At 42.5% G+C, this 288,358-nt stretch overlaps 3 protein-coding genes and 2 non-coding genes across 10 annotated transcripts in view; 3 read left to right on the forward strand and 2 right to left on the reverse strand.

Moving 5' to 3' along the window:
- The first annotated feature begins 17,201 nt into the window (after positions 1-17,201).
- LOC145351787 (transcription factor 7-like 2) lies at positions 17,202-235,784 on the forward strand. Of its 5 annotated transcripts, none has more exons than XM_080201425.1 (13): positions 17,202-17,396; positions 17,561-17,627; positions 17,802-17,914; positions 168,275-168,407; positions 180,234-180,324; positions 184,386-184,472; positions 186,768-186,890; positions 195,264-195,426; positions 200,932-201,039; positions 201,194-201,256; positions 206,039-206,087; positions 211,677-211,749; positions 231,961-235,784. In XM_080201425.1, the coding sequence occupies exons 1-13, from the start codon at positions 17,202-17,204 to the stop codon at positions 232,268-232,270; spliced, it is 1,575 nt and encodes a 524-aa protein (XP_080057551.1). In that variant the 3' UTR covers positions 232,271-235,784. The 5 variants fall into 5 exon arrangements, with proteins under 5 accessions (XP_080057551.1, XP_080057547.1, XP_080057549.1 ...); XM_080201421.1 differs by lacking the exon at positions 201,194-201,256 and adding an exon at positions 212,353-212,425 and having other exon boundaries at positions 231,961-232,072; XM_080201423.1 differs by lacking the exons at positions 201,194-201,256; positions 211,677-211,749 and adding an exon at positions 212,353-212,425 and having other exon boundaries at positions 231,961-232,072.
- LOC145352025 (U1 spliceosomal RNA) lies at positions 140,954-141,109 on the forward strand. Its single transcript, XR_013888488.1, has one exon. It is a non-coding gene; the product is annotated as a U1 spliceosomal RNA (small nuclear RNA).
- LOC145352042 (U2 spliceosomal RNA) lies at positions 183,328-183,519 on the forward strand. The gene has a single exon (XR_013888500.1). It is a non-coding gene; the product is annotated as a U2 spliceosomal RNA (small nuclear RNA).
- An 18,152-nt stretch (positions 235,785-253,936) lies between the features above and the next one.
- Positions 253,937-265,258, reverse strand: LOC145351792 (S-phase kinase-associated protein 1). 2 transcript variants are annotated; one of them, XM_080201433.1, is made up of 6 exons: positions 265,159-265,258; positions 261,695-261,791; positions 260,824-260,897; positions 257,619-257,762; positions 255,743-255,883; positions 253,937-255,086 (listed from the first exon to the last, which is right to left on the reverse strand). In XM_080201433.1, the coding sequence occupies exons 2-6, from the start codon at positions 261,789-261,791 to the stop codon at positions 255,051-255,053; spliced, it is 492 nt and encodes a 163-aa protein (XP_080057559.1). In that variant the 5' UTR covers positions 265,159-265,258; the 3' UTR covers positions 253,937-255,050. The 2 variants fall into 2 exon arrangements, with proteins under 2 accessions (XP_080057559.1, XP_080057558.1); XM_080201432.1 differs by lacking the exon at positions 265,159-265,258 and adding an exon at positions 265,058-265,152.
- Positions 265,259-279,064: 13,806 nt separating this feature from the next.
- The window catches only part of LOC145351789 (serine/threonine-protein phosphatase 2A catalytic subunit alpha isoform), a 23,178-nt gene continuing 13,884 nt past the window's right edge, over positions 279,065-288,358 (reverse strand). The window contains exons 3-7 of the mRNA XM_080201426.1: positions 284,390-284,563; positions 283,668-283,757; positions 283,420-283,581; positions 280,795-280,913; positions 279,065-279,907 (exon numbers count right to left, since the gene is read on the reverse strand). Coding sequence (XP_080057552.1) covers positions 279,835-279,907; positions 280,795-280,913; positions 283,420-283,581; positions 283,668-283,757; positions 284,390-284,563 — 618 coding nt within the window. The 3' untranslated portion in view covers positions 279,065-279,834. The remainder of the gene's footprint in view (positions 279,908-280,794; positions 280,914-283,419; positions 283,582-283,667; positions 283,758-284,389; positions 284,564-288,358) is intronic.

Genomic DNA, 288,358 nt, shown 5'->3' on the forward strand with positions numbered 1-288,358 from the left:
GCCAGCATGAACATAATGGGTCAAATGGTCTTCCCCTGTGCTGCAATGACTCAAAAAAATTAATAAGAGAAATTACAAAATTAAATTATCAATAAATATATTGAGAAATAGTAAAGCATTCTAATGGTACATAAATGACAAAAAGTTTTTTTATTAATGTCATAAGCCAGCTTTCATTTTCACTGCAGTGAAGTTACTGTGAAAGTCCCCTAGTCACAATATTCTGGCACCTGTTTGGGTACACTGAGGGAGGATTTAGCATGGCCGATGCACCACTCTTTTGGATTGTGGGAGGAAACCAGAGTACCCAGAGGAAACCTATGCAGACATGGGAAGAACGGGCAGACTCTGCACAGACAGTGACCCAAGCCAGGAATCAAACCCAGGTCCCTGGCATTGAGTCAGCAGTGCTAACCATTGTGCCACTGTGCCAGCCCAAAAGAAAAACAGGACAGTGGTAAAGCCACCAAGAGGCGCACAATAAACTCATGGGTAATGATTGCCTAATGACCAAAATATTTAGTAATTACTTTGCCTCAGTATTTAGCAGAGAAACTAACATGACAGTATTTGCATTAAAAGTGACCAAAAAAATGAAAATAAAAAGGTAGATAATTAATAATCCAATTAAACTTAAAGAGGATTAAATCCCTGGTGTGAATATTTACGTTTGTACATATTTAAAGGATTTAGATAAAGGGAACAGTGCGAGTGGATCGGTGGGCAGCCAATGTGATTCCTATATTTAAAAAGGAAAAAGAACAAATCCAAGGAGCTGGAGATCAATTTACCTACTGGCAGCTTCAAGAAGGAAGATGGAATTCTTACACAAAAATTTAACAGAAAACATTCCAAAATTGGAAATCGGATAAAGCATCATCAGCATGGATTTCAAAATGGAAGGATATGCTTGACCAGCTGGAAGAATGGTTAGTTTGGCAGATTCAGCAGATATGATGTATTTGGACTTGGAAAAGACCTTAGATAAGGGACCACAAAGTAGGCTCGTGACGAGGTTCAGGAAATGTGGACTCAGGTGATGAAGCAGCAGAATGAATGGCAAGCTGGCTACTACACAGAAGATGGAAAGTACTATTTAAATGTAGTTACTTGGATTGGTAAATGGTGAGAAATGGTGATTTGCAGGCCTCAGTGCTGAGACCACTTTTATTCACCATTTACATAAAGGATTTGGACTTGGGTTTGGGAACTACAATTTCAGTATTTTCAACTACACCAATTTGAGGGTATAGTTAGTACTGAGAAGAAATAAAGAACAAAAGAACAAAGAACAAAACAGCCCGAGAAACAGGCCCTTCGTCCCAACAAGCCCACGCTGCCATTTTAACACCACCAGTCCGCCCCTCCATCCATGACCCTTATCTATTGTTTTATGGCCATCCACATTGAAGGAAACTAATTTAGGGACAATTTATTACTGCCAATCTGCCTAATAGCACATCTTTGGGGTGTGGGTGGAAACCAGAGCACCTGGAGAAAACCCACGCAAGCACGGGGAGGATGCGCAAACTCCCACAGACACTGGCCCAAATCCATGTGTCTGCACAGCAAACAGTGATAGTCGCTGAGCTGTCGTCTTGCCCAGCATCTGGTCCAGTTTAAGCACACACTAACGACATGAAGCACTAGGCCAATCTCGAACAACCAAGAGAAGCCCAAGTACGACCCATCGCGTGTATGCCCCTCGTTGGGCAACAAGGCGGACCGACTTAAAACCTGTGAATGAAAAGAGAAAAAACATTATTATCATACCATATCCATTTACCTTACCAGGGATGCCCCAATGCTAATGAACCTTATTTAAAACAATCTCCTGTATCCACCCATCTCCAACCCACTCATGTGCCTGTCTAAGTTACTCTTTAAGGACTCTAGCGTGTTTGCCTCCACCACCTTACTTGGCAGAGCATTCCATACCCCCACTACCCTCTGTGTGAAAAACCTCCCTCTAATATCTGTGTTATACCTCTCCCCCCTCACCTTAAGCCCATGGCCCCTTATACTATGTGTCTCTACCATAGGAAATAGCTTACCTCTGTTTACTCTATCTATACCCTTCATAATCTTATATACCGCTATTAGATCCCCCCTCAGTTGCCGTCTTTCAAGGGAAAAGAGCCCCAATTTCTTCAATCTTTCCTCATAACCCAGTCCTTCCATACTAGGCAACATCCTGGCAAACCTCCTCTGCACTCTCTCCAGAGTCTCCACGTCCTTCCGGTAGTAAGGCGACCAGAACTGGACGCAGTACTCCAAATGCGGCCTAACCAACGTTCTATACAACTGCAACATTAGACTCCAGCTCTTATATTCTATGCCCTTCCTATAAAGGCTAACATACCATAGGCTTTCTTCACAACCTTCCCCACTTGTACTGCCACCTTCAAAGACTTGTGCACTTGCACCCCCAGGTCTCGCTGCGATTCTATACTCCTTATGGGCTTACCCTTAATCATATAACTCCCCCCCACATTATTCCGGCCAAAATGCATCACCTCACGTTTATCCGGATTAAACTCCATTTCCCATGTATCTGCCCAATATAGTGAAAAGTCTGACAACACCAGGTTTTAGTCCAACCTATTTATTTGATAATATACTCACAAGCTTTCGGGGTTAGCCCCTTCGTCAGGTGAATGGAGAGTTCTGGCCTCAGACAGAGCATGTCTGTGCTTTATATGCTCTGTCTGAGGCCAGAACTCTCCATTCACCTGACGAAGGGGCTAACCCCGAAAGCTTGTGAGTATATTATCAAATAAATCGGTTGGACTAAAACCTGGTGTTGTCAGACTTTTCACTGTGTTTACGCCAGTCCAACGCCGGCATACCCACATCTGCCCAATATACCAGCCTATCTATATCCCGCTGTATTGCCAGACACTGCTCCTCACTGCCTGCTAATCCAGCCATCTTGGTGTCATCAGCAAATTTGCTGATCACACCACTTACTCCCTCTTCCAAGTCATTTATATACACTACAAAGAGAAGAGGTCCCAGTACTGAGCCCTGCGGCACCCCACTAGTGACAGACCTCCAGCTAGAAAAGGACCCCTCCACTACTACGCTCTGTCTCCTCTTTGCAAGCCAGTTCTCAACCCATCTAGATACCTGGCCACGTATCCCATGAGCCTTAATCTTTTCTACCAACCTACCATGAGGGACTTTGTCAAACGCCTTACTGAAATCCATATAGACGACACCAACGGCTCGTCCTTCGTCGACCGTTTTTGTCACCTCCTCAAAAAATTCTACCAGATTCGTAAGGCAAGACTTCCCCTTTACAAAGCCATGCTGCGTATCCTTAATCAGATCGCCACGCTCTAAGTGCTCATACATCCTATCCCTACGAATCCTTTCCATCAACTTGCCTACCACTGAAGTCAAACTCACCGGCCTATAGTTACCCGGGTTATCCCTCCTACCCTTTTTAAACAACGGTACCACGTTCGCTATCCTCCAGTCCTCTGGGACCTCACCTGTGTCCAAAGAAGAGACAAAGATTTGCGTCAGAGGCCCAGCAATCTCGTCCCTTGCCTTCCTAAGCAGCCTAGGATAAATGTCATCGGGCCCCGGAGATTTATCAGTTTTAATGGTACCTAAAAGCCCTAACACTTTTTCCCTTGTAATCGATAGATCCTTCAATTGGTCTACTGCTCCCTCGATGACCATACCAGACATCAAGCCCCTCTCCTTCGTGAATACCGACGCAAAGTATTCATTCAGGATCTCCCCCATTCCCTCAGACTCCAAGCACAATTCCCCTCGTCTGTCCCTGAGAGGACCGATTTTACCCCTAGCCACCCTTTTGCTCCTAACGTAGGAGTAAAACGCCTTTGGATTTTCCTTAATCCTACCTGCCAAAGCCATCTCATGCCCCCTTTTTGCCCTCCTAACTCCCCTTTTGAGATCCCTCCTACTCTCTCTGTACTCCTCCAACGCTCTCTCCGTTCCCACCTGCTTAGACCTGATGTACGCCTCTCATTTCTTCTTAACCAGGTCTTCTATATCTCTAGTAATCCACGGCTCTCTAATCCTACCTTTCCCATCCTTCCTCCTAACCGGCACATGCCTTTCCTGCACACATTGCAGTTTTCCCTTGAAAGACACCCACATGCCTAACGTGGATTTGCCCTCCAACAGCCTATCCCAGTCTGTATCCCTAAGCTCCTGCCTAATCCGGCTGTATCTAGCCTTCCCCCAATTTAGCACCCTCCCCTTAGGACAGCACGCATCTTTTTCCATTCGTATCCTAAAGCAGACAGAGTTGTGGTCACTATTAGTCACCTACCGCAACCTCAACCACCTGAGCCGGTTCATTGCCCAGAACTAAATCCAGTATAGCCCCCTCTCTAGTCGGGCTATCTACATACTGCTACATACTGCTGCAAGGATCCTTCCAATACACATCTTACGAATTCCTACCCATCTGAACCCCCAGCTCTAGGCACCTTCCAATCCACCCCAGGGAGATTAAAATCTCCCACTACAACAACCCTATTCTTCCTACACTTGTCCAAAATGTCTCTACATATACCCTCTTCCACCGCCTGCGGGCTGTTGGGCGGCCTGTAGTATACTCCTAGCATAGTAATGGCTCCCTTCCTATTCCTCAACTCCACCCACAGAGACTCAATTTCCAACCCCTCCATGTTAACCTCCCTCTGCACCGCTGCGATCTGCTCCCTAACTAAGAGCGCCACTCCCCCTCCTCTTTCTGACCCGCCCCTATCACACCTAAAACACTTATACCCAGGAATATTTAGCTGCCAGTCCTGCCCTTCCTTTAACCACGTCTCCGTCACTGCCACCACATCTAAATTCCTCGCGAACATCAAGGCCTTAAGTTCATCCGTCTTACCCGTCACACTCCTCGCATTAAAACAGATGCACTGAAGACCCCCAGGTCCACTCGGATCCTCATTCTCCTGGGAGATTTTCCTCTCATCTAGACTTACCCTGTCACCCAACTCACTCCCACTCCCAGTGCCTGAGCTGTCTGTCTCCTTCCCACCCCCCCTCCATATTAGTTTAAACCCTGCCGAAACACTCCAGCTAAAATATGTGTACCCTTCCCATTTAAATGTTCCCCATCTCACTTGTACAAGTGCCCTTCCCTCACAAAGACTTCCCAATGGTCTACAAAACTAAAACCCTCAAATACAGGCAGACATGAATAAACTTGCAGAATGAGCATCCCAAGTGGTAAATGAACTTCAGTATAGATAAATATGAGGTGGTGCATGAGGTTTGAGCAATTGCAAAGTCTGAGGCCCTTGTGCTTCTGCCCTCTGAGTCCCCTTACCTGTCTCACTTGCAACCACACTCTTCTGTCCCTGACAGAAACCAGAAGGCCCTGTCCTAAGAGGTATTACTACCTCTTGATACAAAGAATCCAGATAACTTTCCCCCTCCCTGATGCATTGCGGTGTCTGTCATTCAACCTCCAGTTCATGAACTCTGAACCGAAGCTGCTCAAACTTCATACACTTACTGCAGATGTGTTTGCCTTGGACCAAACTAGATTCCAGGAGTTCCTGCATGCTGCAGCTGTAATACATCATCTGTCCTGCCATCGCTAATTTGTCCAATTAAATATTTAATTATTTTACTCAATTATACATTTTACTTTTGCTTTTACATATCTTAACCTTATCACCAGTTGCTAGACTATTCTGAACCTTCAGAGTAGACTAAACTTATAAGATACTCACCAATAACTAGCTTCTTCTCATGTAGCAGAGTAAGACCACTTCCTGAAGGCTGAGAAAGCGAGAAAAGTAAACAAAGAGCATCTTTTTCCCTTCCTTCCCTAACTTACTTAATTACCCAACTCCCAGCACCAATGCCAAGTCACAACTCTTGTAGTGAGCCTTACCTAAAGCACTACCTTTCCCTTATGCACCAAATTCCCACTTTGAACCAAATTCCCAAATATCCTCACACATTCTTTGTCTCAATCAGTAAGTGCTCAGATCTGCTCGTAAACAAAATGCAAAGACACAAGTAGGAGTGAAGAATATTGTCAGGAATGAAAATGGAGATCATACAAAGCAACAAAAGAACTTCAGGAAAATAATAAGGCCAAAGGAATGGGTGGAAAATAATATGTGATTGGTATCAAGTACAATAGTAAGAAAGGAACAAGTACTACAAAAGAGATATAAGGGGATATAGCATTAAAAGCAAATAACTGTGGATGCTGGAATCTGAAATGAAAAGAGAAAATGCTGGAAAATCTCAGCAGGTCTGGCAGCATCGTAAGGAGAGAGAAAAGCTGACATTTCAAATCCAGATGACCCTTTGTCAAATCAGCTTTGACAAAGTGTCATGTGGACTCGAAACAGCAGTTCTTTTCTCTCCTTACAGATCCTGCCAGACCTACTGAGATTTTCCAGCATTTTCCCTTTTGGTTTGGGATTAAAAAACAGATGTTGCTGTGGTAGTGGATAAGGATGTGATTAAAAAGAGAGAAATAAATACATTATGAATAATACACTGGTACCCAGTGAGTAAAAACAAATGGGTCTTTTTCAAAATCACAGGCAGTGACCAGGAGTTCTCTGTTTCCTGTCTGCTACCCAATTCATAATCTATGCCAATATGTTATCCCCAAACCCATGTACTTTAATTTTGCACATTAACTTTTTATGTCAGACATAAACAAATGCTTTCATAAATCCAAATACACCACATCCACTGATTCCCTGTGTCTATTCTGCCGGTTACATCCACTAGCAACCTTGGTTTGGCAAATACAATTTCCCTTTTATGAATCAAAATGTTTATTTTGTCCAATCCCATTGATACTTTCTGAGTGTCCTGTTATTGTACCCGTTATAATATACTTTAACATTCATCCTATTACTGATGCTAGGGTAACTATACGGATCAGTGCTTCAACCCCAGCTACTCACAATATACATCAGTGATTTGGATGAGGGAACCAAAAGTAATATTTCCAAGTTTACTGACGGTATGAAACTTGGGAATGTGAATGATGAGGAGTACATTTTAGAGGCTTCAAGGTGATTTAAATAAGTTGTATGAATTTGCAGAAAACTGGCAGATGTGGTACAACATGGATAAATGTGAAGTTATTCACTTATTTGGGAAAAACTGAATGGCACAGTATTATTTAAATAGTGATAGATTGGGGAATGTTGACAGACAAAGAGACCTAGGTGTTCTTGTACACCAATCACTGAAAGCAAGATACAGCAAGCAGCTAAGAATGCAAATGGTGTGTTGGCCTTCAATGTAAAAAGACAAGCACAGGAGCAAGACATCTTAGTAAAACTGTACAGACCTTGGTGAGATCACACCCGGAGAACTGTGTGCAGTTCTGGTCCACTTACCTAAGAAAGGGTATACTTTCCATGGAGGGAGTGCAGCAAATGTTCACCAGACTGATTCCTGGGGTGCTAGGATTGTCATAAGAGGACAGTTTGGGTTGACTAGGTCTGTATTCACTGGAATTTAGAAGAACAAGAGGAGATCTGATTGAATAGTGTAACATGTTGTTTCCTCTGGCCTGGGGGGGGATTCTAGCATGAGGGGTCACAGCCTCAGGATATGAGGTAGGCCATTTAGGACTAAGATGAGAAGAAACTTCTTCACTTAGAGGGTGGTGAATCTGTAGAATTCTTCATCACTGAAGCCTGTGGAGAACAAGTCACTGAATATATTTAAGAAGGAAATAAATAGATTTCCAGCCTCTAAAGGTGTCAAGGGTTATTGGGAATGTGCCGGAGTGTGGTGTTTAGAGGATCAGCCATGGTCATTTTGAATGATGGAGCAGACCCAATGGGCTGAATGGCATGGTGGCACAGTGGTTAGCACTGCTGCCTGCCAGCACCAGGGATCTGAGTTTGATTCCCAGCTTGGATCACAGTCTGTGCAGAGTCTACGTGTTCTCACTGTGTCCATGTGGGTTTCCTCCGGGTGTTCTGGTTTCCTCCCACAATCTAAAAGATGTGCTTGTTAGGTGCATTGGCCATGCTAAATTCTCCCTCAGTGCACTTGAACAGGTGCTGGAGTATGATGATAAGGGGATTTTCACAGTAACTTCATTACAGTGTTAACGTAAGCCTACTTGTGACACTAATAAATAAACTTTATTTTCTATGTTTCCACAGGCATACTCTTTTGAGGGGGAATCATTGAACAGTGATTAGGGGAGACTTTTCCTATCCCAGTTCCAGTCACATTGTGCTTAATTATAGTATTTCTACCAGGCTATCTTTCAAGTTTAAATCTGACAATTAAAAATAAATTTAGCACATCCTTTGTGTGATAATTTCAAACAATTACTTACAATTAAGCTACTTAATGTGTCTGAGGGCTTTTTTTTCTTTATATAATCGTTCCTACTTTTCACTGTTGCTTGCTGTGTCCCCAGCCCCATCTCCTTCATACCCAAATTCCCTATTGGAATTACCATTCCCAGGTGCCAGTCACCTTCCTTCACTTCATCCATTTCAATGGCACAGTGACACAGTAGTTAGCACTGCTGCCTCACAGGGGACCTAGGTTCAATACCTGGCTTGGGTCACTGTCTGCATGGAGTCTGCACGTTCTCCCTGTGTCTGCATGGGTTTCCTCCAGATGCTCCAGTTTCCACCCAAATAGGTGCCGGAGTGTGGTGACTCGAGGATTTTCATGGTACTTTCATTTCATTTTTAATGTGTAATGTAATTTTTAATGTAATAAACTAAAACTATCTATTCGCTGTTGACTGCATTTAGATAGTAAATGTCCAGCAGGCTCTTTGACCACAGAGACACCGTAATAGAGCTCAGTGCTATCCTCCCGTGACATTCCCTGAGGCAAACTTCCTGCTGGGGTCACTGGATTGTCAGCAGGAAGATCTGGCTGGTGATCCCCTTCCTAAAATGGGAAGCTGGAGCTAACTGCAGTGCTCCTACCTCTGCCCAGCTGGCATCAGATAACTTGGCAAAGACCAGTGATCAAATGTGTGATCAGCTCACTGTATAAAGTCATCAGAGGAACTGCTAGCTTCATTTTTTTTAAGATCCTTGATGTTTTAATGTCAGCAGTAACTCTTGCATTTCAAACAAGCTGCCCAAGGTATTAAAATAATCCTGGTTAATTGAAAACTTATATTAAGTTGATCTTTCTCTACACCCAAGCTGTGACTGTAACATTACATTCTGCACCCTCTCCTTCCTTCGCTATGAACAGTGTGCTTTGTCTGTATGGTGTGCAAGATACAATACTTAAAGTTTGTCTAATAGTCACAAGTAGGCTTACATTAACACTGTAATGAAGTTACTGTGAAAATCCCCTAGTCACCACACTACGGCATGTGTTCATATACACTGGGGGAGAATTGAGCACAGCCAATACACATAACCAGCAAACCTTTTGGACTGTGGGAGGAAACTCACATAGACACTGGGAGAACATGCAAACTCCACACAGTGACCCAAGCCTGGAATTGAACCTAGGTCCCTGACGTTGTGAGACAGCAGTGCTAACCACTGTGCCACCATAGTGCCCTTTTTTCATTGTGTACTAATACATGTGACAATAATAAATCAAATCAAATTTAAAACAAAACAAGCTACAGCTGCTGTTGGGCTGTTAAAGTAATATCGAGGATAAAGCTTCCTCAACCTCCTTTAAAATAAACAGTTTCATACGTTTAAATCACTGTCACGCTAGGATAGTTTGCAATGCCACCGGCAGCACCTCACTAATGCAGATAATCTAACTACGGCTGCATCTGAGAGTTTACACTTTTCGGGGACAATTTCCCCAGATTATACTCAGTGCAGCATTACAATAGGAAGCCTGTTAGCCTGCATGCAAAGGCCTTGTTTGCAAACAGCCCTGAGGGCTTTAATTCCTTATCACTGTGTCTGGCAGTGCTGAATTGTTAACGATCCACCCATTCTGCAACGTAAGCAATGCAATCTCACATCACAACCATGCACAGCTACACAAACATACGAGGAAATGAACTTTATGCTGGGGAGGGGGGGGGGCACCCCCGACTTTTCCGGTCACGTGGAGACTTGGCATTTCCAAATATGGTCACATAAAGGCCACCGAGCCGCCAGATCAAAGGGAGCCGCCGTCTGCAGCTTTCCAATCCCATCCTTGTGGTTCAGAACATGACAACAACCCAATGGTTTTCTCACGCCGCACGCAATCCCCCTCTCCTCCGCAGTCCCTATACATTCCGTGCTAAATGCAGCAGCACAATCGGCTCCTTTATTCCCGGTGAAAAACTCTGCAATTAGATTCCCGCAACTCCGCATATTTGGGAAGGGGGTGGAGAAGGGGCGGGGGGGGCGGTGCTGGGGGGGGAACTCGGGCAGGAAAGGCGTGAACTGTCGGCTACATCAAAGGGATCTCAGCCCGTGTATTAATGAGACCCTTTGTTTCCTGGCTGCGATGCAACAGGTTCTCTCACATTTGCCAGTGAGGGACTGCTTTATTTTCCCTTCTGTTCGTTGTGGGAGGGCTGGAAATCTTTTAGCTCCTGGGTCATGCAAGAAAAATAATGATCTACAATGGAATCAGTGTCGCACACACAGAAATGTCTGTAAATGCACAAACCCAGTCGTAACGTTAACTTTATCTGTTTCCCACTAATTCACACTATACTATAGATGACTTATTTTGCAAAATGTCACGGTACTTTTACCCTTCATTTGGTACCTATACACCAAACAATACTTCCTTTCTGCCTGGTTCCGATTCCACGTACAGAAAGGACTGATTCAAACACACGCCAGCCATTGACTTATAAGTCATGTAAAGGAAACTTTTATTTCTGATACTATGTATGTAGATTGAAGCAAACTTTTGATAAATCCGGGATCTATTTTTTTTAAAAATCTTTGCTGGTATCAAAAGGACAATTGTTTGATTCTTCCAGTCGCCCTGAGCTCGACTAAAGGCGACTTCATATTTCCAGAGCTTGGGGTTTGGAGACACTAAACAGAAAGTCTTAGTGTGCACTGCCTGACGCCACGTCTGTGATTTCTGGGAGAAATAAATAAAATGTAATGCAGCGTGTGTTTAAACCTTCTCCTCTGTATCCTACCTCAGGGATTTTCACAGTAACTTCATTGCAGAGTTAATTTGAAGATTTTGATGATCTGATTTATTATTGTCACATGTATTAGCACAAGTGTTTGTTTCATGCGTGCTATGCAAAGCATACCGTTCATAGAGAAGGAAACGAGAGAGTGCAGAATGTAATGTTACAGTGTAGGGTGCAGAGAAAGATCAACTTAATGCAAGGTAAGTCCATTCAAAAGTCTTACCGCAGCAGGGAATAAGCTGTTCTTGAGTCGGTTGGTACCTGACCTCAGACTTTTGTATCTTTTTCCCAACGGAAGAAGGCGGAAGAGAGAATGTGTGTGGAGTCCTTAATTATGCTGGCTGCTTTGCCGAGGCAGTGGAAAGTCAGTGGCTGGGAGACTGGTTTGCGTGATGGATTGGCCTACATTCACGACCTTTTGTAGTTCCTTGCGGTCTTGGGCAGAGCAGGAGTTATACCAAGCTGTGATACAACCAGAAAAATGCTTTCTATGGTGCATCTGTAAAAGTTGGTGAGAGTCATAGCTGACATACCAAATTTCCTTAGTCTTCTCAGAAAGTAGAGGCATCGGTGGGCTTTCTTAACTATAGTCTCAGCTTGGGGGGACCAGGACAGTTGTTGGTGATCTGGATGCCTAAAAATTTGAAGCTCTCGGCCCTTTTTACTTCGTCTCCGTTGATGTAGACCGGGGCATGTTCTCCTTTATGCTTCCTGAAATCGATGACAATCTCATTTGTTTTGTTAACATTAAGGGAGAGATTATTGTTGCCGCATCAGTTCACCAGATTCTGTCTCTCATTCCTATACTCCGTAAGCCTACTCGTGATACTAATAACTAAACTTAATATTTATCCCTCAGCCATTCCCACTATATTAGATTATCTGGCCATTTATCACATTGTTTGCGAGATCATGCAATGTGTGAGTTGGTTGTAGATTTACCTGTGTTAGAAAACCAATTATTTCTCAAAAAGTAAAAGCAAATTTAAATTGGAATCTGAAACCAAAAGAGAAAATGCTGGGAAACTTGTTTGACAAAGGGTCATCTGGACTTGAAACTCCAACTCTTTTCTCTCCTTACAGATGCTGCCAGACCTGCTGAGATTTTCCAGCATTTTCTCTTTTGGTTTCTCAACAAGTACTTCATTGGCCAAATTTGGAATTTCCTGACGTAGTGAAAGATGTACACCAATGCAAGTTCTTTCTTTAAAACTTAGTAAGCCTTGATGATGGAAGAATCAGCTAAATTTTTTTTACTTGCAAATCACTGTACTCTGAAAAAACAAATGACAGTTTTGTGTTTCTGTTTCTATATATGTGAATATGTGAGAATATAAAGATGAACATTGTGTGTGTGCATATCTAAACTTATCGGTGTAAATATGTGAAAGTTATATGTGTGAATATATAAGGGACCTGATTTAGTTGACTCTGGTTAAGAAATCTAGAAGTTCTCACTCAAGATAAGGGGCTGAACATTTAGGATTGAGATGAGGAGAAATTTCTTCATTCAAAAGGTTGTGAAGATTTGGAATTCTATATTTCAGAGGTTTGTGGATCTCCTCCTTTGAACAGTTCTGTGTCTATAGAAATGTGTGGTATGTGTAAATTAGTATATTTGTGGATTTCTATCTATATTTTGATATGACTTTGTCAGTTGTATGTCAGAATGTGTATGTACAAGAAAGTATCTGCAGATAATCATACATGAATGTGAATGTGTCAGTGGTGTGAATATGTGTGTGTGTTTATGCTTACGATTGTGAATGTACATAATGTAATGTGCTTATGTAATGCAGCACCCTGGGATATGTTGTGAGAAGAAGCACCATATAAGTGCCGGTGAAGTATATTAAGTGTACGGTAGCACTGTGGCACGGTGGTTAGCACTGCTGCCTCAGAGTATCCGGGTTTGATTCCTGACATGGATCACTGTCTGTGTGGAGTTTGCACATTCTCCCCATGTCTGTATGGGTTTCTTCCAGGTGCTCCAGTTTCCTTCCACTGTCCAAAGATGTGCGGGTCAGGTTGATTGGCCATGCTAAATTGCCATTTAGTGTCAGGGGTACTAGCAGGGTAAATAGGTGAGGCTTCGGGGATAGGGCTGGGTGGGACTGTGATCGGTGCAGACTCGTTGGGCCAAATGACCTTCTCCTGCACTGTAGGTATTCTGTGAAATGTGGAAGTAAATATATGTATGCATATATTGAATGTATCAATGCAATTATGCATTTATGCGTGAACATGGATGTCTGTGATTACATGAATATCTCTGCGTGGGCGTGTCTGTGGCATTGATCTGTTTGTGACAGAATGTGTCTTCTGACATTTTGTTTCGTGGAATTCACTGTAAAAGTGTCAATTGTGCGTCAAAGGGCATGTTTAAATGTATGCAGTGTTTGCAAATGCTTTTTTAAATGCTGGAACAGAAATTCAGCAAGTTCAAGGGGGCTGGCAAAGACTGACTGCTGCTCTACTTTATTTTAAAATTAATTTTATCAACAACAAAGAGTTTGCTGATTGCGTGACATTTCAGCTGGGGCAACAGTGAGATTATCATCATGGAGGGAGAATGTGTCTGTGAACTGGGGCCCTTGAAGGCTATAGTGCTTTCATAGGTAAAGTTGGAAAACTGCCTCCTTGATGTGGGGAGTGAGGGGACTGGTAGGGAAGTTTTTGGGGAAGTAATTGGGGCTCGACACCTCTCAAAAATAGACGAATGCCAACGTCACCTCTTTATTTCCAATTTTTATTAATTTAAACATCTATCAGTTATGCAGTAAAAAAATTTAGAATTAACCAGAATACACTTTATTTATTGTAATAATTCAAATTTTTCAAAGGGACATACTCCCAAAGCTTCTATAATGTGCATGTTCAGAGGAGCAGGAGCAATATTTGAATATTTTTATTTGAGTTGATCTATTATTGTCACATATATTAGTATACAGTGAAAAGTGTTGTTTCTAGCACACCATAAAGACAAACATAGCGTTCATAGAGAAGGAAATGAGAGAGTGCAGGATGTAATGTAACAGTCAAAGCGAGGATGTAGAGAAAGATCAACTTAATGCGAGGTAGGCCCATTCAGAAGTCTGATGGCAGCAGGGAAGAAGTTGTTCTTGAGTTTGTTGGTACGTGCCCTCAGACTTTTGTAACTTTTTTCAACGGAAGAAAATGGAAGAGAGAATGCGTGGGGTCCTTAATTGTGCTGACTGCTTTTCCAAGGCAGCGGGAAGTACAGACAGTGTCAATGTGTGGGAGGCTGGTTTGAGTGATGGACTGTGCTTCGTTCACAACACTTTGTAGTTTCTTGGATGGTCTTGGATGGAGTAGGAGACATACCAAGCTGTGATACAGCTTGGTATGGCTCCTTTTCTACCTTTTCTCTCTATCGCCCTGGAACATGTGTGCAATATATCTGAGTGTGTGAACATTTGTTGCTCAATGTGAATATGGCTTTGGTCAACATCAGCATTAATGTCCTTTTTCATTTGATTTCACCTTTGTTGAAGCACCTTAGAATGCATTTCTGCATTTAAAGTGCTATATTTATCCAAGTTGTTGCTTGTGATTAATACTGTGGTGCATGATCCATCCTTAACTTTTTCATTTCTGCATGGCCTTTAACATTTTGATTATTCCATTCTTTCTACTACCCTTCCTCCATAGTTCATCTCTGTGGTAGTACCCTCTTGTGGTTCCAATCTTACATGCTTCAATGTAGTCAGCACATCTACAGCCCTTCCTCCTCCCATTTCTGCATGTTACCTCTAGCATGTCCAAAGTTCCAGCTTTGTTATCTTTCTCTTCCCCATATTGACAGTGCCATTGTGAAACATTATCCATGACCATGTATGACACTGAGATTTGCCTTCCCGAAATCACAAATGTGACTTAAACATTTCAACATCAAGTTATAAATGAGCAAAGGATTTCTCAAGTTTAATACAGGGGGAGACCATAAAAGCTTTGTTTTCCACTAGACCTTCTGAAGCCCCCTATTTAACTGTTTTCTTTGACTCTATCCAACAGTGCACAATCTTAGTGTTCTCTTTGACTTTGACCAGAGGGTGAAACCCACATTCAACTACCAATAAGAATACTAGTTCCACTTTAGTAACATCATTTATCCCTGTTCCCATTTCACTACAGACACTTTAATTTATGCCTTCATTAGCCTGGGCTTAACTGCTCCCATGTTCTCTTCCCCATCCTGTCAAGCCACATCATATACAAACTCCAAATTGTCTATAAACTTCCACTAATGGTGTATTCCATACTAAGTGTTGGACACCCCAATCCCACAGTCTCACAAAGATCTATACTAACTCACTGTATGATGAACACTAATTTTAAAATCACAGAATTACAGAATTGTTATGGCACAGAAGGAGGCCATTTGATCCATTTTAAAATTATTATTTTAGGTTACACACCCTTCTGATTTCTTACCTGATCCTACGTTGGCAACTTCCTGCAGCTCCCACACTCTGCTTTTGCAAAGTTGGCCTTCTGTGCTTCCCTGCCTCGCTGCTCTGCCATGTGTGGCAAAATCAAAATCAAAACCCTGCACTTCATTTTTTTTCTTCAGCTCCTCCCCCCCCCCTTTTCCACCTCGTTCTATGTTCAAAAACATACTTAAAATCGAACTAGTTGAACAAATTCTTCTCACAGCTACTGCTCTGTTTTAATGCACCCTTTTTGTGAAATATTCCACAATATGGAAGGTCCTTCCTAGGAGCAAGTTGTGTGTCAGTGCAGGAGTGGAAGTTTGATTGTTAATGTATCTGTACATTCCTGGTTGTTTGGCTTCATTTGTGTCTGTAAATAGCTGTATTTATGTGGCTGTATCTGTGGCTGTGTATGTCTGCATACATGTCTGTGTGTCTGTATTTGTACATGTGTGTCTGTCTATCTGTGGCTATGTATCTGTATATGTGTGTGTCTGCATTTGTGCATATTTGTGTCCGGATTTAAGTTTGTGACTGTGCATGTCTGTGTACGTTTGAGAGTATTTGTGCATATTTGTGTCTGTATTTAAATTTGTGACTGTATTTGTGCCTGCGTATGTCTGCACGTGTGTCTATACATTTGTACATGTGCATCTGTATTTAAGTTTGTGTCCAGGTTTGTGCCTGCATGTAGTATGGAATTGTGTGTCTGTGTGTATATCTGTGCATATCTGCATGTAACTGAGTATGTAGCCCACTAAGTGTGCTGATAAATGTACGTGTGTGAAGATATTTCTGATGTTCCCATTGTGTGTGTACCTGTGTCTGTATCCTTGAGTATTCCGTGAGACAGACAGCCTTTCGCACTTGAACCAAACTTACATTATACTTGGTCCATTTTAACCCATACCTCTCCCCTCACCCCCGCAAAAAAAACTGTTAAATCTTCCAATTTAACAATTCTAAACGGACACGTTAAAGAATTTGCATAATTTAGAGAAAAAAAAAGTTAGTTGATCTGTTGATCAAACTGAACTGGGTTCAGAAAACCGTAAGGGAGGCACGTTCCCTTTGATGAACACGAGTGGAGAGAATGTATGGTAAATAGTTATTTGTTAGGGAAGGCTGGGGTTGGATTCTTCTCTCCACGCATATTAATATCGGATTTTAAAACAGCTGCCTGGAAAGATGTTTTTTTTAAAGTGAGGAGGGGGGGAGCTGATTGCAAGGGCATGGACTTATTGGAAAAATAATAATGATTTTAAAAGTGTTTCGTTGATGAAACAATTGAATCCCCCTCCCGTCAATAAGGCTGTCAATCAAAAGGCGGTACGCTTTGATGTTGAGCCGTCGCCTTGGTCCTAAAACACAAACTGCTTCAGATCTTTTTTTCTCTCTCTGCAGCCGTACTTTCACTGAGATCTTTTCTCTCTCTCTCTCTCTCCTGCTCCAACTGACTGCAACTTTATATTGCATTAATTGGGTAGCATACAGCAAGCGGCGCAAGTCCTGGTCAATAACTTTGGATAGTGCGAAGTGAAGGAGTGGAGAGGTTTAAGGGGGGTGAAGTAGGGAGGGGGTGGGGTGACTTGGGGGGGTGGGGTGGGGGGGCAAGAGGAGGGAAGAGAGGGGGGGTGATATCCTAAGGAAAAATGCCGCAGCTGAACAGCGGTGGAGGGGATGATCTGGGGGCCAACGACGAAATGATTTCCTTCAAGGACGAAGGGGAACAGGAGGAGAAAATCTCCGAGAACACTCTCACAGAGAGGGACTTAGCAGACGTGAAGTCATCGTTAGTTAACGAGTCGGAGACTAACCAGAACGTGAATCCTGCATCCGACCCAGGGGTGAGTGCTAGAGTTTGATCTTTGCTCCAATCCATGAATTTGCAGTCTATTAAGAAATACACACACACGTGTGCCTATAACACAGTCATTCTCATCTCATACATATTCTTCTTTTACATGATTACCCCCCCCCCCCAACTCCCCTCCCCAACTCCTCGAAACAGGCGATTAGACGCTCACAGGACAATCAAAGAATTTACCAGGACAAATCCAGAGGTCACATCGATGACGGTAGGGGCTTGCTTGCATTTGTTTCTTTTTGTTGTTGCTGTATATAGACCCACCATCCTTTGATTCATTCATCCACTTTATTCGCCAGTCGTTTTACAACAAAAGTTTGTGAATGTCAATAACAAGCCATTAAAACTTTTTTTTCCCTCCTCTCCCTCTGGCTCTCTCATGCAGTTATAAAGCAGCGTCAAGATGGTGGTACTTTCAAAGGGACTGCCTACTCGGGGTATCCCCACTTTCTGATGCTCCAAGACCCCTACCTGCCCAATGGATCCCTCTCTCCATCTGTAAGTCCTTGTCACGCTGTGCATTGTTGCAGGAATTGTACATCCCTCGCTTATTATTTCAGGCTTATTTTTCTTGGGAGGCGGGGAGGGGAAGAATTAGTGATTATTGCAGGAAATAAATGTTCATCACCAACCAGTCATCGGCTCACTCACAAAAGCAGCTAATTTCAATGTCTGCGTTGAGGTGGGAAGGGTCTTTTTTTTGACCTGCTGATCGTTTAAACGTCTCCTTGTTTGCTCCAAAACCTTGCTGAGACTCAGGGAATCTTTCCTAGTCAAGTTGTTTGATTCTACACGCTGCAAACCAGTCAGAATAGGATAAATGTATCTCTTGTGGTTGCCGCCTGGTGAAGGGTAGTCATCATTTGCTGGGTTGGTGTTTGCTCATTTGGACAGTGTGAGTAAACAAATACTGGAGGGCTGTCAGCTACAAGTGGTCAATTCGTAGTTGTGGTGTCTGGGGCGGGAGGGGGAGGAAGAGGGAGAGGAAATGACAATTAATTTTTGGGGTCGATCCCTTGCTCCTAATCCTTAATTGTTTTAAAGACAACATCACAATAGTTTCGATTTTCTCAAAAGTTGCTAAGCCTTCTTCTGCAACAGGCCGAACACTTGTTCGAGAACAAGTGATGGAATAAGTTCTTGTTTCAGTTTATTTATTAGTGTCACAAGTAAACTGCAGTGAAGTTACTGTGAAAATAAAGAAGAGGTCATTCAGAGAAAAAAAACCCGCAATACATTCACAACAGTTGGAAACTTGAAAAAAAAACAAATGAGGAAGGCGGGGAGGGGGCTGTGTAATTTCTTATTTTGTTCCATCACTTTCCTGGTGTAAAGTGAAACTTGCTCATGCCTGAAAATAAACAATGTTCCTCTTCTGTTGATTTTAGAGTATTGTAAACAATGAGACTTCTGAATAATTGTTTCCCAATATCGAACCTCAGTGGTATTTAAACACATTTCAAAAGTAGAGAAGGTAAACCGAATTTTTTTTGAAGTGATATCCTTTTATTAATAAAACAAATCCTACGTACAATAAGAATGTGGCACAGAAAGAAATAGTAGAAATCATCGCCACTCAGCTCAAGCGGCTGTTAAGATGTTCTTGACTGAAATTATTTGCATTTCAAAGTCATGTCCCATCAGGCTGCTCTCTTGATGTGTCAACATTTAAATCAAGGAATCCGCATTTTTCTGAGTAATTCAGTACAAGAGACTAAAGTACTTGGAAGTTGACAAAAACGTCAGTGTCTGGAAAGGAAGCCGTTTTTTGAAGAATAACAAAATAAGTCAGTTTTTTTTAAAAAAAGATAAAAACACATTACACATACGTGTGTGCATGATCACTAGGTGAGGCAAGACCTTTTATAAAGTGTCGTAGAGCCCTGTCTGACTTTTTTTTGCCCACCGAATCATCTCATTGATAGAAAGGATTATGAAGCCTGCACACCATCAAGCTGCAAACACTTGTGGGAGACACAGCTTTTGTGCTATAATCTTGCATGACAAGAACAGGTACCAGCAGCTGCCCATTTTCCTTTATATACATATATAAAAAAACAAAAACCTTTGCTTATCTGATATCAGATAAATGTCCTCTTGAGCATTTCCATCCAGAAGCTCAAACCTTTGACAATGTGTTGTTGTGCTTTGTGTCTCGTACTGTTGTTGTGCAATGTGGTTTGAGTGGTCGTTTTTTCTCTCTCTCTCTCTTACTGTGGAACCAAATGGAAATCTTTTCAGTCAAGATAGATTTGCTTGAGGGCTGGTGGGGCAGTGAGCAGGTGGGGTGGGGGGTGATATCAGATCAGACAGAAGCTTTCTTGTTGGCTTAGTAATATAACACAGGCACCGTTGGGGGAAAAAAAAGGCAATACTGTTTAATAAACTGCTTACGGTCTCAGAGCTTCTATGACTTGGGCACCCTGCTCAATCTGCATAGACTGACAGGCACGAGATGTCAGAAATGTTATTCCTGAGGTAGTCTCATTGCCAGTGCTCCTTCTTCGAATCAAATAATTAAAAAAAATCAAATAGTTAAACAAAGAAATGTGAATAATTTGCCTTCTTTGTTTGGCTTATTTCTGTTTTGTGTTTTGGTAAATATTTTGGTGTGAACAGTGAACACTGGAGATACAGTCATGGGAACTTGTTTTTAGATGAGATATTAAGTTCGATAGAGCAAAAAAAGTTGGGTTACTGTTAGTAGGCACAGGCACAAGTTTAACTTTCCATGTCTCGGTTATGCACGGTTAATATTATTCCCTCACACCATCAGCCCCAGAAGCTTCACAAAGCAAATTTCCGCAGAAATAACACAATTTAAGAAAAAAAAGTCCCCAGAGCTAAAGAATAAAAAGGGGTGTTACAATTTTTTGTGTAACTTTTTGTTCTCAACCCATAGAGTTCCGGTCATGCTTTATGTTTGGGTTGTGATTCTATTGCTGGAAGCAGTGACAAGGTAAATAAGAATGGCAGAGTCCTCTGTTTGAATCTTGAAAATTACACCAAAACAAAGCAATTGATCACGCCAATCTGTGAATCTTGAATCAGGATTGACTAGAAACCTGTCTTTGGATCCAGCTCTTAGTTCATGGCTAAATATAAATGAAAAGTGAGTGCTATCTTCAAAATAAACCTTGGGGGGAAAGGTTGAATAGAGTTGTCATTACAGTTTGGTCCAACAATGTGCTGATCCAGTTGAAAACCTTTTTGCTACTGTATAAATGACCATCTGAGGTGACCCCAGAATTCCCTGCGAATACTAGCCTTCTAAGGATTAAAATGATCCCCAATGGGGTGAGAAACTGTCTCAAGATACAGTCTTTACATGAAGGAAAATACCATTTGAAACAAGGCAAAACTATCATAGCTCATATGCCTGTTCACAAAATATAAAACAGATATGGTTATCCACCTATGTGAGAACTAGTTTACCAAACTTAATTTATACAGATTGAGTACAATTAAAGTTGTATTTCAAATCTGTTGCGTGTTATTAATTAGTAACTTGCAATCACAGTATGCTTTTAAATTCATTTAGCAAATAACAGTTACTGTTGGACAGCAGAAAGGAAAGCAATGATCACACCCTTGGGTCTTATATAGTTCTTTGCTTCATTGCAACATTTGTTAAATATTTTGATACTGAGGTTAAGGAAGGTGGTGGGCGGGGGGGTGGTTAGCTCAGTTGGTTAGGTGGCTAGTATATAGTTAAGAATAACATCAACAGCACGGGTTTGATTCCCATTTCGGCTGAGGTAGAGTTGGCACCTGTCTCCTCACCCTGCCCCTGAGAGTGGAAAGCAATGATCATACTCCACATGGCATGGCTTAGAATCATAGAATCCCTGCTGTGCAAAAAGAGGCCATTCTGTCCATCGAGTCTGCATTGACCATAATCCCACCTATTCCCGAGTCTGCAGCGACAACAATCTCACCCCTATTCCTGTAACCACACATATTTACCCTGCCAATCCCCTAACACTAGGGTCAATTTACATGACCAATCAACCTAACGCACACATCTTTGGACTGTGGGAGGAAACTGGAGGAAATCCACATAGGCATGGGGAGAATTGCAAACTCCGCAAGACAGTGACTGACCCGAGGCCAGATTTGAACCCGGGTCCCTGATGGTGTGAGGCAGCAGTGCTAACCACTGTGCCACCCCTTAGCTCGAGAAAGAATGTGAGATGTCGCTATAATTCACTTGTAAAGCTACTATTTTGTTCCCTGTTAGGACAAGTTGACAATACATTTTTTTGTAGTTTCAGATGACAGTTCCTATGAATTAAATCTAAAGAGGTCAAACTTGAAACCATTCTCTTGTCCTCAATGCAGACCTAAAGCAGTTTTGTCCAGACTGATGAAAGTGGCCTAGTAGCCACTTATAGACAAGGCTCCATCAGTATCTTGCCTCCCATAAGCATACTGATACTTGTTCTTTTACAACAAATTGAACAATGTTCAAAATATATTTATTAGACATGATTTAAAATGTATACAGTTATTTAATATAATTGTACTAATACATCCACCACTGACAAAAACTGACAAGGAAATGGATCAGGATGAAGGATCAGCAGATAATGACCCAAAGACCTGCCTTTAGACAGAGCACACATGAATGAATGAGTGAATATACTGAGGTACGCCACGCAGACTTTTTTCTTTTGGCATTTGGTGTTTGAGACAGTTTGATTCATTCCTAATGGATGTGAACTCCCAGCACAAAGTAGGGTGAGTTTGTGCAAATTGACACTAAATTGTCAATATCACTGAAAGGGGAGGTAAGGATAACTGGTGCAACTGAATCATTGCACTGGTCTAGCAGAGATTGTTTTTATTAAGATTGAGGTGAAGGCCTCTTTTTTTCTACAAAGAACGTTGAGCTTTAGATGCATGATGTAACTGGCCTAGGGATACATGTTGCTGGGTGAAAATAAACAGAAAAAGATTTTTTTTTCCAGCGCTGAAGTATTTTTGCCAACTATTCACCAAAAAAACCTAAGATTTTACCCATTAATAATTCACTGCCATAAGTAAATGGTGGGGTACTGGTGAGTTGTTGACGGTGATTTTTACTCCTTGCATAAGTCTTCTCTGCTGCTTGTCACCTCAGATTGAGGGCCGACAGATCCTAGTTCCTGACATTTAAACTGGACAACTATGCAAATAGGCAGAAGGATGCATAGGAACAATCCAAAGTGTTCCCCTTGGAGTGCCGCTATCACCCTCGCTCCCCCGTCTCCCCAACGTCTTTCCAAAGAAGGTCAGCCTCAAACTGGGCTTTAGGCCCTATCTGTCTATGGAGTGTCTACAACTGCTGACTGGTCCAGACTTCCCAAAATTCAGCAAGCTTGGATACTAACATGGCCCATAACTAAGTCCTGAGGTGGGAGGTGAGCATTGGATGGCAGAGATCTGCAATGTTAATGTAAACACAGGATCAGTGCACCTACTTTGCCTGAATCCACATTAATATACTTGGAAAACTTGCCGCTTCTTCTGTAGCCTCTGGCTGTCCCTTTAAGGGCCACTGGCTGTGACACCATTGACCTGAACAAACTGAGCTAAGCATGTGCAGAACATGTTCCACCTGGGTTTTTGTCCAATTTTACATCGGGACCTGATTAAATATTTATGTGCCATGTGATGCGTTTCAGGAAAGCATCCTGGGCAAATGAAATGTATTCAATCCAATACTAGAGAACTTAGTCTGATTTTGCTACGTTTCTCTGTAAAACTAATAAAACCAGGCTCAGTTTCCCCTCCAATATGTTTACAGCAGCACAACATTGGCATTGTGAAGTTGATTTGATAATCTTGTGCGACTACTGTCAGGAGCTTGGCATCTATTTTGAAAGGTAGCTAAAAACTACATGGTTTCACTAGATCTTTTCCTTCCTAACTAAAAATAAAATTGCCTGATCTTTGTTTCATGAAGGCATTGAAAATCAAACTGAGTAGAGGATTTGTGCTTGGCACAAAATTGGGACTGGGAATTTTGAGTGCAGTTGAGGTTAGTTTATTTTGTTAGACAAATTAGCTAAGTATGGTGGAAATAGTTTAAATGAAGTATTGACCGCTTTGCATCTTGTGTGAGCACTTTGACCTGCCTGGACTTACCCTATGTTATAGAGATGAAGACTGCCTGGCAGTTCATTGGGACAACTACACTGTGAGTGAGTGATTGAGCTTGGGATATCTATGTAGTAACCAATGACTCCTATACCATATGTGAATATGTTTATCACTAAATTGCTTTACTTTGTAAAGTAATTTTCTATCAACTCACCAAGGCTCCTTCAACAGCACCTTCTAAATCCACAACTTCTATCACATAGAAGGACAAGGGCAGCAGATGCATAGAACGCCATCACCTGCCAGTTTCCCTCCAAGCCACGACCCTCCCTGACTTGGAACTATATTGCTGTTCCTTCATTAAGGCTGGGTCAAAATCCTGGAACATTGTCCCTAACAGCAGTGTGGGTGTTCCTACAACAGATGGACTGCAGTCGTCCAAGAAGGTGGCTGGCCACCATCCTCTCAAGGGCAATTAAGCGTGGGCAATAAATGGTAGCCTAACTAACGATGCCCTGAATGAATAAAAAATCACAAATCCCTATCCACTGCAACAAAAACAGCAGTGATGACTGTTTAAACATTTAAAAAGCTTGCCTCCCCCATAGCATATCAGAGCATAATATGGTCCAATTATGTGAACCTGAAATGCTTTTAACAACTGTATACTGCAAGAAATCTGTTCCACATCACCTTTTCTTCTTTCATAGGATGGGGTTGTCTCCTATCCCTAGCTGTCCTTGAACTGGATGGCTTACTGGCCTATTTCAGAGGTCAGTTCAAGAGTCAAACACATTGCTATGGCTCTGGAATCATGTAAACTGGGTAAGGATTTCCTTCCCTAAAGGAGATTAGTAAACCAGATGGTTTTTCCCAACAATCAATAACAGTCACCATGGTTACCATTACTTTACCTTCCAAATATTTAATTGAATTTGAATTCCGCCAGCTGCCATAGAGGGATTTGAGCCTATGTCCCCAAAGCAATAGCCTGGGCCTAAGTGACTTCACCATTAAACCCATCACCTCATTGCCACTTTCTTCCCCCACCCCCACTCCAAGCTAAAGAGATTGAAGCACATCTATCTCATCAATCTAGAGAAGCATGTGTTATAAAGTGTACTCTGAGAAAAGTGAGGTGTTAATAAACAATATTTTTACACAAGTACTAAGTAAACCGTTCCAAGAAATGCCCTGCAATGAACCCCAGTATACTATAACAGTGCCCATGCTTCAGAAGTACTTCACTGGCAGTAAAGCACTTTGAAATATTCAGTGGGTGTGAAAACCACTATATAGATTGAAGGCTTCTCTTTTTTCAGTCTTTTTAATGTTTTTGGGGGGGAAGAGGAATATCAGCCACAGTTCCTGTTCTTAACGTTGTTCAGCCGCTGTGGCCAGAGAGAGAACAAGTGCATGCATTGGGTGTGGAGCTTTCCACAGCTAGCTGACCTGTCTAAACTCACTGCCTAGGCTCATGTAGAAGATTGCCAGCTTTAATGTGGAATTGGTGGTTTGCCAGTGTTTGTGCGCTTACATATAAGCAGGAGTAAGTGTCTTGTGCCTCCTTTATATTTTTTTGGGGAGGGTCCTCTCCAGCACCTCTATGTCTTTTGTATAAAACTGCCACCAGAACTACGCACTGTGATCCAAGTATAATTTAACCAAGGCTCAATACAAAATTAGAACAACTTCTCTACTTTCCAATTCCAACACTATAGAAGTAAAACTGAATCTTGGTTTGCTTTTTTTTAATGGCCTTGTTAACCTGTCACTACTTCCTGAGATTTGTGTATTCATACTCGTAGATCTACTTACTGGTCTACCCCATTTAGATTCTTCTTTTCTAACTAATATGCAACCTCCTTATTTTTCTTGCCAAAATGTAAATACCTCACATTTATCTATAATTACATGCCCGCTCTGTAAGTTTGCTAAATACCTTCTTGTAATTTGATGCCCTCCTCCTCAGTATTGACTATCCACCTCAATTTAGAGCCATGGGCAATTTAGAAATTGTACTTTTTTTTCTGAAGTCTAAATTGTTGTTATAAAATATGAACAACAGTCATCCCAGCATTAATCCTTTTGTGACTGCATTTACTTGGTAGAGAGATTCTTCCTGCTTAGAAAGGATAGCAGAACTAGAGGGCACAGCCTCAAAATAAGGGGGGGGGGGTAGTTTAGAACAGAGTTGAGGAGGAACTTCTTCACTCAAAGGGTGGTGAACCTCTGGAATTCTCTGCCCATTGAAGTGGTGGAGGCTACCTCGCTGAATATATTTAAGTCACGGGTAGATAGATTTCTGATAGACAAGGGAATTAAGGGTTATGGGGAGAAAGCGGGAAAGTGGAGCTGATCCACTTCAGATCAGCCATGGTCTTATTGAATGGCAGGGCAGGCTCGAAGGGCTAGACGGCCTACTCCTGCTCCTATTTCTTATGTTCTTATGTTCTGTCTCTCCTACTCTGAACGGCTTCCCTTGACAACTAGTCTCCACTTTCAGTTGAGGCCAGTCAACTATCCATTCTTCTACTTGTCCTCTAACTCTGCATCATCTGACCTTATTAATTAGTATTAGGTGTGCCACTTTATCTACGACCTTTTAGAAATTGAGGTAATTTATATCTACCACATTATCTTTGTCTCCTCTTTCTGTTGTCTCTTCAAAGAAATCCACAAGGCTGGTCAAGCAAAACATTCATCAAAACATGGAAACTAAAAGCAGGAGAAGGCCATTTGCCCCTTCAAACCTGCTTCACTATCCATTTTGATCATAGCTGATCATCAATTTCAATATCCTGATCCCCCCATACCTCTTGTTCACTTTAGCCCCAAAAGCTAAGTCTAATTTCTTCTTGAAATCAGATGTTTTGGCCTTAACTACTTTCTGTGATAGTGAATTCCACACATTCGCCACTCTCTAGATGAAGAAATTTCTCCTCACCTCAGTTCCAAAAGGTTTACCCCTTATCCTCAAACTATGACCACTAGTTTTGGACTCCCCTACCACTGGGAGTATTCTTTCTGAATCTACTTTGTCTAACTCTGTTAGAATTTTATAAGTTTCTATGAGGCCCCCTCTCATTCTTCTAAACTCCAATGAATATAATCTGAACAACGTAAGTCTCTCCTCATATGAGAGACCTGTTATTCCCAGGAATCAGCCTGGTAAAACTTCGCTGTACTATCTCTGCAGCAAGGACATCCTTCCTCAGATAAGGACATCAAGACTGCACACAATTCCCTTTTGAATTCCACGCTAATTATTCATCATTATATTTTTGGTGGAAAGACTCAGCCGGTGTGACATCTGTCAAAAGGGGAACAGAATTAATGTTTCCAGTTCATATGACTTTTCTTCAACTCTGATGAAGAGTCAGATAGCCTCAAGGTTAACTCTGTTTTGACCCTGCACAGATGCTGTCAGATCTGCTGAGTCTTTCCAGCATTCCTGTTTTTATTTCAGATTTCCAGCATCTGCAATATTTTGCTTTCATTATATTTTTGGTATGGAAATTATCTACCGGTTCCCCTTTAGAAGGAATTTCATATTTTTTTCCTACAAAGTGAAGTTAAAATGACTGATCTATGATTCCTTAATGCTCTGGCATTATATCTTTTTCTAATAAATTTTTATGCTTCTGTAATAGTATCCCTCCTATCTTTTCTCAAGAATCTTTTGAGATGTGTAGATTCTTTTAAAATCCACCTGAACCAGGAGTTATATCCTTTTTGTGTTTGAGCACTTTATTTTTTATGTTTCTGATTTCTACATTAAATGTCTCCTTGGTAGATACTAAAGGATAGTATTTAACATTTTTTGCCATTTCCCAATCAATGCCTATTATTTTATCCTTTCCATTTTTTAGTTGCCCTACCCCCATCTTGACTATGTTTTATTATTTATGAGCTTGCAGAATATTTTACTCTTATGTTCCCAGATAATTTAACTCCATGGTTTCTATTTGCCTTCTGAATTGTTTTTGTCTTCTTTCCTAATAACTTGTTAAGGTAATTAGCCATTGTCCACATTAAAGAGAGACGATTAGTTACATGTAGCTCAAGTGAGACCACTTTACAAGTGTGAGACAAAGTGAAGAAGCGGACCTTCATGAGCTAACATAGCTAGTATGGGGATTGAACCTGCCAGCATCATTCAGCATCATATTCTAGCTATCTAGCCAACTAATTCCTCACAGTATTTTAGTATTCTCCCTCATAATGCTCTTCCTTGCTATTCATGTATTTAACGTAGGCTGCTTTTCCTACCTTCAATTCTTTCATTATGTCTTTACTCAGCCATGGTGCCTCATCATGTGCCAGCAGCATGTTGGTACAGTGGTTAGTACTACTGCCTCACAGCGCTAGGGACCCAGGTTCAATTCTGACCTCGGTTCACTGTCTGTGTCGTCAGGGGGATGAGTAATATAAATATGGGTGAGTTACAGGGATAGAGCTTGGGTAGGATTACTGCTGGTGCAGGCTCAATGGGCCAAATGGCCTCCTTCTACTCTGTAGGGATTCCATCATTCTATTCAATGATCATTATTTAGTTTGTTTTTTTAGTGCAATATATATTTCTGGACTCTGTTGAACATCTTATTTGAGTATTTCCCATTACTTATGATTTTTGTTTATCGATATTGTTTTTTTTCAATTTCCACTCAGCCTCTCAAAATAGTATTTTCTCTAATATATTACCCCAGGCCTTATTATGCTTAGAGTTTAATGTGGATAAGTGTGAGGTTATCCATTTTGACTGAGAAAAAGGAAAGCAAATTATTATCTAAATGGAAAGCAGATTCAAAAAGCGTCCAGGCAGAGGGATCTGAGTATCTTTGTTCAAGAATTGCAGACCATCAGTATGCAGAAACAGCATGTAATAAAAAAGGCAAATGGAATGTTAGCATTTATAGCAAAAGGACTGCAGCATAAAAGTAGAGAAGTGTTGTTACAATTGTAAAGGGTATTGGTGAGACCACATCTGGAGCATTGTGTCCAGTTTTGGTCTCCCTATTTGAGGAAGAATGTGATGGCATTGGAGGCGGTTCAGAGGAGGTTCACCAGATTGATTCCAGGGATGAAAGAGTTGATGTGTGAGGGAAGATTAAACGTAATACTCGCTGGAGTTTAAAAGGATGAGAGGGGATCTGATTGAGGTATATAAAATACTAACAGGGATTGATAAAGCAAGCATAGACCAAATGTTTCCCCTTGTGGGGCAATCTGGAACAGGAGGGCACAGGTAAAAGTTGCGAGGCAGTAGATTTAAAACTGAGATGAGGAGGAACTACTTCTCGCAGAGGGTGGTGAACTTGTGAAACTCGCTGCCCCATAGCGCGGTGGAGCCTGAATCATTGGTTTCAAGAAGGAGATTGGTATTTTTCAGGTTAAAGGGATATGGGGAACAGGTAGGGAGGTAAATTTGAGACCAGGAAGAGAACAGTCTGATTGAATGGGAGAGCAGGCTCAAAGGGCTGAATTACCTACGCTCCTTCTCAGTTACTGTCTTAATGTGTATTGTTATGGTCACTATTGCCTGAATGTTTCCCTTTGTTTCTTCTCTTAATTATTCTGGATCACTACCCAATGTAAGATGCAATAGTCAATTCACCCTTGTTGAATCTTTTATACTCTGTAAGCATTGTGCCAACCCTTATCTCCTTTATCCCCCTACCTGCCTGTTTTGGCCAATTATTTTTGAAATTACCCATAATTAGTTTTTGATGTTCTTTGTTTATAGCCTTCCCTAATTTATTAGCCTATTGCTTCCTCTTTCTCCCTGCCATGGTTAGTTAATCTGTGAACTACTCTGGTTATTGTGGTTGATCCTTTATTATCTTTTATCTCTACCCACATGGATTTAATACTATCTTACTAATGGCTGCCTTATCTTTTGCTACTGCCAATATTTTGAGTGCCCTTAACATTCTCAGTTTTCTTGGAGGAAAAGTCTCTGATTTTAACACTCAAAAAAAATGCAATGCTGAATTCCATCCTTGCTGATTCCTTCCTTATGAGACAGAGTGTAAAGAATCACCATAATGTTAGACACGGAGCTGAAACGACAAAGCTCTTTGGCGCACAACTTTGTGGAAGGACTGCCAGTTACTGTGTAATTTATTCCTTGGAGATGAAACAGAACTGCTGTTTCTGAACTGGAAGCAGGTACCATGCAAATGGATTTAGAATAATCCGTTTCTAATGACCTGAGCTAATTTACTGATAAAACATTGAGTAGAATATTGCAAGGTAAAGCTCCGAGGATTTGAAAATAAATACCTCCCCTATTTATAAAAACATAGATCTGGACTGCCGCCTACATGAAACAGAATTTTGATCAAACGGGCGTGCACTTGTTCTGAAAGCGTGTGAAATCGTGCAAGATATTGGGCACACACCCTGATGTCATCACGCTCATGCACAACATTCTAGTCGGCAGGCTTGTGTAGGAGCCTGAAGCATAGCAATGAAGAGGCCAATGGAACCTATTAAGGAGGCAATTGGTGATTTTACGTGACCCGTCCAGCTTTACAGTTAGCAGCCGGGCCAATCGGCTGCTTTCGGCATGTTTTTAACAACAAACATGTTCGAGGGTGCAATAAAACATCTGGGATGATGTAAAATGAAAGAAGACGGGGCGGGGGGTGGTGTAGTTTTCCTGTCCCGCCTGCCATGGGGATTGTAGCAGCTGGGTGGGACACAGACCATGTAACGGCCCATTGGTCTTGGGTGGGATTTTCCGGTCTAGGGACGAATGCAGCTGAAAAGTCCCACACAATGTTTGGGGGCTGAAGCCCTATCAAGTCTGTGTCAGGTGCTTGAATTTGCAGTATGGACACGGTTTACAGTATTTCTTTGAGCTCATTTCATTTATACGGTACTGCAGCTCCCTGAAGCAGCTCCGCAACAGCTTTCAGCCTTCATGGAACTTGCTGTAAATGCCCGCCCTCACCCTCACTTCAGTCAGCACCCACTCTCTTCACCTTTCCCGGCAGTGCTGAGCATTTCTCAACATGCATTGGGCTGTCAGAGTGCAATTGCCGTCGTGTCCAATTGCAGCTGGAAGCACATATCGAGTCCACTCCAGGTCTATCAATTGTATGCTTCTGGAATGCAAAGTTCAGGTCATAATGGAAGAGAAATTGGTTCCAACATGTCAGATGTTTGAGCACAAAACAGACATTGGCCGGGGGGGGGGGTGCGGAAATTTCCAGGCGCAGCCTTATCTGCCTAAAGCAGCCATCAGGCCCTTTCAAGATCCTAATCAGGTGTCCAATGCCATTTTAAGGATATAGAGTAAATTTTGGTGCAGAAGCCAATCCACAGTCCAGCTAATAGCAACACATGGGCACTAAGCCAGGGAAAACAATATCCAAACTGGCCAGCAGAGCCGCTGTACCAATACTGTGGAGTGAAGCACAGGCAAGATCAATGCCTTGCAAGTTCTGTCCAATGCTTCCAATGCAATAGGGTTGGACACAATGGCAACTGTGGAGGGCAAAACCTCTGAATGGCACAAAAGGCCCAAAGATTATCAAAACCCCAAACCTTGATGCCAAGTTATGCAAAAATTGGGCATTTGGAAATAAGTCCCAGTGCCCAAATCGGAGCAAACATTAGACTTCCATCGTTGGCCACGCATTTTCAGTCATTGCCAATTTCATGTTGGTTCCAGGCAACAAACCGATTTCTCTCCCAATGCTTTCTTAAATTGTCATAACTGTCAGGATTCACTGCTCTTAGCAATACAACCAGAGTTTGAGGAAGCCAGGGAGCCGAGGCTGAAGTCTAGAACTCATTACTGATGTTTATAGCGGATGAATGTTTTATGAATTTTTCAGAAAGGCAGTGGGATTGTGTTAGATTTATTCCTTCCTCAGTCAACCTACCTGAAAATCAATTGGAGCATTCACATCACTGTTTCTGGCTGAGAACAGTTAACTGAGCACAGTTAAATATTGAATATGGGACCTTCTTTGATCTGAATGACCCCACATCACACCATCTAATGCATCTATCGACTGCTCTTTGGTGGGAGGTTTTTCAATACTTTAATGGGATGCAGGCATCATTGCAGGGTCAGCAGTTGTTGCCCTTGAGAAGTTGGTGATGAGATGCCTTTTTGTACTATTGCAGTCCATATGGTGTTGATACACTCACAGTGCTGTGAAAAAGGGAGTTCCAGAATTTTAATCCAGTGACAGTGAATGAATGGCAATATAATTCCAAGTCAGGATGATGTATGGCTTGGATGGGAACCTGAGAGTGGTGGTGTTCCCATGCATTTGCTGCCCATATCGTTCTTGGTGGTAGATGTCGGAAAGTGTTGCCAAAGAATTCTTGGTGATTTGATGCTGTGTGTCTTGTATGTGGTGACATTGCTGCCACTGTGGGTCTGTGGTGGAGAGAGTGAATGCTTAGGTTAAATTTTATTCCATCTACCAGGGATATACACTAAATTCTAGTTGTTATTATCTAGAAGCACTTTTTATTGGAGTACTGTTGACATAAATTGCTACTAAGACATGCTTAAGTTCTGTGTAATTTGCTTCTTTGGTGGACACATGAGTACAAGGCAAGTAAAATTCATCGGGATCTCCATCAGTCTTCCCAGTTTAGGATCAGTGGGTTTCCATGGTGATAATGGAGACATAGTTATGTTGGGGGTTCACTGATTCTGGAGTTTCCAAAGACTCTGCGTAAAAGGGGGAACATCCATCCACCAAAGAAGAGCCAGGGATTGGAGCAATGTCAGGGAACATTTCAGGACTTGCAGGTCCCTAACCTGGCCTGGATGGAAACTCAATGTAGTGATGACTGTTCAAATGTAGAATGAGTGGCACAGTGACACAGTGGTTATCACCGCTGCTTCACAATGCCGGAGACCCGGGTTCAATTATGGCCTTGGATGACTGTGTGGAATTTGTACGTTCTCCCCATGTCTGTATGGATTCCCTCCAGGTGCTCCAATTTCCTCTCACACTCCAAAAATGTGCAGGTTAGGTTGATTGGTCATGTTAAATTGATCCTTAGTGTCAGTGGGATTAGCAAGGTAAATAACGTGGGGTTACGGGGAATAGAGCTGGGTGGAATTGCTGTTGGTGCAGGCTCGGTGAGCTGAATGGCCTCCTTCTGCACAGCAGGGATTCTGTAATTCTATATAACAGCACAAGAATGTATCTAGTGGCCTCTGGGTCTGGTGAGTGACTTGGCCTCCCAAAAAAGATTTCAGAAAATAAAATCTTCAACCAGCTCCCTCACTCGAGGCTCAATGCGAGCAGTCCTTTGTTCAGGCCACAATCAAGCATTTCTACCAAGTCCTAATCAGGTGTCCAATGCCAAGGTGGCCCTTATGCCCACCTGCGAGATGCCCTCCAATTGATTGTGAAAACTTCTTTTAGTTCATTTGTGGGACATGGTTGTCACTGGCTGGCCAGCATTTATTGCCCATCCCTTGTTGTTCGAGGGCAGTTGAGAATCAACCACATTGCTGTGGCTCTGGAGTCACATGTAGGCCAGACTAGGTAAGGACGGCAGATTTCCTTCCCTAAAGGGACATAAGTGAACCAGATGGGTTTTTCCGACAATCAGCGATGGTTCCATGGCCACTATTAGATTTTGAATTGCAGGTGTTTTGTACTGAATTCAAACTCCACCCTCCGCTGTGGTAGGATTCAAACCTGGGTCCCCAGAACCTTAGCTGAGTTTCTGGACTAATAGACTGCAATAATACCACTAGGCCATCGCCTTCCCTAAGAGTCTTTTACAAAGGTCGGTGCTGGAAGGCACAATCCTGGCACAACCGCAAGGTTCATTGTCTGTGTAATCTCAGGAGCCGAGAACTTCTGTTGCAGGGTATATCCCACCTTCTAAGGAGAAAGCAACTAAGATATACCACAGACAGTCGATTACTGTTTGTTGAATTGCAAGGCTTGGCTTGTGCTAGTGAAAGAACTGATTCCACTTTGCTTCACAACAGAGCTACCACTCTAGCTTCAATTACACTTTAATATAGATTAGAAACATATTAAATCTGCAAACAATTACACTCTTATTTCTTCAAGCGGTGAACTCCATTAAAGGCTCACATTGTGAAACATTATGTTTTAGCCCAGTGGAAGCACAGATTTCCCCTGTCAAATCTGCAAACTGTTCTGAAGGAGTTCGGCCAGCCGAACATCAACGCAGGCAAACTGCTGTTAACATCAACAGCAACCATCTTAATTTCCTTGCAATTAGGATTTTAGTAGTTACAGGGCACAAGTTTCTCCAACTCTGTAATCTACCAAGACTTGAAAGAAATTGTGGGGCAGAATCTCTGTGGAGTTCCCAAATCAGTTCCTGTGATTTTGGTGAACGATCAGTGGAATCCCCCCACCAGGACAACAGTGTAATCGGTCATTTAGCACCATTTCTTTGGGAACTCTGCTGATTTTCCACACAGGTTACAGCAGACGATTAGGATAACCCATGCAAGAATTCCAGTCACATATATTATTAAGTTGCGGCGTAGATTTCTCTAGATTTGCCGATTGTAAAGAAACTGTTCGTGCAGTCTTACTTGCATGCTTCAGAGTCGTAGTGAACAGAGGAAATATTTTTTCCAAATATTTACACATTTAACTGTCACTTAAATATAAAGTAATTCTCCATTTAAAGCAATGACTAATGCCTTGCTAATACCTTATTAGCAAGCTGAAAGGTATTACACTCAAGTACCAAACACTGCTCAACTATTATCTACACATATATACATGCATGTTAATTTAAGAAAACTAACAAAAACTTAAAAGTTTAAGTTCATTTATTTGTGTTGCAAGAAGGCTTACATTAGCGCTACAATAAAGTTACTGTGAAAATCCCTTAGTCGCCACACTCCTGTGCCTGTTCAGTTACACCTTGACTCACCTGATGAAGGAGCAGCACTCTGAAAGCACTTGAGGCCAAATAAACCAGTTGGACTTTAACCTGGTGCTGTGAGACTTCTTACTGTGCCCACCCCAGTCCAATTCTGGCATCTCCATATCGTTCAGTTACACTGAGGGAGAATTTAGCATGGCCAGTGCACCTAACCAGTACATCTTTCGGACTGCTGGAGGAAACCGAAGCACCCAGAGGAAACCCACGCAGACACAGGGAGAATGTGCAGACTCTGCCCAGACAATCACCCAAAGCTGGAATCAAACCAGGGTCCCTGGTGCCGTGGGGCAGAAGTGCTAACCACTGAGCCACCATGCCATTCTCGGCGGCAGACTGAAAGGCCGGAATTTTACCTGGGGCAGGCATGGCTCGCAGAATGGAATTCTCCGTTGGTCTCGGGCAGGATTTTACAAGCCTCACCTGAACGAGGTCGTAAAAAAACCGGCCATAGTCTCCGAAAGCTGACAACTCATATAGGCCAGGGTATATAACTACATTGATAAGCCATAGGCTCATCAGAAACCTAAGTTTCTGGTTGATCCAGCATTTGTAAAGATTGGTGTCAAAATTGTGAGATATCATTTGTGAAATATATTAGCACTCTGTCAATAAATTTAGCTGTTCAGTTATTTTACAATTGTTTAGTAATTGTCCTAGTGACACAATTATCATCACTGTTCCTGGTTGTCCCTCTCACTTGAAACATCTGCTGCTCTGGGAGATGGAGGTGGAAGCAAGATTTCCCAGGCTAATTTTATGGGACTAGGAACTCAAGCCTATGGTGTGTGGTGGAACTTTATTCTTCTGGAATACAACAGCGTTAGTTACGGTGTGGTGGTAAGGGAGGGTAGGGAAGAAAATGCCAGCGTGGCTGTAGTAATGAGCAAATGTGCCAGTATGAACTGAAAGGAGGAGGGACAGCAGCTTGACTTCAGGGAGGGAACAGTGCAAGCATAAGCTGGGAGAAGGTGAAAGGACCATGGGTTCCAGTACGAGGTGAAGGGAGCAGAAGGAAAAGGAATGCATATTGACAGTAGAGGAAGTAAAGAGATGAGCTTCAGCTTTAGCGGGAGCAAAGCAAGAGTAGTGTCATTGTGAATTTAGGGAGTGAAGGAGGTGGGACATTAGTTGGTATCATGAATTGAAGAGAAAGGTGAGAAGATCTTTAACTGGGAGGAAAGGGAATAAACAGACAGTGGGAGGGAATTTGATATCTATTTTCCTTCATGGATGTGTTGCCCATCCTCAATTGCCTTGAATTTAACATTTCAGAAAACAGTTCAGAGTCAACCACATTGCAGTGGGGCTTGAAGTCACATGCAGGCCAGACAAATGGACTGGACATCAGTGGACATAAATCAATAGCTGATTTATGGCCTCTCTCTAGTCCAGGGCAACCAAAGTTAATTATAGCACAGTATCAGTTGTGCTTGCTGAGAGTAGTGTACTGAAGTTGGGATATGGGGTCTGTATATCCTTGATGTGCAACCACGCAGTACATTTATGAAGTGGTCCAAGCATGAGTTTATACACGTAGCAGAGTTATTATGCTACATAACTAAGTTATGTTCACATTTATTCAATAAATTAACCATTAAGAGGGTTTCTCTGTGCCTGTATAACTAATGGCATTATAGCAAACTAATTTAATAGGCATGGCATATTTTCTCCCTATTTTTCCAGTTTGTACTGTTGTAGATCTCGGACAGAGTCTCCGTAGCACTTCAGCCATGTAAAATATTGCCACATGTGCAGTATCTTTTCTTGCTGCACTCATTTCATGGCATTGTAAGCGTTTCTGTGTTTTTTTAAGGTTGTACCAGAGGAACAGATCACCATAAAAAATCATTTTTGGATTCCAAAAAAAATGCACAAAACATTCAGATCAAACGTGCAAAGAAGCAAGTGAATGTTTATTTCAACAAATGTAGTAAATGCTTTGATTTATGACACAGCACACAGATCCAGAGAGGGGTGCCTCACTAACTCTGTCAAACCTTGGTAGGGGAAAAGAGTATAAGTGAATTGAGGCCATTCAGTGGTGTGGTTTTTCATCTAAAGACCCCGAACTATATGAGAACCATCTTTTCCGATGTTCAAGGAAAGCTAGAATCTCATGTGTGGAGTGAAAGCAATTGTAACGGAGATAATGTTATCTGATTTTGTTTTTTTTCTTTGTTTGGAGGGTTCGACAAGCTGAACATGACAGTGTGGTTGAGATGGGGAGCCTGCATCGAGTTTTGAGAATGCCTGTAACCACAGGAACACCTGGTGTGTGTTTCTCAGCCATCTCAGTAACCAGAAGTTGAAGCCAAGCACCCAAATTTAACCCTTTAATACAAGGGAGGCAACTTTTCTCTCTTGCAATGTGAAGTTTTTAAAGAAATGTCTTTGTTGTTTTTAAAAGCTGCCCTCCAATGTTCTCCTTCATAGAATCCCTACAGTGTAGAAGGAGGCCACTTGGTAATTCTTCACATTTGAACCAAGGGAATGAGAGGTGGGAATCGTTTTACCAAAGGAGAATCACATAGCAGCCACTATTCCTTAGAATCACACACATGCCACCCCCAGGAGAGAACACTGTATAATAATTAGGAGTTAGAACTCTGACTGACACTTCCTTAACATTGTACTCATCAAGGGACAACATATCGTGTTAGCATTGGACCTTTCCAGATCATATTTATATTAGATTAGTTGTAGGACTAAGATTGCACTATGCTGCTTTTTATTTATTCTGGGGCAACTTATCATGGTCAATCCACCTAACATGCACATCTTTGGACTGTGGGAGGAAAACGGAACATTCGGAGGAAACCCAAAACAGACACACGGTGAACGTGCAAATTCCACACAGAAAGTGACCTGAGCCAGGAATCAAACCTGGGTCCCTAGCGCCGTGAGGCAGCAGTGCTTATTGACCATCATTAGTTGCCCTTCAGAAGTTGGTGGTCGGCCATCTTCTTTAAGATACTCCAACTATGGTGTTGGTTCAAGTCTTCAAAGGTTGTGACCTAAGATGTTGAGTGACATGGCGGAAAGTTTGGAGGCGATGGTGATCCACGTTGCTGCTGCCCTTGTTTTTTTATATAGTAGAGGCCATGGGTTGGAAGGTGCCGTCAAAGAATCTTTGGCAGTTTGCTACAGTGCATTCTGTCGATGTTACACATTGCATTCACGACACTCTGCTGACAGAGGGAATGGATATAAAGTATTTAATGGTTCGAATGCGTTGTTCTGTCCTGAATGATGGACTTGAGTGTTGTTGAATCTGTGTTGCCCCGGGCAAGTGAGTATTCCATCACATTCCTTACTTGCATTCTGTAGTTGGTGGCAAGTCTTTAGACATTCAGGTGGTACGCCACTTGGGGCAGAATACTCAACCTGTGACTTGCTCTAGCAGACTAGGCTTTAGTGTGGCTGAACCAGAAGTGTCTGGTCAATGGTAACTCATGGGATGTTGGCTGTGACTGATTTAGTGATGGCAATGCCATTGAATGTCAAAGAGAGGTCGTTGGAAACGGCCGTTGCTGGCACTTATAGGACACGAATGGTAATGGCACTCATCAGCTCAAGTCTTAATGTTCTTCATGATTTTCTGTATGTGGGCACGGGTTGTTTCATTGTGTGAGGAATAATGAATGAAACTGAGCATTGTGCAATACTAGTAATTAACTCCACTTCGGATCTTATGATGGTTGGAAGGTTATTGATGAAGCAGCTGAAGATGGTTGTGTGCTGACCTAGGGAACTCTTGCAGCAACATTTTGGGAGTGAGATGATTGGTCTCCATCAAACAATCTTCCTTTGTGCTGGGTATGATTTCAATCAGTGGGCAATTTTCCCACAGTTCCCAATGACTTCAGTTTTACTTGGGCCCTTAATGCCACACTCACTCAAATGTGGCCTCAATGCCAAGAGCAGCTTCACCTTTGGAATCCAGCTGTTTCTTCTATAGTTGGATCAAGACTGTAATGAGGTCTGGAGCCAACTGGTCCTGGTGGAGTCAAAGCTAAGCATCAGTGAGCACGTTATTGCTGTACAGCCTCCACTTAATAGTACTGTTGACAACTCCTTCCTTCACTTTGCTGATGACTGAATGTCAACTGATGGATAGGCAATTGGTTGGATTGGATTTGTCCTCCTTTCTCATAGACTATACCAGGATAATTTTCTACTTGGAGCAGTGCTGGACCTGTTTGGCTGGAGTTGCAGCATAGTTCCTTAGCAAAGCAGCTGGCATGTTGCCCAGACCTGTAGCCTTCACTGTATCAGTGAACTTAATTATTTAGAGAGAATCATATTGTCTGAAGAATGGCATCTACAGTGGTGGTACCACTGGAGGAGGCCGGGAAGAACCACCTGCACTATACTGCTAGTTGAAAAACATGGATTAAATGCAGTACACAGCTCCCCATATCCTGCCTCATTATTTGCTTTGAGTCTCTTTATTTATTATTAAAGGAAATTTTTGCAGAAAGTGTCCAGAGAGGCTCATTTCTTGAAACAGCCATGAACAGCCCAATCGAAACCTTCATTTTGGACCCACCCAGTTGTTTGGTGGGAAAGGTCACACTCCAGCAGGCCCGATAAAAGTTAAAGTTTATTTATTTGTTATAAGTATGGCTTACATTAACACTGCAATGAAGTTATTGTGAAATTCCCCTAGTCGCTGCACTCCTGTGCCTGTTCGGGTCAATGCACTTAATTGGCACATCTTTCAGACTGTGGGAGGAAACCAGAGTACCCGGGGGAAACCCATGCGGACATGGGGAGAACATGCAAACTCCACACAGACAGTGACCCAAGCCAGGAATTGAACCCAGGTCCCTCGTGCTGTGAGGCAGCAATGCTAGTCACTGTGCCACCATGCCGCCCCGTGCCATGATGGAGACACTTTTCATGTTCCTCCTGTGCCTGGACAGTAGCGCATGAAGACACAGCAAAAGTCTGCTCGAGTTGGCCTGTTCTAAAGCCTCCCGTGTTTCCAGGGTTTGCATTTGAGCAATCATTCTGCGAGGCCTTTTCCCCAGTGTGCAGCCTTGCTGAATGGGCATACATCAAGAATCAGGACTATAACACCATCTAGCGAGGTTCCAGGCAGGGAGCAAAGCCCTACAAAATGAGTTCCATTCTGTATTGGAAACCATCTGAGCGTGGAGCTGTTTGTGTATTTATTGCTGTGTGTGGTGTATCAAGAGAAACATGAAAGGGAAAAGCTCAGCCTTAGAGACAGGCTTCTCCAGAATGGTTATGTTAATAGAGACTGGAAATAGTCTCTGCATTTTAAATATGTTAAAACTAGCCACATCAAGTATTTTAAATTGGCTTTGAACATTGGATTTTTTTTTGCTTCGCTATTATGATGCATATTTGATGACTATTTCTAAAGGGTGGATGGGAGTGCTTCTGTTGCTGCTAAGGATCATCAGAGCTCAGCGTACCCAGCATGAGGGCATGCTTTGAATGCTGGGTTTCAAACCTTTTTGGGTATTTTTCCGTATGAATTTGAGAGTCAGTGATCAGATATTTTACTGACGATCCACATTGATGGATTTAAAAATGTGGCTCTCTTCACCTTCTACAATACACGGCCCTTCCTCATTTACAGAGAGGGCTTACCTTATTTAACCGTGACCCCAATTTCCCCCTCGGAGAGCTAGACACTCTACTTTGGCTTGAGGGCAGTTGGGGAGAGGTGGAAAAATCAGATAATTTGTTCAATATAAAGGGCGGAGTTTTCCTGTTCACCACGGGCATCGTATTGGGTGGGGTGGACCATACATGTCAACCTCGGACAGGGATCTCTGGCCTTGGGGTGAGTGCGGCTGGAAAATCCCATCCAAAGTTGCCATATTCTTAGATGACCATAGGCTGCTCTTCCCTTTGAGAGGGAGAGCTGACTGACTGGGAGTGATTTAACCAGATGATCACGACACCTCAGGCGAGGTTGAGTAGGCAGGGCCTTTATGAATAACCTCAGCTGATACGGAAATTGAACCTCTGCTGTTGGCATTGCTCTGCATTATGAACCAGTCAATTGAGCTAACTGACTCCCCATGATTTATATCTGTGCACAGTGGTTAGCCCTACTGCCTCACAGCTCCAGGTTCAATTCCAGCCTTGGGTGACTCTCAGCGTGGAGTTTGCACACACTCCCTGTGTGCGCGTGGGTTTCCTCCGCGTGCTCTGGTTTGGTCCAACAGATAAAAGATGTGCAGGTTAGGTGGGTTGACCATGCTAAATTGCCCCTTAGTGTCCCAAGATATGTTAATAAGGTGGATTAGCCACTGTAAATGCCTGGGGTTACAGGGCTAGGATGTGGGAAAGGGCCTGGTTAAGGAGCCCTTTCAGAGAGAGAGTCTGTGCTGACTTGATGGAGCGAATGGCTTTATCTCCAGCGATTCTATGATATACCAAACTGCCCTATAAGAAGCGACTATGTGCAGACAGCGGAGGCTGGAAATGGAAAAGTTAAAGAAAGCATAAAAGTTATTCAACATGACGTAGTGTTCTCGGAAACCAGAGCAGACAAATTTAAAAGTTAAAACAAATTTTATCTTTAATTGAAAGGTTGTGGGCAAAGGCAAAAGAATCAGTTTTATTTGTAAGATTCATATCTGCATATTACAAGACACTCCAAATCACAACCTTAATAATTCTCCCCTTAAGTTGTCCATTCATTCCTGTGCTGCACAGTTCTGTTACGTTTGAAGAATGCATCTTTTGTCATTGCTATCATTTCTCTAAATTCTTAATAGCAATCGACTTCATCTGGCAAGAAGCTCCCCAGGCACTGAACTTGTATTACTTTCCCGCTATCACTTCCTCCAATCTTCATAACCTTTGTACTTTTCGCATGAATTTTAGTTCCCTCAGCTGTCTACACTTAATTTATTCTGTGTACCCAATGAATCCAAGCAGCCTACCAGTGGACTCAGGGGTTAGGGGTCATTGGGCACTATGTAGCAATAGAGCGAGCCCACTCCACCCCCTCCCCACTCCCTCACCATCTCCAAACCTCACTTCAATGGGGCCTGTCTGATGGGCCTCCAGTCTCTGCTGACCCCACTTACATAGAAACATAAAAGGTGGAAGCAGGAGTAGGCCATTCGGTTCTTTGAGTCTGCTCCACCATTCATTTTGATCATGGCTGATCATCAAGTTTAATATCCTGATCCCACCTTCCCCCCCATATTCCTTTAGCCCCGAGAGCTTTAACTAATTTCTTCTTGAAATCTCACAATGATTTGGTCTCCACAGATTCATCACTCTCTGGGTGAAGAAATTTCTCCTCACCTCAGACCTAAAATGTTTGCACCTTATCTTCAAACTGTGATCCCTGGTTCTGGACTCCCTCACTATCGGAAACATTTTTTTCTGAATCTACCCTGTTTAATCCTGTTAGAATTTTGTCAGTTTCTATAAGATCCCCTCTCGCTTTTCTAAATTCCAGTGAATAAAATCCTAACCGACTCAGTCTCCTTGTATGACAAACCTGCCATTCTCAGAACTAACCTGGTAAACCTTCGCTGCACTCCCTCTATAGCAAGGACATCCTTCCTCAAATAAGGACACTTCCTCAGGTGGTTTGATAGCTGCAATCCCACAGTAAGCTTCAAACAATACAAAATCTGATATTGAATTGTAAGCTATTTTGTGAAAATGGTACCTTACTCATGAGATCTGTTATTGGTCGACGTTTTGCATAGAATTTTATCTGTGCTGCAAACTGCACATTGTTGATAAGTAGCAAAAACCCTCAATCTCAACAATTGCAGAATAGAGGAACACCATGGACACAATTTTATGGCCCCCACTCCTAGGTTTTTGAGGTGACCATTAAATTTTTCAGAAGACCTTCCCACCAGGTTCACACCTGCCCTGACCTCTGTTCAACTTTACACTTGGACAGGAGAAACGTAGGCTGGGCCACTCACCTTTACCTCAATTGAGGCCCTTAAGTGGGCCAATTATTGACAACCTAAGGGCCATTTCCCATCCTGACTCAATTTTCAGCTTTAGCTCGTTCTGGCACACTTTGACAAAGAAGGTTTAAAATTTGATAGTTATTGCTTAGTGGTGGCACTCACCTCTCAGAAGATTAAGTTTTTGAGCCCCACTCTGGGACTTGGTCTCAACTGACACAGCAGTATGCTCCTGTAGGAGCTGCTGCCATTTACATAAGGCATTAAATCAAGTTGCCTCATTCCCTCTGGTGAATGTAAAAGATCCCAGTGTACTAATTGAAGAAGAGCCGAGGCATTCCTCTGACATCGTTGCTGTCCTGGTCAACATTTGTACTTGAATTAATATCACTAATAGAGATTAATTGGTGATTTATGTTGCTACAGAACCTTGTAATGTGTTAATTGATTGCCACATTTCCGCCTAATACAACAATGATCATACTTTACAAGTGCTTTATTCGTTGTGAAACAGTTTAGGAGGACCTGAGATCATGAAAGGCGCTATATAAATGCAAAACTTTCAGCAGTTTGATGTTTTACTAAAATGAGAGAACAGCTCTATTTTAACCTTTAGTCAGAAGATATCCCAGGGACATAACAGAGTTGTTTCTGAGTTACAATACTTACTCTGTGTGGTATCATTTATTCCAGCTTTTATTTACTGTGTGTTCTATATTTTCACAGGAGGGAAGCTGTTTACTTGTATAAAGAGATGTATCTGTGCAGACGTGTTTGTGTAGAGCTTGTTAATGAGCAGAAAATGTTGATTCAGTAAAAGGCAGGATATTTGAAAGGAAAGGAAATTTGTTAAGAGTACAAATTGCCTAAAGTCAATATTTTACCTTAAACATGTAATGCGATTTTACCAGGTTTGAGCGTAAAATAAGTGGAACCTGGAGCTGTTTCTACTCTTGATGGATTTGTATGTTGACAACAAGCAATGATGCTTGGTATTTAAACATTTACAATTTTCAATCCAGCAATGCTGACCTAGCCCTAATGGCTAAATTTTATCTGATAAGTCATCAAGTTATTTCATATTCACAGGATCTGCAAATAATTTCTGTCAAAGCTTGGATGGTTACTTGAAATTTTGTTCTTTTTATCTCAAAGTCAGCAAGAGTGTAGCCCCAGTCAATTGCTTTAAAAAGATAAAAAATAGCTTTGCTATCCGTAGCTGTGTGGCCTAAGACTGTGTTCTCAACCACCTTACATTTCACGCCTATTCAATTGGCGTATAGAACAAAACTTAGAGAAGAAGCATGCTCAAAACTGATGTGGAGTTCCCAAAGGTAGGGGGAGACCTGTCTTGGTGCATTTTTTTGGAGGGGAGCTCCAGGAAAAGGTCTTATTTAGTCAAAAACCCCTCAACTTCAACTGGACTGGCCCATGTGCATCTTAGCATTGGATATTAAACTGTGAAATAACTTAATTGTTAATGCTTTTTCTTTGTTCCTTCATTGTAATCCATTCTGAGCAGACAAATGTAGATGTGCCCCACAAAGTTATTCTTCAGCCATGGCCCAAATAAGATGAAAAAAATACAAAGAAAATTTTCAAGCCATTCACCAGTAATCTGGAGGATTCATCCAGAATTCATTACTCCTCTAAGGTGAATGGAACAGTGGTTGCCACAATCACTGGGCTGACAGCCAGCTGGTCTAAACCCATGAAGCAATATGCCCCTCAGATGGCATGACTAATGCAGATTAATTAGGCTAGCATGGTTCCATAATAGTTGGCTTTGACACTTGTATACCAAAACACCAAATACAATTTTCCTTTGGTCAGAACCGATTGACCTTTTAGGAATCAATGTAAAATTTTGTCCCACTTTGAAACAGGACAAAATATTCCAAGAATCTTGAGTCATCTATGCTTAGAAACTTCAGTGAATCTTTACCTTGGTATATATTTTAATTACCACCTCCAATTTTCTCCTCATTTCTTGAATATAGATGATGTCAGAAGATTGGAAATTGTCAGTCTATTTGTCTGACATCCAGGAATGGATGACTAAAGATTTCCTCTCAACTAAATATTGGGAAGATCAAAGCCATTGTCTTCAGTCCCTGTCACAAACTTTATTCTCTAGCCCTTAACTCTATCTGTCTCCCTGGAAACTGTCTGATACTGAACCAGACTATTTGCAACCTTGGTCTCATATAAGAACTAGAAGCAGGAATAGGCAATTCAGCCTCTTGATTCTGCTCTGCCATTCAATTTGATGATATCTTGGCCTCAACTCCACTTTAGCCATAACCGTTCAACCCATTACTAATTAAAAATCTTTCTGTCTCCTTTTTAGGTTTACCCAATGTCCTGGCATCCACCACAATCTGGGGTAGTGAATTCCATCGTTTCACAACCCTTTGAAAGAAGTACTTTCTCCTCATCTCTGTTTTAAATCTGCTATGTCTTATCCTAAAACTATGACCTCCTTCTAGATTGCTTCACCAAAAGGAAGCATCTGCTCTGTCTATTTTGTCAATACCTTTTATCATCTTATTTGCCTCAATTAAATCTCCTCATTCTTCTAAACTCTAGAGAGTATAGGCCTAAACTGCTCAATCTCTGTTCATAAGACCAACCCCTCCTCTCTGGAATCAACCTCATGAGCCTCCTCTGAACTGCCGCTAATGCCTCAAAACCCTTCATTCTGCTACATTTCTTTGTCATTCCAAGACTCCTTTCCGCCCCCAAAACATCAGCCAACTGCACCCCTTCCTCAGCTCATCTGCTGATGAAACCTTCGCCTATGGCTTTGTAACTTCTTATTTAACATTTACAACACACTCCCTCCTGACTGGTGTCTCACATTCTTCTCCGTAAATCTGAGATCACCCAAAACTCTGCCGCCGGGATCATAACTCCCAGCAAGCCCCTTTCACCCATCACCTCTGCGCTTGCTGATCTTCTGGCTAAGTCATGTAAGTAATGCCTTGATTTTGAAATTCTCACCCCTTGTTTGCAAATCCCTCTTTGCCTTTGCCCCTCCAATTCCTGTAATCTTCCCCAGCCCCACAAACCTCTTGAGATTTCTGAACTTCTCCACATCTGACCCTTTGAACATCCCCAATTGTAATTGCTGCACTGTTGGTCACCATGGCCTCATCTACATAGGCTCAAAGCTTGGAATTCTCTCCATCTCTCTCTTCTCCTTTAAGACACTGCTTAAAAGATAGCTCTTTGACCAAACTTTCAGGGTTGGATTTTTTGGCTGCGTTCGCCCCAGGGCTAGAAAACTCCACCCAAAGTCAATGGACCTTTGCGTGGTCCATGTCCCATCCACGATTCCCGTGGCGGATGAGATGGGAAAATTCCCCCCTTGATATTTGTCCTAACTTCTCCTTCTATGGCTGGCTGTTACATTTTATTTGACAATGCTCCAGTGAAGCTCTTTAAACTGTTTCGTAACGTTAAAGGTGCTATATAAATGCAAGTTGTTGTTGCGCTAGTGCACAGATTCATGGGTACTGGCCTCCTCAGGTGTCTCACAAAAATTCCCAGTTTCGCCTGTCATTTGAATGTGGAAAATATCAAAGCCAATTCCCTCATTTATGTAGTCATAGCTACAGAAGTGCCCTTTCCAGAGTGGACCACTGGATACTGACTTAGCACCAAGAATCCTCACTGAGGACTGTTGTCTTTGCTGTACAGGCCAAGATCAATCAGTAATTCAGGCCAGGTGCCAAAGCAGAAATCTTTTTGTCTTTGTGGTTTAGTACCAGCATATGGTACATTCACCATTCATATCACTTGCTCTTTTGTTTCTTTTTAAGTTATTTTAGCTTGCCCTTTGACTGAAAGACATTGGCAGTTGTAATCTGACCTATCTGGTCTCATGGATTTACAGTAAAACATTTATGTTTCATTAAAAAAGTCACTTAATTTGACGTAATATTTTTATCCCTGTGAGTTAGGGATTCTGCTGGGTTAAATTTCAAGTGTACCATTAATGTGGGAGGCCACCCTCCCATAACAAATTAATTACCATGGAGAGCTTCTTCTGCCAATTGCCTCAGTTTGCAGCCCTTTAAGGAGCTCTTAAAATTAACATTGTTTTAGACACAAGGGCACTAACAGGCACCTCTCAACAGTGTTTAAAGTTTTACTTTACTAACACACAGTCTAAAACATACAGCAATGCAGCCAGTAAATGGGCCCTACAGTTTATTGAAATCATTTTGTTATTTAAAATCAGATTGCTCACGAGATATTAACAAATGTTCATTGTCAACTGGGTTAATAAAATTGTGCTAGATCACCAGTCCAAAGATGTGTGGGTTAGGTTGATTGGCCATGCTAAATTGACCCTAGTGTCAGGGGATTAGTAAGGTAAATATGAGGGGTCATAGGAATAGGACCTGGGTGGGATTGTGGTCGGTGCAGACTCAATGGGCTGAATGGCCACCTTCTGCACTGTAGGAATTCTGCGAATCTACCACTGGAATATTTTTACTGCAAGTGGAAAATGAACAATTACCATCTTAAACGTTGCCTTATTCTGCTGGTTTATGAAATTACGAAACTAGTGCCTGAACTGTACGTCAGAAAACCAGCACAATTTTGAGCGCACTATGCTCCTGAATTGTCAAATTGCACCCAAAATGTAAACTCCACCCTATGTTTAAATGTGTTTACAAACAATCTTTTTGATCACGCATTTCAGCCCGAATACGTCGCTGACATTGGCACTCTGCCTGAAAACTTGGTCTAAAGGAACTGACAAGATCACAGCTTCAACTGAGGCCATAATAAGAATGGGTTATGACCTCGGCTTAGCCAATAGCCCAGAGCCTAATGTAGCAAGATGGATTCCTATTTATGAAGTAACCAACAGCTGCCTTCGTGATAGATTCCTAGAATAGTATCATGTGGTGTAAAGACTAACCCCCAGTTGCCTATAGCTTTATAGGTGTATATACATACACCTATAAATATATAAGACTAGTTATTGTGAACCTGCTGCTCAGGACGGCTAAAGCTTGTCTATGTAAGTGGTCTTGATTTGAAATGTAGCTTCTGGCGTCTCTTTCAAGATATAATTAACTAAGAATGTAAATATCTATGTGTCCCTGAACAAGCTCATTGCCTCCAGTAAACAGACAACTTTTTCTGCATCTTATGTTATTTTCTATACAGTTCTCTGCATGCCAATGAGTAAAACATGAAAAATGTTCGGGAAAGGGTTAAATTGCTGTGGTGGTGTTTTGTAAAAATATCTATTTAGTGTGCCCCAAATTCTTGGATCAAACACTAAATGCTTTGAATGGAACCTGAAAAGCCACTGTAGAATCTGGGAAACTGAAACAAGAAATGAAGGATGCCCAAGTCTCTTTCTCTTCTGCCATTTGTTCAACGTTTTCCATTTAATTTCTCTGTCTTTTATACATTTCTCCCTTAGGGATACACTGGAGCTCATCATCATTTCCAGACAATATAGGCTGTTGTGGGGACAGAGCCTGACATTGGTCTGCTAATGGAGAGAGAGCACAAGAAGGTTTACGTCTTCATTTGCCAATAGTCAAGCTCATTGGTTTCACATACTGCCTAGTCTCAAATTTGATTTGATTTATTATAGTCACAGGTATTGGTATACAGTGCAAAGTATTGTTTCTTGGGTGCTATACAGACAAAGCATATGGTACATAGAGAAGGAAAGGAGAGAGTGCAGAATGTAGTGTTATAGTCATAGCAAAGATGTAGAGAAAGATCAACTTAATGCAAAGTTGGTCCATTCAAAGGTCTGATGGCAGCAGGGAAGAAGCTGTTCTTGAATTGATTAGTATGTGAACTCATCTTGATGCTTTTCTCCAACGGAAGAAGGTGAAAGAGAGTATGTCTAGGTTGCATGGGGTTCTTGATTATGCTGGCTGCTTTTCCGGGGCAGCGGGCAAAGTAACAGAGTCAATGGATGGGAGGCTGTTTGCCATGATGGACTGGGCTTCGTTCACAACCCTTTGTAGTTCAGTGTGGTCTTGGACAGAGCAGGAACCATACTGGGCTGTGATACATCCAGAAAGGAAGCTATGATACAACCAGAAAGGAGATTGTAGAATGGAACAAAAAAAAAACTGCTGCAAGTAAAAGGTTAACTTGTGAGATACTACAGCCAGAAAACTGACACAGATTTAAATTGTTCATTCCTGAGAGCTGATTTGAATCAATTTGAAATCACAACTGCTTTAAAGGATGTATTTCACTCAATGGAGTGGAGCTTATGTAAAGAGGGCGAGGAATTTGAGAGGTATATAGTCGACAGAAATCGAATCAAAGGTCTTAGAATGGCATTTCAGCTGTTTTACTGAAGAAAAACCCAGGGTAAGCCAAAGATCATGACAGTTATGTTTTTGCTGGCGGCAAGACACCATTACATCACATTTATGCACAGAAGCCAGAAGCTTTCTTAATAATTGACTGTGCCTCTTTAAAAAAGCTGTAATGGGAAGATTTTTGTGAAATTGGGATACATGATAGGTTGGTTCCATTTTACTTAACTGTGCAAGTGAAAGCATTTGCACGCCAGTTAGATTTGAGTCCCAGAATTAAAATGCGCAAGACCATGTATTGAAGTTTCCAAGAATTAAGTTAAAAACAAAAATAAATTTACCGACATCATGTAATGTTACGGCTAGTCTAGCCACAGTGTATGCTGCTCCCCATGACATTCAGTGAAGTAAAATCGAAGAATGGATTTCAAGCAATGTGTTATGTGGCAAATCAATCTTTGAAAGCAATTTTCTTTGTTTTACTCTAAAGTACTCATCAAAAGCAAACCTTCTTGTATCTCTGTTGAATTACTGAGGTGCAGTATAGAAATTTGTTATCTTTAGAAGTGCCATGTTGCAAAACTAGCTCTTCACTCTCCAGCCTGACAACAGTCTATTGTTGGGTCCAAACCCATGTCCTTGTCAGAAAATATAAACAAATTCTCTAGTTTTAAATTAGTATGATTAAATGGCTGTGTATTCTTGAAAAGTATAAATCCCCATGATATCCAAAGTCCCCTGGTAGACAGGAGACCATTCATCCAACTGTACTGAGGCTGGTTCTTTGAAAAAATCCTACCTCGCTGCTTTTTGTCAGTAACCCTGCCCTCACAGTGAGGTCCTCATTTTTAAGTGTCCCCCCCCCCAACAATCCCTGCAAACATGCTGGTAAATCACCTCTATACTCTTTCTCAGCTCGTCCCATTTTTCATTTTTCCTGACATGCCCATAGCACTCCAGTTGAGGTCAACTTGGTTATTGTTAAGATCTAACATGATCCCTTTGCTCTTATATCCTATTCATTTATTTATAAACCCAAGAAACCAATGTACGCATTTTAACTACCACATCAACTTATCCTACCACCTTTAAGGGTCTGTTATATATGGACATCAAGGTCCCTCTGCACATTTACACTTTTCTAAAGAATGTCGTTTATATTGCGGCAATATTTTAAACAATTCCCAATATTAGCAGTACATTCCATCAATGGACTTTCTCAAGCAATTACAATGAATACAGCAATTAGCAGAGTATGGACTGCAAAGTCTAATACTATAATGGATATTCCATTTTTGACCCCATCACAGAGTTTCCATATTGTGTGGCATTAGAATCCTACAGATTTGTTGCAAGCATTTCAGTAAAGTGCAATGAAGGCTATTGTAGTATAAGGGTCTAGTGCATATAGGATTAATGTCAGATGGCATACAGTGATGTAAGGGAGGACATGATCTGGACCCAGAGTCAGTCGCATGTTAGATAGAGCTGTGTGTACCAGCAAGCTCCTAGCTTGCTCCCTTTATTGTTTATTTCTAAATAGTTCTAAGAGTCAATAAAGACCTATAGATAACCTACAAAAGATGACAAAGACTCCTTCAGACCTACTGAACTGGAACCAACACCCTTTATGTGATGTATTTGCTTTGTTGCTTTGTCAATTTTAATCTTTTTCATTTTATTTTTTCGATACTTGATTTTTCCATTGTTTGTATCTTTTGCTACCTCTGTAAATCAAGGGTCCGTTTCTCAGTGATGGTGGCAGATCTTACAGTTTAGCTGCTGTGAAACCTACCCCTTATCTATAGTAATTATAAAGCTGTTTAAGGATTCCTATTGTTAGGGATGAAATTTGAGGATTTTGACCCAGTGGCAGTGAATGAATGGCAATATATTTCCAACTCAGGATAGTGTGTGACCTGGAAGAGAACTTGTTGACGTGCTGTTCCCATGCATCTATTGTCCTTGGCTTCTAGAATAATAGAATCATACAATGCAGAAGGAGGCCATTCAGCCCATTGAGTCTGCACCGACCACAATCCCACCCAGGCCCTATCCCCATGCATTTACCCTAGCTAGTCCCCCTGACACTAAGGGGCAATTTAGCACGATCAATTCACCTAACTCACACATCTTTGGACTGTGGGGGGAAACTGGAGCACCAAGGGGAAGCCCACATAGATACAGTGAGAATGTGCAAACTCTACACAGACTTTGATCGAACATGGGAATCGAACCTGGGTCACTGGCGCTGTGAGGTAGCAGTGCTAATCACTGTGCTACCGTGCCACCCATTTCTAGGTGGCAGAGGTCGCAGGTTTGGAAGTTGCTGTTGAAGGAGGCTTGGTGAGTTGCTGCAGTGCACCTTGTAGATGTCACACACTGCTCCTCTGTACGTCAGTGGTGGAAGGAGTGTATGTTGAAGGTGGTGGATGGGGTGCCAAACAAGTGTGCTACTTTGTCCTGGATGGTGTTAGCCTGTTGTTGGAACTGAATTCATCCAGGTAGGTGCAGAGTATTTTAACACAGTCCTGACCTGCACCTTGTAGGTAGTGGACTGATTTAGGGGCATCAGAAGTGAGTTACTCTTTGCAGAATTCCTATCCTTTGACCCACTCTTGTAGCCACATTATTTATATTATGACCTCTCCATTGATTTGTCTGTCTGGGCTCATGGTCAGGAGACATACACAAAGAAAGGCTATTTTCAATCAATGAAGGGCAGCCACCGCCCCTATAAATACATTTCATTGTGTGTCATTGCCCCCAGGAGGGGAGAGGAGAACAGCATGATGGAGACAGTGGCAAAAATGAAAGACAAGGACCCATTGAAAAGCAAAAGAGAAAGCAGTGTAGTCCGTCAATTTGCTATAGCAACATCCTGTTATGACAACACGAAGTGTATGTAGTGAAGGAACAATTTGTGTATTCATGTTTTAGTCATCCAGGGTTATCTGAATTTTCCATATTGCACATTCAAGAAGGGAACCCGCCCACGTAGCTCAGGGAAATGTAGAAATCGCATGTCATCAGGATGAAAGAGCTGGGGATGAAACACAAAATGACAATGATAGATACCAAGTTTAGTCATTCTTATTAGTGTTATCAGTACGTACATTAAAGATGAGATGTGAATTTTTTTTAAAGAAGAATCAACCTTTCTGTTCAAGTAACTAACAGCAGCTCTTGACCTTGGTACCAGTTATTCAAACATTTCAAATGTGAACAAAATGCCAAACTCCAGTTGTTAAAATACAACTTTATGATCCATGTATAAGATATCACGACTGTCACTGGAGCTCACCAGAATATTGTTTTAAGTACCCTGCTTTGTGTTCCACTTAATTCCACCAATGAGAGCAGTCAGATGAGGAGATGAAAGGACGTTGGACCCTTAGAGGATGAGAGGGGGGACTTAGTGGTAGGGGATGGGGAAATGGCTGAGGCCTTGAATAACTTTTTTGTTTCGGTCTTCACGGAGGAGGACGTGAATAATTTGCCGGGTGTTAGCGATGGAAAGATGGTGGGACAGGAGGGTCTCAATGACATTACTGTTACTAGAGAGGCGGTGCTCGACAGACTGGAAGGACTAATTGTGGACAAGTCCCCAGGACCGGATGGAATGCATCCAAGGGTTCTGAAAGAAATGGCGGAGGTGATAGTGGATGCCTTGGTGGTTATTTTCCAAACGTCGCTGGATTCCGGGGAAGTGCCGGAAGATTGGAAAACGGCTAATGTTACACCGTTGTTTAAGAAGGGTGGCAGGCAAAAGGCAGGGAATTATAGGCCAGTTAGTTTAACGTCTGTTGTAGGTAAAATGTTAGAATCCGTCATCAAGGAGGAAATAGCGAGGCATCTTGAGGGGAATTGCTTGATAGAGCAGACGCAGCATGGTTTCGTTAAGGGGAAGTCGTGTCTGACAAATTTATTGGAGTTCTATGAGGATGTGTCTAAGGCGGTGGATAGAGGAGAGCCGGTGGATGTGGTCTTTCTTGATTTTCAGAAGGCGTTTGACAAGGTACCTCACAAGAGGTTATTGCAGAAGGTCAGGGGGCATGGAGTTGGGGTAGGGTGTTAGCGTGGATAGAGGATTGGCTGTCAAATAGGAGGCAGAGAGTGGGGGTCAATGGGTGCTATTCGGATTGGCGGATGGTGACTAGTGGGGTGCCCCAGGGGTCGGTGCTGGGGCCTCAGCTATTTACCATTTATATAGATGATCTGGAGGAGGGAACTGAGTGTATGGTGTCGAAATTTGCTGATGACACCAAGATTGGTGGAACGGCAAATTGCGCGAATGGTGTGGAGAGTCTACAGAAGGATCTAGATAGGCTGGGCGAATGGGCCAGGAACTGGCAAATGGAATTTAATGTTGGCAAGTGTGAGGTGGTCCACTTTGGTAGGAAGAATGGTAGGAAGGACTATTACTTACGTGGCGAAAAACTGCAGCAGGCGACGGTGCAGAGGGACCTCGGGGTCCTTGCGCATGAGTCGCAAAAACCCAGCCTGCAGGTGCAGCAGGTGGTCAGGAAGGCAAATGGGATGCTGGCCTTCATAGCGAGGGGGATTGAATATAAAAGTAGGGAGGTCTTGCTGCGGCTGTATAGGGCACTGGTGAGGCCGCAGCTGGAGTACTGTGTGCAGTTTTAGTCGCCACACTTACGCAAGGATATTTTGGCCTTGGAGGGAGTGCAGAGGAGGTTTACTAGGCTGATGCTGGAGTTGAGGGGGTTGAGCTATGAGGAGAGGCTGAATAAACTTGGCTTGTACTTGTTAGAGTTTAGAAGAATGAGGGGAGATCTCATTGAGACATATAAGATGATGAATGGGATGGATAGGATAGAGGTGGAGAGACTCTTCCTGCTCAGAAAGGACAGTAGGACTAGGGGGCACAGCCTCAAGATAAAGGGGGGTGGTTTAGAACAGAGTTGAGGAGGAACTTCTTCACTCAAAGGGTGGTGAATCTCTGGAATTCTCTGCCCGTTGAAGTGGTGGAGGCTACCTCGCTAAATATTTTTAAGACGCGGGTTGATGGGTTTTTGATAAGAGAGGGGATTAAGGGTTATGGGGAGAGGGCAGGAAAGTGGAACTGAGCCACGACAGATCAGCCATGATCTTATTGAATGGCGGGGCAGGCTCGAAGGGCTAGATGGCCTACCCCTGCTCCTATTTCTTATGTTCTTATGAGAAGGGACAAAGATTGGAAGCTGCAGAGAGGGAAAGGGACTTATGAGATAGGCAAGCACAAGCCAAAATAGGACAAGTAATATTGAAGAGTCCAGCATAGTGAGGAAATAACAAAGTGACTAGGCCAAACTAGCTCTGCACAGTGATCACAGCGGCATACATATAAGCCAATATATCCATTCCACTAACTTTGATCTCAAATGCTGATGTAATTTTCTATATCTACGATGTTGTAATAGGCCATTAAATTAGTTCCTGTCTACTTAGTTATTATTACCTAAGTGAATGGTAGCAACATTTTGAGAGGTTTCTTGTGACTGGATAAACTCCGGAGATGTAAAAACTCCTCTCACTAATTTTCTTCTTCTTCTTCTTCTCCCATTTTACTTGGGGTTATCACAATGATGAATGATCTTCCTTCTCCAATTCTCAGTGTCAGTCACCTGTTCCTCACCTAATCCCACTTTGTTTAAGTCTTCCACTAACATATCTTTCCATCTGGTCTTAGACCTTCCCCTTTCCCTTCCAATGATATCACTTGCCTCACCACATGTCCTTTCTCTCTGTGCAACACTTGATCATATCTCTTTGATCTCAGTCTTCCCACAAAACTTCACTGACCCCCTGATGCACAGGTTCCTGAATTTGTCATTATTCCCCACATACATGTCTCATATTCTAAAGTTAAAGTTTATTTATTAGTCACAAGTAAGGCTTACATTAACACTACAATGAATGAACTGTGAAATTCTCCTGGTCGCCGCACTCTGGCGCCTGTTCGGGTCAGTGCTCCTAACCAGCACGTCTTTCAGACTGTGGGAGGAAACCGGAGCATCCGGAGGAAACTCACACAGACATGAGGAGAACATGCAAATTCCACACAGACAGTGACCCAAGCCAGGAAGTGAACCTGGGTCCCTGGAGCTGTGAGGCAGCAGTGCTAACCACTGTGCCGCGCCATTCTGCATCTCATCTAGTCATTATTCCCAAGACCAATCTCACAGCTGCCTTGTAGACTTTCTCCTTTGCTTTCAGCGATACCTTTCTATCACACAGCTGTCCACTGCACTTCTTTCAGTTACTTCACCAGAGCTTAATTAAGCCATTGCTTCACCTCTATTCCCATACTTCCATCTTCTTCCACCACTTCTGCCAGTACTTGCAACTGTTCACTTTCTCCAAGCCTGAACCGATCACCTTCCCACCCAAACTCCGATCCTCCTCCCCTTTCGACTCAAACTCATTGTCCATAAATTAGCTATTTGGACTACCGGCCTTTATATCCCTGCCTTCTGGTGTGTTTCTCCAGTTCTTTAGATACTCGGTTGTGTTCTCATCATCCCCACCACAGAGCACGATGTCATTTCATCCTCTCGGCAACCCTCTCAATTAAATAAAAATATACTTTCGGGAAACCGTAAATAAAAATAGCTCAGCCAGCTTTCCAAGTGCTTAAACGATGATATGTTTTACCAATTTCCTGTCCTCCTGTTCTACTTCTGAAGCGATAGCTGAAGGGAGAAAATTGGACTGCTGGCAGACACACCCCACTACTTAGCAAAGTGGCTATTCCTCACGTATGGGTTTCCATAGTGAGTGGTGGCAGGCCGTTCAAATGTGCAGGCTGGGCATGGGCCTAGCTGGAGTGTTACAGACAAGCTTGATCCCATCCACATCTCGCATCCACTGCAGAGATCACAAAATGGTGATCAGCAGCTCTATCACCGGCCGAATTTTCTGCTCCCATATTCAGTGGCACTTCTACTAATTAAGTGGCGCTGAGACCAGCTAGTTCAGCACAAAACTAACATGTCTTTGGTGTTGCATCCTTACAACATTGTCCTCCATTATTATCTTTTATTCTTTCATGGGATGTGGGCGTCACTGGCAAGCCCAGCATTGTTGCTTATCCCTAATTACTGTTGTAAAGGTGCTGGTGAGCTCTCTTCTTGAACTGCTGCAGTGCATCTGCTGCAGGTACTCCCATAGTTTTGTTAGGAAGGAGTTCTAGGGTTTTGACCCAGTGATAATGAAGGGACAGCAATAAATTCCATGCTGGGATGTACCTTGGAAGGGAATTTGAAGGCGATGGTGTTCCCATGTGTCCTTCTAGATGGTAGGGGTTATGGGATTGAAACGTACTATCAAAGGACCATGGTGATTTGCTACATGCATCTTGTATATAGCTTACATTGTTGCCATGTATAGTGGTAGAAGGAGTGAATGTTGAAGGTAGCAAATAGGGTGTTGATCAAGCAGACTGCTTGGCCCTGGATGGTGTCAAGCTTCTTGAGTGTTTTTGGAGCTGTATTCTGACTCGTGCCTTGTAGATGCTGGACAGGCTTTGGGAAGTCTGTCAATTGCACGCTGCTTCTGTTTTTTGGCACGCAAGTAGTTCTGTGTTGTAGTTTCATGAAATTTACAACTCATTTTTAGATATACCTGGTGCAGCCCCTGGCATACCTTCCTGCACTCTTCGTTGAACCAGTGTTGACCCCTTGCCTTGTTGGTACTGATAGAGTGAGGGATATGACGTGCAATGAGTTTACAGATTGTAGATGGATACAATTCTCCTGCAGCTGAGAGTGCACAGTGCTCCAGTTTTGAACTGCTAGATCTGTTCTGAATCTATCCCATTTAATACAGTGGTTATGCCACACAATGTGATGGGGGGTACACTCAGTGTGAAGATGGGACTTCATCTGCACAAGGACCCCACCCAGAGTAAATTATGTGCCCTTGTCGCCCTCAATGCTTCCTCCAAGTGCTGTTCAACATGGAGGAGCACTGATTATCAGTGTGGTGTGACAGAGGGTTTCTTTGTCTGTGTTTGACCTGATGTCATGAGACTTCATAGAATCCAGAGTCAGTGTTGAGAACTCCCCAGGTAGCAAATCCCAGCTATGTACTATTGCACTGTCACTTCTGTTAGATCTGCCCTGTCAGTGTGACAAAATAAACCCAGGATGTTGGATACTTCTCACTGATCCTACGAGCCCTAATTTTATGTCGTAACTTCTTGTGTGGCATCTTTTTGAATGTTTTTTGAGAATCTAGGTGCAATAAATTCACTGATTTTTTTTCCCAATCTGCCATACTAGTTACAGCTTCAATAAACTCTTTGTCAAGCATTATTTCCCTTTCATAAATCTGATTTGACTCTTTACTGTATTATGATTTTCTATATCCCCTGTTCCAGTCTGTTGAATTCTATTTAGACAAAGAAGTAATCTGGGCCTTCTGCACTAAGACCTAGATAATATTCAGTCTTGGGAATGATAAATGGGAAGATACGTTCATACTGCACAAGGCAGAAATGACCATCTCCAAAAAGAGTCTTACCGCCTCTTCTTGGCAACCAACAATATTCCAATGTTGAATTTCCCCACTATCAATATCCTGGGGGCTACCGTTGACCAGTAAAATAGCTGGACCAGGCACATAAATATTATGGCGACAAGAGCAGATCAAAAGCTGGGCGTTTTGTGAGAAGTAACCACCTTTTGACTCCCGAGGCCATCTACAAGGCACAAGTCAAAAGTGTGATGGAATACTCCCCACTTGCCTGGATGAGTGCAGCTCCAACAACACCCAAGAAGCTCAACACCATACAGGAGAAAGCAGCCTACTCGATTGGCACCCACATGCACCATCTTAAACATTCATTGCCTCCAGCACTGGGACACCATGGTTGCAGTGTGTACTAACTACAAGATGCACAGCAGCAACTTACCAGGGTTCCTCAGACAGCATCTTCCAAACCCATAACTTCTACCACCTGGAAGATCAAGAGCAACAAGCATATGGAAACACCATCACCTGCAGATTTCTCTCAAAGCCACACACCATCAGAATTATATCACATTTCTTCAGTGTCAGAGAACCATAATACTGAAACTCTCTAACTCCACTGTGTGTGCACCTACGCCACTTAGACTGCAGCCTTGCAAGACGGTGACTCACCACCACCTTCTCAGGTACAATTAAGAATGGGCAACAAACGCTGGCCTTACCAGTGAATGGAATTTAAAAAACTGAGGTATAATAATATTTCACTTCATCTGCAACACATATGCGGTCTGAATCTCGTACCGCTGCCACGGAGACCACACTTATGTAAACAGGTCTAAAATGAGTAACCCTGACCAAGCAGCTGGTTGAATGATGAGCAGTTTGCTCGTGTTTTGACTAGTTGACTGAAAACTCGGAACGCTCGGTCGAAGAGAGCGTATCCGCCAATGTTTTTTTTCTGGCACTCATTTCACATCTCTGAACAATCAAAGCTCCTTTCACCCAAGCTGTTACCTCCTGCTCCTCAATTAGGGGATTCACTGAAAGCCAGAGCAGTATGCATTAATAAGAAAAATGGCTTGTTTTCTATCAGATCCACAGAAACACATGGATAAAGGCAGAGTACTGCGGATGCTGGAATCTGAAACAAAAGCAGAAAATGCTGGAAAATCTCAGCAGGTCTGACAGCATCTGGGGGGAAAATAGAGCCAATGTTGCAAGTCTGGGTCATCCAAACTGGAAACATTGGCTCTATTCTCTCTCCACAGATGCCGCCAGACCTGCTGAGATTTTCCAGCATTTTCTGTTTTTGTTTCAGATTCCAATATTTTGTTTTTATCATATCAACATCTGTCTCTAAACAGAAGGTTAAAAAAAAAACTAGTCAAAATTACAATAGTGGGTGTTTGGGATAATTGCACATCCAAGTTGCTTGGAACAAAGTGATTCCTGAACTGTTAGGACCTTAAAAATATCATCTGATGGGAGAAAACAGGTAGGTTTTAAAGTTAGGTGGATATCTTGGAATTTTGCTCAATATATCCTTCAAGATCGTTGTAGAGAAAATTTCTTTGGGAGATGAAACGAGTTGAAGAGAGTCGATTATTAAGTATATCATGCAAAGTGAATAGGAAGAACAATCTTAATAAACCAAATGGTCTTTTTAAGTTTATCTTGTGTCCATGGAAGATTGGCCCATGCGGGTTGTCAGTTGAGGATCATGAATGGCAGAAAAATCTCATGTTCTGTGTCCATTGCAGCTGAATCTAATACTTTTTTCCCCTCATTTTTACCCCATCCTTAAACCAAATTAAAATTGAATCCAATTCCAGGTCCCCACAAGAGTGGCAAACAAGATCCAAGCTGACAGGATGAGGCACTGCACCCCATCTTGGGCATGACCTGACGCTTGATCCTATCCAAAAGACTGAGCTGGATTTGAAAAATGCGACAGGCGACGCGTTGGTTAAACCTCATCAGCTACCCTGATCATTGATGCTGCCTCAGCCTGGGTGAACCAGCTGCATGATCATAGTCTCATCCCTTCTGTCCTTAACCAATAAATGTACTTCAAAAAAAGGGGTTCCTGGATAACCTTCAGGAATAGGATATTTCTCCATGATTTCTCCACCCTTATCCCCTGGTCCACTGGGGCTAACTGTGGTATCTGCACTGTCCTCCTGAACAAGTTTAGACAACAGAAGGCACAGACCAAGAATTAAAACTAGGCTCTTGCAAAAGAGAAAATGCTGGAAAATCTCTGCAGATCTGGCAGCATCTGTTAGTAGAGGAAAGAGCTGATGTTTCGAGTCCAGATGACTTTGTCAAAGCTAAAAGGCATAGAAAGTGGGAGATATTTATACTGTAGAGTGAGGGAATGAAAGATGAGTCATAGCCACAAAAACGAGGGCAAAGGTTGCCACTGGCAGCCTGTAGAGAGAATAAAGGGTGTGAATGGTCAAATGGCAGAGGAGCTGAAATCAGAGGGTAAACTGTGACAGATGAAGATGTGGGGGGAGGGGGGGGAGAAGGGTGGGAGAGAGGTAAAATTGAGAAAAAAAGGTGAGAAAAGGTAAGGAAAAGAGGGGATTAAACGGGGGGCAGGGGAAGAATGGGGGAGGAAAGAAAAATGAAGACAATAAAGGAATGAAAGTTAGAGAATGGTTAAAAATAAATAAAATTAAAACAAAGGGGTCAAAGAGGGTTAGAGCTAATCATCGGAAGTTGTTGAGTATGATGTTGAGACCAGAAGGCTGGAACATGCCTAGCCGGAAAATGAGGTGCTGCTCCTCCAGTTTGCTTTGAGCTTCACTGGAGTATCCAGCATCCACAGTAATTTGCTTTTATTTTAGCTAGGTCTTTCACTGGTTTATATGTTCCTATACCATATACTGCATTTCCACGCAGTGCTAAGTTCCATTCCCATTTGGAATATTTAATGAGTAGAGTTTTTGCTGCATCACCTTTTGAGGTACAAATTGTAGCCTGCTGTGTTTATGATTCAAAATCCTTCACTTATGTGGTTACAAAGTGTGTTTGTTTTTCTAGCCAACAGGAACAGTGTGTTTTACCAACAGGGTAACATGACTACTGTAGTTTCACTGATCCCTGAGGTTTGAGGCTGAAGATCCTCATATGTCAATGAGTTTTAGCCATCCGAACCTTAAACCTAAAAATTTTTTTAATTGCAGTTATTAATAATTATTCGATTGGTTAACTGAGGTTCTTCCTGAATTCATTCATGGAGTGATGCGGTGGGAATACCAGTTTCCTTGTATATCAAAGAAAAAAATACATCACTGATGTCTAGAAAAATGAAGGATCTTATGCAATATTCAGCTAACCTGGCTGGTTAGGTTAGCTAAAATACAATATTTAAAGGTTAGTTTATAAAATATTCAGCTAAAACTGACTTGACTTTGCTGGATGGAAACTGTAGGGGGAGCTTTGCTGTGCGATCAACCTTCCTCTTATTGCTTGATGCCAAAGCTGGAAAAATGATCAGTTCTGTAATCCTGAAATTCTCCACCAAAATTACCAAAAAGAGTCACAAGGAAATAAAAAGAAAAAAAAAAGCAAATGCTGTTGAGAATATACTTTACCTCAAATATACAAAAGGTTTACATTATAGAGGGTACACACAATTTTTAATTGATATGTCTGGGGCCAGAGTTTTTCCAAACTTTGCCCGCGGCTGCGATTCTCTGGTTCCGCTGCAGTGAATGCAGTTTTGGCTGAGCGCCCAATTCTCCGTTTTCCTTGGCAGTTGTGGCGGGGCGAACATCCATCAACATAATTAAAAAGCTTTGCAAAAGTTATGTGTTACAATATAAATGGGCCCATAGTATAGAAAAATCGCAACACCCCATCTACCACGTTATCCGTTAAAGTAACATCGGCAAGTAAGAAAAGCTGGTTGAGACTTTGGATGGGATTTTATGACCTCACTTACCTCGATACCATAAAATTGCACCTAAGGTTGACGGACATTTCCAATGTACCGCCCATCGCCCGCTCCAATTCCGCGGCAAGTGGGGCAGTAAAAATTCTAGCCTCTATCACTTTCTCACCTAACTCCTATATATTTCTGCAAAAAATATTTTTAGAACATGATAAACAGTGTATAACTGTTGAGTAAGCTCACCCTACACCCTGCTTTATTCCCAGAGCTCCTTTTCTCCTTGTTCTTTACCCCTGCATCAGATTTAAATCTGCAAATGTTGCTCGTATCCCCTTGCAGAAGTAACTTTTGTTTCCTTTTGCCTTTCCGGCTACTTCTCCCATAAGGGGCGAGATTCTCTGGCCTCCCAGCTACCTGCTTCCCGCCAGCAGGAGATGGCGTGTTGTTTGCTAGCAGCCGGGTTCTCTCGTCTCGCCATTCTCAAAGGGAATTCCCACCGGCGTCACCTCATGCCGTGGGAAACCCGCGGGCAGGGGGTGAGCTGCCGACAGGACCAGGGAATCCCGCCAGCGTGAACTGCCGGAGATTTCCAGCCATGATCTTTGACCCAGCTGGACATGTAAGCTCTTGCTGGGATATCCAACTACCCTCGCTTGCTGTGAGTAACGTTGCCAGAGATCAGCTAGAGTTCTAGCCGGGTCATACTCGAGTAAATATGTTCGGAAGCAATATTCGACTCATGACTAATTTTAGGAAAAGATTAGGAAATTGAGAAACTGCAACCCCATTCTATCTGACTTTTGTCCATTGCTCTCTCTGTTTTCTTCTGTTATCACATTCATCTTTCTCTCTCTCTCTTACTCACTGTTTCTGAGGCACTACTCGGTTGGTTAAAGATGACAGGTGATGTAGTACACGGCATTGTTTAATATGTGCTTTTTCATGTTTTTGTTTCCAGTGAGGTTAACCTTCTCTGAACAGCAATACAATAAAAGCCCCACCCTCACGTCTAGGTAACAAGGTTGCAGAATCCTGATGCTCTTGAATTTTTCCACCTTGCATCTTGTGGTCTGACCATGGTAAGGTCATAAAAACCACTTTGTTCTTTTAATACATGCAAACCACTCAACTCCCCACTGAGGGAGGGAGAACCTTGGTATCGAGTCAGTAGAGCTGCTCACAAAAAATATGAGGTTTGTGTCTCTAAGCCATAGATGTTTATTTGTATCAGTGCAAACAAAAAGCCAAAGTCTCGAGGAGAATAGGGAGACAAGTTTGAAACTCTTGACCCATGTTCTCTAGAGTCACTCTAAAGATATTCAGAAGAGGGATGTTAGTCGACAGCACCAATGCTTTTCTGAAATTAATTGAGTCCGTCGACTCTTAAAGTTACTTGGGTAGCTGACTGTTTAGAACAGGAAAGCAAAATTCTGTGGAGGCTGGAAATCCGAAATAGAAACAAAAAAAAGTGCTGGAAATACACAGCGTATTCGGCAACATCTGTGGAGAGAGAAACAGATCCTGCCTGCCCTGTGATTGGAAAATCCCACCCGAGGTCAGCGAATCTTTGGCTTATCCATCATATTTAGCCTCCCGTGCCCGCGATGATTTCTGCGGTGGACGGGACTGGAAGAGTTAGGCCAATGTTTCAGGTTCATGATCCTTCATCAGAACCTAATAGTGTTCCTGTTGAGGTCAGTTTTATGCTGGGTTTTTCCATTTGTACGCCAAGTTGTGGAGGGAATGAACTAATACGATGCCAGTTTCAAACTAAAGAACTGACTGCTCTCTAATTCCTATGTAGTACAATGACCGATCAGTTTTAAACCTAGCGAACATCATTCATCTTTTGCTGCGATCGGATGGATGATTTGGATTATCGAGATTGCAATACTTCAAGGTATCTTTTAGGCCCTTTCGATAGTAGTGCCGGAATTTTCCAGCCCCATTCTGGCAACTTCCCCCTGTGGCGGATACAACAAGCCGTTCAGAAGTCCATTCACTGTGGCAGGAAACTTCTGGCCTAAGAGTCAATAGGCTGATTTTAATGTACCTCACTGAGTTAGGGTGGTGTTTGGGAGGGGTTCAAATCAGGCTGAGTTCAATAACCAGCCAGAGACTGCACTGTTACCACTTGACCACACCTTATCTTCATTGGCTTTGAAGTCACTGCTAGCAAGCGAGGCTCATATTTAAATTTAAAAACCCCGTGGCCCCAGTGGTGTCATTGGTGCTGCAGTGTTATTTTTATGATAGCTCAGAGGAAGGGTTGTCTGGTATTAACAAGAGAAAGCTGGCAGGATGTTGTTAAGTAGCTCGAAGAGGCCAAGCCAAGTATGAATATTTAAAATCTTCTGTCAGAATCCTCGGGAGCCAGGAAGTAATCCTCGGGTCTTTCTTGCCCTTCCCAGCTTTCTCCTTCCCCACCGTGATTGTGTGAGAAGGGGAATGAGGGGATCCTTCAGGCCTCCTGCCTGTCATATTAATTAAAGCTGGAACAGTGTGGGAGGCTTACAGTAGCTGGGTGGGTGCAATATGGGCTGGGCGACTTCATTAAGTGAGAGGCAGAATGTCACTTTCCCAATGGCGGGGTCAAATTAGAGATTAAATGTCAGCGATGTGTTTGTGGCAGCTCAAGCCTCATGCTGTCCCGTGGCACGTCCCTACTTGTAATACATTTGCATTCCATGAATACTCATTAAATTAGAACTTGTTAAAAATTACATTCTACCTTCAAGATTAGCTCAGCGGTGAGAAGCCTGTAGCACCTGCTTCACCTATTTAAAGTTGACAACAGTTGGCTTTGAGCAGTTATGTCTGAGGTCAGGGGTTTCCTTGTGAAACTGCGATGCAGGCAATTGGGACTTAGGAGTGAAAAAAGAGGTGGCATGGACAAGTTGGGCCTGTTTCCATGCTGTAAACCTCTATGACAAGGGAGGGGAGCAGGAGGATGGTAGAGAGGCTCGGGACCAACAAGGATGACTGAAGTATGAAAGTGCGTGTGTGGAGTGGGGTTGGGGACATGGATGAGAGGATGGTGGTTAAGTCTGATGTCTTGGCTGCGGTCAGTCAAGATAAGAAAATGAGGGGCCTAAAGAGTGCAGTCAGAATGTCCACATGTGGGTCCATCTTGGGGTATCATCTGGCAGAGTCTTCACAGCACTCTGAATTCACCCATGACATTTCAGTTACCTCCACTGAGAGCGACCTCAGAAAATGTCCTTTACAATGTATAAAAGGGAGGGCCAAGTGAGCATACAGGCTCCACCAGGCCCCACAAAGAGACCAGTACAACACTGGTGACTAACATGAACATTCAATAAAGAGGGAACAAAAGCTCAACACAGTTACCGCACAAATTCCCCTGTAACCATCAGCGTGTGTGCCAACCATGAGGCATGCTGGTACATTTAGCTCTCTGTCTAAGCCAGTCTCAACAAATAACAATGAAGCGCACTTAAATAAAGTCAATTATTTACAAGCAAAATTTAAATTTGAAAACAAAAACCCATGCCACCTTTGTCCGCTCAGTGAATCCAGTGCTGAGAATTGAGCAGGAAAATGATGGCTGTAATCCGGAGCCTCCCTGCTTGCCCAAGAGCTTGTTTCATAGCCCGCTCTTACCTACATCTCTGTCAGCTGACAGCAGTGGGCGTCACCACTGAAAAGCTTTCCCCGGCTGTGTGACCGCAGGTATCTCTTTTGCAAACTGCCCACACTTTACATTTCAATTGGGATCCCGTGGAATCGGCAAATATCAAGAGAGTGGCTGCTGGGAACAGTGCGCCACAGTTGAAATCCTACAAAGTTGCCAGCCAGCAAAACTTGTAAACCCTCCACCGTCAGGACTCTGTGTGCTGTTTGACCTCTCCCACCGGGGAGTTTGAAGGTTTGAGGGTTGAGTGAGGAGGGGAGGGGGCATGTAAAGTCCACCCGCCCATCCCAATCTCACAGAAATGATGCAAGGTGACGCAAGCAAGGCATCGTTCACCTTCCAGTTGGTCGGAAGCTCTTCTGCCCAAGGAAGGGGTAGAAGTCTGATGGTTGAGCAATTGATGGAGCTCTCACCATTACAGTTCTGTGACACAGCTGTTGGAATCATGGCGGGGGGGGGGCTTCTCCCTAAAATTTAGCTGGGGAGGGCAGGCAGGGACTGTGGAGTTCCATAAAGTGACTGGGATAAAACTTGGCCAGTGAAATTATCAATGCCACCAGTACTAAAATTAAAATATTTGGTTAGAACACCATTATATGTATTGCCCACAAGCTCAGCTCATATCGACAATATTTTCGCTTGCAGTTTTTCACTCACTTCACCACTCCCAGCCCTACCTAGTCCACTCCATTTGCATCACCGCAAAAGGCAAGAGGGAGAGAATGAAACAGCTGTCAAAGGGCTCATCATGTTACAGTACCGGGGACAAGGTCATCAAAAAATGGGATACGGATTCCTAACTCCACTGAGTACCCAGTCTCAGTGACATTACTATAGGGAGGCCAGCCACTTCCCCACAGAGGGGCCCAATGGAAAGGAGAGCAATAAGAAATCAAAGCAAATAACCATGGATGCTGGAATCTGAAACCAAAAGAGAAAATGCTGGAAAATCTCAGCAGATCTGGCAGCATAGAATCCTACAGTGCATTCGGCTTATTGAGTCTACACCAACCACAATCCCACCCAGGCTCTATCTCCATAATCCCATGCATTTATCCTTGCTAGTCCCCCTGGCACTAAGGGGCAATTTAGCATGGCCAATCCACCTAACTCACACATCCTTGGACTGTGGGATGAAACAATGTGCCACAGTGCAATGCAGGTGGAGAAGGTGGTCAAGAAGGCGTATGGCATGCTTGCCTTCATCGGCCGGGATATCGAGTTTAAAAATTGGCAAGTCATGTTGCCGCTGTATAGAACCTTAGTTAGGTCGCACTTGGAATATAGTGTTCAATTCTGGTCGCCACACCACCAGAAGGACGTGGAGGCTTTGGAGAGAGTACAGAAAAGATTTACCAGGATTTTGCCTGGCATGGAGGGCATTAGCTATGAGGAGTGGTTGGAGAAACTTGGTTTGTTCTCACTGGAGTGAGGCTGAGGGGAGACCTGATAGAAGTCTACAAGATTATGAGGCAGATTTTTTTACACAGAGAGTAGTGGGTGCCTGGAACCTGTTGCCGGGAGAGGTAGTGGAAGTGGATACGGTAGTGAATTTTAAGGGGGATCTTGACAAGTACATGAATGAGATGGGAATAGAGGGATATGGTCCCTGGAAGCGTTGGAGGTTTTAGTTATGTCGGGCAGCATGGTCAGTGCAAGCTTGGAGGGCTGAAGGGCCTGTTCCTGTGTTGTAATTTTCTTTGTTCTTTGAAACTGGAGCACCCGGACGAAACCCATGCAGACACAGGGAGGCTGAACAAACTCCACACTGACAGTGACCCAGCGCGAATTGGACGTGGTTTCCTGGCACTGTGAGGCAGCAGTGCTAACCACTGTGCCACCTTGCTGCCCTACATATGTAAGAAGAGTAAAGAGCTGATGTTTCGAGTTCAGATGGCCCTTTGTCAAGGAGAGCAAATTGTCCCTTCAATCTCCCCTCATATAACCTACTAAACATAATCAAACCACACTGTCAGAGCTCTGAGAGTAGGTTGACCCAAATCCCAGAAAGGAGAATAAGCAAAAGATGGTTGAAAGAATACCCTTAAGAGTAAATGAGTGAGCAATCAAACATTGCAATTTTTATCCTTTTTTCCCCTATCAATCTACTTTTGGGAGAGAGGGAAGGGGCAATATGAAAAAAGCCAGTTTGTGATCTATTGTCGCATAGGAATTCTGAAGTTCCCCTGATTCATGCTGTAGCTTATATGTTTGTAGAATGAGAGGTCAAACATTGTGGTAGAAGCCATAAGAATCTGCTGGAGCCGGGCGGTTTGAAAACAACCCAAGCAATCAAGAGTTCGGCAGCATTCCCCCTTTAATAGAAGCTAGTAATGAAATTCATGATATGTGCATCAAGTGAAGTCCAAGACCGGGACATCTGTGTGACAGAAACCACCCACAGTCTGATTCTGATGGGACTAGGATGGGGAGTGTCTAGTGAGGTTGGGGGAAGGGGGGAGCGGTTAAAGAGATGACTTTGTAGTTTTAGAATGAGTTTAGTTTTTCATGGGTTTAAATTAAGGCTTTACTAAATTATAGCCCTCAAAGAGAAGCCCACGGAGGCATATTTAAAGAGTAGTTCACTGGTTACCAGTCTACAGTGAGTGTTGGTAGTGTGCCCATGTGAAGGGTATTAAATATATAATTTATTTCTTACCAGCCTTATGTGAGTACTGTGGGTGTTCCTGCATCAAAGGATGAGGATGTGTAGTATATATAATTTGTTTCATTCATGGATGGAGCATTATGTATGCAATTTACTTTCGGCCAGCCTGCAGCTAGTGTACTATGTTACGATAAGTTACACTCAAACCCTGTAAATGAGCATACAGCTCCTAAAATCAACATTATTTTTATCATTGCAAGCAGAATAGGAGACCAAGCATTTTATCAATATTCATATTGCCAGTATAGTTTTGATTTTTTTTAAGACAAGTGTTATGGTCATTAAAAATAAATCCTGTGAGAATGCGTTGCATTTTGATGGCGGGCTCTCTAGTTCATAGTTCAGAATTATTTTTAAGGAGATTATAAAGGGCTTCAGACACATCCCTGTTCAAGGCAAAACAAGGCAGTCAATTCATTGGGTCACTAGATCCATAACCCAGAGGCACGTTTTCAGCTGGCTGGCTGGCTTGAACCTTCACTCAGACATTTAGAGCTTCTGTTTCTAATTTTCACCTCTCCCGAAGCAAATGATTTAAGTTAGGGGACAGCCATCCTGTACCTTGAGGGAACGTATGCCTTCCTGTTGCAGTCTAGACAAACATTACAAGCTGACTGTATAATTGTTGTGGGAGGGGAAGTTACAGACAAGCCCTGTCCTGTCCTCATCTAATATCCCATACATACACACACTTTCCAGTCAGGCTCCTGGACAGCAGTCAGGAACAGCCAGCAATCAGACCGTGAACCTCCATGACCGGTGTGGTTGATTTCCACATTGGGAACAAAGGGGGCGATTCTCCCAAAAGTGCTGAATTGGTGGGAAAACTTCGAGTTCACGACTGTTTTTCTAGTGCAGCTTCTCACTCGAATCTCCCCCACTCTGAGCACTGCAGAGGTCACAATTGGGAATCTCATTAAAAACCTGGGGGGGCGGGGGTGGAGTTTGACAGTTCTGGAACTCTGCGCGTGCGCAGTGGTCCCGATCTGTCTGTCTCCCCATTTGCTGGCCAGCTCAATTGCTGGCCAGCCCGGGACTCCCCGTAGTGCTGCCCCTCCAGCACCTCCACCCACAGCCCAATTGCGGGCCCCCACAACAATTCCTGGACCAGCCCTGACCCCACCCTGCCCTGGAGCGTCCCAAAGTCCAGCCCAGCCCCCCCCAACAGAGGCAATCCCCCCAGTCCTCCTCACCCAGCAGAACCCCCCTCCCCCTTCTCCCCACTGACCCCCAGCCAGGAGGCAGGCCCCCCCCGCACCCCCACCGGCCCCAATCACTGGCCTCTGACCAGCCCGGATCGATCCCAATACAGAGTGGCAATGGGACCCCTCCGCCCCCAGTGATCGCCCCTAGGCTCTGCCTACAATAGGCCCCTCTCCCTCCATACTGCCCGATGGGCAGTGCCAAGGTGCCTCCTGGGCATGGGCACTTTGTCCCTTGGGTAGTGCCAGGGGGCACAGGCTGACACTGCCAGGGTGCCCATGCCCGGGGGGACGGGGGGACACCACCCCCCAGACGCCTGACCTCCTGGGAGGCCCTGATTGCCACTCCTTCATTCCAGTGGGGTTTCCTGCTTGTTCCCCGAGATTAAGTACTCCTGGCAGGGTGGGAGATTCTATTGGGCCCGGCAAGTTCCTGATAATCACATGCAAAATATATTACATAGAACAGAGAACACCACAGCACAAACAGGCCCTTCGGCCCACAAGTTATGCTGATCATATCCCTACCTACCAGGCCTATCTATAACCCTCAATCCCATTAAATCCCATGTACTCATCCAGAAGTCTCTTAAAAGACCCCAACGAGTTCGCCTCCACCACCACCCGCTCTGAGAATCAGAGGCTATTTTAATACATTGAAACAATACATTTTAATACATTTTTAATGCATTAAAAAAAGATTCAAATGACTTACCTCTCTTCTCGCCGGTTTCGAGCGTGGTCCGGACTCCGACTGTTCTCCAGCTCTGGGAGGTGCGCGTGCATTCCCGGCGCATGTGCAAATCCTGGAAAACGACACGATTCTCACAACTGGACCTGCCAGAAAAATTGCAGGTCACGATGGGAGAATCGGGCCTAAAGTTACCAGGTGAACAACTGGGGAATTGTGTGTGTGTTTCCTCTTTATTTGTGAAATTGACATTTCCAACTTGGTGTTAACGGAAACTGACATTGTGTCAGTGGAGGTGGGAGAGCTAGTCCTTAGTCAAGAGGATCCAGGTGAGTTATGTCGCAGTGAAGTAATTTCGCACCTTCATTTGGGAACTTGCTAAATACTCATTATGCAGACATTTAAAAATAACTAAATGCTTTCAGACTTGTGTAAGTATTGTACTTTCACGGGCCGCTTGAATTGGCATAGATTGCCATTACCCAGGTTTCAGGGGGTGGGTGGAATAAACCCTCATCATCGCGTTGGCACAGTGGTCAGCACTGCTGCCTCACAGCGCCAGGGACCCAGGTTCAATTCCCGGCTTGGGTCACCGGCTGTGTGGAGTTTGCATGTTCTTCCTGTGTATGCGTGGCTTTCCTCCGGGTGCTTTCCGGTTTCCTCCCGCATTCCAAAAATGCGCGCGTTAGGTGGATTGGCCGTGCTAAATTGCCCGTTAGTGTCAGGGGGACTGGCTCGAGTAAATGCATGGGGTTATGGAGCTGGATAGAATTGTGGTCAGTGCAGACTCGATGGGCTGAATGTCCTTCTTCTGCACTGTAGGATTCTAGTGAAATCATATCTGCTGTAGACCCTCACGCAGCCAAACACAAACCCAAACAAATTATATACATGTCTCTTTAACAAAGACATTTTCAAGCAGTGAAGTCTCTTGTTTAACGTCTTCTTCCCTTTAGTTATTTGTTTTTGCATAAACCCCCCTCTCATGTTGACCATTGTGTCAAAGGTGATGGGATCTGAACAGATGTGACAGAATCACACATCAGAATCATCTCCAGCACCACCCCCCCCCCCCCCACCCCCACCTCGCCTTTCCCTCCCCCCGTAAGCGAGGTCCCTTTTGTACAGTTGCACAGTGAGTGGCTGCCTCAGCACTGGTTGTGGAAGTCTGCTATCAGGCCTTGATCTCCAAGCAAGCTGCCTCCTCACTGTGGCAAACAGGTCGCTGTAGACAACACGAAAATGGAGAGCGCAGCCTTTGCAAGCTGGAGCTGCTGAGCAAGTACAGTTATGTGAGGTTAAACTATGCTGTGGTTTACCAATGGAAAATGCAGAGACAGTATTTTTTGTGTGTGTTTTTTTTTCACCTGAACAACATCTGCACTGAATTAACTGCTGAGGGAGGTGGGGAAGTGTGAGGAACCACGGAGAGGGCCAGCTAGCTGGTGGAATGGCAAGGTGTCTGATTGAACCCTACAGCGCTGAGTGCAGTAGCAAATGTTGTTTTTCTCTCTCTCCCCCTTGTTGAGCAGAAGCCATCACCCAGCAATAGGTCACGTTTGCATCTGCAACCACATACTTACAATCTAGAAAACTGAAAACATTGTAGCTGACCACAAGACAAATCAGTAGGCATTGTCTCCCATAAGCTGTGGGTGGTTTGACTGTCCTTCCACTCCCAGCTGCTGAAAACATATTAGGGTCGAAACTCTAAAACTGACTGCAGGTGTGCCTCTGCTGTAAGTGTTGAGGGTGACATGGACAATGGCGCAAAACTGTCCTGCTGGGACCCATTCTGAGAACTTGGGAAAATTCCCACGTGGACAGATCCTTTCCTGGCTTTCACCCCTTTCCCTCACCACAATACAAAAAGCAGGGAAGTATTGCTGAGGCTTTATAAGGTTCTGGTGACATCATGTTTAAAATATTGCAAGCAGCTTTGGGCCCCGTGTCTAAGGAAGGATGTGCTGCCTTGGAGAGGGTCCAAAGGAAGTTCACGAGAATGATCCCAGGAGTGTAAAGCTTGGCGTATGAGGAGCGTTTGAGAAATCTGGGTCTGTACTCGATGGAGTTTAGAAGGATGGGGGATCTCATTGAAACTTACAGAATATTGAATGGCCTGGATAGAGTGGATGTGGCAAGGAATAATACTGTCTCTATTAATAGGAGAGACTTGGATCCAAGGACACGGCCTCAGAGTAAAAGGGAAACCTTTTAGAACCAAGATGATGAGGAATTTCTACAGCCAGAGGGTAATGAATTGGTGAAATTCTTTGCTACAGAAGGCTGTGGAGGCCAGTCATTGAGTGCATTTAAGACAGAGATAGAAATGTTCTTGATTGGTAAAGGGATCAAAGTTTACATGGGAAAAAGCGAGAGAATCGCGTTGAGAAACCTATTGGTCACGATTGAATGGTGGAGCAGATTTGATGGGCCGAATGGCCTAATCCTGCTCCTATATCTTATGATCTTTTGGCACATTATAGAGACGTGGCCAGGAGAGTTCCTGAGCTTTCTTAACAGATTCCAAACCAGTTCATATCCTAATACTCACTGAGAACAAGTTTAGCATCTGTTGGGCCTTCAAAGGATTACAAAGTATAGATCCTGGAGGTCTGGACCAGAGGTTTAAGGAACTGTTTAATGCAGTTCTTTGGGGCTATGTTGTGTCAATGATTGCACTTTGACCTTCACATTTACTATTCTTATCTTGCGGTGTTCCTTTTATAATGGGAATTCCTCGGCTGCTTTGTAAAAGCTTGCACTTAATTTAGAGCTGCTACAATTTTCAGAGCAGGCTATTCCCAGTCACCTGACTCCCTACTTCCTGCTAGTCCCAATTTAAGGATTTAATGCAATCGAGGCCCAGTGGGAACTGCATCATGAAGTGTGAGTATGCAGTCTCATTCCCGCAGTTTAGTTTTAACCAGAGTTTTAAACCTGTTGCTCTGAAGACCTAGATATCTTTCCATAGATAGCAAATCTCCAAGTCAGCTATACGAGCTTCACAGGTCTGGTAGAATCCTAATGTTCGGGCAGGCCTGGAAATAGGTCACCTACTCTCCATTGTCTGGGGTTGATGTGTGACACTGTACAGCCCAAGAGGAAAGAAAATAAAACATCTTAAAAGAATGGACCTTATACACCAATTTGTACCCAGAAAATTAACAAAAAAACCAGGAGAGTTAGACCTTGGTCAACTCACACCTTCCAGCTAAACAGATACCAGACTGTCAGAATTCATTGTGGTGGTGAATGGGTCCAAAATATTTATGTGTTCAATGTACCAAAGTTCACAGATTCTTTGTTTAAAATTGGATCATTTGATCTAAATTGGAACAGTCTCATTCTGTCCCATATGACAGAATTCCTGACATGCCAGAATATATCTTGGCAATAGTTGCTGTGTGTTAGATGAGAACAATTAGAATGCCTCCGCGACCATAGAAAGTAAGAAAGTCATTCATGATTTCAAGTGATATTCGCACAAATATACTCAAGAGCTTAGGCCTATTGTAGTTTAAGATCAGCCGAGACTGCCGGAATAAACTGGGGCCCTGTAACCTGTTCGGCTCAGTACCACATCAGATGGTGTCTTTATCCGTTAAGCTATCCAGGGAGCTGAGCCAGGTAGTTTATATTAGTCATTTAGATGGTTCAGACACAGATACCTCTTTTCCTTTCCTGTGCAGTACATTTCCATTCTCAAGTAAGCTATTGGGAGAGGAAGAAACTGCCCGGGGGTTGTTGGGGGGGGGCGGGGTTGGTGGGGGTCGCGCAGGTGGCTGCTTCTCAACAAGGTAAAGAGGAATGGTCGAATTGGGAAGAATTGGAGGGCATATCAACCTAGGTGCTGTGCACAATGCCACATTAGCTGGTTGTATAGCAGCATGAAGAAGGGGGTTTTTCAACGCGATTCTCCTGCTTTTTCCCATGTAAACTTTGATCCCTTTACCAATCAAGAACATTTCTATCTCTGTCTTAAATGCACTCAATGACCAGCCTGTTGTTTCGGGTAGAGCATGTGAGAACAGGTTTGAGGAGCAGGTTGGGTAGAGAATATACTGGGGTCAAGTGTACTGCATCAATATTCTGAGATGACACATTTTTTCAAACTTCAGCAGAAACATAATGACTTCATTGTGGGTGATAGATTTTTCTGTTTACTGGTAAAGAGGAGCTGGGAATCATTTTGTCATGATGATAGCATAAGCAATGTGATTTACATCATCATACTGTGTCATTACAAATGAACAAAATAAAGTTTGACTCAATATTTTAGTTTTTTTAAGACAGCTTCTCTTTCCTGTCTCAACCTTGCCTTCCATTCCCCTCCTCTGCTCTACAGATACTGATTCGCATGCAAGTCAAGGTTCACAGATACTGATTCCCACATAGCCTCACTGAGCCATCGGTCTTCATGACAGAAACGATGGGCGTGGCCCACTCAGTGACCACTGGTTTTGTAACACAACTACTATTGTTGTGGGACATTTCAATAGGCAATTTCTATTCCCCAATTCTTCACCAAAATAGTAACACAACTACTATTGTTGTGGGACATTTCAATAGGCAATTTCTATTCCCCAATTCTTCACCAAAATGACCTTGACAGCAGTGTCAGTGAGATTTTTTGGGGGTTCCCCTAATTTCACCACTGTAACCTTGGTGGAAGATCAGTAGAAATCCCATTAACACATGTGTTTGGGTTTTTCACTGATCTTCCGCCAAAGTTACACAAGACAATCAGAAAAAACCCCTAGGAATTTCGGGGCATAACTGCTAACAAGCTACAATGGAGCCTTAATCCATCCCCAAATATCTTAGCTTCCAGCAGAAGTTAGATTGCCGAATATCGTTTGGGAAGCCAGAACCCTAACCAATTTCACCTCCTTAACTCTACAGCTCTAAAGCAGTTGTAGAAGCTCTTTGACACTCTGATACCAACTCACTCAGCAGAGAGCAGAGAGATTTCCTGGTTTTTGTGACTTAACTACTTTCTGAATAGATTTGTAAAATGGCTGGAGAAACGCTACTTCAACATTAAAAAATGCAGCAAATACTATAACTGGTAGGAGGGGGGACTCTCATTTGAAGGACCTAGTGGTGGTCATCACTTAGCCATCGTAAAGCTTGCATTCAGGGCCTAGAACCTTTTGATGAAGACAACGGAATTTTTAAGATTATTTAGCTGAGTAACTTTAATTGTTGTCAGTCAACATACAGTAGCACAGGCACGACACGGTGGCACAGTGGTTAGCACTGCTGCCTCACAGCGCCAGGAATCCAGATTCAATTCCGGCCTCAGGTCACTGTCTGTGTGGAGTTTGCACATTCTCCCTGTGCCTGCATGGGTTTCCTCCGGGTGCCCTGGTTTTCTCCCACAGTCGAAAGATGTGTGAGTTGGGTTGATTGGCCATCCTAAATTGACCCTTACTGTCAGGGGGATCAGAAGGGTAAATACAGAGATAGGGCCAGGGTAGGAATGTTGTCAGTGCAGGCTCAATGGGCTGAACGGCCTCCTCCTGCACTGTAGATGCTTTTAGTTGTAAATTTGAAGCTCCAGGTTCTCAAAAAAAGGATAATGTAATTATCCATTTATTTATTTCATCGTCAAGCACATAACAGTGTTTGAGAAAATAAGTGGGTTGAGGAGTATTGATCTTTTTAACTGGAAATGGATCAAGTCGATGTTTAATTGTGAAACCGCTTTGATGACTGAGGCACGGTGCAGAGTGCGGAGGTAGACCTGAGTTACAACACAGTGTCGGTCTCTAAGGCCAGGTAAGTGTTTAATGGTATTTGCGGTTAGACATCACAAGTGGGTGAGTCATTGATATATGTTGGTCTTCAGCAATTGAAACAAAACAGAAAAACTGAGGAAGCAAGAGAAAGGGGGGAAAAAATCAATTCCTTCCATCAAGCCAGGCAGCTTTCTCAAAATAAAGAGGCTTCTTCAATAGAGAATGGTATGAAAGGGAAATATGTGATGTAGCTATTATAGCAGAGAGGAGGTCAGCAAAAGCACAGCTGTTAGCCAGCTTTATTTGTGCTGATAACTTTTGAAAATGGCCAGTAGCACCTCTACAAGGACCTTTTCTTACTGAGTGCCTGTCCCCATACTTGCCTGTAACTAGCCAGATGAGTTGTATTGCAAAAAATAATTGACTGACTCTGCCTTATGTTCCTCCTAACTAAAGCCTTTTGTAAAGTGGACATAGTCTCCCCTTGTTTTCTTTTGTAAAGTGGGGCAGCACGGTGGTGCAGTGGTTTGCACCGTGCCAGGGACCCAGGTTCGATTCCCAACTAGGTCACTGTCTGGGTAGAGTTTGCATGTTCCCTCCATGTCTGCGTGGGTTTCCTCCAGGTGCTCTGGTTTCCCTCACAGTAACTTCATTGCAGTGTTAAATGTTAGCCTTACTCATGACTAATAAATAAACTTTAAACTTTGATGGCGATACAATAACGTATGGAGGGAAAAGAAACTGGGGTGGATGGGAAGAGCAAAAAGGTCTGGTCAGATGCTAATCATTTTCACTGTAATAAAATGCTTTGATGCAGTTTGTGCCATTGATTATGTGTTTGTAAACACATCAAAACAGGGCAGAGCAACAAATTACACGTCAATGCAGGCAGCACTTTAAAAGGGAAAAATACAGGTTGGTGCTAGGGGTGCTTCAAGAGGGACAAGAAGTCATTCGCAGAGGTTTTCACAGGTTGAGTACACTGAATCCTGTTTGCTTCACACCATTCTGACCGCACTGAACATTTGGTGGAACTCTTGAGGTGAGGACTGCTATAGTGTTGCCGAAGATCTATTGGGAGCGGTTGCCGCGGACATGTGTTACAATTGAATTGTCAGCTCTATCAAAGCACAGTTGTTGGTGTCACAAGTAGGAATTATGTGAAATGTGATTCCCAACTTTAGGTGGCGGATTTGTTTAGAAAACTCTGAACCTCTGAACACAAGACCCCAGTCCCTCCAGACCTCTTCCTCACGATCTTGTTTTGTTGAATGTGCTCAGTCAGCAGATATCCAATACAATGGCCTTTCCTGAACATTTGAGTTCTGTGATGGTACTTAACCTCATGTTGCATAAAAAAATGTTTTTCTTCTTGCCACGTTCTTTTACCAACCACCTTAAATCTCTGTTATCTGGTTATCAACCCTTCTGCCGCTAGAAACTCTTAGTTACTGTATCAAAATGCTTGTTGATTCTGTAAACCTCTATCCATTTTCCTGTTAACCTTCCCTGCTGTAACAAAAACATCTTCATTTTCTCTCATCTCTCTGAGAAACCGATGTCTTTCATTCTGGTCCCATCCTAATAAATTGGATGGGATTCTCCGGCCTCCCAGCTGCATGATTCCTGCCAATGGGAGGTGACCTGTTGTTTGTTAGTGGCGGATTCTCTGGTCCCGCCACTGTCAATGGGAATCTCAATCACTTCACCCCACGCCAACGGGAAACCTGCGAGCGGGGGTATATTATGGCCAGGCCTGGAGAATTACCGCTGGCGTGAAGGGTCGGAGAATTCTGGCAATCATGTCTACACCCTCTCTAGGGCCTTGATATCCTTCCTAAAATCTGGCACCCAGAATTAGTTACAATGCTCTTGCTGAGGTCTTACGAAGGATGAGCATAATCTCCTTGCTTTTGTGTTTTGATTCTGTTTCTAAAGTCAAAGATCCCAGATGCTTTTGTGACAGGCCTCTCAACTTGTGCTCCTACCATCAAAGTCTGGTGTGCATACATCCCCGCTGGTCTCTCTGCTCCTGCACCTGCTTTCAAATTGTAAAGCCTCACTTCATTCTTCTTACCAAAATGCATTTCTTTTCACTTTTCTGCATTAAGTCCCATTACGCTGACAGTGAACATGCACGCAGTTGTATGTGGCATCTCCACTAGTGCTATTTAAAGGACCAACAATCCAACTGGCAGATGAGGCGCTTAGAACATAATTCTGCTGTGACGGCTCCTTTGGAAATTTGGTAATGTGTTTTTGGAGGTCTTTTGATGAATTTCCATTCCGATTTCAATTCTTTTCCTGCTCCTAATGGTGACCCAGGCAGGCTTTTGTCAGTTTCCATAGCTGGTAATTCCTGGAACAGGACGCAATGGGCTTGTGGCTTGAGGGTGCCCCTCCACATCAAGCGTGGTTGACCAGGAGTCTCTCCTGCTCTCACCGCCAGCCACTGGCGTGTTGGAAGGATTTTGCAGGTTGACACACTCAACCTGTTAGACCTTCCTTGACTATTAAGTCCTGGGGTGGGATTTGAACCCGCAGCTTCTGGCGGGGGCGTTACCCATTACGCCACAAGAGCTCCTCTTGGTGAACTTGGTGCACCCTTTCAAAGGGGGCACAGGATTCGGTGACCTGTTCACAGCAAGTCTGCAGGAGATATGGGGACCGCAGTTGTCTCTGTTGTTCCACCGTGTAACTGAAAAATGGGCAGAGGTTGTAGAGAAGGGAAGCTCTGGCCTGAAGATTGGCTCCTGGGTTGGGAGTGCAGAGAAGGGACATTTCCTGGCTCTGAAAACCTGACCCAGGAGAAAGGGGCCTGGAAGTTGGGATTTTCATTCCCATAGTTGTGAAGACTGCTGGTTATAGAGGTGGGCCCTGTGCTCAAGCGCTTTGTTGAATTTATTCTAAAACATAACAAAACTATAAACAGCCTCTCCCCTCACACCTCTTCACAGCCCGCACACTCTCCAGTCCCCTTCATTTCACGCACCACATGCCCACACTCATGTCATTGCATGCTGCGTCATACCCTATCCCACCCACTGCTTTTCTAATCTACTCCTATGAACATCCCTTATGTCAGTGCTATGTCTCCTCATATGCCAACACGTTCACCCGTTGAAACTCATTGGCCCCTATGCTAACTTAGTGCCAACTCATGCCAACTCATTCTCCCATCCAACAGCCCTTGATCTTCCCCCTTCCTTGCCAACCCACCTAGTATCCACTATGGGCAAGCATTAGGGACCATGCTGACATAAAATATATTGTACCTATTAAAAAAAACACTGAAATTACTTCAACTTAATTCTTATAAAAGCAAGCATTTCCATTCCATAACCACTTGCCGCTGTTAATCAAATTTCTCACTTCAGAGGTACACCATTGTTATGATGTTAGGCTGTAAATCTAGTCCTGCAGCTCAAATCCTTTCATGATAACCTTCAGACTTATGCCAGCAGGTGTGATGAAATATGAAGCACATTTTTAAAACTCTACCCTTTATAAAAAATTAAAACCCAGCAGAATTATATCTCTCGACGGCTTTGACAGTTCCAGTGAGCCTTGACAATTCCTTGACAGCTTTGACAGTTCTTTGACAGCTTGGACAATTCCAACGAACTTCTGCACCTCTTGCACACAATCGTGTATTCTTTTAACAATTCCAAAGGGCACCTAACCTCTCTCAAAGGATGCCTGACTTCTCCCAACAGGTACATAACCTCTGCAAAAGACACCCTGCCTATCCAAATGAATCTACCAGATTCAGATTCGCACACTTAGGGTTTCAGGCATCTACCTTACCAAAATCTTATTCTGAGTGATAGCAGCTGCTGAAGTATTTGGACAGCTGCCTCACTGAACCAGGAACACGTTATTTAGAACCCATTGCCATTTCCTGTTCTCCTCCACCCCTGTGAAAACGACAAAGGCCAGGTTCAGGGATGGAATTTGCAGATTCGGGTCCCTGCTGGGATTTTCCCACAGGTGAAGAGGGTCTCTGCCAGCATAAAATTTCAGGCCACTATGTCCAACTAATTAACTAATTCCTAATACTCTGTACTACAAAGGATAGAGTAAATAGATTGTTAGTACAGTTGTGAATGGTACAATACAAAATATCACATATAATACATATTTATTCATTTATGAATGTCGCAAGTAGACTTACATTAACGCCAAAATGAAGTTACCATGAAAATCCCCTAGTCGCCACACTCCAGCATCTGTTCGGGTACAATAAAAGAGAATTTAGCATGCCATTGCACCTAACCAGCACATTTTTCAGACTGTGGGTGGAAACAGGAGTGCCCGGAGGAAATGCACACAGACACGGGGAGAATGTGCAGACTCCACACAGACAGTGACTCAAGCCAGGAATTGAACCCAAGTCCCTGGCATTGTGAGACAGCAATGTATGCATATCTATGTATAATGTAGGATATATTGAAATGTAAAAGAAAACCTCAAGGCTTTTTACTCCTATGTGAGAAATAAAAGAATGACCAGGGTGAGGTTAGGGCCAGTCAAGGATAGCAGTGGGAACTTGTGCATGGAGTCAGAAGAGATAGGTGAGGCGTTGAATGAGTACTTTTCTTCAGTGTTCACTAAGGAGAGGGACCATGTTTTTGAGGATGAGTGAGCGATACAGGCTGATAGGATGGAGGAGGTAGATGTTCTGAGGGAAGATGTATTAGCTATTTTGAAAAACCTGAGGGTGGATAAGTCCCCTGGGCCAAATGGGATACATCCTAGGATACTTTGGGAGGAAAGGGATGAGATTGCGAAGCCTCTGGCTATGATCTTTGGGTCCTCACTGTCCATGGGGATAGTGCCAGAGGACTGGAGAGTGGCAAATGTTGTTCGGCTTTTCAAGAAAGGAAATAGGAGTGACCCTGGTAATTATAGGCCAGTTAGCCTTACTTCAGTGGTTGGTAAGTTAATTGAAAGGGTCCTGAGAGATAGGATTTATGACCATTTGGAAAGATTCAGTTTAATCCAGGGTAGTCAGCACGGCTTTGTGAGGGATAAGTCCTGCCTCACAAATTTGATTGAATTCTTTGACAAGGTAACTAATTGTGTGGACGAAGGTTGAGCAGTTAATGTCGTATACATGGATTTTAATAAGGCGTTTGATACGGTTCCCCATGGTAGGCTCATGAAGAAGATAAGGATGTGTGGGATGGAAGGAAATCTGGCCGATTGGATAAGTAACTGGCTGTATCATAGAAGACAGAGGGCAGTGGTGGAAGGGAAATTTTCAGACTGGAGGCCAGTTACCAGCAGTGTACCACAGGGGTCAGTGCTAGGTCCTCTGCTATTTGTGATTTTTATCAATGACTTGGAAGAAGGGGCTGAAGGGTGGGTTAGTAAATTTGCTGATGACACCAAGATTAGTGGAGTAGTGGTTGAGGTGGAGGGCTCTTGCAAGCTGCAAGGAGACATTCGTAGGATGCAGAGCTGGGCTGAAAAGTGACAAATGAAGTTTAACCCTGATAAATGTGAGGTGATTCATTTTGGTAGGGCAAACTTAAATGCAGATTACAGGGTCAATGGCAAGATTCTAAGGAATGTAGAGGAACTGAGAGATCTTGGGGTTCATATCCACAGATCTCTGAAGGTTGCCACTCAAGTGGATAGAGCCATGAAGAAGGCTTATAGTATGTTAGCGTTTATTAACAGGGGGTTTGAGTTTAAGAGCCGAGGGGTTATGCTGCAACTATACCGGACGTTGGTGAGACCACATTTGGAATATTGTGTTCAGTTCTGGTCACCTCACTATAAGAAGGATGTGGAAGTATTGGAGTGCAGGGGAGATTTACCAGGATGCTGCCTGGTTTGGAGGGTAGGTCTTATGTGGAAAGGTTGAGGGAGCTGGGGCTTTTCTCTTTGGAGCGGAGAAGGATGAGAGGCCACTTAATAGAAGTTTATAAGATGATGAGGGGGATAGATAGAGTGGACGTGCAGAAACTATTTCCTTGGGTGGATGTAGCTGTTACTAGGGGGCATAACTATAAGGTTCATGGTGGGAGATATAGGAGGGATGTCTGAGGTAGATTCTTTACTCAGAGAGTGGTTAGGGTGTGGAATAGACTGCCTGCTGTGATAGTGGAGTCGGACACTTTAGGAACTTTCAAGCGGTTATTGGATAGGAACATGGAGCACACCAAAGTGATAGGGAGGGGATAGCTTGAACTTGGGATTGGACATAGCTCGGCACAACATTGAGGGCCGAAGGGCCTGTACTGTGTGGAAATGTTCTATGATCGATGTACTGTTGGGCGGAAAATGAGCAGTACAGTCCGAAATTTTATGCTAGTAGAGACCCCCTCCAGCTGTGGTTAGATGCATTGGCCATGCTAAATTCTCTCTGTGTACCTGAACAGGCACTGGTGTGTGGCGACTAGGGGATTTTCACATTAACTTCATTACATTGTTAATGTAAGCCTACTTGTGATAAATAAACATCATCATTTTCTATCCCAGTTTGCTGTCAATCCTCACACACGACTGTTTAAAGACTGCATATTTTCATTCACACCATTTAAAAAAAATCTCTTTTCAGCTACAACCAAGTTAAAAAGAAATGTTTTATGTTGAGTCAGGCATGTGATATGGTGAGCTTAGCGAACATTTCGAAGTATGATTATACCAATGCAGGATGCAAATGGCATGGAGTCAATTTAATTTGGCTCTTTTCCTGATTAAGTCTTTTCATCCAGTCTGAAAATGTATTAACTCTTCCATCCGAACATCATTTCATTAAGAATAGAAGGTAAACCATCAGTCACCTGTAAAAATGGAATCTGATTGATGGGTAAATGTGTGAAAAAGCGATCATCTTTTTCCGACTGCAGTTATATTGTGAAGAATTCGAGGCACAGCACGCAAAAGACAAATTATTAATTAATTTAAATTCAAAATAACTTCAAGTGCTGAGAGGCTAAAAAGATCCCAGGGAAATGAAGTAGCAAATGATCCTTGACTTTGCATTAAAGCGCTGATAGGTTCGTATCTCATCCTCAATATTAGAAATGTATTCCACTGTGCTTTTCTTCAATAAAATTATTCTTGCAGAGAATATTTCAGCCTGTAATTAATACTTCAAAGGTAATGGTCTTAAATAAGAATGTTTTCATCAAATCCTCCTGCATTCACTCCTCACTGAAATTATAATGAGTCGTTTTTGAAACAAAATAAACTGAAATTTACAGATTGAAGTTGTATCTGTTCAGCTTTTAGATAATGATTCCCTTAAACAGTAAAATATAATTTAATAAGCTTGAACTAAAATTATGTATCTTCCTTTTGGTACTGCTCTTAATTAAGTTATTAGCAGCAAGCATTGTTCATTTATTATAAATTGTAAAACAAATATATTTAGAAATGAAAAAATTGAGACTAATGCTTAAAAGGATAATCATGATAGAGTTTATTTTAGTTTTTTGGTGCATAAAATGAAAAGATCATGGAATTGTTTCATATTAGCCTGAGTTAATTTTCTCCTCATATTTAAAGATAATTAAAATCCTGTTCTAGGAGGTAGCGTGGCTATTGCCAGTAGCTGATGATAAGACATAAGACTGCCATCAAGGATCATATTTCCGAATAGTGAACGCACCCACAACTTTTATTCATACAAAGTAATTAACTGCGCAGTTGAAGTTCTGCAAAGTGGGAAACCGTGGAAATGAGATGTCAAACTGGTCGAAAACCAATCAAATTTTTCAAAGGTTGAGATTAAGGTGTAATGTTTCCCTTGTTACATCTGACTCTCAAATACAGTTAGATGAATTTACCACACTTCAATTTGGTCTTGAAGAAGTAAAGCAGGACTGTCAATATGATTCTGAATGCATGTGAGCAAAATGGGAACATGACAACCACAAAATGGCATGCTCAGAGGTCGTGGTGGGTTTGGTTTGATAGCCTCCAAAAATAGATGTGGGTGATGCGCAGTTAACCCTTGCCCTGTCAATGTAATGGCAATTTCATATAATGTTCTAATTTGAATGATTGGTTCATGTGGCTATTCATTAGATGCACATAGGTCAAAAATGCCAAAATCTTAATTTACTTACAACACTGTAAAACATAGTTCATACAAGGACCTGAAGATTGTGATGTGTTTGATTGGGAATGCAGTATATAATCATCAAACAGTTCTTGCTTTTATTTGCTTTGTTTTATTCATTGGATGTGGGTGTCACTGGCTGGTCCAGCATTTGTTGCCCATCCCTAATTGAACTGAGTAATTTGCTATTTCAAAGGGCATTTTAAAAGTCAACCATGTTGCTGTGGATCTGGAGTCACTTGTAGGGGGTTGAGGATGGAACCAGATGGGTTTTTATGGTAGTTAGACTTTTAATTTCAGATTTTTATTGAGCCCAAATTTCACCATCTGCCATGGTGGGATTCAGAGCCAGGTCCCCAGGGCATTACCCTATGTCTCTAGATTACTAGTCCAGTGACAATGCCACTATTCCACTGTGTCGCCATACCATTACTCCACTGCTTACTACAATGGCCAGCATTTTACTGTCAGTGGCAAGAAAATGGATCTTCTAGTCATTTTATGAACCACATTTTATGGTCAGTTGAGCATGTTTTAAGTGGTGTTCGGAAGTCATGATTTTGATCCCTTTGTAGATGTCTGTAGTGAACCAAGTGTATGGTTAACATTGGCCGCACACATCAGTTATTCAAGTGAGCAGGCTACATGAACTTTCATTATATTTGAATGGGCAAGGATTAATTGTGCATTGCGATCCCCGCATCCGTTTTCAGAGGATATCAAATTTAACCCACTATTAGTCCTGAGCGTGTCCGATTTACTGCTTACATTCACTCCAACCGCTAAATATGGGCCAAAATGCCAGGTTTCTCTCACTACCATTTAAATGCAGAGCAGTTGCCATGGCATTGTAACCTGGAGGCTTTGCTGTCATGGTCAGCGTATTGTTCCTTTGGTTTTTTTTTGAGCCGACAATTGAATTGGATTGTAGTTTCCAGATTGTTTTAATTTGTTGATATTGCTGGCTGAGTCTGTGTTTCTATTTCCCCTTCACTTAAAGAAATGCTTCAATCTGTGGATCAGACTCATGTCGGCCAATCTGTTTCTATTCCCGACTTTTTGTTTTGATGCTGTGTATTCTTAGAAGTGTTTTTTTTAATCTTGTTCCAGATTAGCCTTCTTCGAAGATAGTTTGAAAGCTAGACAGGTAATTGGCAGACAGATTGACAAGGAGATTGAAAGAAAGTGCAGTGTGTGTGTGTGTGTGTGTGTGTCTTACTTGGGAATCAGCAGATAGACCCTAGTAGTGTTTTCTGGTCCCATCCAAGAAAAAAAAACCTTTATTTGAACAGTGCCTTATCATTATCTCAAAGAACTCTTCCAAGATGCTTCATATATAATAAGCTAGTTTGAAGTATAGTCAATGCTGCCAGATGGGAGGAACATGACAGCCATTTCCTGTAGAATGAGCACCACGGAAATAGAGGATCAGTTCATCTGATTCCAACAGCTCTGATTGAGCCCAGGAATGTTCGTCTGAACGCTGGTAGAACTCTTACTCTTCTTCACAGTGTGCAGAGAGAGAGAGTCTTTAATCCCCTTATATCTACCTGAACCACTGAGACAAATGAGACATCAGTTTAAGATTTCAATAGTCACTCCAGCAATGCAGACCTCCTTCAGTATTGTCATCTGGTGGCACGGCAGCACAGTGGTTAGCGCTGCTGCTTCACAGCTCCAGAGACGTGGGTTCGATCGCTGGCTTGGGTCACTGTCTGTGTAGAGTTTGCACATTCTCCTCGTGTCTGCGTGGGTTTCCTCCGGGCGCTCCGGTTTCCTCCCACAGTCTAAAGATGTGCAGGTTAGGTTGATTGGCCATGTTAAAATTGCATGTCCCGAGATGCGTAGGTTAGAGGGATTAGTGGGTAAAATATGTAGGGATATGGAGGGGTAGGGCCTGGGTGGGATTGTGGTCAGTGCAGACTTGATGGGCCAAATGGCCTCTTTCTGTACTGTAGGGTTGCTGTGATAGATTTTGACCTCAAACTCTTCGCAAGGGACTCAAACCCACCACATCACGATACGGGCAAAATACCACGGATGGCAGAATCTGAGACAGAAACAGAAAATTCTGGAGAAACTCAATAGGCCTAACAGCATCTGTGGAGAGAAAATAGAGCCAAGGTTCTTTCTTTTCCACTTCTGAAATTTCACTCTCCATCTTATTTCCAAACACCACTACCACCACACCGCCCCCCTCCCTCCAAAGCGCCCACACACCTTCTCAGGGCTTACTGCTACATTCCTGAGGTAATCCCCTAACAACTTGTACCTTTGTTCTGCTATTCACATATTCCAATCACACTTTCACCAGCTTTCTCAACCTTCACCATCACCATTTGCATTCCCTTTTTCCAATTACAGCCTCCCTCCCTCACTCTCATTGTATAAACCTTGTCTGATTTTCTTTGCCTTCAGCTCTGATAAAGGGTTGTCCTGACTGGAAATGTGGCTCGGTTCTCTCTCCATAGATGCTGTCAGATTTCTGAGATTTCCCAGCATTTTCTGCTTTTTGTCCCACCACATTGTGACATTCCCATCTCTCCACATGCTTGTTTCTGACAGTCGTGTGACACAGTAAGTTAGCTCCCCAGTGTGGAATGACAGGATGCACATCCTTACCAGTGTTTATCCCTGTGCACTGAATTCCTGATCAAATACATGTCAGCAAAGGAGGAAAACCAGAAAGATTAGGTTCTTCCCCAAATGGTCGAAGGGGAAACCTTAAGAACAGACTCTTTCATTCACTTTCTCTCAGCCTTTTCACGGCTTTGACAGAGAACGGGGTATGGGTTGAATTAGTAACTCCCTTTGTCAAGGAAAGAGACCAGGGCCAAGGAAAAACTTTAAAAAAGTACTGTACGTACAATAAATATTAAAGTAAAAGTGATTTTTATTTCTGTGTTATTGCATAATTATTGCTGTTCACAATTGCTGTTATGAAAATGTAGAATATAGAATTAATGAAAAAAAAGTGCTTAGCTCAGATAGAAAGCAAGGGCATGCTGTGAGCAGTTACGCTTCCTTTCCTTTCCCGTAACCCATTTCCTTTCTCGTTAGTCAAGTTAAGCTTGCTATAAACACATTCTTAAAACAAATATATCTGGAGCAATAATTTTGCAGTGATTAGACTGCAGTAATCTCATTGTCTTGACCAATACACTTTAACAGCCTTCCACTAGCTCAACAAAAGCTACAGCCAGCAATTTTGTGGAAGAGATGATTCCGATCGAATAAATGCTTTGGCATTAGTCCAGAGCATTGAACCAGCTTGCAGGAAAGACTGTCGAGTTCTCAATGTTGTAGGCATTACCATCATCCTGTTATCAGCATCATAACTTCTTGTTAGATTATCTCCGAATCGCACACCGTGGTTAACTCCAAAACTGGGAAATCATTCTCTTTTCAAGCTGCTTTGTGCCAGGTGTGAGAAAATACATATCTTGAAATAGAAATATGCATTACCCTCCTAATAATGCAACATAAGTGAGTCTATCTGCAAGAAATACCATTTGGCAATCAGTTTTTTTTAAGTCATGAAGAGATATGCATCGTGTTAAGCATAGATATGTTTTGTCATCATTTACATCTATATATCATGTCTTTCCTCTTGCTGTTATTTGCCATTTACTCTATTGTATAAGTCCTTGGAAAAAGTATTAAAAATTATTTATAGATACCAGTATATTGTAGCATATTGAATGATATGTTATATATTACATGTATTGTATATTATAGTTATATATATTCTCGTTATATATATTCTATATAAGTTATATATTCTATATAATATATGTATCATTCAATATTCTACAACATACTGTTATCTAGAAATAATTTTTAATGCTTTTTCCAAGAACTTCGTAACCCAGTAGAATTATGTTATTTTAAATGAAAAAAAACATACGATACTTTACAACACCCGCAGAACACAGTGTTCCAGTTAAAGCTAGGGTGTAGAGAAAGATCAACTTAGTGCTCGGTTGGACCGTTCTAAAGTCTAATTGTAGCAGGGAAGAAGTTGCTCTTGAGTCGGTTGGTACATGATCTCAGACTGGTAAATTGATTGAGCAGAAACACAAATTATTTTTTAAAAATAACTTTCTAATCTTAAGAATGATTTGGCTTAACTATTCACTATTTAAGAACCAAACTTTACAAGGAGTTCTTATCGTTTTTATTTGCATCTTTTCCATTTCATGGTCCAGTAGTTTAAATACTTGCTGATTTTTCAAAGGATGAACCAGTTTGGCCCAGATTTTCACTCCCAGATCGAGTGCCAGGACAAACTCGATCTTTGAAAATTTCTGCCCAATCTAGTGATTTTTGGTTGAGGGGGTGCAGGGGGTGTGAAGCAGATTCAAAATCGGGCCAGGTGACCCTGGAATTAGTGAAGGGTCAGAGGCAGAGGCAAACGAAGGAGGCGATTATCGACTTCAGGAAGCGTAAAGGAGAACTTGCCCCTATTTACATTAACAGGGATAAAGTAGAAATGGTCGAGAGCTCCAGGTTCTTAGGTGTTCGGATCACCAACAAGCTATCCTAATCCCCCCATGCCAACACTTTAGTTAAGAAAGCCACCAATGCCTCTACTTTCTCAGAAGACTAAGGAAATTTGGCATGTCAGCTACGACTGTCACCAACTTTTACAGATGCACCATAGAAAGCATTCACAGCTTGATATGGCTCCTGCTCTGCCCAAGACCACAAGAAACTACAGAAGGTTGTGAATGTAGCCCAATCCATCACGCAAACCAGCCTTTGTCTGTGTTGACTGTGTTTACACTTCCCGCTGCCTCGGCAAAGCAGTTTGTATAATTAAGGACCCCACGCACCCCGGACATTCTCTCTTGAACCTTCTTCTGTCAGGATAACGATACAGAAGTCTGAGGTCATGTGCGGTCATGTGGGTTATTAGGTGAGTGTCAAAGCTGTTTATGTTCTCTAGCTGTTAGCTGACCCTAATGGCATGTCATGGGCTGTCCCTGTGGCAGGAATATAATTTGCTGTTGCCAAATCAGAAGTATACTGATCTAAATCTAATCCCCACTAGGCAGATTCTCAAGATACAGCCATGGTGATGGCATTGTCTTGCTACCACTGCCTGGAGCATATTACACGCAGTAATGTAGTTACCTAGTGAATGAAAGATGCTCTTTATCAGTTTACTGCATCCACCTGCCTTTTGCCAAACCCCTGATGTCTTATTTTTATGTTGTACACCAACGGATATCATTGCTGTTGATAACACATTTTCATAACAGGAACACACATCTGCAACGCATCTGAAGCATTATCCTGGCTGTCTCTAATAGCTGCTATGTGATGGTCAACCCCTAGGTCAGGTGACCCCCCCCCCCCCCCCCCACACACACACACACACACACACACACACACATATGTAGTGCAGAGTGCAGAGTACGGTATCTAATACTGGAGTTAACAATCCCAATCAGCTATCATGACCCCTGGCATCTGCACACCATCATGGCATAACAATCTAACAAATGATGAATAGGCCAGTAGGTCTGTCTCAGTGGTTTCTGGATAGGGCATGCCACCTTGGAGTAACAGCCACAACAATATATGGCACCAAGGATATGTGAGGAGCCATTCTCTCCATCGCACCTTGAACAGTATTCATTAATGAAATGTTGAAGATGGTTACTGCATATAAACACACAAAAGTGAATGAGAGCAATGTACCCTGAAAGGCTCATGATCTTTTTCATCTTACATTCTCATTAATCGAATGTTGCACAGAGAAGCCACGGGTAAAGTGATGGGGCCAGTGGCCCCACTATTCTCAGATCAAGACCTTTAGGTCTTGGTTGAGGAGGTCCGGGGAGAAAAACAGTCACATACCCTGCTGGCCATCAATATTTGCCTGCAGCAGCCAGAAAAGCCTGTGTAGCAACAACGGATGCACTCAGCACCATAGGAGAACACCAGAGAGAATGGATTCAGTGCTGCAAAATATCACTGACCTGCTGCATTCCAGCAAGATGAGTAACAAGGCTCATCCACACAGAAATCCAAGGGAAGGGCCACATCTGCCTGCTGCAAATGAAGTGAGAGATCTGGCTTAAAACTCTTCCCTGGCATTGAAACTTGTAACGTGTAAGCAGCTTATATAGCTGTGCACAAAACAAATGTGAATAAGCACTGTGATACAGAAACGCAGTGAAGAGCAATATCTCTGCATGCACTATAGATAAGGGTGATTTAAATTCCTGTTGTCATTTCAGAACAAAAATGAAGAACGCATTGGTGATGGCCAGGACTGGTGGTGGCTCAGCCTGCCTGAGGTCCATACACACTGCATGTTCATGGAAACGGCCAGATTACCTGCAGAGCTGTCTGTTGGTGCTGGTGTAGTATCAGTAGCAACTGATGAACATTTTGAGATTACCTTGGCATGTGGGGGCAATGGTGGCAGAAAAGGGGATCACTTAATGAAGGCAGCATGAGCATGGTTAAGGCAATGTAGTTGAACGTGCTTTCACTGGGAGGAAGACTATACCAAAATAAATCCTTTTGTATCTCACAGCTCACCATCTTAGGCCAGATCATCCCTTGGGCATCAAGAGGAGGAAGAGATGTCTGAGGATGCAGTATCACATAACATGTGCCCAACTCAGATACCAACAGATCAGAGGGATGTAGTGCGCATGCTGATTTTGTGGCATGAGGGTACAGTGCAGCACCAGAGTAGTTCAGGAGAAGGGGTCAGAGACATCTGATAACATTCCTCCTCGAAGGAGGGACACAAGTTACAATGATGCCGCAGTGGGCAGAGAAGTAAAGTTTCAGGATTCATCTTTTGGGACACTATCCAATCAGGGACCAAAGTATGGAGTTTCCTGAGGTAGTGGAAGTTTGAGGACTGTGATTGGAGGAGTCCATCACTTGTCATGAGTTCCACATTGCTCTGGAGCTCAGCTGTTTGAGTTGTGACTGTGTGAGATTGGCCAATCTCATGGAGACACACAAGCAGCAACAATACATGAGGAGTTGTGAGCCTTTACAGGCTGGTTACACTGTCAGCCCAGTGGGGCTAGAATAGATGGCTGCTTTATTCCAGCAGCCAGTCCCATCAACTCTACTTGAAGATGTCTGAATACCTCATGTCTCAACTACCTCCACCTCCCCAGTCTGCCCTCCAGGGCCCACATCTGCTCCACATGTGCCACTGTCCATGGCTGCCCATGCAGAGTTGCAGTGGCTACATTCTGAAGTAGATCCCCAATAGGCACCTGCACAATGAAACCAGCCACCATACTCCTCAATGCCACTTCAACCAAAAGCTGAGCAGCCTGCACCGAGGCAACATTGGGGGGGGGGGGCGCTTTGTAGCTGTGTGTGAGAGCAACTGTCTCGCCTGGGGCTATATTACATTCAGCATGGTTACACTTGGCACATTGCATTTATCACATTTGAACACTTTTTGAATATAGTTACTTCCCCGTCTACATGATTCAGTGTGAGCTTGTACGCTGGAGAGAGCGAAAAGAATGATCAAAATATGAAGGCACGGCTTTCCAGTAATAACAGGAGTGGCACACTGAGATCCAACTTGATGTGCTGTCAACAGGAACAAGGATTTGGCCTGATCTTCAGCTGTTTCCCAAGGTCAAAGACTCAAGCATAGACATGCTTTCTGTATCTTTAGTTTTCCATCTAAGTGTGCCTTTAAGGGAGGCTTAATGATCAGATTCCGTGACCAGATGCCAGTCAGCAAATGCATCTCAAACATGAGTGGCGGGTACTAAACACTCAACCCTACTGCAAAGTTGTATTGATCTTGATGTGGGCAGTACAGCTCCATAAGCCATTTATTATCCAATCAATATTGGTTGTCTATTGTGCTCACTACAGTGGCTGAATTGGCATTAAAGGTGTCACAAGATATGGTATATGCAATTAGCTGAGGTAAACATGGAAGCCAGGAATGGTGCATGTGGTGCCCAGTTCTTACCCAGGACCATTGGCCAGAATGGGTGTTGTGAAAGCTCTTTCAAGGAGCTGCAATGGTAATTGTGCCATTATTGTATGTGAGACATTGTGTCTGCATATATGATCTAACATATTCTTGGATCAGCCTATATAGTGTTTTAAGTCTTAAATTATGTCAATCTCTGCATTGTGGCCATTGCCTGATTATGGACAAATTGGCAGCACAGTCAGCTCATTTACAGTCAATGGTATTCATGTGGGGGAAGCTGGTTGTGACAGCCTTACTATATTGTGTGGCTGAAATGTGATAAGGCCCATGTTTGCAACGTTTCCCAGAAAATATTCATTTAAACTAGTTACTTTCTAAATGATTTGAGTCCTTCATTTGACGCAGCACAAAACTCACTCTCAGATGGATTTCACTGGGTTCTCAAGAAGGAAAATCTCTTCTTGAAATGTCTCATGGTCATTTTAAAAATTAAATTTGAAATAGAAAACTGAAGACTTGAATTTCTATAGCACATATGTATCTCAGAAGTATCTCAAAACAATTCAGATAAAATAAATAGTCCTAATGTTCTTCAGGGAAGGATATCTATCACCTCTTAACTGTTCTGACCTACGCTGATTCCAGGCTTTGCTATATGTCAGCAAGGCGAACTTTACCAAGATTTTAAAAATTGTGTTCACTTTCAAGTGTAGTGGCGACAGTTTTCTAAGTGAATGCGGCAGTCATTTTATCATTTTGGGAACACCGCCACCTCCAAGATCCCCTTCAAGTCATGCACCACCTGACTTGGAAGTATATTGAAATTACTTTATTGACACTGGGTCAGAATCCTGGAGCTTGCTAACAACTAGCAGTGTAGAAGTGCCTATACTATACCCAATCCAGCAGTTCAAGAAGGCAACTCACTGCCACCTTCCCAAGAACCATTAGGGACAGGCGATGAATCATAGAAACCCTACAGTGCAGAAAGAAGCCATTTGGCCCATCGAGTCTGCACCAAGCACAATCCCACTCGGGCTCCGCCCCCATAATCTCTATATATTTACCTGCGAATCCCTCTAACCTATGCATCTCAGGACACCAAGGGGCAATTTCTTTAGCATGGTCAATCAAACTAACCAGCACATCTTTGGACTGTGGGAGGAAATCAGAGCATTGGAGGAAACCCACGCAGACATGAGGAGAATGTGCAAACTACACACAGACAGTGACACAAGCCAGGAATCGAACTCAGGTGCTGGAGCTGTGAAGCAGCAGTGCTAACCATTGTCTTGGCCTTGCCAGCAGTGCTCACAAACTACAATAAGATGAATTGCCCATTTAATATTTTTCAATGCTGTCGTGTGAGGGAGGAATATTGGCCAGGAAAACCAGGAGACTTCCACTCCCTCAATAGTGCCGTAGGATTTTTAGCCTCTACACAAATCATGCAAAAGCTGAACAATCATTTCCATTCTAAATTGGCAAAGTGTGAAATTAGATCGTTTTAGGACATGACTGCTTCAGCAGTTTGATGCCATTTAACATTCATTCAGAAGCATCTGTGACAATGCATCGCTTCTTGATTTAAGGATTCAGATCCTCGAATGGGGTTCAAATGCATAACTTTCTGCCTCACAGAGGCAAGATTACTCCAATTGAGCAAAGTCGACATAAAATGATGGAAGATAAAACCGTGCATGTAAAAACAGATAAGAATTTATAAGAGAACCCCAAAAAGAAATGTTTATTTGACCACAATGTTGCAATACCGTGGCATATCATTGAAACATCTGAACGGGTTTACAGTCAGTCTGTTTGTTATATTGAGTTATTTTGATATTGCATAATTTAGCTATAGGAAGAACAGAGGTTATTGATGCAAAGACAGTGTGGTTGCATCGCACATCTCATTTGACATTTAGAAATCAACTTTAACCCCGAGTGGGTTGCAGGTAGGCGGTGGGACATTTTATCTCCCCCCACCTATACACTGACAATCAGCTGCTGCCAAGGCTGACAGAAGGCCGGGCAGTAGAAGAGGATGCTTGGGTTGCTGGAGGCCTCTGGCCAGTGTTTATCTGCTGGACCAGTCATAGGGAGGGAACCTCGGGAGGTTTTGCAGGAGGTTAGAGGTGGGATCTGGGATAGGGTGGCTGCAACTTGTCCTTGTGGAGCCTGTGATGATACCTGACCCTACAAAGGAGAGTTTAACACTCGCTCTCTGAGTGCAGGTCATTTCCATTCCAGCTTCAGCTGGCTAAGAAAGCCACAGTGACAGCCCCCAGCCCCCCTCAGCCCCAGTTCTAATGCAACAAAGTCCTTTTGTTAAAATGGCACCTTGATTTGCATCGATTCACGAGGTCCCTCTACACTGGTGCTTAATCTGCCTGCACTATTCTACAATTCAGCATGGCCCAAAGCACCTGGGTTTTGGGTGGGTAAATGATTCTTATGTTTTGTTTTGCACCTGCCCAGTGTCTGGCAAGCAAGTGGGGTTGAAGCCGATCCTTCTTATTAAAAGCAGCAATGGAAGGATAGTTTCTGTGCTACTCAAAGTGAAGATGTGGATATGCTGGCATTGGATTTTGTGAGACTTCTTACTGTACTCAAAGTGAAGCTTGTCACCAATCTTGTGGGTGAAGAGGATTGGGAGATCTGAGCCAGTAACACTGCTTTAGCCATAGTTGCACCTTATAAATAGTCTGCTACAGTTGCAAATGTTCGAGGGATTACAGATTAGTACATTAGTTGAATTTTTATCCAGAGAATATAGTCAATTAGCTTGATTTTATACAAAAACTATGCCAATGGACTTGGTGACAATCAAATCAAGGGTGAATTTTACTCAGAATATCATTTTGTATTAGAATAATCTTAATCTATTGCTATTTCTTTCAAAGGTTTCACTCTTTCTTTCTTTCCCTCTGATAAGATGGTTTATGACAAGTCTGAGAGTTAAGGAATGGCATAAACCACAGGACTAAAGTGTGTTCTGAACACCATCAGTACCCCAAGGCATGCTGATATTTGGCAATAATATATCTTTTGGCAGACCATCACATGTGGGACGACTATTCAAAATTGGAAACAATGGAGAGGAAGAAAGGCAGTGAACATGTTCTACACCTTCCTACCCCAATATTTTAACTTCCTTGTCAAGAACCTTGCTTGCCATCTGCTTCTGACCGACCAAGTGTAAATGTCCACAGCATGTTGGAGTCTAGATTTCTGCCACTCTCCTCTGTAATCATTATTCCCTAAGACCACCCAACGATTGGTGCCCATTACATAAGAACATAAGAAATAGGAGCAGGAGTAGGCCATCTGGCCCTTCGAGCCTGCCCCGCCATTCAGTAAGATCATGGCTGAACTGTTGTGGCTCAGTTCCACATTCCCGCCCTCTCCCCATAACCCTTAATCCCCTCTCTTATCAAAAACCCATCAACCCGCGTCTTAAAAATATTTAGCGAGGTAGCCTCCACCACTTCAACGGGCAGAGAATTCCAGAGATCCACCACCCTTTGAGTGAAGAAATTCTTCCTCAACTCCGTTCTAAACAGCCCCCCCCTTTATCTTGAGGCTGTGCCCCCTAGTCCTACTATCCTTTCTGAGCGGGAAGAGTCTCTCCACCTCTATCCTATCCATCCCATTCATCATCTTATACGTCTCAATGAGATCTCCCCTCATTCTTCTAAACTCTAACGAGTACAAGCCTAGTTTATTCAGCCTCTCCTCATAGCTCAACCCCCTCAACTCCGGCATCAGCCTAGTAAACCTCCTCTGCACTCCCTCCAAGGCCAAAATATCCTTGCGTAAGTACGGCGCCCAAAACTGCACACAGTACTCCAGCTGCAGCCTCACCGATGCCCTATATAGCCGCAGCAAGACCTCCCTACTTTTATATTCAATCCCCCTCGCTATGAAGGCCAGCATCCCATTTGCCTTCCTGACCACGTGCTGCACCTGCAAGCTGGGTTTTTGCGACTCATGCACAAGGACCCCGAGGTCCCTCTGCACCGTCACCTGCTGCAGTCCAGGATGACAGTGGTAATGACCTATGCAGAAATGGAGGGCTTCCTGGAAGCTGCTCTTCCTTCTAATGTTCTCCTATCTCTGACCTTTGTCAGCATTAGACTCCACCAATATTTTCAAAGCTGCAGCTCCTGCCTTCTTCTTGGTTCTTTTGACCCTTAGAGGCCCCTTACAGGCTCGCATGCTTCAATGATGTCCCTGCTGCAACACTGGCTCAATTTCCTTTCCAACTCTGGAGGTCTCTCATTTAGTGCAGGAATCCTAGTGACAGACCCGCCCTGCAAATCCCATACCAGGATAAATGATTTGAAGTTGCCACATAGATTGACATCATAGTCAGAAGTCCCCTTCCTGTCATTGCTGCTGGAAAGAAAGACAAGCCAATGTGATCATTCACTGACTTCAGTTGTATATCAGTGGCCAGAAGAATAGACTATTAAAAATAAAGTTGGTATGAAGTCTGTTGAGTTTAATTAATGACTCCAAACAATATCTAGTTTCTTCATTATTTTTATATCTTTTTCATGACATCATATGGAGGAGAAAAGTTCAAAGCTAAGAAAGAATATTCCTTGTAACAGGCCATCTTTGGCATTAATGGCTTGGATTAGTTTCCACTCTTTACCAGTGCTATCAATAAATGCGTCACTTTCTTCATCACTTTCTGCATTGTTAGACTCAAATGTGTCAGGAGGAAATTTGGTTTCCACTCTCCACCAGCGCTGTCAGTAAATGTGTCATTTTCTGAATTGTTATATTTATACATGTCAGAAGGAAGTTTGTCACCTGATCCTTCTATTTCTTCTAACTTATCTTCTGATTGACTAGTAACTCTGCTGCTTTAATCCACAATGCATGCCATTGTGCATTATCCTGTCCATAACCTGCTGTAGCTTCCAATCACCATTTCTGCAGTGTTTTGCACCTCGCACATTATTCTATATCGTTCTCTGTTGATCCAGCAGAAGGAATTCTTCAGTTATAGGCAATAAATGAAACAAAACTTATTCCAACTTATAAGTCAAAGAAAACTGATTTAATAAAGAAACATCATTACTCCAAGACTTGAGGCCTCATCCTGGGCCATTCCAAGCTCCCGCAAACCCCAGCAGCTTCTTATTTATAATAAGTCAGCTGGTTAGGTGCCCACCACATCATTTTGTCATTGGTTACATAGTTTATTGGGTCAGCAGACCTTTACAGCATGTTATCATTGGTCATTACAGCCGATCCAATGCTATCATTGGTTACATTCTAACATTCTCCAGCCAATACATGATATGTGCGTGTCCTATATTGTTAGACTTGAACCTAACTCAGAGTTATTTCTGAGGGAAGCCACTGCAATGAGAGCAGGTGGATAAAGAGTAAAATTAGGAAGATGTTATGTGAATTGGAGCATGTCACCTATTGGATGCAAGCTGCATCGCATTGAAGTAATAGGTTTTACTGTGCAACACAGCGATGCAAAATGTTCTGTACTTATTGGCACGCAAGCACAAACATCTGCAATTGTGAATCAATACAGTCCACAAATTGAGGAATTTGGATTAAAACACATTTTTGAAAACTTGTGCCATAGTAACTGTGCATCTACAGTGTACACCATTAATCTAATGGAGATGTTCTAGCAAACTCTAGCATCAGTGACTTAAGTCACAACTTACATCAAACCAAATTTCCTTGGCCATCTAAGCTAAGAATAGATCTTCATTGTGTTTTACACTGGTAAGAAAAGAGAAGTGTTCTTGTAGTATCTCCAGTGTCAGAATTCTTGTTTTATTAATGCCATGCCCACAGAAGAGTATTCCATATTGTTGCAGGATTTAAAATATCAACACGATTGAAATATTCCAAGGAGATAGCCAGAAAGTTTTGAAACTACAAAATGTCAATTGTATTTGCAATTCCAGGCAAGAGCATGTGAAAACCTGCATCGCAAGCTAAAATGCACTCTTTAACAATCATTCTGGTTTCAGGGATACCATTAACAAACAAAAACTATTGGCTGTTCCACTTGCGATTTCCAGCATGAGGTTAACAGCGGCATGATTGGACCATTGGATAGTTAACTTCACAGTGTGCATCACCATTAAAAAATATCCAGATCACATATCCAATTGAGTGGTAATGCTGGCAGCTGCAGATATGGGACCCTTGGTCTGTCACCGTGCTATATTAGCCACATAATAAAAATAGCTAATCACTCTTAAACAGATTCAAGCCGGACTTAGTGGTTTGTATCCTGGCTCAGACTGCCTCCCTTTTGAAAGGAATACTATCAGCTGTTTGGAGAGAGAAAGCAAACACAATGCTCAGTAATAATTACCAGGAAGAAATGAGCTGAACTTTTTCCAGTGCAGATTTTTTTTTGAATCCTTGTTGTACCATTGCACTTTCTGTTTAAAATATACATTGGTCATAGGATCTATTGGGCAATAGTGCACCTTTAAAAAGATAATGGGTGGGATTTTCTAGCCGCTCTCGCCCCAAGACCAGAAAATCCCGCTCGAGGTTAACAGACCTTCACATAGTCTGCGTTCCACCTGCTACAATTCTCGCGGTGGGCAGGACGGGAAAATTCCGCCCAGCAAATGAGCTTGCATTTATGTCACATCTATCGTAACAAGAAGCCTCAAAAAACACAGCAAGTGAATTAATTTTGAAAAATAGCCATCATTGTAATGTAGGAAGTACAGCAGCCAACTCACAAGCAACATGCTGCCACAAACAGTAATATAATCTTGATAAGACCATCCGACTTAAGTTGAGGGTTAACATTCATCAATACATTGGAAAAAACATCTTGCTTGATCAGTGGCATCTTACATCGACCTGAGAGGGTAGCTGTCCTTGGTTTAGCTTCTGGCTTAAAAGATAGCTCTCCTGAAAGGATTACACGCTCTCAGTCCCACACTGATGTGCCAGCCCAGATAATGGGCTGACGTTTCCAGAATAAGGCATGAACACAGAACATTCATGGCTATCAGCACATGAAGAATAAATATATTTTTTCAACGTAATGTTTTGAGAGGTGGGCAACTAATAAAGATTACCTGACAGATGAATAAAACTTAATGGAGAAGAAGTAATAAGTAGATTGCAAAAAAGAGTTTTGCTGTTTTGATGGTTGCACCAAAGAATGGACAGGACACCACATCACCAGGCAGTACGAGAACCACAAACTCAGACTGCAGGTCAACTGGTGCCACAACCCAAAGATTAGATCACTACAGACTGTAATCTTGAAAATCAGTATCCATTCTTTTTTGTACATGGAATATAACATATCGGAATATGGTATAAACACTTCATGTACATTTTCTTAAAATGAGGAATTCTTTCAGGATTTGAAAATGTATCATTATGTACGGGATCTAAGATCAAAAAATAGTAATTTGCCCTGGTGATTGCAGTTAAAAATATAAGATTCTGAATGGGCTTGACGCATAGACACTGAGGGGTCATCATGGCTAGGGAACCTAGAACACCATGGATAAGGGGCCAAAGAAATAAGAACTAGGAGCGGGAATAGGCCATCTGGCCCCTTGACCTGCCCCACCATTCAATAAGGTTATGATTGATGTTTTCGTGAACTCAGCTCCCATTACCTGCCCGCTCACCATAGCCCTTAATTCCTTTACTGTTCAAAAATGTATCTATCCTTTCCTTAAAAACATTCAATGAGGTAGCCTCAACTGCTTCACTGGGCAGGAAATTCCACAGATTCACAACCTTTTGTGTGAAGAAGTTCCTCCTCAACTCAGTCCTTAGTCAGCTTCCCCTTATTTTGAGGCCATGCCCTCTAGTTTTGGTTTCACCTGCCAATGGAAACAACTTCCTTGCTTCTATCTTATCTATTCCCTTCATAATCTTATATGTTTCTATAAAATCTCCCCTCATTCTTCTGAATTCCAATGAATATAGCCCCAGTCTACTCAGTCTGCCCTCATAAACCAACCCTCTCAACTCCAGAAACAACCTAGTGAATCTCCTCTGCACCCCCTCCAGCGCCAGTTTATCTTTTCTCAAGTAAGGAGATCAAAACTGTACACAGTATTCCAGGTGTGGCCTCAGCAGCACCTTATACAGCTGCAACAAAATGTCCTTGTTTTTAAGCTCCATCCCTCTAGCAATGAAGGACAAAATTCCATTTGCCTTCTTAATTACCTGTTCTACCTGCAAACCAACTCCTTGTGATTCTTGTACAAGGTCTCTCTGTACAACAGCATGCTGCAATTTTTTACCATTTAAATAATAGTACATTTTGCTGTTATTCCTACCAAAATGGATGACCTCACATTTACCAATATTGTACTTCATCTGCCAGACCTCGCCCATTCACTTAGACTATCTATTATCCCTTTGCAGATTTTCAGCATCCTCCGCACACTTTGCTCTGCCACTCATCTTAATGTCATCTGCAAATTTTGACACACTGCACTTGGTCCCCAACTCCAAATCATCTATGTAAGTCATAAGCAATAGCAGTTCCAATAATGAATTAGAACTGAAACAAGGAGAAATTTCTTCACTCAAAGTTTGGAATTCTCTACTTCAAAGTATTATGGATGTTCCATTATTGAATACATTCATGACTGAGGTCGACAGACTTTTGATTTGTCTGGGAATATCCGGAAAGCAGGTTAGAAAATAGTGGAGTTGAGGAATAAATCATGATTCAATGGCAGATCAGATTCAGCGAGACACCTGCTCCTATTTGTGATATTCTAGTCCTGGGGACTCTGTGTGTAGAATAAGAAAACTCAACTTTTCAGTGATATTTTTGCATAGTTAGCCATGGCATTGAAATACATTAGTGAATATGTTCATGCCAGATAAAAGCAAGCCACTTTGTACCCTGACTATGCACAGTCACAGATTGTCCTGGACCAATCATAAAGTCTGAACAATGAGCATGATTCAGAGAAGAGATAAGGAGAGATTTACGTTTGCAAAACCATACTTTATTTGTAAAGTGTCTTTAAAAATATTACAAACACTTCAAAATGGCCCCAATCACAAAAAGTGCAATGATACTCAGGTTCTTCACACACATTGTGATACACTCTGCAGAGCTTCAGTACAGTCAAGGGAACATTTCAGACATTTCAAAACGGTCATTACAAATGACGCAAATGTATTTAAGTTGTCTAAAAGAGAAAATGCCGGAAAATCTCAGCAGGTCTGGCAGCATCTGTAAGGAGAGAAAAGAGCTGATGTTCAGAGTCCAGATGACTCTTTATCAAAGCTTTGATAAAGGGTCATCTGGACTCGAAACATCAGCTCTATTCTCTCTCCACATATTTGAAATTTTCTAGCATTTTCTCATTTGGTTTCAAATTCCAGTACCGCAGTAATTTGCTTTCATTTAAGTTGTCTATCTAGATCAGAGATAAGGAGGGATGGCTAGCGAGAGAGAGAGAATGCCAAATAAGGTTGACTTCCATTTGATGCAAAATGCTCACTGTGTGTTGCCGCTCCCCATTTTATTGTTAGCACGGCGAAGACCAAACAACCCCTTATGTTTTCTAGGTTTTTTTTGCCACAGTGAGAGACTTGAGCTCATTTTAAGGATAAAAAGCCGAATGAACTGTCTCAGGATTCAGACCCAACCCCTCTTCCCTGTTTCTTGCACTCAAGAAACTGAACCACTCAATCTCCTGTCTGGCTTACCTACACAGCCAGCAAAGATTCTGCATCCAGTGTATATTAAAAGAGACTCCTATATGGGGTTTGCTGGTGATTCCTCTCAAAACACATTCACGTTGGTTATTGAAAGAAATAGCATAGAAAAAGCACTATGGTGCAACCAAAGGCCCTTGTGAAAAGGGAGAGAGAGAGAGGAAGGCAGTATTTGGCCCAAATCCAAATCTGTTTCCTCTCGATGGTGTTCAGTTACAGATTAAACAGCACAGGAGAATGTGCCTTTGTCAGCAATGCAGTTGTTGGAGATTCCAGAGACAGAGGAAGCACGGCCTTATGTTGCCTTCAGCTGTTCGATATGGGAACTCTGGCGACTCGATGGCTCCTCTTTCAAGGAGCAGTCTGCTCTGAACCATGGTCTGTCAGCCATTCCAGCAGGTGACCGTGCCAGCCTATCCTTGCAGGTGACCATGCCGGCAGTGGCAGAGTCATCAGTGGCATAACTTTCAGTCAAAGATATTAAAAAACTCCAATTCATCAGGAGATAAAATGTTACATAATATATCACGCAGTAGGGCTGTGAGTATGAGTGGAATAATCAGATCGTAAGGATTCATGGGAATTGATGTTTTTCTGCCACATTTCCACAGTTGGGAATGTGACAAGGGAAATTGCTCTTACATTTAGGCAAACTCTCTAAATGGAATATCAATGGGTTCAAAAACTTAAAGGTCTTTTTGTTGGCTAAGAACATATCAATGTAATGCCCCAGGGCCTCTGACAGAGATCAGTTTCACTCTCTGAGGATTTCTGTCTTCTTTCATCTTCTCCTCCTCAAGTTTTTTTAAATCCTAAAAGAAATTACTGCGATGCTTGAAATTGGTTGTTGTTGTGGCCTTTAGGCCAAGGGACATTACAGCACCTGTATACCTCTGGGTTATTTTCAGACCTACCTCTTACAGTGATTGGACTCGTGGCATATGTGCCAATCCCTTCTTCACCTGCACAAGCACATCAAAATGTGCCTGCAACTTAATAAAACTGCCCAGAAATGTTATAGTATGTATATATTCATCACCTCTTAACATATATTCAAGAGAGTTTTAACGGTTGTAATCTGGCTTCGGCCAGGTGACTGAGCACAGAGGTATGGTGAATTGTTTAGTGTTGGAGGCCAGTAGTCCGATTGTATGGATCTGGCATTTGAGGATGTATTCACTGACCTTGAGCACTCACAGGGTTTAGCACCACTGCCTCACAGTGCCAGAGACCAGAGTCTGTGCAGAGTCTGCATGTTCTCCCTGTGTCTGTGTGGATTTCCTTCACGTGCTCCAGTTTCTTCCCACAGTCCAAAAGACATGATGGTTGGGTGCATTGTCCATGCTCAAGTGTATCTGAATAGTCGCCAAATTGTGGCGACTAGGGGATTCTCACAGTAACTTCACTTCAATGTTAATGAAAGCCCACTCGCGACACTAACAAATAAACTTTAAAACAAAACTCCTGTGAGCTTATTGGACTGCATTCAGCATTAGCACCAGACTGCTGGCATTGTCTGCACAGTAAGAAGTCTCACAACACCAGGTTAAAGTCCAGCAGGTTTATTTGGTGGCACAAGCCACAAGTTTTCGGAGCACTGCCCCTTCGTCAGATGAGTGGGAGTCACAAACAGGGCATATAAAGACACAAACTCAATTTACAAAATAATGGTTGGAATGCGAGTCTTAAAGGTACAGACAATGTGAGTGGAGAGAGGGTTAAGCACAGGTTAAAGAGATGTGTACTGTTTCCAGCCAGGACAGTTAGTGAGATTTTGCAAGCCCAGGCAAGTCGTGGAGGTTACAGATATGAACCAATCTGTCAGCACCTGTCTGGTCCTCTGTGGACAGAGGACTTCTCCCCTCTTGCCACCACGCCTGCACCAAACTCTCCTGCACTACAGCTCAGAACTCTTTGCCTTGTGGGACCATTTGCTGTTCATTCAGATCAGACGCTTTTTCCCAGCCACTTCCAGCAACTGCCAGAATGTACCACCCCTTTAAAAACAGCTTGCCTCTCACAAACCTGGACCCCCAGCTGAACGTTTAGAGCTGGGCTGCTTGCCTCCACCACTTAAGTTAGCAAGGCCACATGAACTCAGTACGCTGCCTGTGTCACTATGAAGAGGCATGGATTATTCATGCATCACATTTCCCACGCCTATTTTCCAACCTAACCAAACTCTTGCCTCAGGATGTCTTCTCGCTCTTGCACCACATTCTGCATTCTTCTGCATTATACTCCAAATGGCCAGAATTTTACATTGCTTGGGTGGGCACACGGCAGGTTTCTCTGGTCCTGCCAGCGGTGCACTCCCTACCACAGGTTTCCCGGTGGTATGAGATGGTTCAGTGGGAATTTCCATTGACAATGGTGAGTCCAAAAGATCCCGCCACCATGGAACAATGCATCATCTCCTGCCATGGGAAAACACTGAGGGAAGGCCAGAGAATCTCGGCCAGTGGGTGTGCATGCTGGTATCATCGTGCACACACACAATATTTCAGTCGGTAGGCACACGGGAGAGTATGGAGTATAACTGCCGACAATCAAGCAGGCGAGTTAAAGTATTTTTTACCAAGTTTTAAAGTTAATTTATTAGTGTCACAAGTAGATTATGTACATTAATACTGCAATGTAGTTAGTGACAATCCCCTAGTTGCCACACTCCAGCGCCTGTTCGGGTACACTGAGGGAGAATTTAGCGTGGCCTGTGCACTGAACTAGCACGTCTTTCGGACTGTGTGAGGAAACCGGAGCACCCGGGGGAAACCCACACAGACACGGGGAGGATGTGCCGGCTCCGCACAGATAGTAACTCAAGCCAGGAATTGAACCTAAGTCCTTGGTGCTGCGAGGCAGCAGTGCTAATCATTGTGCGACCATGCCACCAACTAGCCAACTGAACAAAATTTTACATGCCCAGTCTGCTTTCCCAGTTGGTGGGTAGGCCAATTAGCCAGATAGACTCAATATTTTAGCAGCAAACTCGATCCAGGGCGGGATGAACTGGGGACTGAAATGAAATTGGAAAAATGCCTGGGGACTGAAGTTTGTGTTTGAGTGTGCTGCCTAGACACTATTTGCAGCATTTCTCCATTGTAATTTAGTTTTTTACAGATCTTCAGCTCCCTCACACAGGAGCACGCTAGAAGCACCAGCTCACACCTCCCCTTTCTCTATGGCCACTCTCCTCCCACCCTCCTCAGCAGCACCCAGTGCATGTTTTACTTTGGAAAGCCAAAAATTGGGCAGCCAATGAGAAGTTACGCTGTGGAGCCAAGCATGGCTGCAAGTGTGTTTCATGCCTGCTTTCCAGCCCACCAGGTGCGCACGCCTATGTATTATCTCATGTAAAATGTACTCTGGGAGCAGATTATTTTATAACATAAAACTTAACATTACCCCCTGTAGAATAATGAGGCATACGCGTGGCTTTTATTCATTTTATTCTTTTACGCATAAGACGATGAGGCAAATCGTACCAAAATGTATCATTGTATGACTCAAGTGTACTTGAAGAACAATGTAGGTATATTTTTTGATCAAAGCACTTCATTTTTATGGAGCAAAATTAAACTGTACATTCCCAGCCTCTGGTGTGTAGTTGTCAACTAGGGTAACACCAGAATATTTTCAGGCCTGCCTGCTTTTTCCAAGAGCTCTTCCAGGCAATCCCTCTAATTGGCAACACTGGGGCAGCCGAGTAATGAGCAAAACCCGACTCAAGGTTCTCCGGTTTTGCAATCAAATTCCCGCTCTGTTAAGAACATCGGAACAGGTTCAAGTGTCAAATTCTTTTTTAAGCGAGCGGAGCACCTTGAAGAGAAACTACCTCTCGTGTACTTTTTTCTTCCCATTCATATCTGCTGGCATTCTCTACTTCTTCCTGAGGCTGCTGTCAATCAGCTCCAATACTTCAGTCAAGTGACTAGACCCGAGTGTTTTCAAGTGACACCAATGAAATGAGGCCTCTTGCCCTTTTCTTTGACAAGCTAATTTCTCCTTTGTGTTTTTAAAAAACCCTCAAAGACGACAGATGAAACTTGTATTAAACAAGAAAATGATCATGAAAAAAGCCACAAGGAAATGTTTTCCTGAAGTTCGTAGAAAAAGGTGTCACAGCACGGCACTGCAGCATGGATTTAGCACTGCTCATTCCTGCTTTTGAGAATATGTCAGAACTTGGCAGAATTCTTCCATAATGAAGGAAAAGAAACTCCTCCAAGAATCACATTTTAAATAATTAAAAGTTTGACATGAAATGGTTAAAAGGAAAAAAAAATACAGTCTGCATTTTCCCCTTCCTTTTGATCCATTCCCGGCTCTCAGACAGTGTTGCTTTTGAGAAGGAGTGTGAAAGCATTATTTGAATCTGGCCCCTTCCCCTCCAGTGAACAAAGAACAAAGAAAATTGCAGCACAGGAACAGGCCCTTCGGCCCTCCAAACCTGCACCAACCATGCTGCCTGACTTAACTAAAACCCCCTACCCTCCCGGGGACCATATCCCTCTATTCCCATCCTATTCACATATTTGTTGAGACGTCCCTTAAATATCACTATCTTACCTGCTTCCACTGCCTCCCCCAGCAGCGAGTTCCAGGCACCGGTGGGTGTGCCCTTTGTGTAAAAAAACTGTCTCATACATCTCTTTTAAACCTTGCCCCTTGCACCTTAAACTTGTGTCCCCTAGTAATTTGCTGTTCCACTCTGGTAAAAAAAGGTTCTAATTATCCACTCTGTTCATGCTTCTCATAATCTTGTAGACTTCTATCAGGTTGCCCCTCAACCTTTGTCATTCCAGTGAGAACAAACCAAGTTTCTCCAACCTTTCCTCAGAGCTAATGCCCTCTATACCAGGCAACATCCTGTTAAATCTTTTCTGTATCCTCTCCAAAGCCTCCACATCTTTCTGGTAGTGTGGCAACCAGAATTGAACACCATATTCCTAGTACAGCCTAACAACATGACTTGCCAATTTTAAATTCAGTGCCCCTGCTGATGAAGGCAACTTGCCACATGCCTTTTTGACTGCTTTCTCCACTTGCATTGCCACTTTCAGTGACCTGTGTTCCTGTACACCCAGATCCCTTTGCCTATCAATACTTTTAAGGGTTTTGCCATTTACTACGTATTTCCTATCTATATTAGACCTTCCGAAGTGCATTACCTCACATGTGGTGCTAAATTTTCATCTGTTGCTTTCTCCTCATTACATGACAAAGATTAGAAACTCGCAAGATCGAGAATCCTGATGTAAGCCCAGCCCAGTATTCTTCTCAACACATCCTGTTCTCAAATGCATTGCAGAGACCATTTATTTATTTGTGTCACAAGTAAGCTTACACTAACACTGCAATGAAGTTACTGTGAAAATCCCCTAGTTGCCACACTCTGGTGCCTGTTCGGATACATTGAGAGAGAATTTAGCATGGCCAATGCACCTAACCAGCATCACTTCTGGACTGCGGGAGGAAACCGGAGCACCTAGAGGGATCCCACACAGACAAGGGGAGAAAGTGCAGATTCTGCACAGACAGACAGTGACCCAAGCCGGGAATCGAACCTGGGTCCCTAATGCTGTGAGGCAGTCGTGCTAAGCACTGTGTCACCGTACTACTGTCTGTAATCAACGGTTGAAAGTCATTCTGGCTACATCTGAGACAGAGGATCTGTCTATTTGCTTATCTTAAAGTCTCCCTGTATACACATCTGTGTATACAGGGAGAGTACAAATGCCAACTTAGAAATGGAGTTAAGTGTTCCAACCCCAGAGTGTGGTGGCTACTGTTAAGGGCCCTCAATAGCAAATACCACAGCCATACATGGGGATGGCATCATCAAACATGGGGATGATGTCATCACGTACCAGGGTGACAGTATCACATGCAGAGGCAACATCATCACATAGTTTCATCGTGGTTCAAGATGGAAAAGGCCTCAAGTAAGAAAGAGGGAGAGGATGAGAGGGAGCAAGGTGGGAAAAGTATGAAAGCAAATTTCTGTTTTCTGTGTTCCAATGGCTTGAGGCTCCTCCAGGTCGGGGGAAGAACAAGAGCACAGGACTTTCCTCGTGCTTCACTCAGGTAGTGAACCAAGACACAAAATACCCAACATGAAGTCGTCTGATACTGGACATTGGCCAGGCTGGCTAAAAATGAAACGTCCATTATAAAACTGGACAAATGACCACCCCTCCCTCAGAGAGGTGACTGACCACGTAACCATCTCTGAATTGGGGCCTCACCCTCCAGGCCAATACGGCTGTGAAGATGAAGTCCACTCCCTCCAATCACCTTGTCATATCAATCACTTCTCAAACTTTTCATTTGATTTTCCTTTCCATCGATTTTTCACAAATGCTTTGAAGTTAAATGGGCGTCTGTATAGTGTGTAAAATTTGCTGTGCCAGCAATCGCTTCATTCCACATGGAAAACGGCACAAAGGGAAAAACCCAAGTGAATTTGTGTCTGTGGATTCTCTTTAAAAGGTGATTGCAACAACAACAACAACAGCAACGATTTGCACTGAAGCAACAAAATGTCCCAAGGTGCTTAATAAAAGCAATACCCATATAAAAACACTGTTGACATGGAGTTTCAGAAAGAGATGGTAGGACAGATGACCAGAAGCACGTTTGAAGGGTATTAAAAAGGAAGAGAGAGATGAGGAGTGTGATTGTGGCTGGAATTTGCCATCCCACTTGACACAGGAATCAGAGCAGGCAAGGGGCGAACCATGGAAAGGTCTCTCGACCATAGGCAGAATTTTTCAGTTTCAGGACGAACAAGGCCATAAAACCCTATGTTCTTCTCACAGACCACTAGCTTCTGCGGTTTCTTTCTTGGTGAACAAACTTCATTTGTAAATATATTATGTGGCAAGGCAAATTGCATCAAAATACATCAAGTAATTTTAACATACCATCCTGGTAAAATGATCAATTGTTCTTATTCCCTCATCAAATATTTTTTCAAATACTTTTTTGCATAAGGACAGTAACTCTTTCCTGACAGTCTCCATATTTCATGTATGGCCTAGTAATTTGAGATGAGGTTGTGAACAATAGTAGCAGCTGCCAAGAAGAAAAAAAATTTCCTCTTTATTTATTTTACGGAAGAAGTGGCGACAATATAAAATAATATTTCCCTCACTAACTGAACAGAAACAATTATACCCCAATATATCCACAAATAGTGGACATAAGACATGAACAGTTGTAAAATCCAATGTTTCTTTCCTGTATTTTCAGGAACCTAACTGAGGCAAAACCAGTTTTTCTGCATCTTTATCACCACGTGTATCTATGTTTTTCTTTTTATGAAAGAAACATCTCTTCCTCCAGTACTGAGCTTTCATGGAATGATCAGTATCAACCTTCTCTGTCAGCTCTTATATGCATGATATCACCTCACATTCTTCTCTTCCTGACCCATATTATTCCTGTCAGTTAACATTTGAATTTGTTTGAACTGCTTGTGCCCATATTAGGGGCTGGGCTTCAAGAAAACGGTGCAGTCAGACTTGGAGTTCTTTGAGCATCTGAGTCTCACCTTTGGAGAGCCAGTTGAATTAAGGGAAGCCAAAGATGACTGGGGCCCTTGTTTGAACTGCCTGAACTGCACCTGTGTAACAGAGTTGTGTGTTAATATCTGCTGCCGCATCTGTCACATATTTTTTATCAAAACAACACACGCGTTCTCCAATTTGACCTCATGATCTTGTGCATCACATCTACTGTTGCTTTAATTTGTTGAATTTCTGTCGATTTTACATCCCAACTTTGTTCTAAGGATGTACGCTGCAAGGTAACTCTTACATCCCGCAGCTTTCATTTTAATTCTTATTTATTTGGCAGCTGCCTTACTCCCTGCCATCATCTGAAAATACTTTGGGGTGCAGTTGCCTTGGCATTTGCATACCTCACGAAAGTGGCTATTCTGTATGTGTTAGTGTAGTGACGAGGCTGGGGTTATCCTCTTTGGAGCACGTGAGACTTCTGCCCTTTCATCTGAATCTGACCCATTTTCTTGGTCCAGGCTTCATTGAAACAGAGCCAAGGCCTGAAAAGATTCTCACCAAAACTCAGTGCTCACCAATGTGAAAAGGGAAATATTAACACAATACCACAGTGCATCACAGCAGCACCAGCAAGTCAGGCCAGAGACCTACAAGGGGCAGAAGTGTCCAAAAGATTGGTTCAACTGTGCCAATAAAAGGTGGCACAGTGGCATAATGATTAGCATTGCTGCCTCACAACACCAGGGACTTGGGTTTGATTCCCAGCTTAGGTCACTGTCTGTGTGGAGTTTGCACATTCTCCCAGTGCCTGCGTGGGTTTCCACCAGGTGCTCTGGTTTCCTCCCACAGTCCAAAGATGTGCAGGTTAGGTGGATTGGCCATGCTAAATGACTCCTTAGTGCCAGGGAGATTAGCTAGGGTAAATGCATGGGATTATGAAGATAGGGCCCGAGTGGGTTGTGGTCAGTGCAGATTCGATGAGCCAAATAGCCTCATTCTGCATTGTAGGATTCTATGATTCTGTAACTGAATTGAAACTGAAGTCTACAGCAGGTTAAGTCGGGGGTTAGGCTGCAGGCAGCTACAACACATTTTAAGATCTGTTGCTGCCCCAACAAATACCTGGCACACCTTCTCATAGAGATAGGTAAGTGAGGGACGTTAATCACTTGGGAAATTAGGACCCTTCCCCTATCGCTGATAAGATCTGGCGAACAGGAAAAGGGAACTCGCAGGAATTCCAAGCAGAGGAGAACTGCAGGTTGGGGAGTGAAGCAGCAATGGATCTTGTAACTCATTCATTGTCATCATCTGTCATGATGCTACCTGAAATTAGACAGGGTTGTGAAGAAGAAGTCTGGGTCTGGATGTCAGCAGAATATTTGTCTATCAAGGGTGTGGGCAGCCGTGTTATTACCAGTTGGCCCAAGCAGTTCTTTACCAGTCCTGGCCAACAGGAGTCAGTAGATAGCAATCAAAACCGGGGATTTCAGAGTAGATTCTCTCACCCTGCCTTATGAACACTTGGGTCAACTGCGGTCCGCCCACAACTCAAATTGATATCAATTAATTCAGCACAAATCAGAAAATAAACCGGATAGGATTCTGGAACTTGTACCAAAAAGTAAGAACTCCCCATTTAATAAAGTAATATTCCTCTAGCCAATTTGAGATATTTCTACACTCTATTAGTACATCTAATGTACATCAAGTGTTATGTGGAAGAATGGTGATATAATTACTAACTTATTCCCAGTATTTGAGTCTGTGTTTTTAAAACATTTACCCTCCAACCCATGATCATTCACATTCTGTTTAAACACATTTTTGAAAAACTGACAGTTCTAGTCTTCGGTGTCCGTGAATTGGAGTGGATAGTTCGGATTTGCGTGATGATATCTAATAATTTGACGGCTGCGCTGGCATTAGTTTTCAGCCAGATTCTCACACTTTCAGTAGAAACATGTAATCTGCAATTAGATCCAGTGATGTAATTACTCTATGGCACTTAAAAGAAGCTGTTATAACTTATCATTTGTTCAGCAAGCTTGGTCAATACAGTACATCAGTACTGTAGTACTCTGGTTATTACTGAAGCATGAGGATATGTCAAAACGAGATTGAAGTGAAATTCAATTTATGAATGTTTAATTTCCAGCTGCACATTTACCGATTTGCACCTAGCTTGTGGTTGTGTTCTAAGAGAAGCTATTTGTAGAGTGTCACAAAGGTGTGGCCTTTTAATTGCATTCTATGTAGTGCACACGGTGGTTAATTCATTGCTTCCTTGCTGTCTTCCTGTCTATGAATATAAGCAGCTCTCCTCGTTCAAGGTGTTTTGTTATCTGTTTTGTTTTTGTGATTAAAAAGTTGGTTCTGCTCGCCAATCGCAAGTTCTCCTGTGGGCGCCTTGCTGCTGCTCTTTAAGTGATGTTTGTGGGCTTGCGAAATCCCACCGGCTTTGTCAACAGTGTCATATTCAATGATGCGGTAAGTGGACAAGTGGTTGGTCACGGGAAATAATCACAGCTCGTGAGTAGTGCAAGCAAGTGTGACAGTATTCCAAACTGGAGATTATTAGTGTTGAATTGCTAAGCAGTGATGCATCTAACTTCGTCTTGCAAAGGCCATTTAGAATCCATACATGAGGGAAATGCTTGTTGTCCAGGGTAAAGCTCTGTAACTTTTGGGACAGTTTTGTTGGTATTTTTGGAACCAACAAAAAATGTTTGTAAAGTGTTTATACCCTTAAGGTAGATACTGTGAGGAATTCGTATTCCAGGATGAACTTCAGTTTTTACCAGGGCAAGGTTAGGCAAAGAATGTAAGCCCTCCCCACTCTATCAAAATGAGCCATCACCCTCGGTTTCAATAGAATCTATTGATGGTATCAGCTTGAACTTTCCTGTTTCTTGTACCAGCTATCCTATGCTTTTTTTCATAGCGGACTTGCCAATTTGTGCACATGCCCATTATGTACTGGGTTGAGATTGCCTCTAATTTGTTTCACAAGCGATTGTGCAGCTATCCAGGAGACCAGACTTAACCATTCCAGGCTGCATCTAAAAAATCCTGATCCTGGGGCTACAAACCAGTGCATCTTTTTTTAGTCTTCCCACATGACATATCTCCCTTGGCAGCTTCTCCAGTTCTACTCTCTTGCACATCCCTGATTGCTCTGTCTCCCATTGTGGAATTCCCACATCAAAACATCTTGGGCTCAGTCCCCTACTTTAGGACGCAACAGAAAACCTATCAGTTTGATGAAGCATTTGATCACTTTCCCGAACATCTTGTTACGCGAGTCTTTACATATCAAATTTTGCCTGTTAATGTGACTGTGAGTGGGACGATTTACAATGTTAAAGACGCTATATAAATGTGAGTTGTTGTGGAGAGGGTGGCCCACAGCAGAGGTTTAGAATACACTATCACCACATTGTAAACAGAAAAAGTATGTCTTAGATCACTTCAATGTTTGCATTTCTTTACTTTATAAGGGTCCAGTTTGCAGCCCAAATGTTAAAGGTGGGCTTTGAGTGACAGCATGGTCAAATTGAATACAAAGTTATGATATTGATGAACTTATTGCTAATTTCATTACAACATAATGATAACACGAAAAGCAAATATCAAGTGCATGTCTTTTTCCTTATAGATTTTAAATTAATAAATGACCCAACCTTGAAAATGCCAATCAAACGAACCATTCAAAAAAAAAATTAACTAGTGGTGGTTATATGAAACATTCAGTCCAACTTATAATAGAGAAAACATTTCTTTTGGGACAGGAGAACATGCCAACACATTCAGAGTTACAACAATGCTTGGATTTTATATTCCACTAGCTATCAAATACTGTATCAAAAATGCTCAGATTTGCAGTAGAAGCTTTTACCAATTAGTAGCTGTCCTCAATTACTTTAATAAACTGGAACATAGTTTTGTTTAAAAAAAACTTCCAGTTACTTTGATATTTGATAATATTAGACATTTTTATCTTGACAGCACATTTATTTAAATCTAAATACATACAATTATCATCAACTACCGAATAAAGATGAACACAAGTGGACAATTTGTACAGTGCTACTGATTTGCGCAGATAATTAGGATCATAGGAGTAAGAGTAGGCCATTCGGCCTGTCAGATGAGGCTGTTTGAAAGTTTCAGGATCAAGGCTAAATTATTCAACTTCAGCCAGAATAGCAGTCTAGTTACTGCAACTGGCCTCAGTGCCTCTGAAAGGGCAGGCAAATTGGCCAGTGATTCTGCTGCTAACTTGTTGGCAGTGGTACCTTCCGGAAGTGTGTACACGTGTGTATGTCTAATGAAGTCAAGTCAGGCTCTGTCAATTCAAGGTCTGCCCACTAGTAGAAATTAAGTTAGGTTTCTAAATTTTGCTGTACAGGACAGCTTTTGTCAAGCTTTCTGATTTAGCACATTTGATCTCTGAACCAAATCCTATCACAAACAGCCTAATTCATCAATCACAAAGCTGATGATTATTTCATGGAACTCAAACAGTCTCCAGATTTAGAATATCTTTCCAATCATATGTGTTTGTGGTGCTAATTTTATAGAACAAGATTGTCAATGAAAACAAGTTCACAAGCTAAACTAGCCACTTGTAATTTTCTATTCAGTATTGGTGATACTGAGAAACAAAGCAAAAAACCTTGTCAGTCTCGCCAATGCATATATCTCTCCATGATCAGTTAATGTTCTTCTCTTTCTTCATGCTTTATCTCAGCCTTCCCACTACTGATTCTTTCATCCAGAAGGAATTAAGGAGCTACATTACACCACTGATTTATTGCCCACTTCCTGTATTACCTCAGAGAAACACTGACCCACTGACTTCCTCCTGTGTCATCACTGACAGACACTGACCCATTGACTTTTGAGAAAGACACTGACCCATTGACCTTGAAGAGAGAGACACTGACCCTCTGATCCCCTCCTGTGTCATCACTGAAGGATACTGACCCATTGACCCCTGAGAGAGATGCTGATCCACTGACCTCTGGGAGAAATACTGACCCACTGACCTCCTCCTGTGCCTTCACTGAGGATTACTGACCCATTGACCCCTGAGAGAGACACTGATCCATTGACCCTGAGAGAGACAGACACATTTACCTTCTCCTGTGTCAACACTGAGACACACTGACCCATTGACCCCTGAAAGAGACACTGACACATTGACCTCCTCCTGTGTCATCACTGAGAGACACTGACCCACTGACATCTGAGAGACACTGACCCACTCTCCTCTGGGAGAAACACTGACCCACTCTCCTCTGGGAAAAACACTGACCCACTAACCTCTGGGAGAGACACTGACCCACTGACCTCTGAGAGAGACACTGACCTACTGATCTCTGAGAGACACTGACCCAATGACCTCCTCCTGTGTCATCACTGAGAAACACTGACCCACTGACTGCTGAGAGAGGCACTGACCTCTGAGAGAAACACTGAAACATTGACCTCCTCTGTATCATCAGAGACATACTGACGCACTGACCTTTTCCTGTGTCTTTACTGAGACACACTGGTGCACTGACCTCTGAGAGAGACACTGACCCACTGACCTCTTCCTGTGTCATCACTGAGACACACTGACCCACCTATGGCCGTACTAATCTGAAAACATCTGATCTCGTAAGCAAGGCCGGATCAAGCCTGGTTAGTACTTGGATGGGAGACCGCCTGGGAATATCAGGCGCAGTAGGCTTTGAGTGGTTAAGGCTTTGGACTTGAAGTCCAATGGGGTTTCTCTGTGCAGGTTCGAGCCTGCTTGCAGCGGTCATGATAATGAAGTGTTTACTTCTGCTATTTCAGGCAGCCAAAAAACCTACTGATCTCTTCCTGTGTCTTCACTGAGACACACTGACCCACTGACCTCTGAGAGAGACACTGACCCATTGAACTCCTCTTGTGTCATCACTGAGAGAAACTGACCCATTGACCACTGAGAGAGACACTGACCCACTGACACCTGAGAGAGAGAGAGACATTGACCCACTGACCTCTGAGAGAGAGAGAGACACTGACCCATTGAGCTCCTCCTGTGCCATCACTGAGGGATGCTAGTTTAAAATAGTCCTTTGTGTCACTTTGAATATAATTACCTATTTCTTTATGCCAGCCTTGGCAACTACTAACCTGAATAGTCCCATTACTGATAAGTAGCAGGAGCAACAGTGTGTACTACCTACAACATGCACTGCACAAATTCACCGCAGATCCTTAAGCAGCACATTCCAAACACGCGACCACTTCCACCTAGAAGGACAAGGGCAGCAGATACTTTGGAACACCACCAGATGCAAGTTCCCCTCCAAGCCACACCATTCTGACTTGGAAATATATTGCCGTTCCTTTGCAGTCACTGGATCAAAATCCTGGAATCCTCTCCCTAACACCATTGTGGGTCAACCCACAGCATATGGACTGCAGCATTTCAAGAAGGCAGCTCACCGCCATCTTCTCAGGGCAACTAGGGATGGGCAGTAAATGCTGGCCAGGCAGTGATGTCATGCCCCACTCGATACAAGGAACAATGCAAGCCTACCATATACAACCTGTCCTCGTAAATTAGCCCTTTTAACCCAGCGAGTGGAATACATTGAAGAATATCACCAGAATTGTTGGCCAGTTTAGACTGGCCCCGCACTCAATTGACTGTTCAAACTTCTGAAAAAAAGTATCGAATCACAAACATCACTGAGGAAACTCTTCAGCTTGGCAGTCAGGCCTGACTGATTTCCTTTCTCCCTTTTGGGTGGAATTTAATGCCCTCTTCCTGTGGCAAACTTTAGGGGCAGGGGTATGTGATCAGGTAAGAAGGTGGCAGGTGGGGACCACACCAATTTCCCACCTCCTCTCAGATTAAGCTCTTGGTGGGAAGACCCCTGGATGGCCTTCCAACCTCTCGGCCAATTGACACCATTAAGTGGGCAACTGATGGCCACTTCAGGGCTGCACCCTGCCACTCTGGTATTAACACACCCAGTGGCTGGATAAGGCACTGGTATACTTCAGCAAGTCAGCAAGTTCATGGTGGAAATTCACTATGCATGACAAGCAAACAAACACACGTGGGTTTGCTTGTGGACTCCCAAGGGGAATCCCTCGTTCAAAGGCATTTAATGATTGAGGAACCAGGAATCCTGAAGGATGGGCCTGCTCAGAGCTACCCCTCCCTCCTTTGCTGTGCTGCTGATCCCTCTTCCCCCTCACAACCCACATCCCACCCCACGACCTCCTCCCTTTCATCATCACTCACCTGTGAGCTGGGATCCAGCACTGATACGTGGCCGTTGATTTGGGGGGAGGGGGCGGTCAAGGGGTAGCATGCACACAGCAGCCACCACATCCCCAGTGGTGTTGCCATTCAGTGGAGCTGCCAACCTGTGGCCAGAAGCTCTGGGTAGGCAGACCCTCTGCCCCCGCCTCTCCCCCCCCCCCCCCCCCCCCCACCACCCCCCAATGGTTCTTGATCCCAGGGAACACCCGCTTCTGCCAAATGGTCTTTCCCCCAAAGGGGTAACATGGGGCTTTCACTGGCTCTCCTGCCATAGGGCAAGAACCGCATTAAATACTACCTTTTGATTCCAATAGTGGTATTCTAACCGTTGGCTCTGCTGAGATCAATTAACTCAACATTGACTGATAAGCCTCCTCCTGTACCATTGCTGAAGGACGTCAATCCATCAGATCCCACTGCCAATAACACCGTCCCCCCACTCGCCCCAAATCATTGCAAGTTTTATGTTGCTTAATATGCAAAGAAAGAGATTGAAAAACAACGTGTTAATCAACAGAAAGTGGAAAGCCAGTGAGATGAAGGCTTATTGTTTACTTGTGGGAGAATCCAAAACACGCCTTGCCCTTATCAGAGCTTTCATCAAGTGCGTTTCGCAGGTGTTTGTGTTTTTTAGTTGCCCGACAAATTGAAATACCACACACGACTGCTTACAAACAGTTTGAACGTTGAAGGAGCTCACAGCAGTTCCGTGACGCAGCAGGTAGAAGAGACGAGAGCTGCCTGACGTGTGACTGTTTATCATTTCTTCAATCTTACACTATGGTCATAGGCATTTAAAAATATTCCTTCATATATGCTTGACACCAAAACCTTTATTGCACATCTTTTAACCTTTCGCCTATCATCGGGCTAAAACATAATTTGAATACCACAAAAGCTGTAGGTGGAAACAGGCGAAAAAATTAATCGTCCTGCTTTTGCATGCTATTGTGCCAGTTTACAAAACTCACCTTGATCTTTGAACTTTTAAAAAGTCAGATAAGCAACTTTATTTTTTAGAAAGTAGCGATCAGAAGGGGGAGGGTGTAATCGTGCACTTCTCATCTTTACGAACGGTTTCAGTCAGGTTCGAAGAATTTTTCAGGTTTTTGAATTTAAAAATATCTGCCCTTTCCTTAACCTAATCCATGTGATCCTATGGTCAGTGCTGGAAAGGCACAATGGTTGCTCATGCAAGGGAAGGTGTCATTGTATGGAATGCATCTTGTTCACTATTGTTCCCATAACCTGGGTTAGCATGGCGGAGGTGAGTCACCATTAGCCGGCAGGTTTTCCAGCAGTGTGCCCAGCCAACAACGCGAACGGCCATTGCCTTCAGCAGAACCAGAAGATCCCACCCCCCAACGGCCAATAGCAAGCTGCCTCCACTGCTGGAAAATCCACCGCAGGGGGCTGGAAAATCCCAGCCTGGCACGGTGGCACAGTGGTTAGCACTGCTGTCTCACAGCGCCAGAGACCCAGGTTTGATTCCCGGCTTGGGTCACTGTCAGTGCAGAGTCTGCACATTCCTCTCGTATTTGCGTGGTTTTCCTCTGGGTGCTCCAGTAACCTCCCACAGTCCGAAAGACATGCTGGTTAGGTGCATTGGCCATATTAAATTCTCCCTCTGTGTACCCGAACAGGTGCCAGAGTGTGGCACAGTAACTTCATTGCAGTATTTGTGTAATCTTACTTGTGATGTAATAAATAAACTTAATGAATATTGTTTGTAAATCATTAAGTAGCTTGTCAAATTGCTCCAGTTAGGCTTGAGAAGCTCTGATCTTCTTGTTACTGTTTTAAAACAAGTTAATTCTCTTTTTGCTCCATCTCACCGGCATAAGAATGAATATCATGAGAAAAGATCATTTGTCTCGTTAAAGTTGTTCCCCTCACAGACTTTATAAAATTAGCCTTAAGTCAATTGCTGAGATAAGCAGCCAAATGTGTGCGTATCTCCAAAAATAAAGGCAGGTGAAATTTCTCCTCCAGCTCTCCTGGTAATCAAGCAAGACTGTGGAGTGACTATTGATGTGGCTTTGAAACCCCTATTTCCAGTTCTGAACTGTTACATTTTATCAGTTATTTACCAATGGCCTGAGCAGCATGTGAACCTTTGGCTTCTCACACCTTGAAACAAATGACATAAGTAGGGGAAGCATAGAATGAGCAAAGACCATTCAACTGATCAAACCTGCAACTCGCACAGATTTTGAACAATCCCCTCCATTGCAAACTTCTCCTTTCACCTTGAGGAAAGACTTTGCGAAGTTTCTACACTGCATCTAACCCAGCAGGGGTTCAGTCATGAGAAGTTCCCCGATTGCCTGTCGAACTATTACATCCGACACTGTGCGTGCTTGCTTTCCACAATATCACATTTACTGTGGTCCACCAGTTCTGAAAGTACTGAAACTATTCAGGGAGGAAGCTTCCATGGGGTTCTCCTGACCTCCTGTTGTAACGTTGGTGGTAAATCAGTAAAATCATGGAAAATGGATAAACAAATATTTCTCTGGCAGTCCGACTGATCCTCCACACCTGAAATGGCTTGACATTTTGGAGTGACACTCAACTTTCACAGGACAAAGATGGATGGTAGGAGATAGGCACCCCAGAGGCAAGAAGCAAAGAGGCAGACAGCCTACTATTGCAAGTTGGTGACCCTACCTAATCCGGTTACACCTTATCCATGCCTTGCGTGAGATCCCTTAACCTTACATTCATCCTCTAATTTGGCACTCACAACCAAAGATAAATGGCGTCCTTGTTATCAATTTCTCTGTTTGTCAGATGGAAAGGATCAGATTTCCAACATTTTCTAAGAATGAGGAAAAGCCTCGCTTAGTTTAAGACCTTCAGTCATGGAATCATTTTGGATACTTTTGCTGAAATGTTTCTAATGCCCTTCAGTGCCCCTGTGCCACGGGGCATACTACATACAATGTGTTAATCAGAGTTAATATGGGTTCCCAAAGACTTTTGTTGGGTTGCACTCAATTCTGCTGTCTCTTATACCGTAGGCATGCGTGGATGCTTAGTTTTCTTTCCATACTCAGTCAAAGAAAACATTAAAACACTAATCTTATAAATCAATTGAACTGCAAGTTAAGCACCTGAAATAACAAAGGGGGAAAGAGCAAAGGTAAACGTCATTGAACAAAAATGGGAGATGACAGAGTAACAACAACTCGTTTCCAGGTCTGGCACCATAAACCTGAGGACAAGAAGCGAAGGAGAGTTGGAACGCAGTTCAGGTTTATGGTCCCACCCCTTAAAAAATCACCAGAATGGCAGGAAGTGGCTGAAAACCAGCAATTTTCATCATTCCTGGTGCAACTGACTCATATACTCAACCCCCTGAGACTGGACTGTTCACCTTGAATGCCATAATTAGTAGCTGCCTTTCAGTTGATGATGATCTGCCTCTGCCAAATCTAGTCCTGGTAATCCTGACTGCAGACCACACAGCACATAATAACCTGCAATAAGAAAAGAGAAATTGCAAGCAGCCCCTCCACTGTATATGAAGTCTTCTGCTTTTTCACTGCAGCAATTCAACAATGTGTGTTTCATATTAATGAAATGAAAAGAACAAACAAGAAAAATATTCACGCTGCAATCTGGATGCTTCACTCTTAATTGCCTAATCTGCTGGCTTGTACAATTTTAAATTGCTTATGCATGAACTCATCATATTTGTGCTTGATTAACCGCTGTCTTTGGATCAATTTGGAAATGAAGCATTTAAGCAATGACTCTCAACATACAGACCATGCTATCTTACTTTTGTTAGACTTAATGTCACCGGCAACATTGCAGTACAAATTCTCTATAAGCTTAGAATAACTTGCTTCAACTTTGAGGATCATTCCTCAGTCACTGGGTGTAACTGCATAATAAAAACTGATGAGGATGTTTCCTCCAGTCAGTATTTATCACGAGATTGCAGAACACTTTCCAAAGAAGAAAGCATGTTCAACTTGACTAAAAATATCAAGCAAAGGAAATGTTTCCACATTTCCCTCTGGTGTCACTTGTGCTAACTAGAGAAAAAAAACCCGCACCTTTGGTAGCTAAATGCTCTGGCAATTATTGTTTCCGAAAATCATCTTCAGCTAAATTCCACAATAATGATGGTTGATTTCAAATAGTTCTGGCGAATGTTGGCAGTGAGCATTAAATGACACCCTGTGGAGAGTACAGAGAAGAAAGTCAGTGGGCAGGATAACATGCCCATTGCGGAAGTTTTCCTTTATGCTCTTATCAAAGGTGTAGTTACACTCAAGCACAAACGAGGAAAATCAGTTCAATAAATTTCAGACAGTGCTGGACAAACTGGGCAGGGCTGAACAAAAATAGGCTGCACGGTGGCACAGTGACTAGCACTGCCTCACAGCACCAGGGACCCAGATTTGATTCCCGGCTTGGCTAACTGTCTGGGTGGAATTTGCACGTTCTCCCTGTGTCTGCGTGGATTTCCATCCGGATGCTCAGGTTTCCTCCCACAATCTAAAAGACGTGCTGGTTTAGGCGCATTGACCCGAACAGATGCTGGAGTTGGTGACTCGGCGAATTTCACAGTAACTTCATTGCAGTATTAATGTAAGGCTCATTTGTGACTAATAAACTTTATCCTTACATTGTAATGGTTAAAACATAAGGAGCACTGATTTTTAAAAATAGGGAACATGGAAGGACTCTTGTTGCTGATAGTGACCCTCCTAATGGGTTATCCAAAATGTATTTTTTTTGTTTCTGAAGTTAGATCCGGAAAAATCTTGCATAATCTTTGCAAATTGCTCACTTTTCTTTAATCCGGAATCCCGCCTGCCCTCCCCAATATTCTTCATGAATCCTCTTCCTGAGGGTAGCTCTCGTTGGAATGTGGATTCGCAAGCTGAATGGCAGCCTGCAGAATCTCAAGCATGTGGTTAATCTCAATGGGTAAATTCAGATGGTGATCGGTAGTCTGTACTTAATCACTTGGGACATTACAACCAAATGCCGTTCCTCTGCTTACCCAACATCCAATTGTAGGCAAACACATTGCGAAACAAACTGAGCATGTAGGATTACTGACGAACAGACAGAGGTGTTCAGCTGCCACACAGTGGCGAAGAGGAATCACCATTTTTGTACCTCAGTTTCAATGAATTAGAAGGTTCGCTCTGACCATCCCACATTCCAGTCTTTGGCTTCTTTATACGGCCAATAAATAGAACCTCGTGTTTTGATGGCTTTCTAATGGCAAATCCATTCTGCGGCCTTCATAAGAACATAAGAAATAGGAGCAGGAGTAGGCCATCTAGCCCTTCGAGCCTGCCCCGACTGCATACATCCATTAAGGATGACACTGGAAGAGTCTGTTTTTAAATTCATCATCCTAAAGATTTTAATGTACAAACTCATTTGAGGAAATACATTCATTTGGAAAAGGAGTGACTTCTTTTGACATTTTGGTATTTTAACAAATTACGTATAGAATTCCAACAGTGCAGAAGGAGGCTGTTTGGCCCATTGAGAGTGCACTGAACAATACCCAAACCCTATCCCCGTAACCTCATGTATTTTACCCCACCGATCTCTACATATCTTGGGATATTAAGAAGCAATTCAATACAGCCAATCCATCCAACCTGCATATCTTTGGATTGTGAGAGGAAAACACTGTAAGAAGTCTCACAACACCAGGTTAAAGTTCAACAAGTTGTTGGACTTTAACCTGGTGTTGTGAGACTTCTTACTGTGTTTACCGCAGTCCAACACTGGCATTTCCACATTGTGAAAGGAAACCAGAGCACCTGGAGGAAACCCATGCAGACACGGGGAGAACTTGCAAACTCCACACACAATCACCTGAGGCCGGAATTGAACCCAGGTCCCTGGCGCTGTGAGGTAGCAGTGCTAACCACTGTGCTGCCCCTTTATGTGAGTAAGTGGGTTTGCAATTTATTCCCCTTTCCATCTCACTTCTAAAATGTCACCAGCGCTGAGAGCTCTTTGTAAAATAGACTTCAAAAAAAAACTGTGAACAGAAGAATGCTTTTATCACACTTCTGTCAAGTAATGGCATGTATGGGGCTTACTCCATTTGGCATCATGTCATCTGGGAGTGAAATCCCTCCTGTACATCCTGTATCCTCTTATGGTGTTGTTACACCGGTTGATGAAAGTCACAGATTTTTCCACTTTTCAGTCCCAACCTCCCAACAGTGGCTTTTATGAAGATGCTTTTTTTTTTAGGAAAAGGTGGCTATCAATCCTTGCGTGCACAAAATTATTAATCAGACATTTGGCAGGGTCTTGCCAAGCTGGATAGAGGCAGAGCCAGCCGCCTTTCTGTGTTTTTCCTCTGTGTTTACTTCAGTGCTGTAATAGTGATCCCTGCATATTGCAGTGAGGTGGGTGTACTCCAGGAAGCAGGAATGACTGCTGCTGGCTGCAGATTATTGCCCTCGAGGGATTGTGCGGCCTCTTACAGGTCTTTGATCTTTTTTCAGCTGGTTGCTAATGAGTATTCAGATCTTTTGCAGTAGGATTTGTATGGCATCCCTTCCCCCTTGCCCTGTTTAACTGCTGCGGTGTGAGATGCCTCAGCTCATCTCCCTCAGGCCTCGAATACTTAAGAGTACAGTTCAAAAGAGCCAAAAACAAGCTCATACACCTTTTGGAATTAGACTGGAGTGCTTTTTGTTGGAGACTTAACTAGCTAGGTCTCTTTCACACTAATATGGAACTCAGTTCTGTGCAAACAATCTTCTTCCTGACCCTAAAACAAACAATATTTACCTATGACAATGAACAGAATAAAAGTTTTTGGCAGCAGCGCATCCTTAAGATCTCAAACGGGTGGGGAGTGATAAGGAAGGAGAGGTAAAATGAAGGAATTTTTTTACAAGCGAACATTTGTAAAGAACTCCCTCTTTTATTTTCAATGACACCTACCCTTCTGCCCCGACAAAGTCCGGGCTGTGTTTGAAAACTAGTACTACTCCAAAATGAGCTGCTGAGGGACATGCCAGAGAGACCTTCCCCCTTCTTGGGAACTATTCAATCTTCGCTCACTACTACCCCTCTCAGTGTGATTTGGAGACTTGGTGTTTGAAGAAGTGGCAGAGATGTTGTTTCATCTCTGCTCCATAATGTTACATACTAAAGAATCCCTTATTTGGGACTCCTTTACTTAGGTGGCACAATGGTTAGCACTGCTGCCTCACAGTGCTGGAGACCCAGGTGCTATTCTGGCTTCAGGTCAATGTCTATGTGGAATTTGCACATTCTCCCCATGTCTGTGTGGGTTTTCTCCAGGTGCTCCTGTTTTCTCCCAAAGATGTGCGGGTTAGGTAGATTGGCCATGCTAAATTGTCCCTTAGTGTCAGGGGGACTAGCTAGGATAAATGCATGGGGTTATGTGGATAGGGCCTGGATGGGATTGTGGTCGGTGCAGACGCGATGGGCCTCCTTCTGCACTGTAGGATTCTGTGATGATTCTATGATGAAATGTGTGGGGTTACAAGTATGTGGCCTGGGTGGGATTGCTTTCGGTGTAGACTTAATGGGCTGAGTGGCCTCCTTCTGCACTGTAGGATTCTATGAATTCAAATTCTTGGAACCTATTGGATGTGAGGTGGCTTTCAGCATTGATGGCGTTAAATCAGTGACAGACTTGTGGATGCAGGTAAACCTAGCTTAGGACTCCAGTTCCACACAACTAACGGCAACTTTAATGTAATGAAACAGCCAAGGAGCATGATAAATGACACTGAGCTATATAAAAGATATCAGATGAGCAAAAGCTTGGTCAGAGGTAGGTTTTAAGGAGTGTATAAAAAAGAAAAACAATGTAGGAAGGTGGCAAGATTCTGCCATCCTATTTGACCTGCCAAAATGAACCACTTCACACTTATCTGGGTTGAACTCCATCTGCCACTTCTTTGCCCAGTCTTGCATTTTATCAATGTCTCACTGCAACCTCTGACACCCCTCCACACTATCCACAACACCTCCAACCTTTGCGTCGTCAGCAAACTTACCAACCCATCCCTCCACTTCCTCATCCAGATCATTTATAAAAGTCACAAAGAGCTGATCATTAAATTCAACATCCTGACCCAACCTTCCTCCCCCATATCCTTTGTCCCCTTTAGCCGCAAGAGCTACATTTATAGAAACAGAGAAAGAAAGAGGCCATCTGGCCCATCAAGCCTGCACTGAGCCTCCGAAAGAGCATCCGAGCCAGGCCCTCCCCCCACAACCCATCCCCATATCCCACGCATGTGGCTAATTCTATGTTTACCCGGCCTTATAAATACAATAACTGCAACATCATTTAGATCATGCAACATGTACATGCAATGTATTCTTTTTAGAAGTTAAATTACAATGATTATTAACCCTACATGATAATGAATGACCCAAGTACAGATGTTCAGATAATCACATAACGTGATTTGAGCAGAACACTATAATTTACTCCCGTTGTATGGAAATCTTTATCTGATTATTAAATTACTGCAAAGCGATTAAGTAACGATAGCCTTAAATTAGGCATATCTGCCCGCCAACTTGACTCCCGTCGTAATTTTTTTCAGAGTTTCTCCAAGATAATTTATTTTTATATTTGAACAGGAAAACATCTTGAAAAACCCATAATTTTTTTGGTGGGTTTTTCTACTCATCAAGGCCAGGCTAATGCTGAGAGACTACAAACCAATTCCCTAGTTCAGGTTTTCAATTGCAAAATCAAGCAGTTGCATCTCAAGTAACAAGTTTCCAAATAAACTTCCCTGACAATGCCTTTACAATGTATTTCCTCCTCAGTGTCACAATGATTGAATTGAAACGTTCAAAGGGAAATTGAAATGATGCTTGATTCAGCAGGTTGTGGAGAGAGAAAAGATGGGTCTGCCTGAAGCTAATTGTCAAGTGAGATCCAGGACTGGAGCTGGAGAATGAAATAAAAATCATAGAATCAGAGACTCCTAGAGTGCAGAAGGAGGCCATTCGGCCCATCGAGTCTGCACGAACCGCAATCCCACCCAAGCCCTATCTCCACAAACCCATGCATTTACCCTAGCTAGTCACCCTGACACTAACTGGCAATTTAGCATGGCCAATCCATCTAACCCGCACATCTTTGGACTGTGGGGGGAAACTGGAGCACCTGGAAGAAACCCGATGCAGACACAGGGAGAATGTGCAAACCCCACTCAGACAGTGACCCAAGCTGGTAATCAAACCCAGATCCCTGGTGCTGTGAGGCAGCAGTGCCACCATGCTGGCCTTAGAAGGAGGCCATTCAGCCCATCGAGTTTGCACCAATAACAATCCGACCTAAGTCCAATTCCGTAACCCCACATATTTACACTGCCAACTTCCTGACACTAGGGTCAATTTAGCATGGCCAATCAACCTAACCTGCTCATCTTTGGACTGTGGGAGGAAACCAGAGCACCCGGAGGAAGCCCACGCAGACATGGGGAGACTGTGCAAACTCCATGTAAACAGTGACCCAAGCCGGGAATTGAACCCACGTCCGTGACACTGTGAGGCAGCAGTGCTAACCACTGTGCCATGCAATCAGTAAGGCTTATTACCCTCTGATCGCCAATTCTTGATTTATTTTTTCAATCTTGGTTTTGCATTGTGTTTCTTTACTGCTTGAAGAACCGTTTCCCTATGCTCTTGTGTCCTTCGACATGGTAATGTCACAGGGCTGATTTGTGTGCTGTAAACAGTTTGTGTCTGCCAATTCATGGGCATTATAGCTCATCAGAGGGAGCAGAGATCCACAAACTGGGCATTTGTCCCTTTCACGCACAAAGTGCAGTGCTGCCTGACCTGGCATTGGGCTCAGAATGCTGGCACCTGAGCTTCATTAGAGTGTTAATCATGCAAGAGTGATGTAATAACACCTCCTCCACCTTTTTCCAGCCGCAATGCTGAGTGCATGCCACTTCCTACATCTGCACACGTACACCGATGCTCACAGTGCTGTGCTGTGCCTTTTGCTTCACAAGGGCAACCAACTGCATCCAACTGTATTCCAGTTTCTGGAAAGTTTCTGTAAGTGACTTGTACAGTCCCAGTGAACTGCTGCATCCTAGAATGTAAAATCATTTTGGGAAGACCATGCGTCTGAGATTTCCTTTGCTTGCATGTTACTTGAGGGAAGGGAAGAAAGGAACAAAGTTACACGTGGAAGCTGGTGACGCAAGGCTCCACGGCCAATGGAGTGTTCCTTTGCACCATTTTCTGTAACTGCATCTATCAAGCATAGTGCAATTGACAGGGACCTGACTGATAGTCATTGCTTCCAAAGGCTGAGATTCACCAGAAGAATGATGACAAAGCTGTGTTCAAGATGACCTCCAGCAACACTCTAAACTTGCTTTGTCTCATATTCTCTACTGGTTGGTAGGGACATCAGTAGCATAATCTGTTTGTGATTTGCATTCAGTCAGTGCTTTTCGCAATAGGATGCATGAATGTAACTTGCCCCAGTCCGAGGATCTTCTATAAAGCAGGCTTTCCCACAAGGCAGCATAGTGTCGAGTACATGGATGTAGCTTTACAATAATGAGTCAAACGGGAATCAGAATAAGTACCACTTCATCAGTGTGCAACCCTTCAGTGACCACCTGTGCCATTAAATGCAGAAAACTGCCAGATTTCCTGGTAGTACTCATAATAGATTCATTGCATCAAAAACGATGCAAGTCTGAACTATGAAAAATCAGGGCCACCCATTGCAGTTCATAGCCTTTCCATTTGCAGGCTCAGACACTTGCAGAACAGAACATTAATGAGGTCCATGCCTCTATGAAAGCTGGCATAGAGTGTGTCATAATGTGCTGAAGCAGCAGTATTGTTGCGACAGGGCAGAGTTGCTCTATGGTGCAATCCAACTAAAGTGTGCAATTCATCATGGTGTTTGGCGTTTTTCGTAACTTCACTATTTTATGAGGAATCCACTTACATAGAAGCAGGAGGCTCTACAAGCCTTCTTCACTGTTCCTTATGATCATGGCTGATCATCCAATTCAGTAACCTGTTCCTGCTTTCCCCCGTATCCTTCGATCTCTTTATGTCCAAGAGCTATATCTAACTCTTTCTTGAAAACATACAATGTTTTGGTTTTTACTGCTTTCTGTGGTAGCAAATTCCACAGGTAAGAAATTTCCCTTCATCTCACTCCTAAATGATTTACCCTGTATCCTTCGAACGTCATGATGTGGCTTGTGGGTTTACTATCAAATAAACTGGTTGGACTTTAACCTGGTGTTGTGAGACTTCTTACTGTCCTTCGAATGTGACCTCTGGTTCTGGACAGTCCCACCATTTTTTCTCCCCCCACCGATGTACTTAAACAAGCCTCCACAGAATGTCAATGAAGGAGATGTTGTTGAAGAATCTGAGGGAACAAGAGATTCAGTTGAGCAAGCATACTTGCTGGCTCCAATGACCATATGGCAAATACTTGATGGCTGTTTCCTTTATACATCCAATTCACCCGATGCATCAACTAAAGCAAAATATTGCTGGAAATTGGCAATAAAAACTGAAAATAACTTGAAACACGAACCCTGTTCCTTTCTTCACAGATGCTGTCTGACTTGCTAGTGTTTCCAAAAATTTGTACTTTTCTTTCCATCAGCAATCTGACATCCCTCTTTGTCCATAAATAAATCAGAAATGTGCTACCTCTGGAACAGCAAGTTTGACAATCGGCCAGTCATATCACTTCTCAGCTGCGCATATCTTGCCCATGAGACATGGGAAGCGAAACTGCACATGCAGCAACTCAAATGCCATCATGTTTTACTCTCCAAAGTGTGACATTTCTCTGATTCCAGTGCGTATTAGCCATGGTGCTTCCCCGCCCGAATCGTTTTTGTGCATTGTATATTATCTAATCTTCTGCTTCTTCTTGAAGCAACAGCTGTGGTTGGAACCTATGACGGCAGGCGATGCATGTATCCAAGGCTCCAGGGAGTGAGGTGGCAAAGTGCACCAGTGAGCATGGAGATGCAGCATAATGGGTGCAGGCTGAGCATACTCTGTGTAACAAGTGATGAATGGGTATGTGTTAATAGTCGTTAGATCCAGAACAGGAGCTGAAGAATGGGATGAAATTAAGTTTGTTACTCTCTTCGCCACCAATTCTTGATTTATCTTTTCAACATTGGTTCTGCATTTTGTTTCCAGGATTATCTGTTTGCTTCTGATTTCCAATCTCAGTTTTTGTTTTAACTTGCTGCAGGCCTTAGGGGCAGACAGTGGCACAATGGTTAGCACTGCTGCCTCACGGCGCCAGGGACCCGAGTTTGATTTCCAGCTCGGAGGACAGTCTGTGTGGAGTTTGCACGTCCTCCCTGTGTCTGCATGGGTTTCCTCCCACTGTCCGAATGATGTGCTGGTTAGGAGCACTGGCCATGCTAAATTCTCTCACAGTGTACCCGAACAGGTGCCGGAGTGTGGCAACAAGGGGATTTTCACAGTAACTTCATTGCAACATTAATGGAAGCCAACTTGTGACACTAATAAATAAACTTTGAGACTTTAAAGACCTGAAATAGAATATAAACTTCTGCCACCTAACAAATGAACATTGAATCGGAGGTGGTAATCATGTCTAACTGGTACTTGTCCACTTTATGCTAATACACTGACTCAAAAATAGGATTATTAAGTAGATGTCAAGGAAGGAGCCAAATTTCCACTCCAACCTGGGTGCCAACTCTAATAGGCCATTTTCCTGAATGTTTCATCATATGAGCTCCCCCTCCAACCACCCCAACCTAGTTAAACTGATTTTTATTTCAAGCATATGAATTAGGAGTAGGAGTAAGCCACTCAGCCCCTCAAGCCTGCACTGCCATTCAATGAGATCATGGCTGATCATTACTAACCTCAACTTCACATTCATCAACCTTTCACCCCTTTCCTTATTAAGAATCTGACCACCTCATAGAACATAGAACATAGAACATTACAGCGCAGAACAGGCCCTTCGGCCCACGATGTTGCGCCGACCAGTTAAAAAAAAATGACCCTCTAACCTAAACCAATCCCTTTTCATCCATAAACCTATCCACGGATCTCTTAAACGCCCCCAAACTAGGCGCATTTACAACTGCAGCTAGCAGGGCATTCCAATCCCTCACCACCCTCTGGGTAAAGAACCTAGCCCTGACATCCGTCCTATAACTACCCCCCTTAATTTAAAGCCATGCCCCCTCGTGCTAGCTTTCTCCATCCAAGGAAAAAGGCTATCACTATCCACCCTGTCTAAACCTCTAATCATCTTACATGTTTCAATAAGATCCTCTCTTAGTCGCCTTCTTTCTAGCAAAAACAACCCCAAATCCCTCAGTCTCTCCTCATAGGACCTCCCCTCCATACCAGGCAACATCCTGGTAAACCTCCTCTGCACCCTCTCCAAAGCCTCCACATCCTTCCTATAATGTGGGGACCAGAACTGCACACAATACTCCAAGTGCGGCCGCACCAGAGTTGTGTACAGTTGCAACATGATGCTGCGACTCCGAAATTCAATCCCCCTACCAAGAAACGCCAAGACACCGTATGCCTTCTTAACAACCTTATCTACCTGATTCCCAACTTTCAGGGATCTATGTACACATACACCTAGATCCCTCTGTTCATCCACACTATTCAGAGTCCTCCCGTTAGCCCTATACTCGACACATCTGTTATTCCTACCAAAGTGAATTACCTCACACTTCTCCGCATTAAACTCCATCCGCCACCTCTCGGCCCAGCTCTGCAACCTGTCTAAGTCTCCATGCAAACTATGACACCCTTCCTCACAATCTACCACACCTCCGACTTTGGTGTCATCAGCAAATTTACTAATCCACCCAACTATACCCTCATCCAGATCATTAATAAAAATCACAAACAGCAGTGGCCCCAAAACAGATCCCTGAGGCACACCACTCGTAACTGAACTCCATGACGAATATTTACCATCAACCACCACCCTCTGTCTCCTATCTGCTAGCCAATTCCTGATCCAATTTCCTAGATTACCCTCAATCCCATACATCTGCATTTTCTGCAGAAGCCTACCATGGTGAACCTTATCAAACGCCTTACTAAAATCCATATATACCGCGTCAACTACCTTATCCCCATCCACCTCTTTGGTCACTTTCTCAAAAAACTCAATAAGGTTAGTAAGGCATGACCTACCCGCTACAAAACCATGCTGACTATCTCCAATCAATTCATTACTCTCCAAATAACTATAAATCCTATCCCTAATAATTTTTTCTAAAACCTTGCCCACAACAGAAGTAAGACTCACCGGTCTATAATTCCCGGGGAAGTCTCTGTTCCCCTTCTTAAACAATGGGACAACATTCGCTATCCTCCAATCTTCCGGTACTATACCTGAGACCAACGACGACCTGAAGATCAGAGCCAGAGACTCTGCAATCACCTCTCTTGCCTCCCAGAGAATCCTAGGGTAAATCCCGTCCGGACCAGGGGACTTATCTATTTTCAAACCCTCTAGAATATCCAGCACATCCCCCTTATCAACTGCAATACTGTCTAGTTTACACCCCTGCAACCCAATATTCTCCTCAGCTACATTCATGTCCCCCTGCGTGAACACCGAAGAGAAATATTGGTTCAATGCCTCTCCAATCTCTTCCGGTTCCACACACAACTTCCCTCTGCTGTCTGTAACTGGCCCTAATCTTGCCCTAACCAACCTTCTGTTCTTAACATACCTACAGAACGCCTTAGGATTCTCCTTAATCCTATCAGCCAAAGTCTTCTCATGTCCTCTTTTAGCCCTTCTTAACTCACTCTTCAACTCCCTCCTAGCCAATCTAAAGCTTTCTAGTGCACTACCTGAGCCCTCAAGTCTCATCCGAACATAAGCCTCCTTTTTCTTTTTAACCAACGAATCAACTTTTTTAGTGCACCACGGTTCCCTAGCTCTACCAATTCCTCCTTGCCTGACAGGGACATACCTATCAAGGACTTGCAGTAGCTGCTCCTTGAAAAAACTCCACATTTCGGACGTTCCCAGTCCCTGTAGTCTCCTAGTCCAACCTATGCTTCCTAATTCTCTCCTAATAGCCTCATAATTACCCTTCCCCCAGCTAAAACTACTGACCCGAGGTTCATGCCTATCCCTTTCCATCACTAAGGTGAACGTAACCGAATTGTGGTCACTATCACCAAAATGCACACCAACTTCCATGTCTAGCACCTGGTCTGGCTCATTTCCCAGCACCAAATCCAATATAGCCTCACCTCTAGTTGGCCTATCTACATACTGAGTCAAAAAACCTTCCTGCACGCTTTGTACAAAAACTGACCCCTCTAATGAGCTAGAGCTATAGCAATTCCAATCAATATTAGTAAAGTTAAAGTCCCCCATAACAATTACCCTATTACTTTCACTCCTAACCAGGATCGTCTCCGCAATCCTTTCCTCAACCTCTCTAGAACTTTTAGGAGGTCTATAAAAGACTCCCAACAGGGTGAACTCTCCTCTCCTATTTCTAATCTCAGCCCATACTACCTCAACAGACAAGTCCTCATCAAACTTCCTCTCTGACACTGTGATACAGTCCTTGACTAATAATGCTACCCCTCCCCCCCTTCTACCTCCTTCTCTACTCCGACTAAAGCATTTGAACCCCGGAACCTGCAACAACCATTCCTGACCCTGCTCTATCCATGTCTGTGAAATGGCCACAACATCAAAGTCCCAGGTACTGATCCATGCTGCAAGCTCATCCACTTTATTGCGAATACTCCTCGCATTAAAGTATACGCATTTCAAACCCTGCTCCACCCCACCCCCACGATGCCATGCATTGCAGTCCCCATCTATGCCCCCCTCACTTTCACCCCCTCTACTCAGGACCTCTGCCTTAAGGATATCCCATGCCTCTGCTGCAACCACATTTTTGAGGAAGAGAAATCCAAACTCTTACAACCCTCTGAGAGAAAAAGATTTCTGCATCTCTTATCTCAAACTGATGGCCCCGATTTGAAAATGGTGACCCTGAGTTGTAGAAATATTTCTTTAATATTTTGTAATGAATGCATGCTCTTTTGAGGAAGAAACAAGGAAGTTAAAGGAGAGCCAATGGACATGATTTATTTAGATTTCCAAAAGGACTTTGACAAGGTGCCGCATAGTAGACTGTTAAATAAGTTAAGCACCCATGGTGTAAAGGGTAAGATCCTGGCATATATAGAAGATTAGCTGATGGGCAGAAGGCAGAGAGTGGGGATAAAAGGGTCTTTTTCAGGATGGCAGATGGTGACTAGTGGTGTGCCTCGGGGATCAGTGCTGGGACCACAACTTTTCACAATATACATCAATGATTTGAAGGAAGGAACTGAGGACACTGTTGCTAAGTTTGCAGATGATGCAAAGATACGTAGAAGGACGGGTAGTATTGAGGAAGCGGGGGACTGAAGAAGGACTTGGACAGATTATAAGAGTGGGCAAAGAAGTGGCAGATCAAATACAATGTGGAAAAATGTGAAGTTAAGCACTTTGGAAGGAGGAATCGAGGCATTGATTATTTTCTAAATGGGAAAATGCTTAAGAAATCAGAAACACAAAGGGACTTGGGAGTCATTGTTCAAGATTCTCTTAAGGTTAATGTGCAGGTTCAATTGGCAGTTAGGAAGGCAAATTCAGTGTTAGCATTGGTGTCGAGAGGACTAGAATACAAGAGCAGGGATGTACTTCTGAGGCTGTATAAGGCTCTGGTCAGACTCCATTTGGAGTATTGTGAGCAGTATTGGATCCTATATCTAAGTAAAGTTGTGCTGGCCTTGGAAAGGGTCCAGAGGATGTTCACAAGAATGATCCATGGAATGAAGAGCTTGTCGTATGAGGAACAGTTGAGGATTCTGGATCTGTACTCATTGGAGTTTTGAAGGATGAGAGGGGATCTAATTGAAACTTACAGGATACTGCGAGGCCTGGATAGAATGGACGTGGAGAGGATGTTTCCACTAGTAGGAAAAGCTAGAACCAGAGGGCACAACCTCAGGCTAAAGGAATGATCCTTTAAAACAGACTTGAGGAGGAATTTCTTCAGCCAGAGAGTGGTGAATCTGTAGAACCCTTTGTCATAGAAAGCTGTGGAGACCAAGTCATTGAGTGTCTTTAAGACAGAGATAGGTTCTTGATTGATTAGGGGATCAGCGGTTATGGGGAAAAGGCAGCAGAATGGGGATGAAGAAAAAATTAGCCGTGATTGAATGGTACAGCAGACTCAATGGACCGAGTGGCCTAATTCTGCTCATATGTCTTATGGTCTTATGGCATGAAAATGACTAAGATAGATTTTTGTTAATGTTGCTTTGATTTTATTCCTTGGTTGCTTGCAGAAGTGGTGTGGGGATGATTCTTTAATTTCTGAAGACTCCCAAGTCAATGCAAGAGGGTTGGTAACCCTAATGACACCAATCCCACATCCCCCCCCACCTCCCCCCACCCCCCGGTGATTGCATGGAATTCTCTTTATTTATGAGCATTTCTTGAATCTCTACATCGCTTTGCGTAGCCATATCTTTCTCCCATTGTAGAAAACTGTAGCCAACACATGCAACGTAAGTGTGCACAACACATGAGCAAGAAAACATAGCCAGCGATTCAAATGGACGGTGTAATTATAATGCATTAAATTATAACAGGGTACACAGCCAAAGCTGAATCCCATTTCACCTGCATATCAAACAACTCAGAGCTGTACAAGCTAAGGTCAGTTTCGTTTTACACTTTAATCTCACGCAGGTCTCAATGCGTTGATATATAAAACCAGAAGGTGGCGCTGAATATATTTTTTAAGGTATCCCAGGTGACCTAAATTTGTTAACAGAAAGGTAGACTGGGAAGGGGCAGCGGTATAGGTTGAGTTAAACTACATACTCAAGTAGAATGCAGCAGCATGCCATCTTAGCGAGTGAAAGGTTCACTGTGTAAAAGGGATATTGCTGCACATTGCGAGGTGAGCAGGCTCCAAAGTAAACATCCAACAGCCGAACACTGAACAACTGTTCCATTCATCGGGTTCTGAGAGAACAATATCTAAGGATCTAGTAGATGTATAGATGTTCTCTTGGATTGAGATTGTTCCTGGAGCCTGTCGCTTCACCTTGTGGCCCACACCTCCTGTAGAGGAACACAGTTATGGCCACACTCCACAATGGGCGCTATGTAAAGTCAGTCTAAAAGAATATCAGCAGAATTATGGCTACAGGAGCAGCCGATTCAAAATCAAGTCAAAAGCCCTGATGTTTGTTCTCAGCAAGTGTCTCATTTACTGTTAACGTAGACAAGCCTTTTCCCCCAGTGCCAAGCTTTCAATTAAATGTAATAAGCTTGTGATGGAAGACAAGATTTTTTGTAGTTATGTCTTAATATATGTGACAACAGATCTCTCTAAAGGCACACCATGTTACTGGTATCTTCAAGTGCGAGCTGGTGGCACAGTGCTGCCTCACAGTACCAGGGACTTGGTTCGATTCCAGTTTTGAATTACTCTCTTTGTTTGCACATTCTTCCCCATGTCTGCATAATTTCATAAGAAATTGGAGCAGAATTAGGCCATTCGGCCCAGCAAGTCTGCTCCACCATTCGATCATGGCTGATGCATGAGCTTCCTCTGGGTGCTCCAATTTCCTCCCTCCCACAGTTCAAAATGTGTAGGTTAGGTGGAATTGGCCATGGTAAATGAATGGGATTATGAGGATAGGGTGGGGGAGTGGGCCTGGATCAGCTGTTCTTCTGGAGAATCAGGGTGGGCTGAATGGCCTTCTTCTGCACTGTAGGGGTTCTGTAGTTCTTCCCCCTTTCCAGCAGTTGCCAAATAGACAGGTCTTAGGAATTGTAGTCTGTTATATTACATGGGATACACTGAGGAAAGTTTCAGGTGCCAGCTTCCCTCCTCACTTTATTCATGGAGGACATTTGCCATGGTGAAAATTGAGAAAATGTCCTGCCTCTTCAACACAAGCTTACTTGACTTGATATTTCATGGCTTGCTAGACTCCCACTGAAATATTAAAATCCACCCTTATAGCAGTTACAGGAAACCATTGCATTTTTCAAGTACCAATAGGTGGATAGAGCACAATACATGCTTCATCATTGGCATTGAGTGATGGAAACTATGGGCATTTGGAAAGACTCTTGTAGATTGCCTAGAAAATTTTCTGAAAAGCTTGATTTGTGTGGGGCCAGAAGAAACGCAATAGCAGTGCTTTGCAGTCAATGACATATTTTTCAAGTGTACCCATGGTTGTAATTATTGTAAGGAATGTGGCATTCGCATTGCTCAAAGCAAGTTTCCAGAGGCAGCAACATGATTGTGGCCAACAGTGGAGTGAAGGGGGGGACAGTGAACAAAAGTCAAGGGAGAATTCCCCTGTTCTTCTTCAAAATAGCATCATGGGATCTTTGACACCCAACCTGAAAGGATTGAACATAACATAAGAACATAAGAAATAGGAGCAGGAGTAGGCCATCTAGCCCTTCGAGCCTACCCCGCCATTCAATAAGATCATGGCTGATCTGTCGTGGCTCAGTTCCACATTCCCGCCCTCTCCCCATAACACTTAATCCCCTCGCTTATCAAGAACCCATCAACCCGCGTCTTAAAAATATTTAGCAAGGCAGCCTCCACCACTTCAACGGGCAGAGAATTCCAGAGATTCACCACCCTTTGAGTGAAGAAGTTCCTCCTCAACTCTGTTCTAAACCGCCCCCCCTTTATCTTGAGGCTGTGCCCCCTAGTCCTACTGTCCTTTCTGAGCGGGAAGAGTCTCTCCACCTCTATCCTAACCATCCCATATGTTTCAATGAGATCTCCCCTCATTCTTCTAAACTCTAACGAGTACAAGCCTAGTTTATTCAGCCTCTCCTCTGCAGATTCATATCTCCATCTGAAGTAGAAAGACCTGTGGGTTAGGGTGATGGGCCATGCTAAGTTGACCGTGGGGTTACGGGAATAGGATCTGAATGGGATTGTGGTCGGTACAGACTCAATGGGCCGAGTGACCTCCTTCTGTTCTGCAGGGATCCTATGATTTTATGAAAGACAGCATCACCAAATGAAGCATATGGAAATATTTTATCGTATATTGCATTCAAGTTGCTAGAATGGGATTTGAGCCCACAGTCTTCTGCTTGAGAATCAAATGCACTGACAGCCAAGACACTGTGTAAATGGCCTGCTCTCAGAAGGACCCTACAAAGAGATATAAAAAAGGTTCAGTGAGTGGGCAAAGATCTGGCAAATGGAGTAGAATTTGGGAAAATGTGAAAGTTGTCCATTTTGGCAGGGAGAATAAAAGAAAAGCACATGATCTCTATAGTGAGAGATTGCAGAGCTCTGACAGGCAGAGGGATTTGCATGCCTTAGTCCACATATCGCAAAAGGCTAGTATGCGGAGACAGCAAGTAATTAGGAAAGCTAATAGAATGTTGTTGTTTATTGTGAGAGGAACTGAACATAAAAGTATGGAGATTATGCTTCAGTTGTACAGTGTGCGAGTGAGATTTGGAGTCACTTTACCTAAGGGTGGATGTACATGGAAGCAGTTCAGGAAAAGTTTGCCAAACTAACACCGAGAGTGGGGAGGTTATCTTATGAGGAAAGGTTGGACAAGCTAGACTTGTATCCACTGGAGATTAGAAGAGTAAGAGGCGACTTAATTAAAGCATAGATCCTGATGATTCTTAACAGAGTGGCCTTGAAGAGGATGTTTCCTCTTGTGGGAAAATCTAGAATTAGGGGTTACTACTTAGAACTGAGGAGGCGCCCATTTAACAGAGGAGGCAAGGGTGTATCTACAGCTGATATATTGCTGCAGCTCAAGAAATGGCTGACGGACATTTTCTCGAGGACAATTAGGGATGAGAAATAAATGCAAGCCTTGCCAGTGATGTCCTCACATCATGAATGACTATTTTTAAAAAGTGCTGATGCCCAGTCATGAAATTGGTTAGACCTATCATTGGAGCCAATGGCCTCACAGAGTGATTGCTCCAGCCACAGACCAAACAGAGTGCACGGCAATTGAAAATGGTCCCCACCCATTCTTAGCTAGACATTGACCATGGTGTTATTTGGATGGAAGGTGTGCATATGGGAGGAAAAATGACTTCTGGAGTAACCAAATCAAATTTCTAGCCACATAAACAGAGAATAGAAATAACTTGCAACTTTATCTCATTCCTCAATCTGAAATATAAATGAGGCAACCTACATGTTCCTGGGAGTGTGCACACAAATTCTGTTGTTGCCAGAGATAGATTATTGTCACGAGTACTACACACCATTGGGGCTGCCATGTTACTCTGGAAAAGAACATACTGAGTGCTCAGCTCTTTCATATAGGTTAAAAACATGGCAAGTTATTGTTCTTCATCCTCTTCAAACTATCTACAGCCTTTGACACAGTGGATCATATCAAATTTCCCTCCAACATATCTCCTTCATTGTCTAGCTCAATGGAACTACCTCCCTTGCCTATTCAATCACAGCCAGATCACCTCCAGCAATGATAACTCTTCCATCCTCGGAATCTCTCAAGAATCTATCTTTGGTTCCTTCTTTTTCATCATTGACATGCTACCCTTTGCTCACTTGCCGATATGGGTGTGGCTTCCATATGTCTACTGACAGTGCCAAGTTCTACCTCTCCATCAGTAGTTGCGATCTCTCCAGTACCTTTCTGTTGTCAGGTTGCTTGTCCAACATCCAATCTTGGATGATCTACAATTTCCATGCAGCTAAACATTAGCAAAATCCAAAGACATTGGGGCTGGGATTCTCCCCAAAAAATTCAAAGTGTTGAATTCATGTGAAAGCTGGAGTAAATCTCATTGTTTTTTTTCAGCAGGAGTTTCAGAATGAATCTCTCTCACTCTGTGCACTGCAGAGTGCCCTAGCATGAATCACGCTGAAATTCAGGGGGCAGGGCCTATTCCCACTGGAGAGGCAGGCAGCATAGCGCTGAGCGGGCCACTGTGCATGCACCCGAGCTGTCAGCGCCGAGATTGGGACATGCACCGTAACGCCATGCTGTAGCCTCCTGATCGATCGCTGGCCCGACTCGCGACACCCACATTGCCAGCTGTGTGACCCCCATCTCCCCAATCAGTGGTATCCCAAGCAAGCCTCAACCCACCCCCGCCCCTGCCTTGATGAACCCCCCTTCCTTGCAGCCCCAATCCCAACTTCTTCCTTAGCAGCCCCAACGACCCCTCCCCCCCCCCCCCCCCCCCCCCCACCCCGCCACCCCCACCAAGCCAGCTCTGATCGCAGGCCTCCCTCCCTCTGTCATTCAGTCAAAATACAGTAAAAAGTCTGACAACGCCAGGTTTAAGTCCAACTGATTTATTTGATAGTAAACTCACAAGCTTTCGGGGTTTGTCCCTTCAGGGACAAACCCCGAAACCTGTGAGGCACAGGGACAAACCCCAAAAGCTAGTGAGTTTACTATCAAATAAATCGGTTGGACTTAAACCTGGTGTTGTCAGACTCTTTACTGTGTTTACCCCAGTCCAACGCCGGCATCTCCACATCATTCAGTCAAAATGCAGAGTGGCAGCGGGACCCCCACCCCCAACGATCACTCCCCCCCCCCCCCGAGGCCCAGCCCCCATTAGGCCCTGCCCCAGTTAGAGCCCACCCCCTTGACAGTGCCCTTTGCCAAATGGGTAGTGCCAAGGTGCCCCCTGGGCATTGGCAGGGTGAGGCACAGGGAGGGCCTCAATTGCCCCCCCCTTCAATCTAGCGGGATTGGGCTTCTAGCTTCTCACCAAGTGGAGAGCTGTACTAAGCCCCACTGGAGTGAACCAATCATGGTGGGGAGGGGTTTGGATGGGGGAGGGGAGATAACGGGTGGGTCTGGAGCTTTCAGTCCTGGGTCCGCTAATTATCTTGAAATTGTATGCAAATGAACATTTGTATAAATTATGCAACTCCATGCGAATTTCTTGGCACGGAGCTGACGGCAACACGCAGAGGCTGTGGTGCCCAGCATGGAGCTGTGAAATGACCTGCGCTCGAGTCTCCCGTTCCACTGCAGTACAAAAGCAGCTCAGTGGGATAGGAGAATCATCTTTGGTCACTGACACAAACTTGCCATGTATTCAATCTCTCTCACTGGCTGACAGAGCTCTTTGCAATCTTGTCGTCTGCTTGACCCTGAGTTTCTAACCCATTATCCCCTCCCTCACAAATATTGTTTCCCAGCTGTGACATTACTTATTGTCTGTCTCTATCTCAGCCTTTCTGTTACTGTGGGCTGCATACTTCCAGTGCCCTCTTGGCCAGCTGCCCATCTTCACTCTCTCCAACTGCTGCTGGACTTTAGACCAATGAAATATTGACCCTTTCATCATGCATCATCATAAATATAAGTTACTACTTTCTTCGTCTCTTGAAACAACTGCAGAGCGGCACGGTGGCACAGTGATTAACACTGCTGTCTCACAGTGCCAGAGACTCGGGCTCTATTCTGGCCTTGGGGTAACTGCGTGGAGTTTGCACGTTCTCCCCGTGTCTGCGTGGGCTCCCTCTGGCTGTTCCGGCTTCCTCCCACACTCCAAAGGTGTACTGGTTAGGTGGATTGGCCATGCTGAATTGGCCTTTAGTGTCCAAAGATTAGCCAAGGTATATGCACTGTGTTACGGGAATAAGGGGTGAGCCTGGGTAAGGTGCTCTTTCAGAAAGTCGGTGCAGATGTAATGGGCCAAATGGCCTCCTTCAGCAACCTAGGGATTCTATGTCTATGCAATGTCGAGTATCAGTCGGGTGATCAGTGAAATTGCTGATTACACGCTGACAAGATGAATAAACATTCGTGCTGTGACCAAGAGTTAATCAGATGTACAGATTAAATGTAAAATATCAGACACCTGGTGAGAGGTTGATATCAAGGCTGTGATCTGCTAAAGCTTTAATCATGGGTATCTGTTCTTTCCTAAAAGCTAATCCTTTGAAGAGATGCCATTTGTTATTTGAATATACTGCAATTTACTCTTGTAATATTTGCTAATTTAAATCTTTCATACTTGCCATATCAAGCTTTAAAACCTGTGAACATTTGTGCTCATTAAAATACTAAATATCAGCACGGCGGAACAAAGTATTTTCCTTTCTCCGGTGCCCAGTGTCATCATTGAGCCCTGCCAGCTCTGGAGGAAAGTTTACTGTAAAGAGACTCTGCTGTTCCTGCTGTAATGAGCTGCACACAGTAACAAAGGAACAGGAGCTGGAGTAAACCATATTACCCATTGAGCCTGCTCTGCCAATGAGTACAGCCATGGCTGATCTTGGGCTTCAACTCCATTTTCCTGCCTGCTCTCCATATCCCTCAGTCCCCTGAGAGAATAAAACTCTGTCCATCCCAGCCTTAAATGTACTCAACCATGGAGCATCCATTGGGGTGGAGAATACTAAAGATTCACAATCCTTTAGAACCGAAGAATCTCTACAGTACAGAAAGAAGCCATCTGGCCCATCAAGTCTTCACCGACTCCTCAAAAGACCGTCCCACCCAGGGGCTCCCCTCCACCCCATCCTCATAACCCCGCAATTTACCATGGCCAATCCACCTTACTTGCACATCTTTGGACAGCCAAGGGGTAATTTTATCGTGGCCAATTGACCTCACCTGCGCATAAAGAAATAATTCCTTCTCATCTCAGTCCTACTGATTGAGCCCTTATCCTAAGACTGTGATTTAGATTCCCCCACCAGCGTCACAATCGCTCACAATTCCCCCACAATCTCTCAGCGTCCACCCTGTGAAGCCCCTTCAGAATTTTGTGGGCTTGAATGAGATCGCCTATCTAAACTCCAGAGAATATAAACCCAATTTACTCAGCCTCTCATCACAGGACAGCCCCCTGACTCCGGTCACCAAACTTTTGAACCTTCACTGTATCGCCTCCATTGCAAATATATCCTTAGAAAACAACTTCCCCCAATATCAGTTCTGATACTAACTACAATACTGATGGAGAATTGCACAGATGGTCATTAATTATCCCACAACACTGTTTCAAAGAACAGTGAAGTCTTCCTCAGTTTCCCACAAATTGTTTGCTCATTTACCTCATTGCTGTTCGTGGGAGTTGGCTACACACAAATTGACTGCCACATTTCCAACATTATCGCAATGTCTATATTTCAAAAGTGCTTCCAAAATAATTTGGGACATCCTGAGGCCACGAATCATGTTACGGGAATGCAATCTTCCTTTCCTATCCTCGGAGTGTGATTGCTAATTAATTAGTAGCAGATTAGACCCTGGACAGCGGAGAGAGTTGTCTTTCAGCGTATTTTTGTGGGGTGAAACTATGATCAAGCAGGTAGTTCGCCCAGGACGAGGCTAACCCATTGCACTTTGGGTGTGCTGACGCCTGCAATGTCCCCAATTGCAGGATACTCGACTGCAAAATTTGTGAGATAGGTTCAGGTGTCCCTGAGATTTGACGGTAGTGTGCTAACATACTGCAGCATTCAGTTCACACAGAGAGGGTTTTAACTGGAATCATGTTTTGAGTGGATGTTGCGGGAACAGGTTGCAGCCACCAATCCCTCAATATGCTGAATTTCATTCATTTTCATTTTGGAGCCTCATCTTTGCTGCGTTCTTATTGGATGTACTTCCAAAGTATTTAATTGATTGTAAAGAAATTTGCGAAGTCTTGAGGTCATGAAATTGGCTGTATAAATAAATGGAAGTCATTTTTTATGGTGGAGTGATGAGATATGCAATACCTGAGTGTACAGTTTATGCTCACTCCTCATAGCATGTAGACTTCATTCTGTGTAACTGTATATCCACCACACAATTGCAGCATGGTGGCACAGTGGTTAGCACTGCTGCCTCACAGCGCCAGGGACCCAGATTCAATTCCGGCCTTGATCACTGTCTGTGTGAAGTTTGCACTTTCTCCCCATGTTTGCACAGGGGGGTGCTGCAGTTTCCTCCAGCAGTCCAATGATGTGCGGGTTAGGTTGACTGGCCATGCTAAAATTGACCCCAGTGTCGGGGAGTTAGTGGGCTAAATTTGTGGTGTTACGGGAATAGGGCCTGGGTGGAATTGTGGTTGGTACAGACTCGATGGGCCAAATGCCATCCTTCTGCACTGTAGGTTTCTATGATTCCATATGATTTCCATAAGAGCTTATCCCTTCTGTAAAAATTGAAACTTGCTTTTTAAAATCTAATGACACTATGTGGGATTTTTGAAATGAGTGGCATTTCCCAGAAGGTGGAAATGTTTTTGGTTCTTTTTGCCTTTCTGATGATATATCTTTGCAGAGGCAATGGGAATCTCGTCACTCTTTAAAAGGGAAAGCATTATGGTGCAGTTCATGTGCAGAAGCGAGATGTAAGAGCCAGCGGGCGGGCTAAAGCAGACAGCCCAGGGAAGATCAAAAGCAGTTTCAGAAGGGATATGTTAATTCTTCTCTTGAGTTAATTTTGTAATAAGGCATTTCCAGTCTGGTAATTGCGCAGGTTTTTTTTTGCCAAACCACCAGGTTGAATGGAAACTTTCCCCGGGTTTTTGACGCGAGGTTTCATTTTGAGTGGCGCATCCGTTAGTAAAAGCACCATAATGTGTAGACTTTTGCAAATGCACAGGAAGGTTCCATTTTAAGGTGCAAATTTTCTTCCTATCTGTGCAATATCACAGTGAGAATCCTGGACACAAGAAATAGGGAATCAGCAAAAGGGTCATCAGTTCTATCTTGTCATTTGAAGCCCATCTTAAGAATCAATTGTAATTAATGTTAACTATCTTTTTGTTGAGTTGAAGCATTCATTTGAATTGGTTGGTAGAGGGTTTTTTAGAGTTATTTGTTTAGTGTCACAAGTAAGCTTACATTAGCACTGCAATGAAGCTACTGTGAAAATCCCCTAGTTGCCACATTCCGGTACCTGTTCGGTACACTGAGGGAGAATTTAACATGGCCAATTCTCCCTCAGAATTGGCCAGGGGAGAACCTGGCATTAAAGCCCCCTAATTGAAGTGTGTCTTCAAAGTTTGAGCCTTTCTTAATGGACATCTGACAGTGAGGCTCCCTCATAGAATCACAGAATCATAGAATCCCTACAGTGCAGAAGAAGGCCATTTGGCCCATTGAGTCTGCACCGACAACAATCCCATCTAGCCCTATTCCTGTAACCCCACATATTTACCCTGCTAATCCAGCTGACAACGCTAGAGTCAATTTAGCACACTAGGGTCAATTTAGCATGGCCAATCAATCTAACCCACACATCTCTGAACTGTGGGAGGAAACCAGAGCAACCTGGAGGAAACCCACGCAGACATGGGGAGAACATGCAAACTCCACATAGACAGTGACCTGAGGCTGGAATTGAACCTGGGTCCCCGGCGCTGTGAGGCAGCACTGCCAATGACTGTGGCACCTTGCAGCCCCTATGCCACCATGCCGCCCCTCCTTAGGAAGAAATAACTTGGATTTATATCGCACCTTTCATGACAGGAGGACATCCCAGAACACTTTACCACCAATGAAACAGTTTTGAGGAGTAGACATTATTGCAATATAACAGATCAAATTTGGGCACAGTATGTTTCCCCCAAACAGCAATCAAGTTTCGAGTCAATTTAAGGGTTTGTGTTTATTGGCCATTCATTTTTTTTATATCCAACTGATGAGGCAAGCAGTGACTCTGATTTGCATCTAACCCAAAAGGCTAGCCCACTCCTTTGAGTCAAGTGGGGTTAGTTAAACCCATGGCTTTCTAACAAGAGTGTTATCAGTGAACCAAAGCTAGAAGTTGACATGTGCATGTTTTACCATTGACATTCTGTAAAACAATTGGGTGTTTGGGTTGATCTAAAATATTAATGTCCCACATCTCAATGATGTTCTTAATAATTTCCAGGCTGCTTCTTCAGATTGATTTTAACAGTCGAATAATAGATTGAATGTAGGTTAATAGATAGCTAATATGTAGTCTTGAGTGTACAATTTATTCTGTAATCTCTAAGGTGATCATATACTCTGGCAGCAAGGCTTCATTATTATATGTTCCTTCTGAGCATTGTCTGGTCGGTTGTGCATCACCATTTCTCACAGTCCTTGGCTCCCTTCATAGCTGAGAGGATCGCTATATACGGCTGCAACAATCAAGCAGCAGACACTGCTTGGCCATCTGGGTCTTTAGAAGACAAACTGAGGATGCTGAAGATATCTGGTGACTGGTTGACCCTGATGTTACTAACTTCTTTTGGCAAAGTATGAAACGGGACGGGAGGGTGAGGTTTAATGGCTTAATAGTTCTCTTTCTGACATGAGTGGTGACATGGTCATAGCTCTGAACATTACAGTGAAGACATTCAACACTCTATCAATTTGTGCCCAGTTTGTTTGTGAGACAATTCAGGTTGCAATAGCAACCATGAGAAATGTAGAACATAGCTTTCAGAATTTGTTTTTTTGGTTGCTTCTTTCTCTATGAATAAACATTGTAAAGACAATGATGTCATTGTTACTCTTCAATTAAATCTTCTGTGGAGCGTATCAATTATCCCATTCCCCAGGATCTTTTCCTGTTGAGTTCATTTTATGGACAAGTTAATAAACTATCCCATTTATGTGTACATATGAATAGTCATGCAGTGGACAGTAATGTATAAACTGCCAATTTGGTTGTGAATCATTAGTGTAATCAAAAGAATTGTAGCACCAAGTCAAGCTCTGTCAATTGATCTTTTCTCCCCCTTCCATCTCCTCAGCAAATCCATTATGCCCTTTTCACTTCTCACCACAGCTGGTTATTGAATTATATTTACTAGCCATTCCCAATACACTTAAGGACCAGAAGATCTTTGTGGACAGAGTTTGCACTGGGGCAAATTGTAAATAGTATGGAAAGGGATTTGACTTGATTGTTTGAATGTCCTTTCCTTATTCCATATCTGTGATTCACGTATCCATTCAAACTTCCACGTAAAACTTGTTTGGACTATTTTGCAATGCCTGGGAAAGTATTCAATATTCAATCCAATTGATTTAAATTGCCTTCATGTTGGGAAAAGGTGAGAGTTAAGACAATGTTTTGGGTTTTTTTGCCAACTATCAAATGCTGCAAAACACTAACTGGAATCAGAAAGGATGTCTGTGTAAAGGAGGGACTCTGGGGATGAAATTACCTTGAGCAGTAGTGATTTGGCTTTATAGCAAACCCAATTTTCTTTTCTATTGGTTTCAATGAACTGTCAGTTAATTATCACGTGTGTTCTGCTACTATTCAAGACCAATTTCACCTCCAGGCTTTTCAGTAATTGAGATTCAACGGTGCAAGTTATTAAGGTGTGTTGCAGGTCCACATTATTGTTTGTAGCTGAGGTTTTTTTTTATATTTCCGTGTTACTTTCCTATCTAGTTTGCTTTATCTTCCCTTTTCCAAAGGATCTATTCTGTACACTGAGCAAAGTAAGGCCCTCATGCAATATACTCTGACCAAACGTGCTAAATGATCAAATCTATCAGCTTTTGCACACTTTTCAGTGCAGTTTGTTCCAGAATTTAGTCTTCCTGCTATATAACTAATATGATAATATTGTTCCTTAAAAGTACACGGACTCTCAATCCCATTTGGCTGATTAATATGTAATTGTTGACAAGATTAGAGTGTAGCTATGACTTGATTGGTAGCAATCTCATTCTTGTACGAAGAGCCTGTGGATTCAATTTCCATTCCAGAGAGGCATAGATCCAGCTTGACACTTCCATGCAACTTCTTGGTGCTGGTGCCATCTTCAGGATTCAAGATCATTGAATTGTGATCTTGCCTGCCCTCTCTGAGATGGATATAAAGAAGAGCAGCGGAGACACCCCCCCTCCCCCACCCTCCATCGTGTCCTGCCCAATATTGATCCCTCAACCATCAACAAAAACTGATTATCTGGTCATGGACATATTTCTGTTTGTAGGGCCATGTAAATTGGATGCCATATTTCCTACCTTTCAATAATGACTCCTTCAAAATTACGTAATTGGCTATAAAATGTTGTGCAGCGTCTTGTGATCATAATGGGCAAGTGCAAGTTGTCCATATTTCTGACCCACATCACTGCATTCATTTGATGATACTTTAGTAGCACAAATTGTGGCACAAATCCACAAAAGCAATCAAAAAGTCCTCAATCTGCAGGAAGAAACAAAAGGCTGATGCACCCAGGAAGATGGTTGTGATTTTTTTTTGACCCATAGAACGGTTTGTTTTTGGGGGACTTAACTGCGAACTTGTTTTTCCATATTAAAATGCTGGAAGTTGTCTATCAGCAAGGTATCGGTGCCCTGAATATAATAAAATAAAGAACATGGAATGGCATGCTGTAGTCACAAGAGAATTGACACAGATTAAAATGACTAAAACAAATTCACTGGTCTGTTTCTAAAACTGTCTCTTTTTTTTGGAGGGATGTGGGTAAAGGTACTCTTTACTTTCTTTCTCACCTAAAACTGTGGGTACGCACTTTCATCTCAAAGCATTGAAGCTGAGAAAGAGCAAACATGAGAGATTAGAGATGTAGTAGAAATATACCTCTTCTATTGTTCCAAGAAGACATTTCTTCTGCCAAGAAGACATTTCCTATGTGAAAGTGTGGAAAGGAAAAGTGTAGATTGTGGCGAGGCCAGTGCAAAAAAGAGAGAGAACTCATTAAAAACAGAGAAGAGGGAAGGTTGGAATAAGTCTACTTCTCACACTGACAAGCAGCACAATGTATAGTCTGCAATCTTGCTCAAAGAGGTATTAGCTGAAAACCAGGCAAATATGGAGTGGTTAGAGTTTAGATTTTTTTTTGATAAGAGTATTGACAGTTCCAAAATTGAAATAGAGAGTGGGCCCATTCTTGGTCTCTCTCTGTTTTCGAAATTATGGGTTCCACAGTGTGGGTAGCTTGAAAGTGAGATGACTCATTCGGCCTCACCACTAATTGCTGCTAAGGTTATCCCACAGATCAAGTGATGCTAAACCACACCAGAGATCTCTGTTGATGGGGCGATACAAAGCGGAGCTGTTGGCAAAAATATGTACAGTATCTGGTTAGTGACAGTGAGGGCCCAGTCATTTCCAAACAGTGGTGGGCTGTCTCCCAATTTGTCTCCAGGTGATAGTTATGATGTGAATACTTCTAAAAGATACATCAAAATGGTTTGTTTCAATAAGTTCTGCTTGATTCAGTATTAGTCAGTTCATTGGGAGGTCTACATCATGCCCAGAATATCAAAATATTATATTAGCAGCATCAATCAGTCTTTTCAGTAATTTATCACTTTCTGTTTACTTCAGCAGTTTCATTAGATGCACAAAGGTCCTTGCAGCAAATACACATAGAAAATTGCAAGATGGTAACTCAGTGTATGTTCAGATTACAAAGAAAGAATGTAAGCAGAAAGGGAGCGACTTGTGAATGCCAAGAAACTTTGATAATATTCGTGGTGATGACTTCAGGAGCCATGCCCCCTTAACACTTGGAGTAGTGATCTAGGGAATGTCTTCTTTCCAAATATGCCAGTGTCTATATTATCACATGAAGAATGGCCATTTGTATGAGGTATCACTGGGCTGTCGTCTCCTCAGCAAGAATTGGCAATCTCAAGGAAGGAGAAATGCAAAACTTGAGAAACTAAATGAAAGGTTTGAACAGGAAAGGATTACACTTTGATAGGGTCTACTAATTGCATCTATCTAGAGCCGACAGTCATTGAGGCAATGTCTATCATGAAGTTATTACACAGACATCTTTGAGCTCTGCGTATCCATACTGTGGCTGAAATTAAAACTTACTGCACAGGCTCTTGTTCAAAACTTTCTTCCCCCAAGACCTCAGAACAGTGGAACTCAGTATTCCCCACTGTTTTTCATTCTTGTGTAATCTTCCGGTTTATAAAACCCAAGTTTAGCATCACCGACTCACTGCTTCCTGATTTACAAACACTTCTCTTGTATAGTTTCCAACCTTGGTGGGGTGTTGCATTACGAACCTTGGCTTCTCATCTTGGTTTCTCCAGATCAAAGTATGACATATGATGGTTTTATCCATATACTCACAGCGCAACTTGCACCTAAAAATATTATCAAAATATGCAAAGGTGGAAATGACCATAGCACTTCCACAATTGAGAAATTATTGTACTTCTAGTAAAATGTTTACTGTTGTTCCCTTTTACCAAACTCCGTTCAGCACAAGGGAGCATGATGTTTCTGAGCACTCAAGGGTGTGCGAAGTAAACCAAATGGGTTAGATTAAAGACTGTCATGACTTTTTTGTGCCTAAACCTTATTAAAACCTTTTGGAGGTAAAAAAGAACAATTATAGTGGAGATTATAGTGGCGTAATTAGACAGTCAATACAAAATGATTGGATCAATGATTTGATCCTTAAATATTTGGTTTGCATTGTTGCATTGGTAATATCAGCCTGCTGTCTGTGAGACAATGGTTTGTGTTGTGGTGGTTAGCTCTGTTTAAAGCATTACCTGCTGTGACTCAGGGGCTCTACTCTGCCATAGGCGCAGAGTGTTTGAAAATAAGTGTTTGTCAGCATTTTCCATAAGGATGGTGCTTTAGTAAAGGTGTAAAATGAATAAAATGACAGTTAGATTTGACTCTGACACGGGTGCAGTTTTATAACACCCTAAAACCATAACATATAGGGGCAGTATTAGGCCATTTGGCCCATCGCAACTGCTCCACCATTCAATCATGACTGATTCATTCAACCCCCTTATGCCTTGACAATATTTTGGACAACACTACCAAGGTATGCCATTAATGCAAGTCCCCTTGACAGCAAGTCAATCTTCCTTCTGTTACATCACCCTGCACAGCCTGGAAATTACCATGATAATAATGTACAATTATTAATTAGAATTAAATTACTTCTAAATTGCTTCCTGTTAAAAAAAAGTGATATCTGAAGCCCAGTACAGCCTACTTTGTGAATCTGAAGCTAATGTAGTTTCTAATTTGCTATTAAAGCATTAATTCTGCTGATTGGTGAAACATTTGGACTTCTAGAAGGGAGGTAAAAACGCAAAATTTCCAATATTGCCTTACTGAAACGCCAACTTGATGTTGACTTCAAATTGTTTTGACTTTAGTTTATTTTGGCATAAGCATGAAACAGGCACTGAGCACACTCATTCAATCATGGAAATTTACATGTGAAGCTGGGAAGTTGTACAAAGGAGGTAATGGCAAACACAAATTTTGTCCAGATATATTTCATGCATTCCATTTTGATAGTTCTACAATAAATCAAAAAATAGATGCCATGTTGGCAAATTCTAAATTAGCCTTTTTCTAATTGCGTGGAAATTGCTTCATTATTCATTATAGATTCATTTGGTTCCCAAAAAGAAAAATTTCATAAAATATTCGTAAAATTTGTGACTGTCTAGTTCAAAACATTTCATATTGAATAATACAGAAAGTGCAATAAGATTCAACTTTTCTCGATACAACATGTTCCATTCTGAGGTGCTGCAATACAATTGCAATATCCTTGACATTTATAACATTTCCAATCCAAGGGTGCTCCAGTAGTAGAACTTTATTTGAACGTTGATGAATAAGAAAAGCATAAAGTGCTGGAAAATTTCAGGAGTCAACACTTTGATGAGGGGTCATCCAGACTCGAAACATTGGCTCTATTCTCTCTCCACTGATGCTGTCAGACCTGCTGAGATTTTCCAACATTTTCTGTATTTGTTTCAGATTCTGGTATTTGCAGTAATTTGCTTTTATAAATAAATAACATTTGTTCTTAAGTACTCATATTTTCAGCCCCTAGCTATTTTGATGAGACAGATTTGAATTATAGGTTGTAGGATACAGATTTATGAGCTGGCCTCTAATATCCAAGTTTTTTTTAAATGAGCATACTATTTTCATTAAATGTAATTCTACAAAACTCATAATTCATAGTCAGTCCTGATAGTCATATTTTGCAGAAAATCAAACTGTTCTAACGTAAACTAACCTATTGTGGGAGCTCACATTCCGATCACTTAATGGACACTTTTAGTACCTTTCTCAACATTCATCACCAATATTTACATTTTCTTTGTCCAATTATAGCCTCCCACCACCACCGCAACTCTCACAGTATAAATTTTGTCTGATTTTCTTTGCTCTCAGCTCTGACAAAGGCTCATCCAGACTCAAAGCATTGGCTCTATTCTCTCTCCACAGACGCTGTCTGACTTGCTGAGACTTTCCAACATTTTCAACTTTTGCATCCGCAGTATTGTGCCTTTATCTATTATGGGAGAGGGTGGAGGAGATAGTTAGTAACATCTCCTGTGTAATTACATTCTCTAAATATGCACAGGTGAAAGCTAACCCAGCTTTTGAACTAAATGTACCAAAGCTATAATGAAGATGTTTTCATTGCTTTCAAAATTCCAGCTCATTGTTCTAGTAGCATTGCATATTTATTTTCATGGAATATGTTACAAAATAGAGAATGTTATACATCCTCAGAACTGGGATTGTGAAATAATCAGGATTTTGGTGTCAGGTGCTTTTCCACACATGGGCCATTAAAAAATACTGCCAAGTTATTATTCTTTCACTGGAATTTAGTGAATGTGATTATCCCAAAGTATCACACAGTGGGCTATTGTCGGTTTGCTTCCTTACCGCCATTTCAGCCAAATAGGAAGCTGAGTTTCAGTGTAGGCACTGTAAAAACTAAGTTTCACTCTTGTGACCGCATTAGGGTAACCTCCTTTTATCACCGGACACTAGGTTAATAATGAGTGCACACCTCTGTCCATCCTTGACAATAGCATTTGGTGCAAGCTTTTGATCTAGTTACTGACAATAGCATTTGGTGCAAGCTTTTGATCTAGTCACTGAATTCGCCCAATGTCTTAGATCAAAATTAAATCTGTCAGCATTAAGTCACAGTCAGAAGCTTCACAACAGCAAGTTAAATCCAACAGGTTTATTTGGAATCATGTGCTATCGGAGAGCTGCTCCTTCATCAGGTGAGTCGTCCACTAACCTGGTGTTGTAAGACTTCTTACTATGCCCACCCCAGTCCAATGCCGGCATCTCTACATTAGTATTAAGTCAAATAATGATACACCTGCGTGTGTAAAAATATCATTAAAACAACATTAGCTTTATTTATTGGATACCCAAATATGCCTGAAAAGTCTGGGCAGGTATTTCCCATTTGGTGCTAACCAAATTGCTCTTTATTTCCAGAATTTCTTAATTCAAATTTTGAACAGTACTATTATCTACGAGATTATGAGGGTCATGGACAGAGTGGATAGTCAGAAGCTTTTTCCCAGGGTGGAGGAGTCAATCACTAGGGGCATAGATTTAAGACGTGAGGTTTAAAGGAGATGTATGAGGTAAGTGTTTTGCACAGAGGATGGTGGCTGCCTGGAACCCGCTGCCGGATGAGGTAGTGGAAGCAGATACAATAGTGACTTTTAAGGGCATCTTGACAAATGCATGAATAGGATGGGAATGGAAGGATATGGTCCTGGGAAGGGTCAGGGGTTTTAGTTAAGTTGGGTAGCTTGGTTGGTGTAGGTTTGGAGGGCCGAAGGACCTGTTCCTGTAATTTTCTTTGTTCTTTGTTCTTTTCTATTCATCAATATATCATGAATTATACTGAAGTTAAAAAGTTTATTCTCAGTGTCACTCTGAGCAGGAGCAGTATTGTGGATGTTACAAGTGACCTTGGGTCTCACAAGCAAAGGAGGTGAAATCCAATATTTCCTATCACCTTCCTCTCCTTTCCTCACTTGCCAAGACGATGTTCCAATCATGGGGGAATCTAGAACCTAGGGACCCAGTTTCAGAGTAAAGGATCTCCCATTTAAAATGGAGAGGAAGAGAAATTTATCCTCTGATCTTTGGAATTCTCTACTCCAGAGAGCAGTGGAGGCTGGGTTATTGAAATGTTCAAGGCTGAGTTTGAAAAATTCTGCCCTACAAGAGCGTCAAGAGTTATGGAAGCAGATAGGAAAGTGGAGTTGCAACCACATTCAGATCAGCCTTGATCTTATTGAATGTTGGAGCAAGCTTGTGTGTGTGTGTGTGTGTGCGTGTGTGTGTGTGTGTGTGTGTGTGTGTGCGTGCATGCAGGTGGAGGGTGGGGGGTCGAATTCTCCTCCTATTTCTTACATTCTTATGTATTCACTGTCACAGAATCCCTACAGTACAGAAGGAGGCCACTCAGACCATCGAGTCTGCACCGACAACATTCCCTCCCAGGCCCGCTCCCCGAAACCCCAAATATTTACCCTGGTAATCCCTCTAACATACAGAGACCAGGACACTAAGGGGCAATTTAGCTTGGCCAATCAGCCTAACCTGCACATCTTTGGACCGTGGGAGAAACCCCAGTCCAATGCTGGCATCTCCACACTGTGGGAGGAGACCGGAGCACCCCGGAGAAAACCCACGCAGGCATGGGGAGAGCATGCAAACTCCACACAGACAGTGATCCAAGCCGGGAATCGAACCCAGGCCCCTGGAACAGTGAGGCAGCGGTGCTAACCACTGTGCCACGTGCTGCCCTCGTTGGCTGATATGTAGGCGATGTATGAAAAATGAACATGTGAATTTTAAAAATTGCATTTGGAACAATGCTAAAGGATGGGTTTTCCGCAGTGAAGTACTCCTTCAATGATTTTATCCAATGCTTTCTGAGAAAGCAAATAGGTGATGAGAAGGTTACTAGAGCACTCATATTGGCACACTCTAATAGCTGCTGCTGTAAGGCAAAGATTTCGATTTCTGGTCATTTTCACTGAATTGTGCTAAAAACGGAACATGCTGGATAAACTCCCCTTTCTCTAACTGAGTTGAGCTCGCTGCCTTGGGACGATTCCAGAGCAGCGTGGCCAAGATAGGAGATTCAAAGCTCTGAGAGTTCATGGGTGGCAGCCACATTTGAGTTACAGCCATCTGCAGCATCAAATAACCCAAACTAGAAGTTGGAACAGACTGCCACCTAGTGAATGATAGTTCGGTTGAGGCATCTGAAAGGAAATTGGATCGATTCCTGAATCAATGGATTTACGTGGGAAAGTGATGAAAACTGTTCAAGCTGGTCCCTGACCAAAGCCTTAGTGATAGGATGAGCTGTGAGGGCTGGGGTTTTATTTCCACACTTGTGTTCAGGCAGATGCCTATCTAAAAAAAAATGTACATAGGCAGAACATTAAAAATGAGCTTGTTGATTTTGGCTAATGGAGAATGCACAGATGGTAGAGATTGGGAAATGATTATCCAACTTAGTCATTCTGAGTGGAAGCTTAATTTGAAAGGGATGTTAGAAATCTGTAACTTTATTCACTTGTAAAATCACTTCCCTAACAAATGGGCATTTGCAGATACATGATATAAGATTTATCTTGGACCACAGTAACGTGTTGGCTCAGCCAGCCATGTTCTGACAAAGGCCTCCAAGACCCTGTTGGTGATGTTTTTGTGCTGTTTTTCAGCTGGATGAAGGTCATATCCGTTATTCACAATGTAGCTTTCACTCATCTTGGCCAGGTCATCTGGCAGAGGGAACGAAAACTGGCAACCCCAGAGGGTGGAAGGGGATTATTCTGGTGAGTTGGTAGAGGCGCATTTGTGGAATTTGCCGTTATATTAGAATGTCCCATTTTCCAAAATGTGAGGACATGAATTATACCTCTCTGTAAATGTACACAATTCTTGAGGAGATTAATTATACCTTCCATAAGATTTGGGGCAGTGCTGGCACAATGATTAGCACTGCTGCCTCACAGCGCCAGGGTCCCAGGTTCAATTCTAGCTTCGGGTCACTGTCTCTGTGGAGTTTGCACATTCTCCTCGTGTCTGCATGGGTTTCCTCTGATTTCCTCCCACAGTCCAAAAATGTGCAGGTTAATTGATTGGCAATGCTAATTTGACCCTAGTATCAGGAGGATTAGCAGGGTAAGTATGTGGGGCTACGCGAATAGGACCTGAGTGGGATCATGTTTAGTACATACTCGATAGACTGAATGGCCTCCTTCTGTACTGTAGGGATTCTACTATTATATTCAGTGATATAAGAGCAGAATTAGGCCATTTGGCCATCAAATTGGTTCTGCCATTCAATCATAGCTGATATGTTTCTCACCCCCATTCTTCTGCATTTTCCCCATAAGCTTTGATCCCCTTATCAATCAAGAACTTATCTATCTCTGTTTTAAATACAGTCAGTGGTCTGGCCTCCACAGCATTGTGTGGAAATGAAATCCACAGATTCATCACCCTCGAGCTGAAGAAATTCCTCCTCATCTCAGTTCCAAAGGGTCGTCCCTTTACGCTGAGACTGTGCCCTTGGTCCCCCCACCACGGGAAACATCTTCCCTCACATCCATTTTATCCAGGCCATTCAGTATTCTATAAATTTCAATGAGGTCCCCTATCATCCTCTCCAGGCCTAGTATATTATTCCCTTAACCTGGTGGTGCTCTTGTTAAAATAGACAAAGGGTCTGCCTGAAAATAACTTTGTCAAGAGACAAGGAGAGATTAGAGTTAGTGCCTCTTACCCAGAATACAGTGTCAAATATTACTTGTGCAGATATTAATCTTAGAGGTTGAAGAAGGAAGAAATGGAGAATAATTTATGCATTTGTTTAGCTGTTCTTGTCAGATCACAAGCATCACAGACTAAGAAGGAGAATTGTGGTGCTTTGACTAATTATTGACTTCGTAGATTGGAAACAAGCTGATGTACAGGAGTTGGCAAGTTGTACAAGACATTCGTAAGGCCGCACTTGGCATACAGAGTACAGTCCTGTTCACCCTATTATAGAAAGAATATTATTAAACTAGAAAGAGTGCAGGAAAGATTTACTTGGATGCTACCAGACTTGATGGATTGAGTTATAAGGACAGGTTGGATAGACTGGGACATTTTTCCCCTGGAGCACAGGAGGCTTAGGGGTGATTTTATAGAGATCTATAAAATAATGAGGGGCATACATGAGTCAACATCTATCCGTAAAGTAAGGGTAGTCAAAAACTAGAAGGCATAGGTTTAAGGTGAGAGGGGAGAGATACAGAAGGGTCCAAAGGGGCAATTTTTTCACACAGAAGGTGGCTAGTGTCTGGAATGAGTTGCCAGAGGCATTAGTAGAGGTGGGTACAATTTGGCCTTTTAAAAAGCATTTAGACAGTTATATGGGAAAGTTTAGTACAGAGAGAAACGGGCCAAACATGGGCAATTAGAACTGGCTTAATGGTAAAAACTGGGTGGCATGGGCAAGTTGAGCCAAAGGGCTTGTTTCCATGCTGTAAACCTCTTGTGAATCTATGAATCTATGTTGTGCCCAAATTCAAAAAGATGACTCATTAGGTACAAATAGCTACAGAACTACAACTATTGATCTATTAATCTTAGTTCAGTTCCACATTAAATAATGATGTTTTTTAATAAAATGGCTTTGGTAGCGTGTCCCCTGAAGGGGCAAGTACTCAGAGGGCCATGTGACCCATTTGACCAAACCAGCCAGAGTGCACAAATCCTGGAACTAAGTGTGGGTGTTCCTTGCCAGCTTGGAGTCAGGATTCTTTATATCATTCTCTGCCCATAGTTACTTACCTTAACAAACCATTCACTCATTCACCCATTTGGTGGTCACCTGTCTTTGAAAGATACTGCAGTGATAACCCAGTGGACCATGGTGAATACACTTCAACTTCTGAAAGGCATTTGATAATGTTTCATACAAAGGCTACCAGCCGAAAGTTGTGATGATTCAAGATTAATAAAAAAAATTTGGCTGCAGCATTGAAAAAATGATTGGAAGTGTCATGCCAATTATTGAGTGGATTACACTACAGGGTTTTTATTGGGATCATTACCATGAATTGTATTCAGAAACTAGATGCAAATTGTAGACGTTATTGAACTAGGGGGAGCAGTGAAACTAATGGAGACAAGCTAAAAATTAGGGGATGAATTAAAATACGTGACTGGGCAAAAGAATAGAAATTGAAATTTATTGCAGATCATTGTGTCTGCAATATCGCAAAGGAAGGAAAATGAATGAATAATCTCAGGGATCTGAGTTATGAGAAAAGGTCAAAAGGATTTGGATTTTGCAGGTTGTACAGGACATATGGGAGCTTTGGATTAAGACAGTAAAAGGTGTAAAAAAAGTTAATCTAGAATACTGCTTTAAATGAAATGGCGATTATTGAACAAGTGAACAATAATTTTAGAACTGTTATAAGAGGCTCTTCAAGGAAAGCAAAGATCAGCGTTAGGTTAGGTGAATTGGCCATGCTAAATTGCCCCATAGTGTCAGAGGACTAGCTCAGTAAATGTATGGGGTAATGGGGATAGGGCCTGGATGGGATTGTAGTTGGTGCAGACCGCAATGGGCCGAATGTCCTCCTTCTGCACTAAGATTCCATGATCTATGATTGATAACTGTAATTTGGAGTGGAATTCCAGATGAAGTCATGTAGTGAAAACCTTGAAATTGTTTAAGGAGCAGTTAGATGTAGCGACGCAGGATTATGGATAGGTGAATTGAGATGGGCCAATTGGTTTGCTCATCCCGAGTTGCCTTTCCTCATGGCTATTCAGTGATCCTGCTGGAAAGTGCATGTCTGGACACAGCTGAGCACATTGAAATAACTATCCAGGCATTTGGATATCCTGCTGACAGCCACCCTGCATCCAGGAATAACTGCTGAGCTGTCATCGGCATCCTTCCATCTCTGTAAGATGATGGACAAATCTGTCGGGGATGGGGCAGCTTCATATGGTGAACGTTTGCTATCAGCTGAAGAGAGCAATCCATGAATGGCAGGTCCTGCCACAGATTCCACATATGAAGGTGGTTGTCAGATATCGTTGTGGTCGCTGACTGTAGCGGAATTATGCGCTAGCATTGATGGGCAAAGGTAGAAGGGGGAAACCAAGGGGAGACTTGTGCTCAATTGAACCCATTGTTCACACTCTTTGCTGTTCTTTCCAATTATTATTTGCAGCAAGAGTCTTGATATCACTCAGAGGATGACACTTTTACTGCCTTTGGGAGTTTTTTATGCAAATTTCAGTAAATTAAATTACATTGCTTGTGGTTAGCATTGAAATTCATTTGGGCTTATCATGGGCTGTGGCATCACAGTAAAATCTCCTACCAATTTACAAATTAGGTTTAATAGTGTTAAACACAATTCCGTACTACCCTTCAGGTGATGATTTCCATATTGTTCTGTTACTGACTGCAAGCTTTCAATTCAGATTTTAGTTACAGTATTTAGCGTCAGCTTTCTCAGTGTGCAATCCCATCGCAAAGCTTCACTCCCAAAGGTTATTGTGTCCAATTACAGGATGGAATATCCGAGAAAATACACAAACAATTTCCCCAAACGAGCTTGCGGCCAGCAAAGCTGTGTTCCGAGAGCATGTGTGTTCAGAAAACATCCCCATTTTGGGTCACTGGATGCTTCAACCCACAGTGCAATAATGTTATTTCGGCACCTCAGCTTCTCAGTCTTGGGGATCTGGATTTGAAGTTAATTTAATGAAATTTTAAAAAGATACTTAAATGGAAAAAAATTATTTAAGATAAGAACTGAGACCCTGTGGTGTTAATTTAGTGGGAATAAACTGGTAGAATAAAGGCCAATTTTAGGAACTAATCTGCTCCAAAAGAATGTCTAAAAGGCACTTGACCTAATGCTAGGGTAGGTCATTTTTCAGGTGTCGCTGACAGATCTCTCCCCGCCCCCCATCCCCTCATCTCCCATAATCACTCCCCCAAAAGCCTCCCCACCAAGATCTCCACCCCCTCCCCTACCTAATTATCCAAGCCTCACCCTCCACTCCCTCCACATTTCTCTGGTGCTGGGCTCCCTGGTGTTGGATTCTGGGTGGCACAGTGGTTAGCACTGCTGCCTCACAGTGCCAGGGACTCAGGTTCGATTTTCAGTTTGGGTCACTGTCTTTGTGGAGTTTGCACATTCTCCCCGTGTCCGCATGGATTTTCTCCAGGCGCTCCAGTTTCCTCTCACACTCCAAAAATGTGCAGGTTAGATGGATTGGCCATGCTAAATTGCCCCTTAGTGTCAGGGAGATTAGCAGGGTAAATACTTGGGGTTATGGAATAGGGTCTGGGTGGGATTGTGGTTGGTGCAGACTTGATGGACCAAATGGCCTCCTTCTGCACTATAGGATTCAATGATTCTAACTCACTGTCAGACTGCATGTAATCCCAGTTCCCTCCACCACAGCTTCTGACGCTGCTGTGACTAGAGAGTGACTGGCCACCCTTAACATTAAATGGCTGCGGGCAGCTAGTATCATCGCCGTTAATGCCTCGGATGTGGGAAAGGAAACCCACCATCTTAAAATTCTTGGCCAAGGAGATATCATGACAGATGATCAAAAACTCGGTCGCAGAGGAAAGATTTGAGGGGCATCTTAGAGGAGGGAAAGAGAGGTCAGAAACGCTGGAAGTTTTAGGGTGCTAATTCTGGAGAATTGCCAATGGTGGAGCAATTATCATGTGGAGATGCCAGCGTTGGACTGGGGTAAGCACAGTAAGAAGTCTCACAAAACCAGGTTGAAGTACACAAGCCACAAACTTTTGGGGCGCTGCTCCTTCGTCAGGTGAGTGCCACTCCTGATGGAGGAGCAGCACTCCGAAAGCTTATGCTACCAAATAAACTGGCTGGACTTCAACCTGGTGTTGTGAGACTTCTTACAGAACAATTATAATCAGGGATGCTCAAGAAGCCAAAATTGGATGGTCACAGATATCAGTCGTAATGTTTAGAAATATTATTCAGGAGAAGGAATAGAATATTTTTGTATAAGTACACCCATGTTTTATTGATTTGATTAATATTTTCTTTAAGTGATGAGTTTGCTGTTGTCGTGATTGTGGAAATTAGCTTGGAGTCGCTGTAACAGCAGAGAGCCAAATTGAAACACTGAATTGTAATGATGAACATTGCAGGTTTTAGAGTAGCAGGGGAAGGGGAATACAATTCCACAGATTAACAAGTTAGTAACAAAAGCAAATTCATAATCAAAAAGTAATTCATTTCACAAAGAACTTTGGGGTGTATAAGCGTAAGTATATTTATTTGCAATTTGTTGGATTTAAAAGAAAACTGATTTCAAAGCTGCTTTCGAAATTGCTGTGGGGGCGAGACTTGTTTTTAAAAGGCACCCTATTGGGAAGCTTTCCTATTTAACTAAGGTGTTAACGAGCAGACTTCTTTTAAAAGTGGGCCTCAGTGTTTACAGATCTGTGCAATTACTGTGAAATGAGTGGAACACAGACTTTTACAGCTTTAAAACTTAAAACAAAAATCAAAAGCAAAAGACTGGATTTTGGCTACCGGAGTGGGTAATTCAAGTCAGGAAATATCACAATTCATCGGACTCACCTCAATTAACTGTAGTCAGGAGCATGCAATTTGCACCTCAGGGGAGCAGGTACAGTCTGGAGTCAGGTCCTGAATTAGACCATAAGCAGCCATGGGGGCAAGAGCCAAAGCAGGCTGCTCAGAAGATACGTCTTGATCCTCGGAGATTTCCCACTATTGTTTTCGAACTAGGCAGAATCGGTAATCCTCACCAATCACACTTCTCAATCCCCACCCACCTCCCCTGGCCCTTCAAACCCTCCATGGGAATGGGTGAATTCCCATTCACCTGGCGTTCACCGTGGGCAAACCTAAGGAGCCATATGGAGATTGAAAATAACAATCTAACGCAGCTGTCACTAAAACTCCCATTCTTACCCAATTACAGCATGTAAATCTCCTCAAGTTGTTAATCTCTTATTAAAACAAACACACTTTTATTCTGAACCCCCACATCAAAGACAACTGTGGAGTAGCCAAAATGGGGTCAGTTTGAGCTCGGCATTGAGTTCAAATGGCCCTGCTGAGTTCAGGTTTCCTACTGTTTAAATCAAACCCCTACCACCATTTCCACCAGAAAACATTGCTCTGTCAGAACTGGAGTGCATATCTGGGTCCCGCCTGTAGAATCCTCCCGACGGAGTGAAAAACTAGCTGAAAGAAAGCAGCACTTTATCTACTCACACAGAATTTCCAGCATATTAGATTTGCCCCGCAGCAGTCAGAATCTTCAGTCCTGAAGGAAAATCATTAAGAGTTTTCTCTTTTATTATCATGATTTGCACGTCAGGTTCTGTCATCTTGTGGGATTTGAGTTTTGCCATCTTGACAGAAAGAGGGTGCTTGCTGATTGTAATTCTAAGACTGTTTTCTGTTCTGAATAGTTCACTTTCATTTTCACATAACTTTAATTTGAAGGGACTTTCTTCAGTAAATCCATTAGCTCAGTACCATTAGAATATTTATGAAGCAGCAGGTTTTACTGGATATGCAGTGAGGCCATTCTATAAATTAACATTGGGATATTTTGAAGAGTTTCACAAGTGAAACGTTTCCACGTACTCAAGAGCCAAGCATTGCAACACCAACAGTATTTTATTGTCTTTGTTCCAATCTGAGATCTTCCTCTTATGTTTTATTACATGAAAGCCATCACTGTAAATAGGGCATTTATCTTACTGTGTAAACATCTATTTTAATTTGATTATTCTACACAGCTATTGGAGGCAACCACCTTTCACTCTGTGTGGAGTTTGCACGTTCACCCTGTATCTATGTGGGTTTCCTCCAGGTGCTCCGGATCCTCTCACAATCCGAGGGTGTGCAGGTCAGAAGGATTGGCCATGGTAAATGTGTGAGGCTATGGGGATACGGCAGGGGAGAAGGCTTGGGTAAGATACTCTGTCAGAGAGTCCATGCGGTCTTGATGGGCCAAATGGCCTCTTCTGCACTGTAGAGACACTATGATTCTAGATTCTAACTCAAGCTGATGCTGGCAACCTGAAATAAAATCAGAAAATGCTGGTGACACTGCAGGCAGGGTCTGTAAAGACAGAGAGTGTAAAAAGCCTCACAACACCTAGTTAAAGTCCAACCAATTTATTTGATAGTAAACCCACAAGCTTTCGAAAGCTTGTGGGTTTACTATCAAATAAATTGGTTGGACTTTAACCTGGTGTTGTGAGACTTTTTACTGTGTTTACCCCAGTCCAACGCCGGCATCTCCACATCAAGTCAGAGAGAAACAGAGTTGAGGTGCAGGATTCTCCCATTTTGAGACTAAGTGCGGTGGAGATGGCACCCACAACATCTGTCTCGCTGATCGGAGTAGCAGGATCCTGCACCAGGTTGTGTGCATGGAACCTCATTAATTATGCACAGGCAACTTCCTCTCCAATTCTGCTGCTGAGTCGGCAGCTGATTCGTCCGCCCACCCTTAGCTGACGTGTTTGATGCTCCCGGCGCCATACTACTTCAACACCAGTCCAGCAGCACACTCATATCATCTCTCCAGTCCACTTTGCCTTCACCAGACAGTGCAGGATGTCAGCAGCCCAGAGGCAAAATGCTAAAGAAGAAATCTGTTCCTCGATTCATGAGATTACGGGGATAGGACATGGGTGGGATTGGTGTCGGTGAAGGCTCGACGGGCTGAATGGCCTCCTTCTGCACTTTAGGGCTTCTATGAAAACTGAGGGTAGCTTTAAAAAGCCCACATTCGGACTTGTTTAAAAGTATTAATGTCACTATGTGAGTCATTTAAATGATAGGTTTTATCATACTGCATACTCTCTATGCTTACTGCAGTCCCAGAATAAAATCAACACTATTTTTTAACATGGAAACCACTGAGACAATTACTTTTTCCAATCCAGCATGGGTTTTGTACTTCTTAGGCTCGGTACCCACTAATATTTCCAGGCTAATTCATAACAAGCTGTACAAACCCAGTGCAGAATCATTTCAAAATGATCTATTTTAAAATAGCCTCTTGAAGTGGTTTCAAATGGATAATTAAAGCATGAGCCAATTGCTTTTATGTGAGCACATGGGAAAAAGTCATTGAAGTCAGTTCCAAAGTACATAAAAAGCAAACAGGCTGCAAACTGAAACCAAAATCTATCGCTGTGGACTGAGGTATATTAGATACTGATCCCATTAATTGAAAAATTAGCTTCCTGCCTTCAGCGAACTTATTTTTGGTTTGATTGGTGGAATAAAAACATGGTCCTTTTTAATCATTAGAAGTGGGTGACCTCCCACTGATGCTAGAAAGCCAAGTGTTGTTCCTTGACGTGGTAAAACATGACTTGGAGCAGCTACATGATGCTCTTACTCACCGAGTTACACTTCACAGATCATCTCTGAGTGTTCTGGGTTAAGCAGTAGGTGTTTCATAGAACTATCGAGAAAGGATCATAAAAACATACAACACAGAAGGAAACCATGCGGCCCACTGTGCCAATGCTGGTTCTTTGAAAGGGCAGTCTTATTTGCTGTCCCATGTCTGCATTTTTTGTCCAGGACCCTGTAAAATCCTTATCCTTAAGCAACTGTCCGACTCTGTTTCAAAATTATTTATGGAATCAGCTTCTACCATTGATACCAGTGGAGAGTTTCAGATCCTGATAACTCCCTGAATGAAAAAATAAGTTCTCATCTCCCATCCGGATCTTCTTTCAACGGTTTTAATCCACCCCTACATTTATAGGCAGGCATTTAGAAAACTTCCTTCAGTGTCCATCTCCGGTTATCTCTCTGGTGGTCAACCACAGTACACTGATGATCTGGCAGGTTTGAGAGCAGGTCATTCACTCGATCCTATTCAGCAATAACTATAGAATCCCTATAGTGCAGAAGGACGCCGTTTGGCCCATTAATCTGCACCAATTCTCTGAAATAGCATCTTACCCAGGTGCACCCACCTGCCCTATCTCCACAACCCTGCACATCCAACATGGAGAATATATCTAACTCACACAACTTTGAACATAAGAGGCAATTTAGCATGGACAATCCTCCCAACCTGCATATCTTGGGTCACTAGGGTCAATTTAGCATAGCCAATCCATATAACCTGCACATCTTGGGTCACTAAGGGTCAATTTAGCATGGCCAATCCATCTAATCTCACATCTTTAGACTGTGGGAGGAAACTGGAGGAAACCCACACAGACACAGGGAGAACATGCAAACTCCACACAGCCAGTCACCCAAGGCCAGAATCAAACCCAGGTTTCTCATGCAGTGAGGCAGCAAGTGCCTCTGTGGCGTTGTGTTGCCCTGATATGGCTCATTTAATGTCCCAGCAGAAAGAGTAATTAAAAAACAGAAGAGACAAAAACAGAAAGCTCCATTTAAGAACTTTGTTAAAGTTCTATTAGTCTTCTAGGTAAAATTCTAAACTCAAGATCCTATCTACCATCAATGGATATAAAGTGCTCCAAGCTAAATACGATAGCTAAAATACGATTCAATGCAGAACCCGGGCTTAATCTGGTGCCTTTGGACAGCGTTTATCATTCTATCAACGCCACTAAATCAGACATTTATCTCATTCCTTAACGCAGGACATGCTATGTGCAATTTGTTACTATATTTGCCTACCTTACAACAGTAACTACACTGTGAAGCAGTTCAAATTGCCAGAGGACATGAAAGAAGCAGACAGGATCTAAAGGGAATAGAGGAAATCTGATAAGGATGCAAGGGGATAAGGTTTTGGGGAAGGGGATGTTTTAAGGAAGTGGATTAGCCATGCTAAATTGCCCTTTGGTGTCCCAAGATGTGTAGGTTAGGGGGACTAGTGGATAAATACGTGGGGTTACAGGGATAGGGTGGGGGAGAGATGGGCCCGGGTAAGATGCTCTGTCGGAGAGTCAGGGTAGACTTGATGGGCCGAATGGCCCGCTCCTGCAGTATAGGGATTGTATGAGTCTGCTTCCATTGAAAAATGTCAAGATCTTAATTGCCACTAGTTCAAAGCCTATCAATGGCCGCTTAGCACCAGGCAGTCATAGAGAGTGGTGGAAAGAAACCAGCGTGCCGGGCATTCAGATCCTATAGCCCCAGCAGCACGTACATGTGGTTATCGAGGAAAGTTAGCCCAGCAATAATACCTGCTGGGGAAAGCAGAAAATGATCTAACCTGATTTTACCTGCTTTTCCACCACTCTTCCCACATGGTTTTACATTTTACACATGAATTTGTAGTTTTTGGGTAAAGGACCAAGGAGGCCCATGGAGTTCCAGGTGGTAATGGATCAACAAGAGTGAAACTGATTTTTGCCTGGAAGGATATTGGGAGATAATGTTTTAAAGTCTATTTATTAGTCGCAAGTATGACTTACATTAACACTGCAATGAAGTTGCTGTGAAATTCCCCTAGTCGCCACAGTCCAGCGCCTGTTTGGGTCAATGCACCTAACCAGCACATCTTTCAGATTGTGAGAGGAAGCTGGAGCACCTGGAGGAAACCCACATAGACACAGGGAGAATGTGCAAACTCCACATGGACAGTGACCCAAGCTGAGAATCAAACCTGGGGTCCCTGGCACTGTGAGGGAGCAGTGCTAACCACTGCGCCGCCCCAAGGCAAATCAGCATCTAGTTTTCCACTGAAATGATTTCCTTTTCTCTTGACATCAATTGAAATCAGGCAGGTATCAAGTAGCCTGCCTCAGTGCTGTCGCCCAAAGCAAACTTTACCCTCAACACTTTCAGGGGCAGTGGGGAGAGGAGAAAATTGTCAGGAAAAAGAAATAAAATGTATTTGAAAAAGGATACGGGAAAGGATCAGAACTGAGTAAGCAACAGAGTGTTGACAATTTGACGTTTAAAAATTGGGATTGATAGCTTAATTGTGTTTTAAATTGGTCTTATTAAAACCAGAAGAAGCAGTAACAGATCCTGGGGGGAGATTATCAACAGCAACTCATTCTGGGAAAAACGGCAGGCAATGGATGCAAATTGGTAAAATCTGCACTGGGGCCAAGAGATTTTCTAGAAGTCAAATCTTTTGGTCAACTTATAAAAGGGGAATTTATTGATTTTTTTTTGTCAGGGGGTCAGGGGTCTTGACACCTTCTCCCAACCCATCTGGTGGGTATTTGTGAATTTTGCTAGTAAAATGGCTGTATGACAGGATGGATTATTCAAACAAGGGAACTCCCTCCAGCCCCAGCAAAGCCCAGCAGGGTTAACGACAGAGGTTCCCAGCAGGCAGATTTGATTTAATTTATTATTGTCACACGTATTATCATGCAGTGAAAAGTATTGTTTCTTGTGCGCTATACTGTTCGTAGAGAAGGAAACAAGACCGTGCAGAATGTAGTGATACAGTCGTAGCTAAGGTGTAGAGAAAGATCAACTTAATGCGAGGTAGGTCCATTCAAAAGTCTGACGGCAGCAGGGAAGAAGCTGTTCTTGAGTCGGTGGGTACATGTCCTCAGACTTTAGTATCTTTTTCCTGATGGAAGAAGGTGGAAGAGAGAATGTCCGGGGTGCGTGGGGCCCTTAATTATGCTGGCTGCTTTGCCAAGGCAGCGGGCAGGATCGACAGTGTTAATGGATGGAAGGCTGGTAGTCGATATTTATGCCCGGGTTGAAAGACTGGCACATTTTTGAGCCTTTTGTGCTTTGCATTTGCAAACAATAGGGACATAATGTCCAGCGAATGCTTATTTGTTTCAAATCAGTTTCACAAATTTGGTATCGATGAATTGAACATTTGCTCCCCAACGATAGATCAAAGCAATAGATTTGTATTCATATGAAAGAATGACTTTGGCACAAGGTAAGGGCAGCAGGCAAAAAAAAATACAACAAACAAACAAGAGTTTGGCTTTCAGTCAGATGTCCTTGAAAGGAAAGAGGAATCTCAATATCCCTCTGTACCAAAAACATGACTGTATTAGAAATATAACAGAATTTGATATACTTTTAGTGATTTAATGATTAGTGATATCAGACCATCTTGAAATCTTTCTGTGCATGCATACACTGTTAGAGTTGCATCATAGAATCCATAAAATCCCTACAGTGCAGAAAGAGGCCATTTGGCCCATCAAGTCTGCACCTCCCAGCACTATCCCTGTAACCCCATGCATTTACCTCCCCCGGACACTAAGTAGCAATTTAGCATGGCCAATCTAACCGCCCACCTTTGCACTGTGGGAGGAAAACAGAGCACCCGGAGGAAAGCAACACAGACGCAGGGAGAACGTGCAAACTCCACACGGATGGTGACCCGAGACGGGAATTGAACTTGGGTCCCTGGCGCCGTGCGGCAGCAATGCTAACCACTGTGCCACCTTGCTGCATCGAAAGCCATCTGAGCAATGGTATAGCCTTTTGCCTCTGAGGTGATTCTCCCTCCGAGTTACTGTCCCTTTCTGTGCTCAAGCACGTGGCCGCTCATCTCAATCTTTCCACAATTTGAAGGGTTTTCATGGCTGTGAGCACACGCCCAAGCATCCTGAACTAATGTCCCGTAAAGGACCCCACTGCAATTGTGCCAGTCATCTTTCCTTAGTTTTGTCAAATAGCCCACAGTTTCTATAGATATAGCTTTTCTATAGATCTAGCTCTTGGGGCTAAAGGGGTAAAGGGATATTGGGGGGGGGGGGGCGGGGGGTGGTGCGAGATTGAATTCGATGATTGACCGTAATCAAAATGAATGGTGGAGCAGGCTTACTCCTGCTTCTATTTTCTACGTTTCTATGTCCCCATTTAGACAGGAAAAACAATGATGTTGGGAAAAGCACCAGAAACTTGTTGACTCCAGCCACACAACCTATCCCCCCACCACTCCCAACACCGCTGCACCGCCCGCCCCTCTGCCACCACCCCCACTTCCCCCTGCCCGCCACCATCATCACCAGCCCGCCCCCAGCAGGCACCATAATCCTCAGAACAGGGTGACAAGGATGGTGGGCTCAGTAAGATTGATAAATTTATTGGCAAATTCTCTAACTGGATGGAAAACTAACAAAGGAAGGCAGAAGATGATGCTAAAAAGATGATGGGGGACTGAGAGAAGAGGCAGTGACTGGTGAAAGTTTTGCAGAGAACTGCTTCAAATATCCAGCTGTCAGTCTGACATCAAGAAGTGCCTTTCCTGTTTAACTGTGAATGTATTAAAATGTGCCAGTGGCATTAAGCTAAGTAACTAGAGAAGGAGGACGGAAAGATTGATTGCATTTAAAGGGATCTAAACCAATTCAGCAGATTGCCTCAGATTTTAATGGACATGAATGTAAATTTATGCGAATGGCAAGAGGAAATATGAAGTGCATACATGATGAAGGGATATCTATTAGCAAAGATGGAACAGGAAAAGGATTTGGATGTAATTGTCAAAGATCTATTGAAATTTCTAGTCAATGTGAAGCTGTTGTCAACAAAATCACATTTTAACATGTGTCCCAAGGGCATGCATTTTCTTTTATTCTTTTGCCAATTTGGCCCTCTTGGCTTCTCACACTCTGGTATCTCACCCAAAAATATTGGGGGGCACAGATAAGGTAGATAGTCAACATCTTTTCCCAAAGGTAAGGGAGTCTAAAACTAAAGGGCACAGATTTAAGGTGAGAGGGGAAAGATACAAAAGGGTCCAGAGGGGTAATTTTTTCATGCACAGGGTGATGAGTGTCTGGAACGAGCTGCCAGAGGTAGTAGTAGAGGCAGGTACAATTTTGTCTTTTAAAAAGCATTTAGACAGTTACATGGGTAAGATGGGTATAGAGGGATATGGGCCAAATGCGGGCAATTGAGGCTAGCTTAGGGGTTTGAAAAAAAAGGGTGGCATGGACAAGTTGGCTGACGGGTCTGTTTCCATGCTGTAAATCTCTATGACTCTGTGACTTGATGATAAACACAAATTAAGGAACTACTAAACACATTCACAAGGTACGTTGCTTCAATGAGTTGATCTGCATTATTAGCTGCAGCCTCAGTATGTTTTATCTCTACAAACTGTGGTCAATTCTCTGAATGGGACATGGACAACAAGAAGTATATCTCTATGTTCATCCATTTAAAGAATAGATGAGGTGCTCTCTGCTCCACAGGTGAAAGGTGACTGCATGCCTCATGCCAGAATTGACTTTAGCTGATGTGAACATTTTTCTGTTTATTTGGGCTAAACCATAAAAAGGGCTGGAATGTTGAAAATTTCCTTTTCGCTTATGGATTTGAATCAAGCCAACACAAGTTCTGTATTAGATCAATCAGGGATAATCTCAGACTGGTGCTTAGCAAGCACAATCCACTCTCTTTATCCTACACTTCTTAAATTAGGGTTAAGGAGTTATGTTGGGACAGAGTCAAGGAGATTTACCATGATTTCAGGAGCTTTTAAAGGGACAGAGTATTAGATTGAATTTACAGCGCAGAAGCAGGCAGGACAACTGAAGAGGATGTTTAAGTTCTATGTGATCTTCTTCCCACTTACTTCAACCCACAGCAACTTATTGTAGAAGGAAATTTATACAATGTTTAATCCATGTCATGCCTTATGGGAGTATGTGACAAGGCAGAGCAGCTAAAACAGTTTAAAAACAAAATCTAGTGCCAAGTAAAGAATATGTATTACCATAATGACAATGAGCATTGTTGTGTTCCCAATCACTGAGATGTTAAAGTAATACTCACCTTTCCAGTCCAATGAAGAGACTAAATTTCTAACTCTTGTATTCTCTTTTGTCTTTCAGTCAAACAAGGTTCCTGTGGTGCAGCCATCCCATGCAGTCCATCCCCTCACACCTCTCATTTCGTACAGCAATGAGCACTTTGCTCCCAGTTCCCACTCACCGCACCTTCCAGCTGAAATCAACCAGAAAACAGGTAGGAGGATCGGCACTTCAGATTGCCATTGTTTCAATCACTCCTGACATGTTAAGGCTGCTGATAAAATGACAACCGTAGCGGTAACACATTTAACTCGCAGAGTGAGAGAACCGAGTTCAGATCCAGATCTCATGCTTGAGTGGACAGAAGCAGTTTGTAATCTTAGTCAAGAATAGAGGGGATTCGAGGGAGGTGGCTGTTATCCATCTGTGTGGTGAGATACAGTGGCACTGAACTTTGGAGTACCATGGAACAGGGACAGATGCAATTAGATCCACTCCATTTAGTTCCAAGTTGGAGTTGTAACTGGTACCCTCCCTACCACAATAGAAAGTGAATTAGGGTGGCACGGTGGCACAGTGGTTAGCATTGCTGCCTCACAGTGCCAGAGATCTGTGTTTAATTCCGGCCTCGGGTAACTGTCTGTGTGGAGGCTGCATGTTCTCCCCATGTCTGCATGGGTTTCCTCTGGGTGCTCTGGTTTCCTCCCAAGATGTGCGGGTTAGGTTGATTGGCCATGCTAAATTGCCCCTTAGTGTCCCAAGATGTGTAGTTCAGAGGGATTAACTGAGTAAATATGTCAGGTTACAGGGATAGGGGCTGGGTGGGATTGTTGTTAGTGCAGGCTCGATAGCCTGAATGGCCTCCCTCTGCAATGTAGTTTTACTATTCTAAATTGGAAGTGAATATCGTGACTGAAGGTCCCAGCATTTTGTTGCAGCTGGCTACAGGTGGCATTGGCAGCTGTCTGCAAGATGCCACACAACCTCATGCACAAGATAGTAGTTGTGATAAAATAGAAACGGGCAATGAATTGCAAGAAAAAGAAACGGCTAAACTTCTACAGTGGCCTGCCTTACTTTCAATAAATAGAAGCACATTGATTCAGAGAGGGCCGCGGACAAGCTGTCAAATTATTCTGACTTGAGCAAACGTCTTGAAATAAAACTCTGCACACTGGCTCCACAAAGAGCTTCCTGCTTGCAGCTCACATTACCATCTCCCAAAAACCTTCCCGCTTTTAAAGGAACAGTTCACATTCCTATAAAGATTTTGCAAATCATTTTGTCAGTGATCTGCTCCCAGGAAGAAATCAAACCAGGTGTGAAGATCGAAAAGAAAGTTGCATTGAGCAATTGAAGGTAACAATCTACAGCATGCAAACCAAAGAGTTAGTCTTCTTCATTGCCCTAGCTCAATCTCCAACCCTGACTGAAAAATCCTCAGTGCAATCCCATTACCAGGCAATGAGAAAAAAGCTCCCTTAAATTCTTAGTAAGTGTCCTTTTTTTTGTTCATTCGTGTGATACGGGCATTGCTGGCTGGCCAGTATTTATTGCCTATCCCTAGTTTCCCTTTTTCAGAGGGCAGTTGGAGTCACATGTCAGCCATACCAGGTAAGGACGGCAGATTTCCTTCCCTAAAGTATATTAGGGTTTTTCCTGACAATCAACAGTGGTTTCATGGTCATCAGTAGATTCTTAATTCCAGATATATTTTTAATAAATTCAAATTCCACCTCTGCTGAGGCGGGATTTGAATCCAGGTTCCCAGGACGTTAGCTGAGTTTCAGGTTTAGTAGTCTAGTGATAATACCACTAACCCATCTCCTTCCCTGCTGAAATATACAAATCAGAAGGTTTCATCCCTAGTAATTGCTGAGTGAACTGATCTCAGCTGGATGCCAGTGATTGATCTTGAAGTTTTCAGGCTAAAAAGATGAAACATTTCCCAGTGTACGTACTTGTGATTTCTATTGGAAAGTGCACGCTTGTGGGAAACATCTGACTCATGTTAAAAAAGCCAGTGATGCACACTAGCCTCGTGGGTCGAAGGACAAAGCAAAATTTAAAACAAAAACTCAAAGACAGCTGTGAAAAAACTTGCTCAGAAATTATTTTTTCCAAATTAACCTTAACAAAAATAAATGCCAGCATCTGTAAGCATGAAACTAGCATTGGGTGTCAGACAGTGGTTTAACCTTTTCCTTCCCAAGCAACTAAAAGCATTTGAATTAATTAATGAGATATGCGATTGTGGTATACTTGTGTCAGGGATTTGACCGGAAATAACAGTGAAAAGGCAAAGTGATCTTTACATTGTGAGTAATATCTAAATGTCAAGTCAGGTCAATGTGAGACTGAGCTTTGGAGTCTGTGCTACTTAAAAGAAGTTGTGTCATCACGTTTGGGAGCTTTGTGGTCATGTTTAGTTTGTAGTAGAATTTGGAGTTTGCTCTGAACACTTCGTTGGAACCTTGCTGCCACAGTTTGTATCAGAAGGAACATTCATTCTGCACCAAAACCTACATTCAACGTATTGAGCCTTTCTCTTTGCATTTCTTCATTATTCTGAGGTTCACTTTTATCATCAAACTTTATGGTGTGATTTCAGCTCTGTCTACTTGGCAGAAGGCTAGATAGACTCAATGACGTCCCACTACCTTCCACATTTCCTCCACTTTATCCTACTCTTCTGAACTGATGGAAAGGTCACCCTCTGGAAATTGGAGATAGAGGCCGGAATTCTCCAACCTCACCCCTGGCTGGGATTCTCCGATCCCACTGCTGTGAATGGAGATTTTGCTGAGCATCAAATTCTCCGTTTGTGCTGGTGGCAGTAATGCCTGAGACCAGGAAATTCCTGTCGGAGTGTGTGGGGATGGGGTGGGACTGGATTTTGGAGTCTGGAGGATCTTGTAAGGGTTTGTTCAGTAGGTCTCACTAAGAGGTTCAGAGGCTTGTACAGTTGAACAGTAGTGTTTATTGATAATATATAATTATTTACATATGTACAAAGTATAGCTCTGACTAAGCAACAACTTCATGCTGACTTTTCCATGGCTCTCTCTATGCAGCTCTGTCCCCTGTCTGTTGGCATATGTTTGGTGCTATTCTTCAGTCCCACATTAATTCTTGCTATGCCAAACACTCTTATACTACGTCTCCCTCCCCCCAAGTCTGTAACCAATGTATTTACAATACAACCTTTCTTTCGGTGTGACCACTCTCCACGTGCTCACTCAGGTCTCTGACTTTATGAACTCTGATGATCTGGAGGCTTGCCAAATCCCCTCGGTCTGGCCACATTTGGAGGAGTGATAGGCTCAGCTCAGTTGGACAAGTTTTGCTGTTTTGGAGGTTAAAATCTTAGTGTTCTGTCTTTCCAGCATATGTTGTCTCCATCTGATCCACTTTATGATGCTCCTCGGAGTTGATCTTTTCCCTATCAATGACCCATCTGCTTTGTTCAGACATTATAGACTTGCCCCATTCCTTCCAGAGGGAGTGTTCACACCGTCCCTTCATCATATGAACACGGATTTTCTTTTTCACTGGGGCCTGCCATGATTTTTCTGGGAGTTGATGGTGCCTCTCCATTGCGTTTGTATGTTCCACATGCATGAGCCCACCTTGCAGTTTGGCTTTGACCCTCATGCTGTATTCATTGCTGTGCCCTTGAACTCGCTGAGGTGTGTGCTCTGATGGGCTGATTGTCTTTATCCTCCTGTTCCAGCATCGGCTCACTGCTGGGGCCTTCTGCTGGATTGCAGTTAGTTGCCATGGTGTTGTGTGATGGTAACCATTGGAGCCTGAGGTTGGGGCTCATTCCTCTGTTGCTGCTCATTCCTACGAGTGTCTTCCGCTCAAAGTATGGTGAAACTTATCTGAAGGTTTGGTGGTGTGAACAAAGAGGAGCTGCTGCTGCCTGCAAAGAGTGAAGACAGTTCGGACTGAGATCCCATTGAGAGTGGCAGACCATGCTAATAACAAAGGTTATTCTGAAAACTTGTGCCACTGTGAGAAGGGCAACTCAAACATCCCTATTTAAGGGGGAGAAGGATTAGGTTTCAGAATACATAAAATCTTGAATAGCTGCCGCCAGACCAGAGTGTTTTTAGGATCATGCCTACCAGAAGTCGGATTCTGCCGTGGCCACAGAGTGGTGTGTTTGTAACTAGAGGCCCTTCAGCCATAATCCAAGAGGACTGTCACACTGGCTGCCATGTCTAATTTAAAATTAATGAGGTGACCGTTCAATCATTCCAAAAGGAGAATTTGGGATCGTTGACCTCACCCAAGAAATATATGCTGCGTTTCTCCCTGATGTAGTACCTCAAACTTGTAGACATTTTTGGGATCCTCCACACATCTCAATGTCTTAGACTTATTCAGCTTTCCTTAGTCAGATCTTCTTTTGCTCGTGGTATGTCCCAAACAGCATCATCAGCCATTCCAACTGCTATTCAGTCTCCAATGAGCTCTGACTTAGTGTTGTCATAGTGACAGCCTTCAGTCAACCTGTATAATTCATTCAGGTTCTCCAGGCTATTCAATTCACTTGTTAAATTTTGCCATCTCTACAATTTTATTACTTCTTAAATTAAGGAAGGTATTGAAAGATTTCAGAACATTTCTGAACATTGATTTATTTTTTGCCTCTCAATGATGTCTTTGGTTATGGACCTACTGAGTACAGTATTAATTTCTTCAGCCTCTGTCTTCTTATCTAATCCTGAAGCCATCATGTACCTTGAAAATGTTTTTCACCAAAGCCCCCTATTCTGTACCTGGTTTGGCCCTTCAGTCAGCCCAAATTGATCTGGTAGTGTTGATTCATTACTCATAGTTGCTTTTCAGTTCAAGGAAGTGCAACTTTAAATACTGTTTCACTTTTAAAGATGGCACCTCAGTAACCATTTTCTCGATGCTTCTTCCCCCACTTTGTTGGATTTTGGCAAGCTCCCTCAGACATTGTGGGTCCATTTTCAGAGGGATCAATTTTTTATGGAGAATTTTTAAATCGAGGACCAGGGCTCTTTGGAACATTTTTGGAGTTTTTCAGGATGATTTCCAGCTATGGCTGAGTTAAAAAAAAATTTTTAACAGTGCATGGTTGCCATGTAGAATGGCGCCAACCCTGAACCCTGACCAGCCGTGGTGAGTAACGGAACAGACTGCTCTATTTAATTAATGGCCTAAAGACTTTAAAAGGCTAGCTCAGCCTTGCAAGGTCCTTTGACTTTCCAGTTGATAGGGATTCTCAATGGCCCTCACATGCTCTGGTGGAGTCCTTAACCTGTACAGTGGATTCTCCTTCTGCCCTACACCTTTCGCGCCTGCAATAGAGCTTCTTTTTGGGCAATCTTTGCACCTTTGGTTCAGGTGCACTCCAGTCAGGTCAAAGTGCTGTCGCATTTGTTCTTCATCAGTTTCTTTGGTTCTGGAATCGTCCATAAGTTGCCACGATGCTGTAAGAGTTTGTTCTGTGGGCCTCACTAAGAGGTGCCAAGGCTTGTAAGGTTGAACAGTAGTATCTATTGGTAAATAACTGTATACATATGTACAAACTAAGAGTTGAGATAAAGGAGGGCCCACTCATGCAGCTCACTCACTAACATAGATTGCCTGTTACTGGTATAGGAGGGTAAATAACCAGTTGTGATGTCAATGTCCCTGTATACAGAAAAACAGCAACTCTGCAATTTTTGCAACAGATGATAGCTTATGCAATAGTCAAACTCAGTGTGCACATCAAAGGCATATTTTGGATTTTTTTTTATATAACACCTTAACAATATTGAAAAACATCTCTTTATGTTAGAGGGTTCCATTTGCTATCCTCTTAGACACTGTTTTCTCATATACAGAAAATCTCTCTTGTGAGTCAAAAATTCCTGCCATCACTCTTCTTAAACCTATACAAAAGTAGTAATAAATTAGTCAGACACTTAAAGGCACTCAGAAGCCAGTAGAGCTGACTTATAGCCTTGTGCTACAACTAGATCCTCTTTTAAATTTATTTATTAGTGCTACAAGTAGGCTTACATTAATACCGCAATGAAGTTACTGTGAAAATCCCTTAGTTGCCCCACTCTGATGCCTGTTCGAGTTAACTAAGGGGGAAGTTAGCATGGTCAATGCACCTAACCAGCACTTTCAGACTATGGGAGGAAACTGGAGCACGCAGAGGAACCCACACAGATACGGGGAGAATGTACAGAGTCCGCGCAGACAGTGACCCAAGCTGGGAATTGAAGCTGGGTCCCTGGCACTGTGAGAGGTGCTCTCCCCCCACTGCCACCACCCCCACCCCCACACACACACACACACACACACCCTCCCCCCCCCCCCCAAAGAGGATGACCTGTGTCAGAGAGTCGCTCCCTCTGCTTTTTTGTTCTTTCCTGACCCAGGCGCTTTCTCAATTTTTTTTTTAACTGCTCATGCGGCACTAAGCCCCGCCCACAGTGCGGATCGGACTGGAGCCAGCAAAAAGCATAAGGGCGCGCTGCTAAGAGGATTCCGGGTTCAGATCTGTATTATGCCCAGATCCGGCCCTTAAACTCCAAATGGTAAAATCGGGCCCATTGTGTACAGTTCTATCCATTAACATGCAGAACAGTGCTGAAAACTTTGCCCTTACATCACCAATAGAAGACATGGCATAACAATGGCCCATTCAGAAGTAAGGGCATACGACTTGTTAAAATGAAAAGGCAGTTTCCTTGCCATCTGTTGAAAGAGGTGGAGGAAGCTCCAATATGTGCTACACTTCCGTGTTTTAGAAATAATGATGCAGAATAATTGGGAATTATCCCGTCATTCTCATCTGCTATTAAATGGCTGCGCATCCTAGACAACATCCGCTACGTGTGAGGAATATCTCACTGAGTAGGAAGCTCTTTGCATTAGTTATTTAGAAATGTAGGAACAGGAGTAAATCTCTCTGCTCCTTGAGGCTGTTCAGCTATTCAGTTAGCATACGATCCATTTACTGTGCTTGATCCATGTCCTTTACTACACTTACTTACCTAATAAAACTCTGTCAATTTCAGTCATGGAAAATTTCAATTGGCCCAGCATCCACCGCCCCTAGGGGATGAGAATTATGGATTTCCGCTACCCATTATGTGAAAAAGGGCCATGTGAGTTCATCCCTGACAAGCCTACCTCTAACTGGAACATTGTGCTTCCTGAGTCTAAATTCCTCACCAGCTTCCCAGGATCAAATCCTTTTGCATTTCAAGAACCCCAATTAGATAACCCCTCAAGTCTCTCATCTCAAGATAAACCTTACGTGCATTGCTGATGGTCGCGTGCAGTTTAACACAGAGAAATGCAGTGGTTGATTCTTCTTAATTGAGGAGAGGGCAACATGTTCCGCAAATGAGTTTCATGCATGGTAAGGAAGTAAAGAAAAAGCTATGGTAATCTTTCATCACTGCGATGCAAGGAGATTATTGAGGAAAATGTGTCAAAGTTGCCCAGTGTGTCATTATATTAGTGGTGACGCCATTTCTTTTCAAAGGCAGCATGAGTCAGAAGCCATTGTATTTCTCATACCCATTGTGCTCGGCTCCCCGGTGAAGTTGTAGAGTGACATTTAAGGTCTGAATTTGAGTACAACATGAACAGATGGAAAGATATAGATCCTCCCCTCAATAAATATGAACCTGGGCCCAGAAATTCTACAAGGAATTTGATCAATTCTGATATCTGACAAATCAGTTTCATTGTAAAGCTTTTGCAACATAATGGCGCACTTTGATTTATATCTGTTGCCTTTCAAATACTTTTAACATGGGCGGGCATAAGATCACTTTGAACGAAAAAGAATCAAGACAAATCAGCTACTGACGCAATCTAACCATCGAGTGGAATAAATTTTCGTTGGACTCAGCATTAAGTATACCAGCCATGCAAATGAAGCTGATCATAAATCTTAACATGATTTCTTTTAAGTACGCCATTAGGATTTTTGGCATTACAAGGTAGTGATGCCAAATCACAGTCCTTCCCTCGTATCATCTCCTTCCTCCATAAAATAGTTTCTCTTTTTAAATCCTTGCTTGATGCTGGAAATCTACAGTTGGAGTAAAAGGTTGCTTTCCTTAAAGCAAAACTAATCCTTTAATCAGTCATTATGAATTTTGTGGGTGCAGTCTTACTGGCCATTCGCTCCCACTGCAGCAAAGTTGGAGAGTTTGGTGTCCAGCCAAATCTCAGTTCACTACAGCGGGATGGGAAAATCCCATCAGCGTGAACGGTGGTAACATTGTTTTTTTGCATTTCCTTATCTCATGGTTGATCTGGATAGCGTGCAAGGAAGAAGAATATAGACTCATCCCAATGGGCAGGATTTTTCAGCTGCGTGCACCCCAAAACCAGAGAGTCTCACCCGAACTCAATGGACCTTTACATGGTCCGCCAACCTATTTGTCCCACCCATTCTGACCCTTGCGGTGGGTAAGATGGGAAATTTTCAGCCAATGTCTCAATAGGTAAATACACTATAGCCTGAACTTTTATGATGGGATGGGCTTACCCACCCCACCACCTGAAGAGTCAGTGGGAACCACATTCCTGCCAACCCCAGCTGACCTACAGCCAATTTACGCCCAAAGACTGGCCTTAGGCAAGTCTTCATCCCTCATTTGGGAGGATGTCCCGTCTTGGAAAGCTTTCCAGTCCCTGCAGCAACAATGCAAGTGTCAGAGTCCCAGCATGGGAAGTGTAGGGAGGGCCTGTTGGGGGAGGGGGGAGGGGAGAAGGTCACAAAGAGGGCAATCAGGATATCGTGAGATAAGCTGGGCAGGGGGTGAAGGTAGGAGGCCTGGAGGCCGCCGAGCCTTAAGCCCCCAGTCAGGAGGGAGCTTCCACAACCCCCACCCCACCAATGCCCAAGATCTAACCTTCTTCATTTGCGGGTTACCCCCATGGGAATTCAGTCCACCTGTCAGCCTAAAAATTGAGGCTAAGTTCCTTTAACGGCCAGTAGTTAGCCACTTAAGGACCTCAACTGGGACAAGAGTGACTTCCTGCCTGAGGCCTTGCCCGCCCCAGCAGGCCAGGGTGGGAAGAAACCCAAAGAGAATTCTGTCCTTGCAGGTTCACCCTCCCACCCCCTATCCTAGTCAGCACCTTTGAAATTGTGGGAAATAACGCAGAACAAGCTGCATAGGCTTCAGGAAGTGACTGCACCATAAGATCGAAGCTTCGCCATGAGAAATCCATCTCAGTCATCTGGGAGGGTGGTAGACAGAGAATGAAAACAAAGGAGAAAACAGAATATTTGGATGCGAGGTGAGAGGAAAACATGCTGCAAGTATACAACAGGTCAATCAGCGTATAAATACATAACTAGATTTTTTTTGAATACTTAATTAGATTTAGAGAACTTTTCCGACATTGATAATTGACTGAGGAGCAGTTGACAAAAATCATAAAATATTTCAAAGGACTTGATTTCCCTTAGCTCTCTCTCCTGCGAATGGAGGAGGATAATGTGGTGAGGTCAAGCTATTTATTTTTTGGGAAATAAGGGCTAAGTATAAAAGAACCAAACGGGTTCATGTCCTTGTGTGGTTCCTGCCTGTGCGGCACAGAAATGAAAAGTGCAATGCCAGAAAACGCTATTGGCTTCCAAGAAAACCGCAGCAAAGATCTGCAAACAACTGAAAATAAAACCACAACGTTAGCTGCACGCTAATCTTTGAAAATATGGAGGATTCAGCGTGCTTGATGAACATTTCATAACCTTTCCAATTAAAAGTGTCTGCAGCAATTAAAACATTTCATAACCTTTCCAATTAACAGTGCAAAGTTTACAGTCCAAAGCCACTCTGAAAAGCAGAAAGGGCAAGTTGCTTTGAGATGTGTAATGCATACAACAATAACCGGCAGTATTAAAGCTCCTCAACCCACCCATGAGTATATCTAATAATGGCTTTGCACTAAAATGTAGAGAGTAAAGATATAACTTTAATCTCTTGCCTGTGTCGTGTTAGCTGATATGCTAGGATGATAATAAGAGTGCTGTAGTCAGCTTTAATGTCCCTGATTTAGGGGGTATGGGTTGGGGAGGGGAGCAGGAAATCCACACTTGACCACTATACACTGACCCCTGCTGGAAAGTACATATATGCAGTTATTAAATGTAGTCATAGAATAGAATCCCTACAGTGCAGAAGCAGGCCATTTGGCCCATCAGGTCTGCTCTGGCAACAATCCCACCTACGCCCTATCCCTGTAACTTCACATATTTAACCCACTAATCCCTCTAACCTATGCATCCCAGGACACTAAGGGGCACTTTGGCATGGCCAATGCACCTAATGTGCACATCTTTGGACTGTGGGAGGAAACCAGAGCACCCAGAGGAAACCTGCACAGACACAGGGATAATGTGCAAACTCCATACAGACAGTTCCCAAGCCAGGGATCGAACCCAGGTCCCTGGAGCTGTGAGGCAGCAGTGCTAACCACTGTGCCATCCCATGATTCACATCATTTCCAATGTCTCTTCACTCATCTGATGAAGGAGCGACACTCCAAGTGCTCGTGCTATCAAATAAACCTGTTGGACTTTAACCTGGTGTTGTGAGACTTCTTTCTGTCTTCACAGTCAACCAGCCTGCCAACATTCACTGCCTAAATCCTACACATGCAAAAACCTCCCTTGTATGAAGACTGGAGAACTATTGACACTTGTAGAACTCTATACCAGAATCATTCAGGAGCATCAGGAGAAAATACTCAATTTACTGCGTGCAGTCCAATGGATTTTAAAATATGGAGTTTGATGACTTCCTTGATTATCTGCAAACATAGTTTTCCTTAAAATCAATGAAATTGAGTTGAATTGCAGGGGAGAATGTTAATTAAAACCTACCAGATCTGAATATTTCAAGTTTATTTAGCAGTGTCACAAGTAGGCTTACATCAACACTGCAATGAAGTTACCATGAAAATTCCCTAGTCGCCACACTCCGGCGCCTGTTTGGGCAAACTGAGCACATTTTTCGGACTGTGGGAGGAAACCAAAACACCAGAAGGAAACCCATGCAGACACGGGGAGAACATGCAAACTCCACACAGACAATCATCCAAGCTGGGAATCGAACCTGGCTCCTTGGTCCTGTGAGGCAGCAGTGCTAATCACTGTCCAACCATGCAACATTTATCGTTTTTTTTCATTGTAAGGTTGGCCAGAAACCCAGATGTAACTTCATGATCCATGCTCCCAGTATAGAAACTGCATGTGAAAGAAACATTGGTCAGAGAGAGATAGGCTACAATATTGTAATCCCTGTACTCCTTGCAAGTAATTATTCATTCTGGGAGCAGGAGATTATGGAAGTAACCTTTATATATAAGTCATATTACAGTAGAAATTGGTATATGTTGGGTCCATTTGCCAGATATAAAATGGGCACAGTGATACCAATTCAGAAGTAGGGCACCCTGCATCCAATCAGAGTCCATTACTAACTTCATGGGGCTCATTTTTGAGGCATTAGGTATTGGGGCCATTAAAGATATGAATTAGTTACAGATGAGCAGGACAAGCCTGCATCAGCTAAGATCACAAGTCTCCAATGTTCCCCGTGATTGCCAGCTAAAGGTAAGCATGATTAATAATTAAAAGAAAATCTGAATGTGTAGACCAGGAATTATTTCTCCAACTCAGCAGCCCCATTGATTGACCAATTCAACACATTTGTCATGGTGTGTCCCAACCTTCAGGAACTCATTTGAGGGATCATGAAATAAGTGATCCAAAATTGGTCTATCTTGTTTGATGAGCTGCCAGTGTAGCTACAACCAGTGCCAGAATTTGTTGCTGCGATTGCGGGATCAATTTATGATTCAGATAATTATGTCACATAGAAACGAACATGCTGTATGTAAGTGGATGGTATAGGTGAGTAAAGTGTTTCTGTACACGCAACATAATCTTGATCATTGTCCAGAAGGTTGTCTGCTCCAAAGTGTGTGCAGTGGATAAAACTTTCTAACTACCCATTTTTATGTTGTACAGGTTTGCATCGGTCACCTCAAGGTCCTGAACTGGCTGCTTTGTATTCTTTGTCTCCTGGTAGTGTAGGACAGATCACTCCTACAGTAGGCTGGTAAGTGATACATCGCAAAGCCTGACCTGAAGATCCTTCCTCAGAGCTGTAAGAGAGACAGAGATGTTGTCCTCGTGCTTTGTTTACCTGCTCAAAGGACAAAATCCTGCTGACTTTGCTGACCTCTCGGAAATTCTGAGTGATTCTGTTATCTTGGATTCTGTTTGATTTTATTGCTGACCCACAGACTAATCTCGTTCTTTGAAAAGGGCCATTCCTTGTGTATTCCCGCAGAAAACCAAGTGAGGAATCACACCAAGATATCAAGCTTTCCTCACATTTGTGGGTGGCTGTGTTCTGAAAGGAATTTATTTCATTCAGGAGTAAGAGAAAGCCATGATGCTATTAGTAACAATCACATTAATGTGAAGCAAGAGTGGTGATGAAAGCATCAATATTCCAGTTTCATACTGAGCTCAGCGCTGGTTGAAACTATTCATTTGAAGCTGTCTTCAAGAATAGATAACTTAGCTTAAAGTGTGATTATATTCTCAGTTAATCATGGAGCTGCCTGTAATATCCAAAAGGTTAGTGAAATAATCAACTCTGAAAGTATTGTCTAAGTTTTCTTCCCTTAAATATTCAACTTAGAACATGTGTCCTGAAGGACAATGATGCAACTGATAAGATCTGCATTCCCAAATGGATTTAGTACACAGGTTGTATCATGATGGTGCCAATAAATGCCTGGTTTGACACCTGAAGTAGCCTTTGATTTGTCCCACCTTGGCTGTCAGTCCGATGTTATTGCAGCAATGTCTTGACTTTAGACAATCTTTGTGTTATTCAAGCCAGTCAGTTATCAATAACAATCTTGTTTATTCCTGGATTCAAATTCAGAGTTTGAGTTTACATATAGGTAAACATTTTATTTGCTGTTATTTTCTTTGGTTATATTCAACATCGTGCGTATTCAACTGCATCACCAAGTTATTAACTTATAACCGGACAATACATACACAATAAGCAGCCTGTCATTTCAAGCACACACCTCTGAGCTTTCTCACACCTGTATGAGTTATAGATTCCAACACTCTGGATTATCTGAGTTGTTGTCATTAGTCTTTGTATAAACTACTTTCAATTAAAGTCATCAGACCATAAGATTTAGGAACAGAATTAGGCCAATCGGTCCATCGAGTCTGATCCGCCATTTCAATCGTGGCTGATAAGTTCCTCAACCCCATTCTCTGGCCTTTTCCCCAAAACCTTTGAACTCCTTGCCAATCAAGAGCCTATCTATCTCTGCCTTAAATATACTCAATGACTTGCCCTCCACAGCCTTCTGGGATAATGAATTCCACAGATTCACACCCTCTGGCTGAAAAAATCCTTCCTCATCTTCGTTCTAAAGCATCGTCCCTTTACTCAGAGGCTGTGCCCTTGGACCATAGTCTCCCCTACTAATGGAAACACCTTCCCCAGGTCCACTCTATCCAGACCTTTCAGTATTGCCAGTAATATTGTTGAGAGAATGGGATGGAAAAACTTTTTTTTATTATTACTTTTTCTCCCTCCCTTTATGCTCTCCCTTTTTTCCTTCATGGACCACATACAATGCCTAGCAAGGCTGGAAGTGGGCAAGACGCCCTCTAGTTTCTGCCTGTGCCACTTTATGAGTGGCGGCTAAGAGGTTATACAATAACAGAATGCTGGATGGCAGGTAGACAGCCTGGCCAGGGTTTTTTCAATGGAATTTTTGCTTGCTCCCTACCTTTTTCATCTCACCCACAAGAGATCCTGGCTATCAGAACAAAGTACAAAGGTAGCTAGCCTCATCTGGCTGCTCCACAGCAAGGCTGGTTTCATTAACTCATCAGAGGTGGGAAAACACAGGTGTTATGTCATGTCCTAGCATCTGGGAATTCTCTTTGGAAAAATAACTGCAGTGGTTCACGCAGAAATCACAGAATTCAAATATACTGCATACATTTCGAATTATGTTAAAGGGCACTATCAATTATTGCAAAGACAATTTTGTGTAATCAGTTCTATTTGTGTTTCTCCTTTGTTCTGAAAAAGATTCGGCATATTTCAATTCCGCTTTGTGTCCACAACATCTTCAAAAGTAGCGAAGCTGGATTTCTCCTGAGCAGTGCTGAACAATGAGAAAATTGGCCTAATTTGGTGCTGAAGTATAATCTATAAAAGTCTTCACTGAAAAACCTTTGATGTTTGCTTACGTCATAATGAAGTAAACTTCAGAGAACAGCAGAAAGGTTTCCTTAGATTACTCAAACATTGCATCAATTTTAAACATTTCCATCGTATCCCTTCTTGTTCTTCTCTGAAAATACAACAGCAGTCTCTTAAAATTGGGGAGTATGGCCGGAATTTTACCGCCTTGCCCAGCCCGGAATCAGGGCAGACGAGGCTCGCAAGAACCGAAATCTCTGTTGGCCTAGGGCAGGATTTCACAATTTCACCCAAGCAAGGCCATAAAATCCTGCCCTATCTGTGTCAAGATGCTTTTGAATTTGTGCGTATTGATATTGGGCATTTGCCAGTGCTCCCAGTTTAATGTTGTTTGCAAATGTGGACACTTTGGCTCTAATTCATTCCTCTAATTTGTTAGAAAAAGGTTTGTGCACTAGTGGCCCAACAGACCTATGGCATTGCATTGATAAATGGCTACTGACCAGATTCATACTCATGCTTTACTATTTGGTTTCTACCAACTAACTATTTGCCAATCCATTTTAATAGTTTTGGATCTATCCCACATTGTAATGATTTAAATCACTCCCAGAATGCATTGACCTCATTTATTTCTTATCACTCACTTTTGAACTGACTGGGGTACTGAACCAGTAAGGCTGAGATTTGTTCTCCCGTTTATGCTGAGCTGGTTGATTTCTGAATGCCCCTTAAGGGCCATCTAATTGCCATCGAAGTCACCCTCCACTTTAAAGTATGCTCATGTGGATGGTGAATGAAGTCAGTGATTGTAGCTGATGCTTCAAGATTAGCCTTTTGGCTAAGATCAAGTGTAGTTTATTGTCTTGCACTTCTCGGCCTTTTGGCTAAGATCAAGTGTAGTATCGACATGCTGCACTTGGTTGAAGTCATTAGGTTACATTTCAGCTTCATTTGAAGCAATTTTTTAAAGCGGCATCTCGGCCATTTGGCTAAGATGCAAATAAGATCAAGCCCTGGAGGAGGAGCTACACCTACTCCAGTCAGCTTGGATCATGTAGATCAAACCCAAGACAGGAGGTGAGAGCCCTGTCTTGTCAGCTTGGATCGAGAATGTCCCAACTTGTTCGGACTCTGAATTGGGTTTAATTTGACTTGATTGGATTGGAATAAAGTTTAAAAAAAAAATTATTGTCTTGCACTTGTTTGAAGCCATGAAGTTATACTGAGGCTTCTTTTGAAGCAATTTTTTAAAGTGGCTTTTGGGCGACGATGCACATGAGATCAAGCCTTGGAGAAGGTGCAATGCCTGCTCCAATCAGCTTGGATCATGTAGATCAAATCTAAGACAAGAAATGGTGAGCCTGTCTTGTCAGCTTGGATCTGGAATATCTCACCTGGTTGAGACTTTGAACTGGACTTTGATTGGGTTGAATTGGATATAAACAAAAAACAATTTAACCCCACAAATGAAGAAAGACCATTTGGGTCAGTTATCAGATGAGCACTGTTATCCATGGGACCACACACACACACACACACACACAATACACATGCACACACACACACACACACACACACACACTCACACACACATACACCATCATAAGTCACTACCTTCAACAGTGGAAGGGACAAAGGGAAAGAAAAGGAGAAAACTGCAGAGAGAAGATATTAATCCCAGCATTCTGGGCTGACTAAAGCCGACGATCCTGAGGTGAAAAAGGAGCAATTTACTGAACTATCCAGACCCCTTAATCTTTTGATATCCCTGTCTCTGCAAATCCAAATAGAAGCAAAGCAACAATATCAACACTTTACGGAATGGTACTTTCAGTGATGAAATGTAGACTGTCTTTGTTAAGCTGATAGGTAAAGGCTGTGAAGCCCAGCAGCTGATAGCTCCTTTTTTCCCCTGATCCCAGGCAAGGTCAGTCTGTCTATCCAATTACATCATGTGGATTTAGACAACCTTACTCCTCACCGCTTCCACCCAGCACTTCCATATCCAGGTAGGTTTGGGCTGTGTGAGACTAGCTAGTGGCAAAGCCAGTCTCATAGCTTGCAGCTTCTGCCAAGACATGTCCAGTAGGCACCGCGGCAATGGTTGATGGTTTAATTCTCGGGACAGACTTAGCAATGTGCTGAACCTGGGCCTCAGTTCCAATCAGCACTCACCTCTTTGTAATTGCCATCTCTCATCTGTTTAAGATGGCTGAGATCTGGTGAGTACTGAGGCCAGGTATTGCTTTCCATGTGCCCTCACTGTCTAGTAACAGGGTCATTCTTCAATATTGTGACGTCAGAGTGTTGTTCCCTTTGTTACATCCACAACAAGCTTCAAAACTCTTTAGTGTTTCTTTAAATTATTTCTTTAAATTAAATGTTGGTGTTTATTTGTCATATGTAGATACCTATCGAAAGCAATCTGATCCTTCCCAGCACCTAAATAACATATACCTGATGATACTAAGCCAGTTGTGTGTGTTGATGAGACAGACAGCAATACTGATGACTCAATGGTAGAGAATGACCCTTTAAGTGTGATTATGTATTAGTGTGTTTACAAAATGAGATGCGTTGCACAGTGAAACCTGGTTGAATATTTTTGATCCTTAGTTCCACTCATCTTCCAAATTGAGGGGGAGTGGGGTAAAAATGTCCAGATCTGCTCCAAGGTCATGGTCAGCATGGTTATTGCGCAGTGACTAGCAAACATGCTAGTAGTAGCCCATTGGGAAAATTCTCCTGCTGGTTTTCACTACCCCCCAGAGTAGCACAGCAAAAACTATCATTGGTGAACAATGTAGAATTACACTTCTTTTTTGTAGCTCCACTATAGATCAAGGGTATGTCAGTTCAGTGCTTTTCAACACTGCTGCCTTACAAACACGAGTTGAATTAAATCCCTCCAACTTGAAGGGTGGTGCAGGTCAGGGAAATGGTACTGCAGTCTCGTATCTAATCTCCAGCCTGCATTCTCTTTGAGCTTGGTTGCCAGTCGGGAGTTCAAGGTTGTGAATTCACTCCTTAAAACGTGGCTGTCTTCTCACAAAGGGCGCAATTCATGCGGAGTCTGCACATTATCCCCATGTCTTTGTGGGTTTCCTCCAGATGCTCTGGTTTCCTCCCACAGTCCAAAAAACGTGCTGGTTAGACGCACTGGCCTTGTTAAATTCTCCTGCAGTATATCCAAACAGGCACCAGAGTGTAGTGACTAGGGAATTTTCATAGTAGCTTCGTTGCAGTGTTAACGTAAGCCTACTTGTGACGCTAATAAATTACCTTAAACTTAAGGGGGATTCCTCACTGGTTAATTAATTAACACCAAAGTTTCCACCAGGATTCACTGCAACTTTCCTTATTGCTTTTTATGATGTAATCAATGTGCATTTGTCTGTGATTCCTGAGACTATGAGTTAGGGGCAGGCCTATCAAGAGTGACGTCTTTGTGGACAAGATGAGGGTGCCACTCAGTCATTATGAAACATGTGCGTGTGATTGTGATGGGTGTCCAATGCTAAATTTCATTTCTGAAGTTTGGTTCTACTCCAATTGAAATTAACTACGTCCAACAGGCCAATTTATATTGGCATCAGTGCTGAGACTGATAGCCATCCTGTTTTAGTACTTAAAGTGACCCTGGTTCGATTATCCTTCTTGAAGGGACAAACCTTAACCAAAATTTGTGAATTCTTGAGCATGAAGAGGATACCTAAAGTCAGAAACTGTGAGATTCTACTGTTGGTACAAACAGTTAGAGATTCACAAAGCAAAGTGTTTAGTTATTTATTGTAAAATATTTATTCATGATTCTACAGTAGATAGTATTGCATCAGCCTTGAACTTTATACCACACTTGGTATTAATAGTCAGTTCTTTCAAAGTCAGTGGGGATTGGTGCAAGGTATAATGGGTGGGCCATGCAATACTACTTATTTGTCCAACCATCCAAGAAAATCTACTTTGCCCTAAGACTTATTTGACACAAAGACAGGATGTAAAATTTGGGTCATTGTGTTGTGCTCCCATTTCAACTCCTGTTTGTCTGTACAGATCTGTACCAGGAACAAAACCTTACAACTTCTACCCCAATTTGCTTTGTTGTTTTTTCTCTGTTTCCCCCCTCCCCTTCTAAAGTCACTGACTCATATAGGGCTAGAGTTCCATATATGCCAACCCCGGCCAAGTGGCCAGTCTTCAATTTTAGCCCAGGCTTGAGTGTTGAAAGTGTGTGTGCGTACATGCATGCAGCCCTGGGATCTTGCATCTCTGGATAACACTGAGATAACTTTGCTTGTTTGCAGGTTTCCCCATCCTCTGGTACTGGGCCCTCCAAGCATGCACTCTACAGGGATCCCCCATCCTGCCATTGTGAGTGCTTCAGGCAAACCAGACATGAATCAGTATGACAGTGGACTGAGATCCATGTAAGTAAAGAGGCTGCAAGTAATTAGCACTGCTTACATGCGCTTTGGTGGAAAACAATAATTGCTTTTTTTTGTTCATGCAGTCCTAGCATTTAACCCGGATATCTGGTATTAACTTTTAGAAAACTTGAACATTGTCTGACATCTGATTTATTAGAACCAGAGTTATATTCCTATGAAGGAACCAGCAGATGATTCAATGGTGGCCAGGAGAGAAAGAATGAAAACTACCTTTTGTTAAAACAATTATGTTACTCAGAAACCTGTGCTCTATAGTAAGAAAAAGACAAACTTGGGTAAATGGCCCACTTGTGGCCTAAGCTTCCCATGGGGTACATTCGTTCTGTTCCCTAAGACCAAATCCACTAATGACTTTCTCAAGACAGCAACAAATAGTTGATGTTCTCCATACATGGGCATTTTTTAGGGGTTAGTTTCATTACGCTATCTTTAACAGCAGTAAGGAAACCACAATAGTATTGCAACATGCTTTCTCATGCACGATTGCATTATATATAAAACCATCTATGATCTTTGAAAAAAAACCTTCACCTTCGTACAAGGTTTTTTTCATTTATTTATAAACATCACGCCATGAGATAATTCATGTCAAACCAGACTGTGTATCACATCATAAGAACATAAGAAATAGGAACACAAGAAATAGGCCATCTAGCCCTTCGAGCCTGCCCGCCATTTAATAAGATCATGGCTGATCTGAAGTGGCTCAGTTCCACTTTCCCGCTTTCTCCCCATAACCCTTAATCCACTTGCCTACCAAAAACCTATCTACCCACGTCTTAAATATATTTAGCGAGGTAGCCTCCACCACTTCAATGGGCAGAGAATTCCAGAGATTCACCACCCTTTGAGTGAAGAAGTTCCTCCTCAACTCTGTTCTAAACTACTCCCCCCCCCTTATCTTGAGGCTGTGCCCTCTAGTCCTAGTCAATTCAATTCACTTTATTGTCCAGACAGTAATTCATTTCAGGTACATTGCTTGTTCACCAAAAACTTATATAAATGAATGGTAACAATAAAAGAAAGAAAATAATCCCACCACAGAGACCTAACTTTAATTAAAGTAAGTACTAGAAAGTTTTCCAATACATAAGAATAATCGGTCAGAGTCCCACCATGAGTGTGTATTCTCATCCATACATCAAACTCCTATTACAGGTTCTCATAGAGAAGGACACAAAAAAATTCAGGAATCAATTGTTCTGTATCTGAGGGATCGTCACCTTTTACCAGGAGTCTTGAGGTGATTCTCATTGTTAATGCCACTCTTGCCAAAATTCTTCAAGATTTCATTGAGAAAGATCTTCTCAATACACTTTCTGCCTGTTTTTAACCTATTTACCCTTAAAGCGTCAATTTCCCTAAATCAACAATACCTGGAGAGACATCCAAAAAGGATCACTCCCTCAACTATTACTGTATATTAGAGTATCATGATTGTAGACTCTACTCAAAAGGAGTTTGATTTTCTGAGGATGTATAATTGTATGTGTTCTTTGATCACCACATCTGTACATTGTTTCCTCCAATTCAACTTCTTATGTATTCTGTTTCCCAAATATTTGTAGTTAGTGACTTTTTCAATATCCTCATCATGAATCGTCAAAGGAACAATATCATTAACAGGCATTTTCCCAATGTTCTTTGATCTTGATTTTCTTCAGTTTAAGAGGATTGTTATCACACCATTTTATTAACTTCTCCAAATTCGTATCATTTCCTTTGTTATTCGTTCCGAGACCCACAAGTAACTTATCATCAGCATACTTGAAGATCATAGTGCAATTGGATAATTGGTATAGAGGAAGAAAAGTAAAGGTGATAGTATACAGCCATAAGAAAATCCAGTAGTTATTAGTATGGCTTCTGAGGAAGGCCTGGAAAGTAACACCCATTGGGATCTTTTATGAAGGAAAGCATAGATTCAAAGTAGGAGATTAGGATTGAAATCAAGGTTTATCTATTTTTCAACATGCTTGAATGTTGCGTGGTTCTAAAAACTGAAGAACAACCAACAAGGATAGAGCAAGCATAGCTGCCTAATCTACCAATGTGCTTTTGGACCTGTGGATCTTCTTACAAAGAAAATTAATGTGACATAAATGACACAACTATTCTCATTCTTCTCCTGATACAACAAAACAAGGTTGCCATGCACTTTATTACAACAACATTGTCCCTGTAAGACTTATGAAGTCCACAAAAAAATCAATGATCCGATTCAGATTGAATGCATTTTCTTCTGCCTTCTTGCTCCTAAGTGGTGAATCATGCTGAGATCTGGTCCACACATAATGGCAATGCTCCAGTGCTTTTCCCAATCAGCTATTGCCAACATGGTATCCCAGTCAATAATATCAGAAATGATTTAACTTGGAGGCCTGTCCTTTAATCATTTGATAAACACATGCAGACACTTTTAGCAGGGACACTGGATAGCGAAGAAAAAGAAGTGCATTTATATACTCATTTCCTGGCCTTTGGACATCTCAAGCGCATAACAGCCAATGAAGTACTTTTGAAGTATAATCACTACTGTAATACGGTAATGAAGAGAGTGAGCCATATCTGATTCTTCCCCTCCATTGAGGCCAGCTGTAGAACCTCTCTCTGCCAGCGGGGCTGAAATCAGCGAACTTAGCACAAGTCAGAAATAAAATGGGACATCTTCTGGTTTGTATGGCTCTGTAATAGGTGGCAATTCTGCTCAATAGGGCATCAAGGGATTTTAGCAGACTGAATTTCTATGGGAAACACATTTTCAGTGGGAGAGAGACTAAATTGTACACTTAAGGAAATTACATGTTGAAGTTATGTATGTATAAGGAAAGTCTGATTCACAATGTTAATGTGCATCGTGAGGACAGACAGAAGATAAGGGTGATTTTGATTTAATTTAGAGTCACAGGAAAGTGTGAATCTGGAAATAATTAGCCTTTTGGCTGTATAGAATGCTAAAGCAACTGTTATTTATAAATTACATAATTAAAGAGCTATGTTTCATTTGGCACAGTATGAATCAGACTCCGATTTGAGATAGAAGTTGCAAACAGATGCAACATATTAAACAGACAGTATTGCTTTATGACTAGAATTAAGCTACAATAGTCAATATTCTCCATCTTTAAATAGCTAGGTATTAACGTGCAGTTAATCAAAGTGAATAGTAGTGGTGATTTGGATGATGTGATTGAGTGGCGGAACAGGCTCAAAGGGCTGATTTGCCTACTCCTCTTCCTAATTCCTACATTCCTATGTTTCTAAAGTCTACCTTTTCAACCTTTCATTTTTACCACGTTGGGGAGATTGTTTGAGATGGAAACACTCAGTCTCAAGAATAGCTTGCTCCATAAACTTCCTTCAGATGGCCCCTGCTGTATTTGAGCCCCAGCATATCAGTAGCATAAACCTTTATTGCTCTGTTTAATAATTTGGTTTTAAAGAATTACAGCAGCAATCATGATTACCTCAGCAAAGAAGTCATCCTTGCTATTCAGGCCTTCTCTCAGAGCTTTCAATGAATATTCCTCAAAGAAAAGGAGTTTTGACAACTGAACGAAGCATATTAACCAAAATCTGCATCTTTTAACTTGCTGTGGGCCAGATAGTGTGTTAAGAATTGCCTTCAATTATTGTATATTGTAGTCTGATTTGATTTGATTTATTTTTGCCACATGTATTACCATACAATGAAAAGTATTATTTCTTGCGCACTATACAGACAAAGCACACTGTTCATAGAGAAGGGAATGAGAGAGTGCAGAATGTAATGGAGATTACATGAGATGTTTACCCTTTTCTCTGAAGAATGATAAATATCAGATTGGCAAATGATTACTTTTAGGCTAAGCCAGATAGAGGTCCATTTTGTTTGGCAGATTTGTCACTATGCATCGTTGTGTGAGATAATTTGGTTTCAACACACAGAAGAAAATCTAGCAGAGAGGATCACACCAATTTTTCAGTTATCTGAGTCAATTGATAAAAAAACTCCCTCCCAGATTCCCTTATAGCCGTGGAATCCTCAATCGCTTATTTTCCGCATGCTCGTCTCGGGTGATCACTAGAGCCAGACATACATAAAAATCATTCCCAGCAAGTAAGGAAATAATATCCTTCTTCAGAATGCATTTCTCACATAGCCCAGCAATCCACAAGATTTTTAGATGAAGCTCAGTGTTATAATGGCCACGAAGGATGCAGGACATCATTCATCGATCTCCCTGTAGGCTTCATGGAATACAATTTCCAAATTGAGTGAGCCCAGTGAGAGAGTGGCAGGAGTTTAAAACCTGCACTCACAGCCTGGGCCAGGGCTATATAGGTCAAGGGAGCACCTGCCTCAAAAAATACCAAAGCTAAAATCCTTCTACAATAGGACATTCATCCCAGACTTGGTTAGGTTATTGGTCCTCTTGCATACCCTGCGGTTTGTGGAAGCACCAAAGATTGTCGTGAAAGGCACCCCAGGCTTAGGCCTTCAACCAGGTAACATAACAATTATTGTCATCCTAAGAAGCAATTCATCCTGACATGTGACATGTCCCCTTATGGGCTCAGGGCTGCGTTTTTGCTTTGTTGGAAAGATGGAACTGAAGGACCCATAGCATATACATCCAGGACCTTCTCAGATGCCAAATGGAGGTATTCACAAATTGGGAAAGAAGGATTGGTGTTCTTCTTTGGTGTAAAAAAAATAATCGGTCCATCTGTGGTAAGCTTTATAATAGTAACAGACCGCATACCTCTACTTGGGCTAATCAAAGAGAAGAAGGCAATACTCTTGATTGCCTCTGGCCAGATACAGCATTGGTCACTTGCTGCTAATAATTTTTAGAGCACTGCTCCGGAACCCAAACAGCCTATACCAATGCTTTAAGTCACCTTCTGCTGTCCATGAGCCCTACTACTCTGCAAAGCAGATTAAGACCTGGACACAAAAGTGAAGGACATGATCTTGAATGGTGAACTCTGAGGGCAATCCTTAGAAGAGATGAAGCCCTGCTTGACTAAAATGGATTAACTCAATTTAGAGGATGGCTTAATTCTCTGAGGGTCTCGAGTGGTTGTCCCTCATCCAGGGCGGTGTTCGATACTCAAGGATCAAAAAATTGGCCACCCTGGAATATTCAAAATGAAGTGCTGGCCAGGAGCTACATCTGGGGGCCTGGCCTTGACTTGGATATCATAGACATAGTAAGGGAGTGTGATCTGTGCTAGGAAAATCAAAAGCATCCTCATGGGAGTGGATGGAGAGTGGCACGCCATGGGGAGTGCACATGGACTTTGCAGGACCTTGTATGGGCTCCATATTTTTGATCCTGGTGGATGAACACTCAAAATGGTTGGAGGTACACCACATGAGCACCACTACTTATCAAGATCCTTGGAACCCAGCGGGAGTTCTGGGGTAGACTGGATCAATATTTCAAACATCCTCCCTGCTCTTGCAGAGTTGTAGTTTATTTTCTGGGTCTCTTGTCTAAACTCTGCCCTCTCTACCCAGGTTTGGAATTAGTAGGCATAGACGCATAAAAAATCGACAACCTGCGAATAGTTCTGCTGGAGCGATTCCTGTCATAGCCTGTGGGGTGGTTCAATAATCAATGTGCCAATTTGGTCTCTCTAGGTGGTGCAGACTATTTCTTCATGCCAGTTTTAAAACTTTGCACTGTCCATTCTGCCAGTCCATTTGAGGATGGGTGGGAAAGTGCCGTTTTAATATGTTTGATGTAATTAGAATGCATGAAGTTTTGGAACTCACTTCAGTTGAAGGCAATGCCATTGTCAGACACCAAGGACTCTGGTATGCCATGTGTACAGAAGCTGTGTCTTAGTTTCTTGATTGAGGATGGGCACTTTACCACCCATCCTCAAATGGACTGGCAGAATGGATGGTGCAAAGTTTTAAAACTGGCATGAAGAAATAGCCTGTGTCACCTAGAGAGACCAAATTGGCACATTGATTTTTGAACCACCCCACAGGCTACGGCAGGAATCGCTCCAGCAGAACTATTCACAGGTTGTCGAATTTTTATGTGTCTAAGCCTACTAATTCCAAACCTGGTGGGGAGGGCAAAGTTCAGACAAGAGACCCAGAAAATAAATTACAACTCTGCAAGAGCAGGGAGGATGTTTGAAATATTGATCCAGTCTACCCCAGAACTCCCGGCTGAGTTCCAAGGATCTTGACAGAAAAGACGGGGCCAGTGTCCAACAAGGTGAAGGTCTTGGACAAGGTCATGAACATTCACCTCGACCACCTTAGGAGAAGAGATTCTGCCCTAGAACAAGCTTTGCTTCCAGGTGTAGAGATGGCCATTACTAATACAAGACAACCTGGAGGCTAACCCAGAGCCCCTTCTTACAGATGATGGAGGAACAGACTCTGAGTTGAAAGCAGGGGAAACAGGCGCTCCGAGTGAAGAGGAACCCGCAACAGTGACATTTAAGCGTTCCCTCTGAAGTCACCAGTTAGGTTCATGCCTCCAGATCCGGAACCACCTCTGGCTGTCTTTAAACCAATCGCCAAGTGGTGAAAAGAACTCCTTCCCAGAAAGGAGTACAGGTGGGGTGCTCTGGACCTGGGGGAAGGGATAGGAATATTATAGTGGATACGAAAGACACAGAATGTCATTATGGATCTTCATTGAAAAGTAGTTTCCTTATTGAGCAAGTGAGAGCTGGCCCAATGACAGACAAGTGGTGGGAGTTTAAAACCTGCACTCACAGTCTGGATCACGGGTTGCGTATGTCCAGAGCACAGATCTTGATTTGCTGTAAGCCACAACTTGGCCTTTCCTTTCTTTTAATCCCAAGGGGATTCGCCTTAGCAAGGTTACATTTGTAGACTTCTGATGCAATGTCACATGCATGTGACGTGATTCCTACTTTGACTTCAGAAGCATTAATTTAAACTGAAGTGATGCTGAAAGGTGTCTCCAGCGTATAATCCATAGGAAGAGCTTTTAATCAATGGAATTCAAAAAGACAAAGGAATTTACTAAGCAGAGAATGACTTGACAAGCAAATATCTAATTTGATCTAGAACCAAACCTTTGTATTTTGACTAATTTAGAGAACAAACAACCTGTAGTTTTGCAATATAACAATGGGATCACAGTGGTCCAATACCATGACTACCAATTCATCAAAAGATTTTGAATCTGGGGCTGCAGCTAGGTTGATGCTAAAAATCAGGGCTCTACAAGCGGTCAGAAGGATGATTTATTGCTGGTCATCCTCTTCCATCCCATTTTCCTGGAGGAAATATCGCATTCTTTCGATATGCTGAGGCCAGCCCTCCATACCCATATCATAAGTTTCCAGTTTCCCAAACAGCAACCTTTTCAATATCTCCCTATCAATGCCTGACCAGGTTCGTTGAAAGATAAGGCTGTTTGAAACTTCTTGTTCCTCATCGCCAATGTAATAAGTCAAGAAGCCTGACTGGAAAAAAACATTGTTTGTTATAGAATGCAAAGCATAACCACTACCATGGTGCGCACAAACTGGTCCCAGCCTGGGGCCCAGTCCTAGGCCTGCCTTTTAAAAGGCTCAGGTAATGAGTTTCAGCTAGGCAGGCCACTCACTGCCTGTTACCGGGGGAACTCATACTCAACGAGCCCCACAGGGAGATCAATCAGTGATTTCCCCATGAGCCTCGTGGAGTTATCATAATTGAAAATCTACCCTTGCAATTCAAAAAGATTTGCAGAAGATCTTGCAGAAGATTCTCCTCTGGTGCACACGTTTGTTTTCATCAGTCGTCAGTCACAGAGTTACGTCATCTTTGTTTACAAAGCTAGGAAAGCACTTCTTAAAATTCCTAAGAAATGCTACACAACCTTATTACAATTTTAAAATGTTTTTTTTTCAGATATACAGAACATGTATGCACTTTAACATGGTTTGGTAGGTTTGAAAGAATTCAATATCTGAATGCCTGTGTCACCGTCCTAATAGTCAAACATCTCCTGTTGCACTTGTTGATTTAGTAAATAGACTGTCAATGATGCAAACGGGTCCATTAATTCTTATCTTATTCTAGCGGTTTCTCAGAATGAGTTTGCCAGATCAGTCATACCGAATCAGGGCAATTTTGAGGCTCTGATGGATTGTCCACAGCACTTCAGTTTAGCCTATCTAACCAAACTCATTTCACTTCAGTGCTCAAACTGAAAGTGAGAAAGAGAAATTTCCCATCCTGTCCATCTAAGATTGATTCAAGCTCAGTTTCTCAGAAGTGAAAGGACAATATCTTGTTTCATTTCATCACTCTGTACTTATCAACAAATAATTCTGACACTTTCGTTCTTTCAATTTATTCCGTACTTTTTTTTTGTCCTTTAGGAAACCCAATCCTGAACCAAAAAGGGAAAAAGAGAGTAAAAAGCCTACTATCAAAAAACCCCTCAACGCATTTATGCTTTACATGAAGGAAATGAGGGCGAAGGTCGTAGCGGAATGCACTCTGAAAGAGAGCGCAGCCATCAATCAGATCTTGGGTAGAAGAGTAAGTGAAAGTAGATGTCACTGTCAGGCATCAATAAACAAATATCTGATCCTCAGCATTTCTCAGTTAAAGAGAATAACTCATACCTCAAGGGTGCCAACACCCTTAGGACCCCCAGCCAGATGCTGTTCTAAATGACCGACTGCACTTTTTTGTTGTGCTATGCATTCAAGGGTCACAAAGCCAACCACAGTCTCCCTGCTCCCTCAAGGCAAAGAGATATGGACATATATCTGGTGGACAACTGGTTTAAGCATCCATCACCAAATGTGGTTAGACCAATTTACCTGTCAAGGAAGTTAACACTACTCCCCCCAATTCAGCTAAAATCCCAGGTTGAGTCCTGATGGCCGTCCTTCCTGTTGGTCTGTTCAGAAGACCAGATTGAGATTACAGCCAATGGGGAGGTAGTAGGATCTAATTAATGTCTGTGACTTTGCCTTATTTTAAATGCTCCTATCCCACACTTCCACAAACCAAATGGGGCAATTAAAATGGGGGCCAAGGATTGCCTCTACTCACCTTGTCCACGAAGCCAACTCCCCAGCCCACGCCCCTACTAGTCTTAGCCCTAAACTAGTCTTTGTTTAGTTTTTCTCTACCTTCTCTGTCCACGCTCAGTTTGCCCATGAAACACACTTTTGCTCCTTTGACCCCAATCCCACTAAATTAATGACCATTGAATTCTCCCTGACCTCCTTGAGGGGTGATATTCTGAATAGTCTTTCTCTTCTCAGATACTCTTCCCTCTACCATTAACCCTCTCCTCAAAAAGAAACATACTTAATTCCTCCATCCTTTACTTCCTCCATTCTTGCAAACCACCATCCCGTCCTCTTTCATGTCCAAAGTCCTGAATTGTCTTATTGGCTCCTAAATCTGTGCCCATCTTTTCTGCAACCCCATGTTTGAATCTTCTAATCAAGTATGCCGCCTTTTGTATTTATTTGATTTTGATATTGATTTGATTTATTATTGTCACATGTATTAACATACAGTAAAAGGTATTGTTTCTTGCACACTGTACAGACAAAACATACCATTCATAGAGAAGGAAACGAGAGAGTGCAGAATGCAGTGTTACAGTCATAGCTAGGGTGTAGAGAAAGATCAACTTAATGCAAGGTAAGTCCGTACAAAAGTCTGACAGCAGCAGGGAAGAAGCTGTTCTTGAGTTGGTTGGTACATGACCTCAGACTTTTGTATCTTTCCCGAAGGAAGAAGGTGGAAGAGAATGTCCGGGGTGCGTGGGGTCCTTAATTATGCTGGCTACTTTGCCAAGGCAGCAGGAAGCGTAGACAAAGTCAATGAGTGGTGTGCATGAAGGATTGGGCTACATTCACAACCTTTTGTAGTTCCTTGTGGTCTTGGGCAGAGCAGAAGCCGTACCAAGCTGTGATATAACTAGAAAGAATGCTTTCTATGGTGCATCGGTAAAAGTTGGTGAGATTGTAGCTGACATGCCAAATTTTCTTAGTCTTCTGGGCTTCCTTAAATATAATGCTAGCTTGGGAGGACCAGGACAGGTTGTTGGTGATCAGGACACCTAAAAACTTGAAGCTATCGACCCCTTCTACTTCGTCCTCATTGATTTAAGTCTCTTCATCGCCTTTGCCATCCCTATTACTATCGTTAGCATCTTCTCCTCTACCTAAGATGATGGACATGAAGCAAATCAAATCCATTAGGGATGAGCAGGTTTCATATAGTGCACTTTTACTGATGGCTGGAAACATAAAAACATAAGAACTAGAAGCAGGGGTAAACCATCTAGCCTCTTGAGCCTGCTCCACCATTCAATAAGATCATGGCTGATCTTTTCGAGAACTCAGCTCCACTTACATGCCCGCTCACCATAACCCTTAATTCCTTTACTGTTCAAAAATTTATTTATCCTTGTCTTAAAAACATTCAACAAGGTAGCCTCAACTGCTTCATTGGGCAGGGAATTCCACAGATTCATAAGCCTTTGGAAGTTCCTCCTCAACTCAGCCCTAAATCTGCTCCCCCTTATTTTGAGGCAATGCCCTCTAGTTCTAGTTTCACCCACCAGTGGAAACAACTTCCTTGCTTCTATCTTATCTATTCCCTTCATAATCTTATATGTTTCTATAAGATCTCCCCTCATTCTTCTGAAAGACTAACCATGAGAGACAGGTTGGAAGAGGCTGGCTAGGGTGAACGTTGGTCCTTTAGAGAATGAGAAAGGGGAGCTAGTGGTAGGGGATGGGGATATGGCTAAGGTCTTGAATAACTTTTTTGTTTCTGTCTTCACGGAAGAGGACGTGAATAATTTGCCGGGTGTTAGCGATGGAAAGGTGGTAGGAATGGAGGGTCTTAATGACATTACTGTTACTAGAGAGGTGGTGCTCGACAGACTGGAGGGGCTGATTGTGGACAAGTCCCCAGGACCGGATGGAATGCATCCGAGGGTTCTGAAAGAAATGGCGGAGGTGATAGTGGATGCCTTGGTGGTTATTTTCCAGACGTCGCTGGATTCCGGGGAAGTGCCGGAAGATTGGAAAACGGCTAATGTTACGCCGTTGTTTAAGAAGGGTGCCAGGCAAAAGGCGGGGAATTATAGGCCGGTTAGTTTAACGTCTGTGGTAGGTAAAATGTTAGAATCCGTCATTAAGCAGGAAATTGCGAGGCATCTTGAAGGGAATTGCTTGATAGGGCGGACGCAACACGGTTTCATTAAAGGGAAGTCGTGTCTGACAAATTTACTGGAGTTCTATGAGGATGTGTCTAGGGCAGTGGATAGAGGAGAGCCGGTGGATGTGGTCTTTCTGGATTTTCAGAAGGCGTTTGACAAGGTACCTCACAAGAGGTTATTGCAGAAGGTCAGGGGACATGGAGTTGGGGGTAGGGTGTTAGCGTGGATAGAGGATTGGTTGTCAAATAGGAGGCAGAGAGTGGGGGTCAATGGGTGCTATTCGGATTGGCGGTTGGTGACTAGTGGGGTGCCCCAGGGGTCGGTGCTGGGGCCTCAGCTATTTACCATTTATATAGATGATCTGGAGGAGGGAACCGAGTGCAGGGTGTCGAAATTTGCTGATGACACCAAGATTGGGGGAAAGGCAAATTGTGCGGAGGGTGTGGAGAGTCTGCAGAAGGATCTAGATAGGCTGGGCGAATGGGCCAGGAAATGGCAAATGGAATTTAATGTTGGCAAGTGTGAGGTGGTCCACTTTGGTAGGAAGAATGGTAGGAAGGACTATTACTTACGTGGCGAAAAACTGCAGCAGGCGACGGTGCAGAGGGACCTCGGGGTCCTTGTGCATGAGTCGCAAAAACCCAGCTTGCAGGTGCAGCAGGTGGTCAGGAAGGCGAATGGGATGCTGGCCTTCATAGCGAGGGGGATTGAATATAAAAGTAGGGAGGTCTTGCTGCAGCTGTATAGGGCATTGGTGAGGCCGCAGCTGGAGTACTGTGTGCAGTTTTGGGCGCCGCACCTGCGCAAGGATATTTTGGCCCTGGAGGGAGTGCAGAGGAGGTTTACTAGGCTGATACTGGAGTTGAGGGGGTTGAGCTATGAGGAGAGGCTGAATAAACTAGGCTTGTACTCGCTAGAGTTTAGAAGAATGAGGGGAGATCTCATTGAGACGTATAAGATGATGAATGGGATGGATAGGATAGAGGTGGAGAGACTCTTCCCGCTCAAAAAAGACAGTAGGACTAGGGGGCACAGCCTCAAGATAAAGGGGAGGCGGTTTAGAACGGAGTTGAGGAGGAACTTCTTCACTCAAAGGGTGGTGAATCTCTGGAATTCTCTGCCCGTTGAAGTGGTGGAGGCTGCCTCGCTAAATATTTTTAAGAAGCGGGTTGATGGGTTTTTGATAAGAGAGGGGATTAAGGGTTATGGGGAGAGGGCGGGAAAGTGGAACTGAGCCACAACAGATCAGCCATGATCTTATTGAATGGCGGGGCAGGCTCGAAGGGCTAGATGGCCTACTCCTGCTCCTATTTCTTATGTTCTTATGTTCTTATAATAATGAAGTGGTTATCAGGTGTCATTGTTTTTTGGTGTTGTTGCCTAGCCGCAGTAGCTGCTGATCATCATGATGGTGCCATGCTGGCCCACAGGCGATGTCACCATTTTCCTCAGCTAGTTTCTCCCAGGTGCATAAATTGATGTTAAGGGTCTTTCCTGTCATGCTTGCAGCATTCTTGGACCAGTGTCCTACTGGTCTTCTGACTCCAGATATCTCACCATGATGAAAATCCTTAGATTTTGCATTCATTTTCATCCTGCGAATATGAAGCAGTGAAGTCACCTTTGCTATTTCTATAACCTCTTCCAAAACATACGTGGAAACATGTAGAAAATAGAAGCAGCAGGAGGCCATTCAGTCCTTCGAGCTGCTGCGCCATTCAATATGGTCTTGACTGATCATCAAATTCAATATCCTAATCCCACCCCCCTATATCCCTTGATCCCTTTAGCCCCATCGCCTTGAACTCGCTTTCTTCCAACTCAAAATCTCTGTGCATCCCCCTTGCTTTGTTTTTAGGCACCTGAGCCACACGAAAAACCTGGGATTCTCTCAATCTTTAATGTAAACCCTGTTTTCATTGGTCATGCTGTTCTTTATATCTCCTTCTTTCTTGTAGCATCTTCTTTTGCCTGATTATGTGTCTGTACATTCCCCTTGAGGTGTTGTTCTATGTTAAAAGCATTTTTAAAATTCATGATGTTATTGTTGCAGCTTCCATCGCCTCTGCAGCACTGCAATGATCCAAACCAAAGTCACAAATGACCACAGCGATATGGTTTTCTCTTAACTACCCTCTGACAAGGGCAACTAGGGACAATAAATGCTGACCAACCAGCAATGCCCATGTCCCATAAATGAATGAAAGAAGCATGATCTCAATTGAGATCAGTTAAATCATAGGACCTGCCTGATCTCTATGGCTCAATCTAACATAGAGCAATTATATTCTAAATCACTGATGATACTTTAGCAGGAGTATTGAATGTGTCAAGCTATTTAAGTTTTTAGAAGTGTTCTGCAAGCCTGATTCAAGCAGATCCTTGAATAAAGGCTTCATAATTAGCTACTGTGTCACAGGATTCAGGCATACTTATGTCCCACTCAAAGAAAAACGGTTAGGATCTTTATTCTGGTCTGCCTTCCTATTTGAGATCAGTAGGTCACATCCAAATCAATCTTAATGTTCCCTGTCTGAGGCAGCATAACATTGTGCATGGAATGATTGTTGTTAATGGGGTGTTAGATATTATGCCTGATGCCCTTTGAAGACAGCTTATTTCCCTGAAACAGCTGAAAACTACCTGGACTATGAATGTTACCTTGGTAAGTCAAGAAAATAGGAAGTTCTGTTGGGGGCAGAAAATTCTGATGGACATACAGTCGAAGCTTTTCACACAAATTTTCTGAAGTATCATGCAGATACCATCATGAGAAACACTTTTCACACATAACAATGGCTAAATATGAGTTTTCTAAACCCTACATTGTTGTACTTCTATTTGCACAGTGGCACGCTCTCTCCCGTGAAGAACAGGCAAAGTACTATGAATTGGCAAGGAAAGAACGACAACTACACATGCAGCTTTATCCAGGCTGGTCCGCCAGGGATAACTATGTAAGTTGTCTTTTTTTAAAAAGCCAATTATTGCTAATATTTAGTAAGTAGAAAGCAGCTGATTCTAATCAGACTGGACAGTGGAATTTTCTGGAATATAACAGCACCATCTATATTTTCCCCAATTTTCTCCCCCTTTTCTCCTCCTCTGAAGGTGGTGACCCCACGGGTGTCGGGAGCCCTCAGTGCCTTACCAAGTGGCTATTCTTCACATGAGGCAAGTCAGCAAGTTCTGAAGGTTATTTAACCACGGAGAGGAGATCATTTCTAAACTTGATCCTCTCTCTTCACCCATATACACTTTCTAACCAAGGTCAACTAACTAACAATTAGAAGTGTGAAACTGGCTCATTTTTGATCTCCTATCTTTCAAGGCACTGAAGCTGCCTTGTAACGGCCTCGTCGTATTCAGTTTGTGGACTGGGTGTAGATGGCTCTACATTCGGTATATCCAGGGCACATTCTGTTTGACAGTTTCTGTGCTCTACATTGTTCGTCCACTTACAATGCTATACTTTACAGGTTGTACCAAAAACAGATCATTATCTATAACCATAATATCTTTTCTCCCCTTTTTATTTTCCTGAAAGCACTAACTTGACCGACACCACCGTTTCAGAGATGCCGGTAGCCTTTCAATTCCTCGACCAAGTGGCCAGTTTCCATGAGTGAAACTAGGCAGGGAGTTTTGGCAGGGTATTTGATTGAGGAGGGCGTTGCAGTCAATTCTATTTTCACCTAATGTCCACAAATGTACATTTGCCAGGTCACTGGATAGCAGTCAAGAACAGAATCTTGGGCAAACTTTCCCACTCCTTTATCAAGGGACATTGAGCTAACGCAAAGTAACCTTGATTGGCAACAATGACTAGAGGTCCATTCTGGCACTTTCTGGCCCATTCTTATGTAGAATGCAGTGAAGTCCACCGCCTTTTTTGGCAACTTTTCATGGAGCTTTGCTAGGTTTGTAAAACTTTCTAAGGTGTGATGAGGATTAAAGGAAGGTGTTTAGTTTAAAGCAACAATTCACCCTTATTGGTTAATACAACACCCAGTCAAGACATGATTAGGAGTGGCTGGGTAAAGGGAAAAAGTTGGGAAAACCAGGAAAAAGCATTGAGAAGAATTACAATAGACGATGGGGCAAATTTTTCTATTCTGCCCGCTATGGGAATCATAGCGGGAGAGGGGGCAGACCATGGAAAGGTCCATTGACCTGGAACGGGGTTTTCCAGTTTCGGGGCGAGCGCACCTGAAAAATCCTGCCCGACGAGTCACTATATTACATAGATGGCATTTTACAGCTCTGAGACAAACTAGCGTAAGAACTGTCACTACCTTAATATACTATTGCCCACTGATCTATTGTAGTCCGGAATATCTGAAACTCTAATGACGTTTTTCCCATTCTCGTGATACCTAAAAAATCTCCAGAGACAATTTTAAGGGCTTCTCAGAGGCCGGGATTTTCTGAGCCCATTATATTGGGCAATGAGGCAGTTCAGCCAGAAGTCCATTGACTTTTGGTGGGATAGGACACTCCTAGTGGCAGACAGGGCCAGAAAATCTATAGTATATGATGCCATCCAAACAATTCTATTTCATTTCTCTGCACAATTTATGGACTGAAATCCTTGGATACGCTACCAGCAATCGCAAATCTCATCAAATTCATTCATCACAAAACCTGAATAGTTCTTTTTGAGAGTTAGCTGAGGCCATCAACATCAAGCATGCTGAAAACAGGACACATTGTTGACAAAATTCACCCAGAGATGAACATCACACAAACAGGATATTAATCACAGAATCCCTACAGTGCAGAAGAAGGCCATTCAGTCCATCAATCCTACATCCTCCCATCCAGGCCCTATCTCCATAGCCCCATGTATTTATCCTGCTATCCTCTAGTCAATTGAGCGTGGCCAATCTGAATTGACTAGGGGATAGCACATTTTGGAGTTTAGGATAAAACTAGAGTACTCGGAGAAAACCCAAATAGACACGGGGAGAATGTGCAAACTCCACACAAACAGACATCCAAGGCTGCAGCTGAACGCTGTGAGGCAGTAGTGATAACCCCTCTGCCACCGTGCCGTACTAAAGCAGAAAACTTGATCCTGTCACAGTTCTACTAACTGATATCAGTTGGATTGCTACAGTCGTTATTGACACTTATAAGCTAGAAGGAGAAAATGACCTAAGGGCACCCTATTCTGTCCAATGACCCCTATTGAAGGTATGTGTGCATGTGTGTAACTACATTGGTGTTTGTGTACACGTATATACGTGAGCATGTAAGCATTTGTGCACATGTATGCATACATCTGTGTAGATATTTGGAATGGACAGCGTCAAGCTTCAGGACCCATTCACATTAATGGCCTGCCAAAGATCACCATCAAGGTTCACACACATGATTAATGGCCACTTGAGGAGTAAACAATAGGTCCATCAGCCCATCATTCTTGCTCCGCCATTCAATGTGATCATGACAGTCTTCTACCTCAACACCACATTCCCGCTCTTCCCATATCCCTTGATGCTTCTAGAGTCTGGAAATCTAACTATTTCCATCTTAAATATATTCTGTGACTTTGCCCCCCACCCCCTTCTATGGTAGAAAATCCTGCAGATTCACCATCCTCGAAGAGAAGAAGTTATCTCAGTTCTAAATGGCCTAGCCCATATCGGCAAACTGTGACCCCTTGTTCTAGATCTCTCTCCTAGCCAGGGGAAGCATCATCCCTGCATCCAATGTGTCAGAATATGTTTCAAACAGATCCCCTCTCATTCTTCTAAACTGGAGAATACAGGCCTCGTCAACCCAATATCTCCTCATAAGAAAGTTAAGGAAGAGCAACAGACAATGAAGGAATAAATTATTTTAAGAGAAGAAGGCGGCAGTGGGGGGATGTGGTGGGGAGGGGGGAATATCAGCAAGAAAAATAAAATTTAAAAATCCAGAATGGACAATGCCTCAAACTGGTTGCATGCAATGATCTTGAGGGGTTAATCCCAGCAGCAAAACTTCTGTTCATTTTCTGAACGTCAAATTGGAGACTGTTTCATTCCCAAAAATAATCCAATCCTTCAGATGTATCCGAAGAGACTAAGCTGGTGTTAGCATCCAGCTCACATATCTCTGGGAGCAAATAAGAAGCACAGCATCAAGGGCGAGAATTTCCTCAGAAAGAGGAAACAAAAGCAAAAAGGTCTTAGTCCTCTGATAGAGAATCTTCTGCAGGAAACCTATCTGGATTTTCCATTCACTCAGACAAAACCATCCTTGATGTGTTTTTTTCACTATAATGTAAATAAGTGATGGGATTTGTAAGTTATCTGCTTTTAGTTTGAATTCACTGACGGTTCTATCCACTGGAATGTGCCACATATTTTTTCATATGGAGTAGTCTGACGGCATGAAGATCAAACACTTTCACTTGTTTGTTCTTTCTGAGTGCAAAGCTGGCAACTAGCCTGCCTCCTTCCCCCCAACCTCCCCCCCCCCCCTCTCTATTCTGATGGGAATTTCTTCATCATCTTTGCAAATTTTTTTCAGGCTGCTGATACTTTGTTCCCAGTGTTTTCTTTGTGCTGATGCCCTTGGCATTGAGCGAGACATGAATGAGAAACTAGGTCATGTTTCCTGGTCCTTATAGCGGAAAGGAAGTACAGTGGGTCCCACACTAACAAAGCACACTGTGGTGACGAAATGTTCCGCCTTCGGAGAAACCACAAAGTGCTCATGTTAGAATTTCAAAGGTTAGCTCCAAATACCAAAAGGCCAAATAGTGCATAGATATTCCCCATTCGCTCAGTCAGCTTTTCTTAAAAAAAATATTCTATTTCTTTTTCCTTTTTTTCAAAGTTCACCTCAAGTTTGCAGCATCTCCTAATCATTTGTTTTCTCTCTAACAGTGGCAGCCCCCATGATTGTGGATTGGGGGTGTCACAGTGCCACAGTGGTGAGCACTTTTTTTTTGCCTCAGAGCCAGGGACCCAGTTTCAGTGCCCAGCTTGGGTCACTGTCTGTGTGGAGTGTGCACATTCTCACTGTTTCTGCATGGGTTTCCTCCCACAGTCCGAAAGACACGCTGGTTAAGTGCATCAGCCATGCTGAGTTCTCTCCCAGTGTGCCCGAACAGCGTCAGAGTATGGAGACTTGGGGATTTTCACAGTAATTTCATTGCAGTATTAGCGTAAGCCTACTTGTGACGCCAATAAACATTTAAACTTCTCAAGTTGGAAGTTAGGAAGTGTACGGGAGTGATGTGGGTGATATGCCTTTTCATTGTCCCTTCCTCTCTTGAGAAGGACTTTCACCACTCCATGCCTCCTCCAGAGCAGGACCACATTTGTGGACTTACCACATTTCAGCCCTTAGCTTTCTCTAGTGATTTGGTGAATAATTACATTTCATTTAAAATAAAGGATTTCTTTCTTTATTTCTTCAAATACTGACAGCATTTAAAAACAAAGAGACTATTAATCTCCTGTAATCCTTTAGCCCAGTTGGATTCTTATTTAAGACAGAGATAGATAGGTTCTTGATTAGTAAAAGGATGAAGGGTTATGGGGAAAAAGTGAGAGAATGGGATCGAGAAACTTATCAGCCATGATTGAATGGCAGAGCAGACTTGATGGGCCAAACAGCCTAATTCTGCTCCTATATTTAATGCTCTTCTGGTCTTATAGATGGTCCTTCCTCTTGCTTAACCTATCCGAAGAAGCTCAAGTGACCAATACATTACTGAGTCTATCATACTCCCTTCCAGGGAGGATTGCATGGGAAAAAGGGGGATATAGTGCAAGTTAGGAGAGCCTCAATCTTCCTTATGGATCTGGAAGAGTATTCCGACAAAGTGGGAAATCTCACCATCAATTGTTGTGTAATTTTTCGAAAATGGACAGAGTGCTGGAAAATGTTTGCTATCTGAGAACAGCTGCCACTGAGAATGTAGATAGATTTGAAAACCTTGCAAATTGTTTATTGTAGGGTAAAAAGAAAAGGAGGAAACGAGAAAAGCAGCAAGACTCTGATCCAGGTACGGCAATTTTTCACCTCATGGCTTGTGCTTGTTGTTGACGTATGATTGTGTGAGTCATTTGGTTGCAGTGTGAAACCATGTGCATCCGTAGGAGGAAATTGCACTGTGCAATATTAGCAAGCCAATGTATTCATGATATTTATTTAAGCTTTTGTTTTTTCTAGCCATTTCATTAATGATTACTGCCTTCATTACAATAGCAGCCAGAAGAATTTCGTACCAATGTTAAGTACTAACACTTACCACAATTGCACCACCCCCTGCACTGCTCCCCCACCCCCCATCCCATAGACGGAACATCAATTTACAATAACTTGAAGCAGAAAGTTAGGAGTGTGCTACAAGACTGGTCAACACAGTTAGGAGGGGGAGCATTATTTTACATCATTAATCATCAAAGAGAATTTCAACAATTTGCAGATATTTGGCCTTTTGACTAAGATCAACCGTCAGATCAAGCCCTTGATGGGATGTAATGCTTTATCTTGTCAGCATGGATCTTGCTTGTCTCTCTTTTGGGGACCACGAATTGGATTCAATTGGATTTTGAATTTGGTTTTTGTAGCAAGCAAGGAATGGATTTGGATTTACCCAGTGCACTCTGAATATTGGCTTTGTAACTTTAAGAAGGAAGTAAATTTTAAAAAAATTATTTGCCGACCTTATGAGCCTTTACGTTTGCGGCAGTCTTGAAATAAAGTATTTGGGTGCTACGTAAAGTAATTTTGCCGTAGTTTGCACAGCAAGCACATTGTGATCATTCTAGCAAGGGCTAAACTATAAGCCTGACGGGCCGCAGGAGAATAAACTTGGAGCGGCTACTCAGGCAAGGCAGCGAGAAGGACAATTAAATTGCAGCGTCATCATCCGAAGTGCTGATTTATTATACAGTTTACAGGAGGTCACCCCACTGTTTTTGAAGAGGGCACAGGAACAGGTTGTGTTCTGGATGTAAACTGTTAGCCGGGCAGAGCACAGTGAAAGAAAGCTGGGGGGAGAGGCTTGCAAGGTCTGTAACGGAGGTCACCCAATTCTCTCTCCATTTCAATGTTTCAAATAATGGAAGAAGATTCAGTTATTCTGCTGTAACTGATCATCCGATGCTTGAGTTTTCTTTCTACAATCCATCCTGGCATCAAAAGTGAAAATCCACCGCCAGCCCCCACCCCGCCTCCACCCTACAAGTATTTGGTTAACTTTTCTAATTATTTGAAGAGGCAAAATAAGCCAGAGGGGCTATATGTCGACTCTTTGTCATGATAAAGCATTTCAATGTGATTTACACCTTTGGGTGGTGCATCTTTGAACAATAGTAAAAGGACTTATCAAGTGCTTGTTCACGAAGTGAATGCTCACTTACCTTGTACTTTGACACAGAACTATGCAGCATTGTATTGTGTACCCTAGGGGACTAAATTTGACTGTCTTCTGCACTTCCCTTTCTTGGAATATTTTAGGTTTATCTGGTGTCTGTAACTTGAGAGGATGCCAGTTGTAATGCTGACAAGAGTTTTATTTGCCTGTGGGGGGGTGGGGGTGGGGCACGGAGGAGAGAAGCTTCTTCAAATTATAAGCAGGGCTTGTTCAGGAATTCTGTGGGGCTCTTTTTTCGAGAATAATTTAAAAGTATTTTAATGTCTTCTTTTGAGATAGAAAAGGTTTAAATTGAAAAAGAGACTCTGCCTTTAAAATGAAAGAAGAAAACTTCAACAAAGTATATCGGGTGATGCTGACATGTACCACAGTGTTAACCCCTGTGCACGTGCACACACACACACACTGACATAGGACAGACACCACTCAACAGTGACACACACAAACAAACAGGCAGAAACACAGAGGCAAAATTCCAATTCTTCATAGAAACTGGTGCATGGCAGGTAGATTTTAACTTGTTGACCTGGTGGGGTAACAGCTGATGAGGGAAGGGACACCCTTGTAGGATGCGCAAAACCGCCAAATGGTAGGTTGAAATCTTATCATCGCTCACGCCAGCGGGATTTTCCCATTGCACTGCAGTGAACGGAGATTAGGCCGGCAGTCAAATTCTTTGACCTTGCTGCAGCGAGAGTGTGGCATGAACGGCAGGTAAGATCCCACCAGTAGTTTCCCTGCAGGCTGATTCGTAGTGCAGAGCGATGCCAACGGCATGGGTTCAGTTCCCATACCAGCTGAGGTTATTCATAAAGGCCCCGCCTTCTCAACCTTGTCCCTCGCCTGAGGTGTGGTGATCCTTCGGTTTAATCACCACCAGTCAACTCTCCCCCTCAAACGGGGAAAGCAGCTTATGGTCATCGAGGAACTATGGCAACTTTACCTTTTACCCCACCTGGGTTCCACCATTTTGACAAGTGTATCTCCTAGTCTGGTTGGAGGTGCTTGAGAAGCAGCAGGTTACCTCCTGGATCCAGCACTTCCTCCCCCTTTGTAACTGCTGGACTTTCCAAAGCCCAAGAAACTCGGCCAATCAGTTAATTTAAGAATTGTACATTAAGGTGGAGCAAACAGTCTTATATGATAAAATACTGAAATTGACAGCCTGACTCCTGAGACTGAGTTGTGGGTTTGGGATTCAGATTTTTAATACTTTAACCTCCCACCCAACCCACTTAGGGCAGCTTTGTGGAGCTAATGAACCCCCCCCCCATGTATAAATTTATTTACTGGTGTCACAAGTAGGCTTACATTAACACTGTAACACTGTAATGTCCTCTAGTTGCCACACTCTGGCGCCTGTTTGGGTACACTAAGGGAGAATTTAGCATGGCCAATGCACCTAACCAGCGCGTCATTTGGACTGTGAGAGGAAACTAGAGTACCTGAAAGAAAACCACACAGACGCGAAGAGAACATGCAAACTCTGCACAGATAGTGACCCAACCCAGGAATCACTGGCACTATCAAATAAATCGGTTGTACTTAAACCTGGTGTTGTCAGACTTTTTACTTCATTTACCCCAGTCCAACGCCAGCATACCCACATCATGACTGTGAGGCAACAGTGCTAACCAACATGCCACCTCATATATACATGAGCAAAGACATGCACAGCTATAGGGACACAGAAAGGCAAATGGCAAGCACACTAAGTGGCAGAAATTTAGGCAAATATAGGCAAATCAGAGAGAAAAATCAATCCTCATTTTAAGCCTACTCAAAAAAAAGTCTTAATGAAGAAAACCCTCATTTTTCTTTATAAGCAAGTATCACTCATACATTTCATTCAGCCTTTGAAGATAATTACCCCTTCTCCAGAATCATTGATCAAACTTTGATGGCCAGGATTTAATGAATCTTGAAAATGACACTTAAAACAGAATTAAGGTTGTGTTCAGCTTCTTTGGTATTTGTGGTTTGGCTCCCATTGCTGTTCTATTATTTTATTTTTAGTCTCACAGACATTTCCATTTATAAAATTAGGCTGCATGTGCAAGTTTTCCGATCAGAATGAGTTGCATGTGCAAGCTGTTCTTTCCTTCTGAGATGTTTTAAGATATTTAAATATCCTTAGTGGCCGCATGACCTGAAACACTTTTCCAGCATTGTAATCAGTTAAAGCTGATAGAACTTTGATTTTCACCATTGGTAGAAATGGTGGGGGGTGGGGTGCACACTAAGTTTGTCAAACCACTTGTCACTGTCCTTCCCTCACTATACAACAGGGAATTCTGTAGCAGTTATTTTGAATGGGTTAGGGGTACATTTAAAAAAAAGTTAGGGGGTTTCCCATTTAAAATAAAGATGAGGAATTTCTTCTCTCACGGGGGGAGAGGGTCATTAATCTTTGTTCGTAAGTTACCAGAGCAGAATTAGGCCATTCGGCCCGTTGACTCTGCTCTGCCATTTGATCATGGCTGATATGCTCCTCATCCCCATTTTCCTGCCTTCTTCTCATAACCCTTCAACCCATTACCAATTGGAATGCTCTTCCCCAGGGAGCAGTGGAAGCTGGGTCTCTGAAAATATTCAAGGCTAAGTTTGACAGATTTTTGATCTACAAGGGACAGGAGGGTTTTGGGAGGACGGCAGGCAGGAAGGAGAAGGCCACAATCAGAGCAGCCACGATCTTAAGAACATAAGAACATAAGAACATAAGAAATAGGAGCAGGAGTAGGCCATCTAGCCCTTCGAGCCTGCCCCGCCATTCAATAAGATCATGGCTGATCTGTTGTGGCTCAGTTCCACTTTCCCGCCCTCTCCCCATAACCCTTAATCCCCTCTCTTATCAAAAACCCATCAACCCGCTTCTTAAAAATATTTAGCGAGGCAGCCTCCACCACTTCAACGGGCAGAGAATTCCAGAGATTCACCACCCTTTGAGTGAAGAAGTTCCTCCTCAACTCCGTTCTAAACCGCCTCCCCTTTATCTTGAGGCTGTGCCCCCTAGTCCTACTGTCTTTTTTGAGCGGGAAGAGTCTCTCCACCTCTATCCTATCCATCCCATTCATCATCTTATACGTCTCAATGAGATCTCCCCTCATTCTTCTAAACTCTAACGAGTACAAGCCTAGTTTATTCAGCCTCTCCTCATAGCTCAATCCCCTCAACTCCGGTATCAGCCTAGTAAACCTCCTCTGCACTCTTAGTGAACTGATGTGCTGAATGGCAAAACAGAATCTCGCCGGTGTTGGAAACGGGACGGCTGCAGCTTTGATATGCCCTGTGGCCATATCAATCACATTTTGAAGAAGATTCTCCTTCTATTCTCGACATGAAATAGAACTCGATTCATCTAGAAGTCATTTCCGCACCCCCCCCCCCCAATTTCTTTCAAAGAAATTTACCCATGAGCATTACAACGCCAAAGCACCTGATCGCTCACTCATGTAACAGTTCCTTATGTTAACCCAAGCAATGCATTTCATCAAGCGATTGAAGCACGTGGTGAGATGTGGCTATCTCAGTTGAACCTGACTGCAGTTTACCCTAGTGTGCTGACTGCACTTTACCCTAATTTATTTTCCACTAAATGTAGACAGTGCACCTGGGTGTATTTCTTTCATTCCCTGTCCTATAGGCCAATTGGAGCTCCATTCTTACCAGTTGGGATCAGCTAAGTCAGCACAGACCAGCAATGAAACCTGAGATATTTCTGGTTTGTCTGAGTTGTTACCCGCCACTCACTGAACCAAACTCTAATTTAACAATTTCTTGTGGGAGTGGGGAGGGTGGCAAGGTTTGCAGGATTAGTTTCAGCTCTCAGTGAGGTACTTCATCCAGGCGAAGCTTTGCTTTATCTAAATACTGTGGCATCCTCTCTTTGCAAAGATATCGAGGTTATTTTTTGCTTTGCTCTTTTTAACATTTAATTTCATAACACCTTTTGTATTTGTTTAATTCAGCACCTTTACTTGTGGTTAAAGGCATACACACTTTGCTTAGAAGTAAAATGTTTGGCTTACTAAAACAATCTTCAAATTGTCTCTGTAGCGTCAAGTTACTTTGTCTGTTCAATTATTGTAACAGTTGCTATAACATCTATTGCTTTCTTTGCTTTTTTTCTCTATTTTCTTTCATGCCTTCCTTGCCCATCCTTGCCACATATTTTGCTTTCTTTTTTTGTTTCTTTTGTTTTTTTTTGTTCAGATCCAAGCTCTCCTAAGAAATGCCGGGCACGCTTTGGCCTTGACCAACGGACAGACTGGTGCGGCCCTTGCAGGTGTGTATTTTGTTGCCTAACAGTCTGCGTTAGCCAATCTTGTCGCCAGTCTTGCAAGACCTTCAGATCAGTGCACCTCTCAAACTGTGTGCAAATATTTCAAAGAGGGGCCTATGCTGGCTTAGCTTGGGGGGGGGGGGCGGTGGAGGTTATGTGAAGCGCACGTACCTTTTTATCTTTGCTGCACTGCACCACAAAGCATTTTGAGCAAATTGCGTTCAGAAGTAAAGTTATTGTTGACTTCGCACTAACAGATTCAAAAAAAACCACAGTATCACAGAACTCTGCCGCCATCTTGATTTTGTGCCCATAATATTGGATGTCATTTCAATTTGCCTCCCGTACAGTGTTGTGCTTGGTATCTTCTTTAGGGCAGAGTCTCTTGTTCAAAAGGAATGCTAGTTTGGACGTACAGTCTGAAAAGGCCTGCAATGTGTGAAAGAAGGATGCAATCTCTTGAAAGCCCAAATTCTCTTTCCTGGTTGAATATTCTGTGTGGAGCTGCTGTTGCTTCTCTGGCTCACCTGGATTGCATACTAACTCCATTTTTTTTTAACAAATTGTGTTCCTCTATTGTTGTTTTTGTTTACTTCACACTAACAGATTCAAACACCACAATGATGTGCCGCCCATTGTTCGAGCTTGATCTACAATAGATGCGGTGCCTCCCCTGCAGGTACCCATAATTACTCTATCTTTAACCGGCTTGACATTTCTTTTTAATTACAATTTTTTCGACAAAACCTTTCTTACCTGTTCTGTGGAGGCTTCGTCGAAGGAGGTTGCCTTACGGAGAAAGCATTTGGCACACCTTTTTTTTAGCTGAGGTGGGGGAAGAGACAAAAGTTAGAAGAGTTACACGCACATTTCCATCACAGTGACATTGTGGTCAAATGTTACTGTGGTGTCGAATAACAAACAATGTCACGGCACCAATTCCTGCAAACAAGCCGGCAAAGAAAAAGGTTTGCCAAAGGCCTCTTCACCCAGGATGACCTTCCTTTAATGTAATTGTAGACAGTCACACTATGGAGTTACAGTGGCATTGGTCAGGAGCAGTGTGAAGATGGGAGAGGAAATGGACCTTTGTAGGTACATTAACAAATCTGTAGGAATGGAATGAAAGGTGTAAGAAGATAAGAACCTCACAAAAAATCTGCCACAGCTTCAGATAAGTGCTTTTGATAAGATCCCACAAAAGAGGTTAGTAAACAGAGTTAGAGCGAATGGGAATGGGAATATGCAGCCGCGGATTGAGAATTGGTTTGTGGCCAGAACACAGAGACTAGGAATAAACGCGAGATTCTCAAGTTGACAGGCTGTGACCAGTGGGATACTGCAAAAATCAGTAGTTGGGCCCCAGCTGTTCACAACCGATTATCAATGATTTGGATGTGGGGACCAACTGTAGTATTTCCAAATTTCCTGATGACATAAAACTAAACAGAAATGTGAATTGTGAGGAGAATGCAAAGACATTTCAAGGGGATTTAGACTGAGTAAGCAAGCGGGCAAGAATGTGGTGGATGGAATATATTGTGGAAAAAAGGTGAAGTTATCCACTTTGGTAGGAAATTCTGAATGCGGATTATTTTTTAAATGATGAGAGATTGGCACATGGTATGTTGGCCTTTATTGCAAGAGGATTTGAGTGCAGACATAAAGATGTGTTGCTGCAATTGTACAGAATGTTTGGTGTATACAGTTTTGGTCCTTTTACCTAAGACAGTTGCCGCAGAGGGAGTGCAATGAACAGATCACTAAACAGATCCCTGGGATAGCAAGATTGTCCTCTGAGGAGAGATTGAAGAAACTAGGCTGTACTCTCTAGAGTTTATAAGAATGAGAGGTGACGTGACTGAAACATACAAAATTCTTCCAGGACTCAACAGGGTACTTGCAAGAAAGATGTTTCCCTGGGTGGAGGACTAGAAACAGGAGACAGAGTCTCAGAATAAGGGGCAGATCATTTAGGGGTGAAATAAGAAGGAATTTTTTCATTCAGAAGATAATAAATCTTTGGAATACTCATTCCTGAGGGTCGTGGAGGCTCAGTCATCGAGTATGTTCAAAACAGAATCTGATAAACATCTAAATAGTAAAGACAGCAAGGGATATGGGGATAGTGTGGGAAAATGGCATTGGGGTTGAGGGTCAGCCATGAACTGTTTGAGTGAAAGCGGAGGCTTGCGAGTTCAAAAGGCCTACTCCTGCTCCTATTTCCTAAGTTCAGGAGAGTCAGAAATTGTTGCTGGAAATGTACCACCTCGCCCACTCGAGCTCATAAGATGCCGCCCAAGACCAATGGAGAATGCCGTTCTGCGAGCCTTGCCCACCCTGATTCTGGAACAGGCGAGGCAGTAAAATTCCAGCCTGTGTTTAAGGCAATGCTGCCCATCATATTCACTGCCCTAATCTGCAATATCAATTTGCACCATTTTGTCCTTTGATTTAAGTGCGTGGGAATTTTTTTTTTAAATAGTCAGGTGATGTCACTGTGATGTTTGTGATATGATAGCCCTGAATGTATTGAAAATATTTCTACAGTTATGTGACTGCATAAGTCTCTGTGGTTGATTAGATGTAAGCTTATATATAATTGTAAGTTGGGGGGTGGGAATCAGCGCTGGCTCTTCACATGATCATTGCATCACATCAGCTAAAATGAGGGGCTAATTTTTTGTTTAGGTCCAGAGATGCGTTTTGGTGCACGAATGGCCATAGTTTGATGTTTTTTTAGAAGTTTATTTATTAGCATCACAAGTAGGCTTACATTAACACAGTAAGAAGTCTCACAGCACCAGGTTCAAGTCAAACAGGTTTATTTGGTAGCACGAGCTTTCGGAGCGCTGCTCCTCCCTCAGGTGGGTCCAACAGTGAGTCCAAATAAACCTGTTGGACTTTAACCTGGTATTGTGAGACTTCTTACTGTGCCCACCCCAATCCAACGCCAGCATCTCCATATCCTGGCTACATTAACACTGCGGTGAAGTTACTGTGAAAATCTCCGAGTCGTCACACTCTGGCGCCTGCTTGGGTACACTGAGGGAGAATTTAACATGGCCAATGCACCTAACCAGCACGTCTTTCAGACTGTGGGAGGGGACTGGAGCACCCAGAGGAAACCCATGCAGACATGGAGAGAACATGCAGACGCCACATAGATACTCACCCAAGCCTACAACTGAACCCAGTCCCTGGCACTGTGAGGCTCCATTGCTAATCACTGTGCTTTGAGGAAATCCGATTTTCCTCTACATTCCTGATCTCGCACCATTTTCTGCTGGTTTTTTTATGTGTCATGCCTACTGTGCAAAATGCACACCCACCCCCTGCTGGGGTCAAATTTTCCATTTTCAATGTGAGGTGAAAATGGAATTTCCTCCGCATTCCATTTTCATTGCAGGGCTTTGAAGCCCTTTGAAAGCACGACAGGTTTGAGAGTCTGTGAAGCAAATGGAAAGCCTGCTGAGGAGATGAGAACATTCTGAAGGTAAGTGTAAAAGGTTTTGACACCTTCAAATGTCACTGTTATATACAGATGTGTTTTTAACACAGTGGATCATTATGGAGATCTGTCCTGCAAAGATAGGTTGACCCTTAATTGACCAGCACTGAGTCATTTTTCACTGGCATTACAGTACTTTTTTCAATGGAAAAAGCAACATATAGTTTTTTTTAAAAATCCAAACAATGTCATCTGCTGTCAAGTTTTTGCATTCTGGTTTAATTGGTCCTTGCAGATCAGACAATTTTAAAAAAAATCCCTGCTTCTGAATACAGAAAAAAAATTAAATCTGCATTTGCTCCTTGCTTTCCCACCCGCACCCCTGCCCGCCCCAGTTAATTGATAGGCATTCTGTTTTCAGATGGAAATGGATACCTGCTCTGTCCCTGGAACTAGAAGCATTAATAATGCTTGGCTGGGTTTCAAAAGCTTCAGCTCAGTTCAGCAATTTCCCTCATTGATCTAAGAACAATTGAAATTTTTAGGAACTTATGATAACAGATAATGTTTGTAATAACTGGAGGCAACTCAATGTGGCTCCATTTACAGAAACAGCATGCAGGTCTGCTCTCTTCTCCTCCCTTGCTCCAACTGAACCTCTCCCAGTAACCAAGATGTGTGCCTTCACTCCTGATTAGCCTGGCTTCCCGTGCTTCCTTTCAATAGTGCCTGGCCTGATCTTGGGGCCCACTAGGATCACCCCTTAAAAGGCACACGTTACCAAACTCCTTCCAACTAATTCTTGAGTCCATCTGTGTGTGAAAACAAAAGAGATATTAGGGACACCAAAGGAAAGACCATTCACAAAGTCACCTGGTCCGGAGATTTTTGGACTGTTGCAAAATGCAACTCTTTACAAAATCCTTCAGAAACCAATGACCTCTGCCCAATAAAAGGCAAACTCTTAAGCTCAGGGGCAAGGTGCCTTCTTGCCCCACGGCCACAAAAGCCTGAGTCTGCCTGAGCTCCACAATGGCCACGAGTATCCTGGTTCAATAGTTGGTACACATGTATAAACATCTGTTAGTCCCCTGGATCAGGCCCAGCTCCCTTCCTGGCACCTAGGCTGGTCCACCAGCTTTGTTCTATCCATGACTAGGTTGTCAACCTCAAGTGCCGTGTCCCCTTTCTTTGAATCATCATATTCTTTCTCGGAGGCTTGCCTAACCTCTATCGTCCCCGACAAGCCTGGACACACCAAATCCTAGTAGCTTTGTAGGCATCATCCCATTAGCAATTCAGCTGGCACAATCCAGTGGAAGCATTTGGCATAGTGTTATACCATAACAAGGAACTTGTCAAGCATAAACTCAGTGGCCTCTGGGCTTGCTTCTTTATAGAAATTCTAAATGTTTGTACGGCTCGCTCTGCCAAGACATTGAGGCTGGATGGTAAGGAGCTGACCAAATTTGACCTCGCAAACTGGTGGAATTCCTCAGCTATGGACTATGAAGAGAGATTAAATAGACTGGTCCTGTACTCGTTGGAGTTCAGAAGGATGAGGGGGGATCTTATAGAGATGTATAAGATAATGAAGGGGATGGATAGGGTAGAGGTAGAGAGATTCTTCCTGCTCAGAAAGGACAGCAGGACTAGAGGGCACAGCCTCAAGATAAAGGGGGGGCAGTTTGGAACGGAGTTGAGGAGGAACTTCTTCACTCAAAGGGTGGTGAATCTCTGGAATTCTCTGCCCGTTGAAGTGGTGGAGGCTACCTCGCTAAATATATTTAAGTCGCAGGTAAATAGATTTTTGATAAGCGAGGGGATTAAGGGTTATGGGGAGAAAGCGGGAAAGTGGAACTGAGCCACTTCAGATCAGCCATGATCTTATTGAATGGCGGGGCAGGCTCGAAGGGCTAGATGGCCTACTCCTGCTCCTACTTCTTATGTTCTTAGCTATAAGTGCTGCGCCATTGTCAGACTCTAAGACCTTAGGAAATCCATGGATGGCAAAGACCTGCCACAACCTGTCAGTGGTGACTGTGTCCACAGTAGACTTAAAAAGCTGGATATCTAACCATTTTGAATGTGTATCAACTACAATAAAGAGCATATGTCCATTGAACAGCCCGGGGAAGGCTACGTGTAAAAGTGACTACGGCCGGCCCGGCCATTCCCACAGATGCATATTTGCTGGTGGCAGCATTGACTGCTGGGTCTGTCAACTCGGGCATTTGCTGACCATTCTTTCAATCTCCTTATTGATGCCAGGCCAGCAGACATAGCTTCGGGCCAGTGACTTCATCCTGTTTTGCCCAGGGTATGCATCATGCAGCTCCTGCATTAAAGATGGTGTCCCCTTGGGTGGCACTATAACACGGGCTCCCCCACAATAACACACCATCCTCACATGTTATCTCCATCCTGCTTTGTAGAAAGGGTCTGACTTGTCAGAATAGCACCATCTTCTTAATTTTGGAGAGCAATGGATCCCTCGCATCCAGGACTTTATATTAGTAACTGAGGCCAGCAACGTCTCTGGAAGGTGCAATGCCACTACCATTTCTTGTCAAACAGGACGCGACTGAGTGCATCCCTGCTCTATGCTAGAAGGGATAGTTGTATACAGCTAACAGCAAAGTCCATCTCTGTACCCTCGCAGAGGCAATCAGTGAGACAGACTATCCTCTGGGAATAACCACAACAGTGGCTTGTGATCAATACAATGGTGAAATGCCTCCCACAATGAAACTTCACAACATCAATTACAGCAAGACTCACTTTGTCAATTTGAGAATATTTCTTCACAGCATTGGATAAGGTTCTTGATGCAAATACAACTGGCCTCTCCATTCCATCTTGTGGGAAAGGACTGCTCACACTCAATATAGCAATGCATCACAGATAAATACCAACAGTTTGGTGGAATCAACATGTATGACTGGTGTTGATGACTGTAAGGTTTGCTTTATTTTACCAAATGCCTCTTTTTGTGCCTCACCCTATTTCCATCACTGATGCTTCTTCAGGGGCTGGTGTAATAGGGCCAGAGTCGTGGATGCATTCCACAGGAATCTTCCATAATAATTTACCATCCCTAGGAAAGACTTAGACTCTGTGATATTACTAGGCTATTGTATTCTTTAATAGCTTTCAGCTTGTCCTCCAAGGAGTGCAAACCTTTGACATCTACCTTGAAACTGAGGTTTGCAACCTCATCACTTGAAAGGTGCCTTTCCCCAGTGCTCCTTGGGGGACGCTCCTGTCAGTAGAACATCACTGAGTATACCACCACTTTGTAACAGGCTTTCCATAGTGCACTGGAAAATGGCTCAGGCTGACAAGACACCAAATGGCAAACAGATGTACTGATGTAACCTGTTGTGGGTGTTAATGATGACCAACATTTGGGCATCCTCACCGGGCTCCAGCTGTTGGTCTGCGTGACTGAAATCCAGCTTGGTGTGTTTAAGGTCTCCTGCTAATTTTGCATAAAGCTCCTCTAGCCTTGGAATGGCATATTGGTCTAGCTGGCCTCCTCGGTTCACAGTTAACTTGTAGGCTGAATTTTACCGCCCCGCTTGCTTCGGAAATCAGAGCAGGCAAGGGGTGGAGCATGGAAAGGTCCATTGGCCTTGGGCAGAATTTTACAGTTTCAGGATGAGCGAGGCTGTAAAATCCTGCCCATTGTCTCCACAGATTGTTACAGTGCGATCTGGCTTCAAAACACAGACTGTTATAGCCTATTCTGAAAAATGTGCTGGTTTTATATTTTTAAGAAGCGGGTTGATGGGTTCTTAATAAGAGAGGGGATTAAGGGTTATGGGGAGAGGGCGGGAAAGTGGAACTGAGCCACAACAGATCAGCCATGATCTTATTGAATGGCGGGGCAGGCTCGAAGGGCTAGATGGCCTACTCCTGCTCCTATTTCTTATGTTCTTATGTTCTTATGTAAACCTTTCAATCCTTTCAACTTCACTTCCACTGCATGGAGAAGCGTGTAAGGCACTGAGTGGACTGAAAAGAATTGAGGTGTAGCCTCAGGGTTCAAGTAAATTTTGGCTTTAGCCTCTTCTTCTAACCAGTCCCTCTGGAAAACTTTTGAGTACCTGCGCAGGAGTTGCTGAAAACCACCATCCTGGACATTCAATATCTCCAGCCAGTCAAACTTTTTATCTGTTTCAACCACTCTAAAGCCATTAGACAAGGTTTGTGACTCTCAATCACCAGAACTAGTAACTGTGCTGCCTGAGTTCAATAGGATACAGATACTATAGCTGTCCCTACTTTCTACAGCATCCCTCCAGTATAGGTTGATAAAATGGCCTTGGAACAATTCAACTTCCAGGGTTGCAGCCCTTTCTGGAGGTATCTGAATACATGTTCACTTATGACTGTGGCCATGGCTCTAGTATTAACTCCCATCTTCAGGGATCTGCCATTGACCATCAGGACAATTCATTAGATGGTATCCTCTTGAATTGGAGCTGGTTTAATGTATAAGTTTCAGAATCCTTCCTAGGCTCCTCAGCCAGTAGCTTTAATGGTATTATCTTAACCGTCGTTTTGTTTCATACATTCTGTACTGCCTGTTTTATTCTGCTCCAAACCTGCAAATGATCCTTTCTCTTGCTGTGAAAACAGGTAAAGGTTTTGCACCAATTGCTTTCCTCCACACCGAAAACATGCTTCCATTCCTGGTGCTGTACCATCCCTCTCAGATTCTGCTGCTGGGCTGTTCCTTGCAGCAGCCGTTTCCCACCACAAGTGGCACGCCTTCTACTTCACTCATGTCTTGCTCCATCACCTGGGCATCTCTACAGCTTTTTCCAAAGAAATTTTATTCTCAGACAGCAACTTTTGTTTTGCACTGTGCGGCTGTTGATCCCACAGACCAAACAGTCTCTCAACATCTCCCCAAAGCTGGCCAAAATCATAATGCTCTGCTAAACATAGCAGTCTGGCCACGAACCTGGAGACTGTCTCCCCTGATCCCTTCACAGCAAAATTAAACTTATAATTCAACAAGTTGATTGAAGGTCGGGGGTTAAAATGATCTTTGACTGGTCTCACTATTTGATCAAAAATCTTTGTCTTCAGAGCTTCATATGATGTTAGGTTCCTCACCAGGCTGTGGGCCACAGACTGTGACTAGTATCACCTTTTGTTTTTCCTTCATAGTGGTTTTGTTAGCCATGAACAAATAACACAATTTTTTGATATATTGCCCCCAGCTCTGAGTCAAATTATCCTAGCTTCCTGATTAAAGGCACCTTAAGATCATCTGTAATTTTTTCTTCTTAGCTTCAGTGATCACTTTTCTCCCCCTCTAACTGTACGCTGCGATCTCTTAATCTCTGACATAGTTTTTCCTCGTCACCAGTGTAATAACTGGAGGTTACTCGATTGGCTCCAACACAAAAGGGTTTTTTAAACAATAACTTTACACTATAGGATCTGACAGAAACGCCGCACAGGTCAGCTCTCTTCTGCCTGGCTCCAGCTGTACTCCTCCAAGTCACCAGGATGCACTCTCGATTGGCCCAGCTTCCTGCGCTTCAGTTCCATAGGGTTCGGCGTGATCACATGACTCGCAAAGGATTGCCTGCTTAAGGCAGCCGTGTTCCCTCAATATCTATGGTGTGGTTTTTTGTTTGTTTGCAAACCTAATAGGCACTTTAAGTATTATATTTTTTTTCTCTCTTGAGTTTTTAGATCAATTATCAGTTAGGGTTTCTTGGATTGTTCGAGGTTTAATGTTTTTCTTAGCATTTTGTGGCACCTGAGAACTATGCATAATATATACCTTGGAGGATATAGGGGAGCATAGAGTAGCAGAGGATGGCATGTGAGGTAGCATTGGGGGAATATGAGGTGGCATGGGAGGATGTGAGCTGGCATGGGTGGTATAGTCTTTAAAAAATGTGGAGAGCTAGGCTGCTGCGTTGGAGAACTTGGGCCTTCTAACTGGCTCACCTCCACTTATTACACACTCCACTGTGGCTCAAACATGCACTGTGAGCCCAACTCCTTTGTTAAAAGATGAAAATCCTTATAAAGTCACACATGGGTCGGGTGCACACAGGTCGAGTTCTCCTGAGCACAGACAAAGATTCAGCACTGGGGACAGGATTTTATAGCCTCTCTTGGGAGATTTCCGTTGTTGGACCCTCGCCCTCACCTGTTCTGTGGCGGGAAAGGTGGTAGAGTTCCGGCCTAGATCCCCAGAACATCAGAGATCAATTGCCACAGCACTGGCACAACATATGGTTACTCCTGAATACAGCCCCTTCAGCCTGTTCCACTATTGCATTAGATCATGACAGATCTATACATCAACTCTATTAATCTTTCAACCTCAGGCTTAAAAATTTGAGAGGAAGAAAATTACAGGTTTTTCTTTACCCTTCTTGTTGTCACTCCTGATCGTCAATGTTAATTTGTTCCAGGTTACCCCAGCATCATTGATTACTTTAAACAGTTCAATTAGATCAACTTTCAACTGTCTAAACTTAAACAAGCCAAGACTACAGACTTCATAATTTAACCCATTGATCCTTGGTATATTCTGGTGAATCTCTGCTGTATCCCAAATCAATACCTGGATGCACTACTCCAAATGGGGTCCGAACAGGTCTTTCCGACTGAAGCATTCTCACTACAAGCCCTGTGAGATAAAGCAATCAAATCCATTAGCCTTTTCTGATCACTTTTTGTAACCGTGCACCAAAATTTAACAAATTATCGATCCGGACACCTATATCCCTTTGTTCTTCCACAGCTCCGAGTCTCTCACCATTAAGGAGATGTTCCAATTTGTCATTCGTTGAAAACAAAGTGAATGAAGCCATGCTTACACATTGCGTTACACTTTCACTCACTCACATTGAGTTCCGTCTGCCATAGTTTTTCCCACTCACATTATTTATGAGCTCTAGTGTCCCATCTTTGTAATTTATTGTGTCTCCTAACTTAGTGCCCTGAAGGCATATCTGAGGCGGTTTTTAATGGAAGTGTGGGGAGTCTTGTCTACCGGCTGGAGAGCCGGTGAGAGCCTTGCATTGCCTCTTTCAGAGAAAGCCTGCCGAATTTAGTGGCACTCAGACACTTAACTGAACAGCAACAGACCTTCCCTGGGATCAAGGACCCCGGGGAGGGGAGGGTGGGGGGACAGATGTCCCATCTGCTGGGAGCTGCCTGCCAGACAGCAGAACTGTTAGACGACAGCATCGCAGGGGAGGCACCTACCTGAGGCCTACCATTGTCACTGGATTCCAGGCCAGAAGTGAGTGATGGTGGTGAAGGCAGGGTGGAGAGGATGTTTGCAGCAAGAACAGAGGGGTAACTCCCAACGGGCCCCCTTCATTCCCAGTACAGGGTCCCTCGATCAGGCACTGAGTTATTTTGAATGAGGGACCCTCATGTAACCTTACAAAGGTTCACCTACCATGCTTTTGCATGATGAGCCCACCACCACCTCCACCGCAACCCCCCCCCACCCCACCCCCCCGTCTCCAGTGGCAGGGTAAGTCCCTTTTTTTGGCATTAATTGTTTACAGAAGGGGCTTTCATTAGCAACAAGATGGGTAGGCAGTCCACAGCTCTTCCTGCTTTGGATTAAATTGGCCATGGAGGCAGGAAGGGAACAGCGTTCCCACTTACAACCCTGCCATCTGACTAAAGCCCCCACCACCAAACTCATGGCATTAAATTCCACCCCTGGTATGTAATTAGAAATGTAGTAAGGTTTAGTATCCATTCAGAATAAAGCAGTAAGTGTAATCATAACTGCAGCAAGAACATTGTGGCATTGTGAAGTCGTGCGATAGGGAAATGAAGAACAAAGTTTGATCTTTGTAAAGTTAACAGAGCTCAGTCAAAGCAACAAAAGGCTCAGCATTCAGCATCAGTGACAACTTGGTGGGGGAGACAAAATCACACCCAGGGTTCCCATTCCTGATTACTATCCATTGATTCTCCAGGAAAATAACCATGTGTATAACCAAGTGTGTAACTTGTTAACACCCATTGACTCAGACGTGAAGAATGTCCACTTCACTGAAGCACTGAAAGTTGGCAGCATGTATGCACTGGTAATAACAGAAAGTGTGAGAAAAACTCAGCAGGTCTAGCAGCATCTATGGAGAGAAAAGCAGAGATAAAACTTTTGAGTCCAACATGAATCTTCTTCAGAAACATTAACCAGAATTTTCCGGTCCCGCCAACAGCGCACTCCTGCCATGGGTTTCGCAGGAGTGAGGAGTGCAATCAACAGGAAATCGTGTTGACAACGGTGGGACCAGAAGATCCAGCTGCTGGCTAATAGCGTGCCAACTCCACTGTAGCAAAACATGCACTGGATTGTGCAGAAAGTTCTGCTCCTATGTTTCTCTCTCCACAGGTGCTGCCAGACATACTGGCTGGAATTTTACCATCACACCCACCCCAGAGAAGGCATTCTCCATTGGCCTCAGGCGGGATCTTACGAACCTCGGGCGGATGTGCTGGTAAAATTCCGCCAGCTGAATTTTTCCAGCATTTCTGTTTATGTTTCAGACCTCCACAGTATTTTACTTTTACATGGACCTGTACTTCAGCATCTTCAAGGAAGGCAACTAGACCAATGGGAGAGGCTACAATTTCAATTCCTACCATGGATTCAATAAATCTGGTCATTTGTGGACTTGTGCCCCTGGAAATAAAATTGATAGTCACAAAACCCCAACAAAGTGATAATGTCTTTCAGGAAAATGAAACCTTTACTCCCTCCTGGTTTTGCCTACAAATGACTCTGCTCCACCATACATGATTGACCCGTAAGCCTCAATTTTGCAGCTGGCAATGAAGTGATGGACTTGTTGGTGACCTTGCAAAAAGCTTCCCACAAGTATTTAGCAATCACTGTAGTGCAGATTCCCCTTTCCCAGAGGTTGTATACATACTGCACCAAGAGGAACTCCATGGCTGGATGTTCGTCCTAAAACCAGAGAATCCCACCCAGGGTCAATGGACTTTCCATGGTCTGCCACTCACCTGCTCCGATCCCTGTGGCAGGCGGGCCAGTAAAATTCCAGTTCACGTGTCCAGCTGCAGTGAAGTCCATTGGTAGGGGAAGCAGCCAGACACATAAAGTATTCTCACAGACAGCAAGCCTGGAAGCTAAAAGCACTTAACTGTTTTACTTTTAATTTGAAATTTCAGACAGTGATCTAAATTATCATTGGATTAAGATAGAAGCTAAAATAATACCAAACAAACTTTTCTTAAAAGACTTAAAATGTGTTTTTTTTAATCATATGGAAAAGTCTGACATGCCACAAATATCTCTCAGGGCCAGTAAGGGTGTTTGGCAGTAATTTGAAACGCTGTTAAAAAGCCAGTTGCACTCATTCAATAAGGCGTATCTTTTCAAGGATTGGAACAGTGAAGTTGATAGTGCAGAAGTGGAAGTTATCGCCGTAATTAAGATTTCCTATTTATAACAGCTTGTGAGAACTACAATACTGCACCCTGTGGAGGAACATAGAGTCACTGCTAGCAATGACTCAACTTCTGCATCATTCTGAGTTTGCACAGACACCCAGGGCAGAATTTTCCTATCCTTCCCGCCACAGGAATTATAGCGGGCGGGACACGGTTCATTGACCTCGGGGCATGATTTTTCGACCTTGGGGGCGAGCCACCCAAGATCCCTCCCCCAAAGTTGATGTCAGATTCTGTGGAGTTACACAGCAACAGGCGAACCATTCCAAATTTTGAGCCATAATATCTTATGAGGTGACCTAACAAAACATTTACTTCTATAAACAATCACAATGTCCAGGGCAACCAGAGATGTACAACATAGCCCACGTGCGAAGAATTGAGTTTTTTCAAAAAGGAGGGTGTTATCATTATTTGATTTATTAATATTATGACCATTTCCTAACTCTCAATATAATGTTCTTAGCAAATTGCATATTCTTTTAACAAAGGCAGTCCTATGAGTCAAAACACAGAACTGAAAATAGGCACTGAATAGTACTTTCCTGCTTCTAGGCTAACAATATACTCATACACCACAGGGTTACCTGCAAAATTCATGCAAGATGCCTACGAGGGTTAGATCACAATAGTTGTGTGAATAATTCTGCTGTCAATACAGACCCCATTGAAATTGCAGAAAGGATTTACTAGACCGATACCAGAACTGAGCGGTTACACTCATCAGGAAAGTTTGAACAGACTTGGGTTCGTTTCTGTAGAGCGAGGGATAATGTGATAGCGGTCTTTGAGATTATGAAAGAGTTGATAGATTAGACAGAGGGAAGATGTTTCACTTGTGGGCAAGATCAAAAGTAGAGACCATAAATATGAAATCACTAATAATTCCAACAGGAAATTCAGGAGAAACTTCTTTACCCAAAGAATGTGGAACTTGCTATCACAAGGAGTAATTGAGGCAAGTAGCTTGGATGCATTTAAGGAAAGCGAAATTAGCATCTGAGGGAAGAAGGAGTAAGCTGGCTGGCTAGCATTTATTGCCATTCTTAGTTGCCCTTGGAAGGCAGTTGAGAGTCAACCACATTGCTGTGGCTCTGGTGTCACATGTAGGTCAGACCAGGTAAAGACGGCAGATTTCCTTTCGTACAGGACATTAGCGAACTAGATGGATTTTCCTGACAATCAACGGTGGTTTCATGGTCAGCAGTAGATTCTTAATTCCAGATAGCTTTAATTGAATTCACATTCCACCATCTGCCATGACGAGATTCGAACCGGGTTCCCAGATCATAGGTTGAGTTCCTGGATTAATTGTCTAGCGATAATACCAATAGGCCATCACTTCGACCAGAATTTTATGCTACTCCCAACAGTTTCTGAGGCTAGCAGTGAAAGCACTAAATAGCAGAGGTGGGATTCTCTCCTGGATCCAGCTTGCTCCAATGCATTTTATGGTGGGATGGAGAGAGCTCCGGATGGGAAGCTCACCAGTGCCAGTGTCCCTATTAGGGGCCTTAGTAGCCACTTGTTGGCCACACACACCTCCCACCCTGACCAACTCTCCAACAGGGAGATTGCTCCCCCCCTCTTTCCCCCAGGCATATCCTACATTCCCCTACCGCTGGACCCCTACTACTTAACGACTTATCATCAGTGAGGTTCCCCAGACCTAGGACCTAGTCTCAAGCATGGCACCACAGTATCTCTTCTGATCACTGGCCACAGGGGCAGCACAGTGGCACAGTAAGACTGTTCCCTCACAACACCAGGGACCTGGGTTCGATTCCCAGCATGAGTCACTGTCTGCGCAGAGTCTGCATGTTCTCCTTGTGTCTGCATATGGGTTTCCACCGCGTGCTCCATTTTCATAGAACATAGAACACTACAGCACAAATAGGCCCTTCGGTCCATAAGTTGCACTGATCATATCCATACCTACCAGGCCTATCTGTAACTCTCAATCCCATTAAGTCCCATGTACTCATCCAGAGGTCTCTTAAAAGACCCCAGCGAGTTCGCCTCTACCACCACTGACAGCAGCCGATTCAACTCACTCACCACTCTCTGAGTGAAAAACTTACCCCTGACATCTCCTCTGTACCTGCACCTTAAACCTGTGTCCTCTCGTAGCGACCATTTCAGCCCTGGGAAATAGCCTCCGAGAATCCACCCTATCTATACCTCTCAACATTTTATAAACCTCTATCAGGTCACTTCTCAATCTTCGTCTCTCCAGGGAGAAGAGACTTAGCTCCCTCAACCTATCTTCATAAGGCATGCCTCCCAGTCTAGGCAACATCCTTGTAAACCTCCTCTGCACCGTCTCAATAGCTTCCACATCCTTCTTGTAGTGAGGTGACCAGAACTGCGCACAGTACTCCAAATGGGATCTGACAATGGTCTTATAGAGTTGCAGCATTATCTCGCGACTCCTAAACTCAATCCCTCGATTAATGAAGGCTAGAACACCATACGCCTTCTTGACCACATCCTCCACCTGCGAGGCCGATTTAAGAGTCCTATGGACCCGGACCCCAAGATCCTTCTGCTCCTCAACACTGCTAAGAGTCCTACCCTTGATATTGTACTCCTTCATCCCATTGGACTTGCCAAAATGGACCACTACACATTTATCCACATTGAAGTCCATCTGCCACTTCTCCACCCAGTCTTGCATTCTATCTATGTCTCGCTGCAACTTCTGACATCCCTCCAGACTATCCACAACACCACCAACCTTCATGTCGTCGGTGAGCTTACTAACCCATCCCTCCACTTCCTCATCCAGGTCATTTATGAAAATGACAAACAGCAAGGGTCCTAGAACAGATCCCTGGGGCACTCCACTGGTAACCGACCTCCATGCAGAAAAAGACCCATCCACAACCACTCTCTGCCTTCTGCAGGCAAGCCAGTTCTGGATCCACAAGGCAACAGCCCCTTGGATCCTATGCCCTCTCACCTTCTCAAGAAGTCTTGCATGGAGGACCTCCTCCCACAGTCTGAAGGATGTGCTGGTTAGGTGCATTGGCCATGCTAAATTCTTCCTCAGTGTTCCTGAACAGGCGCCAGGTTGTGGGATTTTCACAGTAACTGCATTGTAGTGTCAATGTAAGCCTAGTTGTGACATGAATAAATAAGCTATAAACTTTAAACTGCAACACTGTGCGTGGATGGGCTGCAGATCTGTTGGCAATCTGATTGGCTGACAGCTGTCCAAGGCGGGACGCCCTTCCAAATACAGACAGAAGTCCCGCCTGCTGTCAGTCAACACTCAAGAGTGTGAAATGGCAATGGGCCTGGCAGAGTTGGTGGGGAATGCATTCCAAGCCATCTCTCTGCGTGAAGGGCGCCGAGCGTTCACCATCTTGAAAATTTAGGACGTATGGTTACATTTAGAGTACATTGACCTCATTAAAATTCCACACGGAATGCTACAATACAGAACTAATTAAAGATATGGTACAAAATAGGGCTTCATATTTGTCACAGAGAAAATCAGATGGAAGTTAGAGCAAGAAAAAATAAAATCAGATATATGATCCACATTTTGTTGGCTAATTAATGCAGGCTCACATATCATGCAGTAAATTGGTAATTGCTGTAGAAAGAATGGGACCGAATTGATGTCTGGACAACTTAACGGACAAAAACCATTGAGCCAAGCATAGGTTACGTCTGGACAAATCTGCAGTATTGCAATCAGTGCCATTTTATAGGCAAGAGTGGTGGCTGTGGCTGCTACAAAATAGGACAAGATAGAGACTATCCATGTAGCAAGTAAGAGAAAAGGTTTGCCAAACTTATCTAACTTCAACGTAGGTCCGATGACTATAAACTACAACTTTGCCATCTCAGTTTATGATGCATATGACATTAATTATATTCTTACTTGTTACTGTTCCCATTGGTTTCTGCCATTCTATAAACAAACCATTTGAATTTCTCATTCAATAACAACGACTTATATTAATGTAGCACATTTAAGGTAAATGGTTCACAATAGCATTATACAACAAGATCTGATAGCGAGCCACCCTGTGGCGCCAGAGTGCAGCGACTAGGGGATTTTCACAGTAACTTCATTGCAGTGTTAATGTAAGCCTACTTGTGACACTAATAAATGAACTTGTTTGGTCAGAAGACCAAAAGCTTCATCAAAGAGATTGGTTTTAAGTTGACAAATGTGAGGTAGGGAAGAAGGGGTGTAGGGTGGGTATTCGAAAGCTAAGGGCCTATTCACCCTTCATGGGCTCCACACACATGTAGAAGCACCTACACACACACTTACATATGGACATATCAATATATCTGATCTGATTATCTGTTATCAACCATCATTAGCAGTTTTTTAAACTGTCAAACGTTTTGTAATGTTCTATAGTTCCTTATAATGGTAGTTTAAAATCATTATAATGTTGTAGCAGTCATAATAAGGTTTTGGAAGAGTCATAATGTTTCTGGAACATAGTGGACATGTTAGGTGACTTGGCCAGGAACTCAGCATTGTGTAGAAAGCTAGGCTTTTGTATTAACTCATCTCTGCAAAATCATATATAAAGTCCCCGATTACTAACAAGTGGCAGTTACAATATATTTAAGTGCACTGTTACATCTATATTAGATACATTAATTGTGAAAGTATTGTATCTTAAAAAAACATTCCAAATTTTATTTCAGAATGAGAATGATGGTAAGTACAGTAGTTTCCCCTGCAATTGCCTAGGAATTCAATACCCACTTTCGAATGCACTTCTCTTTCTTTAAAATCAAACTAAATTGAGATACAATATTTCCTTTTGCCTCGAGCTAGCTGGCCTGAAATCCAGCCCAAGTATATTGGATGAATGTTCCCTTTCTCTGGTGACTGTGAGTGGTTTGTGATGATTTTGAGTTTGTCACAATCCATTGCTACTGGCATGAGCCAACACCACAAAATCTGGCTCATCGTTAAGAAGAAATGGGCAGACTAATTTAGAGAGGTCATGTGATTTCTTGAAGTAGTGGGCACAACGGGTAAACTGAACCATCTGGTTCAATGTTTTCTTATGTTCTGAAGTATGGTTGGTGTGAGAAATGAAACATCACACTGGTAATGAATTAGGCTTCCAGCATTGGGATTAAGATATGACGTTGAGGCAGATGCCCTGTAATTACAAGACGCAGGCCCTGTATTAACTGCAGTGGCTGCAAACTCAGAAGGACTACCACATGAATGTGCTGAAACTTGTGATCATTCTGGTTAAATAAACCCCATGATGGGAGTCAAGTTTTTGAAGTTTATTTGTTAGTGCCACAAATCACCCAACGTTAACACTGCAATGAAGTTACTGCAAAAATCTAGTTGCCACACTCTGGCGCCTGTTTGGGTACACTGAGGGACAATTAAGCATGGCCAATGCATCCAACCAGCACGTACTTCAGACCATGGAAAGAAAACCAGTGCACCTGGAGGAAATCCATGCAGAAACAGGGAGAATGTGCAGATTCCTCACAGACAGTGACCCAAGTCGGGAATCGAACCCAGGTCCCTGGTGCTGTGAGGTGGCAGTGCTAACCATTGAGCCACCATGCCACCCTGTCTTGGTTTTAGAGACTAAACAAGTCAGGAGTTCTTTCTGGTACCAATGATGAATGGTGAAGTTCTATCCTGAGCACTGGCAGCCCTCACTTTGTCTAATTCAATTCCAAAAAAAATCACCAAAAATTACGGGCCAGAATTCTCTGACCATTCATGCCAGTGGGATTCTCCAGTCTCCCCAGCAGTGCACCCCCGTCCATGGGTTTCGCGATGGTGTGGAGTAACAGCAATGGGGAATCCTGTTGACAGCGGTGGGACCCGAGAATCCCACCGCTAGCAAACCACACGCTGCCTCCCACCACTGGGAAACACGTGGCTGGGAGGCCAGAGAATCTCACCTATGAATTTGAAAATTGCAACAATTAGCAAATTTTATAGAGTTTCAGGTGATTTTTAAAACTGTCCTCTAACCCTTTGTTATCTTTTGAATAATTTAAAATGGGAAAATCCATCATGAAAACATGTGTCCCTCCAGCAATATCATACAATATCGCACGGCGCAAGTAGTAAATCCAACAAGAACACCAAAGTGTAGCCATCATGTGATTATCTAAAACTTACGAGCTTTAACATGGAAAGGTAAATTGCTGGGACACAGGTTTCTTCACCTTTCACATGGTTCTCCAGGCACTGAATTGCCTCAGAGGCTAAGACCTTCCCACGAGGAATCAAGACAAGAAAAAATGGACGGTAAATCATTCTGCAAGGAGACCTTGTTGAAAGCCTGAAAATGCAACAAAATGGAGATCCCACTTCCAAAGTCAGGATTCCGATTATTACCATTGGTGGGAGTGGGGACAATCCAGCCTGCGTAAAAGCTGTTTTGGGATTGCCACAGAGTTTTCCACTCCACTGCCATCCCTGCCCCTTGAAAATTATCCCGAGGACCAGTGAATGAATTGGAGGAGGTCCAATTCAAATGGGCCCAGGACAGTCCATGGTGATTGGTGTGAAGGGTGATCCTTCTATTGTAGAGATACATGTGCTAATATTCACAAGTATCGATGCAGGCTTAGAACCTCCCAGTCTGCAGCAGAGCATTTGTGTTTGGTTTCTGACAGTGGGCATGATGCGTTATGTCTGGTCCTTTGCACACATGCTAGGCTATGTGTAGCACAAGAAAACCTGCACTGGGGAAGAACGGTTTCACCTGATTTAAAATGCATTACCTTAACCAAATAAAAACTCTCACCAGTGATCTTTTTGTCATTATGAACTTATGCTGACTTTACATTTAAAATTTTGTTTGATCAATCGCCTAATTTTCATACTTTTGTTATTATTTTAAAGTCTGATTCCATATTGTCAAAGGCAACATTCCCCATTATGGGTCTCTTATTCTCCATCCAAATCATTGCCAAACTTAGGTGGAAGAAACAAGTATGTTGATATCAATTCAACCTCAGGCCAAATAATAGGAAGTTCTTAAGAATAAATTTGGTTGGCACTTTCTTGACATTTTTTTCCCTCCATAAGGAAGTGTCTCACCTGACTGGAATTGGGAGCTCACCTTTTGAGAATATTGCAGGGGGAAAAACAAACTTGTAACTGCTACTTCTGTGGCACAGATTATTTCTTAATAAACTCTTATGCTGTGTCACCGGATGCCTTTTTAAGTTACAAGATATCAATTTTAACTTACAATTTAGTGATGCAAATCCACTGTTTACTGACGCACAGCTTTGTTCATTGTCCTCAGGAAGAAAAAGAAATGCATTCGATACCTGCAAGGAGAAGCCAGGTGCACCAGCCCAGTTTCTTCAGATGGAAGTGTGATGGACTGTCCTTCCTCTCCTCCCAATGCACTCCAGCCTCCAGCGGAAACTTCAACCAAGCTTGCTAACTCTGCAGTAATAGTGCATCAAGCACAGCCAAACCCAGTCTCTTTCTCTGCTCTGCCCCAGCCTAACACAAATCTAACTGGACTTTCTATATCATCTACACTGGACTCTCAACTATATAATAGTACTTTACTGAACATCCCACATCAGCATATGATGACAAGATAATGGGCAACTTCTACCATGATGACTGATTGATAGTAGCATCCTAGTGCTTTGAGCATGGAGATTCCATGATGCCTTTCACCAGGCCCAACCAGTGTAGTGTACATTCAAAGAACAAGTGGCTTTGAAACATGCTTAAACTTTGGCATCTTATCAAGACACAAAGCAAAAGTTGATTCTACTCTTGCAAGATTTTCCAATGAGGAACATTGGACGGTTAAAACAATATGCAAGTTATCATTTAACATGTTCCTGGCAGTTTTTATCTTGATAGCTCCATCTATGATGGGGTTCAAAACTATTCAAGTAACCAATTAGTTTATTTATGCTCATTTAACCAATAAAACCAGGCTATTTCCTAGTTAGTGCTTTTATCTGGGGTCCTGTTAATCTTTGTATATACCAGTATATATATAAATACATTCCTCTTCCTTGCAATTCAATGGCAGAGCAACTTATTTCCTCTCTCCACCTGTAGCAATGGAAACAGTTCTGACAGTTGGAGCTTTACGAATTCATCCAACAGCAGATATTTAACAATAGTTGCCACTCAAAGAAAATCTCCGGGTCTTCTTCCTTAAACCAACAGCGTTCTGTTTACAGATTCTGATGTTTTCAGCACTGACTGGATTAGTTTAATAAGCATTAGTTTATTTCAGTCCAAATAGCCATAAAAGCTTATGTAATTTTCATTTGTCTAGGGAGCATTATTTCTTCATAGACAGGGCCTATCAATAAATATCTTTTAAGAAGACTATCTAAACGGTTTTGTTAGTTTGGGTTTGACCCCATCTTTCATCTACATTTAGTAGGTGGGTGCTCATAGAACTTACAGTGCAGAAGGAGGCCATTCAGGCCTTCAAGTCTGCACTGACCACAATCCCACCCAGGCCCTATTCACATAACCCCACATATTTACCATGCTAATCCCTGACACGAGGGTCAATTTAGCATGGCCAATCAACCTAACCCACACATCTTTGGACTGTGGGAGGAAACCAGAGCACCCGGAAGAAGCTCACACAGACATGGGGAGAAAGTGCAAACTCCGTACAGACAGTGACCCGAGGCTGGAATTAAACCCGGGTTCCGCTCCCTGCGAGGCAGCAATGCTGACCACTGCACTGCCCATGTCTTCCAAATAGATACTTTCACCAGATATGGTAAGCTGTGAAAAGGTTGACAGGAAGATAGCCATGTTTCAGGTTTTGTAGTGGATGAGATGGCATCTAATTTCCCATATGCCTATGACTAGAGTTGAACACTCATCTTCAAATTTGCTTAAAATTCCTCACATTTAAAAAGAAAACTATTGAACTTTGATGCAATCTGATGGACCTACAAATATTGGATTTCTTTGCTTCAGTTTATAATTTTTTAGTTGAGTTGCAAAATATAGCAAATAGATTGCATTTTGTCATTATGATTTTGGGTTGCATTATTTCCACAGCTCTGTATTGCTGCTTTAAATTTGTAAATTTTATTTGCATGCCAGACTTGAAAAAGCAACAGTAGATGGGACCCAGAAGCTTAAAATGGAGGCGGGAGGGGAGGTGTTTTGGGGGGTGCAATTAGTGGGAGAGAGAAGGGTGACTTCAGATATGCCAGTAAATCTGTGCCTGTGATTCTCGATTCAGATGTGGCATTTGGCAAAAGGACTTTGGAACAGCCCCCAGACTGCTAACTCCACTTTCTAGGTAGAATCGTACATTTAGCCCTCAATACTTATTTCCTATCTTTGAATGTTCTGTGTGTTGGGAAAACAAAACAGGTTTATTAATTTGTATAATATTCAGTTGTTCGTACCATTGAGCAACCAAGAATCTGTTCCTCCATACCCTCCCCCGGACCCTCTCCACCCAGTCTGATAGTTGAAGAGAAACGTTACATAAGAGCTTTCCGGTACTTCCTTTGTGACCAGGGATGGACTGGCTCTGTTGCAAATTGGGAGATTCCATAGGGTCACGTCATCGCCTCCTTTCGCTTTCTGTGAGAATCTGAAGAATCTGGCATTTTAGGGGAGTCAGTTCACCCACATTTGTGACTTCTCAGCCCAGAGGTAACTCCGCCTTTCCTTAAATAGTTCTCCTTAAGTTCATCAGTTCTGAGGTGCATGAAGCAAGAGTAAATGAAATTAAATGTTAAAAATCTCACACTAGTCTTTCAGTGAGGTTCTGTTGGTACAGGGTAGTGTAGTGGGTTCGAACATTATCTTCCCAAGTTTCAACCTAGGTTTGAATCCAGCCAAAATTAACAAGTTGAGAAGCTCCTTTCCCCTGAGGGCCCAGTGCGCAATGAGTCCGGGACAGCATCAGCCCATTTGCAAAACATTCACCTTAAGTGGTTGACAATTTGTTATTAATTAAAAATCTCCAATCAGATTGACTGCCGTGAGAAACGGAAGGGTTGCACTAGTTCACAGGGTTTCTTTTCTCCTGTTCATGTTAGGGCCGCAGGGTCGGAAAGGATGAGGGTTTTACCCAGCAGTTTGCACGCCCAACAATACGTGTGAAAAGTAACGTACAAGGTTGCATTTTTGACCATCGATTCCCCCCCATCTAGTGAGCACAAAAACAATCTGTGAACTGCTCAACTCCAGTAAAACATGTAGACCAACGAAGGAAATACTTACAGTACCCACCTGTGGCATTTGGTAGAACGCATTTCATGCAGCAAACTTTATGGATTTTGATCCAAACTTGATGTCTGGGCATCTCCTCTCCCTGTCCTTCCACATGTTGAGGCTTATATGTTAACTGTGTGAAGAGTAAAATGAATTGATAAATATATTTTTGTTTGAGAAATAGCAGCTAAAACCATTTATTTTAACTAATAATTGCTTTCTGTGTGTATTACATTGGTTGATGGGTCTTTCCATTGTGAATAAAAGACTGCTTTGCAGGCAGTTAAAGACTAGCATTTATACTGTCAAACAGATAAATGAGGTCAATATTTGACCTGGATGTTACTTTTATGAAGCCCTGAAATGTTCAAACAATCATATAGTTTTATTGTTATTATTTCATTTTCTTGCCTATTTGTATAAAAACCTTGAAGAGAAAAAAAACAAAAAAAAATATAAATATGAGACTCGATGCTTTTGCTTTTCTGTGTGTGTATTTCAGGCTGTTGTAATATTTTTATGAGTTATATTTTTAGGGGATTAAAAAGTAGAGATAGAGGGATTTTTATAACAGTTAATAATATTTAGTACTTCCCAGTAACTATCATTTCGCCCTCAGTGACAAGAAAGCAACAAAAAAAAACTTGTCGGCTTTTTTCTTCTTCACACACAAGATTTGTTTGCATTTTTGTAGAAAACTGCTTTTGAGAGACAACAGATGTCTTCTCCCCTTCAACAATGTAATTACAGTTCGAGCAAAGTGCCAGTAACACATGGTAACCTCCACGGCTGACAGATAACCAAAAATTGTAAGTAAGCAGAAGGGATTATTAAATCGTTGAAAAAAATGTACCATTTGATGAAAAAAATAAAAACAATGATATTTTGGTTGAAGTATGCAGCATGGAGAGATTTCTTGTCTGATTTCTGTGCCTCTTCATTTACACATTCTCTCATCTTTTTCAAATGCCATGCAGCAGATGTTTGAGGGAAAAGAATCATCCCCCACAGGCTTACATGGTATGGCACTGCCCTGCCAAAGAACGCAAAGTATCTCCAAAAATAAATATTTGAATCCTTAATTGAATCTATTTACACATGTTTGTTTCTTGGGCTCCTCTCCAAACTCAATTCCCATTCCCAAACAAGTGAGGTGATCATCACATGTATTAGTATACAGTGAAAAGCATTGTGTCTTGTGTGCTATACAAAGCATACCATTCATAGAGAAGGAAAGGAGTTGCTGCAGAATATTGTGTTAGTCATAGCTAGGATGTGTAGAAAAATCAACTTGATATATGGTAGGTCCATTCAAAAGTCTGATGGCATCAGGGAAGAAGCTGTTCTTGAGTCAGTTGGTAAGCGGCCTCAGACTTTTGTATCTTTTTCCTGACGGAAGAACGTGGCAGTATCTATGCCCGGGGTACGTGTAGCCCTTAATTATGTTGGTTGCTTTTCAAAGGTAGCGGGAAGTGTGGATAGAGTCAATGAATGGGAGGCTGGTTTGCATGATGGACTGCGTTACATTCACAACCCTTTGTAGTTTCTTTCAACCTTGGGCAGAGCAGGAGCCACATCAAGCTGTGATACAATCAGAAAGATGTCTTGTAGGTGCTCACTAGAGCTAAAAATTGTCTGTGTGGAATCTGCACATTCTCCCTGTGCTTGCATTGGTTTCTTGCTGTTGCTCTTGTTTCCTCCCACAGTCCAAATATGTGCAGGTTAGGTTGATTAGCCATGCTAAATTGCCCCTCAGATGGATTAGCAGGGGTGAATACATGTAGTTCGGAGAAAGGTGGGATTGTTGTCAGCGCAGGCTTGATGGGCCAAATGGCCTCTTTCTGCATTCTATGTGGCAGGTGCATACTTTCTGTCTGATGTAAAAAAGTTTATTTCTATGAGCCCAGATACACTCTAATTAACTTCTAGACGTCAAAAATATCTAACAAGTAGATAGATATTCATGAAGTTACTAAAGTTTTATCCTGTAATTTTAGCTGGAATGTAAACTGATTTCTTGGGATCAATTATCCTGGAGTTCAGGTGAACTAGATACTTGAAATGTCTTGGCAGCTGTACAGAGTTGGATCAAAACTTTGATCTAGGAATTGGGATGAAACTGTTTTCTCTTCATGTGTTGATATGTTTTAGTTAAGACTATTAAGATCTTGCATGGGTGACAGGATGATATCAGTGTTAAAACCTCCTGGGAAAAGTCTTTGTTCGTCTCCAGGTAGTGCTATGGAAAGGACTGCCTTTCAAGATAATGAGTTTTTGCACTTCCCATAGTCAACTGGAGAACTGACCGAATATACCGAGTAGACAAAGGCAAACATGTTGCTTTTCAATGCATGGACCCAGCAACCCCAGCTAGGCCTATAGGCAAATCATAATCATTATGGGCTTCTGCACCATTCCCCTGGACCCATCCTCTCGCCAAACCTCCCCCTCCCTGACTCATCATGCAGCATTGTTCATTAGGTAGATTGGCCATGCTAAGTTGTCCCTTACTGTCCAAAGATGTGTAGTTGGATGGATTATTCATATTAAATGCACAAGGTTACGGGCTACAGTAGGTGAGAGGGCCTGGGTAAGTTACTCTGTCAGAGAGTTAGTGCAGGTTTGATGGACCAAATGGCATCCTTTTGCACCGGGGATTCTATGATTCTGTTCCATCTGAAACCACATTCTAGAAATATTAATGTTATTCACTATTTATCGAGAGTATAAGTGAGATTTAAATGGAGTTCCATTTGTTTTATTCCTTCATGGGATGAAGGCATCACTGGCTAGCTTAGCATCTATGGCCTACTTCTAATTGCATTTGAAAAGGTGGTGGTGAACTTCCCCTCCTGAGCCATCACAGTCCATGTGGTGTAGATTGTTACAACCAATCTGTAGACGAGGTTCCCTGTTATATATTTAAACTAGTTGCATCTCTGCGGGTAGAATGTCATGTGATCTGTAGTGACATAAGCAGAGGGGTTTGTGGTCTTTTGAGACACTTCTATCTTGGACCTTGGGCAAGCAACATCTCCCAAATAAACCTGCACTGTGTTTGACTTTAACCCATGAGTTCGGCGCCTCATTGCTTTTTGTTCAAATTCCTGGTCAATACTTAACAACGAGAAAACTGGTGATGAGAGTGGCCTGTAAAAAGAAAAATTTAGACCAGATTCTGAAAAAAAAATCCAGCATCTCAGGTCAAAACCACAATTGAAGGCAAGGAAAAAAAAAACTGCTAATGCAAAAAAGAAAAAGGGTTTCGAGAAAAAAGCCATGAATGAGCAACAAATAAGGGTTAACAAAAAATAAACATACTTATCGTTTGAATAAAGTGGCTAGATTTCCAAACTGTGGAGGCTGTGCACATGGTAAAGCGAAATGGGCAGAAAGGACCAAAAAAAATTGAGATCTTAATGGAGCTGCTATTCAGGAAAAAGGAAGAATTCCAGACAGAAGAAATTTTTGCATAGTTAGCAGGGAGATTTCTTGCATCGTACAAGTTGGTTTGAGAAAAATCAAACAACAAAGTCCAAAAAACAAACATAGAAGAAAGTATAGACCCAAGAACCACTAATAGAACTTAGAACATTACCTCGATGTTGTGCCGACCAGTGGAACCAATCTAATGACCCTCTAAACTAAACTATATTATCCATAATGGAAATAGTAGGTGCTGGTTGCATTTGATGAAGGTTTTGAGACTTGGACCTCATTTGAAGAAAGATTCCAATGTTATCACCAAGCAAATAAAATACTGGATAACTGGTGTTTCTCAATTTGTAGGATGTAAAACCATTACGTTACTACAAAGTCTAGTCCATCCAGCAAAGCCAGGAGTCAACAGCTACAACAATTTGACAAAGGTCTTAGAACAGCATTTCTTTCCAAAACTGCTCTTCATTGAAGAAAGGTTTAGGTTCAACTGCCGAAGATAGGAGCAAGATGAAGGCATTTCACAATTCATCGTGACTTTACAAAGGCTAAGCTAAATATTGCAAATTTAGTGCAACTCTAAATTTACTCGTCGCAATAGATCGGTATATGGACTCCAGAACAAAGCTGTCTGTTCACTGAAAGTATATTGACTCTTGAATCAGCAGAAGACATTGCAGTATCAATGGAGTTGGCTACAAAAGAGGCATTACAGACAGGAGCTGCGGCAAAAATCCACAAAATAGAGACAGCTAGAAATAAGTTTACAAAACTACAAGAATGTCACCAATGTGCCCAAATTGGACACTCAGCAGGGGATTGCTGGAGTAAGAAAAACAAGTGAAAGAATTGAGGCAAAAAGGAGCAGATTGCCAAAGCATGCTGGACACGGCAAACTTCCCCTACAGCAAAAAATGTGTAAAAAAAAGAACACAGCGAATTCTGCAAGAAGAATCTATATGATGGCAGGTGAAGAGGAAGGCACCTCAAAATATAATGTGCCAAGCCAAGTTCAAGGGCTAAAACTAGGCACCTTGTCAGTGCACGGCGATTCACAATGGTATTCCAAAAACGATGGTAAACTGGTCAAAATGGAGATTGATGCTGGGACTGCAGTATCATTGATATCTGAGATTATCTATAATCTGAAGCCATTTGCCATTGAAACCATCAAATATTATACCACGAGTGAACACAAAAGAGATCATACCTTGAAAAGGATTTATTAGGGTAAATTTGAAGTGAATGGACAAACAGTGCAGTTGCCTTTCCACATTGTCCGTGGGAACATTTCTGCTTTATTCAGTAGAGCATGGCTGGGAACAATTTAAATCAACTGGAGTGCGGTAAATCAACTGATCAACAAGAAGACTGACCTACAGCAGCTTATGAAAAGCACAAAAATGTGTTTGAAAACTCACTGGGCTCAATGACAGGAGTTAAAGCCAAACTCAAACTTAAGCCCAACTTTATGCCAAAATGCCTCAAAGCCAGAACAGTACAATACGCCACTGCTGGGGACAAAAATCCCAATAGGTTAGTGAAGATTTTACATCATTAGACATTGAAGACACTGACAGAATTACCAGCATCAAAATAAAAGATTTTAAATCAGACTTATAAGATAACAAGGGAGCAATCTGCACACATATGAAATACAGTGAGAAATTTAAACAAGTAACGATGATTTAAAAACATATATGTTGATATTTTGGAATGTATTAAATTATTTTATAAATGTATTTTATAAAGATCATTGTTCATTTTAGTCAAAGCTAGATTGCCGCAAGGTATGATGGTAAAGGGCATTTGGACAGAGCCACATTCTAAAGGAATAATGAAACATTGAAAATATGTAAGTTTCATCAGCAGAGCTTCTAATGGTGGAACACTTAGGGCATTCACTGTCCAGGTAAGATGAATGCATGCCCGGATGCGGGATCATGTGTTAGTCTGAGTTGACAGTGACCCGGAGGGAAATATGTAGGAATGTTAACTTCGAACTTGGTGGCAGGCATCTAGTTACTAAGGGATACAGAATGTTAAGTTAGCCAGAATGGGATGATATGTCTGGATTTTATAGACAAATGAAATACCATTACACCCAAAATAAGGTGCAATTGGCTGGACTATATAACAGATATTATTGTTGATTTATGTATATTGAAGATGATTGATTCAAAGCTAATGAAAAGCAGATGTATATGACAAGAAAGTGTGTAATTGATCTACCTTGGGCACAGTGAGAGGTCTCACAACACCAGGTTAAAGTCCAACAGGTTTATTTGGTATCACGAGCTTTCGGAGCACTGCTCCTTCATCAGGTGAGACTTTAACCAGCACATCTTTAGAGTGCGGGAGGAAACCGGAGCACCCAGAGGAAACTTATGCAGACGCAGGAAGAATGTGCAAACTTCACACAGACACTGACCCGAAGTTGGAATCGAACCTGTGTCCCTGGTGCAGTGAGGCAGCAGTGCTATTGGAGATGTCCGGCTACTCTACACCTGGAGGGGCCTAGGACTCTTCAATAGTTTCTCCCTACGATCGTTGGTTGAATAAAGTTACGTCTTTAACTGAGACACTGGCTTTCGTGAGTCTTGTATTGTCTGAAGTTTCATCGATACCGAGCCACCTCGCAAACTCTGCTACAGCTATCCAACTGAAAGCCAAAAAGGAACTGGAAAGATGAATCCAAAGTACTCACTGAACCAGTTACTACAATTGATTAGATAGTAGTTCAGGAAGAAAATGTGAAGATTTCAAGGTGAATATTAACCCAGTTTTGTGCTGATCAATATCCATTACCGTAATTTGCTGGACTATCTGAAGGCCAGAAATTCAGCAAAATAGATCCATCACAGGCTCACCTGCAAAGGAATGTGACTGCTAAATCACAACCTTTACTCACCATCATGACACACACAGGTCTGATTCAATACCAGAGACTTCCATTTGGGATAACATCCACACCTGCTTTATTTCAAAGGCCAATGGATCAGATTCTGAGTGAGCTACATGGTGTACAGTATTAGTGAGACGATATCCTCATCACACGTTCAAGTGAACAAGAGCACTTGAAGAACTTGGAAGCTACATTGGAACGTCTGCAAAAACATAATTTCTGGGTCAAAAAGGAAAAATGTGACTTTTTCAAAACATCTATAAGATACTTGGGTCACATTGTTGACAAAGGTAGCTTGCATAAGAAACCAAAAAAGATGACAGCAATTTAAGAAGCACCATGTTCTCAAAATGGAACACAACTTAGATGAGGCCACTTCCTGGCTTATCAGCCTTTGAAAGGCAGCTAAGCTATTTTGAAGGTGAAATGTCATAACACTGATATAACTCACCTGGAGTTACAACAGTGGAGATTTCCTTCGCACAGGTCAAGGAAACCTGCCCCTATCTCTTGAGTGATTCTACCTAGTGATGTCGGTTGCTTTACTTACCCCCATCTATGCAGTCATAGAATCATAGGATCCTTGCAGTGCAGAAGGAGGCCATTCGGCCCATCAAGTCTGCACTGACCACAATCCCACCCAGGCTCTATCCCCTTAACCTGACCTATTTACCTGCTAGTCCCCCTGACACAAGTTAGCATGTCCAATCAACCTAACCTGCACATCTTTGGACTGTGGAAGGAAACTGGAGCACCCCATGGAAACCCACGCAGGCACGAGGAGAACATACCAACTCCACACAGACAGTCATACAAGGCCAGAATTGAACTCAGGTCCCTGGCACTGTGAGACAGCAGTGCTAACCACTGTGCTGCCCAATCTTCCAGATTTCTAACAACATGCTGTATGTTACAGGGGCTGTTACTATGCAAATTAGTTTGGCTGTTGGATTTAGTTGTTGGCCAGGCTTGATTCTTTGCCTAACGTTGTAACCCATGAAATTGGCTGATTCAAACTCAGGCACTCTCACAGGTCTGATGCTAGTTTGGTTACATCTGGTTTACCAGGGTTTACTCCCGCATCGATCTTGTGTAAGTGCCACTTTGTTTTCAATTACTATTTATATAAAATAAGTCTTTCATGCTGTGCATTGACTTTATTCCTGTTCAGACAGAAACAAATGATGTTGAAAGTAGAGTTGAATTTTTTACTTATATATTTGGGGAGGCAATGGTCTAGTGGCATTATCGCTAGACTATTAATCCAAAAACTCAGCTAATGTTCTGGGGACCTGACTTCAATCCTGCCACAGCAGATGAATTCAATAAAAATATCTGGAATTAAGAATCCATTGATGAGCATGAAACCACTGCCAATTGTCAGATAAATGCATCTGGTCCACTAATGTTCCTGAGGGAAGGGAATCTGCCGTCTTTACCTGGTCTGCCTCCGTGTGACTCCAGAGCTATAGTAATGTGGTTTACTTTCATCTGCCCTCATGGGCAATAAATGCTGGCCAGCCAGCGACGCCCATGTCCCACGAATGAATAAAAAACATTATTTCAAACAGATTGTGACTGATTATTTTGGCCTCTGCTGGGTGGGAATATGAATGTCATGCACAGGAAATTGCAGCATTCAATTCACCCACCACTTTTTCCAACCCTTTGTGGAAACAAGTGGCCAGGGCAGCTGTCTGTTTGATCCATGAGTCTAATTTCAACATGCACATTGGAGTCCCCTGCACAGTTTGCTCATTCGTGCAAGGAGGAGAGGAGCCTAACAAATGCAAAGTCAATGATTCCCAAACTGCTTTCCAATGTGACCCTATTTTAACACTTGAAAGTTAACATGACACCAGAGGCCAGCAAAAAGAAAATAGCAATGAAGCAGTAATATTCAATATATGATTAAAGGTTCATGTATTATAAATCAACATACAATATAGGAATAAAAAATATGCATAAAATATGGAATCAATGCACAACATAAAAATTTATTTTATGTAAATAGTAACTGAACAAAGTGCCATTATTTGTATAGAATTACAGTGATTCCCCCCTCACTAGACTAGAGCCGTGTCTCTATGTTTTGGTGATGTAACTAAGGAGATTGTACATCAAAACACCACCCATACTATAGCAGATCTCTTCATTAAATAGTTACGGCTGAGAAAGACCATTTTTTATAAATATTATGGCATTCCATAATTCATGCCATTCATCTGCTTCTTAAATTTTTAAACCATAATGAAACCATCAGGTAAAGGAGCAGAGTTAGGACATTTAGCCAATGAAGTCTGATCCATCATTCAATCATGGCTGATATGTTTCTCAGTCCCATTCTCCCATCTTTTCTCTGTAGCCCTAACCAATCAAAAACCCATGTATTTTTGTCTTAAATACACTCAATGACCTAGCTTTCACAGCCTTCTGTGGCAATGAATTCCACAGATTCACCACCTTCTGGCTGAAGAAATACCTCTTCATCTTGGTTCTAAAGGATTATCCCTTTACCCTGAGATTGTGCCCCTGGACCCTAGTCTCTTCCGCTAATGGGAAAATATTTCCCATTCTCTCCAGGCCTTTTAGTATTCTGTAAGGTTCAATGGGATTCTTCCAGGATTTTTGCCTTGTCTAACCAATTGTATTCCAAAATTGGACCTGGTAAGACAATTCTAAATTTGCCTTTCACTAAAACAACAATTTACATAATATCTTTATGTTCCATGGTACTTCAAGGTGACACAGCAACCCATTAATACAAAGGTTAGATTGTCATGAAAACCCTACAGAACATCACTGGAGTATTAGTGAACAAAATTTAACATCAAGTGACATAAGAAGATCATTGTACCAAATGAAAAGAAATCTGATCAAAAGAATAGGATTTAATATTCGTTTATTGGTACAGAACTTGAGTATTACTGAAAAAAGGAAACATCTTTTGTCAAAGCTTTTTGTCTTACACTTATCAGTACAATTCACAAGAATACCAAATGTAACGGGAACAACAATTGATAATGTAAGAGAAGAGGGCACTGACTGGTTGGTGAGTGGACTCTGATTGGTAAAGATATTGCCATGGAGATTGCATCAGTTGATGATGACTGGCAGTTAACTACCAAGCATTGTTTGAAATATAAATAATATAGATTGGTCAAGGCATAATCTTGGCCAATATCATTTTCATTCTCTGGCAGCGTGTGAATTTGCAAGTTCATAGAGTTTGAAAGTTATTTTTCCACTTTCTTCAAGCAACCCAAAAACGTAGCTCCACAGAGTTCAAGAGTTCTTTTCCCACTGTTTACTTAGCAACACTTTATTGTGAAAATTGAATTATTCTATTCATTCCACCCTCTGGGAAACTTGTATTTTCTAAAACCACATTGAAACGAGCATTCATTTTGCTACACTCAGTAGCTGTATTGTTTTCAAGAAATGTGGTTCTTCTCGCTCAGCTGTATTCCATCATGCCCTAGAGTGTCATTAGCCAATGCGTATGCCTTTAATACAGAACACAATATGTTTTCAAAAGATAAACTAAAATGGTTATATGTGTTTCTATGCAAACTGTACCTTTGTAACTCCAGGTACTTTGTACTTTTTCAATATGATATTCATTCTAAAATTAATTTATCTTAATCTATTAGTCTTTTTAATGCAAGGTTATCCTAAACCCCTCCAACAGTTCCCCTTATTTAAGTCATTGGTATAGATTTTTGGTAGCTAAACCCAAGCAGTGATTCTAGTGTCAATCCACCAATTACCCCAGGCTGATTGTGGGACCCTCCTTGCTCCCCTCCCCCTCCCCACCACCCACCACTGATCTCAGGCAAAGTGATCCACCCTTCCCCTCCTCTCTCCCGCACCAATCTCAGGTAGAATGGCAGCAGACCCTCCGTTTCCACCCCCCCCACACCCGTTCCCCCCCGCCAACCTGTTACCCCCAAACCCCCCCCCCCCCCCCACCCCCACCCCACCCGTCCGCCACCAACCTCAAGCAGAGAGCCGTTGGACACTCGGCACTTCTCACTAACTGGAGTGCCCGAATCGGACTTATATGTAGCATGTCTGTTTCATGTCAATTCTGGATGGGCGAACGTGGAGGTAAAGGGGGAAGTGCCGGTAAGGTTGGGCGTGCAGTCTATTAAGTCAATTCAACTGCATGCAAATGCATTCAGATGGATGTTGTGCCCGCTTCGGGCGCAATCCCGATCGCAACCATTTTTTAGCCTTGGCAAAGGGGGAACCAGCGCGGAAGTGGTTGCAGCTCATGCTACTCACCTCACACCCGATTTTATCAACTTTTCACAGCCAAAAACGGGTGCAACACGATGGTAACATCGGGCCCATTGTGTCCATGCTGCCCAAACAGCTATCCAAGCTAATCCCAGCTTCTAACTTTTGGACCACAGGTTAAGTCACCTTGTGTTTTTTTAAATGCAGTGAGCATTTCTGCCTACATAACCTTTTCAAGCATTGCGTTCCAGATCCCATTCTTCCTGGCACCCTTCAAAAGCTACAAATGATATGGATGCACACAAACGAATCCAGTTCAGATGGGATGTCTTTGTAAAGCACATCTTGGTCATGGCTGAAGAGATCAAGCCTTGAGAGGAACACATTAGGCTATCAGTTGTCACTGTGGATTGTTTTCAACGTTGATATCAGTTATCAAACTAATCTAGCCACTGATCATTGTGGTGATGCATGCCAGGCCACAGGAAGTATCTCCATTTTCCTCTTTCATCGATAAGTGACTCCTGCATGCGGTAATCAATGTCTAGGGCCTTCATCCATGCTTGGAAGCACCCTTGAAGCGGAGCTTTGGGAGTTCTGCTGGTCGTCTGGCAATGACTACCTCACCGTAAAGAAAATCCTTTGCCCCTTCATGATATACTCCAATGCACTGTCGGTGATCAAGATGGAAATTGCTGAGCTTCTTTAAGTCACTCTTGTTTCACAGCTGTAGAACAGGTTGCTGAGAACACGGGCCTTATAAATCATCAACGTGTTCCTAAGGGTCAGCTTGATGTTATTCTATGTCAGTTTTATGTCTTGATCAGAGGTGGCAGCATCTTTCCCTATGTGTAAATCCCATCAGGATAATAACATTTCTTTCTATATTAAAGAGGCATTTTCTGCTCTGAAATTTGTTAACTCAGACATTCTGCCCTTCAGTTGTACCTTGCAGGTGATGTTACTGTATCGCCTTTATTGCTGTTGCTGCATTCACTTTCAAAATGATGATCATTAAAGCTCCTTGTTTTGCATTCCTTCACTGCTGTGGATTCTTCATGTTCCTCAGTGCTCATCTGTTTCCTTGTTTGAAAACTTCACCATCAGATGGCAGCATCTGTTCATAAATAAATTAAAAATGCAGCTAAGTTTTGCAGTGCAACAGCTCCCTCTAGCCTCTACTCTGTACATCAGATGTCGCTTGTTTACAACCATACCGGGGATGATTGTTCATTTACAAGTATTTTAAAGCAGTTTTAACCTGCACTGTCGCCTGAAATCAATCAGTCTTCACAATCTCCAGTTACCCAATAAATAAAAGCAAATTACTGCGGATGCTGGAATCTGAAACCAAAAGAGAAAATGCTGGAAAATCTGAGCAGGTCTGGCAGCATCTGTAAGTACCAGTCCCCAGTCCAACGCTGGCAGCTTCACATCACAGCATCTGTAAGCACACTAAGAAGTCTCACACCACCAGGTTAAAGTCCAACAGGTTTATTTGGTAGCACAAGCCACAAGCTTTCAGAGCGCTGCTCCTTCATCAGGTGAGTGGGAGTCGTGTTCACAAAGAGGGCATATTAAGACATGAACTCAATTTATAAGATAATGGTTGGAATGCAAGTCTTTACAGGTAATCAAGTCTTAAAGATAGAGATAATGTGAGTGGAGAGAGGGTTAAGCACAGGTCAAAGAGATGTGTATTGTCTCCAGCCAGGACAGTTAGTGAGATTTTGCAAACCCAGGCAAGTTGTGGGGGTTACAGTTAGTGTGACATGAATCCAAGATTCCGATTGAGGATGTCTTCATGTGTATGGAACTTGGCTATCAGTCTCTGCTCAGCGATTCTGCGCTATCGTGTGTCATGAAGGCCGCCTTGGAGAAGGCTTATTCGAAGATCAAAGGCTGAATGCCCCGTGACTGCTGAAGTGTTCCCCAACAGGAACAGAACATTCCTGCCTAATGATTGTCGAGCGGTGTTCATTCATCCATTGTTGTAGCGTCTGCATGATCTCCCCAATGTACGATGCCTCAGGACATCCTTTCCTGTAGTGTATCAGGTAGACAATGTTGGCCGAGTTGCAAGGTACTGTGTACCTGGTGGATGGTTATCTCACGTGAGATGATGGCATCTGTGTCGATGATCCGGCACGTCTTGCAAAGGTTGCTGTGGCAGGGTTGTGCGCCGTCGTGGTCACTGTTCTCCTGAAGGCTGGGTAGTTTGCAACGGACAATGGTCTGTTTGAAGGCAAGAAGTGGGGGTGTGGAGATGGCCTTGGTGAGATGTTCGTTTTCACATTAAAGGCTCTGGAGAAGATGTTGTAGCTTCTCTGCTCCAGGGAAATACTGGATGACAAAGGGTACTTCGTCCGCCGTGTCCCATGTTTGTCTTCTGAGGAGGTCGGTGCGGTTTTTTGCTGTGGCGTGTTGGAACTGTCAATTGATGAGTCAAGTGCCATTTCCTGTTCTTATGAGGGCATCTTTCAGCATGTGGAGGTGTCTGTTCCGATCCTCCTCATCTGAGCAAATCCTGTGTATACGGAGGGCTTGTCCATAGGGGATGGCTTCTTTAACGTGTTTAGGGTGGAAACTGGAGAAGTGGAACATTGTGAGTCTATCTGTGGGCTTGCGATATACAGTGAAGTGCTGAGGTGACCGTCCTTGATGGAGATGCGTGTGTCCGAGTATGCAACCGATTCTGGAGAAAAGTCCATGATGAGTCTGATGGCGGGATGGAACTTGTTGATGTCATCATATAGTTGTTTCAGTGATTGTTCACCATGAGTCCAAAGGAAGAAAATGTCATCGATGCATCTAGTGTAGAGCATCGGTTGAAGGTCCTGTGCAGTGAAGAGGTCTATGCATGAAGATGTGCCATATTGATGTGCAAATGTGGTCCCCATGGCTATTCCATGTGTCTGGTTGAAGAACTGGTCGTTGAAGGTGAAGAAGTTATGGTCCAGGATGAATTGAATGAACTGAAAAATTGCATCTGGAGATTGGCAGTTGTCGGTGTTGAGCATTGAGGCAGTTGCAGCAGTGCCATCGTCGTGGGGGATGCTGGTGTAGAGTGCCGAGACATCCATTGTGACAAGGAGTGCCCCTGGTTCAACTGCTCCATGTGCGCTATGAGTTTCTGTAGGAAATCCGCAGTGTCATAACAAAAGCTGGGGGTTCTTTGTCCAATAGGTTTCAGGATGCCCTCAACATTGCCGGAGAGATTCTCTCACAGGGTCCCATTGCCTGATACGATGGGACAATATGTCGAGTTGAGAGCAGCGGCCTTCTGGAAGGGTCCAAACGCCACTGCCCTCGACTCGACATGTATACCCAAGCCGTCAGAAGGTGCGTCAATGCCAGATTCATCAGCTGCACTCACAAGACAGCCCCGTACGTCACCCAAGCCATCCGTACTCTCAAGACCAACCGTAACATTGTCATCAAACCAGTAGACAAAGGAGGAGCACAGTCATAATGAACAGAATGGATTACTGCAAAGAAGTGCACCAACAACTGAACAACAAGGATCACTGCAGACAGTTACCCACAGATCAGACCAAAGCAGAGTAAGAAGTCTCACAATACCAGGTTAAAGTCCAACAGGTTTATTTGGTAGCACAAGCTTTTGGAGCACTGCTCCTTCATCAGATGAGTGGGAGTCGTGTTCACAAAGAGGGGATTTAAAGACACAAACACAATTTACAAGATAATGGTTGGAATGCGAGTCTTTACAGGTAATCAAGTCTTAAAGGTACAGGCAACGTGAATGGAGAGAGGGTTAAGCACAGGTGAAGAGACGTGTATTGTCTCTAGCCAGGATAGTTCGTGAGATTTTTCAAGCCCAGGCAAGTTGTGAGGATTATCAGTTTCTATCAACATAACAGACTGATCAAGACCTTTGATCTGGACCTTCAGAGCACCCTCCGTGCTCTCATCCCACATACTCCCGGCATTGCAGATCTCTACTACCTCCCAAAGAAAGACAAGGCCAACACATCTGGCCGTCCCATCGTATCAGGCAATGGGACACAGGATCCGCTCAGATGAGGAGGATCGCAACATAAACTTCCAGACACTGAAAGATGCCCTCATAAGAACACAAAATGGCACTTGACCCATCGATTAACAATTCCAATGCGCCACAGCAAAAAACCGCACCGATCTCCTCAGAAGACAGACATGGGACATGGCGGACAGAGTACCCTTTGTCGTCCAGTACTTCCCCGGAGCAGAGAAGCTACGACATCTTCTCCGGAGCTTCAACATGTCATCGATGAAGATGGCCATCTTGCCAAGGCCATCCCCACACACCCACTTCTTGCCTTCAAACAACCGCACAACCTCAAGTAGACCATTGTCCGCAGCAAACTACCCAGCCTTCAGGAGAACAGTGACCTCGACACCACACAACACTGCCACAGCAAGATGTGCCAGACTATCCATACGGATGCCATCATCTCACGTGAGAACACCATCCGCCAGGTACTCTTGCAACTCGGCCAACGTTGTCTATATGATACGCTGCAGGAAAGAATGCCCTGAGGCATGGTACATTGGGGAGACCATGCAGACGCTACGACAACAGATGAATGAACACCGCTCGACAATCACCAGGCAAGAGTGTTCTCTTCCTGTTGCGGAACCCTTCAGTGGTCACGGACATTCGGCCTCTGATCTTTGGGTAAGCGTTCTCCAAGGCAGCCTTCACAACATACGACAATGCAGAATCACTGAGCAGAAACTGAAAGCCCCCACAACTTGTCTGGACTTAAAAAATTTCACGAACTGTCCTGGCTGGAGAAAATACACATCTCTTCACCTGTGCTTAACCCTCTCTCCACTCACATTGTCTGTACCTTTAAGGCTTGATTACCTGTGAAGACTCACATTCCGACCATTATCTTGTAAATTGTGTTTGTGTCTTTATATGCCCTATTTATGAACACAACTCCCACTCACCTGATGAAGGAACAGCGCTCCGAAAGCTTGTGCTACCAAATAAACCTGTTGGATTTTAACCCGGTGTTGTGAGACTTCTTACTGTGCTTACCCCAGTCAAATGCTGGCGTCTCCACATCATAGCATCTGTATGCACTGTAAGAAGTCTCAGAACATCAGGTTTAAAGCCCAACGGGTTTATTTGGTAGCATAAGCTTTCAGAGTGTCGCTATTTCTTCCGGTGAGTGACAACCGGTGGGACTTCAACTTGGTGTTCTGAAACTTCTTACTGTGCTTACCCCAGTCCAACGCAGTATCTCCACATCATGGCATCTGTAAGGAGAGAAAAGAGCTGACATTTTGAGTTCACATGACTCTTTGTCGAAGTTAGAAGGCATAGAAAGTGGAAGATATTTATACTGTAGAGTGAGGGAATGAAAGATGAGTCATAGCCACAAAAGCAAGGGGAAAGGCTGCTAATGACAATCCTTAGAGAGAATAGAATATGTGAATGGCCATATGGCAGAGAAGCTGAAATCAGAGGGTAAACTGTGATAGATAAAGATGTGGGTAGATGGGGGAGATGGGTGGGAGAGAGGTAAAATTGAGAGAAAGGGGGAGAAAAGGCAAGGAAAGGGTGAAAGTGGGAGGGGCAAAAGAAAAATAAAAACAATAAAGAAATAAATGGTAGAGAACAGTTAAAAATTAAATAAAATGAAAACAAAGGGGCTGAGGTGGGATAGAGCTAATCGTCTGAAGTTGTTGAATTTGATATTGAGACTGGAAGGCTGTAAGAAGGTCAGATGCAGTTCTTCCAGTCACTCAAGTTCAGGTACAATGGCAAACATTACAACAAACTTTCTAACTCCAACCATGTTTATCGTACTATCCTGGGGACAACAGGTCAGTTTGCCATGGACCGAAATTAAGAAACTGCATCTTTGTCATGCAATGAAGTGAAGTTGTCTGAAGAGCCTTCCCTGCAGTAAGAAATCTCTGCCAGTTTTGAAATACTGAGTTCCAGCTGATGCAGATCAGGAAAGACTCTGGTTGATTCTTAGTCTGTACTAATAGCTGATTTCTTCTTTCATGGGAAAGGCCAGGAATTGATGCCTTTGTCAAATTGCCCTCAAAAGGGTTGGTGAGCTGCGTTCTTGAATCACTGCAGTTCATCCGGTGAGTACATGCACCATGCTGTTAGGAATGGAGTTTCAAGTCTTCGACCCATTTGACTTTTTTGTAGCAGTTTGATACAATGTTGTAGCTAACTAGACTATTTCAGAGGGTAGTTAAGAATCAACCACCTTGCTGTGGGTTTGGACTCATATACAGATCGGATCAGGTAAGGGCAGCAGATTTATTTCTGTAAAGGTAATGAGCAAATGAGAAAGATCTTTTGAATGACAATCCAAAAGATTACAATGACTGAGACTAGCTTTTAATTCCAATTCCAGATTGACTACCTCTGCCACTGAAGATGAGCAGATGTGCTATTTTCACCCATTGATGATTTTTTTCACATATCCATTAACAATATCAGATTTGGATTTTGAGGAAATTGATGTTTTTTTAAAGAATGTTGTGGGTCATTTTTATTTAGAATGTTGTTGATTGTTTTAGACTATCATGAGAATTGCCTCAGCTAGTCTGGTGGAATTTGTCTCAGAAAAATGAACAGAGTGTTCTGAGCAGGTTGTTGCCTGTGAATTAGTCTAAAGCCTCCTCAGTGAGATCGATGGTCTTCATAATTTTTTTCAACTTTTTAAGTACAGAGCATTAATCAGGCAGAGAAAGCCTCAAGAAAGAGTTGTATAATTGCAATAACGTTGAGATAACACAGTGTGGTGGATGTATAAATACTATGGATACAACAGGAAGTCATAAGATTGGAAATTCTGAGGCAAGTAACTCAACTCCTGACTGCCCAAAACGTAGTCACCAAATCAGGTGTGATGGAACAATTTCCACTTGCCTGAGTGAAAGTGACTTCAACAACATTAGAGATGCTTAACACCATCGAGGACAAAACAGTCTGCTTGATCGGCACCCAAAGCATTCACTTTCTCCACCACTGATGCACTACGGTAGTTATACTCTATATAAAATGCACTGCAACAACTCACAGAGGCTCCTTTGACAGCTAACCACTACCACCTAGGGACAAGGGCAGCAATGCATGGGAACTCCACCATTTTCAAGGTGTGGCCCTTCAAACCACACTATCCTGATTTAGAACTATAATTGCTGCTCTTTTACTGCCACTGGATCAAAATCCTGGAACTCCCTAATAGCACTGTAGATGAACCTGCACCAAATGAACTGCAGGTGTACAAGGCGGAAGCTCAGCACCAGCCTTCTTGAGGGCAATAAGGGATGGGTCTTTCCAGCAATGCCTATTGTTAGGGTGATGGACAGAACCCCAAGTATTTTTGATTTATCACATGTATCAGGATACAGTGAAAAGTAGTTTCTTGTGTGCTGTACAGACAAAACATACCATTCATTAAGTACATAGGGGGAGGAAAGGTTGCAGAATATAGTATTAGTCATCGTAGTTAGGGTGCAGAGAAAGATTAGCTTAATATATAGTAGGGCCATTCAAAAGTCTGATGGCAGCAGAAAAAAAAGCTGTTCTTGAGTTGGTTGGTCGGTATATGATCTCAGGTTTTTGTATCCTTTTCTTCACGTAAGGTAGAATATGTCCATGGTGCGTTGGGTCCTTGATTATGCTAGCTGCTCTTCCAAGTCAACGGATAGGAGGCTGGTTTGTACTGGGCTATGTTCACAACTCTGTAGTTTCTTGCAATCTTGGTCCGAACAGGAGCCATTCCAAGTTCTGATACATCTGGAAAGGATGCACAAATATGATGCATCTGTAAAGTTATGTTAGGAAGCCAGACTAGACCCCCAACAATTTTTCTGTTTATATAAATGTGAGAATAGTGTGTTCCACTTTATTTAATAAGTTTAAATATAACTCTTAAAGGAATCAGCCTAACCATTAACAGTTGAATACTATTTAAAAGTGAAAGGAAGAAACTTTACTTTCTAGTTTGCAACTGTCCTAGTTCTAAATAAGCTACATGCATCCAAATCAAATCCACTTTTAAATAAATACAACTAGCAAACCCAGGCATACTTGCTTTCAGACAGATAGCATTTCAAAAACCTTCAAAATCCATCTAACTTCAACCAGATTTCAGAACTACTTTCTGCAAGTTTTTTGTTCTGCAACAGACCCAGCTCTGCACATCAACCACATCATTACACGACCCTGACAATCAGTCTAATCAGAAATCCCAGGGGAATCCAAGTAAACAAAAGTCCATTAGCTCTACTTAAAATTAACACTGGCAAAGGCTGAAATGCGTAATCATCCTGCTGTCCCAAAATCTGAGCTGCGTTCCTCCCAGACATACTAACTGCCTGTAGAATAAAGCTGAATTTTTAAATACTCCCCGAAACATAAAATATACATATAGATGATGGATGACAATGAAATAATGATGTAAGACATGAACTAATGTAATTTATAAACCCATTTTATTAGATAAGCAAATGACACAGAAATCACAGTAACTACAGACAGAGTAGTATTTTAATGATTTGTATTTGCAGTCATGTACAATTTCCAGTAAGTTAACAAATCTAATTCTAAAAGGTCTATCTAAATTGGAGTATTTGTCCATTCTGTTAGAGCAGGCTCTACCATAGGACAATTGTATTTGAAGACAACAAATTCTATTCAGAATCTTACTAGGGCTCTTTCAGAAGCATCACTGGTCAATTAAACATCCAATACACCTCATTATTACGTGCATCCAAGACAATAACTGAATATAGTGGGGGAAAGAAAACCAGTGGAATTAAGTGAAACATACTTAAAGCAAAAGGTTGTATTTTTAGGTCAAAACTCATAATACAAATAGCACATTAGAAAGTGGATCCATTGTGATCCTTTAATATACAAGAATGACACAATCCTCGCTAGAATGTAAAGTGTGTTCTGTACTTGAACCCATAAAGGCGTTCCTAAGGATTTCAGTACAAACAAAATTGGAGGTTACTATTTTAAACCAAAAATAAAGTTACAAAAAGGAAAAAAACAATTTTAAAGATTACCATGGATAATCTGGCCATACACTTCATGCTGTAAATATATCAATTATTCTACAGCTATGCTCAGTAAAGAACCATATTCTAATGTCAATCATTTAAACAGATCGAACTTGCTGTCATTAATTATTGACTAAAACTCCCTTAATGCATACCCTGTCTCCATTTGTCTTCTGAACTAGATAATATGAAAATCAGACGTGCCCACCATATTAAAGGATTTATGTCTAGCATGCACTATTTAGTAACACATAGGCATCCTAATCCTCTTGAAGTCAGACTCTTACAATGAATCGCGTGGTGCAAAGCTAGATGTCACTTCCAATCCTATACAGTAATAACAAGGTAAAGCCTAGAACATACTGCTTTGAACAAGTAAGGAAACGTCATGCAAGTAAATACGCCAACTGTTTTTTTTTTCCTTTTGTTGAATTTTCCAATATTAAACATTTACAAAACAGTGCAGTGCAACAGAAACGGAAAACTCCTTCCGTGTGTTAGAGAACTATAGAGCAGTGGCATCTTCATTTCTCTTCACACCACTGATTCTCTTTGCGAACCTGAAAAGAAGAATAACAATGAAAAGAATGTGTCTAAAGAAATGGAATTCTGAATTGTGCCTAAAATACTCATTACAGAGAAATGGGTTTTGACTACATCAAAATGGAATTGTTTTAGCTAATTAAACTTTGTGATAATGAAAGGGACAATTATTACACTGTCTGTCTCCCAATTCAATAATCTACGTTTTAAGAGGAAATATCCTAGTAAACTACAAAAATAAATTAGCACAGTTTACTTCTAGTAACCTAAGTAACATAAGCTAAATACAAAGTTAAAGAACAATTTAATTGCCCTGATAATCATATTTCTACATTTTCCTGTTTGTTTCCTTGCTCACTGTGGGTGCACTTGCTTATATTTAAACTGTCTGCATAAACAAGGCATCTTACCTAGAGAGAGAACAAATAATACAGCTGGTTAGATGCACTGGCCCGAACAGGCACCTGACTGTGACGACTAGGGGAATTTCACAGTAACTGCATTGCAGTGTTAATGTCAGCCTTACACGTGACTAATAAATAAATTTTGAACTTTATTAAAGATTTTAGATAGGTTCTTTGATTTAAGATAACAAACTATTTGTTAATTTCAAAATCAAAAAATCTAACCTTAAATGCTTTCAGATAAGACAAATTATAAATGGAAGTGTTACCTGTGCTTCTTCTTCCTCAGTAAAGTCATTTTTGATGTTGAAAGTTTTGCGAATTTCTTCTGGAGTTTTACCTTTGATCATGTTTGCTACTGTTTTGCATGTCACATCAAGCAGACCTTTGATATCCAAATAGTTTGCAGCCTAAGTAACAAACATGAACACATTCTCAACTTGTAATCTGATTTGTCACAGGGAAACCCTATAGTGCAGGCTGAGCACCGACAATAATCCCACCCAGGCCCTATCCCTATCACTCCACATATTTACCCCACTATTCCCTCTAAACTATGCATCCTGAGATGCCAAAGGGCAATTTTACATGGCCAATCAACCTAACCCGCACATCTTTTGGAGTGTGGGAGGAAACCGGAGCACCCGGAGGAAACCCATGCAGACACAGGGACAATGTACAAACTCCACACTGACAGTGAGCCAAGCCAGGAATCGAACCCAGGTCCCTAGAGCTGTGAGCAGGTGACAGCAGTGCTCACCACTGTGCCGCCCCCAAATGTACACCCCCCCACACGTATTAGTATACAGTGAAAAGTATTGTTTCTTGCGCGCTATAGAGACAAAGCATACTCTGTGTACATAGAGAAAGTAACGAGAGGGTGCAGGATATAGTGTTACGGTCACAGCTAGGGTGGAGAAAAAGATCAACTTATAGGTCCATTCAAAAGTCTGATAGCAGCAAGAAGGAGCTGTTCTTGAGTCAGTTGCGCAGCTGTGCAGATTTCCATCCTGTCACCAAGAGATAGAATAATTGAAAACAATGTTATACCAACGAAGAACAGGTATTCCAAAATTGAATTCTGGTCAATTTCCATACCTTTACAGGGATTGTATAGTGTTTCCTTAAAATAGCTTATCCCAAAATGCAAAAAAGTGGGCAGCACAGTATCACAGTGGTTAGTACTGCTGCTTCACAGCGCCAGGGACCCGAGTTTAATTCCCGGCTTGGGTCAGAGTCTGTGTGGAGTTTGCACGTTCTCCCTGTGTCTGCGTGGGTTTTCTCCAGGTGTTGCAGTTTCCTCCCAAATTCTGAAAGACGTGCTGGTTAAGTGCATTGACCCAAACAGGCACCACACTGTGGCAACTAGGGGAATTTCACAGTAACTTAATTGCAGATTAATGTAAGCCTTCTCTGAAACTAAGAAATAAACTTTAAAATAGCCTTGCAGCAAAACAATTTTTGCAAAATTCCCTCTTTAGTGCAGCTGTAGAATTCTACTTTAAGCTGCTGCTGTGACTTTACACATCGAGTCATCAATGGAAAGAAATTCTGTGATTCTGAAGATTAAAAAAAGACCTACAAGTAGCTTAGAAAAAGAATACTGAAAATACTCCCCTTACCAAGTAACACGTAAATGAGAATTCAGGTTAATGAACTTTCCAGCTTAAGCCACGCTACAAAGTGGTAAGTGAACCAAGTTAAAAATTTAACGGGATCTACTTGATCATTAATACTTTTTTTATCTATCATTTCAGTACAGAGGATCTGAGAGTCAATTATGTCAGTTAATTATATCGGGACTTATTTGGAGAATGAGTAAATACATGTGGCAAGAGCGACACTGTGGTTAGCACGTTGCCCCACAGCAGCAGGCAGCCAGGTTCAATTCCTGCCTTGGGTCACTGTCAGTGCTGAGTCTGCACGTTCTCCCCATGTCTGCATGGGTTTCCTGTGCGTGCTCCGGTTTCCCCCCACACCACAGCTTATGTGGTTTTGCCATGGTAAATTGTCCCTTGGTGTTGAAAGATGTGTAGATTAGGGGAATTGGTGGGGCAAATGCATGGGATTGTGGGGATAAGGCAGGGAGCGGGTCTGGGCAGGACAAATGTACAGTTTATAGTAATATACTTAACAATTACTGACCAGAATTAGTTCAAACAGTGTCCCTTGGTCTACTTTGAGGAACTCCTGATCCCATACTGGAATGTCATCCGTTCTCTTTTCCTTGTTCTCATCATCCTCAGGTGGAGGAGGATCGTCCTTGTGGTGAGTGCACCACTGAATCACCTAAAGCAACAATGGGCAGATATGCATGGATGAGTGAGAGAAAGACTTGGAACTAGAAAAAAATATAGATGAACAAAAAGTAACATAAATACTTGAATATCTTAGTTATACCACCATTCATTACAATGCACTCTTGTAGTCTGCAGCTTCATTCCCATCTCAAAATCTTTCTTGTGAATTTTGTTAAGGGTTTATTAATGCTAGAGAATTTAATACTTTCTCATTTTTATCATACCCATTCCCAGGTCACCTACAGCACGATGAAGCTCCCTTTTACTCTGCTGAATATGCCAAAATGCTACCTTAAAAAAACCCCGACCACCAGAATTAACCTTCCCAAATCAGCCTTATTTGATGAATGTGACTGCTGTATTGTGCCATGGGCGTCTAATCAGTGGGCACTTGGCTGAGATTTCCCTAATCTATTACACACGCCTTTAGACTTAGTAGGAGAATAAACTTTTGTTCCATGGGCCAGGGCTAGGTTCAAATCCAGACCCCCAGATGAGACAGTATACAGCTTCTGATCCACACCATCAGTCTCACACAGTACGCTGACTCCACTTCCAATGATAATTTAACTTCAAATCATAGCCCTATAAAATTGAGATACGAATACAAAACAAAAGCAAAATGCTGCAAATGCAGGAAATGTGAAATAAAAGCAGAAAATCTTAGAAATACTCAGCAGGTCAGGCAACATCTGTGGTGAGAAACAGAGTTAACATTGCAGGTTAATGACCTTTCTTCAGAACTGGGGAAAGTTAATAATTCAATAGCTTTTAAGCAAATGAAAGGGTATGGGTATGGAATAAAAGGGAAGATCTCTGATAGAGTAGATGGCTGAAGAGATTAAATGACAGAAAAGCTGGTGATGCAAGGTCTAAGTGAGTAGTTAAGGTGCACATAAAGAATCAAACAATGTGCCTTGAGGAGGGGTGAATGGCAGGATGATGACCATCTGATGTCCAAAAGAGAATAAAAGGGAAAAACAAAAAAGCCAAAAGCTTCAAAGGAAAAAGGAAATAAAATGGGGCACTGGTTACAGTCTGAAATTGTTGAACTCCATGTGAAGTCAGGCAGGCTACAAATTACCAAACTGAAAGATGAGGTACCATTTTCAAGTCTGTGTGTTAAGCTCCAATGAGGACAGAGAAGTTAGAATGCGAGCAAGATAGGCAATAAAAGTGACAGCAGACCAGAAGCTCATGGTTACATTTGCAGACTGAACAGAATTGTCCCACAAAGGCATCACCCAATCTGCACTTGGTCTCCCAAATGTACAGCAGACTGCATCGTAAGCAGTATGGTAAATTTAAAGGTTTACAGATAAATTACTGTTTCACCTTCAAAGAATAATTACAGCCATGGCAGGTGAGAAAGCAGGAAGTAAAATGGCAGATGCTACACTTGCAGGGAAAGGTGCCATGTGAAGGAGAGTGTTGGGGGTGACTGAGGAGTGGAACCAAATGTCAGAGGAAACGGTTTCCCCAGAATGTTGGGAGAGGAAAGGAAGCATCAGGTGGTGTCATCAGGCTGGTGGTGGCAGAAATAACGGTCCATTGAATAAGGCGGCCGGTGGGGTGAAAGATGAGAATATGGGGAACTCTGTTTTGGTTTTGGGAATGAGAGCAGAATTTTGAAAAATGAAATGGACATGTTGGTAGGCCTTGTTAACCAAGATTGTGGGGGAATCTTTGGTCAAGAACAAAGAAAGCTACATCAGAAACACTGATATAGAAGATGGCATCATAAGAGGCAATGCAATGAAGATGGAGAAATGAGAACAATTACTTTTTCTAATTTACATTAATATTCTGTTTAAAACAATGGTTTCTTTTTTTGTTGGGAGGGTGGGGTAATCCTGTTCAAATATTGAATTACTCACAGGTCTTCCAAAGATATTTACAAAATCCCAGGAAAACCCATATCCTGATTTGGATAGCATCACTATACAACAGAAATGAGTACTCTAATTGCAGGAAATATTCATTAATATACAGTGAGAAGTAACAGCTAATTAGTCAAATTAAGAAAAATGCATAAAACATAATGCAGCATTCTCAAGACATTATATTTGATAAGTGAGGTATGCACACCAGATGGGCAAAAACTGATGACAACATAAACCTTCCAAAAACCTTTCCTGTAAAAAAATAAAGTCAATTATTATTTAAGTACATGGCCACTGATATATCAGTACATGAGAGCTAACTTATAACACAGCAATCTCCAACAATCTGCAAACAAGTAGTTAATGCGGTTTTGGTGGTGTTTGCTGAGTAGGATTGTTGACCAGCAAACCAGAAGAACCACCTATTTGAATAGAGCCAAGGGATTGTGGGTATCTGGTTTATATCTAAGTGTAACATGTTATCTGAACGATAACATGGAGAGGGTGCAGAGGAGGTTTACCAGGATGTTGCCTGGTATGGAGGGGAGATCCTATGAGGAGAGACTGAGAGATTTGGGGTTGTTTTCGCTGGAAAGGCGGCGGCTAAGAGGGGACCTTATTGAAACATATAAGATGATTAGAGGTTTAGACAGGGTAGATAGTGATAGCCTTTTTCCTAGGATGGAGAAAGCTAGCACGAGGGGGCACGACTTTAAATTAAGGGGGGGTAGTTATAGGACTGATGTCAGGGGTAGGTTCTTTACCCAGAGGGTGGTGAGGGGCTGGAATGCCCTGCCAGCTGCAGTTGTAAATGCGCCTAGTTTGGGGGCGTTTAAGAGATCTGTGGATAGGTTTATGGACGAAATGGGATTGGTTTAGATTAGTGGGTTAGTGTTGTTTTTTTTTTAAAGCTGGTCGGCGCAACATCGTGGGCCGAAGGGCCTGTTCTGCGCTGTAATGTTCTATGACATCTTGACAATGCAGTGCTCCTTTAAGTCCTGCATTAGCTGGCCTGGAATGGTGTCTCAACCCACAGCCTTCTAACTCAGAGGTTAGTGTGTTACCAGCTGTGCTGATCTATATAGCACCTTCATGAAGAACTTTAACTGCAAGCATTCAATGAAGCAATACTGATTGGAGCACATTTAACATGCTTAAGCCTCCTACCTTTTTAAGAATTGCAGCATTAACATTTGGAAGTGGAACTGTATCATCATCACCTTCATCATCCATCCCCAAATCTGTTTTGAACAAAACATTATGATTTACTTATTCAACATCATCCACCATGCCTTCCTAACTGACAGCAAAATCAGACATTGCATGGACTGAGTGTTACAGTATTAAGTTTGCCCTCTCCTCCATCCCATCAATGTAAGATAAAACACTGCCATCGGTCATGAAATATCAAATTTTAGTCTGACTCATGATTCTACTCAAATCTTTTGCACAGGAATGGATCTGAGATCAGGAACTCAGGTGAAAGGAGGACAATAAAAGACTTCCAATCAATTCAGAGCAAAATAAAAAGTCAAAATTCACAACGTGTGTTCCATCTTAGAAAGACATTAAATCAGCAGAGGTGAAATGCGAAGTCTACTCTTTGTATTCTTCCAGATTTTATTACCGCTACTTAAGTATGCCAATCAGGAAAGTTTGGAGAAAGGTTCTTGTTTGCCTGTTCTCTCACTGTCTAGTATAAGAATGGTAATGCAAGAACAGAACTGGATTTTTACAAAATCGTCATTAAAAGAATTGGTAAACAAGATGAAGTTATTTTACACATTCAGTGGAATATTCACAATGTTGGAATTGTTTTAAGACATCTTAGCAATAAGAAACTCAATGGAAAAATGTCAATATTACATTGAATAGTCAGTCACCATAAGCAGACAATCTTTATTGAAACTAAACAGCAATCAACAGCAATTCTGAATCTAAACTTGTGAAAGTCTTGCACTTTGAAAAAAAAAGCTCAATATTTTAAAAGGATAATTAACTTGTAAACAAGATTACTTCTAAAGAGAATCACACTGACCTTCCAACATGGTTTTGATTGTCACTGACTGTTTTGCTATTTCCACATCAACTTCAAATATTTCTCCATCAGAACTCTGGAGTTTAATCGAAGGCATCTGAAAATAGAAAAAAAAACAATTCTGGTGATTCTAAACCTCAAGTATTTGATTCAAAATCCATAATACACACAATTTAGCCAAGGCTCTTTGTCTGGTGATAGGGCGAGGAAATGGAGACAAATAATCATCACAATTGAATTTGAATTGCTCATTTCATTACAGGAGGGTCCCTGGCAGCTTATTTGCTATACATCCTGGCTTATTTGACTTTAATGGCAGCACTTCTAAATCTTAAAGTTGTGGGTTCAAGTTCCACTCCTGAGACTTGGAACACATAATCCAGGCTGTCAATGATGCATTTTGATGGATTGCTGCATTGCCGGAGATAAGGTGCTAAACTGAAACTCCATCCCACTGCTCAGGTGGATGCAAGGAGGCACCTTTTAAAAGGAGCCGAGGGGTTTTCCAAAAACACCCCTTCCATTCACCATTGCCAAACTTTGTCCCTCAACCAACACCTATAAACACATTATCTAGTCATCATCAATGCTTTCAACAGGAAATTAGATAATTCTGTGCATGAGAAAGGAATAGAAGGAAGGTGAGAGATGGTGTTAATTGGATTTCATTGTTTTTGGGTGATGAGCATAACTGGGAATTTTCTTTTCCTCCTACACAGCAACTTTTAATTTTTTTTGTCCTAATGCACGGCCCATAATTATCCAATACCGATGTATATAATCGTGCTATGACACTGGAAGATCCTGGCTAAATTTTGTCAAAGGGAAGCTGAGTTAAGTCAAGAAATCCTCGCTTGATCAAGGCGGTCGGAGATGGCTGGGGTGAGTGAGCTGCTGAGCAGGCCTGTGTTTCGATGTTGCTGTTGGCATCAAGGTTATGACCAACATTATGAGTGGAGGTATGGGTGACAATTTTGGCTCCCCAAAAGAGATTTTTGGTGAGCTGCAAGATATCCTAAAGAGAATGGATGCAGTGAAGGAGAGAATCGCGTCAATGGAGAGGACAGTTTCCTCACTGAAGGCTCATCTCAGTTCTTGGAAATCCTGCCGCACGGTTTGCCATACATCCTGGCTAATTCAGGGAGATGTGCCAGAGAAGTGTCAGTGCACCCAGTCTCCCGAAGTGAGATGGGGATGAATTCCTGGCTGAATTTGAAAATTGGCTGCCATGCTTTCACAACCTTGATCTGAGGGCTGGGCATCTTGAATTCAATGAAGCGTGCTGCATCCGGTCAAAGACTCCAACACTGGTCTTATGTTGTCTTACCCTTGTTCACCGAATTGACTTGGAGGCAACCAAACATGTCAGGTCCTTTCCACCCACCGAGGCCTTTGCCGATTCTTTGGGATGGCGACATGGTCAATGTGCAGAGGCTTCAGTGAAACCCTGAATAGATTTTGGGTGCTTCTTGATGATCCTGTCACGGCTTTGGCCTTTTCAAGCTCCATGGCTGGTTCTATTATCCTGCAGTTTATCGTTAATTCTGAACTTTGTTCCCTTAAGATTATAATCCTGAATATGAGATTCTGTCTTTTATCCTGACAAAGATGTATGATATATGAGCAGAGAGGCATTTGTCACTTGTTTTCTTGTTATATATGATGAAAAATTAGGATTGTCTGTTTTTATATGATGGTATTCCCCCACCAGTGAATGATTGAACGAGGGACGTTGTAGTTTAATTGTTTTTGGGCCTCCTCCTTTCTATTGGGGAGCACAGTGAGGTGGTTGTACGACATGAAGGTTGTGTGATATTTACCTGGTTTGCTTTTTCTCTTATGGTGCTGTATTCCTTGTATTTACACTGAGGCAGTACAACTTTTAGTACCTTTCACTTTATTTTTTAAATGAGTAGTGCCACAGCAGGATGGCGGCTGGATGGTTTGAGGTAGATGGTTGGCATGGCCTCATAAGTCCTCATCGTTGGTGAGGAAAATCCCGTTAAAAATATTGAGATCACAATTTTCTTTTGCATTTTTGTTATCTTGGTATGAAGGAATCCTTGCTTCTTTCCTGAGAAAGTACTGATGGATTGTGTGCCCTGGAAAAGACTGGACTCTTGTTTTTGCAGTTGGCGTCTCTGGGGATTATGTTCTGGTGCATATCTGATTTGTCCTTGGATGTCAAGTGTTGTTAGGTTGATCTATTTTGAATTGGCTGTGCAAGCAGTTGTTGTTTAATTGCTTGGTTCATGGAATAGATGGGGGGGGGACCATAACATCCAGTTATTGGGGTCTCTCTGATGAGGGGGCAAATGAGTCGAATCGTGATGATAACGGGGCCTAAATGGCACCTTTAAGGTACCTAGGGAGAGGGATAATTTGTTTTGTTCAGTGTACAGGAGTGATGCAAGTATTCTTGACTCACTGGGCACTTATTTTAAGGTGACATTAGATAAGGGCAGTAGTGGCTGTGTTTATCTGGATCAGGTGGGGAGGGTATGTTGGATAGGGGAGCAGACTGCTCTCTCAAGACATCCTCTTTTGGGGCTTCTGCATTGCTCTCTCATGAGACTTGGCTGCCCTGGGGATGTACTGCCCTATGGGTTGCGAGGCTTGAGAGTCAGAGGACTTCAATTCAGCATTGTTGGAGTTTCTCTTCAGCTGGAGATTAGGTGGTTGTCGTAGTAGTAGTAGTAGTAGGTCGCTCCTCCAAATAGTCTTATATGGAGAGTTCTGGTCTGTCTTCTAGGTTTGGGCTCCTCAGGGGGCCAATGTCCTGTTCCTTGTGAGGTTGTGCCTGTTCTGTTCTTGGTATTCTTCCTGCGAAAGTGTACACAAAAAAGCTACATCCGCTATTTATTGGATAATCCTGATACTTCTCTCCCTCTGGGGCTTCCTTTCTTCATCCGGGTGAGTGGAGTTAACCCTAGAGGGTTTCCCTTATCTCATCAGGAGGAGGAGGAGGAGGGTCATATCTCTCTCCAAGATATCCTGTTGATGGACGTCTTCTTTCAGCATACCCGAACAGGCGGCGGGCGGATTGTGGCGAGTAGGGGATTTTCACAGGAACTTCACTGCAGTATTAATCCAAGCCTTCTTACTGGTGGGTTTCCTTAGTGGAAAATGGTTTCAGTTTTCCTACCATGGGGAACCTGATCAGTGCCTCTGATATGGTCAAAGAGGAGGGATGTTTGTAATATTGCGAGCCTAGGCAATGGGGTACAAATCCTTGGCTTACTGATCTGTAATCTCCCCACCTCCGTCTCACCCTCTCATTCACCGTCTCACCCTCCACCTCCCCTCCCTCCCTCCCCACCCTCCACCTCCACCTCCTCTCCCTCCACCCCACCCCCACCTCACCCCCAGTGTAACCTCCTCCCTGGCCACTCGGCCCGGTTGTGCTGTGCCCCCGCGGTCGGTCAGTCGCTCCGGCAGCCGCCGCCGCCGCCGCTTTCACTCACGGTGAGGGAGCCGCAGACACTGAGTCCGCAACAACCAAGAGCGACACGGACACTGAAGGACCCCGCTGTATAGCTGTCCGCTCAGAGCGCCTGTCAACAGGAACAGGAACAACAACAACTGCTGCAGCTCCTGTCCATATCCCAGCCCGCACCCTCACCCCCCTCTCCCCAGTCCCACCCCCACCCTGCCTCCTTTCCCAGTCCCTCCCCCCGCTCCCCCCCCCCCCCCCCCCGCACCCCTTCCTCCCAGTCCCACCTTTCCACCCCGGTCCCACCCCCTGTCCCGGTTCCACCCTCTCCCCCTTCCCCTCCCCCTCTCACCCAGTCCTGCCCCCACCAGTCCCACCCCCTCTCCGCCTGTTCCACCCTCGCAACGATTTGTTCTCCTAGCTTTACTGCCTTTACAAATGAAATTGTGATAAATTTCATTTTATTTAATCTCATTCATCCATTTTATCATCCTCTCTCGCTTCCATTTTTCCACTTCTCTATTCCAGTTCTCCTTCTTGCCACTTCCACCCACACCTCTCCTCCCCCCCCCCCCCCCACCCTCTCCTCCACCTCCACATTAGGGCAACTGCCACATTCCTCAGGCAGTCCTTCAACAATCTGTATATTTGTTTTGCCATTCACGCATTCTGACCACTGAATGGACACTTTCAGCACCTTCTCAGCCTTCTGTATCCTCATTTCCATTCCCTTTGTACCATTCCACACCATGCCCCCCCCCCAGCCCTCACAGTATAATTCCTTGGGTAAAAGCAAATTACTGCAGATACTGGAATCTGAAACCAGAAGAGAAAATGCTGGAAAATCTCAGCAGGTCCTACTGCCATAAACCAGTTGGGTCAAATAGCTTGTTCCTGTGTCTCTGTAGACTCAATATAAAATGACATCCAAAGTCATACAGTGCAGAAAAGACCCTTCGGCCCATCGAGTCTGCACCAACAATATCTACCACCAAAGTAGTGCTAATTCCATTTTTCTGTACTTGTCCCACATCCTTGAATATTATGATATTTCAAGGGCTCATCCAATTTTTTTAAAAAAATTTGTAAGGTTTTCTTCCTCCACTTCCTGCACAGGAAGTGCACTCCAGATTCCTACCACTTCTGAGTGAAAGTTTTTTTCTCAAATCCCCTCTGAATCTCCTGCCCCTTACGTTAAAACTTTGCTTCCTCATGAGTGACACCTCAATTAAGGGGAACAACTATTCCCTATTCGCCCTCTCCATACCCCTCATAATCTTAAACATCTCAATCATGTTCCCTCTTAGCCTTCTGTGCTCTAAAGAAAACAAGCTACGCCTATCTAGTTTGCTCTGATAGCTCAAATCCTCCATCCCAAGTAACATCTTGGTGAACCTCCTCTGTACCCTCCCTATCACATGTTCCTATGATTGAAGTGATCAGGAGTGCACATAGAACTCCGACTGTGGCCTAACCAACACTCTATACAACTACATCTTTGTTTAAACTTTTAATCACCCTCCTAACAGATCCTTCTTTGTCTCAGCATCCATTTTTTGTTTATGCGTCTTTGGACACTTTGGGAAAGTTACAATGCACATTATTTTGTTGATATTTACAATCCTGTTCCGAGACACATTTTGAACAGCTTTCTTTTTAAAGGGCTATACTCAACAAAGCATTAATAATTTACCTGGAATTTGTCTTACATAGGGGATATGGAATTAGAGGAAGTATTGGATCAAAAACTGATTAGAAGGGAGGAAAGAGTGTGGAAGTAAAAGGGAGTTCAAAGTAGCAGCTTCCTATAGCATTCTTTTCTGGCATCCTTTCTGCCTATTTGGATATGTACATGAGGATGGTATCCAAACACACAGAGCAAATAATAAGGTACCACATAAAAGATTACTGCACAAGATCAGAATTCACGGTGTTGGAATAGTTCCAAAAATAGAGGATAGCCTAACTAAAAGGCAATACAGAGTCAGGGTAAATGGATCATTTGCAGGTTTGCAAACTGTAACGAGTACCGCATGGATCGGTTTTGGGCCTCAAAATTTCCGATTGATATTAATCACTTGGATGAGGGGGCTAACTGTACTGTAACCACATTTGCTGACAATACAAAAATAAGTGACAAGCAGGTTGTGAGGAGGATACGGAGGGTGGACAAAAAATTGGCAGCTGGAATATAATGTGGGAAAATGTGAGGTTGTCCACTTTGGCAGAAAGAATAATAAAGGAGAATACCATGTAAATGGAGAGCGAAAATACAGGACAGATGGATCTTTTACATGAATTACAAAATGTCAGCATGCAGATACATCAAGTAATTAGAAAGGCAAGTGGAATGTTGACCTTTAAAGTAAGAAGAAATGGTATATAAAAGCAGAGAAGTCTTGGTACAATTTTCAGGAAATTTGTGAGGCTTCATCCAGATTACTATGTACAGCTTTGTTCCCCGTACTTAAGGAAGGCTATAATTGCATTGGAAGCAGTTCAGAGAAGGTCCACCATGTTGATTCCTAGATTGAAGTGGTTCTCTAATAAAGAAAGATTGAGCAGGTTAAATCTATACTCACTGGAGTTTAGAAGAATGAGAGGTGATTTTAAGGGGCTTTACAAGAATGAACTATCTCCTTGTGCAGGAATCTAGAACTGGGGGCACAGTTTAAGGGTCTTTAATTTGAGATGAGGAGGAATTTCTTCTCTCTCAGAGGATCATTTGACTTCTCATCCACAAACAGCAGTGGAAGCTGGATGATTGAGCATATTCAAGGCTGAGTTAGATATTTGATCCACAGGGGAGTTAATGATTTTAGGGTCAGACAAGAAAGTGAAATAAAGCCAGAATCAGGTCAGTCATAATTTTATTAATTGACAAAGCAAGCTTGATGGGTCAATGGCCAATTCCTGCTCCTATTTCTTATGATTTTAGATTGAAGGAAGCTACATGGTGATATTGATTAAGATGGTGGAAAAGGCAAAAGAAATGTAGCAGATACAATTCAGTGGTGAAATTTGATGTAAAAATAAACGTCGATTCAGGAAAAATTGCATTATGTGTGAAACCAGAGGGATCAGGTTCATGAGACAAAAGGCGGTACTTAAAAGTCGATAAGGACATAATGTAACCTAATGGTTTTATTGTAAGAATATTAAAGTCAAGGTATACTGGTGAAATTATATAAAATCTTAGTAAACCCAGAACTGGATAGCTGCATGCAGTTTTGGTTACACATTATGGGAAGAGTATGGAGGTGCAAGAAAGGGCTCAGCGAAGGTTCACCCGAATGTTGCCAGCTGTGAGGAAGAACAAGAAATATTATTTTAAAATAGGGCTGCTTTCATTGTAACACAGCAGATTGCAGAGTGATTTACTCAAAGCATTTAGAATAATGAAAACACGGAACTGAGTAAATAGGAACAGAATGTGTTCAATTGGTCAGGCAGTGAGAAGACAAGATTAAACATAATAGACTTTGGGCAGGTAAATGGGCAAAATATTGTTTTACACAAGGTTGTGAGACTGCCGAATACACAACTAGAGTTTGTGAATGAGGCAGAGGCTGTAACAACATTTAAAAGTAGACAATTGAAAAAGAAATGGTGATGACATACAAATAGGACAGGCACATGGGAGTAGGACTAGTACTGAGTTCCAGAATAAACACTGGGTTGAATGATTTACTTTCATGTTGTAATTTCCAAACAATATTGATAAATATATAAAAAGTAAATATCCAGTTTCAAACCTTGCTAGAAGCTCAGTCCCGTGTCATGTAGCATTCTTATCTTTGCAATATTTATTTTGGAAATCTAGATCATGATTCCTCTGAATCATCTATTCTCTACTGCAAGTTCAGTTCGGTGAATATCTGTTCCTGTAAGTCCCAGAATCACAGTGTAATTTTCTTAGAACCCTCTCCAATAGATAATGATATCAGTGGTCTGTCACACCGTATGCTAAGCACATTGCCCTGATGGCAGTCTTACACTGGCTCCCAAACTTCTATCATCCCAAAAATAAATTTTGACCTTGAAAGGAATTAAGTTCCACTTTAAATATAAGCAAAGGTGAAGCCACAAATCTAGGGGTGTATATTTAGATGGATGCAAATGTAGATACATATATCCAAATATAGCTACAGATGCAAATATAGGTAGAGTTTGCAAAGCCAAAAACTGAAGAGACAATGCAGCTCAGCTTAAGATTCTAGTTAATATGAAAAGTAAGGGACATTGCATCACAATGGGTACAGATTTCTTTATTGATTTATGCAAAAAGATTAGACGAAAGGCATACTTATATAATGAAATTGGTTAAGGAACATGGATATTTTATTTCTTTATACATTCAAATAATTTTAAATATTTATTTTATCCTTAAACAGTGTTGAGGAATGCGAGCTGTTAGCTGCAGACACAAATGTATTCTCTGTTACAAGAAATACAGTCGATATCACTGTCACAGAAAGACTAAAAATGGGGATTTGCCAACAGTTAAGCTACATCTGTGAATGCCATTGTGTTCTGTCACAACACTAATCTAGCAGCTTTTCTTAAATGTAAGCATTTAATGGTTCCCATGTGGTAACACACTGGGCAGCAAGCCACTGTTTCTATTTCAGAATACAAGGTGCCATCTTGTTGCTGAATGAAAAAGTACCAATTGATCAAAATGCCAGGATTATTTTCTATATCAAATAAGTATTTCATAATCAACTGGGTCACAATATTGAAAGAAAATAATTTTACCTGCATCTTAAGTTATGTAATGAGAATAGAGAAACCATGATGAAAAGGCTTTTGGCAGCAAATCTTCCCTTCACTCCTCAAAATTTCCTCCCTTTCCTGAACTCCAATTCTCTTCCCATATCTAGTGCTGCACTAAAGCAGGCTTTCATCTGTTTCCAATGCTAGCTATTCCTGGAACAGGTTACTAGTTTGGGGTGGTATGGTGGCACAGTGGTTAGCACTGCTGCCTCACAGCGCCAAGGACCCGGGTTCGATAGCCGCTTGGGTTATTAACTGTGTGGGGTTTACATATTCTCCCCACGTCTGTGTAAGTTTCCTCTGAGTGCTCTATTTTCCTTTCACAGTCCAAAAATTTGCGGGTTAGGTGGATTGGCCATGCTAAATTGCCCCTTAGTGTTAAGGGAATAGTTAAGGTAAATGCATGGGGTTATGGGGATAGGGCCTGGGTGGAATTGTGATCGGTGCAGATTCGATAGGTTGAGTTGTCTCCTTCTGCATTGTAGGATTCTATAAAACTGAGGCTTATATAGCTTGAGGGGTGCCACTCTTACCACCCGCTCCCTTGACATAGAACAAAGTAAACTGCAGCCCAGGAACAGGCCTTCCAAGCCTGCACCGATCATGATGTCTGCCTAAACTAAAACCATACGCAATTATAGAGTCTGTATTCTTCCATTCCCATCCTATTCATGTATTCATCTAGTCGCCCCTTAAATGCTGCTATCATACCTGCTCTCACCACCTTACCAGGCAGCGCTTTCCAGTCATTCACCACTCTCTGTGTAAAAAACATGCCTCAAATCTGCTGTAAACATTTCCCCACCCACCTTAAACCTATGTTCCCTAGGACTTAACTTTTCTACCCGAGGAAAGAGCATCTGACTATCCAATGTTTGGAAGGATTTTCCAGGTTGACACTCAACCTGTTTGACCACATTATGAACACACCTTCCTTGGTTTCAAGACCTTGATTTGAACCCAGAACTTCTGGCTCAGAGGCAGAGATGTTACCCACTGCGCCACAAGAAGCCCTCCCTCTCTTGAAAGCATTGTTTTATTAAGGAGTATTGGACCCTTAATTGTTAATGTTTAGGGACAGGAATCTGAACTTTGATGCTATGTTATAAATTTATAAATTAAATGTTGTGGGGAGCTGTTTGCGCTAACCTGAAAAATGGCCAGTCAAAACAAACAGAAATTTACTTTAATAAATTTTATAGCAAAATAAATAGGCTAATAAAGTGAGTATCATATTGCAAAATCACAGTTGACTGGCAAAGTTTCTGCTCAGTTACTGATCAAATTGTGATAGAGAGCAAATACAGAGCAAAGTGTGCAGAGGACACTGAAAGTCTGCAAAGGGATATAGATAATCTAAGTGAGTGGGCGAGGGTCTGGTAGGTGGACTATAATGTTGGTAAATGTGAGGTCATCCATTTTGGTAGGAATAACAGCAAAATGTACTATTACTTTATGGTAAAAAATTGCAACATGCTGCTGCACAGAGGGACCTGGGTGTCCTTGTGCAGGAATCTCAAGGAGTTGGTTTGCAGGTGCAGCACGTAATTAGAAGGCAAATGGAATTTTGTCCTTAATTGCTAGAGGGATAGAGTTTATGTTGCAGCTGTATAAGATGCTGGTGAGGCCACACCTGGAGTACTGTTTATAGTTTTGGTCTCCGTACTTGAGAAAGGATATACTGGCAGTGGAGGGGGTGCAGAGAAGATTCACTAGATTGATTCTGGAGTTGAGAGGGTTGGCTTATGAGGAGGGACTGAATAGACTGGGACCATACTCATTGGAATTCAGATGAATGAGGGGAGATCTTATAGAAACATATAAGATTATGACGGGAATAGATACAACAGAAGCAGGGAAGTTGTTTCCATTGGCAGGTGAAATTAAAACTAGGGGGCATAGCAGATTTAGGACTGAGTTGAGGAGGAACTTCTTTACACAAAAGGTTGTGAATCTGTGGAATTCCCTGCCAATAAAGCAGTTGAGGCTATGTCATTGAATGTTTTTAAGGAAATGATCAATTTTTGAACAGTAAAGGAATTAAGGGTTATGTGAGCGGGCAGGTAAGCGGAGCTGAGTCCACAAAAAGATCAGCCGTGATCTTACTGAATGGCGGAGCAGTCTCGAGGGGCCAGATGGCCCACTCCTACTCCTAGTTCTTACATTCTTAAATGTATTTGAAGAAATTATCTGAAGAGGAAAGAATTGCAGCATTATTGGGATAAGGTTAGATAGCGGGACTTGGTGAATGACTCTTGTGGAGAATCAGTACAGACATGATATGCCACATGACCTCCTTCTGTGCTGTAACCATTCTATGATTCTAACCTATGATTCCAAAAATGACTAGAGGACAAATTTCATTGGTTTTATTCAGGAAAGTAAAGTACTGGCGAGGATTCTCCAACCTCGTTCGTTGCTGGGATTCTTTGGACGCGCTGCTGTGAATGGAAATTTGGCTGAGCACCAAATTCTCCGTTTGCACTGGCGTAGAGGGGCGTGTGAGACCAGAGAATTCTGGCCATCATGTGTGTATCTTAAGTCGTGAAAATGTTAGTGAAGGAAAAATAAATTAAAAGTAGTTTTTGATTTGAGTTCTAAAAATTTCAGAAAACGCATTGAAAATCACGGCTATTTTGTCTAAGCAAAGAGCCACAAGATCAGAACCTGATGCAGGCTGGTTTTGAGGATCACAATCCTGAAGTCAGGATTTTGATGCCTCAGGAGTCAGGGGCCTGCCTGGAACAAAGTGCAATCTTCTAAATATTTTTCCAACGAGACGCAGTGATCTTGTGTACGTCAGTCATGTTTGCCAAGGAACCCAAATCAATTTCTTTGGAGGTGTTTTTGAGAGAAGAGTAAAGTTTATTTATTCATCACAAGTAGGCTCACATTAACACTGCAGTGAAGTTACTGTGAAAATCCCCGAGTCACCACAGTCCGGTGCCTGTTTGGGTACACTGAGGGAGAATTTAGCATGGCCAATGCTCCTAACCAACATGTCTTTCAGACTGTGGGAGTAAACTGGAGCACCTAGACAAAGCAGACACAGGGAAAATGTGCAATCTCCATAGACAGTGATCCAACCCAGGAATTGAACCCAGATCCCTGGCGCTGTGCGGCAGCAGTGCTAACCCACTGTGCAACTCCATAATCTATTAACTAATGCCCGCATGAGTGCTGGTCACCAGCATGGTCACCATCTAACTCCCGTTTCCTCCATAGTCCTCCCAGAAGCTGTCTGCCGAAATTGGAAAGGTAGGGGAAGCTCTCAACAAGGTTGCCATCTGCTTTTGCCTCTGGTGCCAGGCAGGCACTTTCCATCTTTTGGAGGACTTTAATGCCTCCAATTGGACACCAAGCTCACTCCCTGGCCAATTAGCCCATTCATGTTTAAAGAAGTAACAAGCTGTGGTAAAAGACAACCAGTACAGTTCCAGAAGACAATTGATAAAATGCTGCAGCATTTAAGCAGAAAATAAATTAGGACGAAGATGCACCAGCTAACAAAAAAACAGGGAGTAGACATACAATTTCTGGTTAACAAAATATGAGTGGTGTGCCGCAGGGATCAGTGCAAGGGACCTCAACTTTTTACAACTTATACAAATGATTTGGATGAAGGGGTCACAGGCATGGTGCTAAATTTGCTGATGACACAAAGTAGCAACGTAAGTTGTGAAAAGGGCATAAGGAGGCTGCAAAGGAATATAGATAGGTTAAGTGAGTGAGCAAAGATCTGGCAAATAAGAGTATAATGTGGGAAAATATGAAAATATAAATTTTGGCAGGAAGAGAAGCATATTATCTAAATGGTGAGAAATCAGTGATCTAGCTGTACAATTGCATGGATTGCCAAAGGTTAGTGTGCAGGTTCAGGGCATAATTAGGAAAGGTAATAGAATGTTATAATTTATTGTGAGGGGGATTGAACACAAAAATGGTTATGTTTCAGTTATATTGGGCAATGGTGAGACCAGCTCTGGAGAATATGTCCAGTCTTGGTCTCCTTATTTAAGGGAGGATATAAATGTGTTGGAAGCAGTTCAGATGTTTACTAGACAATATCTGAAATGGGAAAGTTGTCCAATGAGGAAGGGTTGGACAGGCTAGGCTGGCATTCATTGGCGTTTAGAAGAGTAAAAGTAGTCTTGATTGGAATGTGTAAGATCCTGAGGTATCTTGACAGAACGGATGTTGGAAGGATGCTTCCTTCTTGTGGGAGAATCTAGAACCAGGATTACTGTTTAAAAATACAGGCTTGCCTATTTAAGATAGGAATTAGAATGTTTTTCTCTGAGGGTTGTGACTCTCTGGAACTCTTCTTCAAAAGGTTTTGGAAGCAATCTTTGAATATTTTTAAGGCAGAGGGAGATAAATTCTTGATAAGCAAGGGAATGAGAGGTTATTGAGGGTTTTTGGGAATGTGGAATTGAGGTGACAATCACATCAACTATGACCTTATTGAATGACAGAGCAAACTTGAGGGGCTAAGTGGCCTACTTGTAATTCATACATATACTGAAAAATTACGTTATGAGAGCAATAAGGTCAGGATCAGGACCCAGAAATCATTCAGGTTGCCAGATTACCAGGTCCATATTGAAAATCCGGTCCAACACGTCTTTCCTCAGCATATGAATTTGTTTCCAAAGATTGTTAAATAACTGATGAAACAAGTAGGTTGTAAGATTTTAAAGAATTTACAAGTCCATTTGGCACAACTGGTCTGGCTGTACCTATGCTCCCCACTTATCTAGCATCTTCTTAATGAGATTTGTGCTACTTACCTATATCATATGTACTTCCCGAGTAAAGTGGTTCCTCTGGGAATTCCTTATTAGATTCTTCTTGACTATCTTGTATTTATGGTCCCTAGTTTTGAACTTGATTACACAAGTAATTATATTCATGATCTTTCTTATTAAGCCTGTATTTTCATGGGTTACGATCTCATGGATTTATGTCACCCAGCGCCTCATACTTAGATGCTGTACAGCAGTTGTTTATACTCCTTCCATGCTGTGCCTATACTTCAAATAAGTCATTAAATCAAAACTAGACAAAAAAAATCAATTCAGATAAAACTCAGGATTTCCTGGGATACAACGATTTGAATATGGAATTCACTGTTGCTCGTCATAGAATCCTTACAGTGCAGGATGCCATTCGGTCCATCAAGTCTGCACTGGCAACAATTGAACCCAGGTCTTATCCCCGTAACCCCACATATTTATCCTGTCACCAACGGGCAATTTAGCATGGACAATCTGCTTAACCTGCACACCTTTAGATTGTAGGAGGAAACCAGAGCACCAGGAGGAACCCCATGCATATATGAAATGTACAAACTCCACACAGTGACCCATGGCCCTTATTGAACCCAGGTCCTTGGCGCAATGAGGCAGCAGTGCTAGCCACTGTGCCACCCTCTTGGTCTTACCAGTTAACTTTCATGATATCACCCATAGGCTAAAATTCAACAAAACCCCAAACTCAATCAATTTGTTAAAATACATTTCCCTTTTTACTATTTAAGTTGCTATTTATAATGTAGCAGCTTATTTCAGTCATGCCCTTTTGGCAACTGAGATTCTGCAGTGCCATCATTGGTAAAAGGAATTAATTACAGATGTTCACAGAGTTCTCTTTTTAAATGTGATCATATGAATTTATATCAATGCAAATATAAAAATGATAATGCATCTTCTGATCATAATTAAACCCATCCTCAACCCCTAACAACTAGATTTGATCACACCTCAATAAAGACTACAAAGATTTGTAGAGTCACAAGGATTAAAGGTAATTCAATTTTTAATTCATGGGGATGTGGGTCTCATTGGCTGGGCCATTCCAGAGGCCATTTTTAAGAATCAGTCACAATGCTGTGGATCTTAAGTTACATGTAGGCCAGACCACGTACGGATGGCAGATTTCCTTTCTTGAAGGAAATTTGTGAACCAGATGGGTTTTTTAATGACAATCAATAATGGTCATCATCAGACTTTGACTTTTTTTATTGGATTCAAATTTCACCAATTGCCATGGTGGGTGGGATCCCCAGGGCATTTCCCTGTCTCTGGATTACTAGTCCAATGACGAAACCATCATCTCCCTTAGTAATAATATTTTTCCCAATTACCATATGCTCAAAACTATTGATGGCTAATTGGAGGTGGGAAATTCAAATAGCTTAAAACCAGTCTACTGGAAGCACAAGCATAAACATAAACAGCATTACTACTATAAATTTAGTTGAATTAGTTAAAATTCAGAGATCAGTAACGTGCTAAAGCTATTTTTGCTTTAATTGATTTTATTCTACTAATGTTGTAGTTCAAATCATCTTTCATGTCCAACATGTACCTTTAGAGCTAAACCTAACTGGTATATTCTGCTACTTTAAATTTCAGAGAGCACACACTAGCCAGAGGTTTTCACCCCCAAGTATATCAGAGCTAATATGTTAGTGGGCCAATTTTATTGCCTTCTTGATTGGGCTGTTAAATTTCTTCTAGATACAATTATTACATGCATACCTGGATGGTATGCAAACTTAAAGACAGAGATATTCCTATTAATAGCAAAACCAATCTCTCGTGTTAGTTTAGCAATATTCACAACAATGTGTGATAACTAACCTATTAGATTACAACATGCACACCAAGAACTTTTGTCTATTTTTTTATTCAACAAATCGGTTATATAGTTCCACAAAAATGAAAACTGCCAATTATCACTGTAAAAAGAACGGCCACCATGTTGAAAATCAACTATCGTAACACTTGGAATTCTGATAAAGCTTAATTATGGAAATCTGCGGTAATGACATAGAAACTAGAAGCAGTAGGCCATTCAACCCTTCAAGTCTGCTCCACCATTCATTTTTACCAAGGTTGATCAAATTCAATATCCTGATTCCCACCTTCTCCCATATTCCTTGATCTCTTTAGCCCCAAAGGCTACATCTAATTTCTTCCTGAAATCACGTTTTGGGTTCAACTACATTCTGTAGTAGTCAATTCCACACATTCACCACCCTCCGGGTGAAGAAATTTCTTCTCACCTCAGTTCTAAAAGGTTTACCCCTTATTCTCAAACTATGACCCCTAGTTCTGGACTCCCCCACATCATGAAGAACTCCTAGTAATAGGGTTGATTAGGTGAATTGATCTTTATAATGTACTTTTACATGCAGAGGAGTTCATCATCTATTTTTAATACACAACTACATTGTAAGTGGAGTTGGCAAAGCTTCCAGAGCACAAGTTTGTAGGTACACCAGTTATTAGAACTGAAAATTGTACAAATGATATGGCCTGATCAAAGACAAGGTTTATCAGCTTAGAGCCAATCAGCGAAAGTTAAATAAACCAAGTCAATAGTTGCGCAAGATAGTTAGTTACCAAAATTCATATTTAGAGGATACAATTCACACAACTATATGTTGGAACATTACTCTTCTAGTCTGACCTAGGAACACATTGGCTGCTTTTCAGCATTCACCACCAATGTTCTGATCTTTGTAGATATCAATTCCTTGCAAACGATCTTGCCCCAGTGAGCAAATCAAAATACTTAACACTTCCTCCATCCCATACAGGAAATATTAAGATCAAAGCTGATCTGAGTATGACATCCTTGTACTGGCAGGATGTTCATAAACTGTTCCCTCAACTGGTCTATCATATCTCCAGTGCTGCTAAATAGGTAAGACAGTATTTACATATTCAACCCTGGAGAAAATGAAGCTAGTCAACACAGTGGTTTAGTACAATTACATGCCTCCAGGACCCTCCAAACTTGGGTGATTTCTGTTGCTCCTATATAAAATAAACCAAGGTAGTAGAGTAAGTAACAAATCAAAGATCTAATATTTGAAGGACGCCAGCACCTCAAATACTTCAACCAATCTTCCCATATTTAATTACAACTATGGGAGCTGGCTCCGTTTCTAGAATACAAGTCCATAGGCACGCCAATCAGTATCAAGAACTGAAGAATGTAAGAATTAAGAAGCCTGATTTCAGCTTACGTTCAACTAGTAGTTTTACCACTATTCACTCATGAAGTAAAGGTTACTTCCTTGCTCTGGAATTTATTTTTTCTTTGTACTCAGCAAATTAATTCATGGATATGAACTCTACACAAAAAAAATTCCACATTTGTGTAGAATTGAGCCTAAACATTTGAAAACAAATGAGGACTTCTACTAATTTGTGCTGACTAATTTCATCCTCAGTAGCTCACAGATGCTGAAGCCATCTTCAGTGTCCCAACTGCTGTTCCTTTTGAAAGTCAACAGCACTAAACAACTATCAATTCTGATCTTGCAACTCAGTTTAACAGAGATTTACACAAAATGTACAAAAAGAGGCCATTCCCCTAATTGGCCCATGCTCTACACAAGTCTCCAAATTCTGCCCTATTAACATAACCTTCTATTCCTTTCCCCCATGTGATTATTTAGCTTCCCTTTACATTTTTATTCACCAAAGTTCCTGTGAGAGACACAGACAATAGAAGAGAATGTATACAAACACACAAAGAATAAAACCAAATATCAGGCCAGTCACTAATAAAACCTCAAGAAAGACAGCATTGTAGGATATGGCACCTCAACCAAAATTCCATGGTCCCATGAATAAATGGATTGTCTGCCGAAGCAAAAAAAAGTCTTGCTCTGCCTATCCAGAATACACGACCATGAAGAGAGCCCCAGGAAAACCCAGCATAACCACTGAAACATGCAGAGGCAGGCATTGTATTTGAGGCGGATTGTGTACTTTTGTTGAGATTGCATTGTCCTAGATTTAACTTAATATAAAATAAGAATTGAATATTCTCTGTCTTTGGAAGTCAGGGCAACAATCTGTTTGATAAATTTATACTAGAAAAATATCTGAAGGTGGTTTAGCTTTTGACAAGCATGAGGAACTATAATACTGACTGTGGTTTTTGATGCTTCAAAACAAATTACAACACATGCAACAGCGATTACAGTAGTCAATGAACAGTGAATTTACATAACTTTACACTGGATACTGATGTACTCCGTTATGCATTTTCATCATAAACTATAATCACGTTTCATTGGGAAATTGAAGAGATGCAAATGGGCTTGGACAGCCTGCTCTCAAATGCACAAACATACCCTGTAGGAGTAATTTCAGTCTTTATTATTTGAACCTGGAGCCTTCAATGCACATACACTTTTAAAAACTCAAATGTGTTAGTGTAGCATTTTACATAAAGGCATTATGTCTTCGATCCCAAATACAATTAAAATCTGAAATATTTAAATTCTTAGGTCACAAGTTTATTATGAAAAACAGCAAGTAGCGGAGCTCTGCCATGATTCTATAAAGAGAAAAGAATGATTTGTTCCGTACTACTAAATCAGATATGGACATTATGACAAATAAGTGGAAAAACAGACAGAATTAAATTAAACAGTATTCCCTGAAACAAGATTTCAGTACTCTCACAAATAAGGAGGCCTTTGTACTTTCGAATGTTCTTTTAAGCTCCATTGATTGTTTACTGCTATTTTTTTCTCTACAAGTCATGCTTAATAACGCTATAGCTAAATGAAAAATTATCACGAGGTGCAGGTTTTAATGTTTACATCTTTATCTCTGCAATCTCTGGAAAAAAGCAAAAGTAACTACAAACAGGTCTAGGCTCAAACCATGGCTCTCAACCCATAACTTCCACACATCAGCATGCATTGATGAACTGGTGCTCAAAAAGAACAATGTGATATTCGCAGACTGAGGCTTGTATTTATTATGGCACGTCTTTTGGTCCGTGAAGACAGCAGGTTTCTGAATGTTCGAGACTCTTTCTTGTAATTTGAAGTTACTGTTGCTCTTCCAATGTTGTCAGGCCAACTTTTAATTCATGGCAATACTGTACATATAAGATTTTACAGGAAGTAATCTGGGGTGCGGCGGGTAACATGTGGTTCACCTCTGCGAGGCGCTGGATCAAACTGCAGGCTATTGAAGTGGGAAAAGCAAACATTTTAACATTCAAGTATGTAGTTTAAGTGCACAATTTAAAATCAATTGTCACCCATTCTACTCAAGGACATAGATGCCAATGCACGTGCGAATAGTCACAAAATAGGGCACAAATCTGGTCATGTGACATTATGACAGTTGAAATTAGGTTGGAAAACAAGCAAACAAATGTCTTATTCGTTCTATCCTAAAAGCAAGAGCTAAATATGCATGCAAATAGCTGTTTTCTTAAAACTAACAAGCAACAACTTTAAGTCATGCCGGTGTTTAACTTAGAAGTACCACTGATCCAAGTACTAAGAAATATCCCACTTAAATTGAAGATTGGACTCAGGAAGGAAAGGGGAACTGGTAGGGAGACATTGGACAGGCACAGAGCTGCAGAATCAACAAGGCTAGTGGGAGCAGCACCTAGAAAAGCGCAGCCAATAAAAAGGCTAGTCAAAGTTGAAGTCTTAACGTTTACTGCGGGTAAACAGTTACTCTCTTCTCCTCCATTCCACCACTGAGTGAATGAGTAACAAGCAAAAGGAATTACATCGCACAGGACAACAACTGTTTCGCACTAAAAAAACACAAACCTGCACTCCCACTGCAATGATTTGGGGAACTCAAAGGGTTACGAGGCTGACTTAACAGAATTAAAACTGGAAGATCACTGATAGTATTGGCAGGTTTTCAATTTTTTAATTACAAAATGATACATTTGTTTAACGCTCACCCGCTGATCAATTCTTTCACCCAACTTCCATGATGTTACAGAGTTTAATGGAAGTCTTTTTAAAAAGCTGCAACAAAAAACTACTAGTCTTAATATAGCTTCTACAAAGAGCAATATTACATACTTAATCTTAAGTACTTACAAAGAGTATTTAAGAGTATCGTCAAGTTCCATTATTGCAGCTTGATTACCACAGCGGTAACAGTAGTTTGGAGCACTGAAGATGGTTACTACATTGCGATCATGACACCAGTTGTATCCCTAGTAAAGAAAATTCAACTCAGTATTCTGCAACAAAACTGATAGAGGGTCTATTCGAAAACAGCAAAGTTTTGCATGAATGCATGAAGGTCCTATTTCAGTGACTCTCTATTGCAGTAGCATCAAACATAAGAACCCAAATGAAAAAGCTTACATTAAAGTAACAAGCTCCAATACAGTAGACCACCATTGCTCAACACAAGATAAATTAAAATATTAACAGCCAGAGAGTTCATGGAACTCCTGTTGCTAACTCCACTCGAACACGTGAATGTTAAATCACCTTGCCATCCAAATCATGAATGACACCTTCAACATCAGGGGATGTTTTGAAGTCAGACAGATTTTGTGCTACGACTGTTCATAGCAGCTAAAGATGATGTGGAGATGCCGGCGTGGGACTGGGGTATCACAGTAAGAAGTCTGACAACCTGGTGTTGCAGTCTTAAACCTGGTGTTGTCAGACTTCTTACATAGCAGCTAAATGCATACTTGGCTTCCCCATTACTGGCACTGACATAGACCTTGTGCTGCTCTCTCATGTTCCTTTATCTGTTGCCCACGCTTCAACCTGTCGCCTGTGGCCCCGGCCACAAGTCCACCAATGAAACCACCCTCCCCTGGAGGGTCCTCCAGGACCCAGGAAATTCTCCACCGAGTTGTTGTCCAACCCCACTACTGGGACAGACCTGACCAATAGCAACTGAGAGACTCTGCATGTCAGGGACACAGCGTGATGTTTCCATTACAGTAACTACACTATAGGTACTGCCAAATTCCAAACTATGACCAAAATGATTACGCTGTTACCTCAATTGCGACAGAAGAATAAAACGCATTTTTGTACTGGGAGAAAAGAGCAGCACAGCATGGATCAATCAACAGCAAATGAGACAATACATTAAAGGTGTTCAGTTGCTGATAGAAACATTGAGGAGAAATTGCCAAAGTTTTCAAATCGCAATCCCAATTCACGATCACATAAGATAAAAGCAAAATACTGCAGATGCTGGAATCTGAAACAAAAACAGAAAATGCTGGAAAATCTCAGCAGATCTGACAGCATTTGCGGAGAGAGAATACAGCAAACATTTTGATTCCGGATAACCCTTCATCGCCAATTCCCAATCACTTTTGTTTTCCTCACCACTCCAAAATAATTCTCCAATACATTCCACCAACAAGCTCACTCACAATTACCAAGGCAATTAAGACATTGCGCAAAATTCCTCTCCCATTAGGAGTGTCATAGGGTCTCCACATCAGTTGTAAATTTACATTGTGGAAACATCCATAGACACAAAGTTAACATAGCTAATTGCTATTAATCAGAAGCAGCCTGGAATGGACTGTCAGCTAAACTTCACCTCATAGGACGAGCAACAGAACTGAATCATTCTGATGTTATATTGCTCAAGCAACACAGCAAATATGTAGCTAAAGGAAAGAGGGAATATATAAGAGGGAATATATGGCCCTGTTGTGTCAGAGTCAAATGGAATTGAAACATTAACCGTTTCTCTCTCCACAGAGGCTGCCAGACCTTTTATTTATTCATTTGTGGGACATGGTCGTTGCTGGCTGGCCAGCATTTACTGCCTATCCCTAGTTGCCCAAGAGCAGCTGAGAGTCAACTACATTGCCGTGGCTCTGGAGTCAGATTTGAGCAGACCAGGTAAGGACAGCTGATTTCCTTTCTTAAAGGACCAGATGGATTTTTATGACATTAGCAATGGTTTCATGGTCATCAGTAGATTCTTAACTTCAATTTTTTTAAAATTGAATTCAAATCCCACCATTTGATTTGATTTATTATTGTCACATGTATTAACATACAGTGAAAAGTATTGCAGTATCTGCAGTATTTTGCTTTTATTTTAAGTGAATATATAGGGTTGCAAAATCAAACTTGTAACATTTGGCCATTTGTACGTCACTGGTAGTCTATATCTGCAGTACTAAGCCCAGGTTTCGGCATCTTTACATAGCTTGTATAGTGGCCTTGGAAAATGTTCAGACAAGAGCTAAGGGAATATTCCTAGCTTAAAGAATCTTTGTTTTGTAGATTGGCTCAAAGAAGTGATTCCATTTACTCTCAAGTTATGCAGACTCCGAGGTGACGAGAGATTTGTAAAATAAGGATTTGAAAGCATTGCATTTTCAGAGATTAGGATGGACTACAAAAAAAGTAGCAATCGACTGGATGTTAGGTGGTTCTTCCTTTCTCAGGGATGTATGCCTCTGGGATGTATTGTCAGTTTGTGTAATATATGTTGACTCTCTGTGTGCCTTCAAGACAGAGCTGAATACGTAAAAGATTGCAGCCTCAGAAGTGTCTAGCCATGATGCTCTAGTAACTAGTATGGGGAAGGTTGATGAATTAGTGGTTTTCATTCTGAATTGCAGGTCATAGTTCACTTCCTTACAACCACAAAATATTACGTGTCTTTAATTAATGAGAGTGGACAGTAAGTACAGATATAAAGTATTAAGAAGTGCCATGTACCTCCATTACCAGCTGGTGAGCTCGTGAGACCAATGTAAGGCCATTGGCATGATTAAAAGTCTCAGAAATATCCTGACCAAAGGTGTAACCAGCACCCCTAGGCGAAATACCCCAACCTCCACGGTCATCTGGATCTGACCATAGCAAGTCACACATTGGACCCTGAAAATACAACAGGAAAAAGTAAGAATCAAAATATCCATTAAACAACCAGCTAGTTAATACCGCTAACAATTCTGAAAACTTACCTCATGTGGAACCTCCTGAAGACGATCGAGTGCTCGAATGTGATCCAGTGTATCTATCGAAGGAGAAAGGCCTCCATGGAGGCAGAAAATCTAAGGAAAAGAACAGAAGCAGCATTTATTTAAAGATATATGCCAGCCTGTAAATGGATATTACTAAAGCATTTAGAATGTAATACTCCAACAGGGATAATGACTAGACATAGATGCATATATCCATAACTGTGTATTTTTAAAATCATGGCAAAACATTTTTGCTTTGTGTGAACAGCAGATAAGGATGGAACCATGTGCTGTTGCAAGCAATCTTTAGTCATCTGACCATCTCTGGAATTCTCTGCCCGTTGAAGTGGTTGAGGCTACCTTGCTAAATATATTTAAGACGCGGGTAGATAGGTTTTTGGTAGGCAAGGGAATTAAGGGTTATGGGGAGAAAGCGGGAAAGTGGAACTGAGCCACTTCAGATCAGCCATGATCTTATTGAATGGCGGGGCAGGCTCGAAGGGCTAGATGGCCTACTCCTGCTCCTATTTCTTATGTTCTTATGGCATCCATTGTAAATAAAAGAATTCAATACTGATATTTATGAATCATGTTAGTTACAAATGTATTTGATTTTTATTTTATCTAACAATTCTAATTAAAAATTCTTATAAAACACTACTATTACTCAAATAGACTTCTGTGTCTGGCCTGGGTTATGTAACATATTGAAAAGTATTCACCTGACCATCAACCAAGGCAGTGAGTGGAAGATAATCAAAGAGATCTGTAAAATATTTCCACACATTGGCATTTCCGTATTTCCTTAAACATTCGTCATAGAAGCCATATACTTGTGTAATTTGTCTGCTTTCATGATTCCCTCTCAGTATCGTGATACGTTCACGATAACGCACCTGAAACAAAAATCACCTTTACATCAGTAAAGCTGCATACAACATCTAGTCCTTGGTAATATAAAGGAATGCTATAATTCTGCACGAGTTCCTGTGCACTTACTTAAAAATCATCTTCATACAGTAAAAATGCAAATTTAATTTTAAAACCTACAAAAATCAATTAAAATTAATTCTCCTGGAAATCAATACTATCAGCATTTAGCCATCCTGAATTGCTACAATACACCTCAGCAGGGCTCAAAAGAGATGGATGCAAAGAGTGAATTCATCCTCAAAATGTCACAAGTAGCCCATGAAAAAGCAAAGGTGGGGACACAAGTTCAAGCAAGGTTGCCCCTGTACAATATTTACTCAAATTATGGTCCCTCCAATCATAGGTTCCTTTTCTCCCAATTGTCTTGTTCCTTCAGGGGCAGAATCTACAACTGGAGGAGCAGCAAGTGCAGAAGGGAAGCAATCTGTCTTTGGAGGAGCTGGAGTAGCAGCACAGGAAAAACATGGGGAGGATGAAGGTGGGGAGTGGAGAAGAAAGAGATGGAACGGTAATGTTTTGTTTGGCATGGCTGAATAACTAAAACTGTCCTTGTAATATGATGCTTGAGTTAATCCAGGGAACATAATCTCAGAAAGCAAGGCTGAAACCATCCAAATTGGATTGAGTTATCAAGAAAATTCCAAGACAGGGTCTTCAAAAGTTAAGATTGGATATCTTTGTGATATGTTCAGGATACAAGTGTTTACAGTTCATAAACTTAAACTGTGTAAACTTTGCAAATGAAAATTGTCAAATCGTATGAAGATGAAAACAGAAAATTTTAAGTCAGAGCGGGAAGAAAACCTTGCATTCAACATTAAAGCAAGCAACCTATGTGGATAATCAGAAACGTACCACTCATTCATTGCAAATGGTGCTATGAAACGCACCACAAAAGCTTTTCGTTTGAGAATTCCCCCAAATCAGAATTACATGTTAAAATCATCTCTAAATAGCCAGCAGTCACACCTTTCAACATTCAGTAAGGAAGCTGGCACAGTAACCCAAGCTGGTTTTGTTACGTCATGGAATACTGCTCACAATGTCCAAACTCAAGAGAATTTATTAAGAATATTGCTGCAGATACTACAGTTTCAGATCCAAACAACACAAAACTTCAGCAAATGATATCTCAAATTCCAATTTCACACCACACAGAGGGACATCTCCCAGATCAGCACTGATTTGCAAGCAAGATACAAAAGAACTGCAGAATTCTCAGTATTCAGCTTAGCTCGATGCATCAGAGCTACAAAAACCTATTACCAGTGATATTTATGTTTCCTCGGCTTCAAGAAGAAGAAACGCTGGACTTAGTGGCTCTAAAAGAACCAACTGAGTGCTAACATGAAAAAAAACTGGATTTGACGGAGCGTTGATAAAGTCAGAGTACCACAGGATAAATTCACCAGTGAGGCAACAGATGGAACATCTGAAATGGTGGGGAAAAATATAGGCCTAATTGTACACTTGCAAAGTGATCTCAAATTTCTGGAATTTCTCCATGTTTATTACATCATTTGTCGTGAACATCTAACAGCCAGATATTCAATGGGGTGGCATGGTAGCACACTGGTTAGCACAGCTGCCTTATTGTGCCAGGGACCTGTGTTTAATTCTGGCCTTGGATCACTGGCCGTGTGGAGTTTGCACGTTCTCCCCATGTATGTGTAGGTTTCCTCGGGGTGCTCCGGTTTCCACAATCTGAAAGACGTGCCAGTTAGCTGCATTGACCCGAACAGGCACCAGACTGTGGCGGCTAGGGAAATTTCACTGTAACTTTCATTGTAAGCCTTATTAGTGACTAACGAATAAACTTCAAGTACAAAATAATGAAAACAGTCCTTAAAGTTCCTGAAGTTCTTGAATGGTTTCCAGAGAGAGATAAACATATTTCTAATAAAGGGAAAGAGGGATATAGAGAACAGGTGGGGAGGTGGGTTTGAGACCAGGGAGAGATCAGCCATGATCTAATTGAATGGCGGAGCAGGCTCGAAGGGCCAAATTTGCTTCCTGCTGTTCCCAATTCCTATGTTCCTATGAAATGGAAAGACTCACCAACAGTTCAAAAATGTTACTGAAGAGCTGGATTTTAAAGGCAAACCTGATGACATTTCTTTCGACTGTACTGTAAGGTGGCTGTTAACTAGCAAGGAGTAGGTTTGTGCAACTACTGGAGCCTATTATTGCCTTTCTTGAAGAAAAGATCCTATTCACAGCTGGGAACGACGAAAAGATGCAGTCTCTTACTGATATTACAAAACATTAAAAAAAACTCAACTTGGCACTGCTCTTCCTCAGACAATTTTCAGCTTCCAGAATAAAGTAAGGTTTTTGCAGAGACAATGTCACGAAGCTTCAACCACTTTCCTCATCTTAGGAGGGTATACATTTCCTGATAGCAATGTAAAGGATCACAAATTCAAAGAATGTACAAGGCCCACTTGATAATTTTCCTGATAGGTTTGGTGACTTGAGAAGTTGAGATCCTGTTTCACTTTTATTGTAAACCCTTTCATGGCTGATGGGGTCAACAATGGTTGGCCAATTTTCAAACCTCTGGTTTCAGAAACAACTGTTGTAAAAACTGAACTATTTCCAGGAGAACCAGAGCTTTGAGACAGTGCATAAATTGCAATCCGCAATTAAGTTCTGGAAGCAAGTGCCAAAAACAAGCTTTCGACAACTCATGAAAACTAGTGTGTGACTCATTTAAATTTTCAGCACAACATATTGCTGTACTCCGTAATGAAGTCTGCAAAGCCAAATCAGTGTGCAATCTTTGTAAGTCAACACCTGATAGAGCTGCAGGAGCTCAGGCAACATAAGACGGATTTTAAAAGACTTGTAGCCAGGAAGGAGAAGACTTCTACAGTGTCAATTAGCCTTCGTAAAGTTTGCTCATGTTTTGCGCCTCTCAAACATCTGAAGATCATCATATGCAGCTCTTCAGTTTATTAAGTTTGGCCACCCCTGTTAGATTACTGTGTATGAGCAGACCAGGATCCCAGGTTCAATTCCCAGCTTGGGTCACTGTCTGTGCGTAGTTTGCACATTCTCCCCATGTCTGTGCGGGTTTCCATCTGGGTTCTCCAGTTTCCTCCCACAGTCCAAAGACATGCGAATTACATTGATTGGCCATGCTAAATTGCTCCTTAGTGTTAGGGGGGTGTAAGGGAGATTAGTAGGTAAACATCTGGGGTTACGGGGATATGGCCTGGTTGGAATTGCTGTCCGTGCAGGCTTGATTGACCGAATGGCCTCCTTCTGCACTGCAGCTATTCTATAGAAGTCTTTTTTGGAGACATCGCTGTACCCATTTCCCCTTCTTTTTGAAAAGAGCATTTATGCACAGAAAATGTTGGGAATCCAGTGGAGCCTGACCTTTCAGACCTCGTTTTTGGTTTAATATCAGCTAGTTGAGGATGATTGGATGAGAAGGTGGAGAGTGAATTAAGGAAAACTGCTGAATTATTGCTGGATTCTTGGGCTGCCTGGTCAGCACGGAATCTCTCACTTCGTTGATATCCTTTAATGGAGGCATAGAGTAAACTTGCTCATTCATGCTTAGAGAAGTTTGAATTTTAATTTAAAATCTTTAGATCTAAGGTGCCCCTGAAAAAAAAATTCAAAAAGAGCTCTTGAAAGCAAGGAAATACTTTGCCCCATACACTTAAGGCCTAAACCTGCCTCAGTCTAGGAAATTACTGACGTAGTCTGAACTATCTTCAGAAACCCCACCATGTTTGCTCAATGTG

The sequence above is a fragment of the Carcharhinus amblyrhynchos genome, chromosome 13, assembly GCF_965287045.1.
Source record: "Carcharhinus amblyrhynchos chromosome 13, sCarAmb.v2.hapA, whole genome shotgun sequence".
NCBI classification, from domain to species: domain Eukaryota; kingdom Metazoa; phylum Chordata; class Chondrichthyes; order Carcharhiniformes; family Carcharhinidae; genus Carcharhinus; species Carcharhinus amblyrhynchos.

Bases quoted from the DNA above. Each gene is read 5' to 3' on its own strand.
- LOC145351792 (XM_080201433.1), bottom strand. From the start codon at position 261,791: ATGCCTTCGATTAAACTCCAGAGTTCTGATGGAGAAATATTTGAAGTT. The intron at 260,898-261,694 runs GTCAGTGTGATT...TGTTCAAAACAG, and splicing joins AATCAAAACCATGTTGGAAG to ATTTGGGGATGGATGATGAA. The intron at 255,087-255,742 runs GTAACACTTCCA...TCTTCTTTTCAG, and splicing joins CTGAGGAAGAAGAAGCACAG to GTTCGCAAAGAGAATCAGTG.
- LOC145351787 (XM_080201425.1), top strand. From the start codon at position 17,202: ATGCCGCAGCTGAACAGCGGTGGAGGGGATGATCTGGGGGCCAACGAC. The intron at 168,408-180,233 runs GTAGGAGGATCG...TATGTTGTACAG, and splicing joins TGAAATCAACCAGAAAACAG to GTTTGCATCGGTCACCTCAA. The intron at 201,257-206,038 runs GCAAGTCAGCAA...TGTTTATTGTAG, and splicing joins GTGGCTATTCTTCACATGAG to GGTAAAAAGAAAAGGAGGAA.